The sequence below is a fragment of the Medicago truncatula genome, chromosome 3 (assembly GCF_003473485.1).
Source record: "Medicago truncatula cultivar Jemalong A17 chromosome 3, MtrunA17r5.0-ANR, whole genome shotgun sequence".
Taxonomy (NCBI): domain Eukaryota; kingdom Viridiplantae; phylum Streptophyta; class Magnoliopsida; order Fabales; family Fabaceae; genus Medicago; species Medicago truncatula.
The window spans coordinates 47,906,785-48,160,191 of record NC_053044.1 but is presented as its reverse complement, the minus strand read 5'-3'; the positions used below and the strand labels follow the sequence as shown (position 1 = coordinate 48,160,191).

General features: G+C 32.4%; 24 protein-coding genes, 3 long non-coding RNA genes, 1 other non-coding gene and 1 pseudogene across 31 annotated transcripts; 19 read left to right on the top strand and 10 right to left on the bottom strand.

The window, feature by feature from the left end:
- Nucleotides 1-3,252: 3,252 nt before the first annotated feature.
- LOC112420361 (uncharacterized) lies at nt 3,253-5,292 on the top strand. 2 transcript variants are annotated; one of them, XR_005645298.1, is made up of 2 exons: nt 3,253-4,705; nt 4,999-5,292. It is a non-coding gene; the product is annotated as an uncharacterized lncRNA (long non-coding RNA). The 2 variants fall into 2 exon arrangements; XR_005645299.1 differs by having other exon boundaries at nt 4,963-5,292.
- A 3,521-nt stretch (nt 5,293-8,813) lies between these two features.
- LOC25489895 (uncharacterized protein At2g29880) lies at nt 8,814-9,416 on the bottom strand. The gene has a single exon (XM_013606178.1). The coding sequence runs from the start codon at nt 9,414-9,416 to the stop codon at nt 8,814-8,816; it is 603 nt and encodes a 200-aa protein (XP_013461632.1).
- Nucleotides 9,417-10,216: 800 nt separating this feature from the next.
- LOC112420261 (ATP-dependent DNA helicase PIF1-like) lies at nt 10,217-11,800 on the top strand. Its single transcript, XM_024779021.1, has one exon. It carries the CDS (start codon nt 10,217-10,219, stop codon nt 11,798-11,800), a length of 1,584 nt encoding a protein of 527 aa, XP_024634789.1.
- Nucleotides 11,801-17,940: 6,140 nt separating this feature from the next.
- Nucleotides 17,941-22,783, top strand: LOC25489894 (E3 ubiquitin protein ligase DRIP1). The gene is made up of 4 exons (XM_013606177.3): nt 17,941-18,525; nt 19,425-19,472; nt 20,008-20,080; nt 22,509-22,783. Exons 1-4 carry the CDS (start codon nt 18,017-18,019, stop codon nt 22,695-22,697), a joined length of 819 nt encoding a protein of 272 aa, XP_013461631.2. The 5' UTR covers nt 17,941-18,016; the 3' UTR covers nt 22,698-22,783.
- A 7,223-nt stretch (nt 22,784-30,006) lies between these two features.
- On the top strand, nt 30,007-36,371 carry LOC25489891 (uncharacterized). The gene is made up of 3 exons (XM_013606174.3): nt 30,007-30,616; nt 33,649-33,720; nt 33,824-36,371. The coding sequence occupies exons 1-3, from the start codon at nt 30,607-30,609 to the stop codon at nt 35,974-35,976; spliced, it is 2,235 nt and encodes a 744-aa protein (XP_013461628.2). The 5' UTR covers nt 30,007-30,606; the 3' UTR covers nt 35,977-36,371.
- A 2,902-nt stretch (nt 36,372-39,273) lies between these two features.
- LOC25489890 (myb-related protein 308) lies at nt 39,274-41,319 on the bottom strand. The gene is made up of 4 exons (XM_039831723.1): nt 41,138-41,319; nt 40,936-41,093; nt 40,665-40,794; nt 39,274-40,096 (listed from the first exon to the last, which is right to left on the bottom strand). Exons 2-4 carry the CDS (start codon nt 41,066-41,068, stop codon nt 39,466-39,468), a joined length of 894 nt encoding a protein of 297 aa, XP_039687657.1. The 5' UTR covers nt 41,069-41,093; nt 41,138-41,319; the 3' UTR covers nt 39,274-39,465.
- Nucleotides 41,320-53,401: 12,082 nt separating this feature from the next.
- LOC25489889 (defensin-like protein 1) lies at nt 53,402-53,946 on the bottom strand. The gene is made up of 2 exons (XM_013606172.3): nt 53,768-53,946; nt 53,402-53,660 (listed from the first exon to the last, which is right to left on the bottom strand). Exons 1-2 carry the CDS (start codon nt 53,820-53,822, stop codon nt 53,494-53,496), a joined length of 222 nt encoding a protein of 73 aa, XP_013461626.1. The 5' UTR covers nt 53,823-53,946; the 3' UTR covers nt 53,402-53,493.
- Nucleotides 53,947-60,414: 6,468 nt separating this feature from the next.
- On the bottom strand, nt 60,415-61,012 carry LOC120579740 (uncharacterized). The gene is made up of 2 exons (XR_005645481.1): nt 60,909-61,012; nt 60,415-60,826 (listed from the first exon to the last, which is right to left on the bottom strand). It is a non-coding gene; the product is annotated as an uncharacterized lncRNA (long non-coding RNA).
- A 2,225-nt stretch (nt 61,013-63,237) lies between these two features.
- LOC25489887 (uncharacterized) lies at nt 63,238-64,622 on the top strand. Its single transcript, XR_003010291.2, has 2 exons — nt 63,238-64,018; nt 64,126-64,622. It is a non-coding gene; the product is annotated as an uncharacterized lncRNA (long non-coding RNA).
- A 152-nt stretch (nt 64,623-64,774) lies between these two features.
- Nucleotides 64,775-65,664, bottom strand: LOC25489886 (defensin-like protein 1). Its single transcript, XM_013606169.3, has 2 exons — nt 65,271-65,664; nt 64,775-65,166 (listed from the first exon to the last, which is right to left on the bottom strand). Exons 1-2 carry the CDS (start codon nt 65,362-65,364, stop codon nt 65,000-65,002), a joined length of 261 nt encoding a protein of 86 aa, XP_013461623.2. The 5' UTR covers nt 65,365-65,664; the 3' UTR covers nt 64,775-64,999.
- A 5,138-nt stretch (nt 65,665-70,802) lies between these two features.
- Nucleotides 70,803-73,823, bottom strand: LOC25489885 (patellin-3). The gene is made up of 4 exons (XM_013606168.3): nt 72,480-73,823; nt 72,158-72,282; nt 71,941-72,076; nt 70,803-71,308 (listed from the first exon to the last, which is right to left on the bottom strand). The coding sequence occupies exons 1-4, from the start codon at nt 73,680-73,682 to the stop codon at nt 71,051-71,053; spliced, it is 1,722 nt and encodes a 573-aa protein (XP_013461622.1). The 5' UTR covers nt 73,683-73,823; the 3' UTR covers nt 70,803-71,050.
- Nucleotides 73,824-80,775: 6,952 nt separating this feature from the next.
- On the top strand, nt 80,776-84,344 carry LOC25489884 (serine/threonine-protein kinase SRK2A). Its single transcript, XM_013606167.3, has 9 exons — nt 80,776-81,247; nt 81,550-81,624; nt 81,708-81,809; nt 81,911-81,964; nt 82,050-82,142; nt 82,235-82,327; nt 82,671-82,775; nt 82,872-82,970; nt 83,771-84,344. The coding sequence occupies exons 1-9, from the start codon at nt 81,128-81,130 to the stop codon at nt 84,095-84,097; spliced, it is 1,068 nt and encodes a 355-aa protein (XP_013461621.1). The 5' UTR covers nt 80,776-81,127; the 3' UTR covers nt 84,098-84,344.
- An 845-nt stretch (nt 84,345-85,189) lies between these two features.
- LOC25489883 (probable glycosyltransferase At5g03795) lies at nt 85,190-87,106 on the bottom strand. Its single transcript, XM_013606166.3, has 4 exons — nt 86,824-87,106; nt 86,485-86,705; nt 86,047-86,395; nt 85,190-85,959 (listed from the first exon to the last, which is right to left on the bottom strand). The coding sequence occupies exons 1-4, from the start codon at nt 87,070-87,072 to the stop codon at nt 85,291-85,293; spliced, it is 1,488 nt and encodes a 495-aa protein (XP_013461620.1). The 5' UTR covers nt 87,073-87,106; the 3' UTR covers nt 85,190-85,290.
- Nucleotides 87,107-90,787: 3,681 nt separating this feature from the next.
- Nucleotides 90,788-95,914, top strand: LOC25489881 (ferrochelatase-2, chloroplastic). Its single transcript, XM_013606164.3, has 10 exons — nt 90,788-91,073; nt 91,805-92,132; nt 92,451-92,594; nt 93,543-93,644; nt 93,897-94,000; nt 94,092-94,218; nt 94,440-94,592; nt 94,751-94,851; nt 94,966-95,167; nt 95,432-95,914. The coding sequence occupies exons 1-10, from the start codon at nt 90,976-90,978 to the stop codon at nt 95,657-95,659; spliced, it is 1,587 nt and encodes a 528-aa protein (XP_013461618.1). The 5' UTR covers nt 90,788-90,975; the 3' UTR covers nt 95,660-95,914.
- A 623-nt stretch (nt 95,915-96,537) lies between these two features.
- On the bottom strand, nt 96,538-102,761 carry LOC25489880 (TOM1-like protein 5). The gene is made up of 11 exons (XM_013606163.3): nt 102,557-102,761; nt 101,979-102,069; nt 100,864-100,983; nt 100,022-100,100; nt 99,730-99,828; nt 99,529-99,642; nt 98,852-99,006; nt 98,470-98,545; nt 98,301-98,386; nt 97,336-97,707; nt 96,538-97,206 (listed from the first exon to the last, which is right to left on the bottom strand). Exons 3-11 carry the CDS (start codon nt 100,962-100,964, stop codon nt 96,837-96,839), a joined length of 1,452 nt encoding a protein of 483 aa, XP_013461617.1. The 5' UTR covers nt 100,965-100,983; nt 101,979-102,069; nt 102,557-102,761; the 3' UTR covers nt 96,538-96,836.
- Nucleotides 102,762-107,275: 4,514 nt separating this feature from the next.
- Nucleotides 107,276-111,650, top strand: LOC25489879 (oxysterol-binding protein-related protein 1C). The gene is made up of 10 exons (XM_013606162.3): nt 107,276-107,728; nt 107,938-108,300; nt 108,416-108,512; nt 108,633-109,009; nt 109,142-109,297; nt 109,731-109,898; nt 110,251-110,391; nt 110,599-110,823; nt 110,910-111,023; nt 111,121-111,650. The coding sequence occupies exons 1-10, from the start codon at nt 107,276-107,278 to the stop codon at nt 111,301-111,303; spliced, it is 2,277 nt and encodes a 758-aa protein (XP_013461616.1). The 3' UTR covers nt 111,304-111,650.
- A 3,005-nt stretch (nt 111,651-114,655) lies between these two features.
- LOC25489878 (phosphatidylinositol 4-phosphate 5-kinase 1) lies at nt 114,656-119,626 on the top strand. The gene is made up of 8 exons (XM_013606161.3): nt 114,656-115,978; nt 116,098-116,262; nt 116,379-116,544; nt 116,696-116,806; nt 116,904-117,097; nt 117,191-117,321; nt 117,420-117,477; nt 118,442-119,626. The coding sequence occupies exons 1-8, from the start codon at nt 114,993-114,995 to the stop codon at nt 118,746-118,748; spliced, it is 2,118 nt and encodes a 705-aa protein (XP_013461615.1). The 5' UTR covers nt 114,656-114,992; the 3' UTR covers nt 118,749-119,626.
- A 4,110-nt stretch (nt 119,627-123,736) lies between these two features.
- LOC25489877 (translation factor GUF1 homolog, chloroplastic) lies at nt 123,737-136,085 on the top strand. The gene is made up of 21 exons (XM_013606160.3): nt 123,737-124,186; nt 124,482-124,568; nt 125,729-125,785; nt 125,918-125,983; nt 126,384-126,446; nt 126,819-126,863; nt 126,981-127,081; nt 127,616-127,712; nt 127,916-127,987; nt 129,600-129,754; nt 129,867-129,924; nt 130,373-130,453; nt 130,607-130,693; nt 130,836-130,907; nt 131,039-131,173; nt 131,282-131,355; nt 133,613-133,700; nt 134,626-134,703; nt 134,910-134,985; nt 135,471-135,511; nt 135,686-136,085. The coding sequence occupies exons 1-21, from the start codon at nt 123,779-123,781 to the stop codon at nt 135,779-135,781; spliced, it is 2,037 nt and encodes a 678-aa protein (XP_013461614.1). The 5' UTR covers nt 123,737-123,778; the 3' UTR covers nt 135,782-136,085.
- An 814-nt stretch (nt 136,086-136,899) lies between these two features.
- LOC25489876 (protein PSK SIMULATOR 1) lies at nt 136,900-145,918 on the bottom strand. The gene is made up of 12 exons (XM_013606157.3): nt 145,437-145,918; nt 144,713-145,029; nt 144,517-144,609; nt 144,120-144,210; nt 142,534-142,612; nt 139,951-140,048; nt 139,657-139,726; nt 139,220-139,323; nt 138,820-138,936; nt 138,121-138,197; nt 137,948-137,992; nt 136,900-137,838 (listed from the first exon to the last, which is right to left on the bottom strand). The coding sequence occupies exons 1-12, from the start codon at nt 145,716-145,718 to the stop codon at nt 137,340-137,342; spliced, it is 1,872 nt and encodes a 623-aa protein (XP_013461611.1). The 5' UTR covers nt 145,719-145,918; the 3' UTR covers nt 136,900-137,339.
- Nucleotides 145,919-150,032: 4,114 nt separating this feature from the next.
- Nucleotides 150,033-155,724, top strand: LOC25489875 (probable magnesium transporter NIPA6). 2 transcript variants are annotated; one of them, XM_013606155.3, is made up of 9 exons: nt 150,033-150,417; nt 150,522-150,578; nt 150,661-150,751; nt 151,066-151,226; nt 151,338-151,465; nt 151,595-151,732; nt 152,210-152,302; nt 152,407-152,524; nt 155,026-155,724. In XM_013606155.3, the coding sequence occupies exons 1-9, from the start codon at nt 150,294-150,296 to the stop codon at nt 155,127-155,129; spliced, it is 1,014 nt and encodes a 337-aa protein (XP_013461609.1). In that variant the 5' UTR covers nt 150,033-150,293; the 3' UTR covers nt 155,130-155,724. The 2 variants fall into 2 exon arrangements, with proteins under 2 accessions (XP_013461609.1, XP_013461608.1); XM_013606154.3 differs by having other exon boundaries at nt 150,037-150,417; nt 155,031-155,724.
- A 4,646-nt stretch (nt 155,725-160,370) lies between these two features.
- TRNAH-GUG (transfer RNA histidin (anticodon GUG)) lies at nt 160,371-160,442 on the top strand. Its single transcript has one exon. It is a non-coding gene; the product is annotated as a tRNA-His (tRNA).
- A 588-nt stretch (nt 160,443-161,030) lies between these two features.
- Nucleotides 161,031-162,257, top strand: LOC112420260 (CENP-B homolog protein 2-like). The gene has a single exon (XM_024779020.2). It carries the CDS (start codon nt 161,031-161,033, stop codon nt 162,255-162,257), a length of 1,227 nt encoding a protein of 408 aa, XP_024634788.2.
- Nucleotides 162,258-163,727: 1,470 nt separating this feature from the next.
- Nucleotides 163,728-164,867, top strand: LOC25489873 (GRF1-interacting factor 1-like; annotated as a pseudogene).
- Nucleotides 164,868-165,227: 360 nt separating this feature from the next.
- LOC25489872 (uncharacterized) lies at nt 165,228-168,525 on the bottom strand. The gene is made up of 4 exons (XM_024777897.2): nt 167,609-168,525; nt 166,923-167,130; nt 166,597-166,679; nt 165,228-165,648 (listed from the first exon to the last, which is right to left on the bottom strand). The coding sequence occupies exons 1-4, from the start codon at nt 168,347-168,349 to the stop codon at nt 165,595-165,597; spliced, it is 1,086 nt and encodes a 361-aa protein (XP_024633665.1). The 5' UTR covers nt 168,350-168,525; the 3' UTR covers nt 165,228-165,594.
- Nucleotides 168,526-174,775: 6,250 nt separating this feature from the next.
- Nucleotides 174,776-177,417, top strand: LOC25489871 (uncharacterized protein At1g10890). Its single transcript, XM_013606150.3, has 3 exons — nt 174,776-175,066; nt 176,144-176,369; nt 177,014-177,417. The coding sequence occupies exons 1-3, from the start codon at nt 174,852-174,854 to the stop codon at nt 177,263-177,265; spliced, it is 693 nt and encodes a 230-aa protein (XP_013461604.1). The 5' UTR covers nt 174,776-174,851; the 3' UTR covers nt 177,266-177,417.
- Nucleotides 177,418-181,842: 4,425 nt separating this feature from the next.
- On the top strand, nt 181,843-183,825 carry LOC25489870 (aspartic proteinase nepenthesin-1). The gene has a single exon (XM_013606149.3). The coding sequence runs from the start codon at nt 182,328-182,330 to the stop codon at nt 183,681-183,683; it is 1,356 nt and encodes a 451-aa protein (XP_013461603.2). The 5' UTR covers nt 181,843-182,327; the 3' UTR covers nt 183,684-183,825.
- A 28,641-nt stretch (nt 183,826-212,466) lies between these two features.
- LOC25489869 (auxin-induced protein 6B) lies at nt 212,467-213,171 on the top strand. Its single transcript, XM_013606148.3, has one exon. The coding sequence runs from the start codon at nt 212,552-212,554 to the stop codon at nt 212,870-212,872; it is 321 nt and encodes a 106-aa protein (XP_013461602.1). The 5' UTR covers nt 212,467-212,551; the 3' UTR covers nt 212,873-213,171.
- An 11,117-nt stretch (nt 213,172-224,288) lies between these two features.
- LOC25489867 (protein HESO1) lies at nt 224,289-233,656 on the top strand. Of its 2 annotated transcripts, XM_013606143.3 has the most exons (9): nt 224,289-224,602; nt 225,995-226,183; nt 226,635-226,808; nt 227,866-228,050; nt 228,598-228,693; nt 229,308-229,353; nt 230,115-230,221; nt 231,168-231,260; nt 231,359-233,656. In XM_013606143.3, the coding sequence occupies exons 1-9, from the start codon at nt 224,545-224,547 to the stop codon at nt 232,151-232,153; spliced, it is 1,743 nt and encodes a 580-aa protein (XP_013461597.1). In that variant the 5' UTR covers nt 224,289-224,544; the 3' UTR covers nt 232,154-233,656. The 2 variants fall into 2 exon arrangements, with proteins under 2 accessions (XP_013461597.1, XP_013461600.1); XM_013606146.3 differs by lacking the exon at nt 228,598-228,693.
- Nucleotides 233,657-239,981: 6,325 nt separating this feature from the next.
- On the top strand, nt 239,982-250,212 carry LOC11420736 (probable E3 ubiquitin-protein ligase HERC4). Its single transcript, XM_003602649.4, has 14 exons — nt 239,982-240,447; nt 240,865-240,941; nt 241,094-241,172; nt 241,720-241,779; nt 241,971-242,072; nt 244,779-244,872; nt 246,761-246,803; nt 246,916-246,961; nt 247,079-247,125; nt 247,210-247,312; nt 247,398-247,452; nt 247,566-247,669; nt 249,178-249,257; nt 249,629-250,212. Exons 1-14 carry the CDS (start codon nt 240,195-240,197, stop codon nt 249,746-249,748), a joined length of 1,263 nt encoding a protein of 420 aa, XP_003602697.2. The 5' UTR covers nt 239,982-240,194; the 3' UTR covers nt 249,749-250,212.
- The last annotated feature ends 3,195 nt before the right edge of the window (nt 250,213-253,407 follow it).

Sequence of the window (253,407 nt, the reverse complement as noted above, 5' to 3'; positions counted from 1 at the left end):
TTGAGACAAAAAATTGAAGGTATAATTAACTTATTTCAGCGATAATAAGCGGAGACAAGTTTGTCAAAAAAAAGTAGTCAAAGTAGTCAGGTACATTAGACAAAAGGTATAGGTTAGGATGAGATAAGGATTTATGTCTAGAGATTATATCTCCAAACTTATTAAGAGGAGTAGAAGTGGAAATAATAGTATCAATAATTAGCTTACAATCAGACTCAAATATAACACTCCATGTCTTGATTATCGGGCGAAGGTTAAGGCTTCAAGAAGGCTTAGAGCCTCGGCTTCTGAAGGGGAAGAAGTATATAAAGAATACTTAGATAATCCATAATGTAACGATAAAGCAAATGCTCATCCCTGTGTTATTTGTTACACTTTTTAAATGATAAAGGAAAAATACTAGACATGTATATTCTCATATTGTGTTTGTTATACTTTTATTTATATGTTATATGTGTTATTTGTATTGAAATTTGAGAATAATTTTGAAAAGATAAAAATTAGTGTAAAAGAACTAAAACATGTTATTTTCTTTATATATAGTATAGATTTTATACAAATCTAAAATCATTTGTTCTATTGTTCACACTCACTAAGATTAAGGCTCTGTTTGGATAACTTACAAGTAACGGAGCGGAGTGGAACAGAACGGAATGGAACATAATGGAATGGAGCGGAATGGAATAAAGATTTCATTCAATTGTTTGGATATTTTACGATGGAATGGAACTAATTTTTCATTCTATTGTTTGGCAAATGAACGGAACGGAATGAATTATAATTTTTTTATTCCAATTTTACCCTTTAGTTAAAAAACATCAAGAGGTTGAATTCTCAACTCAATCCAATCCATATGTGCTTATTTTGGCATCGTTCATGAGTAACACCAATATATGTAATTCCTTTTAAATGAGTACCTTCATTCATTCATAAACACTCAAAGTCAATACAAGCTTATAGGAATTATGAATTCAGGAACTCGTAAAACGACAGGTTCATAATTAATCATAAAAGGATATATTCATACTATTAGGATAACATATCACAGTAATCATAAGCCCATATGAATACTACTTTATGCATGCAGGAACTCATAATTCAAATTTAATCATGAGCCCGTGATAATTATGAATTAATATCACGATATATTTTTTACAAGTAAGAAGAAGAATAAAGATGAAGAACATAAACATCACTATCATTTTGAGAAAAGAAAAGAAATCTGGTTCACAAATAACGATATATATTTCATTTTCAGGGCAAACAAATAAACAAAGATAAGAATATAGATTACTTTGCTGCAGTGAAGAAGAGACACGGTGGAGATCTCTATAAGATGTGAGCAAGAAGGAATAAGACAAAGGCGGAGACCTAGAAAAAAGAGGGAATGAGGAGTGGAAAATGAAATAGGAAAAATAGGGACAAAATTGTAATTATATAATTGATATGTTCCATTCCATTAGATACACCCCAAATTTGGGGAATGAAAAATTGGTTAAATGAGTGGTATTGGAATTTGGATGGAATGAGTTCCATCACATTCCATTAATTTTTTACAAAACTAAACAATGGAATGTGGCTCCATCCCTCTCCATTCCATTCCACCACTCTCCATCAATCCAAACATAACCTAAGGGTTTTGCATTTTATTTAATATAGCTGATTTCTCTGAATCTCGATAACATATCAAATGATTTTAGATTTTTGAAAAATTTAACATGAATAATAGATATGATATAAAATTACAATGCAACAGTCAAATTTAAAAAATATGTATAGTGTAAAACAATATTGAACGATATAGTATTGCATCGATGTATTTTTATCTCTCATCGGCTCACATTAATTAACTGAGCATTTTTTATCTTTTTTGCCAATTATATTTTTATTTATTTTTGAACAGTAATATGGAAATGAATCTAAGACTTTGTAGAAAAATGTTATATTAAGATACACTTCTTATAAAGAATGTTACGATATACTTAATGTATTTGTAATATAATAGAATTTGATGGAAAAATATCAACATGGTATTGAAATAGTTGACAACATAACTACTTTTTTTTAAAGTATATATTATACTTTTCGTAACAATCCTAATTATAATTATTTTATAAATGTTTAGAAAACAAGGTTAAACTTTTTTTTTAAAGAAGAATATGGGATTAAGCTGTAGGCAGGTAGTTATCGATACAAATCCTTTATATATAATCCTAGCAAACATGTTTATCCTAATTACCAAACTTTAATCCTAATTTTTTTGGCTCCAAATCATTATAGTCGTTAGATGAATCCATGTTGATCTCCACACAATCCATCTTTTCTCAATAAATATTTTTTTCAATTTTAAGTCACAAGTGCATTGGTAACGTACACTTCACACCAATATTCTCTTCCACTTTCCAATATTCACCCAGCACTACAAACTCTCTCTCCATTGCCTCCCTCCGTCGTCTCATCTTCCACGCCGTCAGCTGCGACGATCACGTTACAATCACCGCTGTCGTAGCACCTTCAACGAAGATGTTTTTTTTTTCTCAGATTACTCCTAATCAAAGGTCGCTGAAATCTATTGTGGTTGTTGAAATTATAGATGTTGTTGTTATCTCCGACCGGACTCACTCTGCCTTCAAAAACCTCTTCCTCCTTGGTTCTTCTGTAGATAACTTCTAATATTATTAATTTGCAGGCTTAAATGCTCTTTTGGTCCCTTAAATATTTAATTGGTATCGCTTTGGTCCCTTAACTAAAAAAAAGATTGTTTGAGGATTTTAAGTTTTTTTTAGTCTCATTTTGGTCCCTTCTATTAGGTTTCCGTTAGGGTTTTAAAAAAAAGTTAACTCCTGGACACGTGTCACCTTGTCATTGGCTCTACATTTTTTTTTTTACAAATTTTTTTTTTTTAAATATATATTATTTTTTTAAAAAAATCCCAAAGCCAATGACAAAGTGACACGTGTCCCAGAGTTAACACGTGTCACCTTGTCATTGGTTCTGGGAATTTTTTACAAAAAAAATTAAATATATATATTAAAAAAAATAAAAAATAAAAAAAAAAAAATCTCAGAACCAATGACAAGGTGACACGTGTCCACACTTAACGATTTTTATTAAAAGTAACGAAAACCTAACAGAAGGGACCAAAACGAGACTAAAAAAAAATTAAAATCCTCAAACAATCTTTTTTTTTAGTTAAGGGACAAAAGCGATGTCAATTAAATAGCCCAAGGGACCAGCATTTAAGCCTAATTTGTATCTTCATTTCAAATCTATATTCCCTAATTTGTTATTTAATTCATAAAACTGAAAAAAGAATGAAATCATATCTTCATTTGCATGAATTTCTTATTTTCCAGAAATGGAGTTTGCCGTAAAACCCATATCGATAGATCTCTTGATAATGAGGTTTATTTCAGTGGTAGCTTGCTATGTTTCGTACACTTTCATTTTCAATTTTGCTAAGTATAAATAATTTATGGGGTTTGGTTTGTTTGTCAAGTTTGGGATTTTCATATTGGGGATTTCCTAAATATAAGCAATTTTTCTTTTAACCAGTGATGATCCAGTGACATTGTAACTTAAGCAATTCAAAGGCTAATGATGGTGCAGCCGATATGCATCTTTATGGATGCATCTTTTTTTTGTGTTCCTATTTTTCTGGTGTATATGGAAAATCAAGGAACTGAGTTTTTTAAACAGGTGAAGGCAGCTAGAGAAAGGTACGCAGAGGTGGATGTAATTTTATTCTATGGTTTGGTTTGAAAAGTCCCAGCTGTCAATTGTTTTAAAATTTGTAGAATGAATCGGTTGTGCAGGTGTTGTCTGTTGTATTGGAGCGTTGCATGTGCGTGTCAAGGAAGCAAATTTAAGACATAGTACATGGCCTTGAAATTGAACAGCAAGGAGACAATTTATTAATCTATCAATTATAGTCTTTGTAAAATCACGGATCTCATATTCTGCCGCGCACTACAAATGTATGTTGATTGCAACTATATCCGTTTAGTTTGAGTTCTAAGTAATTTTTTTTTAACAGCAAATATATTCAGCTCTAGGCACAAGAAGTGCAACCTAGGCGCAGCACAGCAACATACACCAGAAAAATCAGCAGCCAGATTAACAACCCAAGCCCAAACTGAACAAAGCAGAAAAATACACAGCAACAACATGCTGGCAGCACCTAAACCGGCAAGCTACTAACAGAAAACCGGAGCAGCATGCTGACAGCACCTAAACAGAAAATGCTAATGACAGAAAAACACCAAAACATCCACAAACAGAGTAAAAAACACAACCTGCCACTTCCCTAACGGCTAAGGAACTTCCCGGGAACCCAACACCACTCAAAATACATACTCGAAAACGCCTTAGTTCGGTACAGGACCCAATTCCAAGAGAACACTTTAATTTCATCCACTACATCTTCCACCTCCTTTATTACATTATTAAACAACCTATCGTTCCTAACTCTCTACAACACCCAAATGGCCGCGTGCCAAATGAGCGAAAATCCCCTACAAACCTTCTTTCCTCTCAGGGCCGCAAAACAACACTCCACCTGAGCAAACATATTATGCAGGGTTATAAAACTAATCCCACACCAGCTCAAAATCTTATCCCACACCCGAGCTGCCATCCTGCAATGCACAAACAAATGAACAGAAGATTCCTCCACTCCAACACACCATATGCAATCCTTAGAGTTGTAAGTAAAAATCATCTAATGATATTGTTGACATAAGTAAATATTGGAGGTTTTGAGTCTATTTTGGCCATTTTGATCAATTTAATTGTAAGGTATCAACTACTGTTTGAAAGTTCTTTCTTTGCTTTGTTGTCATGATTTTTCAAGGAGCATTATTTTGTGGCCAATTTAGATTGTTTTGTAAATTGAATCGTTGATAGAGCTATTATTGTTACACATTATTTGACATATGTGGTGTGTATTTATATACAATTCAGGACTGGTGTGGCGCCAACATGCCTTCAAACTTATAGGTATCTTAACCAAGAATATGCAATACGGAATTGGAAGCGCTAAACTGGTAGAGATTTGATGATCGCTAACAACTTAGAGTACTTATGTTGATATTTACCATGACAAAGCTATGTACTATGACCGTTTGGGAAAAGTTGTAATGAGTATTGTAATTGGTAGTGTTGGCATAATTGTGCTATCTCCATACATCTTTTATTAGTAATGTTAATTTTTCATTAAATAGCCAAGTTTGAATGCAAACTTGATTATTTTTTTACAATCAAACAAATGCAAACTTACAAGGATGAGTTAAACAGAAGGCTTCAAAAGCAATAGGTGGCGCAAATATCATGGGGATAACTTCTTTGTAAAAATAAAAAAAAATTCTCTAAACTCAGTGTAAGAATTTTAGGATTTGATATTCTTGCATCCAACATCCACTCTAGCTACCAAGATATCTCTAAAATCAGATCATTTACTTTGTCTCGGTATATGTTTTAGCACGTAGAAAGGTAAATGATTATCAAAGCTATTAACATATTGATAATACCAATTGGGCACCGTGTATAATTAGTATTGTTTTATTTGTATGTATGCACGCCATTTTATTGTACGCGTGAGGATGCTGGTCATACATGGTGGCGAAGCTGTTTTGTGTTTTCTTATAGATGAAATATGCGTGGAAGGACGGTATAAATTAGGAGAGATTGTAGTTATATAAAGCTGCTGAAAACTGATACAATATAGGCCAAAATATATGTATATTGGTACGTTCAACGTGAATTGGCATCTTATAAATTGAACCATATTAACATCTACGCTGGTATCATGCTTTACATTCCATTTGTTAACTTCCGCATGTGATTTGGAGGCTAAGGTAGTGGTCATTGTTGTTGCTATTATATCGGATCCTAAGGAACATCAACGACCTGGAATTGATATCAATGTGTGGACATTGCAATAGTGTATGTTTCAAAAATGTATAAGTATGTATTATGTTTCCAAGTGCAATTAAACTTACGGATGGGAGATGCTTATTTTAAAAACTTTCGGACAAGGAAAAACTTATTTTAAAAAAATATTAAGATACATACTTATTTCATGAGTTCTTTAACATAGTGTTTCTAATATTTTGCAACTAATATTATAATGAATTGCAAGTAATGTCAGAGCCGTCCCTAAGAATTCGGAGGCTCAACTCTGGGAATGAAAAGAGGCCAGTGATAAAATCAAAACGTATTTTTTTAAAAAAAGAAATGTTCTATTTATATTTTTTAAAAGATAAATATAAGGTGCCGTATATATCCGGTACACCCAAAGGTGAAAATGACTACCGTATACATGAGGAACCCCCACCTAACACCAAAAGCAAGATGACCTAATTCTAATAGGCCTAAAAGGCTAAAACAAGGGGACATAAAATGGCTGGGGGTATTAAAAAAAAATTGGAGAGCAGTAGTACTAGTGGATATTAAAAAAAAAATTGAGGCCCATGACTGAGGGAGGCCCAGCTCTGTTGAGCTGTTTGCACCCCCTCAGAGCCGGGCCTGAGTAATGTACTAAATTATATATGACCCGTGCGGCAGCACGGGTAGACGATCTAGTACTCTATAAGGCTAAGTTCTTTGCAGTCTTGGACAGGGCATCATTAGGTATGAGTTCTTTAAGCCTAAGTTCTTTGCGGCCTATGAAATTACAATATAAATGCTCTCTCTTTTTTTTTAAGAAGAAAACGGGGTTAAGCATTTTTTAGATTAAAAGTAGCTTTTACTTACCAAACTTTTATCTATAATATCTTAGGGGATGTATTGAATTATGATTTTAAAAGATTATTTTAATAAAAAAAATCTTTAAGATTTTAAAAGACTTTGTGAGATTGTACCGATTCTGTGAGATTTTAAAAGACTTTAAACACTCAAGATTTTAATGGATTTATCATACCGACTTTTAAGGATTTTATGGGAATTTAATATTTCAAAGGATTCAATGAATTTTAGTGGAAAAAGAACAAACTTACAACCATGAATGATAGAAATAGTAAACAAATAAATATATATATTTTTTCTAAACAAAGTGATCTCTAGATTCAAAATCGAGCTTGTACCAATGCATCAAAAAGAGAAAAACAAATAACTGCATAACAATATGTGTACCATCAATAGCTCCAATGCAATCCTAAAAGTGTGTTTATATATAACCATAAAAAAATATTATAATAAAGAGGCTTAAATATGATTTTCGTCCCTGTAATTTGGACCCATTTTGATTTTCGTCCCTGTAAAAAAAAAGTTTGAAAAACATCCCTGTAAAAAAAAATTTGTTTGAAAAAGGTTCCTGACCCCACTAAAACGTTGAAGTGGCATGGTTTTTGCCACGTGGCATGCCACATAATATTAAATTTTTAAATTCTAAAAATTGTTTTTAAAATTTAAAAATATAAAAAAATTAAAAAATCTGAAAAAAATTTAAAAATATTAAAATTATTTTCTGAAATTATTTTTATCATATAATTTTCATTTTTTTTTTTAAATTATAAAATCTGAAATTTCTGAAGAAAAAAAATGAAATGATTTTTTTAATTTCTTTTTTTAAATATGAAGAAAAAAAAATCGGAAAAAAACTGTTAAAATTAGATTTTCGACCATTAATTTTTTTTAATTTGAAAATTATATTTTATTGATTTTTGAATTTATTTTCATATTTTTTTAATTACGTGGACTGCCACGTCAGCGCCACTTGGCAGAAATTGCACAGTCAGCAACTGCCACGTGGCAAAATCCATGCCATATCATAAAAAATGTGGGGCCAGGGACCTTTTTCAAACAAAAAAAAATTTGCAGGGATGTTTTTCAAACTTTTTTTTTTACAGGGACGAAAATCAAAACGGACCCAAATTACAGGGACGAAAATCATATTTAAGCCTAATAAAGATGATTATATTTACAATTCTCTTATAATTAGATAATGATCACATACCTTGAAGTAAGGATAAAATCTCGTGCTTTCCCTTATTTTTGCAGGCACACTTGAGGTTGGTTTATCCATCAAATCAGGTGCTATTGAGTTCAAAGCCTTCAAAATCTTGTGAAAATTTTCACCTGTAGCAAATTGTGATCGGCCAAATGTATTTCTAATTATACAATATCGAGCATTCTGACCGACAATTTGTAAGAACGACGCAAGCATTTCTTCAATACAAATAAATCTTGTATCCACCTAAGGTGTTTTTTCTCTTATAATCATGCATAACTTTCGGAATACATCAGGATACATTATATATACTTGTCGAAAGATTTCAGAATCTCCTTTCAATGATTTATGTATATAGTCATATCCCTAACTTGTAATTCGTCGTCGAGTTAATGGACGTTCAACATGTTCACCACGCATCATATTCAAAAACTGATTTACCACGTGCATTAAAACATGAATTGCCATCATATACATGTATATGGCTTCATAAAATTCTTCATTTGTTTCTTCATCATTTGTATCATCATCATCGTCGTCGTCGTCATTATCATCATCGTCGTCGTCTATAGCTTCAGTATCTATATATCTTCACTCATTCCTTCATAATCAATTTCTTCGTCCTCTATGTCATAATGCAAAGTTATATTTAAAATACTATAATGAAAATATAATTAAAGTTTAACCACCATAGTCTCAGAAAACATATAGATCTAAATTCTTCAATCCAAATACAACCATTATAGTTCAAAAAAAAAAAAAAAAAGCAAACCAAATACTTTAACAAAAGTACAACCAAAATAGAAACCCATAACTATAGTTCAACAAAATCAAGATGTTCAAATAACACATAGATGATCAAATATTAATCGTTCCCTAACTTAAATTTTATCCAAGACAAGCGGTCTTCCAGTGACATCTTCAAGAAAAGGTCCTTATTTGCTTTAGACTTCATTAATTCAACAATCTTGAAACAACTTTTGTCATCTAAATTTGGAATATCTTTTATAATATCCCAAATATTATTCTTCAGCTCTCTGTCCTGTTCTCTTTTCTCCATCATGTTAGACATCTTTTCAAAGTGCACAACAATAATCCCAACGCTAGAAGAAAGGTTTTCCATAGCAGGTCCTTGATTTTTTATCCCAACAACGCCATAAATCCTTTCGTACTCGAATCTATTTCTCTTATGGCGATTTCGTTTTTCAATAGGAACCTCTGAATCTAAAGAAAAATGGGGTGGTGGAGTAGGTTGGTGAGGTGATGGAGGTTGGTACGGTGGTTCATAGTGATCTGGTGCTATGAATGTATCACTATTGGGATCATATGAAAACCCTTCCATTCCAAAACTTTCACTTTCTTGCTCAAAAGTTGCTGCGTCAGTATCCTCAAGGTCTGATGCTATAGAACTATTCCCGCTAGACACTCCACCTCCAACAACAATCTTCAAATAATCATAATCAAGCATACTTTTCCTTGAAGATTTTTGTGAGATGGATGGGACTAAAAAACAAAACAAAAAAAAAATCACTATTAATATACTATAAATATTACAAAAAAATAAAAAATCAATCATATTTTTGAACTTAGCTCACCTTTAAGTAATTATTCCATACTTCTTCAGTAGCCGTGTAAGTCTTCGCAACTGAATCCCATCCAAAACCAGAGTTTACTAAGGGATAGTCGCTCTACATTTTGTTTACTAAGGGACTCATTGGCATCATGTAACCCTCTATTTATAGCATCCACCAAGAGGTACAACAACTCATTAGTTTCCTCCATGGTCCAAGCTACATAGCCATCCTTTGATGATATTAAAACAGTTAAAAATCACAAGTATGCCTCATTCAAAGATGCTTGCTTCGCTTTGGGGTTGTTGGGTGATGACAAAGAGTTTATTGACTGCATAAACCAAGCCGGACAATGGGGAACCGCCGATTATCTACGCAGGTTGTTTGTCACTTTATTGGTATCAAATCAATTCTCTCACCCGGATCATGTTTGGGACAAGACATGGCCCCAACTAAGCGATGATGTTTTACGCCGTCAGAAACGTATACTACGTGTACAAGGTACTTATGGTTTCTATCCACTTTAAATGGCATTCACGTTAAGATCAATAAGATGCAGGTTCTTAATGTAAAAAATTCAGCAACTTAGAATATAATATCATGTTTTTAACGTGCAGATTTGGTGTTAGATGACAATCAATTGAGAAGTTATGCCCTTGCAGAAATAGAAAGATTGGTGTAAAAACGTGGTAAGAATATGAAGGATGATTATCCTATGATGCCTAGACCTGATGTTTCATTGATCCATCATGCACAAAATATGCTTTTATACGATGAGCTGAGTTACAACAAAGGGAACCTTGAAATTGAGCATGGTAGATTGATGTCGACAATGACTGCGGAACAAAAGAAAGTATACGACATAATCATTAACAGAGTCAATTCCAAGCGTCCTGGTTTTTTCTTTGTTTATGGTTACGGCGGAACATGCAAGACTTTCATATGGAGAGCTTTAGCATCTACATTGCGTTCAAAGGAGGACATAGTATTGACCGTTGCATCTAGCGGTATTATAGCATTGCTCATACTGGGGGGAAGAACAACACACTCCAGGTTTGGTCTTCCTATATCCATTGATGAACTTTCTACATGCGACATAGATCCCAAAAGTCATTTGGAAGAGCTTATCATTCAAACAAAACTTATTATTTGGGACGAAGCATCTATGATGCACAAACATTGCTTCGAGGCTTTTGATCGTTCTATGAGGGATATTCTTAGACACCAAAATGGTGGCAGGTTGAATATTCCTTTTGGTGGAAAGGTCGCTGTTCTTGGAGGGGATTTTCGACAAGTTCTTCCTATTATACCGAAAGCAAACAGACAAGAAGTATGTAATGCAACCATTAATTCTTCCCATCTATCGCATTTCTGTGAAGTTTGGACACTAACTACTAATATGAGGCTTTTGCATGGAAGCTCACCTCATGAGATATGCGAAAGAAAAGAATTCAATGAATGGGTGTTGGGGATTGGTGATGGGAGCATTGGGGAAGAAAATGATGAATATATAAACATGCAAATTCCACACAACTTGCTTATTCATAGTTCCGGCGATCATATTGCATCAATTGTTGACTGCATATATCCGTCGTTGTTGGATAACATGCATGAAAATGAATTCTTCCAAGATAGAGCAATACTTACACCTAAAAATGTCTCTGTGGATGAAATTAATGATTATATGTTGGATCTCATACCTGGCGAAGAGAAAATTTCTTTAAGTTGTGACTCTTCGCTCACAAAGCCATCTATGATGAATAGGCCGGACGACATTCATACACTAGAGTTCTTGAACACAATTAATGCTTCTCGACTTCCACGTCACAAAATACGATTAAAAGTTGGAGTACCCGTGATGCTAATGAGGAATTTGGACCCAACTGCAGGCCTTTGTAATGGAACTAGATTGATTATTACAAAGATGGGAAAATATGTGCTTGAAGGAAAAGTTATAACAGGAAGCAATATTGGAGAAAAGGTCTTTATTCCTAGACTTTCGTTGGAACCGTCTGATACAAGAATTCCTTTTAAATTTCAACGTCGACAATTCCCTATATCTGTTTGTTTTGCAATGACCATCAACAAAAGTCAGGGGCAGTCACTCAAACAGGTTGACATTTACCTTCCACAACCAGTATTCTCTCATGGTCAACTCTACGTAGCCATATCAAGGGTTACATCAAGGAAATGGCTGAATATTTTGCTGTTGGATGAACACGGTTGCTGCATTGATAATACCAATAATGTTGTTTTCAAGGAGATTTTTCGTAACGGTTAGTTAATTTCACTCTGTTTATTTATTTGTTCTATTTCATTTCAGATTCACTTAGTTTAGCATAGTTTATCATTGAAGTAATCATACTTTCTCATGTATTTTCAATTATGTTTAGTTATGTGCACACAAACTGTTTTTCGTGATTTCCTTGCTTTTCTGTTGACATAAGTTTCAATGGTTGATGTTAGCGTTGGTCTGTCATAATGGATGGTTAAACATAAATACAGGGAATTTGTTAGCTTATGCCGTATGGTTAAGCATTGGCTGATTTAAGCTTAGAACAGGTCAAATAAATTCATTGAACTGTAATGCTACACACTCACTTTGGAGTATTACTTTCCATATATTATTTGCATCTATAATATCAATATATTGCATCTATAATGTACATGACCCGGGTGTTAGCACGGGTGAAAGGTCTAGTTAATATACTATATACTATAAATATTACAAAAAATAAAATAAAAATCAATCATACTGTTAAACAATTTTGAACTTAGCTCACCTTTAAGTAATTATTCCATACTTCTTCAGTAGCCGTGTAAGTCTTCGCAACTGAATCCCATCCAAAACCAGAAAAAAGTATACAAGAATCAGACAAAAAAAGTAATTGAACAGAAAAAGAAGAAGCAGGATGCTAGAATCAGACAAAAAAGTAATGAAACAAAAAAAAAATAGAATCAGACACAAAAGAAATGGAAGTTGAAGAATTTGATAGAGAAAAGAAAAACCTGGCATGGAAGATGACGACATATAAGGGTTTGCAAGACAATGACAAAATCTCAAGGGTTTGTGTGAGATTGTTGGATGGGAGTAATATTTATATTTTTAATGCTTAATTACACTTTTTGCCCCCTATCTTTTCAAAAGTTGTGATTTTGGCCCCCTAACTAATTAAAATACAAAACAGCCCCCTATGTATTGGATCTTTGGCAGTTTTGGCCCCCAAGACCAATTTTGACTTGGTCAATGCACACGTGGACGTCACGTTTTTTTTTTAAATTAAAAAATAATAATTTTTCTAAAAAAATATTTATTTATTTTAAATTACCACATCATCGAAGACCAAATCAAAATTGACCTTGGGGGCCAAAACTACTAAAGATCCAATACATAGGGGCTGTTTTGTATTTTAATTAGTAAGGTGACCAAAACCGCAACTTTTGGAAAGATAGGGGGCCAAAAGTGCAATTAAGCATATTTTTAACTAAAAAGTCTCATAAAATCCATTCCATCCATGAATCCATCAAAATCTATAGACTTTTGAATACCAATAGACAATTCATAAATCATTAGAAATCTCAATTGAATACCAACAGATTTTGTTGCCTTAAAAAAAGTCATGATTGTTTTGATTGAATACCACAAGATTTGTTTACATTTTATAAAAGTCTTGATTGAATATCACTAGACATTTTCATTATAAAAAATGTCTTTTAAAATCCCTTGAATTCTCAATTCAATACAAGTGATTTTTATGGCTAATGCACTAACTTAGAGATAATCTAAATACAGGTAATCAGCTGCAATTATTATATGAGATAGGATCCATTGACATCATATGTCAAACTTTATATTGACACCAAATCATATCCCTTGATTTCATTTAATCCGACAACTCTTATTAATTCACTTACTTTGTACCTAACGCGTGATGCACTGAACCTCATCTTCACCGTCTTCATTCACTCGCGTTGTATACCATCTTCTATCTCCAACTTTTGTTCCTCTCTTCTCCCCTTGTGCACCTTCACAAATGCTTCATCTATATTATATTATATTATATTGCAGCAATCGAAATTAAAATCCACTATTCAATTAGGGGTGGATATGAATTAAAACCATCTACCCTAATCCTTTAAATGGAAGAAAATTCCTCTTAGACCAATTCCTAAAAAAAATTTATTAAATTTTATGAAATCAATAACAATTGGATGAAGGTAAGAAATATGTTGAAATGTGTCTCAAAATTGATTTTGAAGTCTGGAAAAAACCGTGGCACGTTTGCAGGGCAACGTGGCACGATTGAATGGTTCAGTTTTTGGGTTACCACTGGAAAAATCGTGGCACGATCCAGGAGGAACGTAGCACGATGCAGGCGGATAAGATATAATATTGTACTATCACCTGTTCCATCGTGGCACGATGGGCTCGAAACGTGGCATGATGCTGCGTATTCCTGAACACTATTTAAGGCTTCATTCTTCATTTTTGAGAAGAGCTTCAAGAGAGAGAAACTAGGGAAATCAAAGGAGGTAACTTTAGGGTTGATGGTCTTTGATTAGGGTTATCTTGAGGGGTTCTCTTGGGTTGGGAAACATTTGTAAACACCTTGGGTGAGTGAAAATCATTGAGTGTCTTGTTCATTGGTGAGATTGGGAAAATGGGTAGAAATTAGGGTTGTTCATTGTGAGATTGTTGAAGCTAATTTCTTGTAACCTATTTGTATCTCTTTGTAAGAACTCTTTGATAGTGGATTGGAGAGATCAATCTCTCCCCACATTAGGTCAAGTTGGACCGAACTAGGTCAACAATCTTTCGTGTGTTTGTTTCTCTTCTCTCTTTATCCTTTGCTTGTGGTTTTGAGTTTTTCACTTTGATTACTAGATTAGATCTAGGTGTTGTTATTATTGTTGTTGCTTGTGTTTACTTTGATATTGGTTACTACTTTTCTTTGCTCCATGCATCATAGTTTGTATTGGTGTGATTTTGAGTCCGAATTCAAAACAAAATTGATAGTTATTTATTGATTTGCTTGGATATGTGCAATTTTAGGTGAGAAAAAAAATTGCATAATATAAATTAAATCGAAAAACTATGTCAATTGTGGGTTTGGTAAAATGAAAAGCTATGTAAATTAAAGTGAATCGTCTCCGGTACTTAGTGTACAGAAATCAAGAGTTGTTGTTGTTGCTTGGGTATGAATAAGTAAGTAGCCTTCAGATCTGTGAGAAGACATTTTTCCGTTGATCGTTTGCGTATACTTTGTTGAGCAAGATTAAAAAGGAACTAAAAGAAAACAAGCGTGTTACAGTGAAAAAGGCTACGTGAGTTGATTTAGTAAATAATTATAAGCCATTGATTTTTAAAAATAGACGGTTGAGATTTGGTGTCAACGAATCCGTTGACACCATATATAGTCAGGATCAGCTGACACCAGGTGTCAACGGATTCGTTGACACCAAATATTAACCATTTATTTTTTTAATCTAAAGGTCCATAATTAATTCACACTTCTATTTTGTGCGGATCCTTTATGTGAGTTATACATTAGTATTTGCATTTGATCAATGAAACGCTCAGATCAGAGATCATGGATGCTTTTCAATACTCCTTATTTTCATCTGGAAATTTTGTTATGACCTGTCTATTACTCTTTTCTTTCAAATTTTGTGATAACGATGCCAATTGGGGAAGAAGGTGGTGAATATAAAAGTATTTTCGATGTGTTTGCTTTAATTGAAAAGTAAATTAAAATAATTTCAGGATAGTATCGCTCAAAATGAATTGGATGTAGAAACTAATGTTATGGTTTTGGTAAATGGGAAACCTTTAAATTGAATTGCTGCCAACCCACATATTGACAACAAAATCAAGAATTATGTTATGATCGGATACTTGAGATTGGTGGAGAATACACACGTTCAATCTTGGAAGAATTAAAACGATTGAGCTGGAAATCAAGTGAGAAAAGAGCAGCTTAGTAAACTAAATCAACCCCCAGCAAAGTGTTGCACCGGTATGCAAAAGCAGCAGCTTTCCTGACTTAGTAAGACCGGTCGTATTCGTTTTTGAATTTCATTTTCTGCCATGCAATTTGACAGGACTTCTGCGAGGGGAGGGGTTACTCCCGGTAACTTTCCCAGGAGTACTCCTGGCATAATTCCCTAACTAATTGCATGATTTCTTGTAGTGAGATGAGTTACAAAATTAGTAGCAGCAGAAGCTACGCTTTCTCTCTTCCATTCTTATCAAATTAACTGGCCAGGTACAGCACACAATCATTCCTTCTACATCTCACTCTCTGGTCTTGTTTGCGTTGCGTGTAAAAGAAGTAAATGTAGAAAGAAACAATCCAACTCCACGTACAAATCCAAATCCTAGTTATCTAATAACTGTTCAGATGCTTTAGACAAAAAGAAAGAAAGAACAGAGAAGGAAACATATCATGATGATGTACCTCGAAAAAGAGCGACACTCAAATCTAAACTAATTAATCTAGTACTACTCCATCTGATTTTAATCCCCAGGAAGAAGCAAAGAGGACTTCACCGAGAAAACCATGGGAAAAACTAACTTTTTATAGCTAGCTAATAGTACAGTATTATTTCAGTACAATATTCATAATTTCACATAGCATGCATTGGTCTAAAAACTTACATATAATTACACCGAACGTAAACCCTTTTGTTTTTTTCACATTTATTAAAAAAAGTTTAGTGTAATTAACGTGTCTATTTATTTACATGTGTATTAAATTTGACTTTTCATATTTTAAGATAAATTAGTAGTATTAATTATGAAAATGTTTAAGAAAAAATAATAAATGTATCTTGTAATTTGAAAATGGGTTTACATCTAAGGACAAAAATAAAGTCAAATGAGTGATTAGATATAAGGGCGGAGGGAGTATATTTCACGTGCAATGCAAATAGTTGCAGTGATATTTACCTCAGAAATGGTTAAGAAATCTACAAATAGAAATTTTGTCTTGAAAATATAAGATGTTACTTTTGATAAAATAATGATTACACAATTTTTTCATAAAAACTTATTTGTTTTAGATATTTAACCATTGCTCCAGAAACACTAGTTAGCATTCTCTTATTTTTTATAAGTTGAGATACGGAATTGTAATTTTTTATTTTTGGTAGATGGAATTGTAATTTTTTATATCTAAAATCCAATAAAAATTAGAAACAAGAATAACATTATAAGTGGTATTCACAAACTAATTTACTCATATAACTCTTTTTTATTGTTTGTATAGTAAATTAACCACGATTTTTGGAAGATAATTAATGTAGACAAATCCTTTTGGCAAACAAGTAGTCATGTAGATATATTTTTTTCCTAATACATGTAGAGATATTTTAGATGATAAAATGTAATTGAATTTATATTAAAAAAATCTTAAACTAAAAATTGTGTATTAAAATCTTTTCACGATATATATTCCTTTATGTTTTTTTTAGGGGATGTTCTTAATAGCTTTTATTTTTGAAAGAATATGTTCCTCAATACATTTTTTTTTGACAAAATATTCCGCAATACATGTTTTTAAATAAAAAAAATTCATTTCATTTATACTTGTCACTTGTACAGTTTAAGATTATATTTTGTTGATATTCTACTCTTAAATATCATTAATTATCTTACTCATTTTCTATTAATAAATAATTTCAAAGTGTAAAGATAAATTTATTATACGAGTGAGTGTATTATGAATCTCTAAAAAATGAGTCAAAGAAAGATATTTTTTTTGTTCATTTTTAAGAAAAGTTTACTTAAAATAATAGCAAATAGAAAAGATTTTTATTAAAATTTACTAAAAATAAGAGAGTTCACCCTTAAATTAGGTGATAATGGACATTCCTTTATTACACAACATCAACTTTATAAAAATTTATTTTATTTTCAAGAAAAATAAACGGTAAACTCATTTTAAGAAGATTGAAGATCTTAATGGGAGTGAGAAATGAACTCAGCCATCCAATTTTAATCTGTTTTTTTTCTTCATATTATTTATTAAGAACAATTTTGAAAAACAACTCATAAAATCTCTTTCCCACACAAAATTAATTACATTTCTTAATACGTGTAAAATAAAAAAAAAAACGTCATATAATTTGGATGAAGGGAGTAATGATGTAAATATTGACATATAAATTAAAAACTACAATTTTAATTAGTAACTTCTAATTTATATGGTTGTATTTACACCATTAGATTTTAATCGAGTGGTTTACAATGCACCATTTCCCTGGTGTAAGGAATAAAGGTCCAATAGTAGTGAAAGACTAGTGTAGCCTATAGGTGTGAAAATGCCATTGTGGGTTAACAACAGTGGAAAAACATGGCGTTCCATAAAAGGGTGAAAGTAAACCCACCCTTCTTTATCATTTACCAAACATGTTTCTTGATAAGGTAGTACTGTATTGTATCGTAGTGTAGGGTTGGCATAGCTTAGTTAAGTGTATATACCTTATTCACCTCATCATGGCCTCTTCTTCTCGTTCCTACAAAACTCATCTGAAAAACAATGAGGATTTCAATTTTTTCAAAGAAGAGAAAGCATCAAAAGCTGTTCAAGAAGAAGATGAAAAAGAAGAAGATTGGCTAAACTTAGGGTTAGGGTTGGGAAGTAGCACGTCATCATCATCGAAGAAAATAGTAAGTCAAAACCCAATTTCAGCTTCTTCTTCACAAACAGTACTAAGCTGCCCTCAAATAGGATTAGGGTTTGAAGATAAGGGTTTAGGTTTAGAATCAATTAGAAAAGGTAAAGAAGGATTAGAAGGCTTGAATTGCTATAATGACCATCATCATAATGGCATGTTATCATCACCACCATCATCATCCTCATGTCAAATTATGAATCCTCGTGGTGAAGACTTGGCTACACCGATTCCTAGTGATTCTCATCATTACTTCGCCGGATCAAATAATGTTAATCATCATCGCAACCAATCTGGTTTGTGGTTTACGCTACGCTCCTTTACCAACCGGTGAGCTAATTTTCATTTCAAAACATTTGTGATTTTATTTATTTTTTGTTTTACATTACAACCAGTTATTTTCCTTTTTTTACTTTTGTAATTGAACACTCTCAACTGCAAAGTCTCAGTTTAAATTCGAGTGTTCATTTTAACCATATCAACATTGTCGGTTAGTTGAGTTAATTTTTAACCGATAAACAACAATTTTTTTTTTTTTAGGGAAAACAACAAATATTTAAATCTTTGTTTTCCTCTCTATAAATATTAGAAAATAAGCATTTGTTTTCCAATTATCTTTGATATAGTATAATTTAAGAGAATTTTTTTTTTTTTTTTTATAGCAAAAGTTACGAGAAGTTTTTTTTTATGATCATTGTTACTGGAGTATTTATGTAATGTCTTCGGTCACATTAAAAAAATGTCATGTTAACCAGTGCCCCGCGGAAGCAAATATGGTAATATTTGAAGTTTAAGGGTCTTGTTAACCATTGCTTTGAGGAAGCCAAAAGTAACATGTTTGCATTGATTTCAACAACATTTTAATTTTTAAAAAGTTAAATTTATCATTTTTCACCATTTTCCAAGATTATATTTATATTTTTATCCCCTTATCCAATGTCCCAATGACAATGATTAGCATTCTCCAAAATTTTAAAAATATTTTTTTTTACTTAAAATTTTTTCATTTAGCATCCTTAACCAGTGTCCCGGGATCTGGTTAACATTTTCCCAAAAAAAATTGTATGATAATAAATGATTGTAAAAAAATATTTAGACTTTGTTGGTATTAATTTAGTGAGCATCACAAAGGACACTTTTTCTTTGTTTTGATTTCACCTTTTAAATACATTGATCTCAAATCTTTTTGGAGTCTTTGAGGAATTATTAATTAATGTTTTGTACGGCAGGAATGGTGAAACTTTGCCTCAAATATCAAAGGAATACATAAGAGTAAAGTAAGTGGTGCAAGTTAGCATGCATGGCTGATCGATCCATCATATCAACATTACATTTTTCCATTTTGCCATGATGATGCACATTGAAATGAGAGAAAAAGCTAACCCTTAATTATTTTTTCATTTGAACTCTTATATTCCAGAATAGTGATATTTGAACAACCATTTCATACAACTTTTGTGATAATTTATTTTTTTCTCTTTTTTCATTGGTTAAAAACAATGGAGAGAGAAAAATGAAGAAAAAGAATAAAAAGATAATGTGAGTATCAGAAATAATTGTACAAATATCATTTCTCTATATTTAAACATCTCCAACACTTAAATATTTACTATTTATTATTATCTTATTATTACATCTATCTCATCACTCTCTCTGTTTCTATCTTCCAAGCAGCGGTTGGGGGTGTATTATGGGTTTATATTGATCACTTTCCTCTTCAATCTTTTTGTTTCTAGTATTTTTTGCAATTAATTTTTCTTTTTTTTAATTAAGTTTCCTTTTTTTTCTTCTCTCTAAATTGTGATTGAAAAGGGATGAAAACATGACGGTGTTGATGGTTAAAAAGTATCTGGTCACAAAACTTGGTCTCTCCAACGAAGCTGAGGTAACCTACTCTTTTTCCTTCTTAGTCTAGATCATTAATTAACGGTAAATTAAGAGTTTATGCATGCATTTGATTTTCTGAAATGACAAGCTCTCGTAAACATATGTCATGCATCTTTATTACTCCATGTGAATAATCATAATGATGAGTATGACATGATATCCCTGTTGCCATGCATTGGTAGGTTAATTTATAGGATATTTTAGGGTTTATTGCACGGGGCATAGACCATTCATTGATACTTGATGGGGATCGAGTACACATGTCTGACAAAATTTCATCATTTTAGCATATTTCTTGTCAAAACAAAAATATACCAGTTATTTCATTTTGCAGTTAATTAATAATTACATAGCAAAGATTGACGCATCTTGTTTCGAAAACTAGGATATAGATTAATTTATTTTTTTGTAAAATAAATAAATTAATCTATATCCCCCAAATTCTTCTCATTATTATGCATAGAGAATCATAGCTTACTTTCATGTGTGAGCGGTTAATATCACATTGATTATGAACGAATCCAATATTATATAAAAAAGATGGCTTATTCTCAATGTCTAAATATTTTCGATAGAGATGTGGTGTCTCTCTTGTGATTATAGATCATTAATTCATTATTGTTTCCGACCTTCTATGGACTCTCCAACAAAAAGATATCAAAATTTGGTTTGGTTTGTGGGAGAGCGAAAATGAGATCCCAATATTTCAAATTAGTCGTTAGTTATTATTGGTTGAAAAAACACTCAGCAAATAATATCTGTGACAATTTTTTTATTTGTGGCGGCAAAAAAAACCACAAATTTAAATAAAAGACCATTCAAGTGGTTACAAATTTTTCGCTATGAATTTTCGGTTAATTTGATAATTTTACATGATTCATTATTTACATGAATGTCAAAATTACTCTTTTAATAGTATGAAAATATAGTGGAACATTTGCCATTATAAAATTTATTTGTTAATTAAGATGGTAAATGTTAATCCTTTTTTCTAATTTTAAGGAGTAAAATGTTCACCCTTGAACAACTTTAAGAGGTTCAATGCATTCTATACATATAATAGATGCAAATAGTAGTTGATTGAGTCCCTAAATTTGTGTTATTAAGTCAAAATATGCTATATTATATATTCTAACTAAAACATTTATCAACACTCTATATATATAAGAGCAAATTGCATTTACCTCTCCTAAGGTTTTATTAAAAGACACTCATACCCTCTTTAGTTTAAAAAAAATACCCACCTCCCCTCATGCTTTTTTATGTTAATCGCCGTTTACAAATTTTCCATCTTCAATACCTCTAGGATTCAAACCCATTTACTTTTCGATTGCTTCTTCATCTCTCTACACTTGAACTTAATCCATTATATTTCTCCACGTCAAAGAATCGTAACATGAGAAGATGAAAGAAGATTGTATTTTAAATTGGTAGATTCATAAATGAATCACTGAAAACACGATACACCAATTAGTAGAAAAAATTGTTTTAGAGGAATTTTGGTACAGATGCTTTGACTTTAATAATAGACGGGTTCAAATTTCTTTAATCTGGCATACTATCTTTTTACAAGTTTAAAATAAAACATAAATGGAAAATGAAAAGTTGCAACGATGGTTATAGAAGAAGAAACAAGTTTAAAATATTCACTCCCCATATACTGTATCATTGAATAAAACAATGGGAGTTTCAATCAAAAAAGAAGAAGAAACAATGATGTGTGAGTGTATTTTAAAGAAACCCTAAGAGTGTGTTTGGATGGAGGAATGTTTTGAGGGAATGTAATGTTTTGAGGGAATTCAACTACTTTGAGGTGAATTCAAACAATAGAATTCACCTTAAAGTGGTTGAATTCCCTCAAAACATTACTTTCCCTCAAAACATTCCCCCATCCAAACACACTCTAAGGTAGGTGAGTGCAATTTCCCTTATATACAATGATTTTTTTAAATGATTAATGTTAGTAATTAGTTGTCAGATTAATTTTTTTAATTCATGCGGGTTTGAATCCGGTACCTTTAATTTTTTATCTCTTAAATTTAATTAGTTTAACTATCCAAGTTCCAACCCCTTATATATACAACGAAAATGAAATTAATGCTTCTAGATAAATAAATTATACTAATTTGTATACACAAAAATGAAAATTTATTAAAATTATATTTTTTTTTTGAACATTTTTTTAATTAACTAATCTTTTACCTTTTTTTAATTAATCCATGTTTTCTTTTTCTTTTTCATTTTGAATATTGAAGTAACGAGGACTCTATAGAAAATCAATTTTTTTTTTGAGAGGGACGCTAAAGAAAATCATGTTAGGATTAGTGAGGTCTGTGAGAAATCTTCTGCCTAATTATACGGTATAATTTTACCCTTGTTTCATGAATCCAATTTTCTCACCAAATTTTATTTTTTTGTGACTATAGGTTGATATCTCGTGCATGGGAGAAAGCTTGTCGCATATACAAACCTTGAAGCAAGTAAGAGACACCATATGGCTACCAAGATTGGTCGAATCTGTAAATTCAACAACTTTACCACTAAGAGATTCCAATGACCTGACTATGGACCATTTAATGTCACTAATTTACCAAAAACATTACATCTCGAATTGAGAAAGTAACTAGGGCTTATTTTTTTTTTGAGAGCATAGGTATCATCCTCATCATCATCAGCTCATCTAATTCCATTTTCTCTACACCTGTTGATAAATTAATTTTTGTTTTTGAATGAGAGAGCGTGTTTCATAGCTTTACACTTGACCTGACTATGACCTCGAAGACGGTGGTCGTGGGAAAGAACCGTTGATAAATTGATTTTTGTTTTTGAATGAGAGAGCGTGTTTCATAGCTTTACGATTGTTCATGGCAAGTCATGGGCATAGGTCGGGAGTGCAGCGACCTAGGACCCATTCATGTAGGGGGCCGAATATTTTTTTTATAGAGGAGTGTGTATGGCAAGACTAGTTTACGAAGGGGTATATATAGGAAAAATAAAAAAGGGGGCCCAAACAGTTATCAGACTTCAGTCTAGCAGCCCCTTATCCCTTTTTCTTTTTACAACTCAGCTGTGTTTCATTTTCACACCCCATCCCAACCTATAAAACGCAAAACTGAAGAAACAAAACACAAAAGAAGCAAAAGGTAAAATCCTAAACGAAGCAAAAATCAAATGTTTTTCTAAACTGAAGTTGATTAAAAACCTACTTGAGATTATCAATGCCATTAGAGAGATTGAATGATTTGACAACTTTGTCAATTTAAAATGATGTATTGGAGAATATTAATGTTGATGTTATTATAAATGATTTTTCATCTCAAAAGACTTGAAGAAACCACATTATGATGACTTCCTGCTAAAAGAGAATTTTTTTTTTATATATGCATTGTAAAACAATTTTAGATTTGTAATGGTGGTCTATATGCTCAAGTTTTATTAGGGCTAATTTTTATTTGTAGATAGGTTTGATTGTCTATCGATTGTTTTATATAACTTTGTTGGGTTTGTTTTGTTCCCCCTAATTTTTTTTGTCTTATTATTCTTTTTTTTTATTAATATTGTATATGATAGTACGAGTGCCTTGGACACATTGTGTTGAGGTGTCAATATAGCTGAGATTTAAATCATCATAACTAATTCATCTCTCATTTATCGTTTATAAAAAAAATCATGATGCATTAATGCCCATAGAGGGCTGCTCTATGTTGAGGAACAACTAGGATTTAACTATATTCTCCCCAGGATGAAGATAACAAGAACTGCGAGTTTAATGCTGGATCTTTTCTTGTAGAGGAAGCTCCAATGGTGGAACTTCGATGTTTGGAACTATTATCCTTTTCGTATTAACATGGGCGACAACGGAAGAGAAGAAGGGAAAACACGTTTTTTTTTTTTTTTTTTTTTTCCGGAAGCAAGATGTTTAATCTAATGAAGTGGTTTTTACATATCATATTAGTTATTACTTCGATATCATAGAATAATTGTTGCTGAATAATTTCATGTTATTGATGAGTGAATAAAAAATAAATGAAGTGGTTTTTGTAGAATAGCAAACCCCATATGAGGATTTATTTTTCTTCTTCTTTAAAAAAAAAAAAAAAACCCCAGATGAGGATAAGAAGCAATCTAACCAACTTGAATGATTTATCCTATGTAACAAACTAAATGTAATTGAAATCAATTTAAGAACCTAAACAATCCTCTCAACAAAAAAAAAAAAAAACCTAAACAATAGTAATAGAATGGTTGACTTAAGTCTAACTCTAATATTGTAGTGCTAATTTTATCCATCCATTTTAGGGTCATGTTAAGTCTCACATAATCGTTCGAGATGAAACACACAACCAAAGTATTGTAGTGCTAATTTTATCCATCCATTTGTTGATTTAGATAAATTATCATACTATAAAAAAGCAAGATAAAATAATTGCAGATTGCTTCAAGATGAGACAATATAATGCCAATGTGCAATCATGTAATGTAATGAAAAACACTCCACGCGCATTTGGAGATAATAATGCATCTAAACCCACAAACGTGAACACATGCAAACAAATAGTAAGCACAGTTGGACCATGTTACTACTAATCAAGGACATTCAAAAATTCCCATAATACATAGATTAATCCAATTTCAGGATAAATAATTAGTTGAGGTTGCATTTAGCCTCGGAAACTTTAAGTTTTCCCATGATGGGAAAGGTAAAGTCTCCACCATTGATATATTGATTATTTTATTAAAGAGTAGTGATATTTGAACAATTCTTTTGGAACAACTTTTGGGACAACCTTGTTGTGTTCTCTTTTTATTGGTCAAAAACAATAGAGAGAGAAAAAAGAAGAGAGAGAATAAGAAGATAATGTGAGTATGAGAGAAAAGATTGTACAAAAGTTGTACAAAAGTTGTACAAAAATGGTTGTACAAATATCATTTCTATTTATTAAACGGTTGAGATTTAAGAAGGGTTACCTGCATTTAACTTACTGGGACTGCATTAATAACAAAGGTCCCGTTTGGATAAACAACTTATATAGATGCTTATAGCCTTAGGGCTTATAACATTAGAGCTTACATCATAAGCTCTTATACTTGATAAGCTATTTATGTTTGGATATGTACACTAAAAAGTACTTACATAAATTGAAGTGTTTGGATGTGACATTACATAAACAATTATCGAAATTTTAAATATTTTTAATTTAACAAAAAAATCAAAGAATCAAACCACAATTATCAAGATTTTTTTTGATAAAATTAATCAAGATGTAAAAAACAATATTATAATATATTAATTATAATTATATATATAGTATAATCAATATTCGTCCTTAAAAAAATATCAATATTCATATAAGACAAAATTAACATTCGAGGTGTAAATAAATAGTCTAAACATCATTATACACAAGTATAATAATATATGATAAGCTTTCTTTTAAAAAAAAGTATGATAATATAAATATAAACTTGAGAAATTATGATTGTAAACATACCATATATATAGATATTAATGTACAGTTTGTTACCAAAAAAAGATAAGTTAAGTTTTTTTTTTTTTTATTCAGTTTCATTTTGTTACGTAACAAAAAAAAAAAAAATCTTAAAAAAAAATCTTAATTACGTGTGTTACTTTAGTAAGATAAGTATATAGCAATTTTGTTACTCATGCACAACCAAAGATAACTAACATTATAATTAAAATATATGTTTTTTTTTCTAAAAACAAAAAAATAAAATAAAAATATATGTTTTGAAAAAGTGGATCTAGAGAGAATCGAAGGAGGTTGCATAAATTCATAAGCTCATTGTTAAGCCGGAGGGTAAGCTGAAAATTTAAGCTTATTAAAATATGCATAAGCAGCTTATGAAACTATGATAAGCTATTTTTATTTATTTATCCAAACATCTTTAAAAAGGCTTATGGAAGTAGATAAACCCACATAAGCATAAGCCAATTCAAACGGGGCCACAAAAAGAGATCCTTTTCCAATAAAAAGGGACTCACCTTAAACCAACTGCAGTCTTCTATCTCTCAAACATTATTTTTTGTCATTGCTCAGCACCACCGGGATTTTTCTTCAATGGCTCTTGGTCACAGCAAGTGTGTCCGTATCCAATTTTATTCAGCATTTTTTATTTCAATTTCAATTTGCATGCTCATCCTCTTCTAGACAAACACTCATGGGGTTTCTCCTATATCCAATTCCTCAACACGTGTTTATTACCCAAAAAAATATCATGTTTTTCCAGTTTTAGTTGTAACAGCTTGAATGGGTCTTCTAGGATATATTTTTCTTTATCATGACATAGGCTAAGAAAGAAACTCGTATTGACTCACTTGCAAATATTATCAAAGTGAAATTCATCAAGACAAAACTTGATTGGTGCTTTAACCTTTTTTATTAAGCATGTGAATTGTTCAATTTACAAATATTATCATTCTTGTGAAGAAAATATGACATGGGTAGATACAAATGAAGTTGAATGAACGAACAAAACACACTACTTATCACCAATAACTTGGAATTAAAAGGAAAACACTGCATCAATTCACCGTAACCTTTTATAAAGATAAAATAAAAATCTCCAAGATTTTTTTTTTGCAAGAGCAAGGGAAAGAGAGTTAGACTATGAGCAATGGTGGTAGTGATTGATGGAAAAGATCATCGGAAGTATTAGCTGATACTCTCTTCGTATTTAAATATAAGCAAAATTGGTTTTTTAGATTCATACATTTAATGATGTACGTAGTCCATATTATGAACAACATACATCATCAAATAAATGAATTTAAAAAGTGAATTTTGCTTATATTTAGAAACGGAGGGAGTACTAGTTAAAAGAGAGAGAGAAAAGGTATTCATTAGTTTCTATTTATTTAATTATTTTTGGATTACTTTAAAATAAAGACAATTGTATTCACAACTTGCAGCAACTGCCACCTATCTGGAAAAATGGCACTTTTCCATAGAGGAAAAAAACTTTCCATTCCCAGGTTAAACCTCACCCCATTAGAACATAAGCAAAATGATTGTTAATTTTTTTTTTCTTAGTATTGATGTTTATTTAATAACACAAAATGGTTGTACAGAAAAATTACTAACTCACAAGCCTACAAGAGAAGCTCACTATAAAATTGGAGAATTGTTGTTCCCACATTACATAAGATTGTGCCACGAGTAAATGACGTTTTTGCCTCTGCGACAGTTAACTACCGAAGTTTAGAACTGGCTGCAGTTAACTATTGAAGTTCCTTCGATAGTTAACTACCGACAAAAAAAGTAAAAAAAAAAAAAAACTCGGCACTTTACTGCCAAGGAACTCATCAATTTTTTTTTCCTAGCATGGTGGAAAATATGATTTGAAAACTGAACTTTTAAAAATTTGCTTACATACCCGTTCACTACCCTCTAAAATTGACATAGGCTGACAACATCATCGAGATTTGTGCCAATGATAGTCTTATCTTAACAGAGAAATCAAATTAATATCTAGAGTCATTGTGAATATAATGAAGGTGCCATTTAATTTGGGAAAGGAGAATTCTTTTCCACCATGGAAAAGTTGATCATATTCATTAGATTAAATGAGGAAAATATTCCTATCATACTCTCTCAACCATTAGATTATTTTTTTATACTATCTTTCACACTCTCTCTTTCATGTCCCCCTACACTCATACCACCACCACTAAATCACAAATTCAACAACCACTTTGACCACCACACACTACCACTGCACCACCGCACACCACCATGGTTGTTGCCGAAAAACTTGTTAGCGTACGATTTTTAAAATAGGAAGACCAAAACATCATTTTCTTTTTAAATAGAAAGACCAAAAATGCATTTAAACCTTACTTTTTTAACATTTTTTCTTTTCTTTTCTTTTTTATGCTTCCAGGAACCCATTTGTTTTTTTATAAAAAAAAAAAAACAGAAGAAAAATAATATAATTCAAAATTATATAATACAATCATTTTACCTGGAGAGAAACGGATTAATTGGATAAAAAAAAACACGATCACAAACAGGTATAGTTTATGCGATGATGGTTGGAATTCGAACAACAAGATAATTATGGATCCCTCTAAAATAAACTATGAACAAAATAATATTGCATCCCTCTAAAAAAATATAATATTGCATCGTTAGGTTAATTTAGATTTTTTATAGAAAAATTTGCAGGTACCCTTGAGTTTTGATTAAAATGATGGTGCCATTTAATTTGGGAAAGGAGAGTTCTTTCCGGCAGCAACCATGGTGGTGTGTGGTGGTGCAGTGGTGGTCAAAGTGGTTGTTGAATTTGTGATTTAGTGGTGGTGGTATGGGTGTGTGGGGACATGAAAGAGAGAGTGTGAAAGATAGTATAAAAAAATAATCTAGTGGTTGAGAGAGTATGATAGGAATATGTTTCTCATTTAATCTAATGGACATGATCAACTTTCTCATGGTGAAAAAAACTCTCCTTTTCCAAATTAAATGGCACCTATAATAAATTATGCTTCTTTTTTCTTTTAGAGTTTAAGGTTCAAATGCTTCTTCAATATCAGCTCCAAACAACTAGCTGCATGATTATATTTACCATTGCTCATATGTGTATTTATTACGTTTGCATATTTTGCAATTAAATTTATAAAATAATACCAGGTTTACAACATCACTTTCACTCCCTCTATCCCTTGATCAAGGAAAAATAAATTTAGACATGTATAGACTCATTTGCCCAATTGCCCTTAATTCATTTAATAAAAAAGAAAATTGATGAGTTCCTCGGCAGTAAAGTGCCGAGGTTTTTTTTTCTTTTTTTTGTCGGCAGTTAACTGCTGAAGAAATTTCGGTAGTTAACTGCAGCCGGTTTCAAACTTCGGTAGTAACTGTCATAGGAGCATTTTCGTCTTTTATATGTGTTTTTCAGCCCTATTATCATGTATGTAAAGAGCAACTCTCATAAAATTGATGGATAAGCTAGCGCAGGGATAACATGACAGCAAATATAATCTTCACTTACGCTTCAAGGGAGAAACTGTGTCCCACCTTCCATTTTTCGGTTCAATCCCTTCCTTTTCTTTACGGTTAAACAATTTAAGTGCTAGTAAGGACAAATTAAGATGCTTATAAAGTGAAAGTGGTAACTAGATACGATATCTTTGTGCAATATCTTTGCCATTAACAGGGACTTCATTTATCAAACTAAAATATTTAGTGTGCACTTGATAGCATCTTACATGGTTACATGTGCTAAGAGGAAGTCTTCTTATGGTAACAACTCCAAATCAAAAAGATTTGGATACACTCACATAAAAAGGAAAAAAATTAAAAGAGAATGAAATTCAATGATATTAATTGATGTGATTAAATTAGTTTTGTTTCAATTTATTTAATTTATATAAATGTATCTAAATTTTTTTGATTTGGGGTTGTGATTACAGTAGACTTTCTCATGTGGTGAACTATTGCGGCCTTTATCTCATCTCATGTCAAGTAAATTTAGAATATTTGCATCCCCGTGAGCTTAGCTTAGTTGGTAGAGATATTGCATATTATATATAGGGGCTGAGATTCGAACCCCAAACACCCCACTTCTCCACAATTAATTGTGTGAGTTCTAGCCACTAGACTACTTGACAAAAAAAATTATTTAAAATATTTGCATGTCATTCTTTTAATTAAGCAATAATATGCTTTTAATTAAGGTATTTTAATAAATGATATTAATATTATCATTAAAATCAACATAATTAATCATCTTCTTAACATCTATAGAGACGGCGGGGGTAATTGGATAATGAAGTAAGGTGAGGAGTATGAAAGGTGAATTTAAAATTGAATGTAAGTAAGGTAAGAGAAGCGTGAAGAGGTAGAGGCAAGAAGGTGTGGAAGTGACGCGCTAGCTAGGTAGAACATAGAAGAGATAGTGAAAGTGATGAAACATTATTATCAATTCCAATGGGACCAACGTCCAAGAAAAACAGACCTATTGGGTTGAGTTTGAGACTTGAGACAGATAGCCTCATTGGCTTTTCCGCAGCTTTTTTACAATTTACAATTCCCCTCTTGTCGTTGCTTCTTTGTTTTTTTTTCACTTGTCTGTCTTCAAAGCAAGTTTCAACCACAACACAATCATCATAAGCTCTTTTCTTCACCTTTCTGAATGAATCTGTGACACTGCTTCTTTTTTTGTTCCCAGCTCGTACTATAGGAACCACACAACAACAACAAAAAAAGAAACAACTGTTTTTGTTTTGTTCAAGCTATTGAAACACACAAGATGACAACTTTTTTATGTCTATCCGCCAAAAATTTCTTAGTAGGATCTACCATGTTCATCATTTTTACTTTCTTTGCTATCCCATGTTTTGCTCCTTCTTCTACCTACATTGCCACTCCTTCTTCACATCCTCGTTAGACATTATCTCGTATGGGTTGAAGAATGTGGGTTTCCAAGTTTCTTGAGATCTTGGAATATTCTTCTTGATTCTTTTCAGCATTTTACTCTTTTTTCAAAACATCTTTGGTGCTCAAAATGCAATCAGGTGAGTTTTACTTTGCTTTACCCTTTTTCTTTTTCATCAAAATGTAGCAAATTTGTGATTTGAATTGCAATGCTATCTGTGTCTGTGTTATTCTCTAGAATCAATATTAGTTAGATTTGTCAATTTGCTTTTTCATTTTATAATAATAGCAATATTTGGAAAAACACAAGTCCCACATTGAAAACTAAGAAAAAGCTGTTAAGTAGAGGCACTTTACATTAGGCATAATATAAATTCTTAGTATAGTATCATAGCTTGTCCATTGCATTCGGTTGAGGGGTGGTTCTCTTCCCTTTTTACTGTTTATTGTATGTAGTATTACCATGTGATGAATGAAAGTTTTTCATACACCAACAATGAATATTTTGGGATATGCCAACAACAAAATGTAGACTAAATTGAGTAAGAAAACATCAGGATTGAAAAGGAGCAACATGTAGACCTACAGTAGGTCACTTAATTTCATGTACTAGATTTTAATTGTGAGTAATGAGATCAGTTCATAGACTAACCAAATAAAATTGGTTTATTCTTTCCCATTAGTTGAGTACAGTACTGTTTTGGATCAAAAGTAATGGAAAAAAAAAAAAAAAAAAGTATTGTTCGTATTCAAGTGTGAATGGTATTCCTACATTGACTATGATTGAGTTTAATGCTGGATATGTTTTGTCAAAGTGGGCATTTATACCTAATTAATAGAAGTGAAGGGTGATTATAACTATGAAGAGTGAGTTTTCTTCAGCACAATAACTTTAGTCTTTTGGATGTACTTTGGGTAGTTGTGTGTCATGAGAGAGAGTGCAATTTTGTCCATGCAAAAATTATATGAGAAACCTTGCAATTTTCTCCTTGTAAAAATTACATGTTGAGTAATAAAATATTTTGTTGAGAGATTGTAGATGTAGGTATGAAGTGTTGAATCACAACCAATTCGTGAGTTGTATATTTGTTTCTTTTGTGGGTGTCCTTACGCTTGTGTAGAAATTTCCTTCTGTTGCTCCTGGACGATGTTCTTCCGGACTCTCCACATTGGAGGGAACTGTAAGTGTTGAGCAACATATAATTGAGGTAGACCCATATACCGAATGCCTTAAAGGTTTTGTGTGAAGATGTGGTGTCCAAGTCACTTATGTGGATACTCTCGGCTCAATGCGATGATCGCCCGAGCCCCCTCATGACCCAACAGTAGCATGGTAGCAAGTATATTACACAACCATGTATCACCGAAACACCTTTCTCTTCCTCCCTTTTGCATTTACAGATGAAGGTTTTGGGTTAAGGTATGGTGCCCAATTCACACGTGTGGTTGCTTAAAGCCACTGTGATGATCCCCCGGTGTTTTAAGGCTCTCCTCCTGGCTCATGACCCAAAAAGTATCAGAGCCCTGGTCGGCTTGGTGGAGGTGTGGGATTCTGCTGTTTGCATCTAGTATAGTGATTTGAGATATTCGCACTTGAGGAAGAGTTTGTTGGTATTCAAGTTGCTCCAGGACTCCCCAAAACTATTGGTAAGAGGGGATAATTTCAACCAACAGAACATAGGGGAAAAAGTATACCGGGGTTTATATCTGAAGTAAAAATGCATCTACAACCTCTAACATTTTAGTTCCTCCAACTCGTGAGGAATAAGGATGAAAGATATCTTATTCTTTATCTCACTTTAAATATGTGTGTAATTATGTATGGGGGCTGCTAACTTACACCCACCTAAAAACACTAGGTGCAAGTTAGCAAGCTGCACCCACTTATAATTTACTAAAACACACTTTTGTTTATATTCTAATTAATTTTAAATAGAAGAACAATTTTGTAACTAGCTTAAAAAAGATCCTTAAAGAAAGAAACAAAAAAGACAATGACATGATTAAGGTACTAAACATGTAATAAAGACAAACTTTTAAGGAAACAATATTTGGAATGATGAAAATGGGTGTAAATTAGTGAAGGTTGCTAACTTGCACCTTAATAATACTTGTAAAAATGAGTGTAAATAATCAAGTGGGTGTAGGTTGTTAACTTGCACCTTAGTGTTCTTAGGTGGGTGTAAGTAGGGGTGTAAGTGGTTTGGACAAAACCGATGAAACCGAAAAAGTATACGACCTTGTTTGGTTCGGATCAAAACCGAACTGAACCAAACCTAAACCGATCTAGTTTGGTTTGGTTCTTGGTTTTTAATTTTGAAATCCGATGAACCGACAAACCGAACCGATGCTAACCTCACTTCCCATTGAGTAATATTATCCGTTCTCACACACACTTATGATTAAGCTCAAAATTAAAGTCCAACATAAAATACTCCTTAATTCATTTACTTTCTCCCATCATCATCATCTCATCTCATCACTCATAATCTATTTCGTTTATACTAAAAAAGAACGCTATCCGCCAGTCACACCTAACCAATCGTTCCTCATCGTCGTTGGGATCATCCATCTCTTGTTAGTTTTTGATGTTAGTTATAGAAAGTAGTTTGAAAAACAGAGAACATGGAAAACAAAGTTCTATGAAATACTTGAGTATGTTGTATGCATGAAATACAAATTTGTGAAAATATGATTTTTTTTTAATTGTATTTTCAAACAAACCGATCCAAACCAAACCAAACCGACTAGTTTGGTTCGGTTTCTTTTTTAAAAATAGTAAAAACCGAACCAAACTGAACCGATGAAGATTTCATTGGTTCAGACATTTTTTTTGACAAAAAATCGATCCAAACCGAACCGTTACACCCTTAGGTGTAAGTTAGCAGCCCCCATTATGTATATACTATGTTCCATGTAAATATTGTATTAGAGAAAATGTATTCATTACTCTGGCAGCTCAAGACTCAAGCTGAATGATTAGTATTAATAGTTAGTGTTCCCAAATATAGTCTTTCTTTTTATTGTGTATTTGGGACATGAAACAGTGCTAATAGGATTTAGAGATATAGACTGTATTTCTTTAAGAAAATGCTCAATTATTTACTTAATCACGACATATTTATATATAAAGACTCATCTAATGCACGGCCTTTTTAATCACATGAATCAGGTTTTTTGCAAAATGGAATGGATTCATCGCCAGGAAAAAGTCAGGATGGAAGTTTCAGGAAGTCTAGCTCTGGTTTGTACTAATGTCCTCCTCCCTCTCTCCCCCATAAAAATAAATAATTTTTATTTTTATGAATATATATTATATAATATAACACAGTTTTCTTATATGCCAGTTATTTCTGCTAGTACTGTCTCTGGGGCGTCAGGGTTGAGCAAATTTGTTCCCATTTCAAGAAGAGCGTTAAAGGGACTCAAGGAATATGGAAGAAAACTGGTTGACCTTGAGTTATTCACACAATATCTTGATGAATGGGTCATGGAGAATTTAAATAGTGATTCAGTAGATGGGATGCATGGTTTTAGTTCTCTCTTCACAATTGGTGAGTTGCGCAAGCTAGATGTGGCGTTGGAGGGGGTTCCATTTCAGCAACTTGTCCGTATGCCCATATTCTCCGAGGTTTCTGAAGAGCTTATAGAAGACCAGTATCTAGCTGTAGAGGATTTCCTTCATGCGGTTATCATTGGTCTCTGGCGTACTTTTTGGCATAAAAGTGGACCACTACCGTTATGTGTCTCATGTCCCTCTTATCCTGGTTCAAAGTTCAATAGTGTTGAAAAAGCAATATCAAGGGGCAGGCTAAGGGAAATGCGTGGTTTAGGTTTGATATCAAAAGCATCAACTGATTCAAAAATTAAATGGGATCAAGTGGTTGAGTTTGCCATATTCAAGCCAGAATTATTGTTGGACAATGCTTTGAGAGTATCAGCCAACACTATTTGTGAAGCTCTCTTTTACGGTTTTCATGTTCTTGTTTCTCGGAGTTTGAGCAAGATTAGTTCTGTCAACAGTGATTCCGTTTTCCTTTTAGTTCTTGATTCTAAGTCTGGAGTGGTGATAAAGTTCAGTGGTGACCTTGGAAAACTTGATTTATCGAACTCAAACAATCCGTATCTTTCTGTTGCTGAATGGATCAAAACGTACGCTGAAATTTGCATCACCCCGGCTGAACCAATATGGAACCAATTAGGAAATCCAAACTGGGGAGATATAGGAGCTCTGCAGATACTATTGGCAACATTCTACTCCATTGCTCAATGGAATGGACCACCAAGAAAATCAGTCGCCACATTGATCTCAGATCATAGCTTTCGCCTTCAGAAGCGCCGGACAGAATGCTGCATAATTGAAACTGAAAATGCACTTGTGCCTTATTATGATCATCAAGATGGAGAGATTGTTGAAGTTGATCAAAATGATTTATTTTCCAACAACCGACCCTCACGGCTAAAGCTTAAACACGGTGACGTAGTAGTCTTGGATGATCCACAACAAGGACAGAGAAGTTTCCAAATTCATGAATATCTGGTACGAGGGAACTATTATCTATATAGTGCTATATGTTTAGATCACCCCTTGGCGTTACTGTCTTTATACGTCGGCGCGCATACATCAAGACTCGAGCCCTCTTGGGAGGATATGAGCCTTTGGTATCAAGTACAACGCCAAACAAAAGTTCTAAACATTTTGAGGAATCAAGGAATCTTGAGCAAATATTTACCGGAAATTGTTGCCTCTGGTAGGATTGTACATTCCGGTCATTGCAACAAAGAAAGTCCAGGAGGAAAGTGTGATCATCCATGGTGTGGAACACCAATACTAGTAACATCTCCAGTAGGCGAGCCATTATCATCTGTAGTTTCTAACGAAGGAACATTTTCTGCCGACGAAGCAATGCGCTTGTGCCGAGACTGTCTGGTTGCTCTAAGAAGTGCAGCTATAGCTAATGTCCAGCATGGTGATATTTGTCCGGAAAACATAATACGCGTTGTTGAAAAACAAGGCAATAATATTAGAAACCACCACAACCAAGCAATGTATGTCCCAATATCTTGGGGCCGTGCAGTGTTGGAAGATAGAGACAGCCCTGCTATAAATTTACAATTCTCATCATCTCATGCACTTCAGCATGGGAAGCTTTGTCCTTCATCTGATGCTGAAAGCATTGTCTACATCATTTATTTTATTACCGGAGGGACTATGAGTCAACAAGATTCTATTGAGTCTGCTTTACAATGGAGAGAGAATAGTTGGGCGAAGCGTTCAATTCAACAACATCTCGGTCAGGTTTCTGCTCTATTGAAAGGTTTTGCTGATTATGTGGATAGTCTTTGTGGAACTCCATATCCTGTTGATTATGATATTTGGTTAACAAGGTTGAATAAGGCTGTGGAAGGTTCAGCTGATAAAGGTAAAATGATTGAAGAAGTAGCCATAACATTGAGATTGGAGGATGCTGCTGAATCTTCAGGAGCTTCTGGTCCTTAATTTGTTTTTTGTAAATTGCGATGGTGAATTCATTTGCATATTTTGTTTTTAGGACTTCAGGTTCTTTAGTAATATTGTTTTGGGATCATCTTCGGCAACGACAAGGTATAATTTTGAGTGTTTTATGGATTTTTTTACACGATTATTATACTTTTAATGACAAAATTCACACTTGTTTCAAGAATTGGTTGTTTCTAAAACTTGGAACCATCCATATTTCATTTGACTGGATGTTGTGATGAAATGTTATGGTTTTTATAAACATCAAGCAGAAATCTTCTTTAGCTAGTTACTGCTTTATTTTTTTAGCATGTTAACCAATAGTATAAGGGCACGTGACTTGTATAATTTTTGGTACATCGATGACTACATTTGAATTTTCATTTCATTTTAAATACACAGTGCTCTCTTATTATTAATATTTTGTTTTCAAGCATGACAATAACAAGCATTAGGAGAATATTATGAGACATGTGGGAACAAAAATGTATACAAATAATTTATTAAAAAATACACAAATTTTGAAAAATTCATTAGGAACTTGGAGCTTCTCCACTTGCACAGCCAATATTGAACAGTGACTTCTTTCACTTGGCACTGGTTAGTTAGTGTTCTTGTTAACAACTCATTCCTGACCCACCAGTAGTCAACAAAGCCTAATTCAAATTTTATCCACTAGCTAGTAACTGATGTCAACGTAGATTAATCACTTAATTTAAGAGGAATGCTATAATATTTGCATTCTGTTTCAATTTTTTACTTTTCTTTTCTGAAGAGTACCTTTTCCATCATTATTTTTTCTTTTCCCATCGTTGAGATTTGAGAATATGATTTTTTTACTGTAAATAAAGAAAGAAACCAATCCTGTAAACAAATAATTGAAACCAAAAAACGAACAGAGAAACTAGAAACCAAAAATCATATTGTCATTGGGATTGAATTTGTGATCAATAATTTTGACAATTCATATTGGGTCATAATTTTCTTAGAGGAAATTAATTTTTTTGTCACGTTATTATAACAAAGAATGTTTGACATACCTAGGAAATTCAAATCAAATGTATTATATCAAGAAAAATTCAAGTTCCACATAAAAAAGAGAAGGTTATCCACAAGTTATAGATTAAATGATAAAAATGCCGAAATTACTAAACCTATCATGAGGATTAGGGTTTGTACCCGGGCTCCTTCCCTTGTGGTTGTTATTAGCCTCCTCATTAACTTGTGAGATTATAATGTGAAAAAGAGCTCTCTATTTGTCTTCTCGTCCAATCACAACAAGCACTACATCTAGAGAAATGATATTTGAACATCCATTTAGTGACAACTTTTGCAACAATTTTCTCTCTCATACTCACATTATTTTTTACTTTATCTCTCTATTGCTATGGTTTCCGTGCCAATACCACTTTTTTCTTTGTAAAGTATGGTTGTCAAATAAGTTGTCACCAAATTGGTTGTTCAAATAACACTCCTCCTACCTTTAAACTGTGATATTAAATGCTTTGAGAAAGTTGAGATCAAGTTTGACTTTCTTCAAATCATGATTCAACGTATCCATGAAGTACGTGACCTCTCCTATTATAGTGTCAAACAAGTAGAAAGCTAATTAAGTTGTACATTTGTTTGCAAAATTTGACTTATCCAATAGTAGAAGTAGTCTTTGCTTTGGCAATTGTCTTGCACGGTGTTTGCCTCAAATGCCTAGTTGGCATATTTGAGAGAAAAAAAAGTATGATTTATGCATTGTTCTACTAACTGAGCTAAGTTCACGTGAACAGAAAAAATACGGTTTTGTAAGAATGAGTTATGTCTAATACAAAAATTTAAGGTTTAATTACACTTTTGGTCCTACCATTTTGACCAACTCACGAAAATGGTCATATCTTTTTTAAATCGAACAAAATCGTCCTTAAACTATATGTTTTTTGCAATTTTAGTCCTATCTCTCTATTTTCAACTCCAGAAACGCACATAAATGACAGTTTTAGTCTAACCACCTATGCTCAACTATGAAATAAACAAAGAATAAAACATGTGGGTACTAGGAATCTACTTTATTCAGCACACTAACCTAATTTCCGAGACATGTTACATACCTGAAACATGTCTTAGAAATTAGGGTTTTTCTTGGTTTGTGTGCTGAACAAAGTAGATTCATTGTACCCACATGATTTATTCCTTGTTTATTTCATGGTTGAGCATAGAAGGCTGGACTAAAACTGTCATTTCTGTGCGTTTCTTGAGTTGGAAATAGGGAGATAGGACTAAAGCTGCAAAAAACATATAGTTTAGGGACGGTTTTGTTCGATTTAAAAGAGGTATGATCAATTTCATGAGTTTGTCAAAATGCAAGGACCAAAAGTGTAATTAAGCCAAAATTTAATGCTCTCTCCGTTTCAAAATGAGTGTTGTTTTAGCCAATTACACACATATTAAGGAATAGAATAAAGTAGTTAAATGTCATAGCAATTTTACCAAATTATCCTAATCAACTATTGGTTTGTTTTTCATTAAAGAAAAAATAATACTTTGGAACTAGTGTAACACAGTATTAATTGGAGGGTACAATTGAAAAGAAAAAGTTATCATTGCATTGGAAACTGAAAGTGACATTCATTTTGAAACAAATTTTTTTTGGGCTAAAAACGACACTCATTTTAAAACGTATGGAGTATAATATTAGAATTTATCGATCAGACCCACCTATCATTTATTTTTATGTATGATGCATCAAATCTAATTAATTAATAGTGTTTAATGTGAGGGAGTGTGTTGGAAAATATTCAAGTTAAGCGATTTTGTAAAGATAAGTTATGTCTAATATAAAAGGAAACTGCTATAAGATGTACATTTGGGGCACATGCTATTGTACCACAAATAAAAATTGAGTCAATTTATTTTTCAAAAAATTGATTTTTTTTAATAAATACTTGTTATTTGTGGAATCCTTAACATGAGCTCTTATGTCACACGTTCTAGCAAGATCCAATATAAAATCCTTATATTTAATAACATTTTTTTTTTGTAGTGACTAGGATTTGAACCCCGAACCTTGCATATTTGATGCATTGTCCAACCAGCTGAACTAAGCTCACGAGGACTTAATAACATTTTTTTTTGTTAGAATTGGTCAGACTTTCAATCAAATTTTTAAAAAATGGTTACCAAGAAAAGAGGTTAATCTTCACAATGTGGCGACGATACTTAATATTCGACGTTGTTTCAAATTGATTACCTTTAATAGATGAAATCTAACAACAACAATAATCAAGTCTCATCCTACAAGATGAAATCTATGAGAAATCGAAATAAAACACTGATACACAAAATTATCCAAAATTTTGTCAAAAACTATTTGCATGTTATTGTTAACTAACACAACAATCGCAACATTACAATATTTATGAGCCGGATCAGCTTAACTCTAGCTAACTTCTAAATTTTTCAACCAAAAAAATAAAAGACTAACTTATATATCATTATGTTTTAAATATTCATGGGTCTGTAAAATCTATAAATGTTATTATCGGTGACATTTGTAGCAACAGTATTACCTAAGGCTTTGTTGCAGCAACATACTTGGGTGCTTTGAAACCCTAGATTGCGACACAAACACACACCATGACTAGTAATAACCTTTGTTTCTTGTTGCTCATCATCACCTTGTTGTTGTTGTAATTTCAATTTTTCATCGTTAATTTGAGGATGTGACGACGGAAGACCAATGGAAAGGTCCAAATTAAGTTGATGATGACCTGCTTCCTCGGAGCTAACACCGCTGCTGTTATTTGAATTTGAATCTTCACAGACCAACTTGGTTCCATTAATCTTTGTATTGGCATAGCCACTCACTAACTGAAAATTGTTTTTGTTGCGGCTAATAATGCTAATATCGTCGATGATCATGTTCTTAATGTTGCTTGTGGGAATTTGAGATATTGACACTGCAGCATTAGCTGGTGGAATTATGGTGGTGGATGTCGTTGAGTCGTTAAGTGACCGATGAGTTTGAGGGTCGACTCCACGACTGTAGAGTTTTCGCTTGATGTGAGTGTTCCAGTAATTCTTGATCTCATTATCTGTTCTTCCTGGTAATCTAGCAGCTATTAAGGACCATCTTCAAAATCATAGATTAAGTGGCTGAGTTAGGAATTTAGGTCACACGAAAGAATTTAACAAAGAGGTAAAACTCTTACTACCAACATAAGATATCAACAACTAATATTTGTTTCTTATAAGAAGGGGTTCAGAGGAAGGAAGTACTTTGTTTTTGAAGAATTGATGAGTAGTTTATTCAACAAAAAATACTAATAAGCTACATGAATAGATTTTCAAATGGTATTCACAAACTAATTTTACATCATTTGCAAATTTACTTAAGTAACTAATTTTTATTGATTGTTAGATAAATTATCCACAATTTTTTTAAGGGCAACAAAAAAAAAATACGGGAATTAATTATGAGACGATGAATTGTAGAACAAATATAAATTAGTTGTTTAACATTGAGAATATTTTAATGTAAGCATTCTTTTTTGAAAGAATTATAATGTAAGTTTATCACTTGGAAAGATCAACAATATTGATCATATATATAAATTAAATGTGTGTATTTTCACTGTATATGTTGTGATACTAAACAAATTATAAATGGAGGGGATATTATATATATGTTGTGTTCATACTTGTTTCCAAGTAGGCTGTGGAGGTTAATGATAAGATCATCTTCTTGTTCAGTGAAGTTTCCTCTCTTGAGATCAGGTCTTAGGTAATTTATCCATCTCAATCTGCAACTCTTGCCACATCTTAGCAAGCCTGCAATGATCACAACCATATATATATATATATATATATTGATTTAAAATTCAACATATGATCTATAAGAAATGGAATTAAGTGTACATTTAATTAATTCTATATAGTGGGAAATTAATTAACATAAAGTATGTTATATACCAGCAGCTTTTGGAAGAGACCTCCAACAACCTTCCCCATGAAGCTTGATGTAGTTAATGAGACGTTCATCTTCTTCTTTTGTCCAAGCACCTTTGTTTGTGTGCTCTTTCTCACAACAAGGAGATCTGCCCATAGTGGATTAGAGAGAGAGAGAGAGAGAGAGAGAGAGAGAGAGAGAGAGAGAGAGAGAGAGAGAGAGAGAATGTGTGGAAGGTTGGAAGAAAGTAATGAAATTATATTGGTGAGAGAAAAGAGGGCAGAAGGAATATAAATGGAAGGTAGTGGTGATAAGGAGGTGCAATTGACTCGGGGATCTTCTTTTTTTTCTTCTTCTGAGAAAATAGAAATAGAAGTAATGTAAAGAGAGAGTGAGTATTTGACCAAGTTGGTGAGAAACACGAGTGGTTACAATTCACTTATTAAGTGCTCCATTTGGTAGGTAGCTACCTCTACTTTTATTTACATCTTTTTCCAACCTCTTCTTCCACCTCACCCTCTCTATATTACTTCTTTTATTCTTATCCCTAAACATGTGCAAATTCCACCTATTAACATTTGAAAAACCCTAACAAATTTTTAGAGCATTGATTAAACATCCAACAATATTATGATTTTTATATGTGTTTGGTTTGTACTTTTAAGACAATTTTTATGGTTTCTTTAAACAATACACTTGTTAGCAAAAGCCTTAAGATTTTTAATTTCTTTTAAGAAAAAAGATTTATAATTAATAAAATACTTATTAAATTGTCTTGTAAGTATAGCTTGTAAAAAGTTGTGGGATATTTGATGTACCGAATGTGTGTAATATCTCTTCTATGTATAATTGTTAAATTACATCATTTTATCTCTATAATATTGGTGAAATTTAAGTTTTGTTACTGCCTTTTTTTTATATATATATATATATTATGTCTCTAAAATTCCAAATATCTTAATTTATGTTTTATGATGTTAATATTATTAAATATTTTATAATTGTTTCGAGTGAGATTTTAATTACATTCTTTAAGGTTACAAACTCAAACTTATATTTTTTTTTGAACTAAAAACTCTTATTTTTGTGTCAAACCGCTTTGCATGGTGACATGATTTGCCAATGTTGATGCCATGTCGTGCCGAGTTGTCCATCAATTCTTCCTCAAAAACTTTAATAGTTATTTTGATCGAGATTCGAAGCAGAACCCTTAGCAACTGTTTGGTGGAGTGGTGATCCACCGGTACCGTAGGTTGAAAGGCCTTGTGACCATGAAAAATCATAAGCTAGCAAGTGTAGCTTCACCAAAAACACATGTTTGATGCCTAATGTAATTTTGTTTACTGCCAAACCAAACAAGGGCCTTAAAATATTAGGAAATGCTAACTTGTGTCTCAACCCTTAAGGCATCGGTTTAGAAACTAAACATGAAACAATTTTCTTAAAAAAATTGTGCATTCAATGTATTAAAATTTTAAAATTTAATCTTTTCAATACAACAGTTATATTTTAATTTTCTTTTTAATTTCTTAAGTTGTGCCCTAAGAACACAAGTTAGCATGACCCTAAAACATTTTCATCGTTTCTTGACCCTTTAATTTCAATATTTTACATATTTTGTTTCTGTATAAGGTTTTCTAGAAGCATGTCTCAACCAACTCCACTTTACTCTTGTCCATTCATGTCGATATGAGTAACTAACGTCTCCACCATCCATGGTTGAGATTAGTGGGGGTTCTTCAAGTTCAATGTATCGATTACTTGTTATTTTCTTTCAATTGTTTCACCTACTAGGCAAATTTAATAATAATCAAATGAATTGAATACTAGCACCAAATTTTGAACTTGCCTTAACGGTAACAATTTATCTAATGAATAATTGCAAAGCCTTATTTATAAGAGGAAAAAAAAATACCATATTGGGTAGATTCAAATATAAACAAAATTATCAAATTCAACTTTATTCAACAATATCAAAATTTCAAAAATATTATTCTTTAATTCCCCCATCTCCTAAGATGACTGTATATTTCAAACCAAATTTAATACGATGATTATTGTAACCGTTGCTCGGTGCAATCCCAAATAAAAAAAATATTTGACACACACAAATAACAAAAAAAACTAAAATATATGATTAATCTTTGAATTAAAAACAATGAAGTATATATAGTTCTATATATGGTATAATAATGTAATAATTTGATTTCCCTTTTTAGTAAATGTCCCGTGAAAAAGAAATGGTTTGCAATAAGGAGATTTATATTGTTGTTGTGGTAGCAGGTTAAAACAATACTCGATCCTTTATTTTATTTTTGGTCAGGTAGTCTAATGAATAGAAATTCACTTTTAAAGTGAATAAGTGGGATGTTCGGGTTCAAACTCCGCCCCTGCATATAATAATACATTGTGCCTGCCAACTGAGTTATGTTCGCGGGAACATTTATCTAATGACATTATTGATAATAATTGTCATTATCAAATTCAACTAACTTCTCTTTCGAATCCAACAGTACTTATGCAAAATTATGAGCCGGCCTATCAATTCTTAATTTTTTTATGGACATGGTTGGTAAGGCTTACCTTCCCACCTTAGTTTTTTGTTGCTTCTAGAAACACAAAGAAGAAAATCATAATAAAATAAGGTAAAGAATCTTGAGGGTTGGTGACCCACCTCTCTCCCACCTCATCTATTGGAATTAGCTGGGCCAAAGGGCAACATTATTTTGTTTGCTCACCTCATTTCACACTCCATTCTACAGTAAACTCATGCTTTTCAATTACATCTTCCTCATTTATTAATGTTATTTTAGCTTTACTTATCTTAAGAGTATTTTGACTGTGACCATGAACCTTGTCACCACTAATCAGAGATATTCTGTTATGGGTCCACATGAAGATGAAGATTAGGAACACCCATAAAAGTGATTAACCAATATAATTTGCAACTGTTCAACGGCATGTTGCATAAATTCCATAATTGTAAAATGATTCAACGGACATCATAATTCGTTGACGTATTCTTACACGTTGACAAACCAATCCTATTTTTGGCTTTATATTATTGAATTTGAATCAAGTTTGCCAATTCATTCTTAGTAGTATGTCGTAGCAAAATCTTTTTAATCACCGAATTAGATATGTGGAATAGGATGTTTTATGCCATCAAATTTCAGTTTGTTATATTTTTTTCCTCAAAATAATGACTTTTTAAAAAATAAAATAACTACCTTTTTTTATGGCAAATTCTAAGGTACACCCAACAATTTGAGTGTATTGGTACACAAAATCCTTAAATTAATAGTTAAATGAGTTATTTTTTGTAGGAAAAAAATATTTTCTATCACCTATAATTATAATAACTAAATCTTATTTACCAAAAACGTCAACACAATAAAATTTGATTTTTCTGAATTCCTATTATTCATAATAGAGAATTTTGATTATGTTTTACAATAAAATGTAGAAAAATTTAGTATGATTTTTCTAAAAAATGAAATGATGTTTTTTCTTATAAAATGATATTTTCTAAAATATATATGTCAACAAACACTTATTTCTTTCATAAAAAATGATAGTTAATTTATAAAAATGTAAGCGAAAGTACCGGCACACCTTAATTTACGGATGTACCGTAGAAGTTCCTTTTTTTATACGGAAGGTGCCAACTTTATTAACTCAAAAGCTGGAAATAACACCAACATCGTCCAAATTTTCAAGAGATTACAAATAAGGGGAGCATAATAGAGAGTCTGTTTAAAAAATGATGTCCTTCATACCCATGTCACGAGCAAGCAAGATGCCTATTACATGATATTACTAATAAGGATAGATTAAAGCAAGTGAGTTAAGCTTAGTTTCTTGTTCAATAAGCTACTGCTATACCATTGTATGTTATGGTGCAGTTGCATTCTCCTATAAATACTCTTGTAACTATTGATTTACTAAGCAATAACATTACATTTTTCTAGTTTCATAATGGTATCAGATTTTCCCTCTAGGGAAAGTTTGTTACGGTCCTTGTAACCATTTTTCGCTGTGCTTCATAGATGCAGATTCATTGAATCTTCATCTTCTTCATTGAGTTTCGCCATTATTCCTGCTTCTTTTGCAGAGATTCTTGTTGATTTTGTGAAGAAGCTCTCATCTTCTTCGTTCGATTGAGTTTTGTTTTAACTCAATTCGTTACTATGTTTCTTTGATTCGTTGGTTTTTCACCTTCTTCATCGTTTTTGTATCTTCATCTTCCTCATCATGGTGCGTAACAACAATCAACAACAACAACCAGATTCTGAATCTGCTTACTTCGTTCATCCTAGCGAAGGTCCGAATTCTGTTATCGTTTTCCCCAAATTCAATGGTTCCAACTACCTCGCATGGATTCGTTCTATGCAATGTGTGTTAGGTGCTAAGAACAAGCTCTCCTTCATAAATGGAACCCTTCCTGTTCCAGAAATTGACGATTTGAATCGAAACGCTTGGGAAAGGTGTAATCACCTTGTTCATTCTTGGTTGATTAATTCAGTTTCAGACTTTATTGCACAAACTATTGTCTTTCATGATAATGCTTTTGATGTTTGGGAAGATCTCAAAGAATGTTTCTCCAAAGTTGATAGGATTCGTATTGCTCAATTAAGGTCTTCAATCAATACTCTTAAACAAGGTACTAAATTTGTCTTGGACTACTACACAGAGATGAAGGCGTTATGGGAAGAATTGCATTCACATAGGCCACTTCCTAACTGCAATTGTCCATTTCAGTGTAAATGTGATGTTATTAAAGTACCTAAATCCTATAGAATTGAAGACCAAATCATTCAATTTCTTACTGGTCTTAATGAGCAATTTTCAGTGCTTAAGACTCAAGTTCTCTTAATGGATCCACTTCCTTCCTTGAACAAGGTTTTCTCTTTGGTTATTCAAGAAGAGAGTAACAATATCTCTGTTCCTGCTATGTCAAATATTGAAGATAGCAATGTTTCCATCAATGCTTATGATGCAAGAAAGTCTCCGGGGCGTGGTAAAGGTGTTTACAACAAACCTTCCACTAGACATTGTACTTTCTGCAACAAGACCAATCACACAGTTGATTTATGTTTATCAAAAGCATGGATTCCCCAATGTGAATAGACCAAATTCACAGGAAAATGCCACTTCTGGTGATGTATCTGAGGTCAAAAATTCTTCTGGTTTATCAAGTTTGTCTCAAGACAAGATGGAACAACTTGTGGCCTTATTGCAGCAGGCAAATTTGCTTTCTTCAGCTTCATCTCCCTCTACTAGTCCTGCCACTAATTCTATTAGTGCTTCCCCACAAGTTTCTTCCAGCTATGTTGTTTCTTCCTCAACTTCTCCTACTCCTGCAGGTATAATCAATACCACTACTTGTTCATCTTTATATGATTCTTACTAGTTAATTGATTCTGGTGCTAATGAGCACATTTGTTGCAATTTGAAATTGTTTAGTTCCTATCACTCTATTCCTCCTGCTAATGTAACATTACCAAATGGTTCCATTGTCACTGTCACTCATTCTGGCAATATTCACTTTAGTCCCCAATTTTATCTTAATAATGTTATGTATTCTTCTTCTTTTAGATTAAATCTCATGTCTGTGGCCAAAGTGTGTGAATCATTATCTTGTTTTTTCAAATTTTCACCTCCTCAATGCATCATACATGATTCAACCTCCCTAAAGATGATTGGCTTGGCTAATCAACAAGATGGCTTATACAAATTTCATGCTTCATCTGTTTCTACTAATAAAGTGCAAGATAGTTTAGCTTTATCGGTTTCTTGTAGTTCAAGTAATCTACCTGTTTCTTGTAATTCAAGTACTATCATGCCTAATAAAGTCATTTGGCATTTTAGACTTGGACATCTTTCTCATCAAAGATTGAATATGATGTCTTCTTTGTATTCAAATATTGTTTCTGATAATAAAAATTTTGTTTGTGATATTTGTCACTTTGCTAAACAAAAACATTTACCCTTTTCACCGAGTGAATATCATGCTTCATCCATTTTTGAACTTCTTCATCTTGATATTTGGGGTCCTTTGTCTGTAACTTCCATACATGGACATAGATATTTCCTTACCACTGTTGATGATCATAGCAGATTCCTATGGATCATCTTACTTAAGAATAAATATGAAGTTTCCAATCATGTTAAATCTGGAAGATGGTTGATTTACTAGATCACATCAAACCTATTGGTTGTAGATGGATATACAAAATCAAGCATCATGTTGATGGCTCAGTGGAAAGATACAAAGATAGATTGGTTGCTAAAGGCTACACTCAAATTGAGGGCCTTGATTACTTTGATACATACTCTCCAGTTGCTAAAATGACCACTATCAGGCTTGTCATTGCTTTGGCATCTATCCATAGCTGACATATTCATCAATTAGATGTTAAAAATGCTTTCCTTCATGGAGAATTGCAAGAGGATGTCTATATGATACTTCCTCCTAGTGTCACTTCTTCAAAACCTAATCAAGTACGCAAGTTACTTAAATCATTGTATAGTTTGAAGCAAGCCAGTAGAAAGTGGTATGAGAAGTTAACTTCTATTATACTTCAACAAAATTACACTCAGGCATCTGCGGATCATTCACTTTTTACTAAACAGACTGATTCCTCCTTTACTGTTATATTAGTCTATATAGATGACATCATATTGGCAGGAAATTCTCTTTCTGAGTTCCAACATATCAAATCCATTCTGCATGCTTCATTCAAGATCAAAGATTTGGGACAGTTGAACTATTTTCTTGGTCTTGAGGTTGCTCACTCTAAATAAGGCATTTCATTATGTCAAAGGAAATATTGTTTAGATTTACTATCTGATTCTGGCACAATCAGTTCCAAACCAGTCTCCACCCATTCAGATGTTTCTCTGAAATTTCATCATGATTCTTCCCCACCATATGAAGACATCCCCTCTTATAGAAGATTGATTAGAAGACTCATCTATCTCAATTCCACTATACCAGATATCACCTTCATCACACAACAATTAAGCCAATTTCTTTCTAAACCAACACAAACTCATCATAATGCAGCTCTGAGAGTGCTCAGGTATCTTAAGGGTTGTCCTGGAAAATGGTTATTCTTTCCTAGGAATTCTTCTCTTCATCTCCAAGGATTATCAGATGCTGACTGGGTTGGTTGTGTGGATAGCAGACGTTCCATTTCTGGTCAATGTTTCTTCATAGGTCACTCTTTAATATCATGGAGAACAAAGAAACATATAACTGTATCTAGATCACCCTCTGAAGCTGAGTATCGTGCTTTAGCTTCAGCCACTTGTGAGCTTCAATGGATTCTCTATCTGCTTAAGGATCTTCATATTCAATGTTCCAAGCTTCCTATGTTATTTTGTGATAATCAAAGTGCTCTCCCCATTGCTGCTAATCCTATTTTTCATGAACGTACTAAGCATTTGGAAATTGATTGCCATCTAGTCAGAGAAAAACTTCAAGCTGGCATTTTGAAACTTCTGCCTGTTTCTTCTCAAGATCAACTTGCTGATTTTTTCACTAAGTCCTTGCTTCCTCAGCCTTTTAGCATTCTTTTATCCAAGTTAGGGTTGCTAGATTTGTACCAACCTCTAACTTGTGGGGGGCTATTACATGATATTACTAATAAGGATAGATTAGAACTCAAGCAAGTGAGTTAAGCTTAGTTTCTTGTTCAATAAGCTACTGATATACCATTGTATGTTATGGTGCTGTTGCATTCTCCTATAAATACTCTTGTAACTATTGATTTACGAAGCAATAACATTACATTTTTCTAGTTTCATAATAATGCCACTACAAATGGCCTAAGTTCCAGCAAAAACAACACTACTAGAACTCACTTTGTAGTTAAAACCTCATTGAAAACTTTCATTTTGATCTCACAAGATACCGCCACAAGCTCAGGAACGAGTAATAGCATTGTGAGCATCATCAACACTCATTTTGAGGTTGCCTATTGGAACTTTCAACCAAATTGATTTTTTTTTTTTAATTATGAGTATCGGTTTTTGCTTGGCGCCTATTCTGTAGTAGATTGCCTACCAAGGCAAATTTATTTCGTAGGGGAATTATTCAGCATGATGCTCAGATTTGTGTTACCGGGTGTGGCCTGGTTGAATCAGATGTTCATCTTTTCTGGCACTGCGACATTTTTGGTCAGGTTTGGCAGCTTGTCCGGCATTGATTGGGTGTTTCTTCAGCAGATCCCGCAACAGTAGTGGATCATTTTCTTCAGTTTGGTACTTCCTCGGGTCTTGCTAAATCAAGATGCTCATCTATGCATTTAATTTGGTTTGCAAGTTCGTGGGTGATTTGGAAGGAAAGAAATGCTAGAATTTTCCATGTAAAAGAAAGCACAACTTATTAGCTTTTGGAAAAAATCAAACTCCTTTCTTTTTGGTGGTTTAAAGCTCATTCTATTGCTTTTCATTATCGCTTTCATGATTGGTGCCATAACCCATTTTTATGTTTGAGGATTGCTTAACCACTATTTTTGACTGTTGATACTCTTTTATAATTATTGGCTATCATTTTTTGCACACCTTGTGCTGGAGGGATAGTCTGTTGGTTTCTAATATTCTATTTTGATTTCTTCAACAAAAAAAATAATAAAATTTGTTTAATTATGCTCAAACTTTTAATCTTTCGAATGACTTTTTAAACAATTTTTTAAATCATTATAAAAAGTTTCTCCTTAAAAAATTAGATCAAAATTTGATTTTTAGGTCAAAATTTTCATTAGTTTTATCTTGAAATGTTTGGCACTTAAAAAATTCATATTTAATTCATTATATGTTTAAAAATTCTAATTTTTTAGAAAAGAGTTTCTTATAATGTTCTTAACATGTTTGTGAAAAATCATTCAAAAATTTAAATGTTTAAGTATAATTAAATAAATTTTAATTGAAAAGTGACTAAAGCTGTGAGATGAAATTTTTTAGGCAAAATTACACTTTTAGTCCCTTAATTTAATTTTAGGTAACAGATTAGTCCTTTATCTTTTTTTCATTTCAATTTGGTCCTTTTTGTCCATTTTCATATGAATTTTTAAGCTTAAAATTCATGATTTTATTTTCTTATGGTCTTTCAATCTTCAAATCAATGATCCTCGTCTATGTTTGCATAAGAATATTAGATTTGAAGCTTGAAAATGTATATAAAAATGGACAAAAAGGACCAAATTGAAATGAAAAAAAGATAAAGGACCAAACTGTTACCTGAAATTAAGTTAAGGGACTAAAAGTGTAATTTTGCCAATTTTTTATAGAGACTAAAACTTACACTTTTTTATGAGGACTAAAAACAAAAATTGTTATATTTATAAGGATTAAAAACTTATTTAACCTTTATATATTTCCTCCATTTGATTAAGAATTTGAGCCCAACGGGTTTGACCCATGTTAGAATGTCGAATAAAGTGAATTTCGGTCTCTCCAAGACATATTAAGTATTTGTTTGCTCTAGCGGTGCAAAAGTAAAAAACATGCATTTGGCCAAACTCTCCAACTGCTAGCTTCTTAAAAACCATGATAAAAGTGCACAAGGTTGCGACATATAAATACAGAATACTCACTTCAGTCCTTATTATAAATGGATAAGATCTTAACTCCTAATCTATATTTATAATAAGATACATTAATTATTCAATGAACCTAAAAAATCAATTATTTTTTATATCAAGGACTAGAAGAAATAGTAACTTCTATGAGCAAATAGTATTAACAATATTTTTAGATGAGAGATTCAATTCAAAACAAGCCAATGGTCTAAAGCTAAAGAAGATTTTACAATGATCATCTTTAATAATACGATCCGAAAAGGTTTTGCATCATTACAATCTCTAATTACATGGATGAGAGAGTCTGATGCTAAGTTACAATGAGGAAAAATATCATCCGCAGACATACGGTATTCACATACTTCTATGACAACGTTCCTCGTTCGTAAGGAGTTTAATGTGTGCTATTCTCCATAGAGTTGTTCACATTCACCCATGACCTTGCCACTTCCAAGCTAATTTGAAAAGATTGACATCTTGCCGTACTTCATCATGATTGAAATTAACATCATAGATATTCTAATGTTGAACATACCCAGGGCCGGCCCTAGGCATAGGCCAGGGTGCTACGGCCTACGGCCCATGCCGTTAGTGACCTTAAATATTTTTTTATGGAGGAGAGTGTATATAGAAATATTTGGTTTATGGAGAGTTTATATAGCAAAGTTCATTAAAAGGCCCAAAATATTGATATGATGAAGAACTGAGTTCAAGTCTGTTAAAGTCTTAGGCTCTTTTTGCGAAATTTGTTATATATACTCTCGTATAACACAAAGATTTCTATATATACCCCCCTATATTTTTTTCTTCTTCTTAATAATGTGACAAAAAATTTATTATTGAAGAAATTGACGATATTTTTTTGGGTCACTTGTTCCTAATAATGTGCCTCACTAATATTAAATATATTGGTGATATTTATTATCCAAGAAATTGAAATAATTTTCAAAACAAAACAAATTATATTTTAGTTGAAAATGAGCCTACAAAATTATTTTTAATCTTGTCTTTCTAAGGTTACAAAAAAAAAAAAATTATGTCAAATTTCTTGAATTGATTGAAAGGATTGCAAAATTAAATTTGATATTGCAAGATCATGCGAGACGTATTCATTATCATGAAACCGATGTGAGACATATTCTTGATCATTTTGCATGTGCTATTGTTCTCTTCTACGGTATTTTATTTTGTTTTATTTTGGTGTCTATAAAGTATTTGATTTATTTTCAGATATTGTCTATAAAAAATTATTTGGTAGTGAAAAGCGGGAAAAAAAAACAAAAGGAAGAGCTAATAAAATCACAACAATGAGCTAAAAAAAATTACGATGTATTATATAAGGGGCCTTTTTCTTATATTATGTCTAAGGCCTATAAAACTCGTGAACGGCCCTGAATATACCATATGATGTTGTTAACCAACAAGGGAAATTCGGATCACCACAAACCAGAAGTTTGATTTTATGAAATCTAGCAAACAATGGGTTTAGGCAACAAACGTTTGATTTTACTCCAGTTCCAAGCCATACATGCGAAGTAACTAGCAACATAAATTTTTTCTTCTTTAATGGGAATAATATTTACAAAAACTATCCTCCAAACAACTTCCATTTAGTAACCAACAACGCTTCCTGAATTTAGTGTCTTTGCCATCTCTAATAATCTAGTGAATGTTGTTATCATTGACAATAGGAAGCTTTAGAAATCTATCTCCAAGCATGAGACACACATCTTTTGTTTTTCATCTGAGAGTACTCGTTGCGCCACAACCATACTTTGCACGCATGATTTCATCTAAGTAATATCATAATCAAACCAACTCAAACCAAAACCATAATAAACTACAATTGGTTAGGAGAATTCAGATCATTTTCTTACTCGATTTGATTTGCAGTTTTTATTTTATCAACCAAACCAAACCAAACAAACCACAACATAAGAAAACGCTAATTAAACATATGTTACATAGGCTCAATGTAAATTTTTATAAAATGACATTTTTTTCTCTTGTCAGGTTTCTTCTTAGTTTTTTATTTCAAAAATATATTTATATGTTACTTGAACTTTTAAAGAATGATAAAATCTTAGTCTTTGGCATTTATTACAAAATAGTAGTATTACTTTTTGTCCTTGTTTTTAATTTGGTCTATGTTGTTGCAAATCTAGTTGAATGAAAAGAAACTGTAATGTTAAATGAAATTTAAATTATTGTTGGAAACATTGCTGAAAATATGCTGTGTATTAACTTTTTAACTTTCTTTTAATGTTGAAAACAAAAAAATTTATTGACTCGGAAAAAACCGCACCGACCAATCCAACACAAACCACACATTTGTTTGGTTCATATATTATTTTGAATGTCAAACGAAACAAACCAAACTACATATTTTTTTATCATGCAGTTCGGATAACTTATAGTCTCAAAATCGAACTAAACCAACATCATAAACACCCTAATCCATAGTGCCCATGTTTTCTTTGAAATACGGAAACCTAAAGCTTCCTTGAAATGGCGAGACTTTTGCATCGCAAAAACTTGGGAAGCAAACAATTCGTTATGTATAGCATTGTTGTAGACTATAATAATATTAAGAATATTGAGAAGACAAGGGAGGTGGTGCTATTATGCGATTAAGAATCCGATTGGATTGCGAATGCTCTTAAAAAAAAAAAAAATCATAAAACAATATTCATAACTTATTACTTGTATAGATATTTGTTATTAATCCTAAATTGAAAATTATAAAGAAATGAATGGAGGAGTAATATAAAATGGAAATTTTGTCAAAAAAACATATATAAAATGAAAATGGTTCAACATCAGTACTTAATTTATGGAAAATACATCATGAAACCAACCTAAAGCGCCTAATCAACCAAATAGAAACAGAAACGACCAAAGACACAACCAAAAAAGCATTAGGAGAGTATTAAGAAAATAAAACAAGACACATAAGTGATTATAAGGGGTTTGCATTTGCACCAACTATAAAAGTTAACAACGCTTTTTGCAGAAGCAACGTCTACGGAATCCCCTGCAATTACCACCTGGAAAACCTTCAACATGACAAACTGAAGCACAGTTATGATCACTCATACACATTCCTTTGAATCGATGGCTCTTTGACTCACAGTGTCTTCCTTCAGTTTGCACCATCATCTCTGCAATGATTTATCAATAGCTCATTAATATGATTAATATAAACATATTTTACTAAAAACAATAGATTTCGTTAACTACATATGTATATGCCACTTAAAAGACTTACGAGAAGCAAGGAGAATAAGCAAAATGAAGAAAAATCCAAAGCGTGTCTTGTTCATGATTACTGCTTGCTACAATCTTCACCTGAATTTACTATCCTGTTAATGAACAAACTTGTATTTGGCACTCGTATCTATTTATAGAGGTAGAGGGAGTAAACATGAAAAAACTAAGTAAATTAATGTATTAGTGACTACGAGAATCAGAATAATAAAGCACACTCTTTTCCGTCAAAAAAGAAAGAAAGAGGAAAAACAGGCACAAAGTTTAAAATGTTTGTCGTTTTTTATACACTCCATTTTGAAAAGAGAAATCAGCACAAAAACATTCGTAAAAACATTAAATATAAAATTTTATATGGCATATTTTTCTTAAAAAATTCGTATATTTATGCCAATTTTTTAAATTAATCATCAATAAGAATAGTTTTATAAGTTAGGGTCATTCTAACAAGTGTCTTAAGAGCATGTTCAACAATGGTTTTACCATTGAGTTTCAAACACTATGTAACAGCTTCATAATTTTTGTGCCATTGGAGCACGTCTACGTGACAATTTACTTCACTTACAAGCGGGGATACCCCACACACCCCGCTTATTCATCTACAAGTAACCTCAGACACCCCGGACAAGTAACACCAGACAAGGAATTCACCTACAAGCAACCCCAGACACCCCGCTTATAGGTGAATTTCTAAGCACTAGGCTACTTGACCATACAAAAAGAGAAATGATTGTAATTAAGAGAGTTATCAATCAAATGATCGTACAACTATCATTACTCTCAAGAACGAAGCCATGAATTACGCTTATGGAGGGATCATGTTCAAAGTATAATTTATTAATGAGAAAAATAAATTTCCGAATGCACATACAAGCAATTTAATTAGAAATTATAAGATATGTTCAAAGTAAAAGTATACTCAAAATTATAAGAAGTTTTAAGGATATAAGAATGATAAGTATCTTGAGGTTTGCTAGAGAATGGTTAGACTATAGTGATTTTTGAATAGCATAGAAAGAAAACAAGAAACAAATGAAATGCAAATGTAGGAGAATGAATTCTTTGTGAAATCGTCTGAGAATGCGCAAAAAAAGTGACGGAATGAGGAATTCTAAATCGAGATTCTCGTTAATGATTATGATTCTTTTGTAAATTACAGAGAAAATCTCAAATTCTTTTCGCTTTCAAGGATTTGAGATAAGGATTAGTGCATAAAATCCAGAAGTTTAAAGTCCAATATATTGATTGAAGAAAAAACTGGTTATATAACATCATATAAAGAAAAAAAAAAATGATACACACTACTGTAAATAAAATAAAAAAGTTTGGAGGGACCGTGACCTATGCTGGTTCTCCTTTAACTCCACCATCTTTGATTACTTTTTTTTTTTTAAAGAAACTAAAATGGAATTGAATAACCAGATTCCTAGTCGCTCTAGCACAATATGTGTTAGAGATGGACTAGAGAATAAAAATATCAGTTACATCTGGATAACAAGAACAAAATCTTAGTAATACAGCCAAAAATGCATGCAACCATTAAAACGAATTAAAGAGACCGAAGTTAAATAAGAACTTCCAAATGGTAAGAAAAAGCAAAATTAAAATGATTTTCCTACCAATCGAGTTAAATTCACATAACTCCTAAAATCATTTCTCTATTGATATTTGTACCAGCATTCTCTATAAAATTATAGCCTTCTCGGTTTTTCCGTTAATTCATTATTCGTAATACAATACTAATAGTTGTGTTTAATTTGTCTAAAAAAACTTAAACCTGCACTTATTCTAACCAAATATAGTAATTTGTTCACGTGATATGAACCGACCATGATCCTTCGAAAAAAATGAACCGACCAAGATCGTTCGCATTTATTAAAAAATGGTTGGTAATTTAAACTTTTTCAGCACAAGTACCCTTGTCTCTGATCGACGACGTGTAATTCATCGGAAAAGCACGTTTATCTTTTCTTGTATACAGTCTGTTGATTCTCGATCGACCAAAAGAATTCCAAGCACAAGAATAGGAGAGCTGGAAAGAGGCGTTAGGACGGTGATGACAGTCATCATAAATATACTATAAAGCTTCATCATTTGTCTAAAAAATGTGTACTGATTTCCCTTTGATAAGTTGTCCAAAACTTTAATGACGAATATGGTTGTGAAATCGAACAATAAAAAAACACCATTAAATGTTTCATAAGTCATAGTTCAACCGATAAAAATGTCAAAATTATTGTATGGTATGATGAGAGTTCAAATTCCAACACCTCCACTTTGTTTTTGAATTTATCATAACTTTGTCATTTTGTTAACAAAAAAAAATCACATCAATAATTTTAGATGTATGGAGTAAAATGAAGTAGCAAAATAGTCTCAAACAACAACAACAAACAAAACTAGATCTAATTAAGTGTGAAACAACACCACAAATATAACCAAAACAACAAAGATAAGAAAATAATATAGAAAACAACACATAAAATTTTTATAAATTTATCTTACATCTTTGAGAGAGAATAATTCTCAGATCCACTAGGATAAGAGTGATACAAAAATGTTACAATAAATTAGCTCACTAACTCACAAAGAAGATATTCTAATTTCTATCTGTATTTCAAGTCACTCAAACCCACAATTAATCCCAAGAGAAAATAATAAAGAAAGATTTTTTTATCCTTTCTCTAATGAGATCTCACCACCCAAACTGTGGTGCCATTTAGCTTGGACCTATTGAAGTTTTGGTCCATAATGGACCAATTTTTTCTACCATTAGATTAGATTGTCCCATAAAATATTATCATGGTCCATCAACGTCAAATTTGACTCATCAATTCTCTCACATTGCACTCTCTTCTTCTTCCTTTGTCTAGCCAAAAATCCATTCACAATTAAAAGTGAATATGTTTCTTTCGTTGATGATCTTTTGGCAATTGATTCATAAAACATTAGTGAAGCTAACTAGCTTTCTTTAACTTTCAACAATTTTCTACTTCACACCAATCTTATTCTTTCTAAAAATTGAACCCACTGTGCAAAATGAAATGTCAACCTCACTGAAAAAGATTAATTTATAATGGGTTATGTACATAATTGAAGAATCTTGCTTCAATTGCATGTAAAGTTATGCATTAATTTTACATCTTCCCCTATTAATTTTTAGAATTTTTTTGCAATCCTCTATTTTTTTCTAGGTCACTGAAACTTTTTTTTATTTTATAAAACATACATTTGACTCTTCACTTATTTCATTTTTTGATCCATAACATTGGACTTGCTGCTATCTAGCTTTTAACAGATTAATAACTTACGTAATGTTACCTTATTCAAGAAATTAATGTTAATTCAAATTGACAAAACTCAAATAAATTAGTGAGATCCATAAGATGAATAACCCAAGATACCAAAATTATTTATAAAAAAAATTATACCATTTTTCTCTCAAATTTTTTATTTTAGGATTGAGTTTTTGTTAACAACGAAACAATCGGTTCAGAGAGAATAAATTAGAAAGATTGTAGTTGTACTACATTGTTGAAAGAGAGAAGAGATAAGGTACAATGAGAGAGATAGAGTTGGGGTTAGATTTGGTATGGGTGGAGAATGATAGAAAATCTAATCAAATGGTGGTTAAAATTGGTCCATGATGGATGGTTTTGCTTTGAATAATGTGGAAGATGTATGGCGGTGGAAGTTGGGAGGGGAAGAGGTGTTCACAATGAAATCTTTGTATTTGAAGTTGGAAGAGGAGGGGAGGGTGGATGGCACCTTTTCGGAGGGAGAGCGGAATGTTTTCAGTAACATTTGGAAGGCGGGGGCTCCTTCTAAGGTGTCGGCTTTTGTGTGGAAGGCCCTTCTTGATCGTATTCCTATGAGACATAACTTGGAGTTTAGGCATTGTTTGCCACCAGATATTGGCTCTAATTGTGATTGGTGTATGTCGATGCTGGAGTGCACATCACATATTCTTCTTCATTGCGATACGACTTTGAGAATATGGATGAATTTAATGGGATGATTGGATTTGAATTTTATAATGCCCCCAAATTTATTTATTCATTGGGAGTGCTGGAGTAGTGGTGTTATGAACAAAAAAATCTAGAAGGGGTTGAGAATGATTTGGCAAGCGGCGATTTGGATTATTTGGAAGCTAGGAATGAATGTATTTTAATGATGAGGTAATGAGATGGGATGAGGTTGTGGAAGATATTAAGTTGTTGTCCTGGAAGTGGGCGTTGGGAAGACTCAATTTTCAGCCGTGTTTATATTATGAGTGGTTGTGGAGTCCGCGTGACTGTTTGGCGCGGTGATTTTTCTGCCTGCTGCTGTCATTTTCGTGAGCTACTGCAGGTTTTGTTCTGCTGTTACATAGCTGTTTTGTGTGGTTCGACAGTTTTGCAATTTCCTGCTCTTGGTTTCTTTGGTCTAGTACGGTTTGAGGCGGGAATGGTAGGAGTTGAGCAGGTTGGTTGGCTGCTGTTGTGTTGGTTCGGCTGAAATAGAAGTTGACGCAGGGGTATGTGTGTGGAATGTCATTATCCATTGGTTTGTGTTTTGCTTGGTGCTTTAGCGGCGTCCAGTCTTTGGCGGCTTGGTTTTTGGTTTTTTTGTTTCGAGGTGTTGTTTGGTTAGCCATGATGTCTGCTGTTGGTTTCTCTCACTAGGACCAATGGTCTGTTATTTAGTTTTAGGGTGGTTTTTAAGGGATTTTTGTTCGAGTCTGTGTTATATGGCAACCGATTTTCCCTTGTATGGTTTTTTTTTCTCCACCCGAGCTTATTTGTGCATCTTGCACGGGCTTGTTGGTTAATAATATTTTGCCAATTAAGGACCATATCTAGCATTCATATGTTGGGTTAAGAATGATTAATTTCACTTTCGTTTATCTATTGTCTTAACGTTTCAGATGTAGATGTGATCTAATGTCTTGATGTTTCATACAGAAGTGGTGTTCATGCACTTATTAAAACTCATGTACTTATCCAAACTCACCTGATAAGTGGTATCCTAATGTATTGACAGGGGGGTGATGGTGGATCCTAATGTATTAATTTGATCCTTTCCATCAGAAACCTTCTTACATTGTAGTCATGCGGGTAAAAAAAAAGAGAAATGATAAATAGACACACTTTTTTGACACAATATAGACACCATGGGCAATTTAGACTTTTCAACCTTAAAATATGGGCATTGTTGTGAATACTTCTCACCCCTCTTCTTCCTTTCTTCTCTCTGCGTGTGCAGAATTCCCAATCCTCCAATCTTCCTCTCTTCCTCCTCCTCAACACTTACCACCATCAACTTTCTTCTTTCCTTGTACCTTCTCTATTGTCTTCCTCCACCATCCTCCTCACCTCCGTCCAACACCAACCACCATCTCTCTCTCTTCTCTCTCAGATCTAGATATCAGCCGCCGACACCATCCTCTTCTCCCTCCGTCGCCGGATATCCATTCAGCCGCCGTCCAAGACCCATCATCGACCGTTCTGGACCTCCACTGTTGGCGACATTCACACTACAACCTCCTGTTGTCTATCTTTCATTCATTCTAGATCTCCAATTCATTTGTATTTCTTTGATTCCATTTGTGTTGCAGATCTGAGGAGAATGAGTGGTCGACCACCGAGTTGCAGAGCCGGTGGTGGTGGTACGAAAGAGAAAAGAGAAGGGTTGTAGGGAAATGAAAAATAAAAAAATAATTAAAAAACAGCAAGAAAAGTGGAGTATAAAGTAACAATGTTAAAAGAATGAAAATACAGTATAATTATACAATGATGTCTGTATTGTGTCACAAAAAATGTGTTCAGTTATCATTTCTCAAAAAAAAAAAAAAAATTGGTTATATCAAATGTGCAAGTATTTTCTGTTGTAGATCACTACTCACATTCAAGTGTGAGCGATTAGCTTCAGATCAATTATGATGAGCTAAATGTTAGATATATAAGAAAGGTGACTCGAATATCTAATGATTTGAGTTTTTTTTTTTTTTTTTTTTTGTAGAGATAGAGTTTTAAATTGTTAAATTATGGTTACTTCCGACGCACATGAGGGCTCCCCAACACTAATAGAAACATGTCAAATTTAGGACTAATACGTGTAGTTTAGTCTTAAAACAATGGCTTTTATATGTGTTTAGTCCCTGCAAATAGGGGTCATTTAAAAATTTGTCCATGTATTCCTAAATCATGGCATTTTGGCCTGCCAAAATTTAATCACTTAAAATTTCGTCCCTCTCCCCATTTAATCACTGTCACGTCACGTCACTTAAATTTGTTCACGTTTGTAATTACAGCGACATGACAGTAATTAACTGAGCTGAGGGACCAATTTTTAAGTGATTAAATTTTGCAGGAAAAAATGCCTGAATTAAGAAATACATGGACCATTTTTTAAATGACCCCTATTTACAGGGACTAAACACATATAAAAGCCTAAAAAAATTAAAGCATGAGACTATACCATTTCTACCAAACTCTTTACACTATCTCTCTTAATCTCTTTGTTTAAAAATGAATGACGTTTAGCACATTTACTAATTACTACCAATCTCTTAACCTCTTTCTTCGCCCATATCAAGTGAGAATGATATATTTATTTATCAAATAAAGGTATAATAATGGCAAAAGAAAAATAAAGGTATAATAGTAATAGAGAAATAATAAATGCAGAGTATATTGATATTTTAAAATGTCAATTATTTTGAGACAAAGAAAAATCGCTAAATAGACAATTGAAGGAAGAAGTATAAGAGTGGTACTACCAACACATACACACTTTTCAATATATTTTTATTGGTTAAAACTTAAAATTCATATTGTTTCAACCAAATAAAACATAACAATAAGAGAAACACCATCCGGAGTACGTGTGAGCAGCAACTTATGTTACCGACATTTTTTTTTGCAGTAGCAGGTTCTAAACAATCCCCAACATTTACCACCTAGATGAAAACCTTCATAGCGACAAGTGTTAGCGCAATCTTCACTATTGAAACACAACTCTTCAAACAGACGACTCTTTTCCCTACAATGCTTTCGTCCTTCGGTTTGTACCACCATCTCTGCATCGACCAGTCATTAATATGATTAACAAAAATATAGCTTAATTAAATAGTTTCATGAATATGAACTTGTAAGACTTACCAAAAGTAAGAAGAATAAGTAGAATGAAGAAAAATCCAAAGCGAGCTTTGTTCATGATTATTACCACTTATTTATTACAATCTTCACCTAGATATATATTACCTGTTAATAAACAAACATGCATCGGATTATATACTTATAGAGGTGGAGGGTATAGGAAACATTTTTTGTTGTTGTTGAAAACATGCCATTTAAGTTCATTTTGGAGTTTATGTTCATTCGGTTATGACATTAGTTACACTAATTTAGTAGAGCTCATGTTTGGCTCATGGGACTCCCAAAATAATTTGCAACTTTTCAATACCATCTTGCATATACTCCAAAAATATGGGAACTTCTACGGTACACTCACAAAATGAGGTGTACCGGTACTCTTTTTTCATAATTTTATAAATTAACGATCATTTTTTATGAAATAAATAGCTTTTATCAATATTTATATTTTATAGAACATCATTTCACAAGAAAAAAACATCAGTTTATTGTTTATAAGAATCATAGTATTTTTTTTACATATTATCGTAAAATATAATCAATATTGAGTGCTAAAAATTAAAAAAAAATAAAATAAAATTATTTCGTTAACACTTTTGATGAATAAGATTTAGTTATTATAAATATAAATGATAGAAAATAATATTTTTCTTCAAAAAAACAACTCATTTAACCATTAATTTAAAGAGTGACTATACCGATACACTCAAATGTATTAGGTGTACCATAGAATTTGCCCAAAAATATAAGAATAAATAGCCACTTTCGTTCCTCTTCAAATTGGTCTGTTAACTATTTTTTGAGAAAAATTTGGTCTGTTAACTAAACATACTAGAAAGGTCTTTAAGATGCATATGCATTAATGATTGTATATATTGTAACAAGGTTCTAAAAAATCTACAGTGAAAACTGCCGCCACAAAAAAGTATAGATATTGTTTTTCTCTGTTTTCGCATAATGAACAAAAATCACAAAACCGATGTGATGAAATGTTAGCCTAGGAAACAAATTGATTGACTCATTTGTTTTTTTTTTTTTTTATGCTCTTGTCTCTTCTAAAAATATTAAAACCTAAATTAATTAGTGGTTAATTTGTTGTGGATCAAGAAACAAAGTAAATTCAATATAAAATTCAATTAATACATGGTTATGAAATCATGGTTATAAAATTCAATTATAGTTATGAAATCATGAAGAAACAATTAGAAATTAAATTATTATACATTACATGATAGTATAAATAAATTAATAAAATTTATACATGGTTGCGATTAACTCATACCGCAACGATCATTATCAGCAACGCAACATCAATGATGGAAGAACTCGCAAAATCCTTAATGTGAGAGTAGCTATGACCGCTATTTAAAAGATTGTAATATCATAATATCATACATAATAAGGTCACTTGCAAGAAACAAGAAGGGATGACCAAAATGAAGAAAATCCAAAGTGTGCCTTGTTCATAATTACCCTTGCTACGATCTTTAATTGTATATATAACCCAGTTAATAAACAAACTTGGGTTGGCCACTCTGTATTTGTAGAGGTGGAGAGTTTAAAAATGAAAAACCATAAATTTTGAAAACTACACGTAGATTTGCACTTTGGTAACATCTGAGAAATATAGAATCTACACGTGCGTTCATTTTTATTTGTTAATTTTTTTTTTAAAGATTGTTAAGTTGAAAGCAACATTAATATTATTTGGCTAAATTAAATGTTTAATCTCTTAACTAATTTTCTAGTTTTATTTTGGTTTCATCACTAATTATTCTTATGTTTAGATACTTTAAATGCACTTCTATTCCGTTAATTTAAACTTCAAATATTGCAAAGTAAACCAATATTATAGATATCCCCGTGAGCTTAGCTCAGTTGGTAGGGATATTGCATATTATATGCAGGAGCCGAGGTTCGAACCCCGGATACCCCACTTCTCCACATTTATATGTGTGAACTCTAGCCACTAGGCTACTTGACAAAAAAAAAACCAATATTATAGGTGATCCATCATAAACCTCATAAAAAAAATTATCTAAGTGTCAAAATAGTGTGTTAGAGGATGTGATGCTAACATTTTCCTTATTCTTATGTTTGTGGAGTGTTAGCAAGATGTGATGTGGAAGAGTTGCAGATTATTTTGGGTGTTCCATGAGCCAAACATAAGTTCTACTAAAATTAATTGTAACTAATGCCATAAACTAAGGAACATGAACTCCAAAATGTAGTTAAACGCCAAGTTTTCAAAATAAAAAATAAAAAAAATTACATCCTCCACCTCTTATAAAAAGATAACATGATGCGAGATAATATTTACTAGGGGTGTTCAAAATCGAACCAATCCAATAGAAAAATCGTAAATTGAACCAACCCAAACAAAAAACCGCATTTTGTTTGGATGTAATCGGATCATTTTCTTGCTCAACCGCATGGTTTGGTTTGATTTGTGGTTTTCATTTTACCAACCGAACCAAACCGCAACATAAGAAAAATGTTAATTAAACATATCTCACTTAGACCAATACTCATAGAAATTCAATGGAAACTTTTATAAAATGACATATTTTTTCTCTTGTTAGATTCCTTCTTTGTTTTTTATTTAAAAAACGTATTTATGTGCTACTTGAAATTTTAGAGAATGAAAAAATCTTAGTCTTTTGCATTTCTTACAAAATAAGATTACGTTTTGTCCATATTTTTACTTGGTATATGTTGTTGAAAACATTGTAAAACGAAAATGAAATCGTAATATTTGATGAAATTTAAAACATTGCTGAAAATATGCTGTGTTTCAACTTTTTAACTTGATTTTAATGTTGGAAACAAAAAAAATTATAGTCTACAAAAAACTGCACCAACCCAAACCATATTGATTTGGATTGGTTTGGTTCGGATTTTATTTTTAAAGTCAACCAAACCAAACCAAACCGCATGTTTTTTTATTCTACGGCTCGGATGACTTTTACCCTCAAAACTGAATCAAACCACACCGCGAACATCCCGAGTATTCACAGGTTAATAATACAAATTTGAGTGAAGACTGTATTATGTGGTAATCATGAACAAGACACGCTTTGGGGTTTTATTCATTTTGTTTATTCTCCTTGCTTCTAGTAAGTCTTAAGTGCATTTTGGAATAATTGATACGTAGTTAATCAAATTTGCTAGTAAGTTGTATTTTTGTTAATCATATTAATGACTGATCGATGAATAAATGCAGAGATGTCGGTACAAGCCGAGGAGTTTAACTTTGCTCCATTTACTCCACTCCATTTTCGAGTTGAGAGTTGTTTTACAAGGAGTCGTCGGTATAATGGAATTTGTTTAAGTGATGAAAGTTGTTTTAAAGCTTGTAGTTTGGAAGGTTATGCATGTGGTCGATGCGAAAAACGCAGGCCATACCTGGGTGATCACTGCTGTTGCAAAAAATCTTGTCAACTCAAGTTGGTGCTCGCGGTGCTCTGTCTTGTGTGTTTCTTTTCTGCTTAAAATAGTACAATAAATTCACGTGATTTTCATCCAATAATATTCCAATTGGAGAAGAAATGGAATCACAACTTCTACAGTTTGCAAAGAAATTACGCTGAGGAAGGGGAAAGAGTGAGCCATGTTCTAATAATATTCCAATTTTTATTTTGGATGTACGATCAAATAAATTAAACAGTTGAGATTTTGGTGTACGTATCTAGTAATAAACTAGAGGGAGTCTCTATATCATTTAAGCAAGCCTAAGGGGGAGGTGAGTGTAATTTTAACTAGTGACTCCATGGTTCAAATCGATCACCATACTGTTCTTAAAACATAAAACTGAATAATTACGTGAAGTTCAAGAGAATTCTGCTTCAGAAAAATTAATCCTTGCAATAAGAAGTTCAAGAGATAATATGGTCATATAAGAATGTTTTTGATCCACTTGCATATTTTCGAGTAAACCAATGATCTTGAGCTGAATAAATTCATTAAAACTTTGAATGAAGCCAGAAAATATATCACAAGATCCTCCACTTCTCAAAGAAAAGCTTCAATTATACCAAAACAAGTGTCTACATAAATTTATTTGTCTTAGTAGCATGTGGCATTGCAAAGCCATTCATTCAACAAAGCCTGGTGCAAAAGCAACGATGGCGCAAGCCCTGGCATCTGCCACCGGAGAACCCTTCGTTTCTGCAAACAAGTGCACAGTTGTGGTCACCTACACATGCACCTTTGAATCCATGGCTCTGTGACTCACACATTCTTGCTTCTGCATGCATCGCCACTTCTGCAATTTCATTCATTCAAATTAATACTACGCGAGGAAAAAGCAATGAGAAGCAAGAAAAACAGGACAAGTGATTTATCCTCTCCATTGTCTTATGATTATACCTCTTGAAGCTGTTTTCTTCTCTACAATCAGTGAAATTGAGGTTATCTTTTTATAGATGGTTTTAAGCGTGCATGACTTGTCAGATAAAAGCATTGGTGATGATGGTTTTGATCACAGAGACATTGGAAATGGGTGATATCACTGATATGATATATATTCACGTGACACATATAGCAGCAATGCATGCATGGTAAGTCCCAAGGAGGAATTGTTTCATGTTTTCTCTTATGGTGATTTAAGACATTGGTTGGTTGGTTTGGTTTTGACAGTGAAAACACAAGCAGCAGTTTCACATGCATGCCATGCCACCTCTGCTTAATCTCATCGATATTTGCTCAAAAGACCCTAATTGCTCACAGCCCCCTCCAAAATCCAGAAATTAAGCTACGATCACTATTTTTTGGGACTTAGGAAGGGATCCTTGGTCCTGGATTGGGGGACATACCAAGGGAACATAAGGGACATGTGATACATTGCATTCAAACACAACACATTCAACACTCAAATTCATTCAACATTCAAATACATAAAATTTGTAAGCAATTTAAGGGGCTTTTTAGCAACTTTCATCTCATCTCATGTCCTCCTAAATAATTTTGTGCTAAAATATTTGGAATGTACATTTTCAGAAAAATTATAAATAATAATTTGTTTGTCTTCAAGGTGTGTATTTCTGAAATTAATTATGCGATTTTATAGGAATATGGAGGGTAGATAAAGTATTTTTTTTCTTTTTTTCATGTAAAATATTCAATTAAAAAGTGTTTTTAACGAATGTCCTAGTGATTCAATTTTCATTGCATTGAATACATAAAGTCAAATACTAGTTCTATAAAAACTCTAATCAAATTGATCACGAATTAGGGGTGGGGGCTGGATGGTAGCTCAAGTGGTTTGAGATTAAAGTAATTGACAAGTTCAAATTTGGGCAATGAGAAAAATATTACTCCCTCCGTTTCAAAATGAGTGTCGTTTTAGCAAAAAAAAATTGTTTTAAAATGAATGTCACTTTACATTTCCAATACAACTTTATTTTTTTTTTCCAACTTTACTCTCTCCAACTTTTTTCTCACACAATTTTCAATTCAACTTTAAGTTTGTCTTTTTTCTCATAAAGTAAAGGCAGTTTAGTAAAAGTGTTATGTCTAATGATTATTTCATTTCATTCCTTAATCTGTGTGCAATTGGCTAAAACGACACTCATTTTGAAACGGAGGGAGTAACATTTACTATTAAAAAAATTAGGGTTAAATATTTTTTTAGTCCCTATAAAATTACAAACTTTCAAGTTTAACCCCTACAAAAAGCTTATTCACTTTTAGTCTCTATTTGAACTTTATAGGGACTATTTTTGAGGACTAAAAGTATCAATTTTGTAAAAAGTTTTCAAAATAAGGTCTATACTTACAAACTACAATATTGTAAATAAACTAAAATTACCATTAATTTTGTAGGGACTAAAAACATATTTAACACAAAATTATTTTGCTAATAAACAAATAGTGTGAAATTGCAAAGAAACACACAATATTCAATTCAATACTCTTTCCGTCTCTAATTATAAGCACATTTTCAAAAAAAAAATTGTCCTTATATAAATTACTACGTGCATTTTTTTCCTTCAAACATAACCCTAATTAATACTATCAACTTGTATTACAATATGAAAAGTCAAATTAAATACACATATAAACAAATGACAATTTAGTAATATTCGTACATAAAATAGACATATTAACAATTTTTATTAATTTATGTGAAATTGGTTAGAGGGGCATATAATAAGGGACGATGGGAGTAGCATACAACATAAAATGCATACAAATAATATGATAAAATCAAAATGATCAGAGTACTCATGCATACGGATCTGTAATGTTGACGCCTAAGTCATTGAGTGAATTTTTAATTGATTGAAGTTGATATTTTAATATGAACCAAATAAACATTGTATCAAGACGTAAAGTCAAACAATATCAGACTAAGACGACGAACAAAACAACGTCACACTCAAACGACAAAATAAAAAATTAAAAATTCATCTATATTAAAATCGCTATATTTTGGAAAGTATACAAACAATTTTGCACAAATTTAAAAAAGAAAAAAATCTCATTAACAATTGAAATTCAGTTTGATTCTTTCAAAAAAAAAATCCCTCATTTGCCTTTATTGTTTGCTGGCTCATAAATAATTTTGTGAGGGCATGCATATTTTAGAAAGAGTATAGCCAGGCTCATCACAGATAATTGAACAGCTCTTAAGGCTTCACAAATCGCTCTCAGACAAAACAAAATAACAAAAATGTTTACAATAACAGTTAACTCGTTTAGAAGATTTTTTAAATTGATTGAACCGATTTAAAAAGTGATCGGATCGATCTAAAAAGTTTTGAATGACGACAATTAACTAACACTAGATAAACGAACAACACATTAGTACCGTTCAGCCAAACGGTATTTGCAAAAAAGAACAATTTCAAAGGTGCTAAAGAGCAATTTCGCAGATAATTTATAAAGAAGGTGGATTCAACAAGTTGTGAATAAAACCCGCTCTTGTTTTAGGCCCATTCTCGTATCCAAGTTTCTTTTTCAAAATACTATACTCATATTTTACCTAAATATTATTCATAGCTAATTAAAAAAATTAATCATTTCTAATTTGAATGCATCGTAGAAAGAAAAAAGATATAAAGCAAACGATTAAGTTTTGGAACAGAACCATATATATACTATTCTAGTGTGATTTTGAACAAGGATTAGGATTCATTAATATAATCAGAATTAGTGTGATTTGGTCACCTCAATTTCACTCGTCCACAGTGAGTTATATGTCACACTCGCCCATCCTAGAAGCCGCCTCGTTAATGGTTCTATTTTCCTCTCAGCTACATAATTCTTTAGAAAAGATTCGCTATGCTGCTTTCCCATCATGCAGTAACTGGACATTTTGAATGATTCTTTAAGCTGCTTAGACATTCCTCTCATTATATTCTTGTGAGTTAACATTTTTAGGCTACAATGTCATAGGTGAGAAATATATCTTCACAAATTGCTTTAGAACAAAACATGAAAAATAATATTTCCTCCATCTATATTAATCGACACAATTTAAATTCATATCTTTGATCATATTTTTTTCGTGCACTATAGATGCTCTGAAGCTCATCACTGGTTAGAGTGGTTACTTAGATTCTTCAATGAAACACACCACATAATCGATTTTTTCTATCATTGATCGAAGAATCTTCTACGGGATAGTTGTTTGATCTATCTAAAAACCATGGATCTTCATCTTTTTGGCAATCACAAGGGTTCTTTCAAAATAAGCATCGACCTCTCTCTAAAGCGCTTGCAACTGAACTTGTCATTCTTTGTTCGAACCTTTATATTTCTTTAGCCCCAAAATTAAGCTATTCGGACTACCCACTCATGAGGGAAGTGTGCTCACAACAAGCCAGTAAATCTGAAACCTTCTTTCCTATTGAATATCGCTCGAAGGTTACATAGTCCGTATTCTGTAACCGTCTACCAACGACATTCTACTATCATTTGCCATCATTGAAAGGATTTTATCCTTCACGACTCAAACAATCCTCCAAGGTACAATTTTTTGACCTTTATACTCTTATAACGTTATGTTCACATACTAACTATAGTGTGTGTCAGAGTGTCTTTTACGGGCACCCCCGTCATTTTAACTACAAACTGCTTACAAAATCTATTAGCCCCTATATAAGTCTATATAATTTTTTTTTTTTTTTGAAGGAATAAGTCTATATAATATCTTGACTAACAAAAAAACCTATAGTAATATGTAACGGTTGGTATTTTCTGCCCACTCACTGGCGATGATGGTTTAGACGTTAGTTGGTGCCTCACCTCACCATAGACTGCACCTTAATTTAATGTTTATGATTTAAATCTATACAGCCAGATCAAGAGATCAAAGAACTATTTATTACTCTATCCGTTTCAAAATAAATGTCGTTTTAGCTAATTACACACATATTAAAGAATGAAATAAAGTAGTCAAATATCATAGCAATTTTGCTAAAATAAACCTTACTTTATATGAAAAAGATAAACTTAAAGTTGCATTGAAAATTATGTAAGAGAGAAAAGTTGGAGTATTTATTGAGGGTAAAGTTGGAAGAAAAAAATTAAAGTTGCATGGGAAATGTAAAGCGACATTCATTTTGAAATAATTTTTTTTGCTAAAACGACACTCATTTTGAAACGGATGGAGTATTATTTTGAAGCACAAACAACCATTTATTGTCCCTTCCAAAACTTCAATATGAACAGCAAGATTACACAACTCTATGAGGTGGAGTAGGGGCTTTTATTTTCTAAAGTGTCTCTTTTGACTTCATACATACGTATATCTCTATTTCATTTCCAAATATCTTTATTAAAAAATTGGATTCCACTCAATCTCAAACCCATGCTTATCTTTTTTTACCTTCTTTATGTTTTTCATTTGTTGATGAATGAAAAGAGATGCGTATAACTGGCCGGCCCAGTCGCCCTTGGGCATAAAAATATTTGGCTAATGTTGATGACAGGTCGTGTAGAAATTATTGCAAGAGTAATGAGTGGTTTGAGTTTCTTTCATAATAATTTGACATCATAATTTTGATGTCAAATAGTGTCTTTTATTTAATTTAATTCTTTTGTGTCATTTTAAAATTTTCAAAGGTGTATCACATGCCATGTTAGTACTACAATGTTCAAATAACACAACTTTGTTAATGAATTATATGTGGTACAATTTATTAAAAGAATGTGAAAATGTTCATGATTAAAACATTGATAAATTATATGAAAAGTATCAACTTGGTTTATGCATTCACCCTAAACGCTTTCAATAACTTTTCTGTGGCAAAGCCTTGCTGGTCCAAATGGTGGCCATGCTCATCTAATTCATCTTCATTCTTCATGCCTTAAAAGACGCAAAAAGTGTAATCGAAAAAAGAAGGCAAACAGGTATGTAAAGCAAGTTGAAAATCAAAGGGAGATTAGAATATTGATCAATGATAGATGACACGGAGGAACGAGTGGGTTTAATGATGAAATTTGGTGCATAAAAAGTTAAAGTAGACTATGTACTATTAGACATTGAATGTTTAATGGGACCTTAATGTCTTGCCAGACACACATTTTGTATTCAAACATGGGCTGTTAAAGCTGGGACCAAGTCTCTGAATTTTTTTAAAAAAAAAAACTAATACAAACTCACAAGTTATATAACTCTTTGCTGTAATATTCTCAATGACACAGTTTAAATTTAATGTAAGAACTAAGAAATGTTGTTCATCATCCTACCAAATATCATTCTTTAGGGACCCCGTTTCTTCAAAATTGTATTTTTTTGATTCCTTATATGCTGGAATCATTCATTATTTTCCAAGAACAAATAAATATAGAGGGCCCTTAAGTTTAAACTCTAAATTACTATGTCACATATTCTAGAAGTCCAAGTGCATGATAAATATTCGTTTTTCCTTTTCACTATTGGGACACAGATCATGACAGTTCAAACATATATTTAGACATGAATATAGACAAAACAACAAGCATATAGATCAAATTAGGACCCACCGAAATTTACAAGAAATTTATACAATAAAATAGACCAATAAGTCCTCTGCATATATCAATATAAGAATTCAAAAAACAAAAGATCCCCTCAATAGTAATAACCAAAATAATACAGCAAAAAGAATATATAATTATATCTGCTCCAACACAAGATAATGATTAACGTTGAAACTTTCTTAATCAGAAGTTGAAGGCTTGGTCTTCAAGCGGTACAAGAGCTTCTTCTTCTTAGAGCTTGAATTGTCAATGGTGAGAACAACTTTCCCAGGTTCACCAATTTTGTAGTTGTTACAAAGCACTGGTTCTTCTGATGAAGCAATTTTTCTAGTCTTCTGGATTATCACAGTGTAGCTTCCTTCTGAACTTGGTACAAACTCTGCACCATAGCTTATGTCCCACCCAATTACTCTTAGCTCCCAAGAGAGTAAACAGTTCTGCAAGTAATTCCCATCAACAAAATTTCAATGCATTATAAAATAATTCAAACCTTGTAATATAATATTTATCTATTTCAGATTAATTGTTGCTTTAAAATATCAAAGAAACATTAAATTAATTATCTACTTTGTGTACCATAGAATTTGCCATAAAATTAACTATAGAAATGAAATGACTGTGTCATGGTCATTTTGCTAAACTTGGGCAAATCACGTGGCATTGTCATTGTGATTTTGGCAAAAATTGTACTTTGAACCCTCAAAAAATTAATGTGTCATGGTCATTTTGTGAAGTCATTGTCAATTCAAAATATACTTGTTTGTTACTACTTTGAACTAAAATGAAACTCTCTTATTCATTCATTCCAATTGAAGTATGTTTGTTTCCATGTTTATTTTATGATTCCTTGATAAAGCATCTATCTCAAATCAGGGCATAGGGGTAAAGCACGGATTGTTGCATAATAAAATAAGGTAAACAAACAAAAGAGGAAAAGGACAAATATAAAAATGAAGACCAGAGGAATCCTAGGAAAGATTACACAATCCAATGCAACGTTCCTTGGATACTCAATCAATCCTGACAAAACACAGAAAGGTAAAAAGAAAAAAAAAGCAACCAAACTCACCTCAGTAACTGGAAATTCCACGATGTGTTTTGCCGCAGGCCTCACTGTAATTTCTGTAACAGCATCAGTAATTCCAAATTCACCATCTTTGCTTAGTCCACCATATTTGACTGAAAGTTGCTCCGGAGCTATGTAACTGAAAAATCCATAAAACATACTAAGACACTAACAAACTAAGGAAAAAAGACATGAACAAGAAATGTGTTTTTTTCTTTACCTTAGAAGAGTTTCAGCTGATTTGGAAGGCCCAGCAAAAACAAACTTGCTTTTTGTTCTTTGTGTAAGAAAAGGACTTATCATTCTGTTCACAGCTAAGTACCACCATGGCACATTGATAAACACCTACGAAACCAAATTCAAATAAAACAAGATTAAGAAACCATAATTAGAGAGCATTAATATCATAATTCTAAATTGAAGAACCACAATTGTGGCTGCATCTGTTGATTTCAACAAACTCTGGCATGATAGATATCAAACATGCAATTAATATAACTGAAACTGGAAATTAAATTATGCTAAGTAAAAAGTATTAGTACCTGTTTGGCTACAAATTCAGGATAATTATCTTGAAGCAATTGAAGGGCTTGTTTGGTAGCTTGTCTAAGCTCCCATTTGGTAGGTCCAGGAGAATTCTTAAGATCATTAACCTGAACAATGGTGCATATACCACCAGGGGTAAAATCCAATTTCCTTATACTCTTCTCCAAGACCAGAATTCTCCATTTCAAGAATCTTTCTCTCTTCTCTTCATCTGAAAATGTTTTCTTATAAACCTCCTTGTTATCAAACTCTCCATAAATATTATAACAAACAGGGTGTCCTTCTTTATCATAGCCATGCATGTAAACAGTTTTCTCTAAATATTCATCACCTAAGTTTTCATCTAATAACAACTCTTCGATTTTGAACTCTTTTCTCCAACGGATAGTGTTCTTGATCATTGTGAATGCTTCTTTCACTTTGAAGTCTCTGGCTCGGAGAAACTTCAACAGAATCACGTCGGTTCTATCGTCTGCGAGGAGTGGTATCCCCCATATTGAAACCTCTTCTGGTTGTTGTTGTTCCGGTGAAGAAGCTTCCACCACCTTTGGTTCCTCTGGAACTGATGAAGCTACAGCTACAACAGATTCTTCAATTGCTTCAACTGTTTTCGCTCCATCTTCATCTACAGAAGAAGCAGCAACCTCTGTTTCTTTCTTTTCTACTTCTTCTTTTGGTTGTTCAGCTTCAGCTTCAGCTTCAGTTGGTGGTGGTGGTGGTGTTGTTGATACGTCATCATCTGCAGTAGTAACAGCAACAACAGATTCTGTTTCAGAAACCTGCTCATCTTTCTTGTTGGTCTCTTCAGCAGGTGCTTCTGGTGTGGGCTCGGGCTTTTGTTCTTTAACTGGGCTTGGAGTAGTTGAAGCTGGTGCAGAGAATTCATGTTTGTTAAGTGCTTCTTGAATAAGCTGTTTCAGCTCTGCAAGTGCTTTCTTCTCAGCTTCAGGTAGCTCACCAACAATAGTACTCTCTTCTTTGAAAGAACCAGACTCTGGAATTTTGTCATCACCACTGGGCTTTGATACCTCCTCCGTCTCAGTAGTGTTGTTTTCAACGGGCTCTGGGTTGGGCTTGGGCTGATCAGATTCTTTGTCAGCTGGAACAGGGGATTCTGTTTTTTGAGTGACCACCACTTGCTCCTCAGCAAGAGGCACTGTCTCTTGAGTTGTGGCTATCTTTGGAGATTCCTCTGCCATAGTTGATCTTGATTAAGACTAATAGTACAATAACAGTGAAAATTATTTTGGTCTCACCAAAAAATTTAAATGAAGAAAGTGTGAGAATGAAGGAGAATGATGGAGAGTGGTGTAGTGTGATGGGGATAGAGGGGTTGTTTCGTGGGGAAGCAGTTATAAAGAGTGGGGTGGATGAGAAGGACCAGTCTGTGCCAGATTGGAATCTAGGCTCAACAGGCCATTAAGTGGGCCCATGGCCCGGAAATAACGGTGTTATTTGACTCTCTACCAAACACGGCGGGCCTACTAGCCAGTTACGTAGCCCAGCCTGTTAGAATTTGAAGCCAACGGTTCCATTCACATTTCTTTCCAACCCACGCACGCATAGGTTACTTTCTTTTGTTCATAACCATCCTGTTTTTAAGAAAAAAAAGTGTTATATTAATCTCAAGTTTCATCCGAAAGTAAATAAAGTTTAACTAAAAATTATTCTACACCAAAATCGAGTTTGAATTCTCTAAATTACATGGTATTTAGTGGATTTCATTGATCACTTAAGCTAACACATATTTTGTTTTTTAATTTATTAAAAAAAAAAAAAGAATAAGGAAGGGAATCCTACTAGAAAAATTAAAGTGCATAATTATACTAATTTAATTGATTAGTGATATGTGAAAGAGAAAAGGAAAAGGGAAAAGAGGATTTGAATCCGTTAATTGACACTTGATGAGGTTGGTCAGTGATTTAGCTTACATTAGTACCTAGGATGCGTTCAATGTTTTCTCTTTTGTTGCCTTGTAATTGTCTAGCTGTACTGATTCATTTGCTTTCTACTGTGTGGGCAAGCCGTTGAATTGTTTGTTTTCTAGTTAGACCCACGTGGATCATTGTTAATATGTGATGTGTGGTTTTTTGTTTTTATGATGAAAAAGGGATTAGAGAGTTACTCCATCGATTAGAGAAACAAAATTACAAAATTCAGCAACAACACCAAAATATATGTCATTAAAATTTTTTGCTAATATAGTTTAGCTGCGGTCACAGAATAAAGAGGAGACTCAACCTAATTTCACCGCAAAAGCTAAAATTAAGTCTTTGTTTAAGTTTCAGATCACTCCACCACACCCTGGGGTTCAAACTTCATTTATATTGGTTAAAGAAATAGACAGAGACTCCACCATTCAACGAGGGTCTTAAAACTTCATACACCATCGGTTATATCTTTATCCTGAAAACACTATGAGCTGAAGCAACTATGAAGAGGAGAGCCACAAACGTGTGACCTTTTTATAAGAGAGATACAGAAGAAATATTTTTAAAAATGGTTTTCACTTATATTGTGTGTGTATTCATCTTTCATAAATAATTAATAGAATTTTCCATTTGGTTGATCAAGTTAATGAGTTGCTTCAACTAATAAAAGATTTTAACTCTTTAATCAAGTGTCAGGGTTTAATCTTTTTGACTCATGGAAAAAAATTTGGTTGAATAGAAGAATCCACCATATATGACCAACATGTTTTTTCCACAAAGATTTGTCATTGTTAAACTGCTGTGAAACTTAATACCTATAGCATGATAACCCAATAAATTAATAAACGTTAACATGCAAATAATAATTTTATTTAGTGTTGATCAAGTTTTTTTTTTCGTGGTGGCCGGGTTAGAACCATAACTTTGCATATTTTATGGATTGTCTTTAGGCATGGCAACAAAACTCATATCCGTGGTTACCCGTCCGAACGAAACCCAATTTGACTGGTTTTCCCCATTTTGACTGGGTTTGGGTATGGGTATGGGTTTTCCCATATCTCAAAACACGGGTATGGGACGGGTAACGGGTATATAGGTACCCACCCCGAACCCATACCCAAACCCGTTCCAAATGTAAAAAATTATTTTATGTTGATATGTTATGTTATTTTGTTTGATAATTGTCATGTTAATAAAAACTACCATTGATATTTAAAGGATCAACTAAATCATTTATCTAACAAATGTGAAAGTGAATTTATTATTGGATAATGTATTACAACGTTGCTCTTGGGGATGCAAAAAAACTTCTATTTTTTATTAAAAAAAATATTCAATGTGGGGACGAGGATGGGGCGGGGATATCTGAACCCGTCGGGGACGGGGATGAGATTCAATTTCTCATTCCCGTTGGGTATGGGTAGGGTAACGGGTAAGTATATGAGAATCGGGTATGGGGACGGGGAAGGTAAAACCCGTCCCCACCCCGCCACATTGTCATGCCTAATTGTCCTTACCAACTGAGCTATCATGGGGCTAGTGTTGATCAAGTTAATTATAGAAATGAAGGTTTCTGTTTTTTGACGCAATTATTTTTTTATAAAAATTTTCTAGGAATCAAGGAATACAGACTCGGTTGAAGGTTAAAATTTTACCAAACATCTTCAAGACTATCGAAAATGGAACCATGAATTTAAGTCTTATCTTTCGAAGTTCTTTTTTGGTTTAAATGTGTCATTGGTCCCTGCACTTTCATCAGATTTTGGCATTGGTCCCTACATTTTTTTTTTTTTTGGCATTGGTCCCTGCACTTTACAAAGTGCAGGGACCAATACCAATAGTTTTGCGTTTTTTTTAACAGAAAGTTAATAGAGAGACCAATACCAATATTTTTACAAAGTGCATGGACCAATTCCAAACAAAAAAAAGTGTAGGGACCAATGCCAAAATCTGATAAAAGTGCAAGGACTAAAGGCATATTTAAACCTTCTAAGGTCTTTGAAAGTTATTTTAATGTAATTATTATAGAAATGAAAATTAGTTATATAATTATTATTTTATTTTATAGTATATACGTAAATAGTGAAATCATACGCCCCAATGTTAGGGTGAGAAGGGGCCATGCTCTGATAGCATGCCACATGGTTATGTTATGTCAAAAGTATTTGGTTTGGAGGTCAAGTTCATGCATTCCATTGTTTGAAGATAGAAACTTGGAGAGCAAGAGGCAGAAAAAGAAAAGGAAGCAAGTGACAGAGTGAGTCCACTTCAATTTCCAACGGGGATGACGAATTTTCAGCGGTGAGTATGGTCTGGTTTATTCCACGGCAGGTGGTATTGGGTAAAAATCCTCATCATTTGACAAAATAAATGGAGTATGCAATTTTGAGAGAGATAAACACATAAAATAGATAGTGGACCCTACTATTAAGTAGGTCCTACTGTCATTAGTTATTTTTTATTTTTTTTTTTAAAAAATTGTGTCTCTATCTCTTTAAATGGAAGAAATGGAGAAGATCACAAATGAAGAGGATCTTAACTCGTGATACTCGTGTATAAAACATTTGAGTTCATCTTTGCTCCATCTAAGTATGCTCCATTTACTCCTTTTCAAGACATAGATGTGTGACACTTATCAAAAATAACTTCAACGACTGTGATTAAAAAGGTTAAAATAGAGGCATATTCATCTTATTCCTCTCATCATCTCCATCGACATCTCTTCCGCTTCCTCTTTCCGGTGCCCATCTCTGTCCATCGCAACGGCGGTGCTCTTTCTCCCTTCTGTTATTTTAACCACGACACACAGACCTTCCCTCTATCGGAGCCGGCGTCGATGGCAGCGGGACAGTGACTGTTCCATCTTCTCACAATTTCCATGGTTATGTTTATTTGAAATCCAGAAAACATCAAGAGTAGGATGTGTTTTTGTTAATTTTGAAATCAATTTTTTCTTTTTGGGGTTTTCTTTGTTGCTTAATATTTAGTGTCAGAGGAATTGTGTGTTGCTTCATTTATCTGTTTAGAAGAATCCCTTTGGTTGTAAATATACTGTATTCGATTTGTAAATCGCGACTTGGAGAATGACAACGAAGACGGCAAGGAGCAGTGACGCCGATAAGGGGAAGCTACGCCAATACGAGGAAGAGATCCGCTGCTGGTACGGGCAGAAAGCGGCGGCGAAAGAAAACGCAGGCAGGATGCGGCGGTGATGATGGGGGAGGAAGATGGAAAACTGTATCTGAGAAAGGGAAAGATGGAACACACGTGATCTTTTTTTTTCTTCCCAAAGACACACATGAATCTGCCTCTATTTTAACCTTTTTAATCCCTGCTGTTGAAATTATTTTTGCCACGTGTCACACATATCTATGCATTAAAAAGGAGTAAATAGAGTAAAGTAAAATGGAGCAAAGATGAACTCAAAACATTTGTGCTTATGTGTTTTTTTATACTAGACATTTTTTAGAGTAAATGGATGATGCACACAAATATTTACATTCTATATGCACAACATAAATTCAAGACATTTTGGACTCAAAAAGGATATTTGAAGTGACAATTTTTTCACAACTCTCTCATAAGTCGTACTCATATTATATTCTTATCCACTCTCTTCTTTTCCTATCTCTATTGTTTTTGATCAATAAAAAGATAGAAAGATGAAGTTGTTTCAAATATTCATATATCACTACTCTTTTGAATTCAACATCTATTTTTAGGCTTAATTGCAGTTTTGGTTCCTCTAAATATCATAATCTTACGATTTTAACCCTCTATAAAAACAATAATAAATCAGCCCCCTAAATTTATCTCTTTTGCAATTTTGACCCCAAACCAATTATGACCAAGTCAATACATACTTTTTGAAACTATTATATTTTTTCATAAATTAAAACATTTCATTGAATAGAAACTGCAGACCAAACCTTTCATCTTCTTTAGAACGTCCAAACCAAAAATCATTACCCTTTCTTATATCTTCTTCTAACATATCTATGAATCTTAACTCGCTATTTTGTACTGTAAAATTGCCACGAGTTCAAATGCGAAAGGGGTATAGAAAGGTTTCGGCATGCGAAACCCACGAGATAAGCTTCATAGCAATTTGAGTCTCAAAGTTGAATCTTGAAAACAATAATTCCTAATTGGATATGTCTTCACACATTGATAAGTTATTTTTCTTAAATTGATTTTTATATTGGTTTAATGGCATATTATTTTAGTGCGCTAACTTGTGTAAATTATAAGCGATATTTTATAAAATTTTGATTAAAATTATACGTATATTCAATTTATGACTTTTAAACTATAATAAACTGTTCTAGACCGGTCAAAAGAACATTAGGCCCATTTACTTAGGCTCAATACAAATCGAAAGGTCAAATACCATGTTTGACAACATTACTCGCAACACACCGCTTCCCCGCGAAGGGGATGTACGGAGCAAGCGAGACTAGTTCAAACGAACTACAACGTCTCTTCGCACGTTCCCGCGAATCTCTCTCTGGCGGTTACACTTCCCACGATTTCGTAACCGACGGACTCACGTGTGCCATTACAACGGCTCTGCAGCCACCTCTATCTAAACCCTCATTCTCTGATCTCTACTGGCTTGAGCGTCGGAGTGCCTGCATGTACACACCCTCCGTCGTTCCAAGAAGCATTCTTGACGCATTCTAGTACCACTCAAACCACCGCATTTAAAGCACCGACGACAGTCCCCTTCTGATCAGATACGATCATAAACTATGATTTTCTTTTACCAACAATATAAAAAATATAATTAATTTTTTTAGGGTGAATAACTGAATATAATAAAAATGAATAGCTCAGTCCAAAACAAATCATATATTCTCTTTATATATTTTTATATAATTTTTTTAGAGAAAGTATTGTTATATAAATATTTAATAGCAAATTTTTATTTTTTATATTATATCAATAATTTTAAAATGTAATTACAAAATTAAAGTAATATTTCTATAAAAATATTAAAGTAAATCAATTTTTTTTACTAATTAAATCATTTTATATTGAAGCGTTCATATAATCATATTAGATTTGTCGTTGAAGGGGAAAAAAAAGTTCAGCGAAAAAAGATATTAGATTTGTCAAACATATTTTATATTTTCTTTCCATGTTACGCCATCCTCCAGTGCCATTTTCTCTGACTCACCAACCTCTGTCCCATGGAGATTGGAAGTTTGGATAGGATCATCGAGAAATCTAATTAATTATCGATTATAATATATAGTAAATAAAATTGTAAAGTCTTTTAAGGAGAAAATATTAAAGTTTTGTTTCTTCAAAACTTAACAAATATAATTGTTATTTTTTTTGTGTGTTAATACTTAATCCTACACCACTGATTCACAATTTGATAGCGAGATAAGTAAAAGGCTTAACAAAAAAAATTCTACTTGAAAATTAAATTTGAATTCTTCTAAACGATAATAAAATTAATTGTTATTTTTTTATGTAGTCAAAATGGTAAATAATAATAAAACTTACACTTTGTCAAAAAAAAAAAATATAAAACTTACACATACAAATAGGATATTCAAGATCCAAATTTAGAACACCACAAATGTCCAACATCATATATTCCTTTTAAATATAGGTGTAGATTTATATGTATAAATCTATTATAATTAATATGGACACTAACATGTTAGTTTTTATACTTTTATTGTCAATAAACAATTAAAAACACTTCTTAAAAATAGTGATTTTTAATTTGTTTCGATACAACTATTTAAACTTTGTTTTTTAAAGGATAAGTTGTGAATAAAGATAAACACATATATAGTCTTACATAGACGATAGATATATGGTAACACAAAAATAAGATTGAAATATTTTTTTTAAAGGGAGATACTAACAAATACGTTTGATACATTGTTTAAGTTGTTAAAAGTAGTAATTTTTCCATAAAAAATTATTACATATTATATATTTTTTATGTATATTTTAAGATAAAATTTCTTATAATAAATCCCTTAAATAATGTTCTTAGAATACTTGTTGGTGTAATCATTTGTTTAAAATGTAGCAAATAGATGCAAAGTGATTTAAAAAACAAAAACAAACTATAACAAATATCTCTAAAAAAAAACTATTTCATTCATTCCAAAATAACTGAATCATTTGCAAAAAATATTGGTCTAAAATAATTGACATATCTTACTTTTCAAAGTAATATTAATAATTTTTCTAATTATTGCTCTAATTAATAGTACTTCATTTATGATAATAGAAAATGCATCTATATTCTAATAAGACATTCAAAACATTTTTTTTTTCTTATACATCTTTATAGCAAAGTCACAGTGCCACTTCACACATACACAGTGCAGAAAAACCACTGAACGAGAAAAAACACACGTAGCCGACAAATATAACCATTATCATTCCATTCCATTCCATTTCATTCGTTCATCAACCTCTTTCATTCCTCTTTTTCTTTCTTTCTTTCTTTCTTTTTCTCTCCACTTGTTTTCTTCCGATCCAAACAACAACCCTCTTTCCCCCTGTCCCTGTTTCTACCTTCCTCAAATTACGACACAAGCGTCTGTTTCCGTTAAAGCAACCACTTTTCGATACCCTTTTCATCCAATTGCATAATTCAATACCATGCTTTTCTGATTCAATTCGATTCCATTATTTCCTATTTTTCCTAGGTCTCTGTTTTTTTCGTTATTATTGTTACTATGGACAAGTACGAGGCTGTTAAAGATTTAGGTTCCGGTAATTTTGGGGTTGCTAAGCTTATGAGGAACAAAGTTACAAAGGAACTTGTCGCCATGAAATACATCGAGCGTGGCTCAAAGGTTCATGTTTTTCCCTTTTAATTTTTAATTTCATAATTTATTAATTTTACTTTCTTTTCAATTTTTGATGATTTTATCACAACCCCTTTAACGTTTAATTATAATCATTATTATTAAGTAGTTTAAGAGATGATTTATGTGATCATGTAGTGATTTTAGTTTAGAACTCATAATTTAGCTCTTGAATCATAATTGATCATAGGATTAGGATTCTATTTGTTGCTGATGCACAATTAAGTTACTGTTTTGTTTTTAATTTGTTATGTAATTCTAAGTTTTTTTTCTATGGATTGTAATTTCAGATTGATGAGAACGTGGCAAGAGAGATCATGAATCATAGGTCACTTCGGCATCCGAATATAATTCGTTTCAAGGAGGTATTGATTCACTTGTTTAATTTGTGTTGGTTGAACATTACACATGGTGAAGTATGAGATCATGTTTGAATATGATTTTGCAGGTGGTTTTGACTCCAACACATTTAGCAATTGTGATGGAGTATGCAGCTGGAGGAGAACTCTTTGAGAGGATATGCAATGCTGGCAGGTTCAGTGAAGATGAGGTTAATTGCTTCACATGTTTCTTTCAGAATTTTCTCCATTATTTAACTTCCTTGCTTTTGTTTCCATGCCATGTCTCACTTTGTCTCCTTTGATTGTTCAGGCCAGATATTTCTTTCAGCAGCTGATCTCAGGTGTTCATTTCTGTCACACCATGGTAAATTCATGCTCAAGTTCGAAGTAAATTATTGAATTTTGAAATACTTGTTGTGAGAACTTATGCTTTTTATCTTCTTTTACAGCAAATATGCCATAGAGATCTGAAGCTAGAGAATACCCTTTTAGATGGAAGTCCTGCACCCCGCTTAAAAATTTGTGACTTTGGTTATTCGAAGGTATTGGAATCAGTATCATCAAGCTTAAAAGTTTTAAATAGTATTTATGTTACTGTTATAGTTTGTTTGAGTGTTTCTTATTTGTGATGCAGTCGTCTTTGCTCCATTCACGACCCAAATCAACTGTTGGAACACCGGCATATATAGCACCCGAGGTTCTTTCTAGGCGGGAGTATGATGGAAAGGTAATATATTTTTCCTCGCACATTGAATTGTCTCATTAGAGTTTGTTGCATCTAATTTACTCTTATGTTGGATCTTAACTTCACCTTTCTGAAACATGGCATCCGAAGTCTTTTGTGTGTCTGAGTGTGCGTGCCTGTGTGAAAGGAGAGAGCACACAAAGTTTTTCAATTTTTCCTTATAACTAAACACTTGCTCATCTCATGTTTGCTGCTTTGCTGTTCGGATTATTCGGATTATGCTAGTCTGGAATGAAGTAGATTTTGAATATTTTAATTGTACCCAACATATATAGAATTTTATTCACTTCTGAAATAACATATTGATAATTCTACACTGTTTTAGATGGCTGATGTCTGGTCATGCGGCGTGACTCTCTATGTCATGTTGGTCGGAGCATATCCCTTTGAGGACCAGGATGACCCCAAAAATTTTAGGAAAACAATTCAGGTACATTTCTTCCATTTAAATACTTCCCGGTTTTCGTAACGTTTCATGTTACTTTCTTATCATTCTTATCCCTGTTTCCTATCCCATATTCTACAGCGTATAATGGCCATTCAATACAAAATTCCTGATTATGTTCACATATCTCAAGATTGCAGACACCTCATCTCTCGTATATTTGTTGCAAATCCATTGAGGGTATGTTATGTTGCTTAATCTTCCAGACTTTGTTTGCTTATTTGCAATGTGATTAGACTATCTTGCATTTCATATCATGAATGTCTCGACTCTTCCATGTTATAGATGTATACATTTGTAAGTATGATGAGTATGATTACTTGCCAACCCTCAAAAACCATCTGGTAAATTCCTCTTTAGTGGATACATAAGATTGGAGTGTTTCCACTTCTCTTACTTTTGACTTTTCTATGTATCTGGTGTCTATGAGTCGAGAACATGAATTTGGTCTTCTTTTGGGATCCTTCTTTTCATATTAACTAGCTGAGCATTAGCATGCAAGTGTCAGGACATTATGGAATTGTGGCATATCAATTTGAATAAACGTTTTATCAAATTATATGCAAATTTAGTATACAGCAGAAGATGTACGAATTCCATGAAATATTAAAAATCCAGTGATTCTACTATATTTTTCATAAACATGTATATCTTTGTTTGACAATTGGTACACTTATGGTACAACAATTTAGGTTCTATTACAGAATCCAACTTACAATTGGCTTATAATTGTTTCACCTGTATTCCATTATATTAATCAAAGTCCTTATAATTTTTGTGTCTTTATGTATCCCCCTTTCGAGATACTCTACGAATAATATGTCTTCAATTCATTCTCCTTTGGCAAAAGCAACTTACAATGGTGTAAATTTGTTCATTGTTATACCAGAAGCTCTTGAAAATATAACTAATGACATTTGACATATTAGGACTTGTTTATGACAAGCTAACCGTTAGACTATATTCTTTACTGTTTACAGAGAATTACTATTAAGGAAATCAAGAGCCATCCATGGTTTTTAAAGAATCTTCCAAGGGAGCTAACAGAGTCAGCTCAAGCTATGTATTACCAGAGAGAAAATCCAAGCTTTCATCTACAAAGTGTGGACGATGTAATGAAAATTGTGGGAGAGGCAAGAAACCCGCCTCCAGTATCTAGGCCCGTCAAAGGTTTTGGCTGGGAAGGGGAAGAAGTTGAAGGAGAAGAAGATTTGGAAGAAGAATTGGAGGAAGAGGTAGTCGAAGAAGATGAGTACGATAAGAGGGTCAAAGAGGTACATGCAAGTGGAGAATTCCATATAAGTTAAGCACTCAAATGTCAAATCCTCAAGCACTTGTGAAAATAATTTTTTTAGAAGACACCTTTATTTTATCTGTTGGGTAAACTAGAAGTCACCTATTCATGTAAATTATGGTTATTATGACTCTAGTAATTTTGTATGTGCATTACAATGGACGCCAACTATGAGAACAATGTTAGTCTCACTACATTCTAAATCGCCTTGTTTGAGAACGGTATTTGTCTGATTACATGCTTTACATTACTTTTCCCTATGACAAAATTGCAATTGCAGTATTTTAAGTTATGTGTTTGTATTAGTCTATTAGACAGGTCCTTCATTATTATTTTTTGTTTTACATCATGGGCCCTTTAAGTTTGAAAGGGTTTGCACCGTTGACCTTGTTTTAGAATTTCCGTTAAAAAACACTTGTGTTGTTTTTGAAAGCTGCTAACCTGTATCATCTTCAACCCAATGACTACATAATGCATTAAGACAACCCTAAAAAAATACTTTCTTTCTAATCAAAAACTTTTTTTTATTCCTTTTTATTTTAACTTGAAACTTCATTCAGAAGCTTTTACATTCCCACCTTACTCCTAAAAACTTAGTACCAATATAATGTCTTCTGAATCTTCTCAATTTATCTTTCGAAACACTGATAATTTTCTTGCGAGTTGAAACTAAAATCGATGATTGCGTGGGCATATTAACAAGTCACGCCAACGTGTGTTTTCACATAACATATGTAATGATCATATGTGTATTTTCATAACGGGAATTCTAAAAAATAGGTGCCCTCTGTGCGCAATGGGACTCAAAAGATATATGTGGAACAAATCTATGTGATCTATTTGCTACAAACAAATAGCTCAAAGGACCGCTAATGCAATTTTGTCCTTTCATGTTGTCTCAAGTGTAGCAGGGGCCGATGAGCAATGTGTTCAGCCATGTAATGTTTACCTAGAAGTTCTTACTTCATTGCTTAATTTTTGAATATCAATATGGAGAAAGAAGCATGGAATCCCTTTACTAGAACTAGAATTACAATGAGAAAAAGTTTACAAATTATAATAACAGCAAGCAATTAATCACAATGATAATGAATCTGTTATGCAATAATACTAAGTAAATCTCTAATTTCCTTGGGTTTTCACAAATGTATAAGAAAGAAACATTTTTCTATACCTACAAAATCTGTTAATCTTGAGGATCTGCTATCACTGATCATCATGAATACGGACGTTCAACCTTCTGAGCCAAATGGAATGAATAGTCATATGAAATACATCAAACCTCTTTGGTGGCTCATTAGGAACAAAATGTCTTTGCACTTGTTTCACTCTCCTCTGCATCTTCAAGTACTGCCTCTGTGAAATCCCCATGAGTATATTTTTTATATTAGGAATATCCTTCACATCTATTTGAACTGAAAACGCTTTCCAATTCAAAACATCACTAAAGGGTGGAACATAGCTATCAGAAATCAATACAGGCACACATTCTGCAAATATAGCTTCCACTATTCTTGGACTTGCTACTTCATAACCACTTGGACACAAACAAAACTTGCTGCTTCTAAGCTTTGTGTGGTAAGAATCTTCATCAGGGAGTTCTTCATAGACTTGCACATCTTGGTCTTTGTTTTTCCATGTATCGAGGAGTAGATATCGTATGTAACCATGCAAGTGACCTGCAAAGAAAGCAAGGATTGTCCTACGAGATGGAGAGTACCCTCCTACAAGATTTGTGATTTCTCCTTTCTTGAGAAACATTTCAGGGAATGATGCATCCTTTGCTGGCTTGAATCCTTCAGATGTATTTGCATTGCAAAGAACCCTTATTGAATTGTTGAACAAGTTGTCCTCGTAAGCAGATGCATCTGGACCCTGAACAATGCACAAAAAATCAAATTATTTGCATGCTTGTATTCTCTCCATTTGAGTAATAATGTGAAATGGGATAGAATCGCTTACCCAATCGTGGCAAGAGAGCATGAAATGATCATGGCCTAAGGACTGATTCCAGAAGGGATATTTATGAGATATAACATGGATGTAGTCTTTCACAGTAACACCAATGGGAGTTTTATCATTGGATCCACCCACGTAGAGATATTCAACCATCATAACCACACTGAAAGGTAGAAAATACACAAAAGCTTCATTTGGATCATTAGTGCGATAGTACCTTCCCTTTTCCATTTCATTTATGAATATTCCTTCTGTTGAGTATATATCTTTGCTTAAACCATTATGAAACAGTGGTGGTTCCCCCTCCTCATACACAAAAATCTTGAACACCTTCTCCATCTCTAGATAACTCCTGTGGACAAAAAATATCAACAACGAGTTCAACTTTTTACGGCGTCAACGAATTAAAATCATCATTTGTAGGCTGAAAATAAAATGTACCTATGAAAAGCATTGGGGTTTCTGTAAATTGGTCCTTGAGGAACATAATCTTGGTCTTGGTGGGTTGATGTTAAATTTTGAACTTTGCTAGCTTCTTTGATGGAATACCTTGCTTTAGCCAATTTTGATTCAATTTTTTCCAACTTGCTGTATTTATGATCCCTAACATTCACTTTGTCTGTACCTTTATGCTTAAAGTTTGTGTCAAGCTTTTCACCATCCTAAAGAATAAAAGACACATCAATCAAGAAAAAGAAATGGAATAAAGACGAGAGAAAGTACACTATAGTTATTTATTAAAGGAAAAAGGTTAATAAATGAAAAAAGTTTATTGCTTACATGAGAATCATATGGAGCAAAAGTTTGTAATGGAAATGCACTTGATGATGGAGGTTCTCCTTCATTTGTTGAAGCTCTATCTATTTCTATATCCAAAGAAGTTGGTTGTTTTGCCTTCCAACTCCAAGAACCTAGAAATGATGAAAAATTTGGAGAATGAATCCAAGAAGAAACAAGAACTAGTGCAGTTAATGCTAGTGCCAAGAAGAGAGCCAAAAATTGAGAAGAACAAGTGGAAGAAGCTTTCATCTTAATAAAAGTACTCCTATCTTGATTGATTATACTGCTTTGAATTCAATGTGATGAAGTTGGTGTTCAAGAAAGAATTAAAATGGGTGTGTATGTGTGTGTGTGATGCATTTCTTGGTTATCAAATATTCTTTACTGCATGATACCAAAAATAAATAAAAAATATTCTTTACTGCACATATATGCTAAGTATACTAGCGTATCAAGCGGTAAGAGTAACTTAATTAATTACTTGACCAAAAAAAACTTAATAATTAATCATATTGGAGAAAGTGTTTTTTCTTAAAGAATTAGAGAAAGTGGTTTTATTTTTCAGGGAATCAATCACAGTATTATTTCTTCTGGATATATAACAAACATTTCCAAGAGTGAATAATTTGTTTTTTTAATTAATAATATATTTATTTTCAATCAAAGGAGCATAAATCACTTTGTATGTATCATGTAAAAAGAGTGAGTGTTCCTTAAAAAAAAGTAAAAGGAGTGTATAATTGCAGGGTGTGAAAGTAGTGCAAATTAAATTATTTGACTCCAATAGTCAAATAGTCTAAATTAAATTATTTGACTCCAAAAGTCAATTAATTTTAATTAATAATATTATAAAAAGTGGTTTTATTTTTCAGGGAGAATAATATTTTTCAATCATAGGAAAATAAGTCACTTTTTTGTTTTGTATTTGGAATGGGGTAAAAAATCACTTAGAATCATGTAAAAGGAGTGTATACCTTAATGGTTTTTGTATACTTGACGCTTTGAGCTTTAATTTTTTGAAAAGGCTAAACTCACTTTCAAACTACTACAAATGGTATATACTTGAACTTCCAGCTTCATCAATCTACATTTTGGAATTATTGGTAGAAATGCCTACTTGGTCCTTTGTTTTTCGTGGACCTGATTCCCTAATTAGTACAGGTAGTTAATGACGTTATTAATTAATCATCATGTGGCACGTAGTTAATGAGAGTAAATTGACAGTTTTATGATGATATTGATGTTGAGAATCTGATAAGAGACGCTGTTTTTGTTGCAATTTCTCTGTGCATATAATAATGTATGTATGGCTTGGCATAAAATGAGTATCATTCATCTACGTTGTTTATTCTATGTTGCATTGGTTTATCTATCCATTAACTTGTCTTATGTTATCACCACAATACATCATGCTATCTAATCTCACACTCTTCTCTTATTTTGAATAATTTTTTCCCTTGTTTTATAAATTAGCTTCCACTGTCATGTTTGTTTAGGTCAACCAACAATCCAATTGGCAACACAGTCATGTGGCCTAAGTTGAGGTCAACTTCCTCGAGGGTTTTACTCATCTAGCCCACTACCACACCTTTAATTTACGGCTACTTGTGTAACGATACACTAAAATATAAGTTGTGTAAAGACCTTCAAGATAAAACAATTTGAGTTGCAACAATTTCATATCCATTATGAAATGTAATTAATGTTGTATATAAAATAGTAATTGTGAGTTATTAATGGTATGAAAAATATAAATTAAAAGAATTGAAAAAAATAAAGTAATAAATAGTAAAAGATATAATAAGAAAATAAGTATCAATAATTTTTTTTGATCAAGTAGCCTAGTGGCTAGAGCTCACACAATATAATTGTGGAGAAGTGGAGTGTCTGAGGTTCGAATCCCAGCCCCTGGCATATAATATACAATATACACCTACCAACTGAGCTAAGCTCACATGAATAATATCAATAATTTATTGATATTGTAAAATGACTTTCAACAAACAAATTTTGTTAAAATGACATACATTATTATCAAGTAATATCCACAGCTTCAAGTCATATTTATGAAACTAAGAAACATTTTATTTTAATAGTTATAAAATATACAACTCTTAAGCAATACATTATTAGGACGTTCTTTCCACTTTTTTTTTTTTTTTTTTTTATTTTTTTATTTCATTCTATTAATATTATAAAGGTTCCTCCACCAATAGAAATGTGTTTCCTCCAGAATTTACACAAAAATCTGCAGGAAAAGCTAAAAATTCTAGTAATAGTTGGGCTTGCTACAAAGAAAGTTGGAGCCGAGCCTGGGCACTAGCCCAGGCTAGCTGGGGGGTGGCTCCGCCCCTGTATGAGATAGAACGAAGAAGGCGATCGTCTTAGGCTCTAAAAAATAAGTATAGAATATGAGTCTAATTTTTATTTTAGAAAATGTATGGTATAATATTATATTTTGAAAAATATAGAAATGAAGACTTTGAATCTAGTATGATTAATGCCAAAAAGTCTTGCATTTGATATAAGTGTCTTAACTTTAGAAAAAGACAATATGAAGAGAATGATAATGATGAGCAAATACAACCACCCGAGAAATCTTTTAGAGTCATTCATATTTTAGTGGTTGTTGATATGATAATAACTTCATTGAAAAAATAGATTTGAGTAGTTAAAAATATTTGAAAGTGTCCCCGTGAGCTTTGCTCAGTTGGTAGGGACAAATGCATTTTATATGCAGGGGCCGGGGTTCGAACCCCGGACACCCCACTTCTCCACATTTAAAATGTGGGAGCTCCAACCACTAGGCTACCTGACAAGAAATTTTTTTTTTTTGAAAGTATTCTTGGTTTTTTATTTGGCGCAAGAACCTTGAAACCATTAGATAATGAATTTAAAAAATCTTGCACAAATTTTGATGCCATGTTTTTTCATAAGGATTTGTCGGATGTTGATGCAAATGATTTTTTTTTCCATGTTGAAAGTATTGTAAATATATTCGTCAAATATGTTGATGTCGGTATTTAAATTTTTCGAGTTTGTCAAATGTTTTAGTTGCATATCGAATACATTAAAGGCTTAATAGCAGTTTTCGCCCCCTAAGAAAAAAAACTACAAAACCGCCATCTAAGTTTTGCAACTGTAGCAGTTTCGGCCTCCAAGGTCAATTTTTGGTAAAAAAAAATAAATAATAACACATGTCACCTCACTTAGGGTGCCACGTCAGCGTAGACCGAGTCAAAATTGGCCTTGGGACCAAAACTGCCACAGATGCAAAACATAGGGGATCGGTTTTGTAGTTTTTTTATGGGCCAAAGTTCAAACTTTGAGAAAGTTAGGGGGTTAAAACTGTTATTATGGCTACATTTAACTATGTCGGTGCTTGTTGTATGTGTAGAAAGAAGTTTTTTTAAGTTAAAATTATTGAAAAACTTTGTTAAAAAAAATTAGGCTTAATTGCACTTTTGGACCCCTATCTTTTCAAAAGTTACGGTTATGGACCCCTAACTAATTTAAATACAAAATAGCCCCCTATGTTTTGATTTTTTGGCAGTTTTGAACCCCTAGTCCAGTGTTGACTCGGTCAACGCTGACATGGCACCCTAAGTGAGGTGCCACGTGTCAAATTTTTTATTTTTATTTTGCCTTGGGGGCCAAAACTGCCAAAGAATCAAAACAGAGGGGACTGTTTTGTATTTAAATTAGTTAGAGATTCATAACCGTAACATTTACAAAGATAAGCGTCCAAAAGTGCAATTAAGCCAAAAAATTACTATTGAAAAACATCACATCTGTGACCTTTTCCATGTGAAATGTCACCTATAACATATATTGTTGCATACATAATTGTTAGTGACCTTGTGTAAATTACGGTTTCACCCCCTAAGCCACACAAATCTAAGAACCAAGCAAAGTACATAACGGCTAACGTTTCCTCCCTCAAAACCAACCAAACCAACCAAAGGTCGAAAAGCATAGGAAAAAAAGAAAAGAAACTATAACAGCTCATACCACACAACACGTGCTAAGTTATAACTCATTCTCCTCCATACTAATTGTAGTTTGGTTAAACTTATCATTATCACCTTCAAATTCACTTCTGGGTTCGATACTTCTTCTTGTTAAAGCACTCAAACAAGAATTTTTCCAGCTATGAACTTTCCAACTCCAACTCATGCCACGTCATCGCCTTCTACTTCTTCTTCCTCCTATACACTCAACCACGCTTCTCCTAATTTCAACCGTCCTCCGTAAGTCTTCCATTTACAATAATACTCTCATGTAATTCTTTATCGCATAAGTGCTTATGTATAAGCTGTTTTTGTAACAAACTTAAATTGTCTTCATACAAGAAAAAAAAAGAAATTTATCATGGAGAGTGTATGGCCTTGTTAGAAGCTGTTTTCTCACTATTTTTAAGCTTGGTTGGTAACTAAGCTCAACTAAACTAATCCAAACTTAACATTTTGATTATGAAATTACTTTTCGGTTAATGTAATGTAACATTTAATCATATTAGGAGCTAGGTTAGGATACAATACTGAGTATGGTTCTTTTGGAGGATGAATGAATAATCATTTTCCAGTTTCTTTTCACACATTTAGAATTCTCTGATATTTCAAAGCTCTGTTACACAACTCAGCAATGGATAGGAATTCCCTGTTTCTCATTATAACAACACATTGAAGTTCAAAAATATTCAAGCACCAATTTCTCAAGGTCCTTCTAGACTGCTCGTCAAAACATACCAAGTATCTTGACATTGATTGTATTTTGTTCGTGAAAAATCTCCTTACCGCTGTCATCCTAGGCGATCAACTTTCTCTGTCTTCTAAACTTCAATTTATTGCTCAAAACATTTTAAACTCTTGCTAAAAGTTATACTTCAACTTTTCCTCATGCATTTTTTATGCCACATTTTATCACTAATTATCAAGGATAGTAAAAACTTTCTAAGCTTATATTATACTTACTTTTGCAGGCTGTCGCCACAGGCAATCTGTACCTCTCAAAAAAAGTCCTTATGCTCTGGAGCTCATGTGGAGGCTTCTGTTAACTCTAATCCTGTGAAAAATTACATAGCAGCTAGTTTTTCTTCACTGCGATCTGAAGCAAAACCCCTGGTTTCCAAACAATCACTCAAAAAGCGCATGTTTTCAGTGGGAGCTTTAGTAGCTCGAACAGATCAGGATGTTTCTGATGCAACTCTTACATCTGATGATAAGATTGGAGTGTTATTGCTAAACCTTGGAGGTCCAGAGACTCTAGAAGATGTGCAACCTTTTTTATTTAACCTTTTTGCAGACCCGGTAATACTCTAGCTTTTACATACTCTACATTTGAACTGTATTTTTTACAGTGTTGTCAAATAGTGGCGCTATAGTGCTTTAGTGTATTGAAATATTAAAAAATTGCTATTATTTATGCGTAATATGATCTAGTACAAACTGTTACCAAACAGCAGCTATAGCATTGTAGCATAGCAGAATTTGAACAAGCTTCTATTTTACATAATATGCGATTGACAACACTGCTTTTTTATACCGCTATTCCTTTAGCTCGTGATGAACCTAAGATTGTCATTTTTGCTGTTTGATATCAGTTGCATTTTATGTCCAATCTCACAGGATATTATACGATTGCCAAGAATATTTAGTTTTCTTCAAAAGCCATTGGCCCAGTTTGTATCTGTTCTAAGGGCCCCAAAGAGCAGAGAAGGCTACGCTTCAATTGGTGGTGGTTCTCCTCTTAGACGTATAACTGATGCACAGGCATGCCACTTCCTGTTATTTATTTATTTTCCTTTTGATTATGACTTATATTTCTCTCTCAAATGATTACAATACTTCAAGTTTCAATATTCAGAAAATGAACTAATCATGTTTGAGTAGGAGTTGTTCCAGGCTTTGTTATTCTGTAGTCTCTCTATGCACTTGATGCATGAAATTTGTCTTTGCGACTTTTGTCAGCTTCAGATTTTGCAAAGTGAAAGAATAGAACAATGATATGGCGGAAATTTGTATAACTCTATCAAATAGTAGCATTATGTGTGTTTTGATTCATCCAGCAATAGTAGTTAGAACCACTTTAATGCAGTAACTGTTAAGGAGAAATATTTGTTGGAACCAAAATCAATCATGTTAATAATCAGAATAATATGCGGAGGCGTACTTGAATTCATGATGAACAAATATTTGGTGGTTTGGCCTTCCAGATCAACACACATTCTCTCTGAAAGAACCCTTAATTATTTCTCTATCTTCTTCTGATATAGGTAGTCAAAAAATAACAGCTGCAAGCACGCGTGATCTGGAGACCATAACTTCTCTCTCTATATAGAACCCTGGCCCACACCCTATTAGATACTTATAAGCCCATATTAACCAAACCTAAATCACTTTTAATTGGACTTCAACTTAAGTGGCAGTCGACACACATGATTTTTAAAATACAAGTCCAATGTTGGATTGATGATCCAACAATATTTACTCCGAAAGCAATTTAATTTTACCGCTTCTTGCATTTTTATATTGTTACCTCATCCTTACTCTTTTTCCAATCATTTCAATCAAGCTTTTGGAATTTTTCGCTAATCCAATGAGATTCTACTATTGACTTATATTTTTTTATTTATGTTTTTAAGAGTTTTCTAGCACTATGATTCATACCTCATTCATTCTATTATTAGCTTTGCTCTTCTAATGATCTCCTCTGCACAGGCTGAAGACTTGAAGAAATCTCTTTTGGAAAAGAATGTCCCTGCTGAAGTGTACGTTGGCATGCGTTACTGGCATCCATTCACTGAGGAAGCTATTGAACAGGTACTTGATGATCTCATTCTTAGTTCATAATGTAAAAACTCTGATAGAATTTGATAAAGATTATGCCCCACCAGGGATTCTCCTACCTGCTATCGCTCTTCAATACGAGTTAAAAAATGTCACTGCATGCTTTGTAATCTAAAATAAAGGTAGCAAAATATTTATAAATAATCAAAGAAATCAAGAATACTGACCTGATCACATTGTTGAAACCTAATTATAATTATTTTCCTATTGAAATATATTGTGTAGATTAAAAAGGATGGAGTTACAAAGCTGGTCGTTCTCCCACTTTATCCACAATTTTCAATATCAACCAGTGGCTCAAGCTTACGTCTACTGGAGAGTATATTCCGGTGATTACTTTTTTTACCCACGTTACATATTCTTCAAATATACAAGTATCAAACTTCATATTATGATTTGAATTATGAATTGGTCCTTCAGAGAGGATGAGTATCTAGTCAACATGCAACACACAGTATTACCTTCATGGTATCAACGTGAAGGATACATAAAGGCCATGTCAAATTTAATTGAAAAAGAACTGAAGAGTTTTGACTGCCCTAAAGAGGTAGTGTACTTTTTACCTTATGTAGTTTCAACGACTTCATGGAAACTGAAATGCCAATTTATGCCAAAAAAAAATGTGTTGTTTATGTTGAGATTCATGTGATAACAATTTTGGTTATTCCTGTTTCTCTTTGTTTGGGATTGCTAAGAAGTAGTTCTCAAATTGAGTTGCATCTTTTCATTGCTGGCGGTGTGTGCTTTAATTCCAAGTAATTTGTGCAGGTCATGATATTTTTTAGTGCACATGGGGTGCCTCTTGCTTATGTGGAAGAGGCCGGTGATCCTTACAAGGCAGAGATGGAGGAATGTGTGGATTTGATCATGGAAGAGCTTGAGACAAGAAAGATAAGAAATCCCTTCACCCTTGCCTATCAGGTAATTTTTTTTTTTTCTGCTTTTGATTATGCCGTTGTTTCGTTTTCTATAACTTTTTTATCTTTAGATGTTATTCATTAGGCAATAATTTCTGAACAGTTCATGAAGTTTTCTTGGTTTCTAGTAATTGACTAAAATAACAATTATTCTTCTTACAGAGTAGAGTTGGACCTGTGGAATGGTTAAAACCCTACACAGATGAGACAATAGTTGAACTTGGAAAAAAAGGAGTGAAAAGTATGTTGGCTGTTCCAATTAGGTAGATACATTAGTTTACTCGTGTCACATTTTCTTTCGTTATCTTTCTCGCCCTTTTTCTTAGACCTGACTAGTATTTTGTTTTGTTAACTCGTGCGGCTTTATTCACTTGCAGCTTTGTCAGTGAACATATTGAAACTCTAGAAGAAATTGATGTTGAATACAAAGAATTGGCTCTAGAATCTGGTATAGAAAATTGGGGCCGCGTTCCTGCTCTAGGATGTGAACCCTCGTTCATTTCTGATTTGGCAGATGCTGTTATTGAAAGTCTCCCATATGCTGGTGCCATGGCAGTTTCAAGCCTTGAAGCTCGACAGGTATTCTTTTCAATTAGATATAATTGGTCTAATAACTTTTTTGTCCCTGTAATATGCATCTTCTTTGTTTTTAGTCTCAAAAGATCGCCGTTTTCAATCCATGAAACATATGATATAATATTTTTTGTCCTTGTTTTAGTTTTAGTCTTGTAGTATTTTATCTATTTTGGAATTAATCTTTCTAATATGGGGACCATGTTTATTTAAATCTCTGGAATCTGGCATCTTGTGATGATCTAATTGAAAGTATATTCTCTTTGTCAGTCTTTGGTTCCGCTCGGAAGTGTACAAGAGTTATTGGCAGCATATGACTCGCAAAATAGGGAGTTGCCATCGCCGGTGATAGTGTGGGAGTGGGGTTTGACAAAAAGTGCTGAAACTTGGAATGGAAGAGCAGCTATGTTAGCTGTGCTGCTGCTTTTGTTTTTTGAAGTCACGACACCTGATAGTGTTTTTCACCAATGGGGAATATTATCGCCCTCTCTTAGGTGAATGAATCTCAACCATGCTCTCAAAGACCGTGGAGTTCATAGTTTCACTTCAATTTTGATCCTTCAGTATAAAAGTTTTTAATAACACTGCCATCAAGTCATGCCCTTGCACAATATTGAAATTTTGAGGGGTTGTATTAAGTGGTTTGACAAGTCTAAGTAATTTTTTTATTGTATCTAGATGACATAATCAATAATGATGTGATGGTGTTATTATGTCAATTGATCCATATAGTAAATAAGTGAATTCTACTTAGTGGGAGAATTTTTTTTATTTTTTTTTATTTTTATAGTTGAGCTCATTTTACATATAATGTGGTGATGCTTGATTACATTATAGTGGATAAAAAAGAGAAATGATTTTGACATCAAATTTTGTGACTTTTCTAGTTTGTGTGCATTTTTGAACGTGCGCAAGTTGTAAAACATAAAAAGTAAGACCGATAAAGACAAACATATACAATATTACATGCAGTGTTTGTATTTTGATATTTAAATAACACAATTGAAAAAAATAAAAAAAAACATGATTAGTGGGTCAAAATTAAATCCATTTAGTTTCTTTGTGGATCATGCTAATTTGTTTAAGGATATGCTAATTTTTTTCAAGGGATATGCTAGAATTTTTAGATGGAAGTAAATTTACGCCTCATGAATATAGGTAAGGTGTTTGTCCAACAAAATGTAGAGTATTGAAATTTATTTAATGAAACTTTGTATTTTCTTCTTTCATCATCATCTGGAAGAAAGACTAACCAGTTCCTGTTTTTTGCATATCTTGTTTTTATAATTTCGTTTAGCTGCTCATAAGTATAAGGTATATCTACATAAATTTAAAATATATTCGTAAAAAATATATTTGAAAATACTGGTACCAAGTTGACAGTTTGAATGTATCATGAATTCACTTTATTTACCAAAACTATTACATTAGGGAGAATACATATATCATTTATCACAATAGTACCTGAAACTTTAAAACATCAGGCCACATCATATGATCTAGAAAACTTTATAATTACAGGTATTTCTTGAACTGAAGACACGTTCTTCCTTCTTTTCACCCTCTCCAAATAACAGGCAACAAGACTAGATCAGAAACCACAAACTTCTCACAACTTTAAAATACCAACTCCAAATTAAGATAAAAATCAAAAGAGGTTTTGTTGTTAAAGATATCAGTCGCTAAAATCAAAGCTTCCAGTGTGACTGTGAGAGCTGCTGCCATTGCGACTATGTAAAGAGAGGCCTCTCCTGTGACCAGACATATTAGAAGCATCCTTGTTTTCCTGAAAAAATCTCTCCCTCTCCATGTGTTTTGCAGGTGGCGGTGGAATTGCCACAGGAGGAAGCTCACCATTCTGTTTTGGACGTGGAGGTGGGATCACAGCTGGTGGAGGAACAGGACTGTGAGCCTCTCGAGATGGCTCTGAGGACAGTGGCCGTATTAAAGGACGATTGAGTCTCTCCCCATTCAAACGCATGCGAGAGATGTTGGTTTCAAGATCTTCGTCTTCAGGCCTGGCACAAGCCTTTCCTTTGCGTAATCTGCAAGACATTAGTTATACTTAGATGAATTAATATTCAAATACAGTGCTTGTTCAAAAAAATATTCAAATACAGTGTTATATCATTCATTAAGGACTTAATTGAGTTGCAAGAACAAGTTAGGCACACCTTCGTACTAACTGTTCAGGCTCCTCTTCCTCCTCTGATTCATCGTGGTCAAAGCGAGTAATAACAGTTGTTGTAGCTCTGCCAGATACAACATCATTGCGTCTTGGAGGAACTTTTGGAAACTGTTCATTAGCAGTTGTTGTGGTTCTGCTAGTTACAATGTCATCTCGTCTTGGTAGAACTTTCGGAAACTGTTCATTAGCAGTTGTTGTGGCTCTGCTAGATACAACGTCATCGCGTCTTGGTTGAACTTTTGGAACATGTTCATTAGCAGGTTTTGTAGCTCTTCCAGAAACAAGGTCATCATGTCTTGCAAGAACTTTCTGAAGCTGTTCGTTTAATTCAATTGCTCGAGAAACTATCCTCTCATCTCTACAAATGAACAATGCAAAAACCAGTTAAGTACAATTAACCATGTGATAACAATAAGTAACATGAAAACAAACACAAAGCTTATGATTTTGTTTTTTTTAAGCAAAAGCTTATGCTTTTGTTGAGATCAACACTAAAACTATACTGATTATTTATTATTAAACCAAGCCCACATAGGGTTTTTCTTTTTCTTTTTGTTTGCTTATATGTATAGTGATTTGCCCAAGTCCCACATCAATTAGAATGAGATGCTTGCTGGGTGGAGGGTTTTCCAAATGCCTGGATACTTATCGATTGGTATCAGAGCCCGGTTGTTAGTTACTTGGAAAGGGCTTACATATGGATCGATTAACTGAGAAGTCCTGGGTATTATGGGGTGCTCAAATCCCACATTGAGTAGTAGGGATGTTCCGTGGAGTATTTAAGTGACTTGGTTCTTCTTCCTTGATAGTTGATCGCTAGATTTTAAGGGAGGGTTCCTCAATGTTTGGAGCAAAGGCACTATCCATAATTTGAACGTCTCAGGTCTACAAAGGAAATAGTAGGAAATTACAAGGTTCAAAAGCAGAAGTGAAAAACTAAATTAGCCTTACCGAGAAGCCATCACAAGATGCATTACCCTTTGCTTCTGAAATGAACATTGTTCTACAAGGTCAAGGGTAAACTCATCACTTGCTCCCTAGAAAAGAAATGGAAAGTTTTTCAGCAAAAGCTAGAATCTAATTGTTAGCAGATTCTATAACTAAAACTCTCAAGAGTCACCTGAGGATGTTGAGCATCAACAGCATCAAGGACTTCTTTTAAAACTTCCAATGCGTTACCAGCCTTTTGAATGATGCTGCAAAAGACGATTGCAATATACAAGCAGATGAAAATGAAGAAACAGACAACTATTTTTAGAATAAATTCATCCAAAAAAACTAAAGGAAAAAAAATCCACCCAAAGACAGATTTTGAAACTGATCACTTATTTCATTTGACCAAAACTATTGTATATGGCTAAATCTTCTTATCCTAGTTTCCATCCTCTAAAGCAAATAGTTTTTCTTACCGTAATAAGCCATTTTAAATACAGTAGGATAGAAAAGGATTTCTAAAGATCATGTCAATCACAAGTACACTAAAACTCAAAAACAAAAGTCACCTAGATTCAGGGACTGTCTCTGCTTGTGGTACAACCACTTCTTGTCTAGGTGAGGCCTGCTCCCTGTTTGGTACACTACCGGCCCTACTAGGTTGTGAACTAGCGTGATTTGATTGGACCGCTTGAGCACTTTGAGGAAATTGCACTCCAGCATTCTGTAAAAGTATAAAACCAAATGTCGTAAGTAATGGCGTATAATGACTTCATTCAAGCTCGGTTGGTGAGCTAAGGGACATCGCAAGAGTTTTAAGCAGAGGTCCAGCATTCAATCCCTGGAAATGGCATAATACCAAGCATATTTTCAGACCATCAATGATCTTGAGCTCAAAAATAATAATACATGCCACTTTGCACAATTTTCCCATTTAATCATCACAGGTGCACTTTAAACGTATAATGATATATCAGCAGTAAATGACATTATCCCTAAAAGTCAGAACTATGTATCCTGGTCAAATATGTATCCTGGTATGCAATTTAAGACTCCGATGCGGACCAACTGAATATTTTTCTTCCTATATTAGCCTCCTCTTCTATTTTTAAAATCATATAGTAAGATTAGCATCACTCTTTCTAGCTCTGGAACAACAATAGCCTAGTCACCACCTACTAATCAAATGAACGAAGACCAAATTATAATAACATCCTACGAGTTTGTGTCACATAATTGTACCTACCACCAAATCATAATATGCGTTATAATATTGAGGAAATTTTCCAGAAGCGCCACCAAGGGATGATTGTGTGGCATCTAGTAGAAGAAATATCCTCTCCCTCACAGGCAAATCAGACTGCAATGAAGAAAACAACAAAGTAAGAAATCAGATAAAGAAAAACTAGCCTAGCAAAACAACAAGTGTCAGTGGAGAAAAGCTCACCTTTTTCTTCACAATTTTCACAAGAATGGGAATAATTCCGATATCAATCACCTGCTCATGAATATGCTCTCCAGTATTGTTCATCAACATCTCCAGCAACTAGAGAATCAACAGATCAACGACAACTCAGTATAAATAAGTCCAATAGCCAAGTTTCTCTATATCAATTACAGCAGAACTATGGTGTGCCTATCTGTGTCTTTACACACGTTTTGCAGTAAAAGTAATACGAATTTGATCAGTTCACATGGATTTTTATGAATAAGAAAATTCTTAACAAAGTCATACTCACCGTGACAGCATAAAGTTGGGCGTCAGGGTGTTTGCTACCGAGTCTCTTCTTGATAGCTTTAACAACATCTCTAGCTTGCCTTCATATTCAAAAGATATGATGGTTAAAAACAGTAACCACTAGGATTATCTAATATGCTTATGAGTTCATCTATATTACTAATAGAGTGAAAAAAGAACAGCCAGGGTCCAGGGGTAGTGCTGAACAATAACTGTGAAGAACATAATTTGACATAAGAAAATAAGCTTGCTTGGATTTGATTGTTTTCTAAGATATAATCTTTTTTTCCTTTTCAAAACCTCTCTCTGCAAGATTTTTATTACACGCTATTTGAACACAAAATAAGCGAACCCAACCACACGGTATGCCAGGCCCCTGATATCAGTCGTTTACCAACTAACATAGTACTCTAATATCAGTTTTCTTTCTGAGAATAAAATAAACAGTCAGACATAAAAGGTATAGCTGAAATGAAAAAGAATTTCTTCCTGGCAAACCAGCAATCAATTTCTGGAAAGATGGATGAAAATGATCATTCATAGGGGATTATGTTCCAAACAATAAACTGGCCACTTGGGCATAGCTCGAGTCACAAGTATACCAATCATAGATTTGATTGCTATGCAGATACAGATAGACAAAAGAAACACGCATTAAGTATGAAAATAAATCTAAAAGATTGCTGGTTTTATTTCCTATAATGAAAAACCATAACCCAAGAGTTATGTACAAAGATAATTAAATGACTTCAGTTTTATTTTATGTGATACCATTGACATCAACAAACATTGACCGATCAGAATGGAACAGAACAAATTAAGAAGATGAAAGTTTTGCCATACCTTTTATCACGTGCAACCAACTCACATATTTCAATATTTTTTGCCCAATCAGTTTCGGCCAATTTCTCGCTTGTTGCAGCATTGACTAACTCAGCTGCCATCTTTTTTCAAGATAACGATCTAAAAATTAAATAATGCATAAAAGTTAAAACAAATATCACAAGAGGAAGCAGACATGGATTAAATGGAACAAAGAGTTAATGTCAGCTACAGCAGAATGTAGAGGTTTATCAATTTTTCCTAAAAAGAAACAAAAAATGTTTTTTGAATTCCGAGAGTTTTTATAAAAAAAGTCTACCGAAACATAAAGGTTATGAACATATAATTGCAAATGTATAAAAAAAAAAAAGGGTGTATAATTTCAAATAAAGAAAATTAAAGACCAGACTGAGAACAAACTTTTTCTCCCTTTGATGTATATCATGATAGAATATAGACTATCTCTTCATATTATGGAAAATTACCAATAGTCTTAGATGAACTGCTAAAAGCCTATGAAGCATGGACTCCGACACTGACAGGACGCAGACACCGACACGGATACGACGACACTGCTAATGTCAAAAATATAGGACACCGACACCAATATGAATTAAATAGAATACAAATATTAATTACAGATATCTAAATTGAGATCAAAAGATATATGTACATCTAAATTGAGCAATTTGTTTCATTAAAAAAATCTAAAACAATAAATGATAATCTTTCACCATCATTCATCCATATCTATTACCAAAAATCTAGAAATGATATGATCAAATTTAATGTCTTTAACCTCCTCGATGATTACCATTGCTTTGACAGATCTTTAACTCGCGTAGATGTGTTCAAAGAGCGTTAAGGTGTGCCGAAGCAAAGATAAAAAGAAAAGTGTCAATAGGACACTTGTCCGAATTGCTAAACATGTGTCATATGGATCTCAGACAAGGGACATGCCCAATCCCAGAAGGGTCTGTGCTTCTTAGCTAAAAGCTTCTCTTTATGGAAAACATGGAGCAAAAGGAGTGGATTTTATATCTCACAAGACTGTTAACTATTATTGTAAAGTGATCAATTTATGAAATGCTTCATAGTATTAATATAATTCGTAATTTCGTAACTTCAAAATATACCTTCCAGTAAATTGACCTCAGTTCCTAGTGAAAAATGAGATCATACTCTAACAGCAACCAAAGTGTGAAGAACAGTATGTCACAAACTACCCTGCAATCGAAAAAATCAAAGGAAGAGAATTTTAGCATATGTTAAAATCTCAGTATCATTGCAAATATTTTGTATTGAAGAAAAATAAGCAAAAATTACAATATGTATGTCAAGAAGCAATATGGGCAATTTAAAAATAAAAAAAAACACAGAGCATGCTGAGATGATGGATGCATTGTGAAGAAGATCATTGCACATTGATCAGTACTTTCTTTCATCTTAAGCAAAGATTAAGATAATGGGTACTATATCATAATCATAATTAAGCTAATAAAAAATTGAATTGCTTTAACATGAGACTGTAACATCTAAGCTAAATCATGATTTAAGTTACACTCAGATCTAAATTAAGACCCATCAACAAAACCCACATAGATAACTACAAAATACATAATTAAATTTCAATAAAAATCATCACTTTATAAATAAAAAAAAGGAAAACTAAAAAATAAATTTTGAGTTTGATCTTGATGAGAGTGAGGATCACCTGTGAAGAAGGAAAGAGTGAAGAGTTTGAGCATTTGATGAATGAATGAAAGATGAAATGTGAGATATCTTGTTCTCTTTGGTTTGCTTTGCTTTAACCTTTTTGCGTATTCGATGATGATGAAATTGTGAAGTGGACAAGTGTGTGTAATTTGAGGTTGTTGTCTATGTTGGACTAATTGTTTACTTGTGTTGTTTGTTGAGAACAAAACGTATCAGGAGAAGGACGGTTTGCGTGTTATTAATGTTATTAGTTGTCAAATAAATTAAACAAAGTCACTAAAATTTAATTAATATTGTCGATATTATTTATATGGATATTTTCGTTGAGTTCAAATTCCAGTTCTCACATTTATATTATATATGTTACGAGGAGTTTTCAACTTAAAGTTTTAACTTTGAATTGAATTTTGAAAATAATTTTTGTGTTAGGTTAGTAAATAGAGGATCTTATTATCTTAATGTAACTTCAATTGAATCTTTCGATGACGATATAATTGATCTCTTGATCTTTAAATCGGATATTAAATTTTAAAAAATAAAACAAATATTAAAAATGAATGAATTGAAAATGGCAAGAAAAAGAATCTAAAGGAATGGCCGTTACAGTTTCTTAAATAAATGAAGAAAAGACACGGCACCGCCACGGCTGTCTTTTGTCTCAAAACCTAAAGTTTATTTTTCTAATACTGAATTACATTATGGAGATACTTAGGTACAATTCCTTAGGTGTTTTTTGTATGGTTTTTAACTAAAAATATATATTTTTTTGATATAACAAACTTTGAGAAAATTATGAATTTGAAGAAATCATGGTGAATTTAGTTAAGAACTATACAAAAAGTACCTAAGGAATTGTACTAAGTTTTCTCCTTACATTATTACCTTGGAATTGCTAACACAATCAACCTATCATATAAATGTTAATCACTGCCATGAGACATCGGTTAAGAATATTAAAAAAATAAAATTATATAATAGTTATTAAATTAAAAATTGTGTAATCAATTCATAAAAAGTAAAAAAAAAAAAAAAAAAAAAACCTTTTTTAATAATAACTTTCTTTTGTTGGTATCATTAACCATTCGGGGGCACCGGTTAGCCTGACCCATTTTCTTTTGCTACTTCCTTCTTTGTAACCGGTAAAAGAACAAACCCGAGTCGCGTAATATTGTAATAAATATATAAAAAATAATCATTAATATTGTTAAATATTTAAAAAATGTTAAAAGAAAATCATATGCGTCAACAACTGTATATGTTTGGTTCAGCTTCTACATCATTCAAAAGCAATTCTGGTAGTTTCAAAAGTGAAAACTAGCAATTCCAACATGTTTGGTTCAGCTTCACAAAATCAATTCTCATCTCCAAAAGCAATTCTGGTTGAAGCTACAATTTCTAGCTTTTGAGTTTATTAGAATCAATTCTCCATTAAATTTTATATTTTAATTATTACAACCATTATTTTTCTTTATTGTCCTTTATCAATGCTCCTTCTTTTCGATTTGTATTTAATTTGATGAACCAAATTTAATCAAAAATCTAACGAATCAAATTAGCTCCATAAAATATTTATGGTATGAGTTACCAAGTTTTGAATTTTTCTTTACGATTTTTCCGTCGAGATTTACTTTATTTTTTCTTTTACGCTATATTTTATCAAAAAATATAGCGTAAAAGAAAAATATAAAATACACATAACAAATATTTTGTCAAAAATTTTTGTTTTAATGATCGTATTTATTATTTTTAAATTTATACATAGAAAAAATTATTTATTTAAATTAAATAATATATCTACATTTAGTATTTATCTAAATATACGTTCAACTATAAAAAATAAAAAAAAACATTTAACTATGTCCATTCATTTGTATTTAGCTATGTCCATTTTAGTAATTATACATTCAAAATCAATTTTGATCAAACTATCCAAACAACATCCATTCCGTTTAATCAATTTTACATTATTGTATCCAAACATAAATTCATTATCTCAAAATCAATTATATGTGGGAATCAATTCTATCAAAATCAATTCTTTTAGAATCAATTCTATCCAAAGTTTCAATCACATAAGCTTTGATAGGTATCACTCTTTTCTCAAACACAAAGCTTCTATTTTTCACTTCAATAGCACAACTTTCTGCAAGGTTCTTAGTTCTAGATCCAAACAATGTATGAATTTTTCCACTTATTACAAACCATGAATCAATTGGGTGAAAATTTTGTTAAGAAAAAGGGTGAATGAAAATGTTAGTTGTTCAAATAAAAATTTACATGCAGTTCCATGTTCGTGGATTTTAGCAAAATTATGCTTCACAATAGAAGTATCACCATGCTTCATTATGTGAAAAGTTGTTGATTTAAGTGTAAATATTTAGTTTTTTGTATCAAAGTGTAAATATTTAGTTTAAATAGGGTTAGGAATAATGAGTTTTGATTCAAATTCCTGAACACGGATTTATCATGTGTATATTTGCACGTGTTAAAAAGTTTAAAATAAAAATTTTATATTGGAACTTGCATATTTAATATTAAATATAATTTTTTTGCATATATAATTGTTGTTTTTCAAAAAATTACTGCTATTAGTTATTTTAATATGTACAATATTTTACATGTTAGACAAATCTTAAAAAAAATATATGTATTCACGCGTGTTTGTGTTCTACCAAAAAAAAATATTGATCCACTATAATCGTAATTCATTTCATAATAGGTTTAGACCCTGTTTGGATTGGCTTATTTTGAGCTTATGTGGACTTATCTACTTGCATAAGCCTTTTTGAAGGTGTTTGGGTAAATAAATAAAAACAGCTTATCATAGTTTCATAAGCTGCTTATGCCATATTTTAATAAGCCTAAATTTTCAGCTTACCTTCCGGCTTAACAAGGAGCTTAAGAATTTATGTAACCTCATTCGATTCTCTCTGGATCCACTTTTTCAAAACATATATTTTAATTATAACTTTTTTTGAAGGAATATTTTAATTATAATTTTAGTTATCTTTTGCAGTAGTAACAAAATTGCTATATACTTATCTTACTAAAGTAAGATTTTTTTTTTTTTGTTACGTAACAAAATGAAACTGAATAAAAAAAACAAACTTAACTTATCTTTTTTTTTTTTGTAACAAACTGTACACTAATATATATATATATATTATAATATTGTTTTTTTACGCCTTGATTAATTTCATAAAAAAAAATCTTGATAATTGTGGTTCAATTCTTTGATTTTTTTGTTAAATTAAAAATATTTAAAATTTCGATAATTGCTTATATAATGTCACATCTAAACACTTCAATTTATATAAGTACTTTTTAGTGTACATATCCAAACATAAATAGCTTATCAAGTATAAGAGTTTATGATGTAAGCTCTAATATTATAAGTTCTAATGCTATAAGCATCTATATAAGCTGTTTATCCAAACGGGGCTTTATTAGCTTTTTTTTTTTTTTAGCAAATTATCTGCTATTAGCTATCTGCACTCTTTTACCAAACAAAACTTAATATGTAGAAAATGTATACATTAATTACATTATCAATTTTTTCTAATATATCTAAAATATGAAATCAGTACTCATAACTAGGAATGATGGAATGCTACAGGAACAGAAACCGTGAAGTATTCCTTCAAAAAAAAAAAAAAAACTGTGAAGTATGAATGTATTCACCAGTTCAATTTGATAATAAAAACATAAAATAAACCAATTAAAAATTAGCGGTTAGTAGTTCTTCATTATACATATCACATATTCATTTCACAAGTTTTTATTTTTGGTTACATTAACACGGGGTTTAAGTAGTTCTTCATTATACATATCACATATTCATTTCATTTTAAATTTTAATGTCTAATAAACAAACCTAAAAAATCACACTATTTTTTATTAAATTCATATGTTAACTTTTTATTTGAAATATGATGAAAGAACTCGATTACTCGAATAAAGAATGCAATTAATTAATGAGAAAGAGAGCTTATACAAAGCCTTACATCTTATTTATTTTCCAATGAAAGTAGCTAATTAGGCAAAAATCTTCAAATTTTTGTTTTTAGGCAAAAGTTTTCAATTGGAGATGGTTTTACTTTTAGAGAGGATCTTAGAAAAATTCGTATATCGCATTCTCTTACTCTTTTTATTTTTTTTATTTTTTATAAAGGACCAACTCTTTCACTAATACCACTCCCCAGCTATACTACTACAACCGCAGTGTTCTTATCCCCAAAGCATTTTTATTTTTTTTTAATGAATTATCCCTAAAACAACACAAGTTTATACACATGCATTAGGATAACGTTTTAAAAATTGTTTCATGAGATATTTTAATGTAAAAAGAATTAAACATTATACTCAATTTTGTTGAGTATACCGTAGAAATTACCTTTAATAAATACGCTTTCTATCAACTTTTTTTAATCCACTAAATACATTGTTTTATAGTAAAGCTAAATTAACTGGATTGGTGAATCTTATGTAAATCGTTTTTATATTAAGAAATCTTATCTTAATCATAAACAAAAGGAAAATCACATATTGATTGATATTGATAGAAACTAAAATACAGCGAATTTCACTACGAGCCACTATTGCATGGTTTCACCGCTAAGAACGCTCCCCCAATCACAACAACAAAACACAAAACATTCTAAGCAAAAAAACTACTTTTGCAAATTCTCATCACATCACATTACCAAATATTCTTACCATGCAATCCTTTCGCAAAGCTCAAAATGACGATGAACCCGGTTCATCATCAAAGAACCCCCACAAGGCCTCCACTCCCTTCCGTTCCCTCTCTACCTGCAACCGTCATGGTCGAACCTCCTCATCAAATAGGGTGGTTCAACGATCTGCCTCTGCTAGATTGGCACGTCAAAGCACCTCACGTGAACTCATGCTTAATGATATTGTTGGTAATGGAATATCTGGTATCTTGTATAAGTGGGTTAACTACGGTCGTGGATGGCGACCGAGGTGGTTCGTCCTCCATGACGGTGTTCTCTCTTATTATAAAATTCATGGTTCCAATAAGCTCATTCTTAATCGTGACGTTGAACAAAGATCCAAAGTTATTGGCGATGAGTCCATCCGTCGTATCGCTAGCAACCGACATTGTCCTTCCCGCCACCGGAAACCCGTCAGTGAAATCCATCTCATGGTATCTCACTATTTTAATTGATATAAGTTAGATGCATTTCTTAGATGTTTTTTTGGATAGTTTTTAACTTAAAATATTCATAACTACGTACCATCATTTGTTATAGTATCTACAAAAGTGTATTTGTTATAGTGAATGAGAGACTAATTGTAATTATTAGTGATTTTAATAAAGATAAAATTGATTGTATTAATGCATGGATGAGGTAGGTTTGTTCTGTACGCGAGAACAAGTCAGATGAAAGGAGATTTTGTATATGCACGGGGACAAAGAAGAGGTTCCATTTAAGGGCAGAAAGCAAAGAAGACAGAACAATGTGGATGGAGGCAATGATGGCAGCGAAGAACATGTATCCTCGATTACCAACCACTGCAGAGATCACATCTCCTTCAGTTTCGGTTGTGATTTCCACAGACAAGTTGAGGCAACGACTTTTGCAAGAGGGTGTAAATGAGATTGCTATTCGTGAATGTGAAGACATTATGAGAGCTGAGTTATTCCAGTTGCACACTTATATTGTTGCCCTAAAGCAGAAACAATTGTTACTCACTGACACACTCCGTAATTTAGAGGTAGTGACACAAAATAACTAGTATGTATTCTATATTTCTATATATATATATATATATATATATATATAGTTTATAATATTTGAAACTGTGTAATGAATAAATTTGGTTATTCTAGACAGAAAAGGTTGACTTGGAGAACACGCTTGTTGAAGACCAAAGACAATTCAAGGATGAAGGGGAGTCTTATCTATCAACACATGAAGAAGATAGTGGTATGTTTAGAGAGATAAATATTCCATACTTTTTAAATATGGAGGGAGGAAGTAATTTTGTAACACTGTCTAGAACTCTTCTAATTCATTCATAATTTTACTATTTAGATGGGAGTGCAGATGGGAGTGGAAGTGAATATTCTGATGAGCAAGATAGAAATGATGATAACTCCGAAGATGAGAATGATGCATTCTTCGATACATATGAAATTCTAACAACAAGTTCTATTAGAAGTAATGAATCTGAGGAGACATCCAGTAATCCAACTATTGGATCTAACTATCCTCATATCGATCGGCGAAAGAAGTTGCCTGATCCAGTTGGGAAAGAAACTGGAATTAGTTTATGGTCAATAATAAAAGACAATATTGGAAAAGATCTTACAAAAGTTTGTCTTCCAGTTTACTTCAATGAACCAATCTCTTCATTACAGAAATGTTTTGAAGATTTGGAATACTCCCACCTTCTAGATCAGGCGTATGAATGCGGGAAAAAGGTTAGTTTTGAGTATTTGTAAAACATTTACAATGCAATAGTTAAAATATAGCTCACTAATTTTTGTAAATTATATTATATATTAGGAAGTTTCATTGTTTGTACTAAATAAATCACATATATATGTGCACAGGGTGACCGTCTAATGAGGATATTATATGTGGCTGCATTTGCAGTTTCAGGGTATGCAAACACTAGTGGTAGAACTTGCAAACCATTTAATCCATTATTGGGTGAAACATATGAGGCAGATTATCCAGATAAAGGTGTACGCTTTATCTCTGAGAAGGTATAATCGTGTATCATGTAATGTTAGTCCATGAAATCAGAAGAACCATCATCAATATTTTAGTCCATGCAACACATTGTTTTTATTTTTTCTAAAAATAAAAAATGAGTATTCGGTCCGAGGGATCAACTAATCTCAAAGACTAATTCCAAGCCTCTACTAGCAGGGGTCAAATTGAAGACATAACAAACATATTTATGAATTGATCCAACACATAAATTGTTGATATCTAAAGGTTTTTTTTTTTTTTAAAAAAAAAAAGAATTAAAGGAGAAAACTAAAAACGTGTACTAATAGAGACTAGAAGGTCTCCAATTTTAAAAGGACCGCAACCATATTTATCATCAATTTTGTCCCTTAATTTAAATTGACCATATTTATCACAATATTGTTGGTTGAAAGTGAAATACTTAAGCTATTCATTCTAATATAGGTGAGTCATCACCCTATGGTTGTAGCATGTCATTGTGAGGGTCAAGGCTGGAAATTTTGGGGGGATAGTAATTTAAAAAACAAATTTTGGGGTCGCTCAATTCAACTTGATCCTATTGGTATTTTGACCGTGGAGTTTGATGATGGAGAAGTTTTCTATTGGAGTAAGGTATAATTTTTCTTCACATGAGGCGTATATAAATGTATAAAAATGGAGATAATTCACTTTTGAGTATCTAAGTGAGTTTCACACGTACACGTTATTTATTTATAATTTTTTAATTTTTTTTAAAGGTGTTGCTAACTTGTTCACTTGGAGAAGATGTTAAAGATCTCAAAAATAAAAGTTTTACATTAAAATACAATATTATATATAACTTTTACAAAGTAACTTTTAAAGAGAGAGTGCTTATTTGATTTACTCCATTTTTCTTTTCTCCTATCACGTAAAAGCTTATGGAGCTAAATTCCTTCCATTGTGAGTGGTCTGATTAGCTAACTAATTAATCGTCCATTATCAGGTAACAACATCCATTTACAACCTCATTTTAGGAAAATTGTACTGTGACCATTATGGTACAATGCGGATGGAGGGTAACAGTGAGTATTCATGCAAAATAAAATTCAAGGAGCAATCAATCATTGATAGAAATCCTCACCAGGTACCAATTTCTTATAACTTATTAATATTATTACTTCATATTTTTGAGATGGTTCCCTTGAAATCATAAAACATCTATGTATGTTTTTATGCTATAAGGTGCACCACTTGTTACTTTTTTTTATATATGGTACATATATAATGATATTTGAAAATACACTACATATTTATAAGATTATGTGATATGTAATTTTAAGTTTTGTTGTAGGTTCACGGCACAGTGGAAGATAAGAAAGGAAAAACAATGGCCACTCTATTTGGAAAGTGGGATGAGAGCTTGCATTACATAATTGGAGCTGGAAAAGGAAAAGGGTCCAATGCCTCATCAAAAGGACATATGTTGTGGAAGCAAAACGAAATACCAGAGCAAAAAACAAGATATAACCTAACAGAATTTGCTATTACACTAAATGAAATCACACCTGGTCTTAAGGTAATTTTATTCAGGAAACTTTTTTATACTGAGCTTACCATATAAAAAATATTTTATGTGCTAACGTTTGTTTGGATTGCAAACAGGAGAAGTTGCCACCAACAGATTCAAGGCTAAGGCCTGATCAAAGATGTTTGGAGAATGGAGAATATGAAATGGCAAATTCTGAGAAATTGCGGTTGGAACAAAGACAACGACAGGTGTACATATATACAATCCTTACATTTGAAAATTAATTCATGATGTTGGTTAATATGTCCACATCCATTAATAAAAGTATGATACAATAATTTGCAGGCACGAAAGATGCAAGAGAAAGGTTGGAAACCAAGGTGGTTTGCCAAAGAAGAAGGGAGTAATAGTTATCGTTATGTTGGTGGATATTGGGAGACTAGAGAAAAGGGAAAATGGGAATCTAGTCCTGATATTTTTGGTCAATTTTCTGCTGATCCTGATCAAGAATCTAACTTAACTCCATGAATTCTCAGTGATTGATTAGATATTCATAGACATTCTTGTCATCATTAATACTTATTTGAGCATTAAAGAAAATATTTTGATTAAAGGTTTGATGTGTATAGATGCATGTAGAGAATGCAATGTTTGTTCTCAATAAAGTAAGTATTTTTTTTTTTTTTTTTTCCTATGAGATGCTCAACTAATAGGGGAGTTTCTGATGCAGTTGAATTTGTATGAACATATATGTTGACACATTGTAACAAAAGTACAGAAGGGTTTCTATTTATTGAAAACACAACATTTTCCTGTTTTATTTTTTGGCGTTGTTGTTGAAAAATTTTGGTTATTGGGTTATGAGATTTTATAGGCTAAATTAATTAAATGGTCCCTCAACTAATTTTCAGTTTTTATTTTGGTCCCATAAATCTTAAAATAATCAATCGAGTCCCTCAACTTTTGCTCCGTTATTCAAAAAGATCCTGACCATTAACTTTAACTTGAAATGTCTAAAGTGAAACACAAACAATGTTGGTCTACCATAGATCCTATTAATTTTTTAATTTAAACCGTTTGATCTTTTATTTAAAAGGATAACTATTGGATTACGCGTGTCTATTTTATCTTACAGTGAGTCAACAACAACTAATTAATTCTCTCCTTCTTCATCTTCATCCTCACTCTTCTTCATCATCTTCATATTTTTTTTTCCATAACTCACGAAATCAAAATCTTCACTTTTATACTATGTCCATCTTCTTTATATTAACATCATTCATCTTCTTCAAATCAATCCTTATATGTACCAAAACCCCCAAATCAAACACCATAAATTCAAATACTCATCGGGATTTTTTTTTTTTTAAGAAATAAAAGGAATGGATAGCGTTGCTGTTGTTGTTAATGAAATTCAACAACAGCAACAATCAAAATTCAAACCCCTTTCTACAAACTCTTCTTCTTCTTCTTCCATCTCTTTCTCTAACCATCAAAGGCAATCAACACCATCACCATCTTCCCCATTTTGCAGAAAATCCAGAAACATAAAAAAAAAAAATCAAAACTCTCGAAACAAATTTCAACCACCATTAATCCATTAATGAGACATTTAAGAACAAATACTGGAAGTAAGAGTAGAAGGTCAAGTTAGAGCCAAACCCTCTAAATCAAGATCCTCCGAAAAATGCTTTCCAATTAACGCGGTGTAGATCTGCACCATACAAATCTTCATCTCTTGAAAGTAGGCATCCACTTCAAATCTAAACCAGAAGTAGAAAGACAAAGTATGGTGGCCGGAAAGCCCCTTACCGCGGCGGAGGAAGAAAAGGGTCGACCAAAAAGCCGTTCCTTTTGTGAAATTAATTGGACCAATGGAAAGCCCTCGTCGAGAGGATAAAGAAAATGGTCTTACTTTTTCCGATCGGTGCACGTGGTGGTCAAAGCGACGCCGAGAATAGGGTGAGCGGCGGTGGTGATTTTTATGAGAAAAGAAGGAGCTGCATGCGAGACAAGACAAGAAGCTCTAAACCTTTGTTTTTTTATTAATTTTGTTTTAGTATAGATATATATGTATATATCCCCTATCAAAAAAATTGTTAATATATATATTACAATAATGTTGATATAGATTGAGGAGGAAGAAGAAGAAGAGAGAGGATGATGAAAAATAAAAAAATTAGATGCTGACGGTTCACTATAGATACAATGGATATTCAATCGAACGGTTAAAATCAAATCAAAAAACGGCACAGTTACTTATTTGACGGAAATGACGTTTTTGAATTTTGTTTCAGAAATTGAGGGACCCGATTGATGATTTTAAGACTTATGAGACTAAAATGAAAACTGAGAATTAGTTGAGGGACCATTTGATTAATTTAGCCGACTTTATATTATGGTCCGAAAATTATGGATGCATCAAATTTCTTGGGCAATTATGAGAAGTGTAAAATTTTCATAATTTTTATACATTTGGAATGACCAATCTGTAAATGTAAAAAGTCTTAAAATTTGAAGTGAACATTTTATTTTGGATCGGCTGATTCGAAGGTGTAAAAAATTATGAAAATTTTGAAATGAATATTTTTTTACACCAGATTTTTCAATCTAGATGTGTAAAAAGTCTCAAAAAATTGCATTTTACACCTTCAATAGGTCAATCTAAAGGGGCAAAGTCCTAAAATTTATTTAAATTTAGTATACGATGTTAGAATTATCATAATCATATCGGTTAGCTAATCCAAATAATTCCCAATTTGAAGTATTAGAGGCTTTTCATAATGCAAAAGGGGTTTGAGAAAATTTCAATAAAATGATGAAAAATTGGTTCACGGATGGGAAGGCCATACTTTTTATTTTTTTCGGCCGACAGTTATTCCAGATCATATTGACCAATGTAATCAAATGTCATGTGAGTATGTGACACACACTACACTTTTCTCCAATAATCAAAGTATAACTTCCTTAAAAAAAGAAAACAGTTGTTGAGAAAGGATTCAAACTTGGGCCAATTTAGTTGTTGAAGGTAACACAATTTTGTATGATGTACCAATTTCGTTGACAGAAATGGTTATTAAAGCTTTCCATTCACACACAAGCTTGTGTTCTAGTCTTAGTTATAAATTAATTCCATTCCATCGTAAATATTCAATAAGGGTTGTTTTGGGACCTTACATGAATATGAATATGTCTCCACTAATTTAAATTTTCCTTTTAAAAAAGAATAATGTTTTGGTGTAATTTGCAAACAATTATACATGAAAATTCTTTTTGGTTAGCACGCATGACATTTGATCAATGACATTTAAAAGAATTGAATTTAATACCTTAAAAAAAAAAACACAATCCAAGATCCCAAATAGATTTAAAAATATGATTAATTTAATTTAAGATCAAAATTGTAATTCATTAAATTAAAATATTAACCCTAATTTTTATCATAGACTAAATTAATGACCCATTCAACTAAATTAATCAAATTCTTGCACGTACCTATCCAAGTATCCATTAAACATTTCATTTTTATTTGCAAATGCACACATTTCGTGATAGTGAAAAACTGAAAATTAAAAATTGATAGAGCACCATACAAATTACAATCCCATCACTCCATCACCAGTTTAAGTTAACACATCAATGATTATACGTGATGCCAACTATCTAACAACAATAATAATAATAATAATATCAAGCTTGACAATTGATCATCATACATAAAATTAGAATTGTTGGGTTTTTGGCGGTTTGACTTGCATATGCATACATAGCAAAACAGAAAATGCCTGCAACCTAGAAAAAGAAAAGAAAAGAAAAATAAAATATCTAGGTAGCTGTAGGTCCAATAAAGCGCACACACACTCGCATAGATCCCAATGAATCCATTCCATTAGCATTAGATCACTCACACACACACACACCAAAATTTTAGGTCCCAACCACTTCCACTACCCTCTATAGCTAGTACCAAAATTCACGTGGAATTAGTACTACACCACCTCACTACTACTACTACTACTACCCAAAAATGTCTCTAATACTACAAATACATACTCATCTCCAAAAAACCATAGCCATAATAAATTCAATTAAATCAAAGTAAAGTAAAGTAAGAACAACAGTCCTCCTCCTCCTCTACTCCTTCAAACTTTAGCAGCAATGTTATCATTTACTACATCTTAGGATTATACTATAATAATTATTATTTTCACCTAAATATGCAAGAAACATTATTAACTACTATTTCAGAGTTACAACACCATAACACAAATGCAAAGAAAAACGAAGAAATGGAAGTAGTAATAGTATCATCATCATCACCATGTCGTCGACCACCGCGAACACGGCGCGTGTCACCAACGCCAGTAGAAAAACACCTCCCAAACGGCGACGTATACAGCGGAAGTTTATCAGGAAACACACCACACGGCAAAGGTAAATACGTATGGAAAGATGGATGCATGTATGAAGGAGAATGGAAGAAAGGAAAAGCATGGGGGAAAGGGAAATTCTCATGGCCATCAGGAGCAACTTATGAAGGTGATTTTATTTCAGGGGCTATGGAAGGTTCTGGTACTTTTGTTGGTGTGGAAGGTGATACTTATAAAGGTGAGTGGGTTTCTGATAGGAAACATGGGTTTGGTGAGAAATGTTATGCTAATGGTGATGTGTATGAGGGATGGTGGAGGTGCAATTTGCAAGATGGGGAAGGGAGGTATATGTGGAGGAATGGTAATGAGTATGTTGGTGAGTGGAAATGTGGTGCTATATGTGGTAATGGTGTTTTGATTTGGAAGAATGGGAATCGTTATGTCGGTTGTTGGGAGAATGGTGTTCCTAAAGGGAAAGGTGTTTTTACGTGGCGGGATGGGAGTGTTTCGTCCGGGAATTGGGGTAATGATGAGAATAAGAGGGTTTCTGTGAGTGTGGATGATGGTTCTAAGAGTGTGGTTTTTCCTAGGATTTGTATTTGGGAGCTTGATGGGGAAGCTGGTGATATTACTTGTGATATTGTTGATAATGTCGAAGCTTGTATGTTTTATAGAGATGGAAGTGAATCGGAGAATGGTGTTGTAGGGTATGGACATTCACAGAAGAGTCCTTGTTATTATTCGATTGATGGAGATGTTAAGAAACCGGGTTATACTGTTTGTAAGGGACATAAGAACTATGATTTGATTCTTAATCTTCAATTGGGTATTAGGTGTGTTGTTTTTGTGTTATCTACATTGTTAGTTTTGGATTTGGATTTGGATTTGGTTTAGGTTTATTTTTGTGTGTTTGGCGTTTTTAATGAGATTGTGGTTTTGTTTTTTGTTTTAGATATTGTGTTGGGAAGCATGCTTCGGTGCCTCGAGAGCTTAGGTCGGGAGATTTTGATCCAAAGGAGAAATTCTGGACAAGGTTTCCTCCAGAAGGTTCTAAGTTTACGCCTCCGCATCAATCGGTGGATTTTAGATGGAAAGACTACTGCCCTGTGGTGTTCAGGTGGAAATAATTTCTGCATCAATTTTCTTATGTTGATTGTTTAATTGATGTTGTGTGTGTATTAATGATGTTTGTATTTTGGTGGGTGGTTGTTTGTTTCTTTGTTGGGTATTTAGGCATCTGAGGGAATTATTTGCTATCGATCCTGCGGATTACATGCTTGCTATTTGTGGCAATGATACATTGAGGGAAATGTCTTCTCCTGGAAAAAGTGGAAGCTTCTTTTACCTTACTCAAGATGACCGATTTGTTATCAAAACCTTGAAGAAGTCTGAAGTCAAGGTTAGTCCTAATTAATTACTAGACTTGAAAAAGCATTATGTTTGATGAGAAAAGTATAAAACCTATATTGAGCAAGGTGAAATTTCAATCACAGCTTTTGGTCACCATGCTTTTTTCCTCTGTTTCATTGATTAGTTGGTGGCCATGTCAGGTGCTCATCAGGATGCTTCCTAGTTACTATCAACATGTTTCTCAGTACAAGAACTCGTTGGTTACGAAATTCCTAGGAGTTCATTGTGTCAAACCTATTGGAGGACAAAAGGTATGGACTACCTAATTTAAATTTTGCACTGAACTGATGTACTATATGAATGCTTGTAATAATATAAACGAATACTTGTATTGCTATGGAAAAACAGACTCGATTTATTGTAATGGGCAATGTGTTTTGTTCGGAGTATCGAATTCATAAGCGATTTGACCTCAAAGGTTCATCTCATGGTCGGACAACCGATAAACTCCGTAAGGAGATTGATGAGACTACTACTCTTAAAGACCTTGACCTTAGTTTTGCCTTTCGCCTGGAGCAGTCTTGGTTTCAAGAGCTAAAATGGTACAAAATTTACGTCCTTGTGGAAAGTTTTTTTCACTTTTAGCATTTTTATGATGTTCTTAGAGTTGGTCTTTTGTAATGATTTTTGCTCAGGCAACTTGATAGAGACTGTGAGTTCCTGGAAGCAGAGGGAATAATGGACTACAGTTTTCTCATTGGCCTTCATTTTCGTGATGATTACTCATCGGATGAAATGAAAAGTTCGCCTAATGAATTGATTTCAGGTATGTGTCTTCTTGCTTCCTCCTAGTTCCATGTTTCCTTTCATGTGAATTTGTTGGATCCAAGGGTTAAAAGATTTGTGGGATTATGGTTTTTGCAGGCAAGAGAGACATGCAAAATGATGACACACAGGACATGAGATGGATACCCATAGGCCGGTATGCGCTCTTCACTTTATCATTGTATCTGATTGTTTTTGTTGTTTCAAACATGATGAATAAATCCTTATGAAATTATAAAAAATAACTGTTAAGATTGTCTTTCTTTGAATTTTCCATATTTAGTCCCAAAGAGATAAGGTTTGAGGATTTAGAAATGCTGGTGCGGTTCTACTATTAGCTTAAGCTGTTATGTGAATTCCAACCCATCATTTGTTGATTTGTTCTAGAAATCAAAGTCACTTATGGGAATGTGGATTCATGGGACATGGACCATTTTTTGTTGCTACATTTTATGAAAAGATTATTCATTTAGGATATAGCAGTTTGTCTCTTCTGCTTTCATCCACCGGTTCATTTCTTTTACTTTTATGCATGTGCCATGTTCTTGAGCTTTAGTCTATCTGGACCCGCCATAATACAAATAGAAGCAATATGCTTCCACCCTAAACTAGCAATATTGGTCCATGCGCATGCAAATAGCATAGAGGGATATGAACCACTAGTCATGTAAAAATAAAGCAATGGCAGATGAATTAGCATTCTCCAGTCCTCTCTATCTGTGATTTAGAAGTGACATATGCTCCTGTTTGTTGAGATGGACCACAATGACTTGATTTGTCATGGCCAATGTTATAGTAAGTTTTTTTGACAACAAATGACGGAGTGGTCGTTTGAGCAGAACCTTCTCTGTAAAGCTATTTGTTAGTTGACAATGATATTGATAGAGCAATGGTGGTTGGTAGGACTTCAGGCTTAGGAGATACATTTGTGTGCCAATTACATATTGACATTTTTTTCTGATATACATTAGTGTTTGTTAAAAATGCTAAATTCTAAACTGTATTTTAAGTCATAAATTTTAGCAATCCGTTTCTCTTGGGCTCTCTATCTTATGTGAGTTTACATCCTAATTATGCATATATTTAATATTTGATTTGAATTATGAATCTTGATATACCAGGGGACCTCTAATCCGGCTGGGAATTAACATGCCAGCAAGAGCGGAGAGAGTTTGTAAAGCTGGATTGGATCAGCAGCAAACTGGAAGTAGCAAATCTACCCCTTCAGAGAGTAGTGGTGAGATCTCTGATGTAATCCTTTATTTTGGCATCATTGACATTCTCCAAGATTATGATATTAGCAAAAAGCTAGAGCATGCATACAAGTCACTACAAGTGGACCCCACATCCATCTCAGCCGTTGATCCCAAGCTATATTCCAAAAGGTTTAGGGATTTCATACACAGAATCTTTGTGGAGGACAAATAACATGGTTGGAGAGAGAGGCAATATGAGAATTGAGCCTGGACCAACTTTGGCATGGGGACACCTTAACTAGCATCAGAATTTATGAGCTGGTGTTGCAGACATTGTTGATTTAAAAAAGCTCAAACAAAAAATGTTGCTGTTAACATTTAATTCCAAGTTTGGAAAGGAAAGGAAGCCTTGCTTATTATTATTGGTGGCTAAATTTTTCTCATAGCCTTTGGAAATGGAATGAGGTGGGGGACATGGCAAGGATGTTTTGTTTTATGTTAGAGGGAGAGATTGTCAACAATAGTTGTTGTACTTGTACATGCTATGCATCATATGGCATGTGATAAGATATTTTTTTATTACTTTTTGTAATGGTTTTGGAGAAGGGTATAGGGAATAGAAAAATGTGAATGCATGTGGAGTGGGAGGGATTCAAATTTGACCATGGTGGTGGGGGCAAATAACTGTACATACAGTCAAAGATGGATAATGAAATTGAATTGAATGAAATCATGAATGAATGAATTTTACATCTTTGGTTGCATTGAATTGGAGAGAGATCAAAAAGAGATGATTTGCCTGGTGAGCAAGAAAGAAAAGTTCCTACAGAGGACCCCTCATTCTGTCAGTTTCTAGCTTTCTCTGTTGTGTGCATTCAAATGGGTGTTCTCACTTTTGCAGTGAGTAAAGCATCGAGCATAAAAAGAAGAGAAAAGCACAAGAAAGAAAGAGTTGGGTGTTTCTTTGGTTCATGTTCTTTCTTTGTCATTCAATAAACCAAGTTTGAAAAAGCATAATGACAATAATACAAGAGTATGTACTTTTTGCTACTTTTGAACAATACCAAGAAACAATCAACGCGACAAAGCAATAAATTTGGTCACGTAATATGAATCGGTTTGGTATGTGAGAGCGATGGTTGTCCATGCTTCTTGTGCTTTTGTATATTTTAACAACAATTCAAAAATATAAAGAAACTTGGCATAAAAGAGAGGCTTTAGCTTTTTGAATTTTGATCATGTTACCTAGCAGTGTATTTTGATTTCACATAGGTGCTAAAATTGATTGTCTAGAATTGATTGAGACATGATTGGGTGCTCACTTTGTTGAATTGATCCTATTTAAAGTTAGAAAGCAAATTTATTGTTAACTCACTTTTATATAAATGCATCTAAATATAAATTATTTTACCTTTAATTCACTATTATTCTAATATCAATTTATAGAATCAATCTATTTAAAATTAATTTTTTGTCAAGACAAAACCAAATATAACATAATATCACATAAGTTTGTCGTAAACCACTTGTTTTGTAAAAATTACACTATGTAGTTTTACAAAATCATCATGATTTCGACAAACTCATGATAATATACAAAATATACTAGATTGTTATAATCGAAAAATTAAAGGAGACGAAAGTTAACACTCAGAATTAAATATTATTTCAATCGGAATTTGAACTCGAACTCTCTCAAATAATTTACCATGGACTTGAATTCATTAACCTTGAGTCTACACCCAATCACCTGGTTTCTAATATTATTTTTTAGTTATTTATTTTGAAACATGAGTAAGAGTAAGTCTTTAAATCACATAAAAAATTGCATAATTTTTCGTCCAAAGGTCTTCCTTGTTTTAGACCGGAACACCATCCACTCATCCTATATATTTATTAGTAAAAAAAGATCGAATTATTTTCTTGTTAAATATTTTTACAAACATTTAATTAAACTTTAAGAAAAATTCACGGGATTTAAGTTTAAATAAATAAATCAATTAAAATAGGTTTATTTTTATATATGGATTTTAATTCAAATTATCTATCGGTTTGACTTCTCCTAATTAAAGAAGTGAACACGATTTAAATTCAAATTATCTATCCATTTGACATCTCCTAATTAAAGAAGAGAACATGATTTAGTTTGAAATATAAATATAAATTATATGCAATTCTTTATTTTTAAAATTTAGACCGAAGACTTATTTTGAAGGGAAAAATAGGGATGGTGGTAGAAATTTTATTTTTTGAAGGGAAATAATAGGAATAGTTATTCCATTTTTTTTTCTTGAAAATCAAATTTTGAAAATTAACAATATTATTTTTTTAAAATGAACCTTGAGTTTTTTCTACATAAAAATTCTAGCTATTTGAAAAATTACTCAAGTAATGATCATAAATAATTATTTTTCGGATAACAAAAAATATATATAATATATTATTTTTTTTGACATAAACCAAGGTATTTCATTGATAAAGAGGGAAATCCTTACATAAAGATGGATAGATTTGTTGAGGGACAGACCCCACCCAACATCTATTTCCATCTGTTTCCAGCAAAATTAATAGAACAGGTGCTAAAACGTGACAAATAATCTAAACAGTCTAGGATTAGAAACTCAATAGCTGCAATATATATAATTGATGATCTGATATATTGTATATAAAATAGAGTAGATTAGATTAGGAAGGAAAAAAAAAACATGAAAAAGAATGAAAACAAGAGTGGTGGCTTATATTCGTCAATTAGGTGATCCTACGTTGCAGCTATGCCTGCTGTTATACTGAATCTCTGCCAATGTCTAGTTGTGTTGGTGTGAATTGTGATGTCTCTTCGTTTTTGTTATTTTCCATAAAACATCGGTTTTGTTCTAAATAAATCGACTACATTGTCATTTCATCTATCTCGTTGCCTTGGAAGAAAGAGTTAAGATGACGAATACTCATTCCGACTCTATTTACAAAAAGTAATTTAATTTTTAGATACATTAAATAATTTATGTATTTGGTTTAAGTTTTTGATTAGATACATATATTATTCAATGTATTTAAAAAGTCAACTTTTTCTTGTAAATAAGACCGAAGGGAGTACTATATAGTAAATGATATGAGTGAGAACACTAATAAACCTATTATATTAAAGAGCAATGATATTTGAATAATCATTTGGTACAACTTTTTTGACAACCTTCATTTTCTCTATTTTCATTGGTCAAAAACAATGGAGAGAGAAAAAAGAAGAGAGAAAGTAAGAATATAATATGAGTATGAGAGAGAAAATTCTAAAAGTTGTACAAATATAATTTCTCTATATTAAAATTTTGAGTTAAGATGACTTGTCCAATTATACTTGTAACACATTGATCCATGTACCTCTGATGACCCAACACGAGTTATGTTTTCTAAGAACAATTTAAACTATTAGATGCACTCTCTCAAGGCTCACATTCAATTAAAATTGTGGTGTAGTGTGGAGAATACATAGGCTACCATTGAATTTACTTATTTTATTTTATCCGTTTAAATATTGTAATTTACTATACTATTTCAAATCCATCACCAACTCCTTGAAGCTACGTTTCTCTGATCAATTTGTTGTACTAAACATTTTGATATTCTCAAATCATTGGAATTTCTCTTACTATAAAGGTTAGATTTGAAAACTAGTATATCTAAAAAAAATTGCACACTAATCACGAACACACGCACACTGCACAAGTAGTCAGTAGTAAAAGTGATAGATCACTAGCAGTGCAGCATCTGATTCATTTTGAAAGGTGGTGTTTGAGTGTGAGATATGGAGTTGGTAAAGTAGCAAATTCGTTCCTTGTGATGGTGAAAGATACTATAGTAACAGAGAGTAGTAAATGGTGAGCGTGGGTGGTAACAGTGTGGGGGAAGAAACACAGACACGGCAACAGCAAGCAATTGACAACACAATGGAAATATTAGATGGCACTTGGCTCAAGTACATTGACGTGGGTTGCTGCACCAACGCAAAATGGAGGAAATGTTCGTGTCTATCAAATCTTAAATTTGACATTTCACATTTGTGAATGCAACAATTGATTCATTTCACATTTTTGAAATCTTCATTGGTCCGTCTATCAATATATATTTTTTAAAAAAGGAACCAAATTAAACTAACTAGTTTGGATCGATCCATTTTTTTGGTCAAGTAGCTAGTGGCTATAATTCACCTTTTTCAAGGTGAATAAGTAGATGTTCGGGTTTTGAACTCTGACCCCTGCATATAACAATGCATGTTCCTACCAACTGAGCTAAGCTCACGGGAACTTGGATCGGTTCATTTGACCGACTTGTTTGAATATACAATTTAAAAAAATCTATATTCTCGCTATTTGTATTTCATGCAAAAATCATACTCAAATATTTTGTATTTCATGCAAAAATCATACTCAAATATTTAATCGAACTTTGTATTTCATATTTTGTTTTCCATGTTCTCCGTTTTTCACACGATTTTGTATAACTAACAAGAAGAAACTGACAAATAAATGGACGATCTTATCGGCAATGAGAAAGAATGGGTTAGGTGTGCCGGAGGCTACAATTTCTTTTTTAGTGGAAATGAAATAGAGTATGAGTGATAAAGATGGTGGTAGAAAATAAAGATTAAGTAGTATTTTATATTGGTCTTTAATTTTAGATCCAATCATAAGCTTGTGTGTGAGGAAGGATAATGTTAGTAAAATAGGAATATTTTTTACCTATGCGATTTTACTACATTTATTTTTTTGACAAACGTGATTTTACTACATAATGCACATTTGGCTATAATACAAATATACCATTAAATATTATTAAAATACATAATACTAGCGTGGTTGAAAGTTGTAAGTTGATTGAACGTTAGTGTAAACTTATTTTGGCAAGTATGATGTGAGTTAGAAGTTCTACGTTACTTCAAAAAGTAAAGATTGAGCAAGATATAATTGAGAGAACTCACAAATTAAATGCTTTATGAGTTAAACTGTGGTGTCTAACTCAACTCTGTAGTTAATCTTTATCCAACGTGGATGATCTCTTGAACTCCCTCGACGATCAGGTCTAACTCAATACATTTTAGAAAAAGGGAGTGTGAATATAAGAGCCATTAGAGTTAGACTAAATTGATAGATAGACCCAATCCAATCCAATCCAATCCAAAATGAAGTAAAAGTGGGTCCCATGGCGCCACAATGACAAAAGTGAAATGAAGATACAGTAATCTGGTTGAGTAGCAGAGTCACAATTTCAATGGCCACGGAACTTTGTGGCGGGTCTCTATTCTTATCCGTTAAAACTCAACGGTTACTCCACCATTCTCAACGAACACCAATAACCGCCACTAGTTTCTTCAGTTCCTCATCCAAACCTCGCTTCACCTTTTCCCGCCGCAATTCCTCCGTCTTCTGCCGCGTTGCCAGCACCGACACCGTCTCTAACTTCGACTCCCCTGCTAAAGATGGCCAGGATCGTCTCTCTAAAGTGCCGGTGTCGAATATACGGAACTTTTCCATCATTGCTCATATTGACCATGGGAAGTCCACGTTAGCGGATAAGTTGCTTCAGGTTACTGGTACTGTGCCACAGCGAGAAATGAAGGAACAGTTTCTTGATAATATGGATTTAGAGAGAGAAAGAGGCATCACTATTAAGCTTCAGGTTCATGTTTTCCTTTTCTTATCTTCATCATTATATATATATATATATACACACGTGAAAATGGTGTTTAATTGTGTTAAGCGAATGATTAATGATTAATGAACTCCTTTAACCATTCAGTTGATGTCAAATTTGTGTGTCAAAATATCCAAACTAGCATCCTGTTTTAAATGTTGTTAAGAGAGATGGATTTTTTTCATTTTGTTTGGGAAAATATGATTTTCAAATGTTTTTGAGAATTTTAAATTTGTATACAATGGTGGAGAAAGTATTAATCTGATTTTGATCATGACAGGCTGCTCGAATGCGTTATGTGTTTGAAAATGAACCATATTGCTTAAATTTGATAGATACTCCTGGACACGTCGACTTCTCCTACGAGGTATGTGAATGTAGTAACTACATACTCTTATATTCTTTGGAGCCTATTTTCTACATTGTTTAGCTTCCCCATCTGTATTACATTTAGTCCAATAAGCTTTTGGTGGATACCAAAAAAACCTCTTTGATTCTGGTAGTCCTAGGAGAGCGGCCCTTGATCATGAAAGACTTAAGAATTTGAAATTCTTGAATAGAAGATGAAGTAGTGGATGATGTATGATTACCTGTTAGAGACACATTAGCAACTATTCTAATCAAGGCAGCTTGGAGCTAGCTTTTTTACCATCAAATCGAGCCTGATTTCTGCAATGCCAAATAGTGTCAACTATAATGATATAATGCTCAAAAGAATCACATTTTACATTGTTTAGGCCAACTCATGTTACTCAGGAATTTATAGGTGAATAGCATGTTTTTGAAAATAAATTATTGTGTTGGAACTAAAAGCAGATAAAAGGTTACAATTTGGCTGGAATTCAATTTGATCTCCGCTCTTTTTATGTTCTCCATCACCATTTATGAGAAACCATTCTGGAAAACTGTTGTGTCTAGCAAGGTTTTAAACTGCAGCTGCGGCAGTGTTGTCAAATAGCAGAAGCGGTGCTATAGCACTATTGCATAGCAGAATTTTTTGTTCTCCATCACCACTTATGAGAAACCATTTTGGAAAACTATTTTATCTTTGGCAAGGTTTTAAACTGTTGTTGTGTCACTGTTGTCAAATAGCGGAATCGGCGTTATAGCGCTATTGCATACCGGAATTTGTACAAACTGCAATTGTTCCACAATAAGCTATTTTCCATGATCCACAATTGACAACACTGAGCTGTGGTGATCTAAATAACCTTGACGTTACCTTTATTGAAAACCTTAGTCTTCTGTTATTTTCTATCTTACCCAAGTTTTAGAACAAAAACGACTTTGAAAAAAGTGTTGAATCAATTACATTCTGAACTTACTATTCGGCCATTTCACTGTATTATACAAAAACGACTTTGAAAAAAGTGTTGAATCATTTGATTGAGTTCATGTATTACATTTGAGTAATTAGACAAACTCATCCTCCAACAAGAACACTTTTTCTTGTTATTTTGGTCGGTAATAACCCATGAGAGCATTATCAAGGTAATAGTATGATTTTGACTATTCATCTGTGACCAGGTTTCTCGATCACTCGCTGCGTGTGAGGGTGCTCTCCTTGTAGTAGATGCTTCTCAGGTGAGGCTCCATGATTTTAATTTTCGTATTTCCTTTCTAGGTTTATAAATTATAACTTCTATGGTATGATGGTGATATCCTCACTGTGAGCTGGTTTTTGCTTTTTCATGAAAAATTATTTCCAAATAACAGGGGGTTGAAGCACAAACACTAGCTAATGTTTATTTAGCTTTGGATAACAACCTAGAAATTATCCCTGTAAGTATGCCGTTTTATTATTATGCTCTTAACTTTTCTTCTATTTAATTTTTTTTATGTTAATATACTTAGATACCCATTATCCTTTATCAATTATAATTTTGAATTCATAAACTCAAAATGTATTTTTTTAATTAAGAAGGCTAGTTGCTCACTGTCATGCATGCCCACGAAAAAATCATGTAATGTGCAATTCATATGTAAGACCATCTGTCAAGCAGCGACTAGTTGTATTCTTTTATTGCCACAAAGTTGTGGCAATGGATTTTTCCTTTCCAAATTGCAGATGGTTTTGTCTCCATGTTTCGTTCACTTTTTCGGAAATTATAAACTTTTGAGATATTATAAGTGTGTAGGCATGCACACATATTTAATAATAATGCTGGATGTTCTTTAACAGGTTTTGAACAAAATAGATCTTCCAGGTGCAGAACCAGATCGAGTTCTCAAAGAGATTGAAGAGGTTTGTTTTTAAACTAGATCCTTGATGTCATCACACTCTTAACCTTTCTGTTTCAAAGAGGGAGAGAGAGACTCTACAATCTTTCTCAGTTTAAGTTTGTTATACTATGATCCAATGATTTATTTGTTGTTTGACTGGAGAAATTTTATACCAATTATTTGTGTAACATTCAAAGTCTCGGTTCCTACTTTCAAGATTAATTCACAGTAATTGGAGTGGTTAGAGTTTACAGGTCAGGCAATTTTAAATCTGAGAACCTGTTAACCAGGACTTTCTTGCACGAGTATCATTACTTTATTCTTAATTCATGAATTCTTGATTCATGCGTATATATTTGTAAGAAGTTTTCTAAGTTGAATTGATTTCTTGTAGGTTATAGGTCTAGACTGTAGCAATGCCATTCTCTGCTCTGCAAAGGTCGGTTTTTGTTTTTCCTTGTTCTTTGTTGTCTTATTTACCACTTTAAGTAATTCAGATTATGATACTACGTATAGAAATATTGTTTGCAAACAATGAAATTACTTTCTTTTATAGGAAGGAATAGGTATAATGGACATTCTCAATGCAATTGTTGCAAGAGTTCCCCCACCTTCTGATACATCAAAGAAGCCACTGAGGGCTTTAATATTTGATAGGTACTCTTTAGATTTTGTAAGTGTTATTAAACCAACCAATTTAATGATGAAATGAAGCATCATGTTGCCACTTGCCAGTATACTGTGAATTTACATGGACCCTTGTTTAAGATTTGGATGACACCGATATTATGAAATCATTTTGGTAAGCTCCTTGATCTAAAAATTGCCGCATCACATGTACACTTCAGATGATAATTGGTTGGCTTATTTAAGTCCAATGATTTGATTTCATACTCATAGTCCCACACTTTAGTTTAGTTGATTATTTTGCGTTGAAGTTTAGTTCCTCATAGGTTCATCTAAGTTCAAGGACCTTTCTGTTTCAGTTTATGAACATAGGTTCTATACAATTACTACACACACACTCACATGCACATAGAGGCTGAATATTTACATGCATGCAATGTTAAAATTCCTTTTGTTTGTGCGGTATTTTAAACCTTCATTACATTTTCTGTCAGCTGATATTTATTTACATGTGCTATTTAGCCTTCAGTTTCTCATATAATGTTTCTATGAATCTTAGTGCAGTTACTACGATCCATATAGAGGTGTTATTGTATACTTCCGAGTTGTAGATGGCACAATAAAGAAAGGCGACAGAGTTTATTTTATGGCTAGTGGTAAGGTAAAGTACATTTCTTATTTTATGCCCCCTTTCCTCTTCTACCAAAGATTAAGTTTGGTGGGGACGACCTTCAACAAAAGTTGCCTGTTCATAATTTCATTCTTTAAATCTTCAACGTAACTGCAAATAAATTCAAAAGTAGTCTAATCTTTGATGAAAACTTTGTTACTGCGATCACTCCTTATATTCTTATTAAACTACAGGATTATTTTGCCGATGAAATTGGAGTTTTGTCTCCCAATCAACTTCAAGCTGAAGAGTTGTTTGCTGGTGAGGTAAAGTAATTCTTCTAAATGATTGAGTTGATAGACATTTCATATTGCCGACAATGTTTACTACTGTTTTTGGTTCTGTAAAGATGACGAGGTAAAGGTATTGGTCATGGAACAAAATATCAATAAAAGTCGAAAGAGCTATTTTCATAAACTTTTTAATGAAGATCATGAGTATTATTGAACTCAAAGAACCTTAATGCTAGAGACGAGAATCCATATTACCTACTACCAAAGAATTCAAGAAATAGAGGTAAAAAAAACATTGAAGAAAATGACTAATGGTAAGGAAGTTGAATCGAATAATATATCTATTGAAGTATGAAACAGTCTAACTTTAAACTTACTTTGAAACTCATCTTACACTCTAACTACCTCTCCTACACAATAAGTTACGCTCGATTATAACTATTTACTTGCGTACTTTGTAATCAATGTCAATCTATGATTTTTATTCTTAATCTTCAATTCCATAGGTTATGAATAACTATAGTCCATGTGTAATTGATAGTTATTTTTTTAGTAAACTATTCGCAAACTAAATATTCAAGATATCCGCGCAAGCTTAAAGGAAGATTTTGCTGCACAGCTATAAGAACTGCAATGTTGTATGGAAAATAATAATAGGTGGTAAAAAGCCAACAAGAAAGTAAACTTAGTATTGAAAGGATGGGAATGATACCAACGGATGAGTGGTTACAGAAGATAAGACAAGAATAAAAATGGTTTAATAGCAGTTTTAGCCCCCTAACTTTCCCAAAGTTGCGATTTTGGCCCCCTAAGAAAAAAAACTACAAAACCGCCCCCTAAGTTTTGCTTCTGTGGCAGTTTTGGCCCCCACGGCCAATTTTGACTCGGTCTACGCTGACGTGGCACCCTAAGTGAGGTGCCATGTGTTATTTTTTTACCAAAAATTGGTCTTGGGGGGCGAAAACTGCTACAGTTGCAAAATTTAGGGGGCGGTTTTGTAGTTTTTTTCCTTAGGGGGCGAAAACTGCTATTAAGCCAATAAAAATACAATCATTAGAGAGAAAAGTGAGTAGTACCAATTCTAGAAAATGTGGTAGAGCCTCGTCTTCAGTGGCTTGTACATGTGTGAAGACCTATAGTTGCAACAATGAGGAGGGTTAATCGATGGAGGATAGTACAATAGTTGAGATGAAGAAAAACCATAGGCCAAATATTAAGAGATATTTAGTAGTAAATGGTCTATCTTTGGACCTAGTACATGACAAGACTTTGCAGCATCAATTGATGCTTGAAGTCACTCACCTTGTGGAAAAATAAAATCTACTGGCTGTTGTCGTTTAGTACCTTCGTTTCTCCTAACCCCCCCCCCCCCCATTCCCATTGCTTGTCCGATGTGAAGCATGGAAGTAGATAACTGATAAACGACTTTTAAGTTGACATAACAAATTTGATGAGATAATATATGTCACTGATGTATTGTTTCTCGTCCTGAACATGTCTGTGTTTGTCTATGCATGTTTTTCTGGCTCGACAATTTTATGCAATGTTGAGTTTGTTCTTTTCTTGCTGTTAATTTTGTAAAGAAAGATAAAGAAGCAATTTTAATTCATTCTGAACATTGATATCTCGTGTTGTGCTTGAATAGGTGGGCTATCTATCTGCATCAATAAGAACAGTAGCTGATGCCAGAGTGGGTGACACGATCACCCACCATTTTAGAAAGGCAGACAATTTACTCCCTGGATATGAGGAAGCCACTCCTATGGTGTTCTGTGGCCTGTTTCCTATTGATGCTGACCAGTATTGATTTCTTATTTCCATTTTTTTTTCTTTGTTGAACAAAAGAATTGTATTGTATTGTTAATCGTTAATGTTGCCGGAGTTAGTCAAAATTTTTTGGTTCTGTTACCAGATTTCCCGAGCTACGGGATGCACTTGAGAAGCTTCAACTCAATGATGCTGCACTGAAGGTGGCATTATATACTTATATGCTGGAAAATAGTGCATCTTTCGTTTTAGGCATTTGGCAAGGGGAAATAATTTGCATTTTTATGTATCTATCATCTTTCAGTTATAGCTTGCACTTCATCTTTAAAATTATTATTTTAGTTAGAATAGATTTAACTACCAATTCACCTTTTCTTTAAGTTGTTTGGCTTGATATTAAGTTAATTATTCTGTTGCACTTTTGACTTAAGATTCTTTCATGAAAGAAACGTTCATGTCAAATCTGCTAGGCATAAAGTTAACTTTAATTATAACATGTACGATCTGAATGTGTGGTTTCTCTTGATTTATAGTATCTTTATCTATCTCAATACCCCCCACCCCCTCCTAAATATCCAATTTTGTTGCCATGAAGCTGACATTGGTAGTTATTAATTATTTGAAGAGTATATTTTCTTTTTCGGTTTTCAGTTTGAACCTGAAACCTCAAGTGCTATGGGATTTGGCTTTAGATGTGGGTTTCTGGGTCTTCTCCACATGGAAATTGTTCAGGTTTGATTTTATTGAAGTATGTAGTATCTACTCTTTGGCTTTCGTAGGAAATGCTTGAATGTTCTTATATTGCTTAGTTCTTAGAGATAAGGTTAAAAGTTCTGATTAATTTCAGAAACCCGGTCTTATATTTTCAACCACTTTATATTACAGGAGAGACTTGAGAGAGAATACAATTTGAGCCTGATAACTACTGCTCCAAGTGTTGTATACAGAGTGAACTGTGCTAATGGTGATACTGTAATTTCTTCTCATTCCTAAGCTCCCTTTCTATGTAATACTTTCTTTTTGTAAACGATTCATTAAAATTGAATCTCCTTTATATTTTTCAATTGTGTAATATTGACACCGTCATTTTGTCCAAATCACATAATGCTTGAAGGTTGAATGCTCAAATCCATCTTTGCTTCCTGAGCCTGGTATAAGAAGATCAATTGAGGAGCCAGTTGTTAAGGTTATTTCTTGCAGTTGTGGTGTTTATTGTTCACTTTTTGAAAATTTGAAGCAGTTTAGGTTAAACCTATTAATTTATAAGTATTGTGTGTGTCCACAAATATGGTCTTAACTTGCAATTAATGCATACAGATTGAGATGCTTACGCCAAAGGACTATATTGGCCCGCTTATGGAACTGGCTCAAGAAAGAAGAGGGCAGTTCAAAGAAATGAAATTTATGAGTGAAATTAGGGCGTCGCTCACCTATGAATTACCACTAGCTGAGGTAATTGTTTGCATTATTTCTTGTGGGTCTACCCTGTAAATCATGTGCCGCTGTTTGACTAGTTTGGGCTTCCATGTATCTGAATCTCCTCAAATATCAATCTTGTAGATGGTTGGTGATTTCTTTGACCAATTAAAGTCAAGAAGTAAGGGTTACGCTAGTATGGAGTATACTGTTACCGGGTAAGTATATCTGAAAGCATAGTTTATTGATGATTTGTTGGAATACATGCTGTTGAGTGTTGGCAATTGTAAAATCCCTGATTATAAGGTGTAATTGAAGTGGTTTTCATAAATAATTAAATAGGAAATACCTATAGTTTAGGAATTGTAAATTATTGCTGCATTAATCATCTTGAAAATGAGAGGTAGGAATGGACTGGAGCTAAGAGAATTTCTCTCTAGCAATTCGAAAATATTCTAAGATTCAAGTTGGGTAGCAGGGGATGATTTCAATAGAGGAATATGTGGGCAACAGCTGGCAACCAGTGGCGTATCCAGGACCCTAGGTCAGGGGGGGCAAACTCTTTAACATTATATATATATATGTATATATATATAAAGGAAATTGTAAAAAATATTTTTTACCATTTATTTAAACGACAAAATTTATAATTTTTTACTCAACCAAATAATTATTTTTTCAAAAAATAAACAAAAACAAGCACATAAATTTTCATGTCTTTCATGATTCAAAAATGTGGACTAGACAATATTAATATAGAAGTATGATTAGATAAATAATTAATATAAAAAAAAATGATATTTATTTTAGACTTTTTTATATGATAAATTGATACTCCACAATAATTCTAGAATGAATATTTTTTTTTGTGGTGGCCGGGGTTCGAACCCCGGACCTTGCATATTATTATGCATTGCCCATACCAACTGAGCTGAGCTCACGAGGACATTTCTAGAATGGATATAGTAAAAAAAGAGAATGAGTGTGAAATAAGCTAAAATGATTTGTTGAGTATTATATGAGATAATTTGGATAGATACGATATTTGGTCGCACACTTGAGAAAAGATAAAGAAAAGAATTAAATAATATATATTTTAAAATAATTAAATCGATATATATTTTGTTATGTGTATACTGAAATATCATGTCTAAATATTTTTAACAGATAAGTATTTTCTGGATTATATATATATATATATGCCAACTGTGAACTTGGCTTAGTGAGTCCTGATCATGGCTTGAAGAACATGTATTCCTTCTATATTTACTTTTATTTTAGCTCTTTGAGAACTTTGAGGTAATACAGTATAATAAAAAATGAGGAAAAAGTAATATAAACACTTTAAGAAAGTGTAAAACTTGAGTGATGACCTAAGAGAGTGGGAAAAGCTGTCCTCTATGTCAGGTGAGCACCTCTTACGCGTCAGAAGGTGAGAGCATAATATTTGGATAAGTGCAAAATAGCTAAGTGAAACTGCAGCTGGTGCAAAATTAATTTCCGAGGGTGTGCAGGTGCGAATAAACTAAGATAATTGGAAGAAATTTTACAATCTCAGGGGGTGCAGGTACACACCCTCACTAAGAGGTGGCTCCGCCCCTGGCTGCAACTATACTTCTGATGACACTTTGAAAAGGAAATAGAATATTCTATGTATACTTTACCTAGTGGGTGCCATTATTGACATTCAATCTTGAGTCGCACCCTTACGTGACAACAAGCTTTATCCAATTGTCGATGTTTGACTTGATGGATCATTTGACATCTTTGAGTTATATCAAAATCTAAACTTTCTGTAAATCCATTAAAAACAAGGCTTTAATTTAATGGCTTCTCCCAATGTTTCTTATTTCTTCCTCTAACTGTTTTAGTATCTTCTATTTGATCTATTTTTCTCACTTGAGCCTCTATAGGTTTTCTTTTCACATAACCTGATCACTTTATTATTCTCTTCTATAGCACTATTCTACTATACTAACTTTTTTGCTCATGTTATTTACACTTAATTGCACATCAATCACTACCAATTGAGGCTGTGACCACAAAATGTACAACATTTCTCCATTTTATCCATCCAACTTCAGTACTTCTCCTACGTGTGACATCCCCATGAATCTCTAAACCATTTGCTTGACTTGCACACCATATACTCGCTACTTTAACAGAACCCTTGATTCCAAAGCTTCTCTTCACAACTGCAGTTTAGAATTTTCTGCTCTTAACTCATGCAATACTATACCGTCGGCGTACTAATTCAGATGCTCTGTATTGTGTTGCACCATGTTACCTTATATACCTTGTACTCTGTATTGGAACTGGACGGTGTTTTCCAATTTGAAGTGGATTATGCTTGTATTTATATTTTTAAAGCTATCTTTTCTATTATCAAATGAAATTATGATGATAAGCGTGAGAAGTCTGTTTTTGCTAAGAATCCTCCTAATATTCTAATACTTTCTGTTATTTAATTTTCAGTTACAAAGAAAGTGATTTAACTAAACTCGACATACAGATAAATGGTGAATGTGTAGAGCCGTTGGCTACAATTGTGCACAGAGATAAGGTAACTTACTAGTTCTCTTTTCTTTAGTCTATATATGGATTGTTAATAAAAATTTCCGGCTCTTGAGATATTGTATATAGAATATAAACAAAACTTGCAGCATATTTGTGATATAACTGCACTGCTCCTTTTTCTTTGTTTTTGAGTTTGTTTTCACGTGTCACCTATTTTTCCAGCTTTGTTAGGTTTTTTTATTTATTTATTTATTTTAAAGTTAGAATCAATTACAATTGTAACTTGTCTTATTTATTAATGGAAGCATCCACCACCATTTTTGTTCAACCATTGGATTTGCACTCCCATCAGAATAAGAATGTCGATGCTTCACCTGTGACTAGGTGTCGAAGTAATCAAGGTATTCATAACGTGGAAGGGTCAAGGGATAAGGTGGGGAAAGAATAAGAGTGTAAAAATAAGTGTTAACGGAATATAGTGGGTTGGTTCTTGTGACGTGGAAGGTTTAATCTAGATATCGAAATTTAATAGGCAAACAGTACAAACATGTACAAAACAGTTTGTAAGTTTTGTTCTACTCGAATTATTTAAATCTTCTTTAGATAGTTTTGCGAGCATTTGGGTTAAAGAGAAATGGAAGGTACATTTTTACCTTTAGTAATCAGACCAGTTTATCAGACCTGTAATTCGTATCTTATTCATTAAGCCAATAATAAAAGAGAATCGAGATGTGAAAAAAGAATTGTTAAAGTTACAGTTATAAGAAGACCGACTAGGAGGAGGTTTGTCTTCAGTTGGCTGACATCTCTTAGTAAAGTGTGTTTCACAAAATGTCCTGTTTTGCATGAGCAATGCCTCATGTAATATGGGCCATACCTTTATAGTTAAATTTTTCTGCATTTTCATGATTATACTTTTTATTTTGTATCAAAAATTTGTCAGAAAATCAACATATGACTTGTATTTTCAGGCGTATTCTGTGGGAAGGGCTTTGACTCTAAAGTTGAAGGAGCTCATACCACGGCAAATGTTTAAAATACCAATTCAAGTAAGATCGAATATTCCTAGGATGTTAATTCATACTTTCAAAAAAAAAATGTTCTATGGTTTTCCTGCTTTATATATGCCTAACTTTTACTTTCGCTGTTTACTTTCTCTTTCTCCCCCTCTGATTCAGTTATGAAGAGTTGTTTAATTTATTTTTTAAGTCATGGAACTAACCACAATCACATATCATTGGTATCTCTGTTCTAGGCATGCATAGGAGCTAAAGTGATTGCTAGTGAATCTTTATCTGCAATAAGGAAAGATGTATTAGCCAAATGCTACGGTAAGACAAGTTGCAAACCTTGAGGGATCTTAAATAAGTTTAACTGTGGTTATTTCCAACTTATTTAAAAAAATTCCTTTCGCTATGATTTATTCGTCTTTTTTTTTTTGTGGCGCCCGGGGTTCGAACCCCGGACCTTGCATATTTTATGCATTGTCCATACCAACTGAGCTAAGCTCACGAGGACAGATTTATTTATCTATTTAGAAAAGAGAATTTCTTCCTCCCATGTAGATATTTACTATTTAGAAAAGAATAATAAATGCATGTACTAATTTGAAGACACTCTTATATTTACGGACAATTTTTTTTCTTTCTAAAAAAATACTTATATGAAGGGACAGATGTATCTGTAAATAAATATGGGCAGTAATTTATTTTGTAGTACCTTTTATCCTTTTAACTTACATTCATTATGCTTGTCTTATTTCTGATTGCCTGGGTTGCTTGTTTCCAATTGTTTTGGTTTGATGATATTCTTCTAGGTGGGGACATTACGAGAAAAAAGAAACTGCTTAAGAAACAGGTACCATATTTTAATTTTCTCTTCAGTAGTATTTTTGACAGAATAGAAAATTAATTTTGTTTTACCAGCAATCGGTGGAAATATGAAATTAAATTGCTGATGCGAAATTCATGTATTCATTCTGAGCTTTACCTTAGATTGACCAGAATAGGACTAACGTCTTTCTCCAACCAGGCTGAAGGAAAGAAGAGAATGAAATCAATTGGTAAAGTTGATGTGCCTCAAGAAGCCTTTATGGCAGTTTTGAAACTTGAGAAGGAGGTACTCTGATCATGTTTGCATGTAAGTTGCAGCATTGTTTGGATGCAATCTGATCAACAAACACGAATATAAACGAATGATATATACCTCAGATGAATCCCTTATAGTATCACATTTATTTTTCTCTAGCCCATATATTTTATTGTGTCCGCTGATTTCCTACTTCGTGGGCAAAAGGAGCCGTGCTATATAGCACTGCTCAATTGTAAATATATCGGGAAAATTTGATGTATTCTTTTATTGTAATATGATCCAAATGTAATCAATGATTCTTGGCGCATATACAACATTTTGGATTTGGATTATTTCCTCATTAACTTTCTTTGACCTGAAAAGGTTGAAATGTTTGGCGCAAGTGTTAACTCGCTATATTGACACACAACCCGTATAAATATTTAAGCCGATTCAGTTTTTTATGTCACAACTGGCATGAAAACTAAAATCATAAAAATAAAATATTATATAATATTTTTTTGTAATCTCAGTGGGTCCAACCCTAACAGTTTTACATTCGTTAAAAATGAAAATTAGTTTAGTTTTAAAAATTACAAATAAAATTATTTGATCCAAAATTTTCAATCTTTCATGCAACATTTTCTCACTTTATAAAAATGTAGAACTTTTGTCAAAAAAAATAATTGTAGAACTGTCATTTTGAAGGATCTTCACCTAAAATAAAAGCTTTGAAGTCTTATTTATTTAATTTAAAAAGATTATACAATGCTCCGACCAATATAATTTCATCAAGTACTTTTATGTCTAAGCAATCCAAATAATGACATTACAAACTTATAAAACTTAAATCACAATTCAACAGACGTGATTTTAGAAGCAGGTATGATCAAAATCAAATGACGATGTAAAAAATTGATAATTGTTCTTAAATTTGTCGTTAATTTTTCCACTTCATATATTCTAAAAAAAAAAACACTTAAATGAGTGGGATAATGTGCAAATAGAAGACTTTAGATGGACAATGTAAGACAAAGTAACTGAACATCTTCATTAAAGTGTCTTTTACATATTTTGGAATGTACGTGCTTATCGCAAAATTATTCAAAAATCCCCAGAAAAATTTACTATTTTGTTTCAAAGAAAGAAGGGATAATTTGTGCCCAAAAAAAAAGTAGCGATATAGGAATGTTTTGTCATTGATTTATGGTTGGTTCACAATCACGAACTTTTCTTAAAGCTGTGCAAAAACGAAGGTCACTACATCCTCATTAACTCATTTAGTATTTAGTATATACACTGACTGAAAACCATAATTCCACCATGCCCCAACACGAGTGGGGTCACATTGATGCAAGCATGAACATATATCACCTCAACAATTTCCCTAATACCATAATGTGGACAATGACATATCTACATCGCGGAATTTCACCAAAACAATGCACCTTAATGAAGCTGATGGAATCCATGGCACCGTAGTTGCTGCAAAAATACTGGCGTTGAACGCTTGTTGTAAGTATGATATGCGTACCCCTCAGAAATCCCACTCTTACGTTCATGCTTACTATTGCTTCTCTCTATTCATTTCAAAGCCAACCAGTCAAACTTGCAATTATCTGACCACATCTAGTCTGTCGATCACGTTCAATGCTCGTTCTTTGTCAATATCAAAATCAATCACAGGAAGCTTTGACAAAATCCTATTAAAAGATAATCCCTTGCTTTTACTTGATGAAAGACTGCTACTCTTGGTCAGTCTGCATTTCTCACTCAATGTAGGCTTCAGACTGTCAAAGTCCAAGCTTTTACTATTTCCTTTCATCTTTGGTTTCCTACTTACATCCTGCAGCATGTTTCGCTCATCGATTGTTAAAAATGATGACAGTGCATTTGGAGACTGATTATTTGTCTCTTCTAAGGTAGCCCCAACAGAGGGCTTGATGGCAGACTTCACTTTGCCAGCATTACTGCCAGCCTTGCTTTTGATGGCCAAGCGGTGAAGCCATAAGAGAAGTTCAAGAATATAATGTTCTACTTTGTCTTTATCAGCATAGTGGAATGTCTCAATCCGCATTGCACCACCTTGGAAAACTTTCTTATTCCCCTCGGAGCTTCAAGAACAATGAAGTATTTATAATCAAAAGGGATTAAAAGTACAGAAAAAAAACAAAAGGGTGAAAAATACAAATTTCTAATTCAAAATAGAACATAGCTGCTTACCCTGTGTTCGCCCACTCCCCTACCCAGCCAAAGCCATGATGTGCTCTGAACCGATTTTAAAACACCAAAAAAAGTTAGATTATCTTATATGTAAAGTAAATAAACTGATGATTAAAGTTGCTTTTCACGTGGCCACTAAGGAGCTAGTTGACAAAAAGCCAGAGATATCTTACTTGGATGTGTTTGTGGCAATTGGAACCAACCAATGTAATGTTTTCTCCATCTCATCTTTGATATCCGCTACAGTGAGCTGTGTAACCCAGAGAGCAACCACGAAGAAAGAACAAAAAAACTAAGAAACAAATTTAAGATTTTCTGCAGTGGGATGTGTAAAGCTAAGGGCAGAAGGAAATTGATTTCTCAAAATTTGTTAAGCAATTTCTTAGAATTTTAATTGTAGATTATGTTGCTGCAAGTTTAACAGACTACTAAAGTACGAAGGCAAGTCATATAAGAGAATAGATATTGGCTGAAATAAAATTGTTAGAGAGTCCCGCATCAGTTGAGAGATGGCCTGAATAAATGTTTATAAGTGTGGGAAATCCGCGCCGCACAAACCGGTTTTGTGGGTTTGTGTTACACCCAACCACGATTTCTAAGAAAAATCAAGGGCATTTATTGAGTATTCATTATGATGGGTGGCTACTAATGTTAACTAGGTGGTTAAGAGCGATTGACTTTTATCAAAAAAAAAGAGTCATTGACTAGCAAACCAACTATAGTCCCTCTTCAGTTGTGTTGTGGACTAGAGGCAAAGTGTGTAACAGCCTAAAGCCTTTCTATATCTATTCTAAATTGTCCAGATCCATAATTTTTAGTCTGATTTTTCAACAAAGCGGTAAGAATAGAAAGTATAAGTTGGTTAATCATACCTCTTCTACAACATGAAAGGATGGCAATTTGGAACGTAGAGCTAATTTTATATTAGGGGGCAAGTTTTGATACAATGTATCCCTTGTATTTGCAGGCATAGAAATAGACCTGGCTACCTGAAAGCATTAAAAAGATTAAAAAATCAATAGCATGGACTCGGTACAATGCTAATCAATATAAAACAGATTTGTAGTTGATTTTCCCTCTTAAGAAATAAAGATTAAAAAGTGAAATTTACATTTAACCCAACAACATGAAATCTGAATGTAGCAGAAGGAAAATAACAGACAAGTAGCCAGAAGCATTTCTAGAACCTCAATTATATTTTCACCTGATTCAGGATAAGGAGCAAAAAAGAACAGTCATGGAATGAAATAGATACAATATAGATTGACTTACAAGAGTATCAATTTGAAGCACTATATTTGCATAATGCAAAGCAAGACCAGCAGGGCCCAATCTTTGGCGATTGCCAATGTTTCCAATTATTGGCTTTTCGCCATCTGCAAGTACCCATGGATAAACAACATTAACAGTGCAAAGCAGAATAAATCTTTCATTACAAACTGATTGCAACAATAACTTGATGAGATTAAAAACACAGTGCTGCTAACTGCTCCCAAAAAGTGGACACTTTTTATTCCTTGCAAACTTAAAATTTATCAATTACAAAATAAGGCAAATAGTCTAACATGTCTGAGATTTTGACAGTGGCTAGCAAAATGTTAGTTAAGTCATCACAGCAATAAGAACTAATAGTTATTACATTAAGCGGCACTAGGACAGCGTAAATCAACTGAAGCAAACATTATATATGCCTTTAAGTGGATACAGACCTGCACTCCCAAAGTTATTGCTTATCTCCAAATGTAAAAAATGTACAATGTCTACAAGCTTCTCAATAACCTGCAATCCATTAGATTATGAGCATACTCAAATTTTCTCGGTTTTTGACCTGTGAATGAAATGTACAAGATAAACCCATCTGTATGAATAAAAATTAATTCCCTATACTATCTTCAGTATTACCAATTTATATGTGGATCAGACTCAATGAAAGTTCAATAAAGAATTAAACAAATAGGGAGGAGGATATGGAGAGATGAACACGTCAAGTAATCTGTAGTTACCTCCTCCAAACTTCTACACCATAGTGATTTTTTCTTTAAATGTTTAATTTGCTTCCTTTGACTTTTAATTTCTGCTCTCAAGAATGCAAGGCTATCACCTATAAGGGGAAGAGTGATACCGAAGGTCAAATAATATAGGAGATAAGAGACTAACATGACCAAATACTGCTCAATATACTGCAAAGTAGGGCTGGCAATGAACCGAGACAACTCGAATATAGTTCGAAGCTCGACTCGGCAATTAATTCGTTGAACTTAGTTCGTGAACCTAATGAGCTGAACTTGAGTTAAAAATCAAGTTCGTTTATTAAATGAGCCGAACTTGAGCTACATATAGTTCGGCTCGTTTGGTTCATGAGTTAGCTCGATTATTAAAAATACTTAAATTATATATTTTTTAAAGTTATACACCTTAAACTTTATCTTTTTTCTTTTAAAAAAAAGTTACTTCCCTTTTAAAAATATACCGTATAAATTGCCTTGAAATTATATACCTTGAAATATGTAACTTGACTTCTCGTTTCCTTTAATTAATACTTTAACTTTATGCCTTGTTTCTTAAACCTAGTCTTTAACCATTACTCTCCTTTTCAAGAAAAATAAATAAATCTTTTCGTGTTCTTTTCTCTAAATGCCAAGATAGCAAAATGGCAAGTCTATAACATGAGCAAGCAACCGGTAAACATTCTAACTCCTCACCTCTCGGTTAGTGATTCTTGACCAAACCTCATTTAGCTCTCTCACTCTCATCTTCCTTTCTAACATTCAAATCTGGATTATATTTTTTATGTTGTTCCTACTGTTGAAATTTGGGGCCTAACTCATCCTTACAAAACCGGCTTGTAAGGTGAGGAGTGCCTCCTCTTTATAAACTCTTCTCAAGAGTACTAAATCCACCCCCTCAAAGCCAACACAATGAAGGTGTTGGAGGCTGCAATTAAGGCTAACCGAAGGTCGCAATTTAGGCGACTAGGGGCGGACCGCAATTAAGGCGGAATTTCTAACACACCCCCTCACGCTTCAGCCCGGCTTAATGGCCCTGAAGCGTGGACGATGCGGGAAGCCCGACGATAGATCTAGGATAGGCTCTGATACCATGTTGAAATTTGGGGCCTAACTCATCCTTACAAAACCGGCTTGTAAGGTGAGGAGTGCCTCCACTTTATAAACTCTTCTCAAGAGTACTATCTATCCGATGTGGGACTAAATCCACCCCCTCAAAGCCAACACAATGGTGTTGGAGGCTGCAATTAAGGCTAACCGAAGGTCGCAATTTAGGCGACTAGGGGCGGACCGCAATTAAGGCGGAATCTCCAACACACCCCCTCACGCTTCAGCCCGGCCCAATGGGCCTGAAGCGTGGACGATGTGGGAAGCCCGACGATAGATCTAGCATAGGCTCTGATACCATGTTGAAATCTAGGGCCTAACTCATCCTTACAAAACCGGCTTGTAGGGTGAGGAGTGCCTCCTCTTTATAAACTCTTCTCAAGAGTACTATCTATCCGATGTGGGACTAAATCCACCCCCTCAAAGCCAACACAATGAAGGTGTTGGAGGCTGCAATTAAGGCTAACCGAAGGTCGCAATTTAGGCGACTGGGGGCGGATCGCAACTAAGGCGGAATTTCCAACACCTACATTGACTGTTGAGTGGTGTAGAGTAGAATTTAAGTGGGGTTTATTTGAGATGCTATTCTCTTGCAAATTCTGAATCTCACTGTTTTGCTATTTTGTTAATCTTTCTTCTGTTTTGCAATAGTTTCTATATGAAAAAAACATGAATATAATGGCACTTAAAATTAAAATATGAAAGATCTAAAAATTTGGACTTTTTTTATAGAAAAAATGCCTTTTAAATTATATGATTTGAGCAAATGAGATGAACCTAACGAGCCAAACTCAAGCTAAAAAAAAGATTCGTATCAAACTCAAGTCGAGTCGAGCTCAGACGAGTTCGGTTCAACTCGACTTATTTCCAGCCCTACTGCAAAGTCAAACTTATGGGTAGCTGTGACTTTTTTTCAAAAGTATTTAATAGTAAGCAATCGTCCATCCTTTCAGAATTGCATTCTCAACAATAATATATTGTTCTGGCTCCAAATTTTTTAAAAAATATCACTGAAAACTAGAAGTAGGTGTTTTGGTTACCGCAGTCTGTCTACACGGTATATACACTGTTACACTTTAATATGAATGACTTTGAATGAGACTCAATGACAAATTGAGAAAGCATTAGTAACAGAATAACAAAATAGGATAAGCTTAGAGGAGAACATAGATATCAAGTTCTTATGTCCATTTCAAAGTTCTTGGTAGAAAAGTTGTTTAACACTAGCATATATCCTTTTCAATATTTCATAACTAATTACATGATCATTGCGGACGTAGTCCTCAGGTTCCACATTTATCGCAATCTAATTGATTACTAAACTTTGGGAAGAAAAAGAAACTGATATCAAAATTATTCTTCATGTATGATTATAACTCGATAAGATCTCTGCGTTTTAGGTAAAAAAGTTGCCAGTCACAAGCTAAAGTTTAGAGTATCGTATTATATCATGGCTCATTATTCTACAATTACCTCTTTGATCCTCCTCTTCACCCTTATGCTCAATGTCTTGTTCAAATCTGTCCAATGCATGAAGTTCGTGGTACAGCTCCTACGGTCACAGATAATTTGATTTCCAAAATCATTTGCAAACAAATAAATAATCCCTCATAAAAAAACTATTGTTGAATAAAAGGAAAATAGATGGAGTACCAAAATCACTGTATATTAAAACTTAATAAAGCATTTGGTTTGCAGTGGGATAAAAAGCTTTGAAGATAAATGCTAACAGCTCTAACTCTAAGGGCACATGTTAATATAGCAAATATATAAATTCTGTATCGAGAATTGTGCCCATTTATTTATCAAAAAGTTGAAAATAAATATTTCTCAATAAATAATTGCTGTTTGTGGAATACATGTTAGCAAGACCCTAAAATGTATACGAGTAGACACTAAAAATGGCGCAATAAAGAGGATCCTTGTTTACACCTCAGCTTATTTGATAAATATATCATTTTTAAATACTAATAATATATCTCCAAAATTATTTATGATTGACATCCCCTAAATAACAAGCATTTTGTATTATGTATGATGATAAAATCCAACTAAGAAAGAAAGAACACCTAACCATTATACAACAACAACAACTATATTCTATCATAAACCATATTTGGATCCAACTCATTAATCTCTAAATATTTCCTTATAGTTTTTCTAGATCTTCTTCTACCTCTTGTAATCTGACTATCATCCATTTGATCTACTCTCCTTACTACAAAATCTACAGGCTAATTCCTCCATCTGATTTACTCTCTTTACTAAAAAATCTACGGGTCTTCTCTCTACACCTAACAACTAAATTGTTTTTATTTCAAAACAAGTGTAATAAAGAAATTTTGACGCGTACTCAAAGCCATGTTTACATGATAACAAATTTTACTATATAGGGTGGCGACAGAAATGGAAATAAACTGTACCCAGAGACTACCACATAGCTAAAGCATTTTTGACTGAACAAGGATGGAATAGTTGAACTCAGAAGTTCTTCATTTGTTAATTGAGCATAAATCATGACACACGTAAAATGTATCAAGTACGAGAAAGTGATGGAGAAAAATAAAATTCGCTTGGCAATTGATATGTAATGCAAATTATGAAGTAGATTGAACTCCTTCTTTTAAAATCAAATAATCAAATTATAATCCTACTATTAGGATTAGAATTAGCAAATCATACCAATTAACATTTATTGCATTTATTCTATTTCTACTATTAATAGATGTAAGTGTAGTCTAATTTACTGATTTAGACAAACAGAACCACCGATTCAATACCTTCAATCAATTTCCTATAATGCATTGTTTGGAAAATTGCAAAAAAGGTCCTATTTGGGAACAAACACTCACTCAACCGGTTAGCAATATTGAAAAAGGGGTATAACAAGTAATCATCTATAAACTTAATTTAACCGCTAGCGTAATTGTTTTTATATTAAAAATACTTTTACCAACAGTCCTTTGTTTTATTGCCATATATTTCCAGCTTCAAATGTAACTGTCAGTCCTCAAGCAAAGCTAAGTACTTTATTTGGTGACATAAGAGAATACACTCACAGCTGTAAATTGGACTGAAGTCATCAATTGTTTCATCATTGATTCTGCCTCGTCTCTTGAGAGTCTTTGAGCACTTGACTCTTTGCTAATCCTAAATTGTAAAACAAAAAAGATGACTAAGAATAAATATATAAAGGGTCTTGCTAACCATTGCCCTCTGGGCAATGGTTAAGGAAGCCAAAAGTAGCATGTTTGCATTGATTTCAACAACATTTTGACTTTTAAAAAGTTAAAGTTATCACTTTTCACCATTTTCCAATGTTATATTTCTATTTTGATCCCTTTATCGAATGCCCCAAGGGCAATGGTTAGCATTCTCCATATATAAAAGGCTAAATATGTATGTTTTGAAGACAAATGAAAGGCTAGATGAACGAGTAAGTACAATTTATATTACTTCTCAAAGTAACGGTCTAAGTTGTGCCATTGAGGATCCTTTGAACGATTTCCAAAACGAATCACCTCGTCGGAAAAAACTTTCAACTCCTGCCTGACAACAAAACCCAAATCATATACAACTAACTTTTATATTTTACGGAGTTGTGGAAATGCAAAACAAAACACTTGAGTTCTTCAATTAATCCAATACTTACCTTTTATCTGCAGCAACAATCGTAAGAAGTTCATCCTTATCCTTTGACACTAAATCATGCACAGTCTCTGAAAGAAGCACCTCTTCTTTTAGATGCCTAATACTTTTTGTGGAAAGAGATTCCAGTAGATGAAAACCTTTGACAATAGTGTTTGCAACCTCGAATGCTAAGATGGAAATTTCACTCCCCTTTATTGCAGATCCAGAAACAAACCCACTGCCAGCATTTAAATTTGCCATGCTGCTCCCAAGATTGTCCAAAACCTCCACCGCCTTCCCCAATCCAGCTCGTCCAATGCGCGAACTCACCTCTGAGACCTGAAATAGATAGAACTTAGCAGATGCTATTTTCATTTTTGTCCTAAATAATTCCATTTACATAGAAGCCAACGAATACATTTATACAAGCCTACTCACACATTAGCCCTTTAGTACTGATTCATAGACAATGCATAAGCCCATTATACCTTGTGTTGGGGTTCATTTTTAACTATGCAGAATAGGTAATAAATACTGGGTCATAAAAGCTTCCTTTGTTAAATTTAAAAGTCCTAAGCAGTAATAATAAAAAATAAAAAAAACCTAAATCGAAATTAGAAAAGTCCTAATTAATAATAAACACAATTAGCATAGAGAATTTCAAGTCAAAGCAAAAAAAAATGTTTCCTAATGAGTTAGCAATTGAAATGAAATAAATAAAGTAATATCGATTGAGATAGTAGTACTTTAGCAACAGTAGTAGGTTGTTTAGCCCTAGGCTTATCGGCGTAGAGTGGGATTCCGTCGTAGAAAAGTTGTCCGGGAGGATTATTATTTCTGTCCATGGTTTGGGGTGGGTGAGGAGGAGTGGTGGGGTTAGGCTTATTATGATCGGAATCGGCATCGGCATCGGAGGAATTGGCGAAGACACGGTCAACATCTTGGGAGGACCTTGAACAAAGACCTCCCATGAATTGAGAAAACCAAACCAATAATTCAATCTTTGAAGAATTATTATTTGAACTCATTGATGATGATTTTTGGTCATTGGTAGGTTAGGTAGTACTACTAGTTACTGGTTAGAGTGAGAGAAAAAAGAAAGAAAGAAAGAAAGAAATAAGAAAGAGTAGTGTCTTTCTTCTATACTCTCTACTAAGGTGGAAAAAAACGAAGGAGAAGACAACAATGACAATGAAGACCGTCTCGTCACTTGTTCATCACGTGCCTTTTTTACATTTTCAGACCAAACCAAACCAAAAAGTCTACCCCCGCGTAACTATGTATGTAAGAGGGACTAATTTAGTAGGACTTTAATATTAAAGGAATCAATATATATAATCAATATGAGCAATCAAAATTCAAAAAAAGTAAATTTTATTTTATCGTTTTTGGTAAATAAGATTTAATTATTATAATTGTCAATGATAGAAAATAATTAGTTTTTCTTCAAAAAACAATCAATTTAATTATTAATTTAATGTTTGGTGTACCGATACACTCAAAATGTTAGGTGTACCATAGAATTTGCCTATAAATATATATATATATCACATTGAAATTTGTGCAGTTAATTCATTAAAAGATTAAACAATATTACTTTTAATTTAATTTTTTATTTTTCCGTAGTTAGTATCCGGAAGTACCGGTTAGCATGACCCATGCATAAAAAAAATCTTCTTGAATAAAATTGGTCGTACTTTGATAGTAGTATTAATTAAGGAAAATACGGACAAGTGTTTTTTGGATATTGTCTTCTAAGTGTTGTTTAATTAGTTAAAATAGATAATTTTTGCATAAAAAAAAAAAAAAAAAATCGATCTTGAAAATATAAATCAAAACATACTGGAAAACAATAATTTCATAATTTTTAGAAATAATTTGTTAACCAATGTTGTAAGACACTCATTAACAAAAGGAAATATAAATGCAAAATTTGTTGTGCTAATTTGAATATTTAAAAAAACAATTTAAATTAAATTGTATTTAGTTAGATTAAATTTTTAAAAAGAATTTCTCTATCCTATACAAATTTGCACATGTTATGTAATCAAAAGAAATTACACATGTTAAGAATTTTAAAGTACTATCCTTCAAAAAAAAGTAGTAAAGCTTGTTTTAAAACTTGTGCCTTTTACATTAAATATATAACTTTTTAATAATTAATGGTTAGTTTTCAATAAAAACATGTCACTTTTAGTTCATTTAACATGAAATCCAAACCAAATGGAATCGTCTATAATTTTATTTTTCGATTAAATAATTTTTGTTTCGATGTCAATTCAAAAGCAGTGTGAACAATCCTTTTTTTTTTTTTTTTTATTACAATTGTGAACAATCCTTTTAAATACACCAAATGGTGTTTTTAAGATATTTGTTAAAAATAATGAGAATAAAAACTCGTACTACTCCCTCGCGCAGTTTATCTAGATCCCAATTTAATCTGTTGTAACAATAAAATACTCGTTTATATATGGATAGATTAGTCTCTAATTTATTATGACAAAAAGATTGATTCATCGTCCAAATCCAAATATTATGGACTAATATCAAAATTATTATTAAAAAAACTAAATTCAAACTAGTATACAAATATTGTTGATGTATTCAATTTTTTAAAAGTTTAAAAATTAAAACAAATCATTATTTTCAACACAAAATTTAAATTTTTTACTTTATTTTTTAGGAAATTTTTTTACTTTATTAAACGGCACATTGAGTACAATTGCTTTTTTTAATGCCTAATTTCTTAAGGTTGTTTATGATGACAAATGGTAAAGAACATAGTAATTGAGAACGACGCAGGGTGGATTAGAGAGATGGCATGGCCATATGCCTATAGAAATGGAGTTCTACGTTGACTTTAGTACAACTTCATTCGGCGGTCCAATTATTTATTTACGTAGGCCAGACCTACACACAACAAATTTTGTCAAAAAAACTACACACACCAAAGATTATGCTAATGTTTTCTCAAAAAAAAAAAAAATAAGGCTCTGCTAATAAAGTTGTCAAATTTAATTTGTGGGGTCACAAATCTAAATCTATAGTTTTTAACATACTCACAAATATACACACACACACACTTCCTTCGTCCAAAAAATAATATGTAAACAAAAAAAAACATTTTTTTTTGTCCTAAATTATAAACAAAGAAGAAAAACTTTTATCATATTTAATTATGTTGTTCAAAAAATCATCTTTTCTAAAGAGAAATTAAGGTTTTGTTTGGTAAAAACAACGGATAACTGATAAGTTAGTTGATGGTTTTCTCCATCTCTATTTGTGCGCTAGAACGATATGATTCATTATGTTGTTTGTTGCGCCTCGGGGACTGAATGTGACGACGATGGTACCACTGTTGCATAATGGGCATCTGGTGGAGGTACAACAATTGTAGAGACGGTAGAAGGGGTATGAATATGGTTGATGGGCCGTCACGTTACCAGGATGAGGGTTTTCCTAATTCAAAACTGGTGGAGAATAGGGCGAGGTGGTTCCGTCCCTTGGAACATTTTGTGGCAGTGGTTTGTCGTGAACGACGTTGGCTAGTGATTGAAATAATGTGCGAACCATTAGATCTCTTTTGTGAAGAAACAGAAAGGTTGATATGAGGTTTGTTCCCCTGCGAAGTCCTCGTTGATCCTGACATTGTGATGGCGGTTGTGGCAAAACGTCGTCTTGATGCTCCCTTTGCGCAACATGCATAGGGTCAACCACTTATGACGTGCCCTATCGTTGTTGAGTTAGATTCCTACGTTGGCCCCGTTTAGGGGGAGGATTAGCTGCAACATTCGCTCACGTACGAAGCTATGATGGGTCATCCTGCCAGACATAAGCTTACCAACATCATCAGCCATACCATAGCCAAGAGAATAAGAATAAGAAGAAAAAACAATGAAACGTCCTTTAAAGCATTTGATCAAACACCTAGAGCACAAAATATAGATACAACGTCCATTGTGTTATTTGACTTCTTAAACTGACCATAATGCATTATTATTATTATTATTATTATATATAGTATACATTAAGAGTAAACAGAACAATCTAATTGTTCAACAACTACCGAAGCAACCATCGATTTTAAACACAAAAACCCCAACATATAACGAGAAATAAGTAAAAAACTGAACATATAAAAATCATAATGTATATGATCACATAATTTGAACACTTGTTGTTTGATTGCTTACTTGCTTGACACTGAAGAATTTGATCGCAATGAATTTACTCTCATTGTGTTTGGTAGAGGAGAAAGAGTGAAGATATAAGTTGGATAAAGAGAAGCAACTTCTCCTCTTTGATTTAGAAGAGAGATTGCAAAGAGAGACTAAATATTAAGGGGCCCACACCTGTTTTATTTCTCTGTGGAAGTGCGAAGAAATGGAGTAGAGGCGTGAACTTTTTTATCTTTTTCAAAATTGTCCCTGATGTTGTGGCTGATATACACAATTTTATCTTGTTTTCTTTTGTTACTACTACTATTTTCAAGTTTTTTTGTCGTAGCATGTCAAAAAAGAAACTAAAACACAACTCTCTGCCTTCAAAAAAAAAGTTAACCAATGAAATAGTTTAACGACTAAATTATAAAATTGTAAATAAATAATTGATTAAGAAAATAAGTTATTAAATTTCTTTGTAAAAAAATATTTATTTCTTAATTAAATTAATGTAAAAATTTATATCACTTTTTATAAGAAGTTAATTCAAATTTAATAAAATTGTAATATTAAAGTTTAGTATAAGGATATTTTAGTCTTTTCATAAGTTTACTCTATTCCTCATGTATTTCTCTCTTACATACTTCTAAACCAAACACATCCTTTGTGAGTAGGGAGGGAAAAGAAAGGGTATGATGTGTGTGTGTGTGTTTTTTTTGTTTTGTTTTTAAGTTTGGAACTGATCAAGTTTGTTTATGCGTTTCTTTATATGATTAGAGTAAAACGACAATTAGACATTGTTTCATAGTAGACGACAATTAACTTTCATTCACAAGCGAGCGATAATTAATTGTCCTCGGTGACATGAGGTGTCTATGAATAAACACTACCACTTACAATTTTTTCAAGAGTAGTGATATTTAAACAATAATTTGAAACAACTTTGGTGACAATTTTCTTTTTATTTTTTTATTGGTCAAAAACAATAAAGAGAAAAAAAGAAAAGAAAAAAAGAATAAGAACATGATGTGAATATGAAAAAGAAAAATGTCAAAAAATTATCAAAAAATAGTTTGTACAGATATGATTTCCCTTTTCTTTTCTTAGTTAATTTTGAATTAATTAATTTGTGTTTGTGTTTTGCGAGGCTGTCATTTTTGGGTGGAAAAAGTTTTTGAACGAGGCCCGGAGTTACTACTCATTGAGACAAAACTCCGAGAATATAATCTAATCTACGAGTGACTCAAATCAAACAACTGTCCCAACCCCACTGCACAATAAATAAAGACAGAAAGAGGAAGCAGCGCGAGCAACGCCACATTTTCATCCAGTTTAAAATTTCAACTTCATTCATCATCTAAATCTAAATCTTATAATTCCATTCTAGCTAGGGTTCCAATCCAAAATCAAACCCTTCCTCATCAAATGCAAAATCATTTATAAATGTACACCTCCAGCAATTTGATTGGCTTCATCTTGGCCGTTGTTTCTGGCGCTTTCATCGGCTCCAGCTTCATCATCAAGAAAAAAGGTCTCCAACGTGCCGGTCTTAACGGCACTCCTGCTAGTAAGTCAACTCACTTAATTACTTACCCTCTTTTACCTCTCTCTCTCTCTCTCTATATGTTACTGTTACCGTTATGTAACTATCTAACTAACTTTCCGTTTCAGGCGTCGGAGGCTATGGCTATCTTCTTCAACCTCTTTGGTGGATCGGCATGGTTACTAGTTAGTACCTAACCTAACAACTTTTTTTTTCCATCTCAATTTTTTTCCTTTTTTGTTACTGAATTTTCGAGCTTTATTGCAGTGATTGTTGGAGAAATTGCGAATTTTGTAGCATACATTTATGCGCCGGCGGTTCTTGTTACTCCACTTGGTGCTTTGAGTATTATCGTTAGGTAACCAATGTTGTTTGGTTTTCACTGAATTGATTTTGAGTTGAATTTAAAGTGATTTATGTTTGAGTACATTCATTCATGTAAAATTGAGTTGAAGACTAGAAATTGGAACCAAATTTTAGCTTATAGTTAAAATCAAGTTTACTTGAGATTATTCAAACAAATCAAAATTAGTTCAATTTTGACTCATCAAAAATTGGAACCAAACATACACTTGGATTCTCGTCGTGCAGTTTCCCCTTTTGCTTTTTAAGCTTTGAATTTGAACTCGATCTGCTTTTGTTTGTTTTTGCTTGTGGAAATGGCTAGTGTAGTGCTGTATTGGCTCATTTCATGTTGGGTGAGAAGTTACAGAAAATGGGCATGCTTGGGTGTCTTCTATGCATTGTTGGGTCCACTGAGATCGTGCTCCATGCACCCCAAGAAAAGTCTCTTACTTCTGTGCTAGAAATATGGCTTTTGGCTGTTCAACCAGGTATGCTGCTGCTGCTAACTGAGGCTATTGGTGGTTTTTTGTTTTAAATATTTTTTCTGTCTGTTTATTTACTGAATTATGATTTTACTCTTTGGTTGTTTTGGATTCCAGCATTTCTCTTGTACACAGCCTCGGCAATAGCTGTGGCGTTCTTTTTGATTTTATATTGTGCACCTCGCTATGGCCAAACTAATATCTTCGTTTACATTGGAATATGCTCCATAATTGGATCATTGACTGTAAGTAAATCTTCCAATCCAAATCACCATTTCACCTTTACCATTCTAGCTGTTGACAAAATTCAACAGTGGAGGTGGCCTTTCGATTTACGCTTCTCAACTGATAAAATATTTTGTTTCTCATTTCAGGTCATGAGTGTAAAAGCAATTGGCATTGCTATTAAACTTACATTAGATGGTGCAAACCAGTTTGTTTACTTTCAGACATGGATTTTTACAATGGTTGCCATTTCCTGCATCATTACCAGTTTAAATTACCTTAATATGGTCAGTATCACTCGGCATTTTTTATGTTAATATATTTTTCGGTATGGTTAGTTTTCAATTATGTGTAGCATCTACTTTTATTTAGTATAAGAAAGCATTTGGGTTTGCAGGAGGTGATTCATAATCTTATATGGTTCATAGCCACTTTTCTAGCTAGTGCCTTAGTATTTTCAACATGAGTTTATTGAAGTTTTCATCTAAATTAAATTGCATGTGAATTTAAGATACTTGTTGTTTGCTATGAGCTTATTTATAAGTTCTTGATGTAACCTCTCGTCGAAATAACATCCAAGTAATGATTGGCTCAGTTGACTGGACCGCCTGAACTAATATAATCTTGACGTCCTGATTCCCGAATTTTGAATTGCAAATTGTTGTTTCCATGCCGTTCAGTTGTCATAACTTGCTTGTTAAGTTTCTCGGAATCTGTGATCTGGGCATCTGTGGTGATAGACTCTTGTATGGTTGGCATTGCAGGCATTGGATACTTTCAACACAGCAGTCGTTTCTCCAATCTACTATGCCTTGTTCACATCTTTTACAATATTAGCCAGCGCAATTATGTTTAAGGTTGGTATTTTATTGGAACAAAGTAAAATATGCATCTTAGGAATAATCTTTTGGATCAATTGCTCAACTATCTGTTGTAATGCTGTTGTACTATTCTCATTTAGGACTATTCTGGACAAAGTATAAGCAGCATTGCATCAGAGCTATGTGGTTTCATCACTGTTTTATCCGGAACAACTGTATTGCACAGTACCAGAGTACCAGATCCTCCAGTCAGTACAGGTAAGGCCTAATGCACTTTGGGGAGGATCCCTTTGATGATGCAAGTCCTCATAATTATATGTGCCATTTTATTGAGCTGCAACCAAAAACTATTAAAAAATTTAATACAACCCCATTTCTTAGTCCTCAGTCAGAATATTGCTTATATTTTCTTGTTCACTACTTTCTGAGTTGTGATTTATGAGTAGCCATGCAACAAACATTTGATGCTTTCTTTTTCATATAAAATATTACTCCCTCCGATTCAAAATACATGTCGCAGTCAACCACTTCACACATGCCAATTCACAACTTTGACCGTTAATATCTTTAATTATCTAAAGTAAAGAACTATAAAAATTTAACATTTTGTAAATATTTATCGAAACAAATCGAACAACATCTTACATGTCAACATTTGTATTTATATGTTAGTTAAAAAGTATGGTCAAAGTAAGTCATGTGAATAGTGCACATTGCAAACATGCAACATGTATTTTGAAACGAAAGGAGTAACTATGAGGTCACATATACCGGTCTACAACTGGTCCGAACCTTCCCTAGACCACACCATGACGGAGCTTTATACTACCTCCGTCTCTAAATTATAAGACCCTTTTTATAAGACCCCTTTGGTATTTCCAAGTACATTAATTATTTCTTTACCAACATACCCTTATTTATTTTGCATCTTTTTCTTCAATCAACAATAAATATTATGTTGAAAACATAAATTAACTCTCTCTCTTAAGGATAAAATTGTAAAAACAATAGTAATTATATACAAATTTAATACTACAACCAACTTTCTTAATCTCCGTAATTTTTGCAAAAGGCTTCTATATTTAGGGACGGAGGTAGTATCATTAAGCTGTCATTTTATTTTTTCAAATACAGTACTGTAGTAAAAGGGGAGAAAATTTAATCGGGAAACATGATGAAAATAATTATATCATGGTAATCAAATCGTGATACGTATCGTGTATCGTTCGACCACTTTTTTGAATCGTGTATCGTAGCATATCGTAAGATACATGGACAAAAAAAATATGACTTAAAATATCATATATAAACTCCAAAATACTTCAAATATCATATATGAATTTCAATATACTTCAAAACTGAAGTCATAAACAAAAGTAAATAACATAAAGCATCCTTAATTCAATCAAAATCAAACATAACTCTTAGGGTTCTGCCCCATTAGTGAATGATCAGAGAGAAACAGAGTAGTGAAGAAACAGAGAGATAAAGAGCAGAGAAACTGAGCATGGAGAAAGAGAGATAAAGAGCATATATATAGACTGTAGAGAGATTAAACAGACTGTAGAGTTATAAACAAAGATTAGGCTTGTAATGGCCACTCTTGCACCGAATACTTGTCATTGTACCAAAGAAAGTAGGCTACTTAGTTGATATTAAGTTTGATTAAATCTTTTATTTTTCCTGTACTGGTTGATGAATGTTCCTTTTATGTCGATAAGGGATCTTCTTAAAATGATATATTTAGTTTTCAAAACTCGACAACATGATTTTTACGCCTGGTCCTTATTATAGCAATATTTGATTTTTCCCGCTTAATATGCTTATGCTATAGTTGATAGATCTATGGGGTTTAGTTCTTCACAGGAAATTACTACTGTAATATAGGTATTGTCATGATGATGACTGTAAGGTGAACCAAGCCTTCTAGGTTGGGTTAAGATGTCTTATGTGGCTGTTATTCAGAGTTGAATTCTTTACATATGCTTAAATCCATCACTTTTCCAATTAAAGACTTATTTTCTTTCCAGCTTCCATGATTCACTTTCTAGACATGGGCTCTGTTTGGTAAAAAATAGCGGATAACTAATAAGCTAGCTTAAAGCGGTTGAACGTATAGCGGGTAGTATAAGCTAGCTGATAACGGATAAGCTAACTGATTGAATCTGTAGTGTTTGGTCAAATTAGTGGTTGAACTAGCTCATTTACATAAAAAAGATATGTTTAATATTTAATTTTTTTTCCAATTAAGATAACAAGGGTGAAATTGAGAGAGAAAAATGATAAGCTATAAGCTACTGAATTAGCTTATCAAAAAACACTTTAGGATAGTAAAAATAAATTATAAACTCGTGAGAAAATGACGGTTACCAAACATGTCTTTTTTAGTCATATGAACTTATAAGTTATAAGCTAGCTTATCGTGCTTGCCAAACAGACCCTTACGATACATACTTATTTTAACTCTGAAAGCTGAAAAGCGCCTGTAGCTTCAAATTAGTTTTTGCATAAATGCATATAAACCTACATCAATGAGAATGTTAGAAAATGAATCATTAGATTTCGAACAAAAATGTTTGGTTTTAGAGCACACAGTCAACATTCAGGACACACTGGGGTTTCTTAGTGTAAGTAGATATATTTTGGTGGTGAAACTGTATGTGACTTAAGTTGAGAGGCTAATGCTGTTTCCAAAAATGTACTTCTAACCTTCCTTTCTGAACAAACTGTGAGAATTTGCCTAAATCATTTATCATCAGTGCAGATGTGTACAGTCCCTTGTCTCCAAAAGTATCATGGTATATCCAAGGCAACAGTGAACAATGGAAACAGAAGGAAGACGATGGACCGCCCCTTAATTTAATTAAGATTATCCAGCAAGATCATTTCAAGTGATATTGAAATAATGAAATCTTAAACTGGTAGGACAATCAATTACATCCATTCATTGAGTTAGCAGGGCCATATTTTCTCATTGTCAGAGCTATTCGGCTCAGTTACAGAAAGCAGAAATATGGCTGGCTTCTGTACATTAAAAAAAAGAAAGAAATGTAGCTGTGTTATAGGGTTTGTCTCTGTGAGCCCATCCGTTTGGTTTAACAAGAGGTTCAAAAGAAATCTATCACATTGTGTAGCAAGACAGAGGTAGTGCTTTTTTTGTGTGATTTTATTCATTGATATCATATCCAATTAAAGCTTGGGTTCTATCTTCTGAAACTAAGGAGGTGGTGTTTCACCCAGTTTGTATTTGTGGTAGTAGTTGTTGTACAACCTGTTTTGTTTAGTTGTTGTATATTAATTTCTATTTTTTTACCCTTTTCCTTTCCCCATATGTATTTTCTTTTTGCCCCCACCCTCTTTTTTTGTTTTGTTGATAAGTTAACTGAATTATTTAAACGACCAAGAAAGCTGCACTGTATATGCTGGCTGATAATTGCAATTTTAAATATTATAGTGAATAAGGTGGTAATATATGTTTTTATACAACTGTTGACCGAAAAATGTTTGGAGACCATTAAAGTTCTTAAACGATGATTTTTTTTAAAACCATTTGGGTTGGTCTTGTGGCGGTGGCTTCTTCTTAAGGTCTCAGATTCAATTTTTTTATGCCAATTTGGCTGAGTTACTTTAACTTCTTAAGAAGAAAAAAAACAATTTTTGGGTTGAAATTGTTTAGCGTGAGATAATATAATAAAAGTTTTCCTTAAGGCTAAGCACAAGAATATGGAAATCCTATGACATCCACAAGAAGGATCAACTAAAGCTCAATGGAGGATTGTTGCATAAAATATATGAAATTGTATGAATATTAATCGGAGGATATGGAAGTATTTTTTTTCAAGTTAAAAAAAAAAAAAAATTAAATTTAAAGAAAAAACTTGAAATTACTTTTTGAAGAATGAAGCTGTTTTTAAACAAATTAGTTCACTTTTAAACAAAAAATTACTTCAAAAAATTAGTTGACTTCAAAAAATTGCTCGAAAGAGCTTTTATGCTTGCTGCTGTGTTCACGGAGCTGCTGGCACTTGGATTTTGATACTGTGTTGCCGGTTGATCCATTCGCCTACTTTAAAACCCTAACATTCTTTCAAATGTTCACTTGTTATATTTTTTTGTAACCTGATTTCGCGCTCGTACGCGGGTTCGTTGGGTTGCGTTCGTAACGCGTGAATATTTGTTAGGATAAATTAGGGTTGATCCACTTGGTCTGTTTTTATTAAGATGTACTCTCGTTTGGGTTATACTTGGGTCAAGTTTTATGTCCCCCAGTCTCTGTATCTCTTTGTTTTAATTTATTTTAATTTTGTTTTGCCAAAAAAAAAAAAAAGACACCAAATTATGTTGCCAACAAGTGAAAATAGCTTTTTATGTTGGGTTAATTATGTTTTAGGTCCCTATAAATAGACGCGTTTCCAACATTAGTCCCTACTTAAATTTTATTAAATTTTTCGTCCCTGACGTTTTTTCCGTTAGCAAAATAGGTCTTCGCTGTTAATTGTTGCTGATTGAGCAAACAGAAGAACACGCGGATGCCACATCTGACTTTTTTTGTTGGGTTAAATATGTTTTTAGTCCCTATAAAATTGAGGCATTTTAAGTTTAGTCCTTACTTAATTTTAATAGTTGTTTTAGTCCTTACAAAAATATTATGCATTCAATATTAGTCTCTGCTCAATTCAAATTTGTTTAATTTATTCCTAAACTCTTTTTTTTTTTTTAACAATTTTTTGTAGACGTGTTAAGAACATTACTAAAAGTTCCGCTGCAAAATTTGATTTATATGTCCATATTTTATTACTTTTATCTTTAACTTTTATTATTTTCAAAAATTCATATTTAATTCGTTTCATGTTAAAAAAAATTAAATTTTATTAATTGAACCTTTCATAGTGTTCTAAACTTGTCTCAAAAAATTCGTTCAAAAATTTAAGAGATTAAGGATAATTAAACAAACTTTGTTTTAGTAGGGACGAAAATTATAAGTAATTTTTTTTTTTGCAGGGACTAAAAAAACCTACTAAAACTAGTAATGATAGTATTTTCATCATGAAAAGATATTTTTGACTAGTAATTATTCCAAAAAAACTATCAATTCGGCAACAAAACTACTCATGCCCGACAATGCAAAAGAAGTCATCGATAAGATAGTGAAAATCGTGAATATTTTTGGCATTGGGATAGCCATTCCGTCCAAAAGATGTTGAAGCAACATAGATTATTTGAGTAGAACCTAATATCATTAACTAGGGGCAAAATATTGAATGAGCGTGGAAAAATAATTCCATATTAATTCGAACCAACCCATATGCTCCCATTTCATGCAAAACTAGTGGTCCCTATAAATAAGCGAGCTTTTAACATTGGTCCCTATTTAAATTTTATTAAATTTTTCATCCCCAACGTTTTTTTTCGTTTGTAAGTTTGGTCCTTGCCGTCAAACTGTGCTGACTAGGCTAACAGAATGCTGACTCAGACATGCCACGTGGACATTTCAAGTGACATGGCTGCCATGTGGTAAATGACATCATATGTTTTTGGTCCCTATAAAATTGGGACCTTTTAAGTTTAGTCCTTACTTAATTATAAGTGTTTTTAGTCCATATAAAACAATTATGCACTCAGTTTTAGTCCCTACTAAATCTTAAAGATTTTGAACAATTTTTTGCACAAGTATTAAGAACATCACAAAAAGTTTATCTGCAAAAAATTATCTCAAAATTTTGTTCCTATGTCCAGATTTTTGTTACTTTTGAACTTTTGTCTTTTAAAAAAATTCATATTTAATTTATTTCATGTTAAAAAATTCTAAATTTTAGTAAACGAACCTTTAGTAATGTTCTAAACTTGTATAAAAAAATCATTGAAAAATTTAAGAGTTTTTAGAAGAGCGTCGTCGGCGTGAACGAGGTGGTGAAAAATCCAAACTCTCTCCTACTCTATTCACCACCTCGTTCACGCTGGCGACGCTCTTCTAAACTTCGCTTGCAAATTCATCTAAGACATCAATTTCAACAACTTAATCACACGTCAACTTCAACACACAAAAACTCAACAATATTCACCATTGAAATATCCAGCAACAACCTTTTCGAGAGAGAAACGAAACCAGTTGATTTTCAAGGTTCGGATCCGGAAACAAAGAGTGGAGCGAAGAAGATTGAAGAGAGCGAAGTAGTAACAAAGAGAAACAATAACACATATCTGGGTTTTTTCCCCGGCAAATTCAGGGAATGACCGGAAATATTTGTAGGGTGAAATATTTTATGGATCTAGAAGAATAAAAAAGAATGAAGGAGAGTGATAGACTTTGACAAAAATTATGAGAAAATTTGTAACTATCCTTAAACTCTTAAATTTTTCAATGATTTTTTTTAAACAAGTTTAGAACATTGTAAACGGCTCCTTTAATAAATTTAGAATTTTTTATTATGAAATAAATTAAATATGGATTTTTTTAATAGACAAAAGTTCAAAATAAAATTAACAAAATTCTGGACGCAGAAATAAAATTTTGAGATAATTTTTTGCAGATGAACTTTTCGTAATGTTCTTAACACTTGTGCAAAAAATTGTTCAAAATCTTAAAAGTTTAAGCATAATTAAACAAATTTAAATTTAGTAGGGACTAAAACTGAATGCATAATTGTTTTATATGGACTAAAAACACTATTATAATTAAGTAAGGACTAAACTTGAAAGATCCCAATTTTATAGAGACCAAAAACATATGATGTCATTTACCACATGACAGCCATGTCACTTGAAATGTCCACGTGGCATGTCTGAGTCAGCATTCTGTTAGCCTAGCCAGCACAATTTGACGGCAAGGACCAAACTTACAAACGGAAAAAAATGTTGGGGATGAAAAACTTAATAAAATTTAAATAGAGACCAATGTTGGAAGCCCACTTATTTATATGGACTTTAAATATAATTAACCCTAGATTGTTTGAGTAGAACCTAATATCATTAACCAGGGGCAAAATATTGAATGAGCGTGGGAAAATAATTCTATATTAATTCAAACCAACCCATATGCCCCATTTCATGCAAAACTAGTGGCAGTATACAAGATGCCTACAGATCAACCAAAGAGTAATGCTTAACACATCTACAAAAAATTGTTAAAAAACTTAAGAGTTTAAGCATAAATTAAACAAATTTGAATTGAGCAAGGACTAATACTGAGTGCATAGTATTTTTGTAAGGACTAAAACAACTATTAAAATTAAGTAAGGACTAAACTTTAAAATGCCTCAATTTTATAGGGACTAAAAACATATTTAACCCAACAAAAAAAGTCAGATGTGGCATCCACGTGTGCCCGTTTGCTCAATCAACAACAATTAATAGCGAGGACCTATTTCGCTAACGGAAAAAAATGTCGGGAACAAAAAATTTAATAAAATTTAAGTAGGGACTAATGTTAGAAACGCGCAATAGGACCTAAAACGTAACCCTTTTATGTTTTATGAAAAAACTATCGAAGTGTTTGAAGTGCTTGTTTAATAACTATTTATTTTACAAGAGCTTATGTATATATTTTTACAATTAAAGAGAAATTTACGTTGAACCTATATTTTTAATGAAAAATTATGACAAACTTTGAATGAGCTGGAAAGAACTTGTAAAAATAAGTTGTGTACAAAAACATGCTCAAACAAAATATACTTATCTATTTCTCAAAAAGAAATAAAATACTAATCTTAAATGTTTTTTTTTTGACAGAATACTAATCTCATAAGTTATTTACAAATTTTAAACACTTTCATGTCTAAAGACAAGTATGAATAAGCTATTTCAAATGCCTTCTATGAGACATATGTTATATTTTAGATTAGTTATCACTTTCAAATTTGAACACTAGAAAAATCATCAATTTTTCATTAAAAAAAAAATCATCAATTTTGTCCAAAAATATATAATTTTTTTCGTTTTTTCTACACTACAATTACGATCGGAAAGATACACATTCATCTTGTCACAGCAAGGACATTTGTTTTAACTTTCAAGGGAATTCCTGATTATAAACTTAGAAGGAGTTGAAGATAGTTAAGGAAATGTTTTGATTAAGTATTTATAAGAGAAAGAAACTAACACAAATGTGGCTGTAGTTTAGTGGTAAGAATTCCACGTTGTGGCCGTGGAGACCTGGGCTCGAATCCCAGCAGCCACATAAATCTTTTTTGAAATTAAGATTTTTTTGTTTCCTTCTCTGTCAATAATTTAGTCCGAAGAATCGAGAATCCTATAGGTATGGTTTAATATATTAAGATATTTTTTGACAAATAAAGCTTATACAGCATTATGCTATGTGCTTGTTTGGATAATCAACTTATTTATAGTTTATAGCATAGTGTTTATCCTGATATGCAACATTGAATTCTCTGAATAAAACTAAATACAGTAGAAACTCTATAAATTAATAATGTCGAGACCGGAAAAATTTATTAATTTAGAGAGTTATTAATTTATCGATAAATTAATAATTATTAATTTAAAGAGTTTTTAAGTAATTATACTGTACATACCAAACAAAAAGGCAAATTAGTCTATGTCTCTTAGAATTACGTTGCACCAAATCTTGGGACTCAATGTAAATTAATAAATATTGTATTCATATCCATTGGAAATATGACTTTTGACTTTTGAAGTGTATAGTAAATGTAAACAGGTGGAATGTTCAATGTATTCTTCAGCAAGTTTGGCATATATAAATTACATGAATGTGTTAAAAGTATTCAAACCATATCTCACTCACGAGATGGCTTCTCATCTAAAAGGTGTTGCAAAATCAACTATGTCAGATCAAATACGTAAGGAGTTGTGCGGGTACAAGAGAGATAATCCTGCAAGCACACAAAAAGACTTGCAGAGATGGCTTGAGGGAAAATTTCAGTTGAAAGTTAGTCAAGGAACAATATCAAACACACTTAAGCGGTCAAATGACTATCTCTCTGCTGAAATAGAAAAGGGAAGAGCGGAGATCAAAAGACACAAACCAGCAAAATATCCTGACATGGAGAAGGTTGTTTATGAGTGGTTTCTACAGCATCAAGAACGTGTGAATATCACAGGAGAATTAATTTTGCAGAAGGCAAGAGATACAATGAAACTCTTGTACCCTCATGATGATTCAGATTTTAACTTCTCTACAGGATGGCTTGGGAAATTCAAGCACCGACATGGCATAAAGTCATTTCGTCGTTTTGGCGAGAGTGGGTTTGTTGATGTACAAGACATGGAGCATAAATTGGTATCGATTCGAGAGAAAATTGATCAGTTCCCTATGAAAGATGTTTTCAATATGGATGAAACTAGGTTGTTTTATAGGCTACAAGCTGATCATTCACTGGCAACAAAACAACTTGAAGGAAGAAAACAAGATAAAGAAAGGCTGACGGTAGTTATTTGTTGCAATGAAGATGGCTCTGAAAAAATCCTTCTATGGATTATTGGGAAATATGCAAAGCCTCGTTGCTTCAAGAATGTCAACATGAATAGCTTGGATTGTCAGTATCGAGCTAACCAAAAAGCATGGATGACTAGTGTGCTTTTTGATGAATATGTTCGTTCATTTGACCAAATGATGCATGGTAGAAGAGTTCTACTTGTGGTGGATAATTGTCCAGCACATCCAAGAAATATTGAAGGGCTAAGAAACGTTGAGTTGTTCTTCTTGCCACCCAACATGACATCAAAGATTCAACCTTGCGATGCTGGGATAATAAGAGCTTTCAAGATGCATTACCGTAGAAGGTTTTACCGCAAAATATTGGAAGGTTATGAGGTGGGACAATCTGATCCAGGGAAGATAAATGTCCTTGATGCTATCAATTTGGCAATCCCAGCTTGGACGATAGATGTTCGAAATTGCTTCCGACACAGTAAAATTCGTTCAGCTAGTGACGTTGTAGGAAATTTGGATGAATCCACTTTTGATGAAGAAACTCAAGACCTCCAGACTATGATCAATCAATCCACTTTATGATACAATACAAAAATACAACACCTCAGCTATTGGATGCAATAAGAAAAGTTAGAGATGAGCTCCAAACAGACTTGAACTTTAAAGGAAAACAAACAACTATTGAATCATTTTTCAACAAAGTGTAATATATTTTTTTTCAGTTTCTATAAATTATTAATTTATGATTTTCTTGGGACCGAAAATTATAAAGGGTTCTCCCAAAAAATTATTATCTTATTATTTTATCGAATTATTCAATTTTTTACACTGGCCCAAGTCGGGACCGGACAAATTTATTAATTTACCGAGTATTAATTTAAAGAGTTTCTACTGTATCTTTTATTAGTATTTCTTAGACTTATGTCGTCTCACGTCTTCAAAATTGATTAAAAAACGTACCAATTTGAAAAATGTAAATTAATCTTAAACTCCTCCGGCCATTAAAAAATAATCGTTATAGTCAATTGCTACCCCAAGTACATAAAGAATGGCCAGACATGGTGCAAGGAAATTATCAGGTTTTTTGGGGCAGAAATGGCAGGGACGGATCCAGAAAAATTGTTTACTACATTCAAAAAGAAAGTTCAACAGAGGGTTCACTACATTCAAAAAGAAAGTTCACTACATTCAACAGAGGGTTTTTTATATATTAGATTTTTTTAATGAAGTTGAAATGGTCCTTTTTTATCTAAGAAAGGATATTTATACCATTTACTTATTTTGATAACGGGTATAAATATATGTATGCATGTATGCCATTAAATATGTATTTGTATTAATTAAGTAACAGACAATTCAATTTGTCTATTTATTTTACTCGTAGATAACTGAAATGTCTAAAGTTCGAACTTAGACCCTTGTATTTATTTGGGGATGCCCCTACCTACTAATATAAACTCACAATGATATCTTTGTTTTAATATTAGTCGATTAAAAGAAAATCAATAATGTTTTATGGTTGATAAAATAAAATAAAAAATGCTTAAAATACGAAGCTCACTGAGAACCCCTTGCATATAATATTTTTTAGAGATATATATTTTTAAAAACATACTTGATTTTTATTATGTTAAAATCTACAACAATGAGTTTGAGAGTTATTGAATGTAAACCTTACTCTTTTAATTTATAAGAAATGAATATGAACTATCTTTTACAATGTTCGGGTAAGTTCTCATAAAGACTTTTTTTTTCAAATATAAGATTTAAAACTTTTTTTTTTTAATTTATAACAAAGAGACCCTAAATAACAACAATAAATAATTTCATATTATTGAAAATAGTCTACATATTCTCTTTTTATACGGCAAAAAATATTATTGAAAAAGGAAATTTTATATGTATATTATGAGGTAGAATATTTTTATCTTTATAGATTTAGTTATGACCATGTTAGGAATGACTACAAGGTAATTTGATATGCACATTCTCGTCTAAATTTACCTAGTTTTGAAGGTTATATGGAAGGTGAGCCACTTAGGTTGTCACACCATGACACATGGGAAATATACAGCCCAAGAAGTAACTCTGAGTAAACTTGATCCGGATATGCCTCAGTGTTATGGAACTAATGTAGGTGCTTTTGTGTATATTAATGGAGTTTGTCATTGGAGTAATAATGATAACGACAAGCCAATATTGGTGTCATTTGACTTAAGCCAATATTGGTGTCAGATATAAATGATAGTTTTGATATTGTATTTGTAATAGGGTACTTTTTTTTCCTGAAGGATTGTAATAAGGTACTTGATGGTATTAAATCATTCTATTGGTTTGATATGAAATTATGCAAAGACGACTACTTTTCAAATATCAATTTTAGGTGAATTCGGTGTGAAGAAATTATGGACTAAACTCTTCACTCTTAGACCCTTAGGTTGCATTGAGCATCCTATTGGAGAGGGAATGAATGGTAATTTGTTCTTCAGAAGAAAAGATGATGAATTAGTTTGGTTTAATTTGAGTACTGAGATGATTGAGGTGCTTGGTATTAAAGGGGAATCGTATTGTTGCTACTTGCTAGATAGTCATTTATAAGGAAACTCTTCTTTCTATTGGAGGAATAAACTCTTCATTTTTAATCTCAAAGATTTCACCAAAGAGGTTTATTCAAGTGGTTTTTAGGATTTTACCAATGTATACAAATTGGCTTGCCAATTGCGCATATCCTAATTTGTATCAAGTATATGACAAATTAAGGCTGCTGAGAACCAATCAAGTCTGCTTAGAAATCTCATGTGCCTGGCTGCAATAGCTGATTCTCAACCCCAACCACCTACTACGACTGGCCAGTATCCTTCAAGTGGAATGATGCAGCAGGGAGGACACTGCATGCAGGCGCAACAAGCTCAGCAGATGACACAACAACAACTATTGGCTTCGTTCCTCCGTTTTGTATGCTCAACATTTCCAACAGCGGCAAGCCTTGCAGAACCAACTTGGTATGTATTCAAGAGGAAGTCAAGGCCTTCACATGTTACATAGTTACTGGAGGCTTTCCTGATTTCAGCAGCTCGACAGGCGATGGTTTGCATGGTACTAGTTTAAGCGACATTGGAAGTGCTGATGAGTGATGACCGTGATGGAAGCTCTAATGGTCACTCTGGAAAATCTTCTGGTGATGGGAATTAATTAAGCAAGAATCGTTATACTAATTAACTACTGGCCTTTTTGTGCTTTAAATACATAAGCATGTTTCCGATTTTACGAAGTAATGCCAATAGTTTATTTTTATTAAGCACCCAACCCTCTCATACCGATTGGTGCCAACTACCAACAATTTCTTGCAGACGCTCGAGTTGATTTGCATTTTTTATAGGAAAACACAAGTGAAAGAAAGATACTGATTTTTTTTTCTTTTTTGAAGAAGAAAGGCGCTGAATTATTTCGGTAGATCAATTGAGGGTCCAAGTCGCACCGCATTCATAATTTTCTATGATTAGAGAGGACCAAGTGCACACTTTCGGTCATCAAAAGGTGTCTTGTTGAATGTGACTTAAAATCTCATCATATTTCAAGAGAAGGGAAAAAAAACAATAGAAATTCACATCACAAGTTTAGTCACAAGTTAAAAAACAAAAATAAACTAGAGTAAATTACATTGGAGACAATTACGGTGCATCCATTTCTAACTAGACTGGTGTAATACAACCTTGCATCACCATAGAAAATCAAACCCAAAAAGTAAACTATCATCCTTTCCTATCGTTGATGGTAATACATCCAAACAGGACGGAACTTTCCATGGCACAAACGTCCCCTCATGTGTTAAATTATGATCACATAGCACACAACATATAGATCAAAAAGAGGGACCTACCACAGAACTATCATCCTTTCTTATTGTTGTGGTAGTTCATCAAAAACACGATGGATCCCTCCATGGCATGAACCCTCCTTCTAGCGGCGAATGCTGATCGATAACATAACACAAAACATATGGATCAAAAAGAGGGCAATACAGGAGAACCACTAACCAAATTACCAAGTCTAATTCTAAACTAATACCATGATGCAAGTTTTTGAAGATGATATCATACAATATAAATTACAAGAATATTCAAAACTTCAGATGAAGATAACACTTGTTTGCGCCAATAAATTAGCGAAGATCCAGTAAAATTGTTACAAATAAACAAGGGAGCAAATTTACACACCCCAATATCAACTCCGATATACACATCCAGTAAAAACATGAACTTTGTGACACTTCTGATTCTGGAAACACCGATGAATATGTAGAAATTAAAGATAGGGGTGGGGAAATTTGCTCCAATAAAAAGGTCTATATGTAACGTAAGCCATGATAAAGATAATGGATTCTTTTTGCACTCGTCTTCCAAACAATATTTTTGCATTTTTTTTGTACATGATCTTTCTGCATTTCTATACTTCAAATTATAATTCCGGAATTAGACTCAAATAGATTTTCAATTCTCATATATTCCACCAATTGTAGAACTCAATTTAGGGCATTCTTGATCAGTTGTTTAATTCCAGACAGTTACAACAGAGTTTCGAAATTTAATTACAAACTATGCTGTAGACAGTGACATGCCAAACTATTACCACATATATGTGGGTTGACTTAACCGTATGCCTAGATACTCTCAATTCTAGCATGTATTCAGTAAATTAAAGTTTCTGACTTTCTCTCAATTCTGTTTCTGTCCCTAGCTCTAGCCATGTTTCTCAACACAAACATCTTGAAATGTGTTAGAAGTTAAAAACTTTCAGGTGAATATATAGGCATCATTATCAATTGAGAGGTGCATGAAGAGCTTTTTTTTTTGAAAAATATGCATGAAGGACTAACAAATAAAACGTCTAGTGAGATGCGGAAGAATCATTAGATACTTACTTTCAACCAAAAGAAAAATCCACGCAGGAGACGCAAAACTTTGGGGAAATCATCACGAGCTGCTTCTAATTCCTTTAGAAGATCTACAACATGAAGCACATATCTCAGTTGCAAAATTTCAAAATAACAAAGCCAGTATCCGTCCCAATTGGGAAAATTGTTGCATCACATTTTCAAAGTGGTTTGAACTGATCCATATTCAAAGTGAAAACAGTAACTTCACATAAGCATAGACAAATAAACTTATTAAAGTTATAGCAATGCAATTGCAAACACAACAAGTTGTATGCTATTACTAATTAAGAGGATGGCCAAATCCTACTTACCAAGATGATGATCAAGAAAAGACTTTCCATCATGATCTCCCTTATAGGTTTTGCTACTCCCACGCAGATCTCTGTATTTTTGGACCGGTGTTCGAGCATTAATTTCTCTTGATAGTTTCTTATGTTCTTCCTCACAGTAAGGCCTGTTAATTTCTTTCATGAGTTTTTCTCTAAATTCTGCCACTTTCCTTGGATTGACTTCATTATCCTACCAAAAAAGTTCATCCTTCAATTAGGAAGCAACACAGACGGCCAACAAAAACAAAATCGACCAGAAAAGTACCAATTTGGATCGCATGCACTCGACGTTTGATAAAAGTTGGACATTCTAGATTTCAATCTCAATATTTTAGGGTTTAGATTAAAACAGTGAAAAATAAACTTATAGCATCTTGATTCAACGCCTGCCAATGTTCCAACTGCGTGCATATGACTTGAGTGCATACAAATCCAACCAAATAAGTACAAAAGCAAATTGCCTTGACAGCCCCCCGACATCACACAATCAGTGCATCGCTAACTGTTAGATGGGATCAAGATCTGAACCATTTGGTCTCGATCCAACGGTTACCGATGGGCTGACTGGAAGCAATGACATTCGAATAGTACATACACATCATAAAAGAAAGATAAAATGTGGACTATTAGAAAAAAGAAAAATTGACAAATTTAAGATTGCATATTACCAAGCTTTCCACATTAATTATATCAATCACATCATCACCATCATCGCCATCATCATCTTGAATCTCCTTTTTCACACTTTCATCAACAAATGTAGCTTTCACAGCTGAAACACCTTCTTCCTCATTCACATCGTTCTTTTCTGGAATCTTTATCGGACGTCCTCTTTTCCTTTTACCAGCATTTTTATTTCCTTTTGAAGCCACATCACTTTTCTTATTGTTAATCCCACGTTTCCTAGCAGCAGAGCCAGAGAGTTTTGTTGCACCTTTCAATTTCCTACCCCTACCACCCTTCTTTGAAACCACACGATTTGTTTGAACATTACGTCTCTTTCCACCAAGTTTATCCTTTTTCTTTGTTGCACATGATGATTCATCCCCCCCATATTTTACATACACATCATCCTCAACTATCTCAAGTACATTAGATTTTCCATGACGCTTCATATGCTTCAATAAAAACCTATGTCGTTCATTTTCTTCTTCATTGCTGTTGCTGTCGTTGTTTTGTTCCTGAAGATGAAGCAGCTGAGATTGTATAATACTGGATGGACCATCTGTGATCTTTATCAAGTCTGAGTCGGCTTTTGGATCGTTAATGTAAAATTTGTGAAGAAGAAGGTCGTAGAGCTTTTTCTTTTGAGTATTAGGGTCCCTAATCTTGTGAAGAAGGAAATCATATAAATCTTTTTCATGATCCCATGTTCTCTTTCTAGGGTTCTTCTCTGAAGGGGGTGCCATTTTTTATGTTAGAAATGGTTTTGATGTGTGAAAAAAATCTTTTGAAGAAGAACAAAGATGGAAGAAGATAAAAAAAAAAAAAAAAAAACAGAGAGTGAAAGCGTGTGTCGTGTAATAATGATGTATAGGTGAAACCTGTAACCTGTGTTGCATTGCGTCATGCGTGTGATGTTGGAGAAACGCAGATGTGACAAGAGATAAGCTTAGCAAAGTATTTCTACTTTTAGGCTCTCTCGGTAAAAACAGCGGATAGCTGATAAGTTAGCTGATAGCTTTTAGGTGATAAGCTAACTTAAGTGTTAAGTAAAAATAGCGGTTCAACTAGCTGATAAATGTAAAATGACATAAAGAATATTCTTAATTTATAATAAAAATTATATCATTAATTTAAGTATTTGTAATTTTGTAAACTAATTTTTCTTTAAAAAAAATACTTTAAATTTATTAATTTAATATATCCTATGTATTATAAATTAAATTAAATTTTATTCACTAAAATTTTATCTTATATTTATTATCATTTAAGTGTTTCTACTTTATAAAGAAAATAACATTTACCTCAAAAACAAAAAAAAAAGGTAACACTAATAGAGTAATACTAATAACAGAGAATAAAGAAAATAACACTTACTTACCTCAAAAAAATTAAAAAAAGTAACACTAATAGAATAATAGTATTTTGTTCCGTAAAAAAAAAAAAAAACGAAGGTATATATTTTTTCAAGAAAAAAAAAAGGTCAGCTGATATATATACAAAAATTGGAATAAAGGGATAGTAGTCTTTATTACGTAGCTTATTATAAAAATTATAATGGATAAAAATACAATTTAAATGAAATAATAAGGGTAAAATTGAAAGAAAAAGTGAGAAGCTATAAGTTATAAGCTCAAACGTTACTTGGAATAGCTTATAAGCTCGTGAAATAAGCTATAAGTTCATGGTGAAAAAGTGTTACCAAACAGAACTTTTTTTGTCAAACGAGCTTATAAGCTATAAGCTAAAAGCTAAAAGCTCTTTTTTTGGTTTCCCAAACAGACCCTTAGATCCTAAATAAACCAAACTACAGACGATACTTGTCAGGTCGTGCCCTCAAACCAAATACTAGTCCCATTGTTACACTCTAGTTGACTTGTTTTACGTGGGTGCTTCTACTTCCCACACCGGGAATATAAACCTTTTGAGGATTTGAGGTAACACGGAGATTAATATGGAAACTTTGTATTGAGAAATGATGAAAAATGGAATGTTTTATTTTAGAGGTAAATGATTAAAAAGTTGTTGTTTTCAATAAAAAAAAAATTATTTCAACTTTCTCAACTAGTGTTTAGGGAGCACTCGTTAACAAAACTCATTATTTTAATGTGTTTTCCTTGAGAATTTGAGGTAAATGTAAAATGTTTTTCTTTGAACTTATGCATTTAATGTCTTAAAAATTGTAAAAATTATATTTTAAATATAAAATTTATTTTTAATTTTCATTTTAAGCTCCTTAATTTGTGTCCTAAAGACATAAATTTTCATTTTTAATATATTTACAAAAAATTCATCAATATGATTTTTGAAAAATAAAAAATTAATAGAATTAATCATTAAAAAAATGCATATACCATTAACTACTAAGTAAATATAATATTTTTGTTGCTCAAAAAACAATAGTGGCCCTGTCGGCCGCCCTCCTGCCCATGTTGAGGCCCACCCTTGGAGTATTAGAGTATTAGTGATACAAATCAAATCAATATGTTGAATTTAAATGTGGGTGATTTGTTTCACGTTAATTGTGAATGAGTATAATACTAATAAATACTCTCTTCGTTCCTTTTTAAGTGTCTCTTTTGAAAAAAAAAATTGTTTCTATTTAACTGTCACTTTCAAAATTCAATGCAACATTAAATGTTATTTTACCAATATTATCCTTAGTTATTTATTGCGGAGAGAGAAATACTCCATCTGTTTTTAAATATAAGCAAAATTGACTTTTTTGGTTCATTCAATTAATGATGTATGTAGTTCATAAACCACATACATCATTAATTGAATGAACCTAAAAAGTCAATTTTGCTTATATTTTGATACGGATGGAGTATATGAAATGAGATATTAAATGAAAAAGGTTATTATAGTAAAAGTATAACTTATTGTATCAAAAGTATTAACAATTACTCCCTTCGTCCCTTATTATAAGACTCTTTTGCTAAAATCACGGGAATTAAGAAAGTGGATATTTGTATTAAAGTTGTTTGTAATCACTATTGTTTTTACAATTTTATCCTTAAGAGAGAGAGTTCGTTTATGTTTTCCATATGTTATTTATTGCTGATTGAAGAAAAATATGTATAATAAATAGGGGCATGTATGTAAAGAAATAATTAATGTAGTTGGAAATAACAAAGGGGTCTTATAAAAAGGGACAAAAGAAATTCTCAAAAGGGTCTTATAATTAGGGACGGAGGGAGTATTGATTATCTTGGTTTGTGTAAAATGTCAAAAAATGACAATTAAAAAGTAACGGAAGTTGTATATAAAAGAGAAAACTTATAAATTTATACTATGTCTTAGGACTTTGTTAACTAAATCATTTATTACCGAAGTCATTAACTAAATCATTCATTTGAACTTTGTTTTATTTTAAGGTTCATTTGAACTTTGTTAACCAATAATTTTTTTTCTCATTGGTTATAAAATTTTAGTTTTTGAAATAAGATAGCTATCCAAGTAACACTATCCACAACAGAGCATTTTAAATTGAATGCTTAAAGGGTCCTTTACATCTACCTCACTCATTTTACGGTAATATTTAATGAAAAATGTTAACTTGAATTAAAAAATAGAACTAAAAAATAAATGTTGCATCGAAAATATAAGTTTTAAACTTTTAATATTATGAATGCACAATTTTCAAGATTAAATTACTACGTTTAGTTTTTTATCTTGTGTCCTTATAGCACAAATTAACAAGACACATATTCAATAAGCACCGATTTTCTCCAACCCAACATCTTAAAAGAAATTATTAAATAGGTTCCACTAATAATTCTATATAATAACATTTCGGCAAATGGTAACATGTGCATTGGGGCATAAGTCAAAGAGCCAAATGTAGAAGTTTTTTTCTTAGAAAGTGTGCATTCAATCTCTTAAAAATTTCTAAAGTTATATTTTCAATATAAAATTTATTTTTAATTTTCATTTTAAACTATTTAACTTGTGCGGGGAGAAGTTAGCACTAAAATTTATTTTATTAAGATTTATTAAATAGGACCCACAAAAAATGAAGAGAGAGAGGGTGTTTCCATAACCAACTTCTTTATAGGCACCCATATATTATACTTCACAGTAGAGACGTCTATTTATGGTGTTAAATATATGAAACACCCACCATTGTGGATGGTGAAACGGAGATACTAACGATTGTCTAAGAACAATTGTTTATATACTAAAGATAGAAATTTCGAATCGAAAATTGTTCATTTATTTTTGAAATAGTTTAAAATTGTTTTTTTCATGACAATTATATTTGTGGGTTATTTTAACATATGCATAGAGGTTAATGACCCATTTTTTAAATTATTAATCATCTTCTACAACAATTTGTAGATTTTCTTTTAAAAAAAACTTTGTAGATCTCTTCATCAAATTGTAACACTGTCTCATGGAAAGTATTTTTTTTTTTTTAGGGACCATCTTATAGAAAGTCTTACTATTCAATTTTTCAATTTTTTAATAATTAGTACCTCCGTCCCTAATTATAAGACCCTTTTGAGATTTTTTTTGTTCTTTTTTATAAGACATTTTTCCTATTTTCAACTACATTAATTATTTCTTTACATACATGTCCTTATTTATTATACATCTTTTTCTTCAATCAGCAATAAATAACATGTTGAAAACATAAATCAACCCTCTCTCTTAAAGGATAAAATTGTAAAAACAATAGTTTATTCTTGTGTTTTATCTGAGTTTGAATATAGAGCGTTTAACTGTTTTCCTCTTAACTTAATCAAATTGAGTCGATAATCCTAACAATTGAGTGTATCTTTGATTTTATTTTTAGAAGAGGCAAAATTTGTTACAAATGTTGGAGGGTACATGTCAGATAACAATTTTTGAGTATAACTTTTGATTTCAAAATTACATTTTATACATAAATTTATATTAGTAAAGAGTTTAATTGGAGTGCTCTGACAGTGTAAAGTATATTTTACACTGTCATCCAATAAAATTCAGAATTAAAAATTAATTTTAAAAACAATAAATGTGTAGGTCGTGCAAACCGTCCTCTTCGAAACTTCACACAACCGGCGATGCACTGCAATCAAAGCACCCTTCATAGAGATGTGAGATTTTGGAATTGGGGATGGTGTATTATTATTTGGTCATTAACATGCGTGTATTAGAAATTGGGGGATAACACCCGGTTACACCCACCAAGAGTGTTCAAAAACTGATGTGTGGGAAAGAAAACGGTGGATCTTCTACCTTTCAGTTCCAATGAGGTCAATATCAACCACCGTCTTATTTTCTTTGTTTCAAGAAATCAACCACTCCTTCAATTACTTTGCCCTTTGTTCCTCAATTACTTACGGTGCATAAAACAACGTCGGATGTCGTCAAACGTCGGGATTGATCATGGAGACTGTGATTGAAGAGATGGAGAACAATAGGGCGAAGAAGCAAAGAATTGAGAAGTGAGAATGATGTTTTTTTTATTAATTAATTCAACTATCCTATTCAGAAAGGCATGATGTGGCAAAATTCTATTGGATGACTGTGTAAAGTGCATTTACCTGTCAGAGCACTACAATTAAACTCTAAATGCAATTTTGATCCCCCAATTTTCAAATTTGTTAACTTTGATACCCATTTTTTAAATCATCTTTTTGATACCTTAATTTCAATCAAAATCAATTTTACATAATTAATTACTCAAAATTAAGGTACCGTTTGACCATGTTTTTTTACGGTCTAAAAGCTCTTTTAAAACAAAGTTAAAATAAAGTTCTTTAAGAAAGAAGCTAAAGCTGTTTGGTTTCGTTATTTTTTTGTTTTAAAGTTATTTTGAGGTTGAAAGTTGTTTGGCAAAATATTGTCCAAAACTTACTTCTCGAAAATTTATTTCACAAGCACCTCTCTTCAAATCACGCTGGGAACCTCTTTTTTTTTTTTTTAATATTTATATTTCAATATGTTTTTTTCTTCCATTTAATATTTTTTTAACCTGTCCATTTAATATTTTTTTTTTGAAGGAGGGTCCATTTAATTTTATTATCTATTTTTGAAGGAATTTATTATTTTTTTATCATTTATATATTTAATTTCAATATCGTTTAATTATTAAAACCTAGCAAATATTTTTATCCACGTTGTCACTGAAGACACCAAATAATTTTATTCCCTTTCTTCAACCTCGAAAATATATACCTGCATATTAGCGATTAGAGTAATACTTTATGTCCGCCTGTCTATTTTTTTGTTACGCTAATGCATATAATTTTTTTAGTGTTGTGTAATACGTATAATTTTTTTTATAAAATTTTGATTTTAATTAAAACGACAAGTATAGATGCCTACAAAAATTATACTTATATATATTTTGCACATTTATATTGTAACAAACTATGCATATTTTTTCTTATTAAAAAAACTAAACATTTCTTTTTCAATGACACCAACAATGTAACAAATATAATATCATACAGTATGAATTCTTATCTTTTTGAATGACACAAAAAATATGGTATTCTTATAACAAAATTTATTATAGAGTATAATTGGAAAAGAAAACACCAATCTTTATATATACAGACACTATATACATATTACACATATATTCTTGAGCTCCACAATTCTTTCACCGAGGCAGACGAACATATTATGCAACACTAAAAAAAAAAATTATACGCATTAACGTAATAAAAAAAATAGATAGACAAACATAAAGTATTATTCTAAACTCTAATGAGTGTGTGTGTATCTGCGAGGTTGAAGAAAGAGAATAAAAATATTTGGTGTCATTCAATGATAATGTGAATAAAAATATTAGCGAAGTTGTGATAATTAAACGATATTGAAATTAAATATATAAGTGATAAAAATATAATATAATTCCTTTAAAAAAAGATAATAAAATTAAATGGACCCTCCTTCAAAAAATAATTAAATGGACCGGTTCAAAAATAAAAATTAAATGGAAGAAAAAAACATATTGAAATATAAATATTAAAAAAAATAAATAAAGGTTCCGAACGTGGGTTGAAGAGAAGTATGTTTTTGAAATAGCATTCAACAATTTTTGGCTAAAGCTCATTCCATTCAAATTTTATGCATTCTAAATTTTTTTTTTTTTTAATAAATAACTTAAATTTTTTTTTTTCCTAAAAAAAAACTAATTGATATTGTGTTTGGTACTTAAGTCATGTCAATGGGTACTTAAGTTGTTGTAGTAAAACCAAACATACACCAGATTGAATGAAGCAAGTGTAGTGTGAGTTTGAGGATTTAGGAATGGGTCGTAGTTTATCACGTTCACCTTCATATAGAAGAAGACACTCTCGTTCACGATCTCCCTCTCCCTCTCCCTCTCATCGCCGCTCTCGACACCACCGCCGGCGAAGACATAGAAGTAGAAGCTCTTCCTCACTCTCTCCTCCACCCAGATCACGCACTCCCACTCTCAAACACAACAAAAAAGACCATCCTCCAACTCTTAACAACAAAAGGTACATAACCATCCTTTTCTATTATTCATATATAATTAGGACCATTTGAATTGACTTCGGCTCTGTTTCGCAAAAAAATAGCAGATTGCTGATAAGTAGTTTCTGTGGGATAAACTTATTGCGAATGACTTATAATTTAAAAGCTAGCTTATAGCCGACAACAGATAAGCTAGCTTATTCAATTTATAATGTTTGATAATTGATACAATTAGCTGTTGAAGTAACTTATATGAAATTACTTAAAAAAAAGCCCATTTAATTGATATTTATTTTTGTCAATTAAGATTGCAAGGGTAAAATGGAGATAAGAAGTGATAAGCTTTAAGTTATTAGCTACTTGAATTAGCTTATCAAAAACCACTATAAGCTTATGAAAGTAAGCTATAAGTCATAAGCTCAATTTTATGTCTTACCCATAAGACACTTATTTGAGCTTATGCAGTGGCATACGAAAACTTATGAAAAACAGCAAATGACATGCTGTTTTCAATTTATTTTTATAAGCTCTCCAAAGTAGCTTATAAGTTATAAAAACAAATTCCTTACACAAAAACAATTTAAGTTTATTTTATCATTTTTATGCATAAGTGTTTATCATGATAAGCACAGCTTATGTTGTACGTTGCAAATTAAGATGTTTATCCAAACATGGTCTCTTAGGCCTTCACTGAATTAAACTTTGACTTTCTTTTGTCTTCTCATTAGTTAGTTTAATTGGTTGGTTGGTTAGTTAGTTAGTTAGTTAGTTTTATTAGTTACTTTTTTTGTGGTTAGTTTTATCAGTTACTTTCTGTTTTTCTGTTATCAGCCCCTTTCATATTCATATATATAACGGGTTCTTCTTTGTATTGAACCAATTCAATTGAATAAAATTTACTTTGAAATAGAAATTTGCTTCTGCATTTTTCTTATTCAAATTTTTTCTTATTTTCTTCTCTTGGAAGAAATCTTGAGAATTCATATCTTTCTACAATTTATGATGTCGTCTGGGTATAGAAATTACATTACTTGCTTCTGCATTTTTCTTTTTCATTAATGTTCATTTATTTATGTTCTTTATCATTTTGCATTTGGCAGTAGCAAACGTCAACAAGATGAAGAATTAAAACTATTGGAGGAAGAAACTGCAAGAAGAATAGAAGAAGCTATCCGAAAAAATGTTGAGGAGAAGCTTAATTCAGAGGAAGTCAAGGTGGAAATTGAAAGGCGTGTAGCAGAAGGCGTCAAGAAACTGTTTGATGATGTTGAAGTTCAACTTGAAAAAGAAAAGCAAGATGCTCTTACTGAAGCTAGAAGGAAAGAAGTAAGTTTTCTGATTCAGTCTTGCACCCTTTTTCTATGAGATGACTATTGAAGGGAAAGTTATTGATTATCATTCTGCAATTAAATTGAATAGGGTTTCATGTATCGAAATTGAAATTGTGTTAATTTTCCAGCAAATAATAATTTAGTATGAATGAAGTCTTTGTTTGAGATACCACCCTGCAGAACCCACAATCTTTGCCTCGTTCGTGAGAAGTAGTAAATAGATCATAAAATGGTTTTTGGTTATTCCATAGGATTCCCAAATTTGATTCAAGATTTGTATCGAAACATTAGTTTAAATTTCCATATCTTTAAACATCTTTATCTGGTAAACAATGTACCACCCTGCAGAACCCAGGATTTTTGCCCTGTTGGTGACAAATAGTAATCAATTCATAAAATAAAAATCGATTTTTCAATGGGATTTCCAAATTTGATTCAAGATTTGTATTGAAACATTAGCTTAAATTTCCATATCTTATCTTTATCGATTAGCACTATGATAATCAGGCGACTGTGTTGAATGAATATCTACCATTAAAACCTGACCAATGTACAATTTGTGATTTGTATCTAAAAAAGTGCATACTACTTTTAATATATGGCTTCTAGAATTGTGATGTGTTTGTTGAAATTCTGTAGGAACAAGCTCGTAAAGAGAGAGAAGAGCTGGATAAGATGCTTGAAGAGAATAGAAGGAGAGTGGAAGAGTCTCAGAGAAGAGAAGCTCTAGAACTACAAAGGAAGGAGGAGGAGCGACAAAGGGAGTTAGAGATGATTCGGAGACAGAAAGAAGAGGCTGCTCGGAGAAAGAAGTTGGAAGACGAAGAACATGCTAATCGAAACAATTCTATGGGTAAGAACAAATCTAGGGCTAACTCGTATGGTTTGTAATTACTATTTTGAAATGTGATTTTATACCCCCAAACTTATCTGTACAACTGTACCCTTGTTAGAAACGCTGACCTTCAATGAATATTTGATATTCCTACAGTTGAGGTACAATTTACAAGATCAAAGTAAATTTTAGATGTTAATTCGAGTTAGTACTGTTTTGATGTTTATTTGCTTTACATAACAATATGGTTTCCTCTTTCATTGATTTTGGAATTTTCATTCTGGAAGCAGTCAATGATTAAATATACACTTATAAAAAATAATTTTGTAGAGATTCCCAGTCAATATCTGTTTGAGTTGCACTGATGGACCAACAAAAAATCCCTTGGCCCACCTTGTCCAGTGTCCACTTCCTAGAATTAAAACTTTCAAACTTGAAGTAGTATGCGATATGCTACTAGACTACGTTACGAGTGTTTCCCAGACTCTTGTCTAATTAACGCATCTTTCCAAGGATCTTTTATGGTTGGTCATAAGATTTATTGTTGATCACAGCTAAGTAAATGCATTAAGATGCTTTAGAAGCATGGCACTTATAGACTAGGAGAAATGAGAAGCATTGAAATCATCAGTAGTACTATGATTCTTAAAGGTAAGGTGTAGCACTAGAACACTAAACGCATTTCATATATATTTTTATATCGTGTCTCATTGACTCGTTCTTACAAGTAAAGACAATTTTTCAAATAATGCAAGTCTAATTTACATACTATTCATAATTCCCACTTCACAGCAGTATAGAAGCCTATTGATTTGCCCCAAGTCCTGACCCATGTGGCCTATTTACCACTTGCACTTGGTGGAGCCACAAGCAAGATAGTTGCAGCATTGTTGCCTTGAAGTTTCAAAGCAAAAAGTTGAGGTCTTGTGGATCTTTCTTGTGTTGTATTGCAGACTTGCAGGTAACTGACATTGATCACAGATGCGCACACACTACCAAAAATCATATCCACATCATGCTAGAATTGAGTAAGGGATAGCTTTACTCAAAGGGAACATTTCCAACATGCCTCATACATAGACCCGCCACCCTTTTTAACTTTACTTTTGTTTTTGGAATAATGCATGCGATCTTCCTAATCCTAAACCTATACATTGTCACTGGATTGTGTCGTTTCAAATCTACCTTCTAACAGGAAATCGAATAAAATTCGTAACGTTGTTTGTGTTTTTAACGAGAACAATTGAATTTGACAAAGTACAAGTTGCTTAGAATTTTGATGAAAAATTATTCAAGTAATATTTAAACAAATATAAATCTCAATTCTCTTTGTGTAGAATGTAATTTTCTATAATTTCAAAGGGTTGATTTAGTGGAGTATACTAGAGTTTGTATCGTACATGTTAGAGTCCCAATCAGTCTCTCTAGGGTGTATGAAGTCTTTACAACATTCTCTTATCTTCAATTTTTAATAGTTACTTTGAGATGAAGTCAATGTAACTCATTTTGTAAGTGTTCTTATGAATCCAAAGCTTTTTTTCTCTTGAATTAAGCATCTCTCTAACCCTAAATTTCTGATAAAGATAGTTTTAGATTACTACTTTGAATTCTTAACCCCTTTTAAATCGGTTGGGTTTTTCTTGTTAGATGTGGTTCATCTAAATTTACCATATACTAACTAATTTGAAAGAAAAAATACCAACTCATTTCAAAGTACATTGGAATATATACAGTCTTCACTTTTTATTTTTGACGGTATAGTCTCACTTTATTAATATATACATTTTTTAGAGGCCATTTTACATATACTTGTAATATAATGTTTTTATTTTGTCATTACTAACAACTTAATTTAGAATTTTTGTATTGTTAAAAAAAAAATTAGAATTTTTGTAAAAAAACTACTTAATTTAGATCAACAAAACCCTTTTCTTGTTCATCTTATGCAAACGTTTTTTGTATTTCAACGAGGAAAGTCGGTTTGAGTAATCAATATAGCTTGAAGACCAACTCTTATCTCGGACAAGAAAATTGGGACTTAATTTGATCCTTTATTATCAATAAATAAACGGTCCCCGACAAAAATAAATTGACACAAATTAGTTTTTATTTCAATCTAAAAAAAAAGTGAGTGATCATACATAATAGTACACGTATGTAGTTTATTCACAATTTTTTTTTTTTTACAATTTAACAACTTATCAAAATTAAAATCTTTATTTTTTATAATCAAAGTCATACTCATAAATTACAGTACAAAGTTTTGACCAATGCCACATAGTTGTAAATATAAAGGAACTACTCTTGATAATTTGTCCAACGGGGATGATTTTATTTAAATATAATTTCGTTTGTAATGATTTCTTTTTGGTTGTGTTAAAATACATAAGGATATGTAACCAAAAAAAATAAAAAAAAAATAAGGATACTAATGTTATACGCCATATATCCGTCCCTCTTTTTATAGGAGTAATTTACGAAAATCACAGGTATTAAAAAAAGTTGTTGTAGCAATAAAGTTGTTTTAAATATGTGTCGTTATTATTAGATTACCCAATTAAATATATATTTAATGTTGAACTTTCATATATCAAGACAAATTAGAGTATTAACAAGAGGTATATTTGATAAAAAAAATTAATTAATGCATATAAGAATTTGTATATAATCTTATATTTAAGGAACAATTTTTTTTTTTTTTGTAAACTACTCCAATATAAAGGGACAGAGAGAGTAGATAAAGTGATGTACGTACAAAGTTTTGACAAATGCCTAATAAGGTTGTAAATATGAAGCAAACGACTTTGGCGTTGCATTTACTCTGCTTTATTTATTATCCATTTATATAAAATAGATAAACATAAAAATAGTTTAATCAGATTCACTAGTGGAATTGATTAAATAAAACGAGTCTCATTTTTATCTATCTCTTTTATAAATGGACAATAAATAAAGTAAAATAAATGAAGTAAAACCAAACTCAAAGGAGAATCTTGAGAATATGTGAAACACAGATAATTTTGTTTAAATATTTTTTTGTTTGTTTGTAATGATTTACATTTGATTGTGTTAAAATATGCCGGAATACTAATGTTATAAAAGTTATATTTGTATATTCTCAGGAATAAAATGATAGAAATATACATTTCAATGTTTGCTATAAGTTTATTAAATTTTATTCCTATGAATAAAAGATTCCTAGAAAAGAAAAATATTCCCATAGAAAATCGTGAAAATAAAAGTTCTCATGAAGATAGAAATAAATTAGTGTGTAACTCACTAACCTTCCAATTATAATAGTTCATGGGAATAAATAAATATTAACCATACATCTTTTTTTAAAATGACCAAGAATAAAACTTCATTCTTTATATTCCCAAGAATAACATTCATAAGAATAAATTTAGTAAACTTTAAACAAACACACCCTTACGGTAACAAATATCCTTACCTCCATCTTAAATAAAGTGTATTTTTTGTTTTTTTTTTTATCTCAAATTATTTGTTTCTTTTTCACTAACATACCTTTATTTATTGTTTCAGTAAATAAAACATATTTTATCATTGAAATCAACATCAACTAATAATTTCTTTAATAATCTTGTAAAATTGAAAAAGGCCACTTAATGTGAAACATGGGAAGTACTATTTTAAAGACACTTGCTAAGGAATTTAAAAGAGAAAATTTTATGGGAAGTGTTAACCGGTGTTCCTAGGGCACTGGTTAAGAAATTAAATATTGTAGTACGTGCATTAAAAGTTGTATAGTCAATGTATTAAAAATTTAAAAATTATCATTTTTGAATAAAACTTTCTCTTTTGGCTTCCTTAATCAGTGCCCACCAATTGTTAATTACCACTTTCATTATGCTAAAAAATAACACAAGTAAAGAGAAACAAAGAGGTGGGTACTGGGTAGAAACTACACCCAATTTTTGTCAAATTTGACCATTATGATCAACATTCTTAATGTATTTTTTGAGAGAGAGAGAAGAGAGACTAAGCTACATAAAGTATTGTGTACAGATAAATGTATACATCACACTATACCCAAAACAAAATGTGAACATCATATTCACATTCAATCTGACTATAAAATATAAAATATAATTGCAATTAATTAGGATAATATCTTTGTCTATAAGACCTTCTCACCAAACTAAAAAAAAGGATAATCAACCTACCTTTGTCTTTCCATCTCTCTATGGATGCGTGGAATTGAAACAAAGTTCAGTTTCGACTCTTTAGATCAAATTAGTAGATCAGTTTGTCCACCCAACTTATCTAATCCAATCACTTCCGCAACTTTTAGATAGAAATCCAATTGTGAAAGAAACCAAGTAGTAGTAATAAACAAGAAATAAAGGCACTAATAGATTAATAAAAAGGTGTGGGTATACCATAAAATGATAAAAAGATTAAAATTAATACCACAAACTTATTTTATACAATGCACTACTTTTCTATAGGTTTAATGATTTGTATTCATTTTATAGTTCACCAATTCATGATACTCCTATATTAATTAGTCATCCAAAATGATGCCTACTATGAAATATTATTCCATTCACTCAACCAAATAGAGAAAACTACAAAATACAAATTCCAAGCCAACCAAATTCTCCCACGTTTTAACACCAAGACAAATCATAGCCTGGCCCTCGTTTAATCCAAGAAAACTTCTCTTAATTGTACGTGTTAGAAACCCCTAGCTTTATTGTCACAACAATGTTGCCTTAGCATAAATATTGCCACTACGTTTAGGAAATATTAAAATCTTTACCTACCATAACGCAAGACCCGGTATTTGTTGCGACACTACACTCAATCACTCATATCTTAACTTCCCATTCACCACTATACCTATTACGTCTCTCTAATTAGTAAGAGAATTTACCCTTTATCTTCCTTCTCCACCACATCATAATGGAAAAAACGTTACAATTAAGAAACCCATTTCTCATGTGATTAAATTGATTCTTCAGTTAAGACCTAAATACCATTATTTGTCTAGCAAAAAAAAGTTATATATATTCCCACAATTCCAATCACCCTTCACCTTCACTCAACATAATTCATTTACTTCATTATTTATACAAGTCCTTTTTGTATAACTTAATGTTCATGGCTACACAAAATTGTTCAAAATGTGTCATGTTGGTAACACTACTAGTAACAATTCTCTTTGTTCATCCAACATTCTCAACATCAAGAGGGTCTCTCAACCATCACCAAATCTCTCAAGGCGGGTTCCGAATCACTCTTCGCCACGTTGATTCCGGCAAAAACTTGACTAAACTCGAGCGCGTTCAACATGGCATTAACCGGGGACATAGCCGACTTCAAAGACTAAATGCAATGGTGTTAGCATCATCCACAACTGAAGATTCATCTCAAGTGGAAGCACCGGTTCACGCCGGAAACGGTGAGTATCTAATGGAACTATCCATTGGAACACCACCAATTTCTTACCCAGCAGTTTTGGATACAGGAAGTGACCTCATATGGACTCAATGTGAACCTTGTTCACAATGTTACAAACAACCAACACCAATTTTTGATCCAAAAAAATCCTCAACCTTTTCTAAACTCTCATGTAGTAGCAACCTATGCAATGCTTTACCTTCTCCAACTTGCAGCAACAATGGTTGCAATTATGTTTATTCATATGGTGATTATTCTATGACACAAGGTATTTTAGGTAGTGAAACATTCACTTTTGGTGATGATAAAAAAAACCAAGTTTCAGTTAAAAACATTGGTTTTGGTTGTGGTGAAGACAATGAAGGAAAAGGGTTTGAACAAGCTTCAGGGTTGGTTGGATTAGGACGTGGTCCTTTATCTTTGGTTTCTCAATTACAAGAACAAGAATTCTCTTATTGTTTAACCTCAATGGATGACACAAAACAAAGTGTTCTTTTGTTAGGTTCTCTTCCAAATGTTAATGCCACAAAACAGGTAACAACACCACTTATCACAAATCCATTGCAACCATCTTTTTATTATATTTCACTTGAAGGTATCTCTGTTGGTGACACAAAATTGTCAATTGAGCAATCAACTTTTGAGGTTAGTGATGATGGAAGTGGTGGTGTAATTATTGATTCTGGCACAACAATTACTTACATTGAAGAGAATGCTTTTGATTCATTGAAGAAAGAGTTTACATCTCAAACAAAATTACCGGTCGATAAATCGGGTTCAACTGGATTAGATGTTTGTTTTAGTTTGCCATCAGGGAAAACAGAAGTTGAAATTCCAAAATTAGTTTTTCATTTCAAAGGTGGTGATTTGGAATTGCCTGGTGAAAATTATATGATTGCTGATTCAAGTTTAGGTGTTGCTTGTTTAGCTATGGGAGCTTCTAATGGAATGTCTATCTTTGGTAATATTCAACAACAAAATATTTTGGTTAATCATGATCTTCAGAAGGAAACTATTACTTTTATTCCTACTCAATGTAATAAGTTGTGATTGAGTATTTGTGTCATATGAACATGATGGACTCATCAAAATATCTTTGTTTCTTTGTTTCTAAGTTACCTTTGTACTAATATTGTTGTTATGAATCTCTTAGTTCGTTAATAATATGAAAGTTTTCTTTCCACAAATCCAAGTAATCTTGATTGATCATGTTGCATTGTATACAGTAGTTGAAATTTGGTGATATATATAGTAAGATACAATGTTTTCGATCAACGACCACACCCACCTCAAAATTGAAAATAAAAAATAAAAAAATTAAATTAGAAAAAAATATAAAATATAAATATTTTTTCTTTTATAATTTAGAAATCTTTTTTAAACAAAAAAAAAAATCATTATATCAATGACCAAGCTCGTCCTCGTGAGCTTGACTCAGCTGACAAAAATAATGTATAATATATGCAAAGTCCGAATTCGAACCTCAACCAACAAAAAAAAAATAAAAATATCAAGCTCAAGTATGAAAGCTCTAGCTCCATCTTGGTAAAATTGACATAATCACTTCACATATAAAAAAGCAGCCTATAAAGTATTGTTTCTAATGCAAACTGCCTAACAAAAGAGTCTAATGCAAACTGCCTAACAAAAAAGAAACCCTCCTATCACAGCATTATCTAATTCGATGGCCCAAGGGTACCTTCCAATCCAAGAATCTTATAATAATTACCAATGATCGTCAATTTGACGTACTAAAGTAATATATAGTACCTATATATTTACTTGTAAAGAAAATATCTAAATATAATTTAAAAGATTTTAGATTTAAAATAAGATATTATTATGATATAATTTATATTATGTTTAGAATATGTTAGAATTTGTCTCTTACTTTAGGGATATCTTAATTAAGATATTCTTTCAAGTTTGAATTACAATTTAGACATATACGAAGAGCGACAATAAAAGTTTAGAATATGAATTTTCCCTACAAAATATATCTTGTAATAATATTGTAAATACAAACAATATTATATATGTAAAAAAACAATCATATAGGTTGCTTTTAACTATGAATGTGAATAGTCGAAATCGAGTTAAACTTTGTAAGATCTAAGCTTAAATTGGTAGTATTCAAGGTCTAAATGTTGTTTTTTACATTTTGACCCTCTAGTTCCTTGAGGAAGGGGACTTAGTATTCGAAGTTTAATTGAGAGATAAATACATAAATTTAAGAATTGTTCCATCCAATACTCGAACTAGGATTCTCTCAAACGATTCGTCATTTGATAGAATTCATTAACCTTATGAGTTCAATCATTTGTTTAACCTAAATGTAGTTTGTTATTTGTCGTAGGTTAATATGCTGAAATTACTGAAAACATTAGGCTAATATGCTGACATTACTGAAAAGGTTAAAATATTTATAATCAAATACAAAATCTAATTTTATAATGAGACAGTAAATAAAAAAATTCGTACTTATCTGCGTAGGTCAACATGATAGATTAAAAAAAAAAAATTGTCCCTCAAAAGAAAAAATTGTATATAGTGTGACTTTTTTTATGGTATATAATACCTCACGTAAACTAGACCGCACATACCTGTTAGTTTGTTTGACTTATTTCAACCCCAATTTTAACATTTATTTTTGTTGAGGCAACCCCAACTTTTTTTAACATGGACCATATTAAACTTGTCCATCAAGAACAATCTACATTTCCCCATTAAGTTTTGTTGAGGCAACCCCAACTTTTAACATGGACCATATTAAACTTGTCCATCAAGACCAATCTACATTTCCCCATTAAATTAAGACTATTATTTTTCTCATCTCATGTCATTTCCACGCATCCTGTGTTTTTTTTCCAAAAATACCTTTGTGATTTTCGAATTTTAAAATTCAAATTGAGTTTTTTCCTTTATTATAGGGTGAAAAAAAATGAGTTTTTCACTAATTTGGATTTTATAAGCTGAAAACCTAAAAAAAAAATAGGGTTTGTTACTTGATTTTTTCGGATTATATAATAGAGAAAACGTATTTTCCATGTATTTTAAGAAAAAACACATGTGTGAAAAGCAATTCTCCCCCACGTTTTATGTTCCTTTCTTGATCTTGGCGCATGTTTCTTTTGAAGGCAATATTTTGATGACCAAAAAGAAAAACAATTCTCTTCACACTCTCCAACCTTCACATATGCTCTATTTTTGAATTCTAAAATCCAAAAAGTAAAAGCTTTATGAAAGGTTTTTAAATGTGCTTTATGTTTCTGGAATAATCCAAAATTCAATAGGACGTACGATAAACCAATACTATGTGATAATAAATTAAAAAAAATGAAAAGATAAACGAAGATAAACGCATTTTTATTTTAAATAAGTTTAAGAAAATTGCTTTTATAACATACAAAACATTCTAAAAATACATGAAAATAACGTTTTTGATCTAGCAGTAGTTAACCACCGCTAAATTTTTAACGATAGTTAACTACTGTTGTATATCAGCACAACTTTTCTTGAAAGAGATACCAATGTTTTTATACAAAATTGTTTTTTTTTTTTTTTGGCTGGGGTTCGAACCCCAAACTTTACATACTGTTTGCATTATCTGTATCAACTGAGTTAAACTCACGAAAACATACAAATTTGTTTGAGAAAATAATAAAGACGTTACTTTTAAACTTCCCATATAGGAGTTGTTGAAAGATTTTGTTGAGGTCACGATACTTCTTAAAGGTACTTGTTGTGTTGATTTCATTTTCTCTTTTAACTCTCCCTGTTTAATCCACAACAAGCGGGAAGGCTACTTCTGAGTACATAGAACCAAGGGATTTAGATGCACAACCCTCATGTTTTTTAATTTCCATGTACTACATCGTGTAAATTTGTCTAGCATCTTTTATTATATACACTTTGTATAGCTGCTCCCTGCTCTACTCTAATCGATAAGGTACAAATTTTATTTTCCACCGCATTCATAATAGCTTATTTATAATACACGCATATTTTATATATAACAATGTTATAATTTATAGGTTTAAATATGCAATCCGGCCATGTAATTTGGACGTGTTTTGATTTTCGTCCTTGTAAAAAAAAAAATTAAAAATATCCCTGCATAAATTTTTGTTTTAAAAAGGTCCCTGGCCCCACTTTTTTGCTGACATGGGATGGCTTTGGCCAAGTGGCAGTCCTCATCATTAAAAATTTAATTTAATTTTTTAAATCTGAAAATTATTTTTTAAAATTAAAAAAACTGAAAATAAATTAAAAAATCATAAAAAAATTCCAATTTTTTTTACGAAATATGAAGAAAAAAATTGGAAATTAGTGTTTTTAAAATCTAGAAATATATTTTTGAAAAATATGATTTAATTTTCAGAATTAAAAAAAAATTATTTGAAAATTTAATTTTCAGTTTTTTTAAATTTAAAAAAAATGAATTTTCAGAATTTAGGAAAAAATATTTTTTTAACTAAAAATCGAAAATTTAATTTTCAGATTTTTGAAGAAAAAAATTAATTAAAAATCAAAAAATTTAATTTCAGTTTTTTTTTCGGATTTTTTAATTTAAAAAATGAATTTTGAAAAAAATTAATTATGTGGCATGTCACATCAGCGCCACGTGACAAAAGTTGCACAGTCAGCAACTGCCACGTGGCCAAAACCATGCCACTTCAACTGAATAGTGGGGTCAGGAACCTTTTTAAAACAAAAAAAAAATTACAGGGATGTTTTTAATTTTTTTTTTTTTTACAATGACGAAAATCAAAACGCGTCCAAATTACAAGGACGGATTGCATATTTAAGCCTAATTTATATTATATATTACTAGCATTAAGACAATACTTTCCGCTTTTATTAGCAATGAACGATAAAATGGTAAAAAAACTAACCAAGTCAAGAGTAAATTGAAAAAAAAGATGTTATATCAAAATGCAATATTTCTTTATATAAGATCTAAATATTTTTTTGTTGTGTCAAATATTTTAGGCTGTTAATCCTATTGTTAGGAATTTTTCATGTTTTAATCAGATTTATTTAATTTTTTAATGATAATTTAAATAATTTAAAAAAAATGATAAAATAGTTTAAATGAGATGTAAAAATGAAAGAAAAGGCCATGTTCAACACTAATTGGAGGGGGGAAAATTGTCCCTAAATAACAGTGATCTTACTTTTTTTTTCTAGATGTATTTTTTTTCAAACATAATACTGTATTAATTAAAATCACTTTCTTAAAAAGAAAATTAATATCACCAATTTGTATTGGAATATGAAAACTTCATAATATTCTTGCACAAAATTGCCACATTTTTTTGTTATATTTTTTTTTGGTTACACACAAAAATAAACATACATTATTAGTTTTTCTTAATATATGTGAAATTTATAATGTAAATTATTTTTTTTGGGAAGGGACTGTCTCTCGTGAATTTTTCTCCAGTTTTCTCTTGTAACCTAATCTCAGTCATTTATTTCTTTTAATAGCTGATCAATTACTATTAATAAAAATAATTAAGCCACATGAGTTTTATTTATTTTTTTCCTTTCCTTTCCTTCCTTCCTCACTCACAAAGTCATCTCAACGGCAACTCTTGCACAAGTGGTGGCGGTGCACCATAACCGTTGTGGTGCTCTTCCTTCTTTATTTTCCATCTTCCTCTCTTCAATAAATTAAAAGACAAAATTCATCAACGTTAAAAAAAATAAAATCATGGGTTTTATTCTTTTCTTGATTGAGAGAGAGAAGAAGAGAGAGATTCAATTTATGAGTTTCATAAAGAAGTTGGCTTTAGTTTTTAGGAAAATTGATTGCCGGGAAGTTGATTTCCATTGTTGGTCTATACTTCTACTTCTAATTCTTCTTTTTCATTTTCTTTTATTTTTCGTAGCTGAATCAGCTAAGAAAACCAACAACTGGGATGAAAGGCCACACAACAATTGGAACAAGATAAGTTTATAGGGGTAGAAGGAGTAATAATTATTAATTAACGTTAAAAAGTGTACACACGATAAATTTAGGTTCCGATTACGCCACTGATCAAGGGAATATGGCAGCTCTAATTCCAGGATTACATTTTCTAAGGACTCTCCATAAAACCAGAAGGCTTAACCAAAGAAAGGTGGCAAAGTGGTTCGACCAATTAAGTCGTTGCCTCTATTGATTTAAGCCAAATAGACCCTAAATTTTAAGGGGTAACAAATTGAAATAGCTTAGTAACCAAAAAAGGATATGAGAAAAATAATTTTGAGCCAGAAAATACTTCTTAAGTGGTTGACATTGTCAAGCTAATAATACTCCTAGTTGGTTTATTTGTATGTGAGGTCAAAGATTACCATTTAAAAAGTCTAACAATAAATCTAGCATCAATAAAAAAAAAAAATGCCAACAACTTAAAAAACAAAAGTCAAAACTAGAAGTGCATCAAGAAGTTTACGATTTGTACAATGTGGGTGGTCCAACGGTCGGTCACGTCCAATGGTTCCAATGCCTTTGGATATTCCATCACAAATATTCTTCTTAAAAAAAAGTTGATTTGGGACATTTCTTTTCATTCATGGTATGGTACCATCTTTAGCCGAAATTGTGACCTGTCCTTTTGCTTGTGTCCCTATTAAGAATTGATTTGTGATCTTATCCCATGGACTTTAAAGGAGGCCACCAATATCATCACTATAATTGGTTTCATTTAAAAGCTTATCTTAACCAACCATCTTGAAATCAAACAAAACTTTGACCATTGCACTCTTGTATAATTTGGATACAAATTTTGGATTGGATAACGTTATTATATACAGACCTTGACATGGATTGTGAATGGCAATGCAACTCATATATTGATATATATTTTTTATACCCTTAGACTAAGGTTACAAAATGAATTTAACCAATTGACGATATTAGATATAAAATGGATTGAATAAGTAATATATGGTCTGAGTTGGTTGGAAGCACCAAAGATGGGGTAGTGTACATGCAATGACTCTTCATACACTCAAATCAATGAGAGTTTTAGGAGAGTTTTAGTTTTTTTTTTTACCGCAATAGAAAACTGATCTTTCGTTTCGCACAAGAGAGAATCATTTTATAGGTGAAATGTAAAGGTGAGTCTAAAAGACTAAAATTATTATTTGGTTGTGATTAATTTGATGTAGCTCACAAATTTACTTCTTATTATTACAAGAGAGTCATGGTTTCTTAAAAAAAAACTTGAGAGTCGTGTTTTAATCACAGATCATGTTAGTTGTTGAAAAAAATATAGTTTATATAGCTGGATTATGGATCATTCACGTGATTTATGATCGAATTGGGTCTTGATCTAGTTTTAAATAGAACGTTTGTGTCGAGAATAATTCAAATTATTTCAACTATGCTTGTTGGTTAGTACTTTCTATTTATAGTTAGTTAAATCATATGCCAATATAAAAGTGCAACTCTCTATTGTAAAATTCAATTCAATTTCATAATTTAATAAAGTCCTCTTTGAATACACTTATCATTCTCTAATACTTGTGTGTAATCATTCGCAAATCACCCTAACAAAGTGAGGAAATATATCAATTTTAAACTCTCTTTTGATTTGTTTTGTCTTACTTCTTTTTTCCTCCATTTTAAACATCATTGTTGCTCTTATTTTCTCCAATTTTTACTTAAAACCACCATATATTTTCGAAAATTGCTTTATACACATATTGTTTGGATGAAACACACGAGTAAAATACGTAAATACCCCTCAACAGTTAATTGTCAATGAAGTAAACCAGTTGGAGTTAACTACTGAAGTTTTTCTCGATAGTTAACTGCCGATGAGTTGTTTCATATTTTTTCTCTTTCCACAAGCACATCACTTCACCTCTTCTGTGGTAGTGTTTCTTTCACCTCTTCAAAACGCCATTTTTGTTTAACAAACACCATTTTCATGTCTCCTCTTTATTCCATCTACAAAATGAATGGTTTTTTTTTTCATCGTCATATTGAAGGCAAAAATTATTCAGCAACCATTCTCTAAAATTTGTCAATGATCCCAATTTGCAATCACGTTGGTTGGATTTGGAATTGAGTAATCATGTTTAATAATTTAAAATTCTGCAATATAAATTATATGAAAATAAAACAAAGAAAAATAGTGAGGAATCAAAGTTAACTGCAATTTGGAGAATATTTGATCATGAATTCACAACAGATTGACAAACAAGTCCATAAATAGACAAATATAGAATCTGGTTCTCGTTTTAAATGAACAGCGTGGGTTAATTTTGGCTTGTATGTTAATACATCGTACATATGCCATAAATTATTGACAAGAAAATGGTGTTTGTTAAACAAAAAAATGGTGTTTTGAAGAGGTGAAAGAAACACCACAGAAGGTGAAGTGATGTGCTTGTGGAAAGAGACAAAGTATGAAACAATTCCTTGATAGTAAAGTGTCGAAGGAGTTTTTCAGCATGCATCGGCAGTTAACTGCCGAGGAAAACCTCAGTTGTTAACTGCAGCCGATTTCCACAAAATTCGACAATTAACTGTCGAAGGATATTTAGGTAAATTACTCGTGTGTTTCAACCTAACCAAATGTGTCAATGGTAATTTTCTATATTTCCCTCCCAAAAGGTAGAGAATAATTTGTCCAATTATTATATCCCCTACGGCTACGTATCTTCGACGTTAATGATGCATCGACCCATCCGTACGTACCCCGGCCTAGAGCGTAGGGAGTGATCACCATCATTGGATGCCATGCTGCTTTCCAAATCACACCACACAACATTCCCATCTTTTTTATTTAGCATTTTCGATCCTTTGGTTCAATTCATATTTGCGTAGTGTGACAGCTAGAAAACTTATTTACTTGAAAACGTTTAAATTAATAAAACTTCTAGAAGAAATTTTTAGAAACTTTCACTTTAGGAAATGCCCCTGATGCACTTCATTTTATTAAATAATTTAATAATTATATGATATAGTACAAATAAGTTCTATAAGTGTATTTATTCACATTTCACTATTTTGTAAAATTATATTTTCTCCGGCCCTATTTACAAGAGACATATGTGTCAATAAAAGTTGACGTATCTAATTAAAAAATTGGATCAGATACGTCACCTTTTGTGAGCATAAAATCTTTTAAAAATAGGACTGAAGGGAGTAATATTTTACTTTTGCAATTGATTTATCGCGCAAAGGGGACGTTGGCAACTTGACAATTTAATTTACTATATCCATTTTAAAATTTGTCGCTTTTTTAAGAATAATTTTATTTTTCTTATCATTTTCAAATTTTAATACAACATTAAATATTGGTTTGTTAATAATATTTTTACATATTTATTGTAGAGAGATATAATAAAATTAAATAATAAATGGTTTTTTTTTTTGAAGAGAAAATAATAAATGGTTAAAAGTATTATAGAAAAAACACATGATTTCATAAAAAATAATAAAATTTATTTGATTTCTTGAAAAGTATTCCAAATAAGAGAGTAGTATGAGAAAATTGGTGATTGATTAAAAAAATTGTGCAGGATCTTATGATTAATTTGTAATTATTATAAGGGAATTTCTATAGTACACTCACAAAATGAGGTGTACCGATACTCTTTCTTCATAATTTTATAATTTAACGATCATTTTTTATGAAATAAATAACTATTTATCAATATTTATATTTTATAGAACATCATTTCATAAGAAAAAACATAAGTTCATTGTTTATAAGAATCATAGTAATTTTTTTTACATATGAGTGCTAAAAATTCAAAAAAATATAATTTTATTTCGTTAACACTTTTGATGAATAAGATTTAGTTATTATAAATATAAATGATAGAAAATAATATTTTTCTTAAAAAATAACTCATTTAACTATTAATTTAAAGAGTGAATGTACCAATACACTCAAATATATTGAATGTACCATAGAATTTGCCTTCTTATAATTCTTGCTCATTCCATGATTAAGACGGAGAGATCCAAGTCACCTATATACACTGCATCATTTAACTTACGTGAGGCCATGTGTTATTGTGTAATGCATTAGATGATTTTAGATCCAAATCACCATGTTTAAATATATATTTTTTTTCAAAAATATAGTAACACGTGTTCACTATTAAAGAAAAAAGTCTTCAAAACGGTTTTCTTAAGAAGATTGACTTGCATGAATCATTTCTATAAGATAGTAAGAGATATGAATGGGTCAGCTAGGAGCAATTTAAAAGAGATACTACTGTATAGAGCCAAACATGCACCTAACATGCACTTAATAAATAGTTAAGATGAAGTGTCAGAAACACTTCATTTTTAATATTTTATTTTGTCAATTTTTATTTTTATTGAACAAAATTATTACGGGGTTTACACTTTACAAATAGATTATATAAAGAGGTGAAATTTATATGAATTTTATCAAATAAAACAACGAGTGTTATCAGGGACGGAGCCTTTCATGTGTTGGGGTGGGTCGCGGCCCATCCGAAAAAATTAAAAAATTAACAACCGTAATTTATTTTGTGAGATTTTAAACAATTTTGCTACGATTTTAGCGTTCAATATATCTAAATTTCCATTAACTGGTGTAGTGACCCACCAAGAAAATTAACAAATTAAAAATCACAGATTTATTTTACGAGTTTTTAAACAATTTTTTAATGGTTTAGGTTTTCGGCGGTTCTAAAAGTGACATATGTGATTTTTTACCATGCCTATATTTGGTTGGGTAGCGGAGGTTTACAGGCTTCTAATTTTGTAGGGTTTCAAATCTTCTATATATTATCTTGTCAGCTGAAAATTCCTCTAATTAACAATTGTATAATAAAAAAAACTGTAATTTATAGCAGTGCTAACCTATGTAATTTATTTTTTAAAGGTACTCGAACTTTTTAGTCAAACTTTTAATGGCTCATTCAAACTATTTTTTCTGGCTCCGTCACAGTGTTATTAGTATTTCGAAGTTCTATTTAAAGAATATAAGGAATGTTGGTATGAGTGCTCCAACACCTACCGCCGGCCAATGATAGATGATCACTCGTTCTTCTTTAATTTAATCATTAATTCGTGTTTATCGCAAACAATATGAACATCATTCATTACAAAGAGATCAATTGTGAAAGCAATCGGGTATGATATATATGGTCCCATAGCTCGTGCCTTGTACTACCTTTGTATATGTTCTAAAATCTTGTCATATCAAATTTTATCTTTAATTGTTGATAGAGACTCGTGCATGCTTCAATTTGAGAAAGTTCTTGCATCTATAGAACGGGAACCAGTTTTTTTTTTTCCTTCTCAAAACAAATAGAGTTCTATTAGTTGGAAAAGGTTAAGAAATGTCTTAAGGGTATATGTTAACAAATTCAAGATAAAAATATTGTCTTAAAATGTGTTTTTAAAAGATTAATTTTGAGAAAGCAAAGAATTGAATACACAATTATTAAGATAAAGTTTTTATTTTTGGTCTAAAAATATGTGCTCTAATAACACTTGTTAGCAAGACTTTTTTAAATTTTTACTAAACACTACAATAAATAAATAAACCCTTACTTCTCTGTATGCAAAGTTTTTTTTTTTTGTTTACAAAAAGAGGGCAAAGCCCCACGAAAAAAGAAATTAAAAACTATGCAAACACCAAGAGATCATAAAAATAAATAAATACTTTTAAGCTCTTTAGGAGAAGTCCCTAAAAAATGTAAATCAGAAGAGTTCAATTAAGTGAGACTGAAATAAACTAATCAATCGGTTGATTTATTTCCTTCACGCTAGGTATCATTAATTTGGACATGTTAGTTCATGTTCTTGAGGTCACAGATGTGCTTGATCAACATAGTGATATTTCCATTAAAATTGTAACTTCTTGTTACCGTGTCGACTACACCTTCAAATCAATTTCTACTTGAAGATGAGAAATTCTTTGTCTTCGAGCTAAATCCATTATGATGTGAATGCCCCACATCTCATCATTGAGCACATTGCAACAGCCAATTTTATGGGTTAAATGGCTCAAACAAAAGATCAATTAAATTTTTATGAGCACCATCACATTTGAGTTTATCTATCCTTCACGAGACTAATCCAATAAAAATTATTATCTTTTTGATTTTATTGATGAGGCCCTCCATTCAAAAGAGTTTGATCACATGTATAAGGTGAGAACCCTAACTCACAAAATAGTTTGATCGCATTTATACGGTGAGGACTCTAACTCACAAAATTTAACTAAACTCTGTCTCTGATATTTATTTTTTTAAGAGGTGGTCTGTCTCTAAATATAAGCCTATGACAGTAGACTTCCATTTTTTGAAGTTTAACTTGTTCCCGTCCATTTTCACCTGCTTACATATATATATATATATATATATATATATATATATATATATATACACACTAAAAGATAATATATTAGATTACCATGGAAGTGAATCGATGAAAGAAAAAAGTAAACAAATGATTTATATGAAAAGTGCTGAAAGATATTTGTGGGCTATGGCATCATGAAAATGAAATGGACCAAAGTATCGAGCAGTACAACAGATGGTACAAAGTATACATCTCCACCTCACCGACTCCACCAATAACAACGTCCTCCTGCACTTCACGTCTGCACATATCACACCCCATGATGACCTATCATCAAAGTGCTTTCGAAGACGACTCATCATACCTTTATTTTATTGCCTAATATTATATTATGGGAGTTCAGATCATGTAAGACTGCAACACTCGAAAGTTCTGTATATTTTTTTTTACAAGGACGCGAAAATTCTGTTGTAATGCTTTTTTCTATATAATCTTATCCCAAAAAAAGAAAGTATATCTATTTGTAAAGAGTAAATAGTCAATTTCTTCCCTGAAATTGTAAGTTTCATCAATTACCCTCTGAAATTAACAAAACTTCAATTACCCCCTGAAATTTCATAACATTAGTCAATTTATCCCATCCGTCAAATTTTTGTGTTAGTGAACATGACATTTTGCAAATACCCCCTGAAGTTTTGCATTTATGTGCAAAATGCCCCCCAAACTTAAAAATTTATATTATTTTTTTCTTAAAAACAAACAATTAATAGTTAAATATTAAAACTAACTATTAATTTTGGAATTTGGGAAAACTACATGCATATATACATCAAAATAGGCTTCAAAATGGGAAAAAATATGTATTTCTTAAAGTGACAATAATGGGATGATTTGTGGATTAATATTGGGGGTTGTGTAGTTTAAATGGTTTGAGCAAGTTGTTGAAGGAGTTGGAGGAGTTAAAAGACTAAGATGGTGAAGGAGAAAATATAAATTTAAATCTGATTATTAATTTGTTTATAAACATCTAAAAATAATAATTTGTCTATTAGAAATAACCATTATTGTCACTTTAAAAATACACATTTTTCTCTATTTTGATGTATATATGTATGTAGTTTTTCCAAACTCCAAAATTAATAGTTAAATTTAATATTTAACTATTAATTGTTTGTTTTTAAGAAAAAAATAATATAAATTTTTAAGTTTGGGGGCATTTTGCACATAAGTGCAAAACTTCAGGGGGGGTATTTGCAAAACGTCATGTTCACTAACAGAAAAATTTGACGGAGGGGGTAAATTGACTAACGTTGTGAAATTTCAGGGGGGTAATTGAAGTTTTGTTAATTTCAAGGGGGTAATTGATGAAACTTACAATTTCAGGGGGAAAATTGACTATTTACTCATTTGTAAAAGAAAAGTCTATATAATCTATAACTAGTTATATATATTTTTTTTTGTACAATAACTATTATTTCCTTCTGTCCTATTTATAAGAAAACTTTGACTTTTTTGATTCATTGTCTAAATGATGTATTTGGTCTATATTTTAGACAAGATACATTAATTACTCAATGAATCTAAAAAGTCAAAGTTTTCTTATAAATAGGATCGAAGAGAGTATCTTTGTAAGAATGTTTTATGAAATAATCTAAAAATCTTAAGGTAGTACTACTTAGGATGCATGTTTTTCAAGAAGGCACGCAACATTAAGATTAAAGAGGTAAAGGTGAAATATTATGGACTATAAAATGTAGTTGGATGTGAGCATAATTAACAAGGCGATTGATGATTCTACCAAAAAAAACAAGGTGATTGATGGTTAATATGACATCACTAATAATTTTAAAGTTAAGGGAGTCAAGATGAAAAATTGTTAAATGTGACTTAAAAAATAATATAATAATTTGATGCTACTTGTTTGTTATATATATAAAGCAGAAATGCAATATTTTCTTGCTCAACAAGACATATGGGTTGCAAGGTTATTTTTTGAAGTGGAAGACAAGTGAGATGGTTACCTCACTTATTTACCTTCTTGTTTAGCTAGTCTTGAAGTGCAAGACAAACAAATCAATGTCTATATAATATAAGACGTTGGTCTTCGATTCTGACATGAGGTGAGAATGAAACAAACTAGGGCTTACCAAAACACATTGGTAAGTGAAATCATTTAGTCTCCTGTTTAAGGAAAGAGATCGAGAAAATGTATAATATTGGATTGTTTGTTGAATGTTAATATCTTGCAACCCTCGTATCTTTTCGTAAGAAATTCAATGATACTGGATTAAAGAGTTGCTCTATCTCCTAGACGTAGGTCAATTTAGACCGAGCTAGATAAACAAATAGACAATGTTAACATGTCAAAATTTGGTTCTTTTCAATAAAAACTTCTAGTTTTGGATTCCTTAACTTGTGTCCTAAGGACATAAGATAACAAGACCCAAACAAATATAGTGATTCATTGTTCTTCTCTTTTATTTTATTTTTATTATTTATAACTTGTTTGATTACTTTTGTTATTGGCTGCGACTAAATTTACTGCATGCATCATATAATTAATGTGAATTTAATCAAATTCTCAATATATAGACCATAGTTTTTGTCACAATTCTTACCGTTAACATTTAGTACGTAACATATTTAAAATATCTTTATACTAACAATTTAGAGTTCTTAGAAATAGCCTATTTCAAATTCCTTTCCTCTAAGGATGTCCACCTCATCAAAAGCCTACTTGGCATATGTTCCCAAAATTCCTCCTAATTTTTAATACAAGCTTAATAATTTTAATTATTATTAAAAACCGTTTTCTTTTTAACATTAAATTGTACATAAAGTAAATAATTGGTTACAATCAGATAATGATTAATAAAATTACTGTTTCGATTAAAATTTATATTTTACAATCAAAATTTGAACGTTACAAATCAAATAATTATTAATCTAATTAGTATTCAATTAACATTTATATGTAACATTCAAAATTTGGTTGGTTACAAAATTATAATAAATAAATTGAATAAATTATATTTTAAATTTTGGGACATTACACTAAGACATTAACCTACTAATTAAAAAATTAATTGTATTAATTAGTTTTTAAGATTATATAATTAATTTTTGTTTCTTACAAACTATATTACATAATTATTTATAAGATATTATTAAATATTAAATTAAATTTCAAATGTTATGAAGTTAATTTTTTGTACGTTACATGAAATATAATTTAATTGTTTAATGCACGTTTTATAATATTAAAGACGTTGATAATATTAATTTTAAAACGGTCAAATTGATAATTAATTTATATTAACCGTTATGGTACTATTTTTCTATATAAATAGTAGAGATTTTGGGTATGAGTACACAACAATTACAAAATATAGTTCTTCATTTTCTGTTCTTTGATGCTCTAATATCTATATTCTAAACTATTTCTGTAATTTTTCTATTGCAAAGGAAAATGACTACGAAACACGACTTCATCTCTAATGTTTCCCCAAGAAAACAATCGTGGACATTGGTTGTGAGGGTTGTTCGTGCTTGGTTTGGTCAAGACTACAAAAATAAAAAGAGAGTACGAAAGAGGGAATGGTGTTCACGATTTTCATGGAGTTGGTTATAATGGATCGAAAGGTACCTTTTTCATATCGTTTTTGTTTTTTGTTTTTTTTTTTTGTTTAAAGTATAGTGTTCTCATCTTTTTTATCTAGGGTGATCGAATTGTTGCGTCTATACGAAGAACACTGGTCTACAAGTTCAAGGAGCAACTCCAAGAGGGAATGGTGTTCACGATTTCCTCATCTAATGTTGTTAGCAACAGTGGTTCGTATCGACCATCACGCAACGAATACAAACTGAACTTCACAATCAACACAAAAGTCAAACTATCTAAAACTGTTTTGGTCCCAACAAACGTGTATTCATTTACACCTGCACCTGATGTTTTCAATGAATCTTACGACAACAACTACTTAGTTGGTAAGTGACTATAATTTTCTTCATGTAGATTTTTTTAAATATTATTTTTGCTTACAAAAATAACACAATAATTTATATATTGAATTAATAAAATGTTTTGTTTAATATGATTCAATTGTACGTTATATTCTTTTAATAATAAATAGTAATTTGATCGATATTTTAATGTGTGTTATATATGCAGATGTAATTGGAGTCATGATTGGAGTTGGAGTTGAAAGAGAGTACGAAAGAGATGGTGTAAAAACTAAAATGAATGTCATTGAATTGGATTCAAATGGGTAGGTTTGATTTTTTTTTTTTTGTTTTTTTGTAATTGTAATTTTTCAAGACCTGTATTATAGTATTTTTATTAATATTTGTATAATCTTTGACAATTTTAAATAGGTACGTACCGTTTTAAATGCACTCTTTTTGGAGAGTATGTTGAAGAGCTGAACTCTTTCCTATCGTCCGGTGAATCTCAAAATGCTGTTGTAGCCATTATGTTGACAAAAGTTAAATTGTTTCAAGGTAATAATTTATGACTAGCAATTGTGATTGTTTGTTTATACGAATATATATACTTGATTCATATACTTTTGAATCTTAATGATAGGAAAACCAGCATTGCAAAATGCATTTTCTTCCACTAGAATCACATTCAATCCTAAAATTGGTGAAACAAAGAACTAAGGAAAATGTATATATATATATATATATATATATATATATATATATATATATATATTTTAATATAACATTTTTTTTCTTAAGTTATAATATTATTGATTGATACTTTTTATTATAGCTTTCTTAGTGCAAATACAAATTCTCCTGTATCGGGATTGATCCAGTTACCAAATTCATCTCGCATACCTGTAAATGAGGAGTTTCTCTTACTTACTCCTAGGACCACTATTGAGGAGTTGAAGAATGTTAATAAGTTTTTTTATTTATTTTTATTTTTATTACAGGTCTATTTTAGTAAAGTTTGTACACCTTTTGGTACAATGTTATTTTGTATGGTGATGCAGGGCACCTCTTTTATTGTCTTGGAAATTTCAATTTTCAATTGACCAAATCGTTTTTGTTGCATGTATTGACACTTCAATAAAAAAAAACCAGTTTCCATATTTTCAATTTACAATTTACTTATGTCTTAAACTTTACACAAATTTTAAAGTAAAAACAAAAATTAAGTTTCCCTAAGTGTGAATAATTAGTGATAACCTATTATTTTAAAAATATTGTTTTTGTGTTTTAAACTTATTTTATGTTCACAAATATAAAACCAAACATGATTTGTTAATGCTTTTTTGTATTCAAAATTTAACATAAAAATTCATTTTTTTTAATGAAATACAAAATATACATATATTTATGAGGTAAATTTTATTCAAAAATGTGCTTATTTTGATAAATTAAAAAAATAATGTCAATGAATATTATTTATGAAACCAATAAAAATAATAGATGTAACTAAAATTTTGAATTTAGATTTTTTTTATTTATAATTGCGATCACAGAGATCATTGTGATTAAGTAAAAAATTAATATTTTTATTAAGAGTGAAAAATTAAAACGTAGGTAATCATATCCATTTGATATATTGAATGACTGACAAACCAAAGCTGATAAAAACTCTTACTAATTAGTTAATTTTTTAGAAATATATTAATTATTTATAGTGTTTTTATCTTTTGGGTTTAATTGTACTTTTGTTCCTTATTTTATCACTCTCACAAAAATAGTCATCTATAAAATTTAACTTTTTGATCTCAATTAATGATTATTTATTGTTCAATTTTAAATACGAAGATAAAATACCACATAACGCCAAAATTATGGATGAAAAAAAACAAAAACAATAATATTTAAAAAATCTGTTAAAATTTAAATCATATTAAAAAAAATTAAATAAAATGTATCCCGTGCTTGGCACGGGGCGTTACACTAGTATATATACATTTAATACGTAACTTCACTAACTCAACTGATGCAACGGAATGTGACCATACTAACTGACTAACAGTTTAATTATTCCACGTTGTATTAACCCCACAATGTGAGTGCAAAATTTGTTTGGAAATAGTATTAACGCTAAATAAGAGAGAATCACATCACTTTGTTCAAAAAAAGAGAAGTATATATACATTTAATACGTAACTTCACTAACTCAACTGATGCAACGGAATGTGACCATACTAACTGACTAACAGTTTAATTATTCCACGTTGTATTAACCCCACAATGTGAGTGCAAAATTTGTTTGGAAATAGTATTAACGCTAAATAAGAGAGAATCACATCACTTTGTTCAAAAAAAGAGAGAATCACATCACATATCGGATTTTGCAAGCAGACAAGAAAGATATATTTGAACTGATAGTATCAACATATTTACATCTCAAAATAATTATTTGGTTAGTCGATAATCGCATATATGTAATTTAAGGATAGGTTAATTTCTTTCAAGCACTATCATAGTTGAACGAGGGTTAGTTGATTCTTTCCCGAGTCTATTGAAGAGTATAAAGATCTTGAAGACACCAAGGTTAGTTAGAACTTGGACGTGGATGATAAGACATTTAACTCGCGTTCCACGTCTGTAGTGCCGCTAACCGAAAGAAAGAAGTGATGAGCACAAAGGCATATGTAGAGGGTTGCACATCAGGGCCGCATATGTGGCAGGGCGAGGAGAGCGACCCTCGTAGGCCTAAAAAAAATAAGTAAGTACGAAATTTAGGCCCTAATAGAAAAGAAATTAGGGTTTGTTAGGCCATAAAAAATTACTTAAATTCTAATGGGAGGTGTGGTTGTTAGTAATTGGCTTAGTTCTTTGTTGACCAATTTATTATTTATTTTGATGTTATACCGGAATTCAAAAATTTATTTAGGGTTTGGTTTATTATTACTAGACTTTAGACCCGTGCGCGGGTCATTTCGACTAATATATAAGAATAAGTAATGGTAAAAAAAATCCTAAAATAAATAAAAGATGAAATGTATTATACATTTTACTTACGCAAGTTCAAAAAATAAAGTAGGAGATGACATGAAATTGTTTAGTTGAAACAAACGAATATTAAAAAATAAAAATTAGACAACGACAGGGATCTAAAATTCTATTTTCAATCCTTCACATATCAAAATTACAATTGGTTCTCTTCATTGTAATCATCTAAACTTAATTAAAAAATGGGTTAATGGTGCTTTACCCCCCTGTAATATAGGTCATTTTTTGTTTTCCCCCCTGTAAATTATTTTTTTTGGAATACCCCCCTAATAGGTCATAAAAAAATGAAAAATTCTGCAAAAAAAAAAAAAAATAAAGTCGTTTTTTTATGACCTATTAGGGGGGTATTCCAAAAAAATTAATTACAGGGGGGTAAATCAAAAAAAATATTTTACAGGGGGGAAAACAAAAAATGACATATATTATAGGGGGTAAAGCACCATTAACCCTTAAAAAATTTGCAAGTGCAAATAGAATCGACATTATACAAATTGGTCACTACTTGATTCCAAAAACCTATGTTACATAAAAACCACTCATACCTAAATAACAATAATAAACCTTCAAAACAAAAATCAACTATTCTCAAAGGACCCAAAAGAAAGATTTTTAGCCTTCAAAATCACAATTCCTCTTGTTGTATTGTTTTTGTGTCAAAAACACCATAAGTTGAATAGTAGGCTCATGCACATGACTTTCCTCATAAGACAAAAACACCAGTTTTTTATAGTTGAAAAAATAAATCAAATATCCTTAACTTTCAATAACGCTTAGAAACAACTGAAACTTTTGCATTATCTCAATCCACAAACAAAATAGAAGACCTTTATATTTGCTTTAGGCACCTTAAGGAATTCTATGTAAATTGTTTTCCTGCAATGAAATGCTAAACACAATGAGCAGAGAAGAAGAATTAACAACAATATTTGGATTGTTTTATTTAACTTACAATTCTTTAAACTAATCAACAAAAAATTAAATTTGCATTATATCCTCCACAATATCAAGAATTTTTCAAAGGGATCATTCTATTTGTATGGCTATGATGAGAACTCATGTGTGTCCATGAAGACCAGCTCTACGGATAAGTGTTATCTATAGAATTGGTATTGCCATTCATAAAGCCTCTAATAAAAAATATTATTATGACTACAAAACAAGAAATCAGCAAAGCAGTTTAGAAAAGAGCGAAGACAATAATTTTTACCTAAAGAGGATTATGAAGAGAAATAAATCTCAAAAATATTATCTGAATATAAAACAATGAAAGATTATGTTATAGTTAACATTCACACATGCAGCTAAATGCCTGGTTCATATTCATACCCTCTGTCGAAGCATGTCCTACGTTTTATACACTAAATATATTATGTTGTCACACATAAAATCTTAAATATTGCAAATGAAAGTTATATTTATAAAATCTCCTTACCAGATGAAGAAACTAAACTCTTACTCACCCACCAATAACATTAGCAATTGTTGCATTGTGAGGACCTGCAACTGCACATGATTTTTACTTCAAGATAGGTACTATTTGAGTTGTGCACACATAAATAAAGAAAGAAAATAAAAGAAAGACACTTAAATCCCTCAATAAATTGTTTATTTGTTTCATTTAGGGGAAGACTAAACAAAGCTAATACGGCATTCTATCGAAGGAAGGAATGAAGAAAAGCGAATGCATACTTACGTTTAATTGAAAGAAAATGAACACGGAAAAAGATCATAATATCGACATCGTAGTAAAACTGCAACAATGGAGAATCTGAAAAATTGTAAAATCAAGATTAAGAAAATAAGAGACAGATGCCGTAAAAAAAGAAAGTCCAAATTGGAAAGAGAATAAAATCTGGATGCTTAGATTAAAATTATGAAGAGAATTTAGCAAGACTGATACTTCATTACATTGAAAAGCAAAAACTGAAGAATCAAATGTTTGATTCAACAACTGAAAATAAAGCTAAAAGATGGAGCAGCAAACACTCCATTATATGAATCTGGATTATTAACCAAAGGACATGTTGCATCAATACAGTAAAAATAAAAAGTGTTACAAAACATCTTTAAGCATGAAAACATACGCAAAAATCAGACATACCCGTTAAGCAGTGATACGACAACAACATTTTTCAATATTAACACTTGATATTCTTTGAATGAATGATTGAAGGGAGAAATTCTCTGAACGAATGATTAAAGGGATAAATAAGGATGTGTTTTATTCAATTATGTATGGTACACATTTATAGTGAGAAGGAGAATTGATACGTGAAAGTGCTTTGGAAGATTTGATACGTAAAAGTGCTTTGGAAACAGCTAAATTTGTGGGGAGTTGGAGTCTGGGTCGTGATTAATATTAGAAGGGAATTTGAATTTTGCAATCGCAAAAATGGGAAGCCTGATATAATGGAAAACCTAACAAATTCTGATTAAATCATCCCTTAATTAATGCACACGAATTGGAAAAGGTGCAACAAACTTACAGAAATTTGTGAATTTGTTAGGTTTTTTTTTTTTTTTTTTTTTGAAAAAGGGGATTTGTTAGGAGCGAAAATAGGATTGGATTTGATTTAGTAGTGAGCTGTTGTTTTTGATTTCAGAAGCATTTGAAAATAACATTTTGATTAAATGAAAATAATAGGAAGAATTTGTTAATAAGAGTGATTTTTTTTTTTTTTTTTTTATGTTTATCTGTTTACTGTTGTGTTGGAAACGAAATAGGAGGAAATTGTTATAGGAATAGGAGGAATAACATTTTGATTAAATGGAAATAACAGGAAGAATTTGTTAATAAGAGTGATTCTTTTTTTTTTTTTTTTTTTATGTTTATCTGTTTATTGTTGTGTTGGAAACAAAATAGGAGGAAATTGATTTTTTTTTTTTATGTTTATTTGTTTATTGTTGTGTTGGAAACAAAATAGGAGGAAATTGTTATAGGAATAGGAGGAACGATTTTTAAAGTTTATCTCTTAATTAAACAGGTTTAATTGAACACGGGGGTAATAACGTAAAAGTCATCATAAAATCTAGGTTAAAATTAGGTTAAAAATTGGCTTACGAAATAATAGGAAGAATTTGTTAATAAGAGTGATTTTATTTTTATTTTATGTTTATCTGTTTATTGTTGTGTTGGAAACAAAATAGGAGAAAATTGTATTTTTTTTTTTTGTTTTATGTTTATCTGTTTATTGTTGTGTTGGAAACAAAATAGGAGGAAATTGTTATAGAAATAGGAGGAATAGGAGGAACGATTTTTAAAGTTTATCTCTTAATTAAACAGATTTAATTGAACACGGAGGGTAATAACGTAAAAGTCATCATAAAATATAGGTTAAAATTAGGTTAAAAATTGGCTTAAGGGTTAACTTTTATATATAATATATAAAGATAATTTGAAAGCAAGAAACATTTTTTTAATTAAAATTAAAATTTCATAAAAAAAACGCCGTTTATAATTTTAAATGTTAATGCAAGAAAAAGACGGACACGTCAACGCAATAAAACATAAGTCCCCATCTTCTCGCTACTATATCATATTTGTTTTTGGAAGTTAAACTCTAGTTTAGTATTCTCTAGTGTTTTGTCAAATTAATTTGTCTTGTATTATTGATAAATATTTTAGTAAGTGTACTAAAACTATCGAAGTAATAAAATAAGTTTGTATCCACGAGGGCTGTGTCTGTGTCAATCTCACTTAGCAATAAAGTTAATATCTATGATGTGTAAAATTTATAAGTGCCTGAGGCAGTAGGTTTGTGTGCATAAAAAACAATAAAAGTTGTTGAAAGATGATTTGAAAAGGATGATTAAGCCGATGAATCCGCTATTGCTTTATATGAGTAGTTTACCTCCCTTTATTACTAATTACTATTCAATCTTTTAATCTCTTAAACCGATTGAATAACCGCGGAAGCGATGTCAGAACGTTAATTCATATGTCATAACCCTCAATTTCCTATCTCTAGGTTCCTGTGTTGAATTAAACAGAATTACTATTTCAGGATTAAAAGCTCGGGTTAGTAGTCATTCAATTCTTAAGATCAATTTATGTGATTGCAAGAAGCTAGGGTTAATAGTCATGCAAACAATCATATGAAAAACAATGAACACAAATAATTCTGAATAAAGATTGAATAATATTGATAATAAAGAGAGTTTTAACTACTGATTCATATATTACAATAGGTTCATCATGGCTCAATTAAAGGGAATTAACTAGACGATTAAAAAGAATAAACAACATAGTAAAGAAAATAAATCGATAGAATTCCGTCGTTACTGATGTTCTTCCCCAATTTCTCTCAATCAATCAATGTTGTTGTTATATTGGAATTTCCATGTAGCTATCCCCTCCTCTTTTCTTCTCGTGATGCGCGATCCCTTCTTTTCCTTCCAAACGTGATTGCACAAAACGTGAATTGATCTTCTTGTGCTGGTGCGGCTTCTTTTATATAAGTGTTGTAACCTAGTTGCCTTCCTTCTCCCACAAGCATGTTACGTTTTTATTTTCCTTTGCTCAAGCCCACTACTCTTTTTTAGTCCACTCACCAATGTTTCTTACTAGCAAGTCTCTCAATGAAAATAATAATAATAATACTCTTTTTGACTCAATAATAAAAAAACGACAATTTATTTAAAATGACTCTAAATTAAGTATTAAATTAATAAAACTAGAATAAAAACTTAATTAAAAAGACTCTAAATATGTGATATGACGGACTGTCATCAGTTATATATTATAGACCTATACGACAAAATATTAGGCAATATATGTAAATAACGTAAATCTGACGTAAATTAGTGATATAAATTATTTATATAGTTTCCACCGTTATTTTTACAAGGCTAAAATATGATTTTGGTCCCTGCAAATATAGCGAGTTTGAATTTTGGTTCATAGTAAATTTTTTATTTGAAATCCATCTCTGCAAAAGTTTTTGTTTTTTTAAAAAAGTCATTGTCCCCACTTTCTTGCTGATTTGATACCATTTTACTTAGGTGTCGCTTGATGACCGCACGAATTCATCCACATGGCAAATACATGGCATTTCAAGTTTTTTTTTAAACATTTATAAATTAATTTTTTTTTTCATAATTAAAAAAATATTTAATTACATTAAATGAACAAAATCAGAACAGTAAAGGAAGAAAAATTTTAGGGTTTCAATTTCCCCCCTTTCTTCATCCATCCCAATTCCTCCATCATTCTTCATCTTCTTCCATTGACATTGTTCATTTGACCTCCATCATTATTCTTCTTCAGAGATCCTGCGTTCCACTTTTTCTTCTTCACATATCTTTTTTTTTTCTCTTCTTCGTTTCACTTCTTCTTCACGAAACCTCTTCTTCTTCGTTCCCCTTCTTCTTCGACGTTTCATTAAAATCGAAATCTAGACCGAAAGCTATGCCGCTGCAGATTATGTTGTTCTTGTTTGATCTGTTTCTTGTGTTGGCAGATGTTTTTGTTTGATTTTTGTTTCATAATTGTTTGTTGTTCATGATACAAAAGGAATCAATTTGGGAAAAATTGGTTTGACTAAAAATTTGGATTTGCTGAATGAAGTTTTTGTTGTTACTGTTGTTGCAGATTCAAGAGATGTATAGTAGCAGATCTGAAATAATTTCTTGTTGTTACTATTGCTTCTCTCTTTGTAATTTACTGCAAGTGAATTTCTCTATTTAACATGAAGATGAGTTAGTGAATGAATTTGGGATGAATTTTTAGACTTTTCATTAAAATGAAATTCTGGTTTTAAGGATGAATTTTTTATTCATAATGAATTTCTGAATTTCTATTAGGCAGCATGAATTTTTATTAATGAAAATTGTTTGTTTAAAATTAATTGGGTTTTTTAAATTTCAAAAATATTTTTTTGTTTTTTTTAGTGTTTATTAATTAGTTAAATAAAATAATTATCACGTGGATGCCATATGTACAAATTATGACAGTCAGCATCTGCCACATATGCAGAAATGAGACAAGTTAGCAAAATAGTGGGTTTAGGGACTACTTTAAAAAACAAAAAAAATTGCAAGGACGTTTTTCAATTTTTTTTTTTTTATCAGAGACAAAAACCAAAACTCGTTATATTTGCAGGGACTAAAACCATATTTTAGCCTTTTTAAAAAGAGAATATTTTACTTTGTTTGATTGCTGCTGACTATATATACATATGCCAAAATTTAAAATAATAAACTATGAAGAGACATACCAAAAATCAACTATACCAAACAAACAGATAATAATATTTCTTGACATGATAACAACAGTATAGTTTTGTCAAAAAAAAACAACAGTATAGTTTCTTTTGGGCAAAATTACACAATTAATCCCTTAACTTAATTTTAGGTAACATTTTCGTCCTTTATTATTTTTTTGTAACGATTTAGTCCTTTATGTTATAAAATAACAACAGTTATCCTTTTTATGGAAAAAATAATCAAAAATTCCAAAAAAAAATTCATCAAACTCATAGACAAACACAAATCTTCATCATACTAGCCTAGAAAATCAAATTTCATTGAAAAAATCTCATACAAAAATGATAAAATAGTGTCATTTTATAACATAAAGGACTAAATCGTTACAAAAAAAAGATAAAGGACGAAAGTGTTACCTAAAATTAAGTTAAGGGATTAATTGTGTAATTTTAACTTTCTTTTATTGTCAAATATAGTTTGTTTGTTTTCTGACAAAACAACTTTACCAAAAAATAATAAAAAGCAACAATCCTTAATTTATTTATTAAATTACAATGGCCGGACATCCGTACCGTACATGCACATAGACACTATGAGCAAGAAGATTAGAAGACGACAGTATTTTGACTACAACCGTGACTGTGCAGTGTTGTCTTCTTACTTCTTAGTGCTACAAATTGTTTTCTTTTAAATTTTATTTTTTATGGGTTAAAATGTTTTTTAATCAGTGGTCTTCAAATTAAAAAGGAAGAAGAAAAAAGAAGTTAGTGACACTACTTTTGGAATGTGTTTTGCTGATCTTGCGGATAGCATTGCATTGAGAAATCCTATAAAATTTTCAAAAAGTGATGGTAAGGGGACAATGATATATAGAGTATATATGATTTGTTATTGTGCATGGTGACCATTATCCTTTTATCTAGGTTAAGAACATTTGTTTATTTACCATTAAACACGTCAAAATGTACCATATAATTCCACAACAAGAATGTGAAAACCAATCAAAGAAAAGAAAATAAATACTAAATGCGAGCATAATCAACAACCAGGACCAATTCACCATAGGTTGTGATAAAATTAAAATGACATTCAATAATTAAAAAGTGCAAAAGATGAAAAGGTAGTATACGCACCTACGATGATATGATTGTAATGCTCATGGTCCTAACATATAGTCCTCGATCTTATAATTTTCAGCTTGTCACGCCTAATGATCTCTTGCTTAGAATACAATTCTCTCTTTCAAAAGTTACTGTGATCCTTTTTTTTAACAAAACAAATTTACTATGATACTGATTCATCAAAAGTCTGTCAATATGTGTTATGGTTGGTGATAACTTTCTTGGTATATTGATATGTTTGGCAGTGTTAGATTTTGAGCTTACAGATGTGCTACAAGAATCCTCTTCAGAACAAGAAAAAATTTATAATAATCTTGATAAAGCATCTGAATACAAAATTTAGTTTACACTTTTTTCGTGAAGAGATTCGCGAGAAAGTGACAATAGAATCACTTCGTTTGAAAGATCATGGTCCTGAAGCTTTTGGTAGATCCATAATGGTGACAAATTCTAACTTGTCAAACTTAGGTAGAAATGGTACTATGCATGACATGCGAATTTTAGAGCTGGTTTTTATGTGGCTCAACAAACTATGATTTTCTAAATATTCATGGGCTAACATGAGTGAGAAGGAAGAGATTATTGATTTGGTAAACACAAATCAACCATTTTAGTTGGTGGTTTCAAGGAAAAAGAAAAACAAATTGAAGCAGTGGATTGTGACTCGCATAAGATTTAAGATAGGTTATTCTAATAGCTCGTCTCACTAATAATTTGGTGGAAAATTGTTGCTCTCATTTTTAGACAATTTTATCTATTTTGTTTCGTATTTTTATATGTTTTTATTTTACTTGAGAGTTTTGGTTCTTGTCCCACCTCCTTTTGTACTTTTTTTTTTCTTTTATTCATAAATTTCAAGGCGTTGTGACAAAAAATCCCTTTACTCCCTTTATTTTTTTTAGGGTTAAATGTGTTTTTAGTCCTTACATTTTGCACCCCTTTGAAGAATAGTCCTTACATTTCATTAAATGTTTTTAAAATCCTCACATTTTATCTCCGTTATCAAAATTAAGAATAGTCCTTATTATTTTAGAGATTTTAAAAACATTTATTGAAATGCAAGGACTAATTTTCAAAGTCACGCAAAATGTAAGAATCAAAAACATATTTAACCTTAAAATAATTGGGATCCACTAACTGTCACATCATCATTCCGTTAGAGAATTAACAACATGGACTAATTTTGATAACGGAGATAAAATGTGAGGATTTTAAAAATATTTAATGAAATGTAGGGACTATTCTTCAAATGGACACAAAATGTAAGAACTAAAGACATTTTAACCTTTTTTTTAAGTTAAAGAAGGATGACATCTTTTAAATAAATCATAGACGATCGTGTAAATGTTTGATTCCAGATTTGTTTTTCATAAAAAAAAAATTATATATTCATTCCATAGGGGATTTTTGTACACATTTTATGAAGTAATTGAGGTTTGTTTAAGACGTAACATCTCTAAGATATCTCCTAAAAAATCTCGAAACATAATTTTTTTATACAAAACAATTGGTGGTTCCAAACCAAATGGTTAAGGGCTCAGATCATTATTTTTAATTTATTATTTTGAGTTAAAGTAATTATAATAATAGCTTAATACATTTGTAATATTTATTACGTTGTTTATAATTATAATAATCAAAAGGTACTTTTTTTTTTCTTTGGTACTGAAAAAGGTAGTACATGTATATATATACTGATACCTAAAACTATTGACTCTTCAAGTTGGAAAACATTTATGTGTTTCTAGAGAGTCAAACTTTTTCAGTAAATTAGTAACGGTTAATTTCCAAAATAAACATTTTTTTTATAATTTTTTTTAAATAAAATAAGAATTATTTTATAACGGGAAAAAATGTTTGGACTATATATATTAAAAAAATAGAAGTGTGACTACTTTAAAAAAGTACGACCAAGCACCATATTATTTACAGTCGTGGATCCGGGTATATAATAATGACTTCAAATAAAAAAATTGACCAAAAAAATATATAGATTAAAAAAGTATAAATCTTATTAAAAATTACTTAGAAATGAGATCAAATTAATATAGATTCAACATAAGACTACTATTGTAACCAAAAAAAAAAAAAAAAAACATAAGACTACTATCCTCTAAAAAAAAAAAAGAACATGATACTACATTTTTTAAGAACAATTTGAGTATAAATTGGACTCTTATACAATGTTGGTGTAAAAAGATTTATACTCTCAATTAATCATAATCGATTAATCATTGAAAACTATTAACTTTAATTTTTTTTTAGGCAAAAAAACTTAAAACATTTTATTAATCAAAATGTGTTCAATACAATATGATATTTTATAAAAATTTAGAAACTAGCTAATAATGTGGTCTCTTTAGCTAAAGTGTGGGTTATCTCTTTCGTTTATCTCCGCACAAACTCTACTTAAAGTTTTCATAAACTATTAACTTTAATGAATTTGCTTCCAAAATCATACATATATATATTTGGTTGTAATACGATTACAGTGTAAATTTATTACATAGAAAATGCATAAAAATCAAACTGATTGATTGTTTTTATATTTACAATCAAATCATTGGAGACTATATCAACCAATAAGACTACATAATCAACAAAAAAAATCAGTGGAGACTATAGTGTTGATTTGATTTGAGAGGCAGGACACAAGTAACAAGTCCTGTCACAATCCCCACCCTAATTCATTCCAAGAGTTGTTCTGTTTCTTTTGTAATGTAATTGACCTTGCTGTTGATTGTTACCCTCCCACTCTCACAAGGGTCGCCACACAGCCACACAGAACTGTCCACCCCCAAATAGTCCAGTCCCCACCACCACCCCTCTTTCATTTCATTTTATTCCCTTATTTTACTATATACACACATTATTATTGTTTTACGTATCTTTTGATGAACTCCGAATTACCATATCTTTTTCTCAACGAGTCAAAAAGTTAACCACAAAAAAATATTACTACTTTATTGACAATTAGTAAATGCAGTAAAATTGGATTCAAATTCTTCAGTGATGTATGATGTATGTACGAGCCTCGCTAGATAAAAAAATGTGGTTAAAATGAGAGACTTGACTAAGAATGACCGATAAGATTCTTTAGTTGAGATTTCAGGTCAAAAACTTAATCATTATAAATAAAATTATTACTACTTTAATTCTTTACACCCAAAAAAACATTTAAAAAATAATAAATTGTTTAATATTGCTATATATATGAAGGTTGATTCCCTTAGCTTTGGCACTCAAAGTCTCACACTCATTCTCTCTTCACCAACACCATAGGAACAAGCAAGAGTTAACCAATTATTATCAAAATCATGCAGGAGGATAAGAAGATGAAAGTGAAGAAGGGATGGCTTGCAGTTCAAGTGGGTTTAGAGGAGGAAGAAGAAGGTGGTTCTTGCGCTCAGAAATTTGTCATACCTATCTCTTATCTTTACCATCCACTTTTCAAGCGTCTTCTCGACCAAGCTTATGATGTTTATGGCTACCATACCAATGGTCCTCTCAAGCTTCCATGTTCTGTGGATGATTTCCTTCATCTTCGATGGCGAATTGAGAAAGAATCTCCTAACCAACATAACCATAACCACCATCAGCATCGTCTTCCTCATGCTCTGATTTTCCACTCTTGTTGACTCAAAATTTAGAAATCTTTCTTTCTTATTTGCCCTTTTAAACACTGCTATGATTGGATATTTGAATAGCTTTTAGTTTTGTTTAGGGAATTGATATGATACCGCTCTGTAATTTTTACTGCCAGAGAGAGGGAAAGTTGAAAAAAGGAATAGTACTATGGTTGGAGACAAATCTTCATAAGCAGAGAAAACATGTCTAGTGTTTGTTTGTGATTGTATGTTTTTGTGTTTTGGTTAATTTGCTGGGACATGGTCTGGAGAGAATATTGATGAAATGAAATTTTATTATTTTCTCCTAATTTTTTTTCTTTCTCTCTCTCCCTTTTTATGAGTTTTTCATTTGGATTTGAAGCACCACTTCCGCATTCACACATTTAAGGATATCTATCGATGATGGTTTTATCTTGATCCAACAACCACCAACGTTTCTTACGGTATGAATGTGTAAATTATTGCGCAAAACAAATATTTTTTTTTAATCTTTATTATCCAATTTTAAAGTAAATACCAATACCAATGATAATTGTTTTAGTCAGATATCTAACTCGGAATGTTTTGGGTCAGTTACTTGGTGGAATGCAATACAAAAGTTATTGGAATATAGTATAGTGCTTATATTTAGATTAAATTCAAACTAGTATAGTTTGGTATATGAATATGATCTATTCTATGAGTTAGTCCCATTATGTGGCAAGCAATTGGAATATAGAAGTGGTGGGTTGAATTGAATTAATACATGGTGGAGCAATGAAGAGAGGAATAGTGAGAGCCAGCGCATGCATACACTTTACTACTGTGCGTGCAATGCAACAACGCTGCAATTGGCTTTGCTTTTTGGAACATTCACAACAACTAACCTGCTGCAACGGATCGCTTATGTTGCTTGCTGCCTCCTTTGTCCCACTCTACACTCTTTACTTGTCTGCTGCTAAAGGCTGTGCATCCATTCTTTCTTTCTTTCTTTCTTTCTAGTTTATGCCTTCTTTTTACAAAAAAAAAAAAAAAAAAACTTTCTTACAACAAATTTATAAATCTTTATTAGCTTTTGTGTGGAAATAAAGGGGTAATCCCCCACAGACAAAAAGAAAAAAGGATTTTTTTAACAATAAACTAATTAATTATTTAAAATAAAAGGAAAACCCGGTCAAAATAAATAAGATACAATTAAAACTTTTCCTTTAAAAGAAATTGAGACACAAGGACATAGTATAATTTAAAGGCAAATTCTATGGTACACCCAATAAATTTGGGTGCATCGGTACACCAAGTCGTAAAATTAATAATAAATGAGTTGTTTTTTTGAAGAAAGATAATTATTTTCTATCATTGGCAACTAAGATAATTAAATTTTATATACCAAAAGCTTTGACGAAATAAAATTTTATTTTTAAGAATTTTTATTACTCATAACAATGAATATTGATTATTTTTTATGACAAAATGTAAATTTTGTAATATGATCCTTATAAACAATGAAATGATGTTTTCTAAAATATAAATATTGACAAATACCTTTTTATTTCATTAAAGTGGTCTTTAATTTATATAATTTGTGAAACAAGAGTACTGGTACACTCAAAATTGTGAGTGTACCATAGAATTTCCCTAATTTAAATAAGAGTAAATTACACTCTCCTTCCCTCAAAGATGCTTGAATTACACTCCCCTCCCCTCTTATGTTAAAATATACACTTCCCTCTCTTGAAAAGTAAAATTATAATCACATCCCTTATAAGATGCTTGAATTACAACCTCATCGTTTAATAATTAAATATGCACTACACTTTAATCTATTTTAACATAAATAAATATTTTTATGATATATATATATACATATATATATATATATACATATATATATATATATATATTAATTTTGAACCACCATTTAAGAAAAATTAATTCATTTCTTTATAATTTAAATGTCAATGATAATTAAATTTAAATATTTTTCTATTGATTTTATATATTAGAGTATAAAATTAGCTTTTAAATAATCATGCTTTATTGTCTTTAGTAATTTTTCACATATTTTAATTTTATTTTGGATTGTTTCATATTTTATAATAGGATTTAAAACTACATGTTAATGAAATTGTGAATAAAATAGCGAAAAATATAGATTCAATTTTTTATTATATTAAAATAGACCCGCAATACTATTTTTTTTCGAAGTGTGTTAAATTATTATATTGTTGCTAGATTATTAGAAATAAAAAAAATATTGAGGGAGTAAAGTGTAGATTTTAACATAAGAGAGGAGATGAATGTAATTCAAGCTTCTCTTAAGGGAGGGGAGTGAAAAGTATTCTAATATGTTTTGAATAAGAGGGGAGGGAAGTGTAATTCAAACATCTTTGAGGGGTGAAGAGTATAATTTACTCTTTAAATAATTGTAATACTTATAAATACTCAATTTGTCTCTCGAATTGAATGAATCTCAAAATGCAATGCATTAATGAAATTCGTTACCGTGTCAGAATTAGTTATTACATTTATCGTTGACGATATTGAATTGGTTTCAAATGCACTCGTGATATTACAAACTTAAGTATCATTATAATCCCAGCAAATACCGTAGAAAAATGAATTTTATAATCATTTTGCAATTTCAATAATCAACTTGAAATATGGTAGTAAAAAAAAAATATCGACAATCGCAAACTTGGCTAATTTCATTAATAATGAAAATCAATATATGTCTTAGTGAATTAGCTCAATTAATAGAGAATGCATTGTAATAGGGAAGAACCGAAGTTTGAACTTCGAATACCCACTTTATGATATAAAAGACAACATTTTATAATAAGACCACATCTTTTTTTGTCAATTATATACGATTGCATCTTGTATATTATTGTAGACTTTCCTAAATACATTACTCGATTAGTCCATGCTAATAGAAAATAGCGGCGAGCTAGGAAAAAAGTTCGAGCGGCGAACCAAAACAAAATATAATATATAACCAAATTTTTTATATTGTAATAAGTATTAAACACAAAGTTGATTGTAAAAAAATTATACAATATTTCTTAAAAATTTAAAATAAGTCTCTCACAACATCCAAGTTTTTCAAATCTTCTACTCGGACACGCATACTTCACGACTTCTATTAACTTCGTTAGTCGTTGAATTTTTGTTGCTTATAAAATTAGATGATAGTATTTCGATTATCCTAGCTTCAATCTTGCAACAAATTTTATAGCTATCTCGATACAATACGGTACTTTGTCAAGTCATGAACGTCTTTTAACTCTTCTTCATTTGAACATCACATAAATAAAAGACCAATCAATGTATGAGCTAACACATAGTTGTGAAGTTTCCATGTTACTTTAACCGGTCATCCTTCAATGTTCTTGCTCTAAGCTGAAACGAACAACCACAATTTTTATTGGCATTTGCAGCTGATCTTTCGGGTGATTTATACTTTCCATCCCCACTCACAATCCATGATGAATTTTATCTTCATTACTGTCTCGTTTTTATTCTAGATGAGTCGTGATCACATACATTCCTACTTAGTCTATATCGAGGTGGATAGTTGTTCAACCAAATTTAAATCATGTAAGTATAATTACGAAGAGGGTTAACAACCCAATAATCTCAATACAGAGGGTACCCCCGATTGAAATTCAACAAATAAAAGAAATGAATAATAAGGATCGAGTTTGGCAAAAAATTAAACTTATGTAGTACGAAATGTCTCTTTAAAGCAGGTCACAAGGTAATGAACAAATCAGTGTTACATGTCATTCCTTCGTACGTAACGAGTATCATCACTCATTAACATTATTGAAAAAATGGTGAACTCATTTTGGTGGGACCATAAAGGCTCTAATCATGAAATTTATTGTATGTCTTGGGAGAAATTATCATGTCCATAGTCACATTGATGATGCAATGATGAGTTGGAATCACACTGTAGTCTGGAATGTATATAACATGGATATAGATTCCGATATCGTGAATACTACTCTCCTTATCCATGTTCTTAATGATAAATTAATTTAGAAAACAAAGAAAATAGATACGTACTCTATCAAAAGTGTGTATTGTCTTTGTGCGGAGAAGTTAATAGATACATCTAGGGGTGGACATCGGGCGGGTTCGGGCCCAAACCTTCAACCCATCCCAACCCGCGGTTTGTGTGTAGCAACCCATTTCTACCCATTTTTCTTCTTCGGTTTGTACGGGTTCGGGTCTTTCGGGTCACGGGTTTATCGGGTGGGTATGAGCGGTTTTGAAGATTCAGAAAAAAATGAAAAAACAGTATAGTATCCTCAAATCTATGTATTCATCAACACACCAACCAAGATGAAGAAGACCAAGAAAAATGAGATTTAAGAAGAATGAGATTAAGAAGAAGCTAAAGAAGAGGAAAGAGGAGGAAGATAGTCCAGAGAAAAACAAGAGAGTGATAGAGCATATTGTTATCTTAGAGAAGATAGTCTAGAGAAGCAATGAGATGATGAAGCATGCATGCGTTTGCGTTTGAAGAAGCAGTGAGAGAGATTCAGGTTTGCAGGTAGCTTTCAATGAAAATTAAAGGAAAATAAATATTGGTGGTAAATATAAATAAATATGATATAAAGTAGTACATTAGTCAAAAAAGGTTATTATTATAATGCTAAATTGTTTCAAAACAATTAATTGTATATAATAAAAATAAATGCAATACAACTCAGAGAGAGAAAGCCAACCGTTTTCAAGAAAGAGTAGTGGTTTTGTAGTCTATGTGCGGTTTTGCAGATTGTGTCTCTCAAAAGAGGAAATACTGCAGCCTGTGTGTGGGTTTCAAACGTGAATAAATTAAAATATTGTAGTGTAACTCGGGCGGGTTCGGGTACCCGCGGTTGAAGATCCTTTACCCGCCTCTGCCCATGTAAACCCTTGTATACCCATATCTGTAACCCGTTGACCCGAGGACCCGTTTTAACCCGCTCAGTTTCGGGTTTTCCCTCAGTTTTTTTCGGTTTGGGCCGGGCCACGGGTCCTTATCCAGCCCTAGATACATCCCATTCATGAAGTACGAGTTTTTGGTCAGGTACTTCGTGTTTATGCCTTTTAAAATTAAGAATTTAGTGTGACAAATGCGTTGTGGCATGAATTGTCCCATAAACCTTGTTAGTTGCAGCGGCCAAAGTGAGGACTAGTTGCAGAGGTTTTGTGCACGGACCAGCGTGTTCACCCACAACATTTACGGCTGAGTTATTATTCAGAATTGCGTCGTGGACAGCTTACCATATCCTCGTTGTATTCCACACCTGAATAGCAAAAGGACACTCAAAGAAGATGTGATTCAGGTCTTCGTGTTCAGAACTACAGCTAGCACACCGCGTCGGGCACGAAACCCCTTTGTCTTGCAACCGAACTCTGGTGGGGAGACAACCCCGGCACATGCGCCAATTTTTAGCGGAACCTTCAGGCGCCAAATATCCTTCCAATTACCTGGATGTCGGAGATGAGAAACGTCGACAAGCTCCTCTACACACAATCTATACGCGCTTCGGACTGAATAACATTCATTCCTCTCCACTTTCCAAACCAACTGATCATGTTGAACTTGATCAAACAAAGGTGTCTGCAGAATAACATCAACCACATCATTGCAAAAAACCTGCTGAATTAAAGGCACATTCCACTCCTTACTGTTATCAGAAATTAAACTACTAACTTTAAAGTCACGAACATAGTGACCTCCAGTAATATTCCCATCGATATGCTCACCATTAGAGAGCCAAGGACCATCAAGAATAGGAATGCTATCACCAGAACCTATGCACCATCTTGTGTAACGCCCTCTTTAATTATTTGATTATTTTAATGAGTTTAGAATATACTTATATGATTTGTGTGATTTATATTATTTATTTGATTATGTGGTATTTTGATATTTTATTAAGTGGCTTATTTTAGTATTTAATAGAATAAGATTTGAAAATAAAATAAATATTGAGATGTGGGACTGTTTTGGAATTTAGAGGAGTTTAGTGGAAATAGAGGAAATAAGAAAAATAGAATGAGGAGAGATATAAGAAGAAAACTAGGTTTAGAAACGTTTTTACGTGAAACTGCTTTATGAAGAAAAAGGGAGAAAACAAGAGAAGAGGAGAACCAAGAGAGAGAGAGAAGCCGCCGATCATTCATTCTAAGGTAAGGGTGGGACTAACATTCAATCTTCTTAAGTCTATGATTATGATAATTAGATTTAACATATTGGAGGTTTAGTTTTGAGAATTGGAGAATTAGGTTAAAATTAAGAAACTGATTTAATTCTTAATTATATGGATTTAAAAAGTACCGACACTAACAGGACAAGGGACAAACAATGTTGATATCTTTTGTTCAAGCTTTTCGGTCATTGTAATGGTTTTGTAGACAAATTATTGGGAAGTATGTGACGGATATTAACTCATAAGTTATCAGTCCTCTCTTGGTATCAGTTTGAATTTAGAACATCTTTTTGTTGTTTAGAAGGAAAATAAAATTGAAGGGAAGGTAATTAGTAGTTTTTCTACGCAAGCATCAATATGTAGTACTGAAATATCATATGATAGACCAAGTAACATTGATACTCCAATTAAGAGGAATTAAGATAAGGTGGTTTTAAAGTAAGTGATGGGAGATATGAGAGGTATTCATGAATTCCGTTGAGAAGCTATTTCTCTTGATAAGGGTCTTTTCTTTTACTTTGATTTATTCTCCATCGTGTATGGAGCTTGCATCAGTCACCTTTTTTCTTTTGGTTTATTTAATGTTGATAGTAATGTAATATATTTGTATATGCATTATGTGAATTATATAAGATGTTTAAGTTGATGTTGATTATCATTTGATATTATTATGTTATGCTGTTTTTGTATACTGCTGTGTCGCTGTTGTTATTTAACTAAGCTGCATGAGTCGATCTAAGTTGATTAAGATGATGAAGTTCTAAATTATTGAATTATACAAGAGTTGTCGATTTAAGATGTTTAAGAAGTCGAGTCCATGCATTAACATTCTTTGTTGGGGGCTTGATGCTCTGGAGTATAATAATACTTAAATAGCGATACAGACTTGATGCTCTGAAGTATATTAATACTTAAATAGCGATAGGGGCTTGATGCTCTAGAGTATAATAATACTCAAATAGCGATTGGGGCTTGATGCTCCGTATTGGTACCACATGCATATAAGATGTCTAAGTTGCATAGTCGAGTTGGAGTCGCATTTGTCGAGTCAAAGATGTTTATGTTGATAAGTTGTGAAGTTGTAATTGTTTATACAAACTATGATTGAAGTGTTAAATGATATATTACCATCTATAATGAATATTAAGATGATTTGATGTTGATTAAATATAATTGTTGAATTATATGCTTAATAATATTGTTTTGTGAAATCTCACTCCTTCTGCTTGGAAATGTTGCTCTTCCTATGAGGAACTTGCAGGTGATCGAGAATAAGTAGTTGTTGATTGCTGTCGTGAGTGGCTATCCCTCACTGTGTCTTTAGGTGCTCTGATACGTAACGGGATGGGAACTTTGTTGCATGCTTTTCTATTCCTTACGTATTACTTTAAGGATATTCATGAATAAGTTGTTGATTTATCTTTATGAGATGTTTATGATGAGACCTTCGTGCCAAAGATTTATTTATGTTAATGAATTTAATCCGCTGCAAAGTTTGAATTAATATGTTGATGATTTTTGGAAAGATAATTAGTTAATTACCTCATTTATGATTTTTAAGAAGTGTGATATCCCGTTTATGTGATGTTTTACTCTGATGATTTTATGAAATTTTTATGTTGGGAAAACGGAGTGTTACATCTTGCCCCACCGCGCACAATAAAACGGGCGCGAAGTATACTACGCCACACATAACTCGGGTTGTGACCTATGGTAGCATTCAAATAAGATTTAGACGGAAAGTACCTAGCCTTAAAGATACAAGAGACAAGCGAGTGAGGCTCCGTAAGAAATTTCCAGCCCTGCTTACCCAACATCGCAAGATTGAAAGCTGAGAGATCTTTAAAACCCATGCCACCATGTGTTTTATGCATCGATAATTTTTCCCAACTCATCCAATTCATGCCCCGATGAGAAGTTCTGCCATGGCCCCACCAAAACGTGTTCATCATCCGTTCAATAGCGATAACCAACGTTGTTGGTTATTGAAATAAACTCATAACATAAGACGGAATAGCTTGGAGCACAGACTTGATCATAACTTCACGCCCTGCCTTAGAAAGGCACTTGCTACTCCACGAATTAATATGTTGCCACACCCGGTCTATAATATAAGCAAATGTGGTTGTTCTATCTCTGCCAATCATAGACGGCATGCCTAAATACTTGCCAGTACCCAAAACAGCTCGGACCGCTAAAATGTTTGTAATATTGTTCTTTAAAGTATCTGCCACATTCCTACCATAGAATATTTCAGACTTCGGTAAGCTGATTGCTTGTCTGGAAGATGCCTCATAGGTGTCAAGAACATTCCTCATGACCTGAGCCTGACTTTCCTCTACCTTAAAAAACAGGAAACAGTCGTCAGCAAAAAGAAGGTGAGACATAGAGGGCGCTCCTATGCAAATACTAGTACCAGAGATAAGCTCACGTTCCTCAGCATCCCTAATCAAGGAAGATAAACCTTCCGCGCAAATAATGAACAAATATGGGGAAAGCGGGTCCCCTTGTCTCAGACCTCGCCCTGGAATAACTGGACCAACATTCTCCCCATTAACAAGAACATTATAATCAACATATTCTATACACATAACCATCCACTGAATCCACTTATGAGAAAAGCCCATCTTGATCATCACTTTCATCAGATAGTCCCAGTCCATCCTATCATAGGTCTTACTAATGTCGAGTTTCAGAGCCACATATTTATCATTACCTCTAGTTTTTGTCTTCATAAAGTGGATTACTTCAATAGCTATCATCGCGTGTTCCAAGATGGATCTATCAGGAACAAAGGCTGACTGATTATCCGAGATGCACTTATGAAGAATCAACTTGAGTCTATTTGCAAGCACCTTAGAAACAAGTTTATATAAAACATTACAAAGAGCTATAAGGCGCCAATCTTTCATAGATGCCTGTGAATTTCCCTTCGGAATGAGCGCTATATTCGTCATGTTCAAATTAGGTGGGAAATAACCTGTGTCAAGCCAAACGCAACATTCCTTGAATATTTCATCACTGCATAAATTCCAAAATTGTTGATAGAAGCCCGAATTATATCCGTCAGGACCGGAACATTTATTCGGATGCATAGAAAACATTGCCACTCGAAACTCTTCCTTGGTAAACGGCGCAGTGAGCATCACGTTATCCTCCTCAAACACGGGTTTTCGAATAACTTGGATAACCGGGTCTGTAACATTATTATGTTTTTGGAACAACTCCAAAAAATTATTTTTAGCAACATCGCACATTCCTTTACTGTCAGAAAACTTATTACCTGAATCATCCTCAAAGGAAAGAATGCGGTTAACTTTCTTCCTAGCGGTGGCAGAGGCATGGAAGAATTTCGTGTTACGGCCACCATCTCTATACCAATGGGTTTTAGCCCGCTGGCGCCAATACGCATCATCTTGGGACAGTAGCCTACTCATATTCTTCCTAAGACCTACAAGTTGAAATTGGTCAGACCCTGAACTGTTAAGCCGTATGTTATGAATTTGCAGACGACATTCTTCGATGTCCATCTTCAACTTATTACAATTATTTCTATTCCAGGCCACCATATCTGTTGCACACTCTGATAGTCTAGGCATAACTGAATTACCATTCTGTAAGTGCCAGGCATCATTAACGAGCTCCTTAAATCCCGGTTCAGAGTACCATGCATTTTCATAACGAAACCCACGCTTATGGAGGTGAGGTCGCTGCACAGGATTTCTATTCAACAAAATGGGATAGTGATTCGACGACGGGGCTGCAAGATTCTCTAAAATGGCTGAAGGAAAAAGGTTGAACCAACCATTATTAGCTAGTGCTCGATCAAGTCGTTCCTCTACCACACGAGATGTTCCCAAAATTCTGAACCAAGTGCAGGGATAACCCTCCATAGGCACGTCCACCAAAACCAAATTCTAATACCGCTTGCCTAAAGCCATTAATCAACCAATTAGAACGTATATTTCTTCCTCTTTTTTCACCTGCATCCATTATGTCGTTAAAATCACCCAAGATGCACCAAGGCCCGGTAAATTGATTAGACAAATTACGAAGGAAATCCCACGCAAGTCTTCGACGTCCCCGTTCAGGGTACCCGTAGTAACCGGTGAGCCTCCACAAACCAAGAACAGAATCCATAACATCAACATATATATGATTTTGTGAATAGTTAACAATTTGACAATTAAAGGACGCGCGCCAAAATAAAGCAAGGCCTCCGCCTCTACCAATTCGATCAAAAGAAAAGCAAAAATCAAAGCCAAGCAAGTAACGTAATTCTTCAATTTTATTTCGGTGGACTAGCGTCTCAGTTAAAAATAAAAGGTCCGGATTGAAGTACCGAACTAGGTACTTTAAATCTGGAATTGCATTCGGGCTACCCAAACCCCTGCAATTCCAACTTATTAGACTCATTTTCCTCGACAACTAATCATCTTCATAATCAAACCCTTTTTGGAAGCAAATTTAGAAATCAGTCGTACCAACATCCAAACAATTAGAGCCGTAATTGAACTCCACTACCATGACAACATAATCCAAGGATTACCAACCACTCCATCCAACTACCATGTAATCATTAGTCACGAGAATCTCACATAATGCAATTTGAATTCATTAACACAATTCTTTGGAAGCTAGCAAAACTAATATGCATGAATTGAAATTGAAAAAACTAACCGGCCAAGGCACAAGGGAACATAAAGAACAACGATCAAGGTTGAGAAACAATCTGATCGAACAACAAGCTCTCACAATTGGGCGACGGCACCGAAACCCTAGGAGAGAACAACAAGCTCTCACAATCTGTGCATAAATACATAGGTTTTTGAACACAACAATTATAACAATTCTCAATTCATCAAAACCTAAACCTAACAATTCAATAAAAGTTCTCTAACAATTCTAACCTAAACTATCCTAACATATCATAAACCTATATAATCGAAATTTAACAAAAAAAAAAAAAAAACAATTTGACCACAAAACAACAATGCAATAAGATTCAAAAAACTTACTTGTTTTTGTGATTGAAATTGGCTTGGAATGTCTTGAAATTGCTCAAAATCACACATTGGAGATAAAAAAACGTAACAATGAAGTTTTGGAAACTGCTATATCTATTCCGTTCTTATAACAAATTTTCGGCAGTTAACTACCGAGGAGGCAAAAACGTATTTTATTCGTGTGTCTCAGCCTTATATTATGTCAACAACAATTCTCGGAACGAATTCATTCGAACAGTAAAAATAATGTAAAACAAAATAGTTATCCGTACTTCAACCATCACGTCCCCAAATCATTCCCTCTCTCTCTCGTGCGACGCTTCTCCTCCTCCTCGCAACAACAGATCCATCCATTTACGAACCCTATTCCTCCCTTCCTCCATAAACCCTCACAACAACTCTCTCTCTCTCTCTCTCTCTCTCTCTCTTCAATTTCTTCTCCCCTCTTTTCCCCTCACACTACAAATTCTAGGTTTCGAAGCAAGCAACAATGGAGTTGCCCGAGGAAAGTAAACAAACGTTAACCAAAAGTAACGAAGAAGAGGAAGGTACGCAATTTCACTTCATTCCTATTTAATACTTGTGTATGTAAATTCTTGTTGTGTTATATCCGTTCTTAATTATTTGAATTTCAAGAAAGAAAATTATTATCATTATTATTACTAGACTAGACTTTTATTAATATCTGCATAGCCTATGAGTTTGATGAATGAGAAGAGTAGAGTACAGACAATGATTTCGTTTGGTTTATTGAACTGAGTGCAATTGAAGGGTTTTGCTTTCAGATACGAGGGGAAGTTAGGTAGTAACTAGCATGTCTTTGAGGTCTTATCTGTTGTGTGTGTGCACACGCCCGCGATGATACAAATTGATTTTGAGTGAATTGATAATGTAAAATTGATTCTAAGTGGGTTGAAGATAAATCGATTAGTGTTTGACTGCATTCATGTAAAAATAGGATGAACAATAAGTGTATGTTTGGTTTTAAGTATGGAAGGGGTTGATTCTAGAGGAGTAAAATTGATTTTGGCATGTTTGGATGTTTTGAAATAGAACTAATTCTACTTGAAGCAAGAATTTTGTAGCTTTTGGTTTCTACAATTGATTTTAGTCTTGAATTCATTGTTCAATTCACTTTTACCTAAATATATCCAAACATAAACCACTCTACATTCAATCCATTTTTAGCCAGACCCAGTTATATAAATTGATTCATTTAGAATCAATTCTCACCACTCAGAACCAAATACACGCTAAGTTTGAGTGTAAAAATCAATTGTAGAATAAAAAACTCCAACTTCTAGTATCAAGTTAGAATCAATTTTGGATCCTTCATAAGTGGAAATATAGAACTTCAGGTACAGTTTGAACGACAAATCTTTTTTGTAAAAATCTATTTCTGTTTTTTGTTTTTGAAGAATACCATGATCCATTTCTTTATTTTCTCAATTTTATTGAAAAAAATTGAGCTTTCAATGAGCATCATTTAAATATCCTCCTTCTCCTCATTATCTTAGGGTCAGTTTAAATTGACTTATTTGAACTTATGTAATAATAAACTTGTCAGACTGTTTGGGAGAACTTAGAAAATGTCTTGTGAGTTATGACATGCCCATGAGCGGTTTTCAGCTTATTTCCATAAGTTCTCTAAGATAGCTTATGAAAAATAGCTTATAGCTTACATTGAAACAATTACTCTATTATGTATTTTGTTATAGAAATAGCTTATACATAAACACCTATACAATAAGCGCTTAATTAAACTAGTTATCCAAACAAGTTTGTAGAGAAAAACAAAAGACTGAAGAAGTCACCTTCCTAGGAATGCATCATTTCCCTAACTATTTATTTATTTATTACCTATCTATTGGTGCTTCAAATATAGGCAAAGGCTATATTAAATTTGAAGCAGCGAATTACTCATTTATCTCTTTTCGCAGACCATCTAAAGACTGCAGAGAAGCTCGAGTCTGAGAAATTAGCTAAGATCAATTTCAACTCTACCCGTATAGTTGATTTAGATGCACTTCTTTGTGATACCTATGATAGAGATTGTCCAAAACCAGTTCATTATCAGAACAGGAGAGATTTGATTCGCATCTTCAATATGATGGCAAAGGAAATATATGGTAATCTTTTCTTCTTGTTTCCTAAAATATCTAGCTTGCAAAATTTGCTTTCAAAAGAATCTAAGAAGTTGGTAACATATTTCTTACGTGATTGGATCTAATTGTACTGATTATTCAATGTTTCTTTATCATGTACGTGCACTATTTCAACTTTTTTCCCGTTTTGATTGTATTGGCCTGATTCACTCCATTTCTTCTTTCTGATTTCATATTGGAAACACGTCTTTTGGTAGAGAAACAATTTTTGCATCGGGATCGAACAGTTAACAATGTAGGAAAACAAAATCACGCTTTTTTAAAATTAAAATGACCTTTTACCTCTCCTTTTTTATCATCTATTCATTTTCATTTTACACCTATTGGTCCTTTTACTTCAATTATAGCTCAATTTTTAGTTTATCCCCTAACTAAAACAATGCCTTCCTTTGGTAATACATTATTTTCCCTTCAGGCAATAGTATGGTTTCCCCTGTTGTGGAAGAATATGGATCATTTGTAATGGACATTTTCAATGAAAGAAGTGATCTTGACTTGTCTATCAATTTCAGTGATTCCATTGAAATTAATCGGATGAAGAAGATTCAAGTCCTTCGGAAGTTCAGCAAGAAGTTACGGTCATTTCAAAGTAAGCTTATTATACTATCATCTTTTATTGTTAGCTTTTGCCAAAGGAAAAGTTCTTCAATAAGCATCACTTACTCTTGAATTCTATCTATCAACAACATACTGTTCTATGTATGCATGACAGGCAGCGTTATTTTTCAAGAATATGATCTCATAGCTTTATATCATCCGAGTTTGCTGAACAATTGATTATTATCATATGGTTCTTTTGCCTAACTTAAATTTTTTATCTTGTCTGTGTATTAATCTTTACACAAGTCAAAATTGTTCATGCGACACCTTAATTGAATTGTGGCAAGGCCACTATGCCTTGTTTTATATTTTTGGGATTCTCAAAAAGTGCCAAAATTCCTATCTTCGTATGAGATTAAATTATTTGAGAGAAAAATAGCAGTTTCTTTAAGATTTGGCTCAAGGGTCATAAATACCTGAAAGTAACAAGTTCTAGATGCAGTATAGATATGACAATGGGTCTATACCTTCTTATATGGTTACCGCAAATTTGGACAGAACTAATTTTCAAAACATAGCGAGTGGAGTAAGTTGGATGAGGCAGCCGGAAGAGACTGAGACCAGATATAGCCTCACATTGAGGTGTAGATTAACATAATTGTTTGTTAATAAACAAGGAGCACATCCAGCGCCTTCTTCAAAAGAAGCTTTTTCTTTTGTTATCCAAAAAAAAATCTCACTCTTTTTCAAAACTGCATCAACTGTTTTTGTTTTATGTTCTGTGGATACATTGTTTTTATACGTTCTACCTTGAAATGTGGGGTAATAAATTATTTAGAACATGGAACTAATTGGATATTTGAGAATATTTGCACTGAAAGTCACATCGTAATTAGCTTTTAGATAAGAAAGCTGTAGGACAACTTAGTTTTAATGAGTACAAATATTTTAATTGAAAAATAAATGTTTTGGTTATCTTTGTTCTGCTCTTGTTAAAAAGGATTCTGACATGGGGTTTGGTTTATTCTATTTTTGCAATGCTGATATGAATCTACAGCTTCTAAGTTGTTGTAGAAATTATAACATCGATGGCTTTTGTGTTGCAGAAAGTGGGCATGTTACTGCTTTAGAAGTCATCCTGTCTGCCAAGGTACCAATCGTAAAAGTTACTGATATTGGAACAGGTGTTGAATGTGATTTATCAGTCGAAAATCGGGACGGCATTGCAAAATCCCATTTTATCCGTGCAATTTCTGCCATAGATGGAAGATTTCAAAAGCTATGTTTACTGGTAATTATGATACTTCTGCGCTTTTGATGTTATTTCAGTAAAGTTCAGCGTCAATATGTTTACACTGTTTTAAATGCTATTACAGATAATTTTTGTGGTGTTTGAGTTAATATTTTATTTAATACCAATTTGAAACGAGAAAAGGAAACAGATGGAAAACCTGTAGTGATATTGAAATTGTGATAAATGATCAGTTTGTTCATGGTTAAATACAGGCTTTGTGTTAGGTTAAATTGACAGTGACAAATTGTGTGTGGTCAAAAAAATCTCTATTTCTGGTCTGAAGGTGTGTTGTTGAAACATATTGAAGTCAAACTGTGTGACGAGTTTTGTCAAAAAGTTACCATTGAATTGGCTTTTCAAAAGTTTTTAGTGAATACATCTCAGCTTAATCTTAGTTTTTCCATACCCTTCTTTGCTGGTGGTATCATTTGTAACGCACTAGTTTTACTCTCTTAAATGTCAAACCTACTGTCCCGGATACATGTTTTTGTATAACTGACTAATTTTTAGAAGTCATTTTGGTTCTTATATATGCATATTGTAGATGAAATCATGGGCTAAGGCTCATAATATCAACAGTTCCAAAGACGCTACTTTGAATTCTTTGTCGATTGTATCGTTTGTTGCTTTTCATTTTCAGGTATTGAACATTTTAAATATTTGTTGAAGCACATATTTATTTTGGAAGCATTACTTTTTATATCAGAGTCGAGAATTGGATTTAGTCAGGTGGTCAATAATTCAATGGAAGCACATATTTGATTGTTAATTTACAGAGCTATTAAACACAAGTTGTGGCAATATAATGCAATTTTCAGGATAATTTTATTGATGGATATAGTTGTTCAGCATCATTTTAATTTGTTGTCATTGGCTAAATATTATCAGCGTTGTTATTCATTTAACATGTTATTTTTTATCTTAGAAAGACACATTAGTAGTTAATTAATCAACTAGCATAGGTGAGATGATTTGTTGTGCAGAGAAGACCTTTTCCAAATTCTTTTTCTTGAAAACGCACGGTTTACATGGTAAAATATCAAGTGGGATATGTATGTAACTAAAAGTTGATTGTAAATATTAAAATTTTCTCATGTCATGAATATATCTTGGAGTGATACATGAATCAGTTTAGAAACAAATTAATTCAACATTACTTACATATTTCCCAAATAGTACCTTGTGATGCCTTGTCTATATGTTATTTTCTTCGCTGAGTTCTAATACTATATTTTTCATTTATTTCAATTGCAGACTTGCGATCCTCCCATTTTACCTCCATTCTCTACTTTACTTAAAGGTAAAGTTTCTGATAGTATAAAAGTTTTTAATTGAATATTTAGTTGTCCTTGAATTTATACGAACATTCTTTATGATTGGAGACGTTGACACAGAAAAAAATGTGTTTATCTATTCCCAATCTGTAACACCTGTGTATGCAACAACCTAGGTCCATCGTTCATGTATTACAACTAGACTATTAGTACAAGTCCACTCTTACAAAAGTATTATCACCGAAGACTTTTAAAATACTTGGCATCCTATATTCTTAGCTTGTTTATAGATGAACATACTTGCAGAGTATGTTAAATAAAGTCTGGCTAGTATGGACCTCCTTGATAGGTGGTTCATGATGGACCCTTATATCTTATAGTGCACATTGCACACCAATTTTTTTTCATTTCTCCCTCTTCCTTTTCGCGTGCCCCTCCTCCGTGCTCATTGCCAACCACCGATCTTCATCCCTCTCCACAACTCCTCGTTCAGGATAACCACCAGCCCACCTTGACATTACTACCTTATTTTAGGATAAATATTACTACCTTTTGCCTGTTATAATCCTCACCGTTGCTCGCAGTTGATACATTTTGCAATCCTCGTTTTCCTTCGACTGAAGCACACACCACACCAATTGCCGTATCTATTCTGAACACCAATCTCATTTAAGAACCTACAAATGGAGGACACCGTGATAATTGAATTTTAAAACGCGCTGCCTACAATTAATTTCTAGGACTGTGTTGCAATTAATTTTGATATTTGTGTATAATTGTGTTTCAGAGGGAGCTGACCTTGAGTCTGTGACGAAGGCTGTTAAAACATATACCAACTATGGGAATAAAAACAAACAGTCATTGGCCCATCTTTTTGTTACTCTTTTAGTCAAGGTAGTTACAATGTTTTTCTACCTACTGAGAATTCTGATTTACTATTATATGTTGTTTTATATATGATAATAATCTCCTGCCTCTGCATCCAAACCACCGGCACAAGTGTCGTTTCACAGTCCTGCATGCAAAGTGTTATAGCCATGCATTCAAGATTTTTATCCCCTCTTTGTTTGATAGCTCATCCTTTTGTGACCTATTATCCGATCACTAACCTTGTGCTTTGTCTTCAACATTATTGATTCAGATAGTAACATTTTTATGTTGATTGTTGTTCTGATATTTGGAAAGGGGTTGTGGATGTTTTAGAAGACCTCATACCCAATCACTAAATCCGTGTTTTGTCTTCAATATCATTTACTTTTGCGGCCTCTTTATGGTGAAAAAAATTGGAAATGGTTTTATTTTTGCTTATGTATTATGCTGCGAAAGTATGTTGAATACTTCTTGCTTTGTCTTCAACATCCTTTTCTTTTGCTGGATCACCAACCTTGTGCCTCGTCTTCATGGTCCTTTATTTCGAGTGTTTTTCGGATTTTGAATTTCTGGTTCGGAAAAGAAACCTGGTCTTGTTGCCAGAAACCTGGTTGGGAAGATGATGAGTGAACGCTATGTCATTTCTGGCCTCTGTCTGAAATACTGCGCTCGTGTGGTTTCCAACCAACTCTGACTTTCTTCTGCTCTCCAGTTTAGTCTGTTCTGGTTTTTGTTTAGGCTCCTATGTTTTCCAATTACCCATTAACAATGTTAACAGCAGGCAGATCTGTCTCATGTTTTTGGCCAATAAAAGACAATTTTTTCCCTGTTTTATACTTTTTTTCTCTTTGAAAGTTTGGTTATGAGGGGTACTAGAGGATTACTTAATTGTCTTGTTTCGGCCATAATATATATTATGTATTTCAATTTCACGGAAACATGTTCATTTGGTAATTTCATTTTAGCGCAGCTAGCATCAGTTGAAAACCTTTGGCAGAATGGATATTGTACGAGTTCATACAATGGGTCGTGGGTTTTAAAAAAATGGCGTTACTCAATGAGTGTAACTAAATTCTTTTCCATCACCCCTATTTTAATTGGATTATTACCTATGATATTTAGTTTATTTTGATTTTTGATTATATATATTTTCTTGAACAGGTGGAGGATTTTACAGATCTATCACAAAATGTTGCTCGAGCAGTTAGAGCTGAAGGGTTTAAGACGATCTACAAATGTATCCATAATTCCATTGACTACCTTTCACGGTTTTTAAACGGCGAGATCCAGGGAATTGAGTTAATGGACCATTTGTTTGGAAAACCTATGGCTTTTACTCTAGGCGTTGAGGGTACTTCTACTAGCAACATCAATGGAAATAAGAATAACCCTCCTACTTTGCATAATCCCCGTCCACCGAAAAAGAGACGCATAGTTAAAAACCAGGCTGGGGATTTTCATCAAACTGAACCCCGGGGTGCAGATCAGGTGCATGTACCTCCTAGTAGTAATGTGCCCAATGGAGTTGAGGGCACTTCTACTAGCAACACCAATAAAAATAAGAACACTCCTACAGGTAAGGTGCATGTACATCCTAGCAGTAATGTGCTCAATCGACTTGCTTCTTTCCCTCCCCCACTTCCCTACCTATCTCGATATCAATCATCGTTTGCTACACATAGTACAGATTTTATGGAGCATCATGGTTATGTTCCAGGACATGTTCCTCCTCATTTTGGCTTAAACCCAGCTGGTTTCCAAGGTTCTTATAATCCTTCCTCACAGTCTCATCATGTTTGCCAACAAATACCCGGGGGCTATCTTCAGACATTTCATCAAAATGCGGTAGCTTCAAATCCCTATCATGGTTCATTCCCGCATTCCTCACTACAAGGAAGAGACTATGCCTCACTACATGCAAGAGACTATGCCATATACAGTCGGAGAAGTGGTTGATTTGATCTTATGGGGGTTGATTTTCATACATACATTTTTGAATTAACTAATGACATACATGTTGGCAACCAATTTCCTAATATATACTCTCCCAATTCCCGTGACTGTCTTAAATCAAAACCTCCCGAATTTGTATGTAGTGTAGAGTTGAAAAGTGTTTTATCATTGTTCTATAGCTTTGGAAGCAAGATCGGGAAATTCCTTTACTTCTAGTTTTGCTCTTCTTTATTTGGGAAAGCAGTGTAGGATATGGTGATAAAACTTTCCACTAACGTGTTTTATGCAGGTCTGTTCTGTTGTGAGTTGAAGAATTACAATGTCTCATTGGTAGAATTGAAGGGCTAGATTTTGTAATCAATAGACCAGGAATAGAAGGGCAAATTCTACTGAGGATCTTTTATTTTAGGGTAAAATATGCTTTTCATCCCTGTAATTATGGGCCATTTGATTTTTCATCCATGAGCTTACTAATCCTCCCATTTTGCCCCTGTAATTACTAATCATTTGAAAATTCGTCCTAATTACAAAATTTTGCTGAGGTGGAGGGTGATTAGCTACGTGGCACTTAGTGACTGGGGTTTTGGCAGGACACATCAGCAGATGGGGAGGGAAATGACAATTTTGCCCTTAATGAGTCTGGTTTCGTGCGGAATGACCGTTTTACCCCTGCCTCCTTCTTTCCTTCTTCACGTATTCTTCTTCTCTTCTTCTCAATCGTACTTCTTGCTTTCTGAAACCCTAAAACATCCACTTTTCTTCTCCATTGAACCTTCACTCGCATTCCCTCATCTCAGATTTACTTTCTCCAGTTCGAAAATGTCAACTGGAAACAGCAGTACAGGGTACACGTATGGTTCTTTATTGTACGGTGAATTCGAAACTTCCTGTGGAATGCTTCCAATGTGCCGTTGTGAGTTGCCCATGGTCATCTACATTGCTAACACAAGAGCGAATCAAGGACGTCGATTTTGGAAGTGTCGCAATTGGATGAAAAAAAATACATGTTAGTTGTTGATTTGGGATGATGAGCTTGCTGCTGGTACAAGGCCAATGGTTGAAGTGACAGAAGAGAAGGTGAAGGTTGAGGAAGAAGTGGAGTTTAAAGAAAAGAAGTGTAATTGTGTTGAAGCTATGGAAGGAATTTATGACTTGAAGAAAGATAAGTGGAAGAAGAAGATGTTAGCTGAGAAAAAGAAAGTGGCATAGCTGAAGTGGAGTCTGGTGGCAAGTTGGGTTCTCTTTTGTGTGTTTTATGGAAGAAAGTAATGGCTGAAGTTGCATCTGGTGGCAAGTTGGATTCCGATTGCAGTGTTAGTTTGTTTAAGTTAGGGTTGTAGTTGGTTGTTATGTAATGAAGTGGATCCATTGGTAGTGTGTTTATGTTTAGGCTTTATGTTTAGTTTGTTAAGTGTTTGTGTGTTAAGTGTTGTAATTCAATATAAATGAATGTGTGTTGTATTTCAATCTAAATGAATTGTAATGTGATTGCAAGAAAGTGTTTAAGTTTGTGTTGTTTAAGTTTGTGTTTTTACAGAAGCATCAATCACTTTGTGCAACAAAGATGGTGTATCCCATGATTGTAATGAAATAGAATAACATTTACTCAAATAGCATAACATTGTCATCAAAGGAAGAAACATTTAAGGTCTAAGCCATACATTGTCATCAAAGGAAGAAACATTTAAGGTCTAAGCCAATATGTAAATTAGCATCAAAAGATGGCTAAGCTAAACATTTAAGGTCTAAGCCAATAGGTACATTAACATCAAAAGATGGCTAAGCTACATAATTAGCAGATAACTTGGTCCAAGCCACATATTACACCAAAAAAGACAACATCAAAACATTGCTAGCCCAATTAAACATATTTAATTGTGTCAATTTTTTTCAACAGGCCTAAACAGGATCCATCTTTAGCATCACCAGCAGCTTTTGAAGTATCACCAACAGTTTTTGAAGTATCACCAGCAGTTTTTGTAGCATGTTGTGTCTTAGCATGGTTATCATCATCTGCCACTTCAATTGGATCATCTATTGCTTTTCCAGGCCCTTTGAAGTTAGCATTATTTTTCCAAGCAGTCCTACGACTTCTCCTCACCTTAGTTGCTGGATTTGGTGGACGTTTCTTTAAGACAGGTTCAATAATTGTTTTCACAATGGTATATGGCTTGACAAATGTTTTAGAAGTAAATGTTTGAGAAGTTGGTGTAGTGTTGACTGTTGTGTTGACAATTGCAGATGGGTTAATGATGTTGTGTGTGTTTTGGGCAGTCTTGACATTTGTGGAAACTATTGTAGTTGGTTTGACAATAGTTTTGGAGGTTGGAGCAGAATGAACATTGGTATGAACCTGTGCAGTGGGGTTGACAGCTGTGGATGAATTTGGTTTCATGTAGGTTGACATAAATGCAACTGTAGGTTTGGTGATTGGAGCTTTAACTGGTCTGGAAGGAAGAGAATGTGCAGGTGCAGGTGGCTTGAATTTACCATTGCACATAGCAGATTTAACCAGCTTCCTTTTCTTATTCCCATTTACCCCCACTTCAGTGTTTGTTGATCCAGTACCAACACTAAAACTGCCTTCAGTAACTTCTGTTTGATTTCCTTAAGTTGATGTTTTTCTCTGTCAAAGTAGCATATAATAAACAAATTAGTTGCATATAATAAACAAATTAGTAGCATATAATAAACAATTTACCTTCCTTTGAACTTTATCAACTTTTGTTTGATTAGTATCAAAACTTTGACTTGTTTGAGTCTGAATTGGATTGGCCCCCCCACTTTGACTTGCTTCAATTTGAACTGATTGGCCCCTCCACTTTGACTTACTTCAGTTTGAACTGGATTGGTCTCCCCACTTTGACTTGCTTGAGCACTTTGTGTTTCATGTTGAGCAGACTGTTCTTGAGAGACTTGAGCACTTTGTTGTTGTGTTTGATTTTGCTTCTTTGGTTGTTTCTTCTGTTTGCAAATTATAAATCAATATAGTTAGAGATAAACTGACAAGAAATATTGATCAATATTTTGACAGAAGTAAAATACCTTTCTTTTTTGTGCTTCTGGGTTCACTGTCTGACTTTTGCAACCTCTGGCATTGTGACCACAGCTCCCACATCTTGTGCACTTGTACTTACTAGCACCTCTGCTAAATTTCCCACATGATTTTGCTGGCTCATCAGGCTCTCTCCTCCTTAGTTTCTTAGGTCTTCCTAGTCCTTTGATGTACACAGGAGGAAGCATCTCCTCACATTCAACTTCAGGCCACGTATCTTGACCATTTATAGCACTCACATTGAAGTTATAACATGCTTCATACTTGCTCCTAGTATACCATTCAGAAACATAGCCCTCTGGGTTTTGGTCTGTCTTAGACATTGCAACAATAGCATGTCTACAAGGTATACCTACTAGCTCCCAAAAATTACAACTACAAGTTATTTTCCCCATGTCCACAGTAAATCTCTGCCCACCACCAATCATTTCAACCTCAAACTCCTCACCATTTCCCCAAGTTGCAATCCAATTACCAGCCTTTTGTATCTCAGTATTCAGTCTTTTCTTAGGCATAGACATGATATTTTGTTCCCATTTACTAAGTTTCTCTCTAAGGCTTGATATCCTATTCATAATATAAGTTCTAATCCACTCAGCCATTGTTAGTATTGGTTTGTCCCTAGCTAACAAGATTGTTGCATTAAAAGACTCAGATATATTATTCATCAGCACATCACACTTGGGATAATAGGAGAAGGCATGCTTACACCATAATTTTGGGTTGTGACCTCTCAGCCATTCCCATGCAGCATGATCAACCTTCTTGAGCTCATTCATCTTTGCATCCCAAGCTTTATTCATGAATAGAAAAATACAAATTAAAACTCATCATCATTATGAATATTATGAATACCAATAATAAAATAATCAAGATACCTTGGAAATATGTTGCCTTTGCTGCTCCCATCATCAAGTCTCTAATCAAGGTCCCTCCTCCAAACTTCTTCTTGAAGTTAGCATATAAATGTCTCAAACACAACCTATGTTCAAGCCTGTCAGACCATTCTTCTAAAACTGGAATCAATCCCTAGAGTACACACATAGCAAAAGAAAACATAAGTACACACAGCATAACAAAACATAAGTACAAATTAGTCTCAAAACATAAACTATTTACCTTTTGTTGGTCTGATATAAAGACCCATCTCCTGTCAGTGCCAATATCATTAAGTAGCAATGTCAAGAACCATCTCCAAGCTTCATTAGTCTCATTCTCAACCACTCCAAAAGCCAATGGGTAATACTGATCATTTGCATCTCTTCCAACAGCAACCAGTAGTATTCCTCCATACATTGTTTTCAGATGGCATCCATCCACTCCAATGAAAGGCCTACATCCACTCAAAAATCCTTTTTTACAACCTTCAAAACAGAAATAAAACTTGTTGAACCTTGGTTGATTTGTTAACAGTGTTCTCTCCACATTAATCTTGAGGGTATTTCCCAATGAAACTCTGTGCAACTCAGCAGCATACCTCCAAAGCAGAGTATATTGTTTCTTAGCATCACCTTCAATGATTTCTTTAGCCATTTTCTTTGCCTTCCAAGCTACATGGAAAGATACACCCACTGAATATTTCCTCCTCAAGTCCTTCATTATATCTTTGACAGGCATATCACCAGTTGTCATTATCTTTGGAAGCACTTCCTTTGTCACCCACTTGGAAGTAGCAATTGTTTTTTTAATAGACTTGGCACATGTGTGGTCCCCACTTAATGTCTTTATTTTAAATGTGTGGCTGTCTGCCACTTTGCTACAATGAACCACATAATTGCATTTTATATCTTTACACACTGCCCTACATCTTTCCTTGTCTTGTTTCACAAACTTTATCTGTCTTAAGTTTAATACTGACCACTCACTAATTGCCTCCTTGAACTCTGCAATTGACTTAAAGTCCATACCAACTTTGAACTTATAGTCCTTTGTTAGTTCACCCATCTTAAATTCAGGGTATCTTGACAATCCCTCAGAATCAGAATCATCAGGGTCATCTGATAGTAATTCTTCACTAAGATAGTCCTTCTCCCATTCAGGGTCAGCATGTTGTTCTTGTTCAACAACCTTTGCTTTTTTCTTTGGTTTCATAGGCTTATCAGGTTTATCATTTGAAGGTTTGTATGAATTATCAACAACACCATCAACACCATCCATATAATCATCACTGTATTCAAAATCTAGAGGGTTTTTATCATATGGCTCAAACCCATCCTCAAGACAAAGTGCCCTATCATCCTCACTGTCATCAAAGTGATCATATGCCTCATCCTCATCTTCATCACTACTACCTGAACCACCCTCATCCACATTGTCTTCATCAGGACATACCATAACTGCCTTTCCTTTCTCAATGTACCTATTGGCTTCTGAACTTTCAACTAATTCATTACCCTTGACACAATTTGAACTTTCACCTACTTGACTACTAATCACACAGTTTGGAATGTCTACTAACTGACTTACTTCATCTACATCATGCTCAACAAATATGTTAGCAGCCCTGTTTTTTTTAACAGCATAATCCTTAATCTCAATTGCATCCTAATCTAATCTTATGATCCTAAAGTCAACATCCTCATCAGGCATCCACCACAACCTATATGGCTTTTTAACCTCCAAATCTTGTTCTACAATACCACATATTTCAAAAAAACTCCACTTCTCAATATCTAGACCTTCAAACAGTTTTACATTCCCCCCACTGTAATTGATTAACCAATCCCTAACAAAACGTCCTCCATAGTGAACTAAAACAGATATAGACATTCTGAAACAAAAATACACTCACTCAGCAACACAACAATGGTACAAAAATACACCACACTAAGCATGCGAAAATAGAAACCCACATGTTTTTTATCATCTATTTCACGGAAAAAACAAACAAAAATTGCATATTTATACAAACAAACGAAGGTACGTGGGTTTTTCTTCTTCACGATACCTTTCTGCAACGAGTTCGATTTAGTGCTTTGCGTTCCAATAGAGATTCCAACACCAATTTCCGGAGCCAATCGAGTTCCAATCGAAATCTTCTCACCAATTTTCCCCAATTCGCGTTTCAACCCTAAACCCTAGAACATTTTCCCTCCAATTTCGTGTTTCTATTTGAGAAGAAGAGAAGAAGAATACGTGAAGAAGGAAAGAAGGAGGCAGGGGTAAAACGGTCATTCCGCGCGAAACCAGACTCATTAAGGGCAAAATTGTCATTTCCCTCCCCATCTGCTGATGTGTCCTGCCAAAACCCCAGTCACTAAGTGCCACGTAGCTAATCACCCTCCACCTCAGCAAAATTTTGTAATTAGGACGAATTTTCAAATGATTAGTAATTACGGGGGCAAAATGGGAGGATTAGTAAGTTCAGGGATGAAAAATCAAATGGCCCATAATTACAGGGATGAAAAACATATTTTACCCTTTATTTTATTAGTGTATTGCCGTTGTCGTTTGTCTTTTTTTTTTTTGTTAACCTAGTTTATTGAATTATTTAAGAGAACAATGTTAGAGTGTACTTGGTTTTCCGTCATTGTCTCTTACCAAAGTCATGTTTTACCATTTAAAAAGACAAATGACATACATGATCTATCGAATTAACACGATAAATTATATTAAAATAAAGTATCGTTTAATATTAGTGCTATCCTTTGCAATTGTTTTTAGACATTATACTCCATGTTGACACCAAGAGCTTAACAATGATATGAATATGATATGACTGTGAGATAGATATGTATCCTTTGCGATTGTTTTTTTTGGCTTAAATGCTCTTTTGGTCCATTAATTATTTAATTGGTATCGCTTTGGTCCCTTAACTAAAAAAAAGATTGTTTGAGTATTTAAATTTTTTTTAGTCTCGTTTTGGTCTCTTCTGTTAGGTTTTCGTTACGGTTTAAAAAAAAGTTAACTCTTTGACATGTGTCACCTTGTCATTGGCTCTGAGGTTTTTTTTACACGTGTCACGTTTTTTATTCTCAGAGCCAATGACAAGGTGTCACGTGTCCACACTTAACATTTTTTTATTAAACCTAACAAAAATCTAACAGAATGGACCAAAACGAGATTAAAAAAAAACTTAAAGTACTCAAACAATTTTTTTTTTAGTTAAAGGACCAAAGCGATACCAATTAAAAATTAAGGGACCAAAAAAGCATTAAGCCTTGTTTTTAAATAGATTATTTAACGAGTACAGTATACGTGCAAATCTGCAATTTAAGAAGATAATGAATAAATGTACTTTGGCACTATAAACGTTTGACACGAAAAAAAAGATAAAAAGCATTTACTAACGCAAATAAAAGTACAATATACTACCTTCTTTACCAACATATAATAACTATCTACTTTACACCATTTATTCGATCAACGATAAATACTATGTTCGAAATATAAACTAATTCTCTATTATAAGTATTAAATTGTGAAAAAAAAAGGTAATTACAAATAAATTTGATACTACTACTAACATTCTTAATTCTTGTAATTTGTATAATTGAAAACGGAAGTAGTACTTGTTGAGAGACTGGTATACACATCATGTGATGTGATTATAACTTTGACTAAAATCTAGTTTTATCTTTACAATATAAGAAAAAGTATAAAGTAAAACAGTAGTAACTCAAGAATTGATAGAATATAAAGTAAAATATAATCAATGACAAAAAAAGAAAATGATTTGAAGTGTTGAAGGTGAAGAGGGTTAAATAGGTAAATTGGCGGGAGGTGGTGTAGGCGCGTATACTCTAGACACATTTAACTTAACTAACCGCCATTTATGTTATTTACCAATTACCAGACCAGAAGAAAGCATACGTTGCAGTATCACTAGCCATAAGATCATGATCATGATCATGGCATGAAATTAAATGTTTTCCCTTTCCCTTCACAATATACGATTATCTATCATTTAACTTCAATTTGTTACTTTCGATTGATGATTTATTCTTCTTCTTCAAATCAAAAAACAACTTCCTTAATTTCTAAGCCGAAATGTGGCACCGTTTATCATCATCATCATCCAAACTCAACCTCAGAACTTGTGCTTCAGGGTTAGGGTTTCTTACACGATCATTCTCCTCTGAACCGGGAAAGAGATTCGCTGCGTTATGGGGCAACGGTGATTACGGTAGATTGGGTCTCGGTAATTTGAATTCTCAATGGAAACCTGCTATTTGCACCTCCTTCCATAATCAAAACGTTCAAGCAATTGCTTGTGGTGGCGCTCACACGCTATTTTTAACAGGTTCACTCTCTCTCTCTCCCTTCCTTCCTTCCACTTCCATTTCCCATTTTATTATTTAGTTGAGATCGATTGATCCCTTTCTCGCTTCATCAATGATGTATGTAGTATTTTGGTTGCTTTGAGAAATGTAAAATAACCCGAGGGAGTACTATTTATCAAGTATAATAAAATTTTGTTATTATTCTAAGTCGTTGTGTAATTTTATGAGAATTGATCGGTTGATTTTTTTTTTTTTTTTGGGGGGTTCCTTGGAATGTCTATGGTTTCGAGGTTGCTTGTTTATTTTAGTAACAGTTTTCTTTATGCCACTGGATGGCTACAATGTGGCAGTCTTTGAAATTGGTGATGAGTCCGGTGACTTTTGAAGAGTCTCCGTAATGTTCGAGTAGGGGCTTACAAATTGTACTCCTTTCACAGACAATGGATGTGTTTATGCTACTGGTCTCAATGATTTTGGACAGCTCGGTACATCGGAGAGTAAACCCTACTCAGTTGTATGATTACTTTGCCTTTTTTCCTGTATTTTTGTCAAGTAAACTGATGACAATTGCAACATCTTGTTCTTTTGCTCTAATGTTCATGAGTGCATTACTTGCCAGCATTTTCTTGTTTGCGATATTTTATTCACTTGTCTGTAATGTTTCAGGTGCCACTTCAAGTTTTTGGGCACGAGAAGAAAGTTGTACGGATCTCTGCTGGTTATAATCATTCCAGTGCAATAACAGGTCTGTGTTTATGGATACCATTGTCATTCATCCCAATAATAACAAGCTTTGGCCCTCGATAACTTTTATTTGAAGTTGACTGATGTTTTCCCCTTCAGAATAAATATTCTATCACTTACGTTTTTTCAAGAAAAAGGGAAATATAGTATGTGACTGGTTAAGAAATCCGTTGTTGAACACATTGCAATAGGTTAATCTTAATCTAATAGTAGGTTCACCAAGAAGCTATTGTTCAAAACCATATATCTATATCATATCAATATAAGAAGTCATTAATTAATTACTACTTTTTTATTTTAAGTAACTAGTAGTTGGATTATTGAAAAGCAAAAATTGTACAGATGCTTGATTTCAATTTGTTCTGAGCTTATATTATTTTGGCATGTATAGATTAGTTACCAGAGGCTGCTTAGTGCTTTTATTTTTTGTTTATTCCTTTTAAAGCTATTAGTATTATTTGTTAATGCGTTTTACATTGTGAATTTCTGCACATTCTATAACTTCTTGTTTTTAAACAGAATTTTCTCTCTCCCTTTCTTACTTGCAGTGGATGGAGAACTGTACATGTGGGGAAAGAATACAACTGGGCAGCTTGGACTTGGAAAAAGTAAGAACTAGACCTTGTTTTAGCATTTTGATAAGTTGAAGAGCTTTTTTCCACTTAAACTAATAATATTATATGATTTATAAAAATGGGTACTATACTACTATTAGTAATAGAATCCCCTATAGCTGATAAGGTTGGCAGGTGGAAAGTGGAAACTAATATGAGTATAATGTCATTTTACTTACATGTAGAGGCTCCCAACATAGTTCCTTTGCCAACTAAAGTAGAATACTTGGATGGAATCACCATTGAAATGGCTGCTCTGGGTTCTGAGCACTCACTGGCTATTAGTGGTATGCAATAAACAATCATAATTTTAATTCATATTAGTTGCTGATGTTAATTTATCTATTTTGTTCCCTTTTGTAATATTTTATTATTTTTTAGATTAACTATTTATATAGTCTTGAGCTACAACATACATAGGGTTGGGGTCTTAAAAAAGTTTGCATGTTAAACATACCGAAGAGACGAGTATTACCGAAAACTGAAGATAACAAGGTGAAACCATGGTCAGCCTTAATGGAAACTTCTTACTACTAGCAGTCAGCATGGCAAAGCCCAAGCTTCACAAACAACTTTTGGAAACCTTAAACAGAGAAAAAATTGAGACCTAAATACTTGCAAATTGAAACTGAATCCAGTGAGAATTGCAACCATGGAAATGAAGATCGAGGCTGGTGTCATTTACAATTAACAGAGAATTCATCACTGGCACGACTCATGAATGAGATAAGAGAAATCATGATGGGATGTTGGTGTGAATCACAGCCAGTTTATTGTCCTGTTATTATGGTAAAAAGAACATTAGCTCGATTGGGGGTCCCTGAGAAAGTCTAACAAAATAGAAGCTAACACTGTGAAAGGGTCAAAGAATAGTAAAACAGTGGTTGGTGGGATAAACTTGGGGAGCAGACATAGACAATGACAACGAGAAGAAGAGAATCATAGGCAATGACACTGTGACAGTAGAACTTCCAAATTTCGAACTAGGCAGAAGAATAGCGATGGGATAGGTCATAAAAAATGATATATCCCAATTTAAAATTTACAGGTTTCAGGTTGAAAAAGAGAGAAGAGATTTTGAATAAATGGTCGGCATATGAAATTAATCGGGCGAATTACAATGTGATATGAAAGGCAGAAAACCATATTTATAGGGGTGTAACAGTTCGGTTTGGATCGGTTTTTTATCAAAAAAATGTCCGAACCAATGAAATCTTCATCAGTTCAGATTGGTTCGCTTTTTACTGTTTTTCAAAAAAAAAAAAAAAACCGAACCAAACTAATCGGTTTGGTTTGGATCGGTTCGGTAGATCGGTTTGTTTGAAAATACAATTAAAAAAAAAATCATATTTTCACAAATTTGTATTTCATGCATACGACATACTCAAATATTTCATAGAACTTTGTTTTCCATGTTCTCTGTTTTTCAAACTACTTTGTATAACTAACATGAAAAAACTAACAAGAGATGGACGATCCCAGCGGCTCTGAGGAACGATGGGTTAGGGGTGACTAGCGGCTAGTGTTATTTTTAGTAGTAACGAAATAGAGTGTGAGTGATGTGATGAGATGATAATGGGAGAAAGTGAATGAATTATGGAGTATTTTATGTTAGCCTTTAATTTTGAGCTTAATCATAAGTGTGTTTGAGGAGGGATAATATTACTAAACTGGGGAGTTATGTTAGCATCGGTTCGGTTCATCGGTTCTTTGGATTTCAAAATTAAAAACCAAGAACCGAACCAAACTAGATCGGTTTAGATTGGTTTGGTTCGGTTTTGAACCGAACTAAACAAGGTCGGATACATTTTCGGTTTGGTTCGGTTTGGATTTTCGATTTCATCGGTTTTGTCCGAACCACTTACACCCTTGTATTGGGAATCCGGTCAAATCGACTCCCAAAGAATGTAATCCTAATACTAATCAAACAAAGAAACACTTCAATGAAAATCCCAAAAAATAATTTTCTGTTCATTATAAGATATGTAAAAATAAGCTAACACAATTATTTTTAAAATTTCCTCAATAAAACAATTATTTCTAAAATGAAATAAATTTTCCTCATCTATTATGTGCATCATTCTCTCCCTTGATACAGTAAATTAACACTATCCAAAACACAATTTTTAGACAGGGTGTATTTTGCTTAAGAATTAGGATTACATTCTAATTCCGTGTAAATTGAGACTATTTTTGAGCAGTCCAACAAAGAAAATTTTGGTCACCTAAACTAATAATGCCTACGTATGGCGTATGGTCACAAATAAATGAACAAATGCATGAAAAATCCCTGGAATGGAAGATATGAAATTAATAATGGTAAATTGGTAACAACATACTTAGATCTATAAAACATTAGAATGAGCTTAGTTGTAAGAAAACTAGAATATTAATATGATTTTATCTTTATATCTAGCTTTAGTTGATGCTTTGACATCCTGTATTATTTGACTTAGTTTTGTAAGATAATTCCAGTGATCATCTGACAGCAACTTAGAAATATCCTCCAAACTTGAAGGTGATTAACATGAGAAACATGGTTGCATTGTTTTTCGATCCAAGTTCTCTTACAGTAAAATTAAGACCCTTTCAGAAAGTATAGTATACAAGTGGAATACAAATTTAGATCAGACTTAATTGTGATTATTAAAGTGTAAAGTGATTTTAAAGAAATCTTACAGATGAGGTCTCATAGCTATTTCAAAAAGAGTAATGCAATCAAGCAAACATTTACACATTCTGAATACAATACGTAAGTCTTAAATCAGTGAAGAATGTATATGCTAGTGCTACATGAATGTTCTGTCTATACCGGGCTTATGAACTTCATGCTAAAAGAGCTTTTGTATGATGGCCTTGGTAATAATGAGATAATGTATGAAATATAACCAATTACCAGGCACAGACCTTGTTGCTTAAACTTTTAGGATCCAATGGTATTTGACAATGTGCTTAAACTTGAGCTTGTTGCTTAAACGTTCTTTCTTTGCTAGATGGAGGAGAGGCCTATAGTTGGGGAGCAGGAGCGTCTGGTAGACTTGGTCATGGTCATGAGTCAAGCATACTAGGATTCTTCAAAAGTTACAGGTTTTTTTTTTTTTTTGCTTCTTTTCTTTTAAATTTTTTAGCTGCATTAAGCTTTATTTATGTTTTATTATTACACTTTACCCCGTATGATTTTTTCCCAAAACATTTTGCCACCTCATGGTATAAAATCTAAGACTTACCGCCTTTGTGCATAGCCCCATTAAATGTTGTTGAGCATATTGGGCTTGGAGTTGCCTATAACGATTTCCATTTGTATAACCGCATGCAGATCTCCTCTATACATTCATGGTTAACGTTTGAGACAAATTGATTAACTGTAAACACTAAAGAAATAGGAGATGCAGTAAAAAATGTAACATTAATCAAGACCCGTTAATTTAAATATAGATCAAGAAAATTCTAGTAGATAATTAAGCTTATGTAGAACACAAGCCTGTTTAAATTTATACAAAATTTTAGACACAAAAAACCAGTAGTCTCCAGGAATCATTTTCCCGCTTCCTTGTAAGAATGTCTTGGGCTTGTTTAGTTTCAATTTAAAAAAACCATATTATGTTTTTAGTTTAATTATAAAAATGTCATTGACACCTTATTTTCAAAGTTTTGTACCAGCAGTTAAGACGAGAAATCATTTTTTTGTTAGAGTAATTCAGAATTGCTAGCTTGCAGTTCAGCTGGGTAACTTACAACTATTCAGTTGTAGAAGTGGTTTGGACCACCTCATTGTAAATACTGCACTGTGTAGTGTGCACACAGGTTCTCAATCAATGAAATCATTTTTCAGATTCAGCAAATGCAATACATACTATCTTGAAATTCTCTCTTCTAGAAAGTTTGCATGCTATTACGTTGCTAAGATCCACGACTGCAGAAAACCCCAAACTTTCTACTCCACCGCCCTAACCCCCACCACCACTCAACCCACATACTTGGTTCCACTTCAGTTGGACCACATCCTTCAATCTCCTCAACTTCTTTCTCTACAGTGCTTTGGAGATCTGCGAAAGTTATATTGATTCGCCTTTCTCTTATAAGAACTGTTGCCCTTTAGCCTAATTACCTGCCCATCTTGAAAGAAAACAATGAACATTGCTTTTCAGTAGTTATAACCATCCCCAAAGTTTCTAACCACACTATACCAAAAATTGCATCCACTACTCTGAAATATAGCACAAATTTAAATCTATCAATTCAGAAAAGATTTAAAAGAAAGAAAAAATGCTTGTAGCTTTTACCCAATGGAAACACAAAAGTGAATGTGACACTGTTATAAAATGAAGTGTGCATTCTGCACTTGTTATATTAGACAAAGTTTCAACATCCACAACTATTTTGACTATGGTTCTATTGAGATCTATTTTATTTTCACCTTTGTTAGTCAGAGTTTCAACATCAACAACAATTTTGACTATAACTCTATTGTGTTGAAAACCCGCCTTGATTAAAGATAAGGTTTATAAGGTTGAGTCAGGTTTCACCTTGCAAGCCAAATTTGTACGGTTGAGTGAGATCCTAAGCCCAAGACAAATTTGTAGGGTTGAGTGAGATCCTAAGCTCAAGATGAAAATGGAATATAGTCTATCTGAGATCTGTTATTGTCTCATGATCTCTGTTATTCCACACGCTTTGTCCACACCTCAGATGTCCAGTCCTGTCCTGGGCATCAAGGGGTGTGTTGAGATCCTGTTGTTCCTTCGTATTAGTTCGGGCTTTATATGTCTATCCATAATCTTTAAAAGGCGTGTTGAAAGTTCAATATTGACTAGAGATATGGCCTAAGTAGTTCTTATAACAGTCCTAGCCTTACCAATCAGTTTTGTTGGGTTGAGTTAGACCCTAAATCCAAATTCTAAGAGATTAATTGTAAGCTAACCATACTTTTCAATTTATGTAGATCTATAATAATGTATTTTTTGAAATCATGCAGTGAATACAGCCCAAGGCTTATAAAGGATCTTGAAGGAATCAAGGTGTGATGTTAAATTTACTGCCTGGTTGTTTCTTATATAAGGTTGATAAATTTATTTCAAACTTGTTATTTTTCACCTATGTATTTTGGCTTCATTCTTGAAATATTTATAGGTAAAATATGTAGCTGCTGGGATGCTGACCTCTGCTTGTACTGATGGTAATTGAATTTAATTATATCTTTCTTTTTTTCTTTCTACTTTCTCGTTCATACCTTGGTTGTACTCTGCATTTGGAATTAATCTTTGAATTTTGCTCTAACATGCAAATCGTGCAGAAAATGGATCTGTGTTTATATTTGGAGATAAAGGGATTGACAAATTGGTAGGTGCAATCGGTATAAATCATTATTTTTTCTCCTCTGTACTACTTGTAATGACTAATATTTTCTTCAATCAATATACTCAGCTCTTGAAGGGGACGAGCAATACAACAAAACCATCGTTGATCAGTGAACTTCCATACGCTGAAGAAGTTGCTTGTGGTGGCTATCATACCTGTGTCTTGACAAGTAATCATCAGGTTCTGAACTTACACATGTGTTGATTTGTGATAATTTGTTTACTGCTTCATTCTATTTGGTGTTTGTTGCATAGATTTTGGTGAACTTTATACTTGGGGTTCAAATGAAAATGGCTGCCTTGGCATAGGGTATCCTTTTTATTCTTAAAACTTGTTACTTTGTCTTTCTCATTTTCTACATTTCCATTCCCTCATTTCTCCTTCTTTCAAGTGTTTTGATTCTTCAAATCATTTTTATCTAGGTCCTCATATGCCATTCATCTACCTGAAAAGGTTCAAGGGCCATTCTTGGAGTCTTCTGTTGTTCAGGTTTCTTGTGGCTGGAAACATACAGCTGCCATTTCTGGTAAGTTCTTTTCTTCGTATAAAAGGCAAAGAAGTACCTTACCGTTGTTAAGTGCTTTTTCTTGTTAATTTTTTTTTGGTAACATAAAAAAAATAGGTGAATGCATGCTTTTCTTTTCTCTTTTTATCATAAAAGATTGTTTCATCAAGATGGACAAGGCATCAAACAAAGCAACACAAGAATATTGATATTGAGTATGTATCTGATAGTTTTGATGTTTTATAGGAGCCCTGTGTCATCATGATAAAAGAAAAATTCATTTACGAGAATATGAAAGACTTAGCAAAACGATGGTAAGGTAATAATTAAGATGTAACAAGCATGTCTTAGCAGAACAATAGTACGGGAATCCGTAAGATGTAACAAGCATGTCATTTGTAGTAACATAGTCACCCCTAGCAATTTTCTAAAAAGAATTTTATGTGTTAAAAAAATAATTGCGGTCAATGAGCGAAAGAATGTATCATTATCTTTCAAGAAAAAATTGTGGACTGAATTTGAAGGCTAACATTAAGAGTGTCATTCATGACAATGTATTAAAGAGTGAAATCTAGAGAAAAGAGAACTTTCGCAAAGAGATTGCCATTTCTCTGATCAGCATGACAAAATAACTTTCTGGGCATCAAACGTGAGAGAGCGAATATATGGCTGGAAACATAAAACACTTACAATCCCCATAAAATTCAACCATGTTGGTTTAAATCGCATTAAAAGACTTGGAAGTACTATTGAAATCTACCTATAGTCCTTTGTGAACTGGGATTGCTGAAACGCCTGTATACAGTTCACACTTATATATTTGGATTAATGCATCTCTTTTTTTTCCAACCTCTTTTTCCATAAAAGAAAAGAAAAACATCTCTTTCAATATTCTCATATACGAACTACCAATGAGTGATTCTACTGACAGCCATGGAACATGTCAGAAAAGTTGGGTGCTATATCTTCAAGTTATATTGCTTCTTAGACTTGTCTAATAGGCAATTAGTTAATTGAATTTCTTTAAGGAATGAGGAAGTCGGGACTTAAAAAGTACTATAGGTTTCTTGCCTCTTGGAGAATTTCAGCCTTTTATATGTTCATAGTATTTGTTGGTGGCTTACTTGCATGAGTCTGGGTTTTTTAGAAACCACGACAACACTGCATGACTACTAGATGCTACTAATGGTAGCTTCACAATATCACATCCATTTTTGCCTTGGGATGCAATAATCCGGACTCCACCGCACATCCCTGTGCATAAACTGGGATAGCCTTCATGGATTTCTGCACAAAGCTGCAGGCTTTGCATGGAGATATAAATTCACCTTTTTCCATTGTAACATATGGATGACCCCTTCCATTATTCCTTTTTGTTAATTTTTTTTTTCCTTCATTTAAATTCATTTAATATTTAACTTACTCTCACTTGTAAGACTTGATGTGTATACTTTATACTGTATTGGTAGTTGTGAGATAAAAGGATTTTATTGCTGCCGTCTATGCTGAAATTTTTCGTTGACTTTCAGGGGGAAGAATCTTCACATGGGGTTGGGGAGGTTCAAATGGAACTTTTTCTGACGATGGACATTCTTCAGGTGGACAATTGGTATGCTTCTGTTTCTAATAATTTATGACTTCATGTATTTTAAAGTGTTAATCAAGAGACGGTTATCACAATGGTCAGGATGTCGTATTCTATGACAAGTCCTCTGACAGGAGAACCAAAAAAATTTGTTTAGAGTAGCAAGGCATTTTATAATTAATCACAATTTTTCAAATAAAAACGCGCACCCATACACTTAGAAACTTTCTTCATATTAATTTAGGAGTCACATTTGCTTAGGAGTGTGGTCAGTTTAATTAGTGGGCCAGGTGCAATACCTAGATGAATTTGATTAGTTTCTTGCCTTTGATTTTGCAAAGTATACAATTTCCTGCGCTGCAGTACTATAAATGAAACTTATGCTTTCAACTCAGGGTCATGGAAGTGATGTGGATTACATAAACCCTTCAAGAGTTTGCTTTGCAGAAGACGTGAAAGCATTGCAAGTTTCATGTGGTTTCAATCATACAGGTGCTATATTTGAGTATGCATAGGTTTGGCTGCTCTGGGAATTCATAATTATTTGTAACCCATAGAAAACAATCAGAAAAAACAGTAATTCATGCGCCCCGTGTATCTTTTATAGATCACCATATTTGCAGAATGTATAACCCCACCCATCCAAGAGGCTCCAGGAAATTGCAGCACCCCTTAAGTGAGGGTGAGGCATATATTGTCCATTGTTGTATTTTATCATTCTTTTCACAAGAAAACAAAATCACACATATATAGTTGCAAATAGAACTTCCTTGATGTACAAAACTTATGAAAAGAAAACTGCTTCAAATAAGAAGTGTATGCAAATGATGCTAGAGTTAGGATTTATTTTGTTTTTGTTATTTGTGTGGCTAAACTGAGTTACTCATGTCCTTTGTTCTGTTCCTCAACAAAAGTTAGTGGGATGCTTGAATGATCATAGTTGGTGATGATGCAATCATATAAGCCTTTATCATCTAAATTGTCATTCTACAGGTTGATGGTTTTGTAGCATCATAATTGAAAAAGGTTCCTCCTCTGTTGGTATATAGTGTGTATGGATATTCTCATTTTGCAATACACCAACGAATGCATTGTATCCATCAAGCATCATGCATGTAGGGATGGGAATCCTAGCGACTTTGTAGGACAGATAATTTTAAAATTACAATGCACTTCATCTTTAGTTTTTAATGTTTTGGATAGCTACTAGCAATATGGAGGGGAGGATTAAATTTGTATGACAGTAGTCAGAAAAGACCATCACCCTGTTTTTCAGCAGCAGTTTTCTTTCTTTTTTTTTTTTTTTTTTTGAAATGGCAAATTTATTCTCGACGAGTAAGTGCAAGAAGCACTAAAACTCGTGGAAGAAAGAAAAAATACAAAGATGCCGTATATATATGGAATACCCCAAATAAAAAACCTAACAAAAATCTCTGCAACAAGCAGTGAGGCCGGAATATACATATAACAATAAACACGCATAGCCATGCCTCACTCCCACAGACACCAGCAGCAGCTTCTATCACTAGTACTACTCTCCATCTATTTTTAAAAGAGAAAATCACAGATTGAACCATTTAGTGTCATCTAAGTGCCAATAAACTAGTGATTTTAAAAATAAAGCTCGCGATGTGATTTTGTAGAAAAATGCAAGCAGCTGTGCTTTGAAGCTGGAACAAAGCAATGTGTATGGTTGATTATGCGGTGATAAGAATTGATTTTGTAAAATTGATTCTCGGTGAGTTGAAGATAAAATAGTTTGTGTTTGGATATATTGATATGAAAGTGAGTTGAGCTATATAGTTGTGTGTAAAAAAAATTAATTTTAAAATCAAAAGTTACAATCTCAACTTCAAGTAGAATTAATTATGAAGGCAAAATCAAATTAATTTTACTTAAGTGTTGTGTTATTTGAACATCAAATTATATGATAACTTTTGAGATAATCAAAATTTTACAAAGAAAATGTGATATTGATACAAAAATCAAAGTAACAGAAAGAGAAAATAAAAATATAATGTGAGTATGAGAGAGAAAGTTATCACAAAAGTTGTCAAAAATGATCAAATATCATTTCTCTTCTACTTGAAAGAAATCAAACATGTTAGAATCAACTATCTAGCATTCGGAGTCAAATTTGATCTATATTGGAGTTGAACTAAATACACTAAATCATCTTTGTATTCTATCGTGTGATATGCACAAAACTTCCTAATAAGTGGAAGATGGGTGATAAACATGACTGGTCTGTTAAGTTTTGGCTCGAGCATTAAGAGAATTGATACAAACTTCACTCTCGTCCTCTTTATATAATCATTACAAATGCCTATTACCATTTTCTCCATTTTTAAGAAAATAATTGTTTTTTTCCCTCAAATAATAAATAATTGTTGTTGAATTTTAAAATTGTTTTACTGATTCTTTTTGTTCATGATTATGTGATCTTATAATTTTTTGGTCTACTCATATTTTTTTATCTTTTTATTTTTAAACCGATATAACATATTTTTCGGTTCACAATATACCAACAATTTATGTGATCCACATCACAAGACAATTCACTTCAATCCAGTTGAAATGCACTTTGACCTAGTTGTAAAATACTAAGGGAAACTTGATTTGTTTAAGATCCATAATGATGTTACATTGTCTGAATTGAAGAATCAACTAAATCAATTAAATGGTCATCTCAACCATAGTCGAGAAGAATGACCAGTGTTAAGTATCATCTTCCGTCAATCGACATGTTTGGTTCACCAACATGTAACCAGTGGCGGATTGCAGTGGTTGGACAACTCCCTAACTATCTTGAGGGCGTGTGTTTGAATCTCCCACACCCTCATTTTTATATTTCATCTGTATTCCAAGTAACATTCAGGCTAACGAACCACCACACCACATCATAATCCTAATAAGTGTTTGAAACTGTTTATTATATATTCTATCGATATTTGGCACCCCAACAAAATTACTCAAGATCTGCTACTGCATGTAACTTCAATACAACGAAGATGTGATAATCATATTCTCTATATTTGGTCAGTATATAGAGAACTTGTTCATGCTATTCGGGCAAGTTTGACTCTACATGAATATTTGAAGAAATTGGGATGTGCATGTTTGAATCAGATAAAGAAATTCTTTTGCCTCATCCATGATTTGGTTTGTGTTTAATTTATGTTGTTGTCGTTTTTTTTAGTTGACGTCGTTGTTGTAGAATTTGATTCAATGAAATGGATGTTAATCAATTTCTGAATTTTTTTCGTCTCATTGAGTTCGAATTCTAGAATCCAAAATCTCACATCAATCAATTTCTTAATTATTTTTCTTCTTCTCATTGAGTTCGAATCCTAGAATTTAAAATCCAACATGTTTTATATCGTAAAATTCGAATAGAGTAATTTAAAAAGACACATGCGATATGTAAAGAAAGAGTTCCACATAAAATTACTATCCATAAGGGAGGGAACTATAAATGTATGCATAAACATATCTTTTTAAGTTGTATATATGAAAATGTGGACTATCAGACTATGGTACCATATCCATTGTATTCCGTAGTTCTAAAGCTGATATTTAGGTGAAACTTCTAAACTGATTCATTTAGACATGGGTTTGGGTGATCAAACTTCACAAGGATCAAACCTCGCAAGCCAACGGTTACTTTTGCAGGACCAGAGTTTAAACATATTGATATAGCTTAGGTAATAGGTTTTTTTTTTTTTCTTTTTTTAATATTATGTATTAATGAATGTCTTTTTATTGACAACGGTCTGTAACTTTAATTCCCAATGTACGGTGGTACGTTAAAAAAATTTGACCATAAAAAGTAGCAAATCTATGGTAACCTAATATTAAGTCGAAAATAATAGTAACAAAAATTGACAAAATCTTGAAACTATTGAGTAGTTAAGACACATAAAACGGTTTACTGTTTACTGAACTAACTAAAGCATTTGAATTTACTCAAATTTACGTTTGATCAGTTAACTAAAAAAAACATGAGTAAAATAGAGAGATTAAAGAGAGAGGAGAGGGTTGAAATTTAGGGCTTAACTAATTCTTATAAAACTGGTTCATAAGGTGAGGAGTGTCTCCTCTTTATAAATTCTTATCAATAGTTTTATCTATCCGATATGAGATTTGAGTTTTTTCCAATACACTCGTCACGCCC

Bases quoted from the DNA above. Each gene is read 5' to 3' on its own strand.
- LOC25489881 (XM_013606164.3), top strand. From the start codon at position 90,976: ATGAACTTTCCAACTCCAACTCATGCCACGTCATCGCCTTCTACTTCT. The intron at 94,001-94,091 runs GTGATTACTTTT...TTGGTCCTTCAG, and splicing joins CTACTGGAGAGTATATTCCG to AGAGGATGAGTATCTAGTCA. The intron at 94,852-94,965 runs GTAGATACATTA...ATTCACTTGCAG, and splicing joins ATGTTGGCTGTTCCAATTAG to CTTTGTCAGTGAACATATTG.
- LOC25489877 (XM_013606160.3), top strand. From the start codon at position 123,779: ATGGCCACGGAACTTTGTGGCGGGTCTCTATTCTTATCCGTTAAAACT. The intron at 130,454-130,606 runs GTTTGATTTTAT...TTTATATTACAG, and splicing joins TCCACATGGAAATTGTTCAG to GAGAGACTTGAGAGAGAATA. The intron at 131,174-131,281 runs GTAATTGTTTGC...TCAATCTTGTAG, and splicing joins ATGAATTACCACTAGCTGAG to ATGGTTGGTGATTTCTTTGA.
- LOC25489884 (XM_013606167.3), top strand. From the start codon at position 81,128: ATGGACAAGTACGAGGCTGTTAAAGATTTAGGTTCCGGTAATTTTGGG. The intron at 81,625-81,707 runs GTATTGATTCAC...ATGATTTTGCAG, and splicing joins ATATAATTCGTTTCAAGGAG to GTGGTTTTGACTCCAACACA. The intron at 82,776-82,871 runs GTACATTTCTTC...CATATTCTACAG, and splicing joins ATTTTAGGAAAACAATTCAG to CGTATAATGGCCATTCAATA.
- LOC25489867 (XM_013606143.3), top strand. From the start codon at position 224,545: ATGGAGTTGCCCGAGGAAAGTAAACAAACGTTAACCAAAAGTAACGAA. The intron at 228,051-228,597 runs GTAATTATGATA...TGCATATTGTAG, and splicing joins TTCAAAAGCTATGTTTACTG to ATGAAATCATGGGCTAAGGC. The intron at 230,222-231,167 runs GTAGTTACAATG...ATTTTAGCGCAG, and splicing joins TTGTTACTCTTTTAGTCAAG to CTAGCATCAGTTGAAAACCT.
- LOC25489879 (XM_013606162.3), top strand. From the start codon at position 107,276: ATGCAATCCTTTCGCAAAGCTCAAAATGACGATGAACCCGGTTCATCA. The intron at 108,513-108,632 runs GTATGTTTAGAG...ATGGGAGTGCAG, and splicing joins AACACATGAAGAAGATAGTG to ATGGGAGTGGAAGTGAATAT. The intron at 109,298-109,730 runs GTATAATCGTGT...ATTCTAATATAG, and splicing joins TACGCTTTATCTCTGAGAAG to GTGAGTCATCACCCTATGGT.
- LOC25489870 (XM_013606149.3), top strand. From the start codon at position 182,328: ATGTTCATGGCTACACAAAATTGTTCAAAATGTGTCATGTTGGTAACA.
- LOC25489875 (XM_013606154.3), top strand. From the start codon at position 150,294: ATGTACACCTCCAGCAATTTGATTGGCTTCATCTTGGCCGTTGTTTCT. The intron at 151,227-151,337 runs GTATGCTGCTGC...TTTGGATTCCAG, and splicing joins GCTTTTGGCTGTTCAACCAG to CATTTCTCTTGTACACAGCC. The intron at 151,733-152,209 runs GTCAGTATCACT...TTGGCATTGCAG, and splicing joins GTTTAAATTACCTTAATATG to GCATTGGATACTTTCAACAC.
- LOC25489869 (XM_013606148.3), top strand. From the start codon at position 212,552: ATGCAGGAGGATAAGAAGATGAAAGTGAAGAAGGGATGGCTTGCAGTT.
- LOC11420736 (XM_003602649.4), top strand. From the start codon at position 240,195: ATGTGGCACCGTTTATCATCATCATCATCCAAACTCAACCTCAGAACT. The intron at 240,942-241,093 runs GTATGATTACTT...GTAATGTTTCAG, and splicing joins AGAGTAAACCCTACTCAGTT to GTGCCACTTCAAGTTTTTGG. The intron at 246,804-246,915 runs GTGTGATGTTAA...AAATATTTATAG, and splicing joins AGGATCTTGAAGGAATCAAG to GTAAAATATGTAGCTGCTGG.
- LOC25489880 (XM_013606163.3), bottom strand. From the start codon at position 100,964: ATGGCAGCTGAGTTAGTCAATGCTGCAACAAGCGAGAAATTGGCCGAA. The intron at 99,643-99,729 runs GTGAGCTTTTCT...TCTTCATTGCAG, and splicing joins TGAAAATTGTGAAGAAAAAG to TCTGATTTGCCTGTGAGGGA. The intron at 98,387-98,469 runs GTGACTCTTGAG...TTTCTTTTCTAG, and splicing joins TTGATGCTCAACATCCTCAG to GGAGCAAGTGATGAGTTTAC.
- LOC25489871 (XM_013606150.3), top strand. From the start codon at position 174,852: ATGGGTCGTAGTTTATCACGTTCACCTTCATATAGAAGAAGACACTCT. The intron at 175,067-176,143 runs GTACATAACCAT...TGCATTTGGCAG, and splicing joins CCAACTCTTAACAACAAAAG to TAGCAAACGTCAACAAGATG. The intron at 176,370-177,013 runs GTAAGTTTTCTG...GAAATTCTGTAG, and splicing joins CTGAAGCTAGAAGGAAAGAA to GAACAAGCTCGTAAAGAGAG.
- LOC25489886 (XM_013606169.3), bottom strand. From the start codon at position 65,364: ATGCTTTTATCTGACAAGTCATGCACGCTTAAAACCATCTATAAAAAG. The intron at 65,167-65,270 runs GTATAATCATAA...ATGAAATTGCAG, and splicing joins GAAGAAAACAGCTTCAAGAG to AAGTGGCGATGCATGCAGAA.
- LOC25489895 (XM_013606178.1), bottom strand. From the start codon at position 9,416: ATGCTTGATTATGATTATTTGAAGATTGTTGTTGGAGGTGGAGTGTCT.
- LOC25489878 (XM_013606161.3), top strand. From the start codon at position 114,993: ATGCAAGAAACATTATTAACTACTATTTCAGAGTTACAACACCATAAC. The intron at 116,263-116,378 runs GTGGAAATAATT...TTGGGTATTTAG, and splicing joins TACTGCCCTGTGGTGTTCAG to GCATCTGAGGGAATTATTTG. The intron at 116,807-116,903 runs GTATGGACTACC...ATGGAAAAACAG, and splicing joins AACCTATTGGAGGACAAAAG to ACTCGATTTATTGTAATGGG.
- LOC112420260 (XM_024779020.2), top strand. From the start codon at position 161,031: ATGGCTTCTCATCTAAAAGGTGTTGCAAAATCAACTATGTCAGATCAA.
- LOC25489891 (XM_013606174.3), top strand. The intron at 33,721-33,823 runs GTTTGTACTAAT...CTTATATGCCAG, and splicing joins TTTCAGGAAGTCTAGCTCTG to TTATTTCTGCTAGTACTGTC.
- LOC25489876 (XM_013606157.3), bottom strand. From the start codon at position 145,718: ATGAGTTCAAATAATAATTCTTCAAAGATTGAATTATTGGTTTGGTTT. The intron at 145,030-145,436 runs GTACTACTATCT...TATCTATTTCAG, and splicing joins AACCTACTACTGTTGCTAAA to GTCTCAGAGGTGAGTTCGCG. The intron at 140,049-142,533 runs GTAATTGTAGAA...TTCCCCTTATAG, and splicing joins TGAAGAGGAGGATCAAAGAG to GTGATAGCCTTGCATTCTTG.
- LOC25489889 (XM_013606172.3), bottom strand. From the start codon at position 53,822: ATGAACAAGACACGCTTTGGATTTTTCTTCATTTTGCTTATTCTCCTT. The intron at 53,661-53,767 runs GTAAGTCTTTTA...AAATCATTGCAG, and splicing joins GCTTATTCTCCTTGCTTCTC to AGATGATGGTGCAAACTGAA.
- LOC25489883 (XM_013606166.3), bottom strand. From the start codon at position 87,072: ATGAAAGCTTCTTCCACTTGTTCTTCTCAATTTTTGGCTCTCTTCTTG. The intron at 86,396-86,484 runs GTACATTTTATT...TTTTGTCCACAG, and splicing joins AACCCCAATGCTTTTCATAG to GAGTTATCTAGAGATGGAGA. The intron at 85,960-86,046 runs GTAAGCGATTCT...TGCATTGTTCAG, and splicing joins TGCTCTCTTGCCACGATTGG to GGTCCAGATGCATCTGCTTA.
- LOC25489890 (XM_039831723.1), bottom strand. From the start codon at position 41,068: ATGGGCAGATCTCCTTGTTGTGAGAAAGAGCACACAAACAAAGGTGCT. The intron at 40,795-40,935 runs GTATATAACATA...TGATCATTGCAG, and splicing joins GTCTCTTCCAAAAGCTGCTG to GCTTGCTAAGATGTGGCAAG. The intron at 40,097-40,664 runs GTATGAACACAA...ATGATTTTGAAG, and splicing joins CACAGCCTACTTGGAAACAA to ATGGTCCTTAATAGCTGCTA.
- LOC25489885 (XM_013606168.3), bottom strand. From the start codon at position 73,682: ATGGCAGAGGAATCTCCAAAGATAGCCACAACTCAAGAGACAGTGCCT. The intron at 72,283-72,479 runs GTACTAATACTT...TTGGTTTCGTAG, and splicing joins CTGAATTTGTAGCCAAACAG to GTGTTTATCAATGTGCCATG. The intron at 72,077-72,157 runs GTAAAGAAAAAA...TGGATTTTTCAG, and splicing joins TCAGCTGAAACTCTTCTAAG to TTACATAGCTCCGGAGCAAC.
- LOC112420261 (XM_024779021.1), top strand. From the start codon at position 10,217: ATGAAGGATGATTATCCTATGATGCCTAGACCTGATGTTTCATTGATC.
- LOC25489894 (XM_013606177.3), top strand. From the start codon at position 18,017: ATGGCCTCTTCTTCTCGTTCCTACAAAACTCATCTGAAAAACAATGAG. The intron at 18,526-19,424 runs GTGAGCTAATTT...TTTGTACGGCAG, and splicing joins CTACGCTCCTTTACCAACCG to GAATGGTGAAACTTTGCCTC. The intron at 19,473-20,007 runs GTAAGTGGTGCA...GTGATTGAAAAG, and splicing joins AAGGAATACATAAGAGTAAA to GGATGAAAACATGACGGTGT.
- LOC25489872 (XM_024777897.2), bottom strand. From the start codon at position 168,349: ATGGCACCCCCTTCAGAGAAGAACCCTAGAAAGAGAACATGGGATCAT. The intron at 167,131-167,608 runs GTAATATGCAAT...CTTTTTTGGTAG, and splicing joins TAATTAATGTGGAAAGCTTG to GATAATGAAGTCAATCCAAG. The intron at 165,649-166,596 runs GTAAGTATCTAA...GTTATCGATCAG, and splicing joins GATTTTTCTTTTGGTTGAAA to CATTCGCCGCTAGAAGGAGG.